At 43.3% G+C, this 272,922-nt stretch overlaps 2 protein-coding genes and 1 long non-coding RNA gene across 7 annotated transcripts in view; 2 read left to right on the forward strand and 1 right to left on the reverse strand.

Annotated features, from left to right (window-relative positions):
- The window catches only part of LOC308485483, a 107,513-nt gene extending 105,147 nt beyond the window's left edge, over positions 1–2,366 (forward strand). The window contains exon 2 of the long non-coding RNA XR_013990556.1: positions 2,002–2,366. This is a non-coding gene — a long non-coding RNA (uncharacterized lncRNA). The remainder of the gene's footprint in view (positions 1–2,001) is intronic.
- A 72,382-nt stretch (positions 2,367–74,748) lies between these two features.
- WDFY3 (WD repeat and FYVE domain containing 3) lies at positions 74,749–205,307 on the forward strand. Of its 5 annotated transcripts, none has more exons than XM_081020608.1 (66): positions 74,749–74,887; positions 99,200–99,410; positions 104,738–104,861; positions 105,223–105,332; positions 106,901–107,062; positions 107,513–107,705; positions 110,228–110,414; positions 110,801–110,967; positions 111,596–112,063; positions 112,674–112,775; positions 114,748–114,941; positions 115,714–116,171; positions 118,195–118,278; positions 121,744–121,921; positions 122,891–123,105; positions 124,456–124,568; positions 126,402–126,633; positions 133,876–133,976; positions 136,336–136,554; positions 137,191–137,372; positions 140,160–140,391; positions 141,168–141,328; positions 143,136–143,247; positions 145,206–145,396; positions 146,774–146,926; positions 150,230–150,303; positions 151,280–151,441; positions 152,315–152,409; positions 154,389–154,509; positions 155,578–155,795; positions 158,684–158,919; positions 160,940–161,074; positions 161,560–161,739; positions 162,776–163,009; positions 164,509–164,608; positions 166,089–166,249; positions 167,180–167,409; positions 169,097–169,206; positions 170,570–170,752; positions 171,870–172,027; positions 172,418–172,495; positions 173,692–173,919; positions 175,276–175,329; positions 179,342–179,510; positions 180,549–180,712; positions 183,769–183,917; positions 184,229–184,349; positions 185,352–185,437; positions 186,605–186,685; positions 187,737–187,791; positions 188,403–188,522; positions 188,939–189,056; positions 189,651–189,757; positions 189,856–190,009; positions 190,266–190,357; positions 190,774–190,986; positions 192,503–192,650; positions 194,044–194,198; positions 195,065–195,223; positions 195,915–196,094; positions 196,924–197,106; positions 197,756–197,852; positions 198,736–199,065; positions 199,267–199,378; positions 200,259–200,456; positions 201,414–205,307. In XM_081020608.1, exons 2-66 carry the CDS (start codon positions 99,231–99,233, stop codon positions 201,532–201,534), a joined length of 10,587 nt encoding a protein of 3,528 aa, XP_080876734.1. In that variant the 5' UTR covers positions 74,749–74,887; positions 99,200–99,230; the 3' UTR covers positions 201,535–205,307. The 5 variants fall into 5 exon arrangements, with proteins under 5 accessions (XP_080876734.1, XP_080876731.1, XP_080876732.1 ...); XM_081020605.1 differs by lacking the exon at positions 74,749–74,887 and adding an exon at positions 93,494–93,511; XM_081020606.1 differs by lacking the exon at positions 74,749–74,887 and adding an exon at positions 93,494–93,511 and having other exon boundaries at positions 158,684–158,874.
- Positions 205,308–216,504: 11,197 nt separating this feature from the next.
- On the reverse strand, positions 216,505–241,663 carry CDS1 (CDP-diacylglycerol synthase 1). The gene is made up of 13 exons (XM_081020973.1): positions 240,386–241,663; positions 231,127–231,254; positions 230,597–230,693; positions 229,955–230,052; positions 229,398–229,537; positions 227,052–227,110; positions 225,109–225,191; positions 223,730–223,817; positions 223,024–223,092; positions 222,068–222,220; positions 221,233–221,352; positions 220,847–220,950; positions 216,505–219,959 (listed from the first exon to the last, which is right to left on the reverse strand). The coding sequence occupies exons 1-13, from the start codon at positions 240,446–240,448 to the stop codon at positions 219,830–219,832; spliced, it is 1,332 nt and encodes a 443-aa protein (XP_080877099.1). The 5' UTR covers positions 240,449–241,663; the 3' UTR covers positions 216,505–219,829.
- Between the last annotated feature and the right edge of the window lie 31,259 nt (positions 241,664–272,922).

Below are 272,922 nucleotides of genomic sequence, written 5' to 3' on the forward strand. Positions count from 1 at the left end.
ACATTGACAAGATGCAAAATATATGTGCATGAATTCCTAAAACCTACTGACTGACTGAGCTTATTTCCAATTTCCTAAATAAACACACAGAGGAGTGAGGGTGGTGAATGTCACTTCTGGATTCTCAGTTTCTCATTTTTCCAATCTTAAATTCAGTTTTCCACATCAATTTGTGTTTATGATTTTTATGTCTTAGTGAAAATTCAACAGCATTTTAGTGTGAATTTCTGCTAATACACGTATGTTTGTATGAAAGTTTGCCCAATATATACAGTTTTGCAAAGCAATTTCACCTAAAATTTCATTTTGTATGGTTTTTTCACTTATACATGCATTTTTGTACACATTATTTGCCTGGAGAACTGCACTGCAAAATTTGGGGAAGTGCCAATTTTCAAGGCTGGGTGCGTATGTTACTTCGGGAAGTTTGAATTAGGTGGGTTCACCTTTAAATGGTAACCAAACTGAATTTCATCTCCATTCCTACATAGGAATGCACAGGCCCTTAATTGTATTTTTAATTCTCCCCAAACCCTGCCATTGCCATCAAACTCTGTAGCACGAAGGAAATAAATTAAACAGACTTACCCCAGCAATTCTCCCACCAGTATTTTTTTTCAGAAGTTTGGCTGGGATGCCAAATTCATATCCGTCAACAGCGGAAAGTCCCACACCTGGAAAAGACATATGGCTGTTTGAGTAGCTGGAAGGAAACTGGTCTCCTTGCCATATTAAATTCCATATCTTCAGGGCTGGAACCAGCCATGACATGTCAAGTTTATTTAAGTCCCCAAAGAAAATTAAGTAGCCATGTTGGAGAGTGAGATTAAAGGAAATCTCTGTTACGGAGCTTAAACTGGATTCAATTAAAAAAAAAAAAAACAAGGAAAGAGAGCAAATTTATCTTTTCATGTTCTTTGACAATAGAACTGCTTGGATTAATTAGACTTAAATGCGGTCTGGCATGGATTTGGTCAAGAGATAATGCTGAACAGGCTTCGAATCTCACAACTTTATTCAAAGGTCAATCCCACCTATTTTGCTGGGATTTACTTCCAGGGAAGTGAGAATACTGGTGCCAATTTTTCCGGTGGCTGTTTACAGAGGCTTGTAAGATGCAAGAACAAGCAGGCAAATGCTTTGGAGCATGGATGGAAAGAAAAAATACCACCTGCTAATCAGGCCAGATCGATCTGTCATTAAGAGCACAGCTGCAGGGGCTGGTGGAAAAGTTGGCAACCTTAGTTAACAGTGTTGTATTAAACCAGGCATGGGCAAACTCGGCCCTCCAGATGTTTTGGGACTACAATTCCCAGCATCCCTGACCACTGGTCCTGTTAGCTAGGGATCATGGGAGTTGTAGTCCCAAAACATCTGGAGGGCCAAGTTTGCCTATGCCTGTATTAAACTCTTATTTGCACCCCACCTCTGGGGTGTGGTCTGGCATCCTGTGAATTATCTAAGTCTATCCCTGGCTGTTAAGCACGTGGGGCTTCCATATTTAGGGGACACCATTCATTTGACTACTGGAAGCTCTTGACTGCCAACTGACCACTGGGAACTAGCTGTCGTAGCCTCATCCGAATCCCATTGCTAAGCAAGAAGGAGTTAGGAGTCTCTGAGGAACACTTGCCTAAGAGCAGAATCCACATGCAAAGTCAGATAGTCAGGGAATCCAGATGATCAGAGCCAAGATGGAAAGCAGCAAGGTAGAGGTAGGAACCACCATCATTGTTTCCTACATCTGACTGCTGCTGAGTGCTCTGTTTTAGAAGCCCAGAGCCAGCTGGTTCTCATCAACGCCAGCTGGTTCTCATCTTGCTCTTTGCTCTGTGGCCTTGAAAGCTGATCAGTTGCAGGTGGAGTCACTTCATCTTCTTCCCCCTTCAGGCTACTGCTCAGCAGGCAAAGCTAACTCCTGTTATAAGAATTTTAAGGTCAAAGTGGGAAACCTCCCCGTTGTCTCTTTCCTCACGAATCCTGTCTTAAGGGCACATTCAGAATATGAACAGGGTGTGAGCCTGTGATGTAGATTCAGGAATTAAGTAGTTATAACAACAAAAGAGTGGCCAAAACCCAGATAATGCAATCAGGTAACTTGCCAGACAGGAGAAAAACAACGCACTCAGATTTCTGTTGTAGACCGCCTTTTGTGTGATGTAGGTATGATGTATCTGGGGGGTGGTCTTGGGCTACACCCCTTCTGTGATGTATGTATGATGTTTCTGAGGGTGGTCTTGGACTCCAGGGCAGGCAATTTAAAATGTCTATATAAGGGTGGGCACGCCTTTGTTCTGGGTCCTCCTCCTCTCTCCTGCGTGTGGGGAGCACCCTGTTGCAACAGTTAATAAATATCAGGCTTACTAGCTGCTTTGCTTCTCAATATTCTCTGGTTGGTCTCTGTTATTTTCTCCGACCGATGGAGAACCTGCAAAGGACTCTATAGGGGCTTTTGGGTACCCCATAAGGGAAAAGGAACAGGTTTTTTTACTTATATCACTCCTGACCCAGGACACAACCCTAGCCTGCATCTTTTACAGCAGCTGGATCTGCATAAATCAGCAGGAGGAGCTTTTCAGAGCAAGGAAAGCCGTGTGGTGATGTGCTGAGATCTCGCGATCATACTGCTTCAAGAAGCAAGGACTGGAAACCAAAGTTGGAAACCTTACACAAAGGGGTAGCCAAGGTGGGGCCCTCCTGTTGGGCTCCATCTCCCATCAGCCTCAGCCAGCATGGCCAGTGGTCAGGCATGATGGGAGTTGTAGTCCGACAGCATCCGGAAGTTACTGTGTTGGTTAGCCCTGCCCACACATCCTGGCCACCCTTTGAGCTTGCAGAGGTGTTTGGCTGGCCCCTCTTAAGAGACAAAACGCTTGAGCAGATGCGCCGTTCTTACTGTCTCAGCCGCTGTTGAGCTGCTAGCAACTTTGCAGTATTGATCTAACAGAACAGCTAGATTTAAAAAGTAGGGGTGGGAGAGAGAATTTATTATCTCCAGACCCATGTAGGCTTTCTCTGAACTAAATGATCTGCATTATGATCAATAATCCTCTGAAGTGGAGTTTTTGCCAGTTACGGGGGGGGGGGCGGGGGGGATGAAAGTTCCCCTTGAAAAAGAAAAAGGCGAGGCTTAAAGGCAGAGCAGCAGCTGAGAAGGGCAGCCAAAGGTAAGGGGAGCAAGGCCCCTGAGCCAATATGCAGAGGTCTGCTGAAGCATCACACAAAGGCTTTGCACATCAATAGGAGCCCCTTTTGTTTTAATTGCTTTCCAGCTCTTTCAGTCTCTCACTTTATCTGAGCTCTAGGCTGCCTAAACAGCTCCTGGGGAATATTAAAACAGACACAGCTGCCCGAGTCGCAGCAATTATCTGGGTGGGGGAAGAAAAGTTCCCATTTTCAAAATTCACTGTGGCATGATGGCCCTGTCACTTAATTTTTAAATTTGGGGTGGTTTATATTTTTTACAAATTATTCCCCAGATAGCATTACCTTCTGGGGAGCAACATGCAAGACATTGTTATTGGTTTCGCTATGACTGTGAATAACCATAGTTACAGGTAGGTAGCCATGTTGGTCAAGGAGAAGGGGACGACAGAGGACAAGATGGTTGGACAGTGTTCTCGAAGCTACCAGCATGAGTTTGACCAAACTGCGGGAGGCAGTGGAAGACAGGAGTGCCTGGCATGCTCTGGTCCATGGCGTCACAAAGAGCCGGACACGACTAAACAACAACAACAACAAGCCATGTTGGTCTGCTGTAGTCGAAACAAAATAAAATAAAATAAAATAAAATAATAAAAAAATTCCTTCCAGTAGCACCTTAGAGACCAACTAAGTTAGTTATTTGGATGAGCTTTCGTGTGCATGTGCCTTTGAGAATGGTCTAATGCAGTCTTCCTCAACCTCTTGCCCTCCAAATATTTGGGGTAACAGCTCCCATCAGCCCCAGCTAGCAGAGCCACTGTAGTCCAAAACATTCAGAGGGCACCAAGTTGGTGAATGCAGGCACAGCAGCTAAATTTTTGAGCAAGAAAACTGCTACTTCATATTTCACTTCTCAGCTATGAGCTCACTTCAACTCCTTCCAAGGAGGCCTTCATATAGGTTCACTAAATACAGAGAGGAAGGGAGCAGAACTGTTCCTCTTGAAGGCTGTAAGGTGGGGGGTTATAAAAGGAGAATTCCTGAATGCCAAGTTCCAAGTTTGGGGCAAGGAGTCCTTGGTGAGAGAACCCCAGCAGAGATTTCAAATCACGAAACGCAGCAAAGTAAGTGTGGAAATGCCTCTGTGAGCAATGGTAATTTTCTAGAAAAAGAGGTGCCGGGACTGAGTTCCTGTGAGTTCCCCCTGGGGGGAAAGCCCTGTCTGTGAGGCGTATCATGTGGGCATGTTACATGATGTCTTCTTTCTCATCAGAAATTGTTGCTCGTATTAACTTTGCCTCAGAAAAACCCTTGATATCTGCGGGTGCTCACACATTTTTGTATCATAATTTTTTGGAAGGGAGTAACAGGTGGACAACGAAAGTGGATCTTGTCAGCTTTTATGGTGACAAAGAGACTTAGACTTCATGTCTGGAAGAATAAACATCTGTCATTCATTCCTCAACGGCCTGCAGACCTCATTGCTCTTTCTACATTTGCCTGTATTATCTTATACAGTGGTACCTCGGGTTACATACGCTTCAGGTTACATACGCTTCAGGTTACAGACTCCACTACTCAGAAATAGTACCTCGGGTTAAGGACTTTGCTTCAGGATGAGAAGAGAAATCGCATGGCGGCAGCGGGAGGCCCCATTAGCTAAAGTGGTGCTTCAGGTTAAGAACAGTTTCAGGTTAAGAACGGACCTCCAGAATGAATTAAGTATGTAACCAGAGGTACCAATGTAATCATCAGTCTTGTTGGAGATTTGTTTGGACATAGGCCCTGCTTATATTAATATATATGTTAGAATTGGTGGATTATTCTTGTTGTTGATGTGAGCTGACATTGTTGTTGTTTTTCAGTAAATCAATTACAAAATAAAAAAATCCACATAGAATTTTGGGAATTTTGGGAAATCTAGGAAGACTTTGAAGAGAATATGTGATCAACCCAATCCCAGTACAAAAATTAGGAATGCCCTATTTGTCTTGCTGTAAAGAACACTGGTGAGAAAAGGGAAATTCCACTCCACAGGCCACAGTTAGGCAGTCCGAAACATTTGGACATGTGCAAAGCACAGAGCACTGTTGAGCACTAATGCACACTAGCTCAGAGCACAGGAGGAATCCAATATTCATCTTCATCAGATGGAGATGATAAAAGCACCTCTAGGTCAAAGTTCCAGCTACTTTAAGAGCCTGGTCTGTACAGCAGATACAGCACACTGTTTCTTGTAGGTTGAGTCAGAAGACAGTGAGAGACTGCAATGCCAACCTAGTACCCACCCACAAGACGCTTTGGACCAGCTGATGGGAGTTGTTGTGCAAAGCATTTGGAGGGTGCCAGATAGGCAAAGGGTGCCCTAAGGCAGGCTTCCTCAACCTTGGCCCTCCAGATGTTTTTGGCCCACAACTCCCATGATCCCTAGCTAGCAGGACCAGTGGTCAGGGATGATGGGAATTGTAGTCTCAAAACATCTAGAGGGCCGAGGTTGAGGAAGCCTGCCCTAAGGTGTAAAGATCAAGGACTCAAGACTCAAGAATGGCCAGAGTTTCCATACAAACCTTTAAATATGAAGACTTCTTGTGTATGGTGTAATGCAGCTGGTAGATTCTGGATCATACAGTTAAATGGGAAACAAAGTTAATCTTATCCAAGACTTCACCGTTGCGGACGCTCTATGCTTATTCCTTCTGCTTATTTTCAAAACTAAAAAATTTTATCCATTTTTTTTCTATTTGTGAGCTCTGTATGGTTAATGTTATTAGCCACTTTGGAGGGGTGTGTGTTGTTATGGGTTATACACCGAAACAACAACAATATCCAAAGTGACTGAAATTATAAAATAATTTAATTTTTAAACAATTGACATCTGGCTACCCTGTAGGACTCTCCTTAGGGAGCCCAGATGCAAAGAAAGAGGCCGCTTTTGTGTCTCTTTGGCTGCCACAGCTTTCCCACCACAAATTATTGCCAACTTTTTTTATTGGTCCCGAACTTCTGCTGTTAACAGCTTCACAGGAGCAGCCCGGTTTTTAAAAGCTGGCAACCCTCGCTGCTGCGATTGTAAGAGATGGTTCTGGCTGGGGCTTTTGTGTTTGTTTGTTTGTTTGTTTATTTTCTGTGTAGATCCAGATTCGTCATCTGATCATGGCTTTAGGGTTGCTTGCCTGTCAGCGACTTGAACTGGGTGGTATAAAAATGTTTGATACATATCAGGTTCCCCCTTCCCGCCTTCTCTTTCTTTGAGTCACTTTGCCACATTCCACTAATTATGATGCGTTTATCAAAGCTGTGCAATGCCTGTCACACATTTGTGACAGATGACTGCACTAATCTCCTGTTCATATTTTTAGGATTAAGCCAGCATGAATGAGGCCTAGCGCACCGAGCACAGAATTTGCTGGGTTTTTGCTAGAAGGCACAGAGGCCTGAAAATTAACCATTTATCTCCCTGAAACCTTATGTGATGGCCTGGGATTCGGACTTGGAGGCTGAACCTGAGGAATCCCAGCCTGCACAGGAGTCCCCGCCTCCAGAACCAGCTGAGCCGGGGCTGGGGCTTGAGCCTGAAGGGTCCTCACTTGTGCCGGATCCTCAGGTGCAGGCACCAGCTGAGTCTGCTCTGGCTCCGGAGGTGATGGAGGACCCATTGCCTGCAGGTGCTCCACTCTCAGCCCCATCAGGGGAGGAGGAGGTTGCCTCTGGATCCAGTAATCCTCCAGCCTCTCCTGAGCTGCAGAGGCTCGGGGCAGAGAGGCGGAGGGAACTAAGTTCTTGCAGGAGGAGTGCTTGCCTCCAGGCCAGGAGAGGCGAGTCACCTGTGGACCAGAGCCACCCTATGCCTCGGGGCAGATAAAAGCCAGCCAACCCCAGTCCCAGGTTGCGGGAGCAACATTGTTGGTAGCCTGTTCCTGCCTGCACCCTGCGCTGCTCTTCTGCCAGAGTTCCTGACCTCACCCGACTCCCTGCCTTGAACCCTGCTTCACCTTTGACGGACAGCCTCCATACCGCATCCTTGACCTCGGACTGGACTCGGACCTCACCGCACAGTTAACCCTCGGGACCAGCACACCATATTTCCTTGCACGTTCAACAGGCATCATAATCATACCAAACCTCTTTTAAAGCCATGCACCAAAGCCTATTCTAAATATACGTTGAGATCAGACTTACCTGTCAAAATAAATAAAATAAAAAAATTGTCCACTAGCACCTTAGAGACCAACTAAGTTTGTTCTGGGTATAAGCTTTCATGTGCACGCACACTTCTTCAGATACACTGAAACAGAAGGCACCAGACCCTTATATATAGAGGGTGGGGTTTTTCTTTAGCTAAAGCTATTTTTGGTCATCTGCATACTATCCCTTGCTTTTTCCTGTAGGACTAATTGCAGTCGTTAACAGTCATCAACCATACCCATTGAGCCAATCACCCATCTCCTACCACCCTTCTGAGAAAAACCCCATCCCACCCTCCCTCTATATATAAGGGTCTGGTGACTTCTGTTTCACTGTATTTGAAGACGTGTGCATGGACACGAAAGCTTATACCTAACTAAGAACAAACTTAGTTAGTCTCTAAGGTGCTACTGGACAATTTTCTTATTTTTTATTTATTTATTTCGACTACGTTAGACCAACACTGAATACCTACCTGAATCTAGACTTACCTGTGTCACACTTGCAAGCTGTCCCATTTGCAAGCTGTGCTGTACAGATCAGGAACCAGTTCTGAAGTTTCATGCTGCGTTTCAGCAAACCACAGTGAGGTGGGTCCTCTTATGCACCTCTTTTAATCTATAGTAGATCCTGAAACCACTCCCTTATTTTTGCCCTGCTTCCCCATCGTATCAGAAACCATGGTTTGAAGTGGATTTGCAACCTTCCATTCCCAGGGGAGTCCCTGGTGTTAGTGACTGCATTGGCTGATCCATCACTTCTTCCTGAAGTATATATAGGACATTTGGGTGGTTGATTTCCCCACCCCCAAATTCGTAAAGAACAACCTAATGACTTAGCCTCCAAATATCTGGTGTGCCTCCTTCCCTAGAGGCCAGGAACTGACATCAGCAGCTGAAGACCTTATGGTTGTCCTAATGTTCTTGGAGGTTTGGGGGGGCGGCTTATAAGAGGGCCTTCTCAGTGATGGCCCCAATAATGTGACATTCTCTCTGTTACACACACACACAGGTATACCTGGTATTATCCCTTTACAGTTTCTGTTGGTTGCTGCCGATGTGCCTCCTTACGCTGGCCTTTGAAAATCAAGGAATTGATTGTGGTATCCTACCTGTAATGGAAGGATGTGTGGAAGTGAGAGCTGGACCAAGTGAGAGCTGGACCATAAAGAAGGCTGATCGCTGAAGAACTGATGCTTTTGAATTCTGGTGCTGGAGGAGACTCTTGAGAGTCCCATGGACTGCAAGAAGATCAAACCTATCCATTCTTAAGGAAATCAGCCCTGAGTGCTCACTAGAAGGACAGATCGTGAAGCTGAGGCTCGAATACTTTGGCCACCTCATGAGAAGAGAAGACTCCCTGGAAAAGACCCTGATGTTGGGAAAGATTGAGGGCACAAGGAAAAGGGGACGACAGAAGACGAGATGGTTGGACAGTGTTCACAAAGCTACCAGCATGAGTTTGACCAAACTGTGGGAGGCAGTGGAAGACAGGAGTGCCTGGTGTGCTCTGGTCCATGGGGTCACAAAAAGTCAGACACGACTAAACGACAACAACCTGTAATGTGTCGTATGGCTTATTGATTTGGGAGATATGGGTGCGATTATATTTTTACTGTTTGGCAGTTATGTTGTTTTTTTACTGCTTTGATTGCATTTTTATATGTTATAACACACTTTAGGACCTTCCAGTGAAGGGAGGGTAAGAAATGTAATAAATAATAATAAATAAGCAACTACAATATCTTGGTTTACCGCCTATCTCAGAGGAAACCCCTCAGAATATATCAGAATTGTTAGGGGAGGGGTAGTACCTCTGATGTTGTGCTCTTTCTGGGGTACCACTCTGATTTCATGCCCACCAGGCTTTATAATTCCTACAGCTGCTTCTGAATGTCGTTGTTGTTTTGCAATACACTTCATGCAACTGATTGGAAATCAAAGTTACCTTGAGTTGAGCATCAGGTGGGAAATTATGTCAACCGCATTTATTAAACACACCTTTCCAGGACATTCCCTCCCCTTTCATTCCCACCGCCCGCTTGGTTCCTGAGTTTTGGACACGCAGGAAAAAAATAGTGAAAAACCAGCATGCTAATATTTGATTCTGAACTTCTTTTTTCAAAATGAAGCAATCCCTCAATAATCTTCTGGTTATCCGCTCGCATACCAGATGAATTCTGATGAGATCATACGAATGTTTTAAGTGGAACAGATACATCATTAGGAAGCAAAATCAATGCACCTGTACATGCCTATGCAAACCACATTATTTTTATCTGCCAGGAATAACCTTGTGTCTGAGAATGCAGAAAACTGAAGGTTTTCATAAGAAGAAGACTCTAAAGAAGAAAACAGGGCCAACACTCCAAGAACTGAGCCTGAGAAGGTATGTAGTGAATGGGGGGGGGGGGAGTACAGAAGTGATCTATCTATGCATTGGGGGGGAGAGGTTGAGGAGAGGTTAACAGGTAAGTTGAATCTGCAACAAAATGTGGCAGCATTGAGTGTTCCTATTCAGAGTCCTCCTCCAGGCCATACCCTCTCCTACCCAGTTCTCCATCCCCTGTCCCTGAGCTATCAGTCAGCATTCTATAGAGATGGAGCAGGAAGAGGGGAAAGTTTTAATAGGTTAGGTTAGGGATGGGGGAACCTGTTGTCATAATAATAATAATAATAATAATAATAATAATAATTGGGCGGCTCCCAATCAAGTGTTAGAAACAATACAGCATTAAATATTAAAAACTTCCCTGAACAGGGCTGCCTTCAGATGTCTTTTGAAGATAGGATAGCTTCTTATTTCCTTCACATCTGAAGGGAGGGTGTTCCACAGGGTGGGTGCAACTACCGAGAAGGCCCTCTGTCTGGTTCCCTATAACCTCACTTCTCGCAATGAGGAAACTGCCAGGAGGCCCTTGGCGCTGGATCTCAGTGTCCAGGCTGAATGATGGGAATGGAGACGCTCCTTCAGGTATACAGGTCATGAACACATCTGCCCCAAGTAGAGAAACAAAGCATGAGTTAGGAAGCAGTCAGACAGCTGGGAGCAGGCCCCCTCCCCCTGACACGGAATGAAATGTAGATAAGGCGTTAGCAGAGAGTGGGAGGGAGAGAAGTCAGCTCGCTCAAGAAACACAGACAGCCTTGGAAAGCAGGAGGGGTAGTATTTCCTCATTGGAAGAGGAGGCAATTAATCCCCTGAGCCCAAAGAATAGACATATGGAAAAGGTATTAGACAGGAAACAAAACAAACCCAGAAATGTAAGGGTCATAGGTTCAGAATATTCTGCAGAACCAGGAAGCACTCCTCAGAAGGGTCAACTGACTCATAAGGCACAGGTGCTCAGTTAGACATCCAAGGCGAATTGTTTGTACTGCAATAAATCTTCAAGCCATGCAGATGTAGGACTCTGTAACTTCTATCAGCCCAAGCCATCATAACCAAGAGTCAGGGATGCTGGAAGTTGTGGTCCAACAACATCTAGAGGGCCACAACTTCCCCCATGCTTGGATGAAAAAACATTTCGGGCTTGATTCCCCACACGTCCACCTCACACTGAGACCAATGAAGGCTTTATGACTTTTAATGTCAGTCTAGGTGTTGTTGTTTTATTATTATTATTACTCCTTTGATTAGCATCCAGCAGGATGAAGAGTTCTGGAGAACTTTAAAGCTTTCTCACTATTTTGTGGCACTTTGCTTAGCTGAAGCTGCAAGCCTAACCCCACTTACCTATTTTTGAGCAGGGATAGTTAGGATGGTGCTGTTAAGGAAGGTATTGCCATTCTAATGATTAGGGGAGAGGGGGTTCACATAGGAATGTCAACGTTCACCACATTTCAGGCATGAACTGCAACATATACACACATGCCATATTGTCTATCTGCCTGCCTGCTGCACTTAGTAATGTTAGTCGTAGCCTACAGTTCCTCATCTCTCAATAAATCAGCCTCCACATTCTGGTTTATTGGGCAATAAACCATATTGCTCTACTTTTAGGGTGATTCTCATATATATATATATATATATATATATATATATCCAGACCTGAAGTTCCCAAAGAGAAAAATGTATATGCAAAAACTGTATCATTTCATTATCCCCACCCCTTGCCCATCCTGGTAACAGCCATTACTGAACTCTGTTGAGCAAGCTATTTCTTTTTTTATATATATATAAGATATTTATTGAGATTTTCCAAACGTTACAATATAAAAATGACAAAAAAGGGAAAAAAAGAAAAAATACAAAATAAAAATGATTAAAAACCACTCAATTTTTCCATTACTTATTTTTCCTTGGCTTGTTTCTCGGACCTCCTCATACCTCCCTTTTTTGTATTCCAGTTCAATTTGTTGGTTCAGCAAATCCTTACCCTCTTTGTTTATCCTAATCTTTAGTCTTAAAATAGTAACATTAGATTTTTACCTATTAACAACCCATTTTTCATATTCCCTTAAAGCATTACAGCTGGAAACCACTTAATTTCTATCCAACATCATTCTAACATTCATTAATTTTACAATATTTCTGTGGGTAGTCTTTGAATTTCTTCCAATCTTCTTCCACCAACTCTTCTCCCTGGTCTCGGATTCTGCCAGTCATTTCTGCCAGTTCCATATAGTCCATCAGCTTCATCTGCCATTCTTCCAGAGTGGGTAGATCTTGTGTCTTCCAATACTTTGCAATGAGTATTCTTGCTGCTGTTGTGGCGTACATAAAAAAAGTTCTGTCCTTCTTTAGCACCAATTGGCCGACTATGCCTAGGAGAAAGGCCTCTGGTTTCTTCAAGAAGGTATATTTAAATACCTTTTTCAGTTCATTATATATCATCTCCCAGAAAGCCTTAATCCTTGGGCACGTCCACCAAAGGTGAAAGAATGTACCTTCAGTTTCTTTACATTTCCAGCATTTATTATCGGGCAAATGATAAATTTTTACAAGCTTGACTGGGGTCATGTACCACCTGTATATCATTTTCATAATATTCTCTCTTAAGGCATTACTTGCCGTAAACTTCATACCTGTGGTCCATAACTGTTCCCAGTCAGCCATCATTATGTTATGTCCAACATCTTGTGCCCATTTAATCATAGCAGGTTTCACCGTTTCATCCTGAGTATTCCATTTCAACAGCAAGTTATACATTTTTGACAAAATCTTAGTTTTGGGTTCTAACAGTTCTGTTTCTAATTTTGATTTTTCCACCTGGAAGCCAATTTTCTTGTCCAAATTGTAGGTCTCCATTATCTGGTAATAATGAAGCCAGTCTCGCACTTTGTTTTTTAATTTCTCAAAACTCTGCAATTTCAGTCTACCTCCATCTTGTTCCAGAATTTCCCAATATTTCGGCCATTTGGCCTCCATATTGAGCTTTTTCAGAGCTTTTGCTTCCATCGGTGACAACCACCTTGGGGTTTTATTTTCCAATAAGTCCTTGTATCTTATCCAGACATTAAACAATGCTTTCCTGACAATATGGTTTTTAAATGCTTTATGTGCTTTGACCTTATCATACCACGGATATGCATGCCATCCAAATACATTGTTAAAACCTTCTAGATCCAAAATGTCAGTGTTTTCAAGAAGCAACTGTGATGGGACGATGAGCTGCTTGTGCGTAAAATCCAAGTCCCTCAGAGTTTGGTCATGTTTCCAAACCTCTGTCTGTAACGGAGCCCCTTAAACATGGCTCTGTCAGTCGCTTGCAGATTCCGACAGTGGTTGCTTTCGGAATCGCTTCCAACATAAAAGCTCCTTAACGGAAACACGTCTTCTGGACTCTCTGCGTGACAGTTTCCGGCGAGGAGTGGGTGTTCCTACAGGAGGTCCTGAAACCTCCCCACTGTTTTCGCTGGAAGTGTCTCGGAGCCATCCCTCCTGCTCACTTTCCCTCAGCTCGGCTCTTCTCCCCCTACTGGTTCCCTCTTCAGCTGCTGAGTCTCTCCCAACCTGTGTGAGCCCTTCCACCTCCCTTCCTTCCGATGCCAGTTCCCTGACATCCACCTCCCCTCCAGGGCCCCCTTCACCCCCTCCCGCCCCCTCCTCTATGGGCGGTGAGGAGGCAAAACCCCGGAAGGAACTTCCTTCACCTTCCGATGTCTCGAACACTTCTCTCCACCTGTTGCGGTTCCTGGTCTCGAAGTACTCCTCCTCCTCAGAGTCCATCTCCCCTTCCCCTTCCGAATCCGTGAATCCTTCCAACTCCTCCTCCTCATCGGTGGTCCCAAAGTATTCCCTCCGGAACCTCTCCACAGGCTGAGGTTTCCTTGGGAACCTTTGATGGAACGTTTCTATCAATACCTCGTCATTGATATCTTCTGCCATTACCCAAGTGTTTTCTGACTCCGGTTCTCCTTCCCACGCTACCAAATACTCCACCTGATCCCCCTTCCACCTGGCGTCGAGGATTTCTGCCACATGGCTGCTGCATTCCCTTTCTTCTATGATCGGTCCCCGAGTGGACATCCCTTCTCGTCCCCCCTCATACGGTGACAGTAACGACCTGTGAAATACTGGGTGCAGTTTCATGTGGTTGGGTAACCGGAGCCTGAAAGCCACTGGGTTGACTTGTTGAATGACCTCAAAGGGACCCAACCTCCTGGGTCTTAATTTCTTACAACCTCCTTTGAACGGCAACCCTTGGGTTGACAGCCACACCCGATCTCCCACCCTTATGGTTTCACCTTCCCTTCGGTTCTTGTCTGCCTGCCTCTTGTATTCTTCCTTCGCCCTTTCTAAGTTGAGTTGGAGCTGACGATGGATTGCTTCCATTTCTTCTACAAAATGCTCGGCTGCCGGGACGCTCCATCTCTCCCCTTCTCCCCCTGGGAATGCCCTGGGATGACACCCATAATTAGCCAAGAAGGGGCTCATCCCTGTGGACACATTCTCTGCATTGTTGTAGGCAAATTCCGCCAGCGCCAACCTCTCTACCCAGTCATTCTCTCTGTCATTGACATAACACCTCAGGTATTGCTGGAGGACACCGTTTGCTCTTTCCGCCTGCCCGTTGGTTTCAGGGTGCCGGGCAGTCGAAAAGTTGACCTCCACCTGCAGTAAGCTCATGAGCTTCCTCCAGAACCTGGAAGTAAATTGTTTTCCCCTGTCTGAGACCACCCTCAATGGCACGCCGTGCAACCTAAAAATGTGTTCTACAAATAACTTCGCTGTCTCTTCCGCCGTGACTGCATGCGAACAGGCTACAAAGGGGCACATCTTTGTTAGTAGGTCTACCACCACCATGATGGCTGTTTTCCCCTTGGACTTCGGCAGATCAGTCATAAAATCTATCGACACTGCCTCCCAAGGTCGTTCTGGGGTTGGTAAGGGTTCTAATAGCCCCGCCGGCGCCCGCCTCTCCCCTTTGGCTCGCTGGCATTGCTCACACCCTCTTACATACTCCCGTACATCTTCCCTCACCTTAGGCCACCAAAATTCCCTGGTGACCAACCACATGGTTTTGTGTTGCCCAAAATGCCCCGCCGTGGGGCTGTCGTGCAACTGCTTGAGTACCCTCCCCCTTAAGTCTCCTTCGGGGATATACAGTGCCCCTTTGTAATACAACACTCCATTTCTTTCCTCAAAACACCCTGGTTCCTCTCCCTCACCCCTAAGACCTCTGAGCTTATTCTGGGCATATTCATCATTCTCTGTTTCCTCTACCAGTTCTCTTTGCCCCACCAATGCCGCCCCACACACCCAGCGGTCCTCTGGGATGACATGTCTCTCTTCGGGTTCCCCCTCCCCTTCCAAATATTCAGGTTTGCGTGAGAGAGCGTCCGCCCTAACATTTTCTGGACCTGGCACATAACAAATTTCAAAGTGAAATTTGGAGAACTCCTGGGCCCATCGCACTTGCCGTTGGTTGAGCACTCGTGCCGTTCTCCAATACTCTAAGTTCTTGTGGTCCGTGCACACTTGCACCTTATGTTGTGCCCCAATTAATAAATGCCTCCATTTCCTGAACGCTTCATGAATGGCAAGTAGTTCTCGGTCATACACCGTGTAGTTCCTCTCAGATTTGTTCAGCTTTCGCGAAAAAAAGGCACACGGTCTCCACTCTGACTCCTCCTTCCCAGGCTGCAGAAGCACCCCCCCCCCACAGCCCAGTCTGATGCGTCCGTCTCCACTCGCATCGGTTTTTGTAAATCCACATGCAGGAGCTGTTCTTCCGAAGCGAACGCCCTTTTCAGCTCCTCAAAAGCTCGCTCCGCCTCCGCCGTCCAAACGAATTTCCTCTTACTGCTGAGACAGTCCGTAATGGGAGCCGTCAAGTGGGCAAAATTTCTGATGAACTTCCGATAGAAGTTTCCAAATCCAAGGAATCTTTGCACATCCTTCCTTGTTTTCGGTGTTTTCCATTCCATTACCGCTTGGACCTTGCCAGGATCCATGGCCAATCCCTTGTCCGACAAGCGGTACCCCAGGAATTCCACCTCCTTGGCATGAAACTGACACTTCTCTAGCTTCACCCACAGCTGATTGGCTTGCAGTCTGCCCAACACTTCCCTGACGTCTTTTACATGCTGCTCCTCAGTCTCTGAATATACTAACACGTCATCTAAGAAGGCCACACAATTCTTGTAAAGCAAAGGCCCCAGGACGTGGTTCATAAACGATTGAAAGCACGCGGAGCCTCCTTGTAGGCCGAAGGGCATAACTAAATATTCAAATGCCCCCAAAGGGGTGAACATGGTGGTTTTCCATTCATCCCCCTTCCTTATTCGTATCAGGTTGTACGCCCCCCTCAGGTCCAGTTTAGTAAAAATCTTTCCCTCCCTGACCCTTGTCAAAATGTCATCAATTCTGGGCATCGGGAAAGTCACTGGTTCTGACACTGCATTTAAGGCCCTGAAGTCCACTACAAGCCTGGGTTTGTCCGTGTTTTTTTTGTCCACAAAAAACACTGGGCTGCCCCCCACCGCCCTGGACTCTCTGATGAACCCTCTCTTCAGGTTCTTGTCAATGAACTCTCTTAGCTCCTGCATCTCTCTGTCTGACATGGCGTACAGCTTGCCTACAGGGAGCTGTGCCCCAGGGAGTAAATTGATTTGACAGTCAAAGGGCCTATGTGGGGGTAGTTTGTCTGCCTCCCTCTCGCTGAAGACGTTGCTCAGGTCGGCGTATTGTTGGGGAACCTTCCCCTTCTCCGTTACTTCCGTCCCTGCTAGAGTGGCTCTGGCCCCTCCTTGAGCCTCCCGCTCTTTGCAGTGTTCTAGACAATGTGCTGACCCAAAGGAGACCACTCTCTGATGCCAGCCCACTAGCGGATCATGTAACACTAGCCAGCTCATCCCCAAAATAATGGGAGCTCCTCCCAAGGTAGCCACATTAAACGCTATTAGCTCAGTGTGTCTTGCTACCCTCATTATCATTGGGACGGTCTGCTGGCTGACTTCTCCTCCCAGCAGCTCCCTTCCATCGATCGTGGTCACCTGCAAAGGGTTACTTAAAGGGATAGTCTGTATCTGGTGCTCAGCAGCAAACTCCTTACTCATGAAATTGCAGGAGCTGCCTGAGTCCAATAGCGCCTTTATCTTTAGTGGGTGTCCGTTAGGCAGCTCTAGTAACACCTCTATCACTAGGGCGGGTTTAGGAGGTTCCGGCGTGGGCACTTTCACTGCTCTTTGGCCTGGCTGCTGTGCCCCGACGGTGGCAGCCAGGCGTTGGCTTTTACTTGCTCCGGTACCTTTTCCTCCCTCTCCCCAACAGCTCCCGCCATTCCTTGCCATTCCTTTCTTTGGGGGCAGACTCTGGCAAAATGACCTGGCTGTTGGCAGAGATAACATTTCTTGGCGCCCTTTCCCTCCTTCTTCCACTCTTCACTGGGCTTTGAAACTGCGCGCGCGCGCGCTGTTCCAATTTCCATCGGCTCTCCCGGCGGGAACTGTGGCTCTGGAATCTCTGGAATGCGAAGCTCCCTCCAACGTTCCCCCTTCCCTTCCCGCCTCTCCAAGGCTCTCGCCTCTTGGCGCGCTCCTATGGTCAGCGCTGATTTGGTCAGCTGGTCCATAGACTCCGCCCTGGGCGCCCGGGAAAGTTCGTCTTTCACAGCCGAAGAAAGCCCTTCTTCAAAGAGCATTTGAATGGGTTCCGCCGATAGATCCCACCCCAATTTATGGATCAACATGGTAAACTCAGTCCAGTACTCACGCACAGATCGGCTCCCCTGTTTGCACGCCATTAACTGTCTGCGTACCACTCCCTGCTCAATATCGCTGGAAAACATCAAATCCATTGCACGAAAAAACTTCCTCGTATCCTTCAGGATGTCATTGTTTGTTGCCATCAGGGGCCTCACCCAGTCTTTCGCCCCCTTTTCGAGGTGCCCAATCACAAAAGCCACCCACGATTCCTCGTCGGGAAAGTCATCAAACTGCAGATTAAGGGCATATTGCATCTCTGTCCTAAAGGCATGATAGTCCTTGGCCTCCCCCCCAAACTTCTGCACCAATCCTGGCAACTTTCTGGCGAGCGGGGTGGTTTTCCCCTTCTCTGCATCTTGAGCCCTCCTCTCCTCGAGCCTCGCCGTCTGCAGCGCTAGCTGGACCTCCAACGCCCTGTACCTTTCCTCCAGGCTTGGACCCGCTCCAGCTCCTGCTTCTCCGGTTCCGGCTGGGTTGCTCATGATGCCTTCTGCACAAACAGCTCACAGAGACTGTCGGAATGCTGTGATGGGACGATGAGCTGCTTGTGCGTAAAATCCAAGTCCCTCAGAGTTTGGTCATGTTTCCAAACCTCTGTCTGTAACGGAGCCCCTTAAACATGGCTCTGTCAGTCGCTTGCAGATTCCGACAGTGGTTGCTTTCGGAATCGCTTCCAACATAAAAGCTCCTTAACGGAAACACGTCTTCTGGACTCTCTGCGTGACAGTTTCCGGCGAGGAGTGGGTGTCCCTACAGGAGGTCCTGAAACCTCCCCACTGTTTTCGCTGGAAGTGTCTCGGAGCCATCCCTCCTGCTCACTTTCCCTCAGCTCGGCTCTTCTCCCCCTACTGGTTCCCTCTTCAGCTGCTGAGTCTCTCCCAACCTGTGTGAGCCCTTCCACCTCCCTTCCTTCCGATGCCAGTTCCCTGACAGCAACCATTCTTTCAACCAGCAAAAAGCTGCTGATTCATAGTAAAGTTTAAAGTCTGGCAGGGCAAATCCACCTCTTTCCTTTGCATCTGTTAATATTTTAAATTTTATTCTAGGCTTCTTGCCCTGCCAGACAAATCTGGAAAGATCTCTCTGCCAACTCTTGAAACAGTCCATTTTGTCCACGATTTGCAATGTTTGAAACAAAAACAACATTCTAGGCAATACATTCATTTTTACCGCAGCAATACGGCCCAGCAGTGAAAGCTTCAAATTTGACCAAATTTCTAAATCTTTTTTCACTTCAGCCCAGCATTTTTCATAGTTGTCTTTAAATAAATTCCCATTTTTTGCTGTCATGTTAATCCCCAAGTATTTAACTTTCTTAACCACTGTTAAACCTGTCTCATTCATTATCCCCACCCCTTGCCCATCCTGGTAACAGCCATTACTGAACTCTGTTGAGCAAGCTATTTCTCTCACAGTCAGAAAGAAGCCACGGATGAATAGTTGTTGCAAGAAGCCATGCAGACCCTGAAAAGTAAGAATCTGAGACTATTTCGCTCCCGTAGTTTTGACTTATTCATTCTATATACACTTGGATTCAGGTTTTTTTAAAAATTTCAGTGTAAGGACTAAAGAAGAGCCCTGCTGGAGCCAGTGCCTGATTTATGAATAAGCTAAACAAGCTATAGCTTAGGGCCCCACTCTCTTGGGGGCCCCCAAAAAAATTAAAGTAAAAAACCCTGGATGTACATTTTCCAAAATGCAGTGGTACCTCAGGTTACATACGCTTCAGGTTAAAGACTCCGCTAACCCAGAAATAGTGCTTCAGGTTAGGAACTTTGCTTCAGGATGAGAACAGAAATCGGGCTCCGGCGGCGCGGCAGCAGGAGGAGGCCCCATTAGCTAAAGTGGTGCTTCAGGTTAAGAACAGTTTCAGGTTAAGTACAGACCTCCGGAATGAATTAAGTACTTAACCTGAGGTACCACTGTATAAGATAAAAAACAAATAAAATAAAACCTACATACAGCAACAGTGTTTTGTGTTGTGTAGGCTCCTATGATGTAAGTAATGGGCCCCGCCTGCTAGCCTGCTCCCTAAAATATCACTGGTTTGCTCATTTCTATATATAGGGTGCCTACATTCTGCATGGACTGGTTGCATGGCAACACGTGCAAATGGCTTTAGATACCTATTAGGTCCATAAATTACCATATGGCATATATTCAGCACAAAAAAACAGCGACAATTTGTTGCTGACAAAGGACAGCTGGACATATAAAGGGCCCTATTACCTTTAGGGACTCATCAAACCTAAATCTGGCCCTGGCTGGAGCAGACCAAAGGCTCATCTAGTCCAGCAATCTCTTCTCACAGTAGCCAGCCAGATATCGATGGGAAGCCTACAAACTGGACCTGAATGCAACAGCATTTTCTCCACTGGCAATTCCCCGCAACAGTTAATCAGAGGCATGCCATCTCCAACCATGGAAGTAGCACATAGCCACCAAGGCTAGTAGCCATCGATAGCTTTGTTCTCCATGAATTTGTCTAATCCCTTTCAAAGCCTCCCAAGATGGTGTCAGTTTGCATTTCTTAGTGCAGAAAGTATTGATCTGATGCACAGAGATCTTTCCTATTCTAATTAATTCAAGAGGGTTCTGGAAGCTTCTCTGTGTGAAAGAAACAAGCAGAAGGTTCATGATGTTTGGGTTATACTTTCAGAGAAGCTGAGTACAGCTGGCTTTAAAGTGGTTCTCTAATCTCTTTCTGTCAAGGTCATCTCTCTTCCTTCTGGTGTGGTGTTCTGTACATAGTATGATTAGTGTTAAGGTTTAGACTTACTATAAATTATTTTAAGTTTAAGTTAAGTCTGCTGCAACTGGATTTCTTATGGACAGTGCCAATCCTGAAAGTAATGGATTTGTGACCATTATGCTCATTTGCCTTCACTAGCAGTCAAGCTCTGCTGGATGAAATATTAATTGCCTCTGGTCTATTTTTGGGAATCCTGCAATGTATTTAAGTTTTCACTCTGCTAACTATACATTGGAATCTACTCTGGATCAATACAGAGTAGAATTACATGACAAACCCTACATCTGATGGGAGCAAATTCCATATGCACTGTGTACTGTGGGAAGAATGACTTTCTTTTGTCTGTTCTGAATCTTCCAACATTCAGCTTTCTTGGATGGCCTAAGATCCTAATATTATGGGAAGCATAATTGTATACTCCTCTATCATGTCCTCCCCTATACATATTTTGATTCTTCAACATCACCTTCATTGGACTGGTCATGTTGCGCGGATGCCTGATGGTCGTCTTCCAAAGCAACTACTCTATTCCGAACTTAAAAATGGAAAGCGTAATGGTGGTCAACAAAAGAGGTTTAAAGAGTGTCTCAAGGCAAATTTTAAAAAATGTAGTATAAACACTAACAATTGGGAAACACTTGCCTGCGAGCGCTCCAATTGGAGAACAGCCTTTACAAAAGGTGTCATGGACTTTGAAGACACTCGAACTCAGAACACAAGGGAGAAACGTGCTAAGAGGAAGGCACGCTTGGCAAATCCACACTGTGATCAACTCCACAGTCACTTACAGACTCATTGTTAAAACCATGTTTATTGAAGACAACCTTACTTGGCTATGAGTGATTGCCAAAGAAGAAGGAGATACTTTCCAAACTATAAAGCCTCAAATGTTGTAACCTTTCTGTTGGTGGCTGTGGAGGAAGGTTGTTCCTTGAACTTTCCCACAGTTGGCATAATGGTTTGCCCCAAACAGCCTGGCGGGAGTCAGTCTGTGAGGCCTGCTGGGCCTCATTATGCCTGTGAGTCCGGGGTTCCCCACCATGGAGGCAGAGTAGCTCAACAGTAGAGGAATTGCTTTGCATGAAGAAGGTCGCAGGTGCAGTCCCTGGCATCTCCAGGTTGGACAGCCTGAAACCCAAGAGAACCACTGGCAGCCAACCTAGGCAGTAGTGAACTAGATGGACCAATGGTCTAACTCGGTGTAAGGCAGCTATAAGGCAGCTTCCTAAGTTACTATTTAAACATCTCATCATTTAGAACCATGAAGACTGGAACCCAGTTCACTAATGGAAAACATGGGACAATGGGTCTGGGAATGTTCCTTGCCTGTGAAATAAAAATAAATAAGGTCTTATATATAATATATAATAAATGTTCATAAATGCACCAACCAAGCACGTACATCAATATATAAACCACATGCCTGAAACCCCACAGAAAGTCCTGAAACCATTTTGTCCCTCCCAAATTGACCTCAAACATTTCTCTGCAAGGTCAAAGGAAAATGGAAAAGCCTCCCCATTGTCTCCTCCTTCACAAATCCTGTCTTAAGGGTATGTCTGTGTATGAATAGGATGAGCCTGTGACCTGGCTCAGGAACTAAGTATTTGTCATTACAAAAGACTGACCAGGCTCCCCAGGGTATCCAATCAAGTAAACATTAACAGTTAACCTGCCAGACAGGAGATAAACAAGGCACTCAGATTTCTGTTGTAGACCGCAGTTTCTGTGATGTAGGTATGATGTATCTGGGGGGTGGTCTTGAACTACACCCCTTCTGTGATGTATGTATGATGTTTCTGGGGGTGGTCTTGGACTCCAGGGTGGGCAATTTAAAATGTCTATATAAGGGCGGGCACACCTTTGTTCGGGGTCCTCCCCCTTTCCTTCATGTGAGGAGAGCACATGAGCTGCTTTGCTTCTCAATATTCTCTGGTTGGCCTCTGTTATTTTCTCCAACCGATGGAGAACCTACAAAGGACTCTCTAAGGGCTCTTGTGTTCCCCATAAGGGAATAAGGGCAGATTTTTGTTTATTACACCTGAAACCCTAGAGAGCCACTGCCAATCAGTGTAGAGGACACTGATCTAGATGGACCCAAGGTCTGGGTCAATGTAAGGCCATGCCAAGGGCATTTCCCAGCCAATGGAATGCACAAGGCAGAGAGTTGATGCTTTATTGTCAAAAACAACACAGTCACTTCTACAGCTCTAAAGATCTATGCACACCAATCTAGTATCTGGGCAGCTAGTCCAAGGTCTGTCCTCTGTGGAGCAGTTGCAGCAACTGGGAACCTAGTAGGCTGCACACATGCAGCCAAAGACTACGCCTGCATGAAAGCTGCTTCTGCTCTTCCCATGTCAGCTCTCTCCTGGTTCTGGGAGACAGTGGTGCAGAGGAGGGTGCATTGCCGATATTGATATTGTGCAGTTTGAAGCATAATAATTGACTCCTTTTGGAAGAAACCATTGTCCAGGCCCATAAAAATATTATTCAAAGTTTTACTGGCAGAACTCTTCAACAACTGAGCATAAGCATCAATGAGACAAACCAAAATATCCATACAATGTCTTGTGCCGTCCAGCACAGGCTCAGCATCTTCTTAGAAATAAAAGATTCCCAAAAACCAAAATCCATGCTATGCAGCTGTTGGGCAGCCATTTACATGCATTGTTCTCCCTGTGGAGTTCAGAGAGACTAACAGCCACACGCACACCCCTTTCAAGATGGAGAATTTGCAACTCGGTACCTTTGTCACCTGATCTAAGGTGACAACAGTTTAGAGTAACATAAAACAATCAACAGGTAATAATTAACCCGTTTAGGAGCTTAGATTCCCTTGGAAAAACTACTGTGAAAACCTCCCAATGCACCTTTAGCCATTTTCCATTTTAAACCTTCATTAATTTGGAAACACATTTTCCATTTCTGTGTCAATTAAATCCATTATAATTTACAGGGTGAGGAAGCACCTGTCCTTACACTTGCCTGGCCTGCCTCTTCCTCCTCTTCCTCCAGCTCTGAAGCTTCCCCTGCCTCTGATTCTTGCCTCTTTGGTCCCCACAAATCATTGCTCCCTCTTCCAAGCTCCACTCCCACTTCCCCCATCCCCAGTGCACACTCGTCAGTGTCCTGCTAGTCCCTGCTGTTAGAATTCCTGCACCATGATTGCAGTCATGGGATTTTTGTCTATCACATGATGGTGTATGTTTTGACTCCACAGAGTGGGAAGTGACGGAGACAGGATGTTTGTGTTACTGTGTTCCGTGAAGTGGGACTATTGTCCTTTGTTCTTTTTCTCTTTGCTGTCTGATGCTAGAGAAAGAGGGAGCCATGTTGCAGTGCTCCGTGTGTGTTTATATGTAAATAAAATAGATTAGCCAAAATGCTGAGTTGCTGAGGTCTGTTATGCAAACTCTGCGGATCCCTAAGTGTGCTGTGTCGGTTGGCATCGGTCGCTGTAATGTTCGGGCAGGAGAAAGCTTTTGAAGCTCCCGAACGATCGACCAGGAGGGAGAGAACATGCCAGTCGGGCATGTGTCTCTGCCAGGGTCCTACTCGAGTGTAGGCTGAACTCCTGACACCTGCCAGGGGCCTACTTCCATTCCAGAAAATGCTTCGCGTGCTCAATTTCTGTGCGGCAAGCTGGGTGCAAAAGGGTATGTGAGTGAAAGGAAAAGGGGGGAATGGTCTCTGTTTGTTAAGGCGTGTGTGCAGAGCCTCCAAGTTATACGCCATAAAGCAGCACAGACGCATCTCCCTGCTGAAGCTTGCAAGACCCGTCATGAAGCAACTAATTGGTGTCTTGGGCAAAAGAGGGGACGGGAGGCTGGTTGGGGAGAAGCGCCGTCCTGCTGTGCTCCAAGAAAGGAAGAGCACTTGGGGATGACAAAATTAATATTGTCTGCATTGTAGGCTATGTAATTGAATTGTCAATTATGTTTTTTAAAATTGTCAATTACACCAGGCCCTCCCAAATGGATGAAGCGCTGCAAATTACAAAGCAATCTTTCTCTTCTCGGTGGCCTCTTAATAATAATCTACGGCTCCCAAAGGCTCCCGGTGCCTGTGTCAAGGAGCCAAAGACCGTGACTGGGTTTTTAAAATGGACTCTGCGGTTGTGTGGCCATTACTTACATTTGCATCTAAGGAAGCGAAAGGGAGGTGGGGAATACATAGCAATCAGTTCCTCATATGTAAAGCTGTAAACTGCAACTGATTGCTATTCATTCTGCTGCTGCTCTCAGAAATATAAATACAATAGTTCGTGCATGCATATGTATTATGCGGCAAGCGCCAAGATTGGGAGGAAAGGCTGGGTTACTATTAAAGGAGAGGTAATGAATCCTGATCCATGCAGAATATAAATTAGTCCAGCGTTGCATACCCTCCAACATTTCTCCAATGGAAACAGGGACATCCATTGCTATTTGTATAGAAAAAGAGGTGCCGGATCTCACCATGAACACCTCCCTCACTCTGTTAGAATGACAGTGGTGCCCAGCTGAGAGGTACTGGAATAAAGTCCTGGGGATATACTATTCCATACCCTCCAACATTTCTCCGATGAAAACATGGACGTCCTAAGGAAAAGCGAGACCAAATTCCCGGATCAAATCAGAAACTGGGATGGCTTCTGTAAATCCAGGACTGTCCCTGGGAAATAGGGACACTCAGAGGGTCTGGCATTGACTCTCAAACAACACAGAAATCGGCGTAAGTTAGGATAAACTCTCAGAGATCACAACATTGGCTCGGTTGACACATGAGCCAAACACACTGCTTAGGTTTTGACCTAGATCCTTTCCCCACTGTCAGTTGTGAGGTCTTTTGGTATGTACTGAGGTTCTCACCCTGGGCCAGCAGGGGGATACTGTAGATAGTTTTCACTCAGGTCCACATATGCAAATAAGGAATTGAAAGTGACATTCAGTGATTGGATAGTTACAGAAAGTTGTTACTGTTGCTTTGTAGTGGAGCTCTATATAAGCAGGCTGGCTGAACCCTTCAGTCCAGTTCTGTTCTGGGCCTGTGAACAAACAAGAGCTGTTTGAAGAATCGCTGTGTCATCTGATATGTTCACCCACAACTTAACACCTTTCTTGGAAAGAACCCTGTTCTTCGGCCCACTTGGTCCAATGTCGTGTTCTCACAGTGGACATGCAGATGCCCATGGCAAGGCTGCAAACAGGGTCTGCATGCTTCCTGTACTTTGTCCAAGTAGCAGCTATTATTGTTCTTTGCAGAGAGGGCAATTGAGAGAGGCTATTCAAGGGTCAAATGAGAGGGTAGCCACCACTAAGCTCTTAGTGTCAGCTAGGGTGGGCGGGAAAATTTGGTTTACATTTCCCAAGCAATACACAAACTGAAATATAGCTATCCTTCAAAATTCACACTTCTCTGAATTTTGTGGTGCAGCTCATTAACCCAAAAATGTGCATCAAATGTGGTGTAAAATGCCGGTGGATTTTTTTTTGAGGACTTTCTTTTAAACAAAAAAACAAAACAAAAACTGTTAACTGAATGTGGAATGTGGAAATATGGTGAATGATTGGAAGAATGAGAACCTAAGAAAAATTCACCCATCACACAAAGTTCCAGTCAATAGGAAGCAATGAAATGGGTTGAACCTGAAAACTGAAGGCTTTCAGTTAGCATTAAATATAACTTTTGCTGAATGGAATTCACATGTGAGCAGACACGATAGAAGGATCTTGGCCACGAGGAAGGGCATGATTGGATAATACAGTGGTATGGGTAGTGATGTATATGTTAAAAGCAGACAGAGTCCAGAGAGAAAAGAAACTGATAATGCTTTACTTAGTAAACTGAAAAAGAACAGCAATCAGAGCTCAAGTTACTTCAGCAAGGATCATGCCATTGTGAGTGGTTGCTAGGAAATGCATTCACCAAAGCCATCCCCTTGGTTGGCTAACTGACAGCAGAATTAACCCTTAGGTTACTAATTGAACGATCCTTGCTGCTGTACTTCCAACAGTGTGAAACCTCCATATTAACCCCAGATAATTGCAGAAAAGTAATGTCTCAGCTATGGTATGGAAGCAACCCTGATGATGCCAAAGCTTTTGATAGGAGCTGCATCTTGCAGCATCTAATTCTAACACAACATTGCAATCAGAAAAAAGTTGGGATAATGTACAAGTGTGGACCGCTTTCTTAAGGTCTGCAGTGATGGACCAGCCAAGTGAAACTTTTGTATGTGTGCCTGCATAACTCTTCCACAGTATTTTCAAAATTGCATCGGAGGAGATGGGAGATTGGCCTGATTTAGCTCCAAAATTAAAAACTGAAAAATCCAGGTGCACATTTTAATGTGATACATGTGTTGATTTTGATTGCTTGTTTATTTGGAGGACTGGAAATTGCAGATGCCACTCAACTTGTCAAACCAAAGCATTTCAAAAGTCCCAGAAACATGACCGGGGCTTAGTTCTCTGATAGGCTGCAGTGAAACAGCTTGCATGATTTCACCTTGAAATGGAGCATCACGATTGTATCAGTTACAAAATATTGTGCTGCAAATAGCTCAGTATACTTCCAAACCGACGTGCTGCCCTGCATACCTGTTGAAGTGTAGGGGCTACCCCGATGGGAAAGTAGGTCACTCAGTAGCAATTAATGTATATTGCTTGCAAAGGAACATTACAGAGAGTTGGTTCCTGCAAATGTATTGCAGTCTGTTCCCATGGAGAAAACGAAAACGAGTTTCTGTGTTCACGTAAAACTCATTAATCCAAAACTTTAATTATGCTTTTCGCAAGTCAGACGTGCAGTAATCAAGTCCAAGACCAGGAGTTGACATTTGCAGCTGGGCATTAAAAAGAAAAAGGCAATTGGAACACATTTTTCCTTTTTTGCCATCATCTTCCCCAGAGTAGTGCCAGTGTGCATATAGTTGCTCAACTCCGCATGAACAGGGGATGGGAAGCTCAAAGCCCTGGATCATATACAACTACAGTGGTACCTCGGGTTACAGACGCTTCAGGTTACAGATTCCACTAACCCAGAAATAGTACCTCGGGTTAAGAACTTTGCTTCAGGAAGAGAACAGAAATGGCATGGCGGTGGCGCAGTGGCAGCAGGAGGCCCCATTAGCTAAAGTGGTACTTGAGGTTAAGAACAGTTTCAGGTTAAGAACGGACCTCCAGAACGAATTAAGTTCTTAACCCGAGGTACCACTGTAGTGTGGATCAAAACTAGCTTGGCAAGGAGGACATATAAATCAAACATCAGTATTTCAGAAGGCACTGCAGGATAGACATGCATCGTGGGTAACGTTATGTGTAAACGGATTCAAAACCTCGAGCCAGAGTAAACAGTATTGTGTACCCAGCCTATAAGACAGGCTCTGCCGGATCAGACCATCTAGTCTCTATCCTGTTCCCCATCATGGCCCACCAAATGCCTTGGGGGCGGGGCATAAGAAGGTTAAGAAGGCAAAAGTTATATCCCATTGCTATTGCACAGCTACTGGGATCCAGAGGTACATAGTGCCTTAGGATCTGGTGGTTTGCTTGATCCTCTTTCAAAGCCACCTAAGATACTATCACCATGTCTTATGGCAGTGAACTTCATCAATTAGCTCTGCATTGATACTTCCCTGTTCCCTTTTATCTATTTTACTGAGCACATTAATTGAACCACTCAGGTCAAGGAAGAGGAACCTCTGGCCCTTGGGACTGTCAGAGCCAGCCGTTACAAATGGCGAAGTTTAGCATAAAATAAAGACACAGAGAGCCAGCAATATTTTCATGATGGTAGGAGCAGCTCCTTTCGAACTTTCCTCTCCTCCTGCAAACTTCTTTTTTTATCCTTTGTCTCTCTCCAGCCGCATGGCTGTTTTCCAATGTCTCACGTTACCTCATCCGGTCAAGGCTTTTATTGCCCCCAACACCATATAGGGTCCATCACTGCCCAGAGGAAACACAACTGCATTTAAGTCAATACATTCCAATACATTGTAAAGCTCAGAGTGCTGGTCAGCCGAGGTCAGGGGGCACCCTGCAATATTACAAGCCTTTACCGTGGCTTTATGACTCCCACATGGGACCATACTGCACAAGCCAGACACCCTCCCGAGCCACACTCCCTCACCAGCCTTAATTTTCACCCTCCTTGCGTGTTTATGCCAGGCTGGAATGTGCCCTTGAATTCTGTTAATGCTTCCTGATTGCTTGGATGGGTGGAAGACAGAGAGAGGTATATGTTGAAAATGTTAGAATTCCTGCTCCGTGATTGCAGTCATGGGATTTTTGTCTTTCACATGACGGTATATGTTTTGACTCCACAAAGTGGGAAGTGACAGAGACAGGATGTTTGTACAACACGCACTGCGCGCACAGCATCACATTGTTGGAAGGAGGGCCAGTGCGGAGCCCAGCACGGCATGGCTTCAGTGGCTTCAATGGCTAGCAGTTCCTCCTCCCTCACACTCAGGAGGGGTTTGCCACTGAAGCCAGGCCACGCTCCACTCTGCACTCAGCCTCCTCTGCCCCCTCCATATTGAGGGGGTCCGGTCCCCTCCCCCAACAGATGTTGACTGAGCAATTGGATTTGATCCCTTTTTTCTCTCGCCCTGCATAGCTTTGTTGTTTGTTCAGGGTGTTGGCTTTAAAATGTTTAAAATCTGATTTTAGACATGCTTTGCTGTTGTTTAGAGTATATTTATGCAGAGCTCTTGGAGAGCATTCTGGGTTCCGGTTGGACGGGGCATCTCATAACTACATAATGCAAGCTTTTGAAATAGCCTCCCCCCAAAACCTCAAGCTGATTGTATTTATATTGTTTTCAGAAAATAGAAATGGAATTAATTATTTCCAGGAGAAACTCAGAAGGATAAAAAAGAAACGGATCTGCCTTGTGAGAGAGACTCGTATAACAAGAAGATTTAATATTCCACTCAACGTCTCTCCCTCCCTCCCTCCCTCCCTCTGCAAAACATTTTAATTTTCAATAAGAGTTCTTCATTTTTATATCCTTCTGAATTAAGTCTTACAGAGAATTTTAATTAAATTAAAATCAATCTAAGTAACTAACTGTGACTTTACGAAGCCACCAGCATAAATAGAAAATGGGGTAATCTGTTCATCTGTTCCTGATCCCTTAGATATAAATATTGTAAGAGCATAGAACGTAAGTATAGCCACCACTGCAGGTTGATAGATGGAAGAGGGGCCTTCTTGTCCTTATCAGAAACTGACAGAAGTCTGTGATGGAGGCAGGGGATGCCTCAGTCAAGATCATGCAAGTGTGTGATTCCTGACTGGCTAGCCATCCCTGCAAGACAGTCAACAAACCCCACATCTGCATGCTACTTACTAATGGTTCCTCATCACCTTGGAAAAAGTGACAAGTGGGATGCCGCAGGGTACTGTTCTGGGCCCGTTGTTGTTCAACATCATTCATTCATTCATTATTTGTACCCCACCCATCTGACTGGGTTGCCCCAGCCATTCTGGGTGGCTTCCAACATATAAAAAAGCATGATAAAACATTAAACCTTATAAAGCTTAGGCTCAGGGCAGAGAGGCAGAGGGAACTAAGTTCTCGCAGGAGGAGTGCTCGCCTCCAGGCCAGGAGAGGTGAGTCACCTATGGACCGGGGCTGCCCTATGCCTCCAAGGAGATAAAAGCCAGTCAGCCCAGTCCCAGGTTGCAGGAGCAACATCGTTGGTTACCTGTTCCTGCCGGCACTCTATCCTGCTTTCTGCCAGAGTTCCTGACCACGCCCGACTCCCTGCCTTGGACCCCGCTTCAGCCCCGGACTGGACACGGACCACGCCGCACGGTAAGCCCCCCAGGACCAGCACAGATGTCTTCTAAAGGTTACATAGTTGCTCGTCTCCTTGACATCTGATGGGAGGGCATTCCACAGGGAGGGTGCCATTACCAAGAAGGCCCTCTATAACCAACCTGGATAAAGGTACTAAGGGGATGCTCATCAAATTTTCAGGTGACACCAAACTGGGAGGGGTTGCCAATGCCACAAAAGAAAGAGTCTGGATACAAGACAACCTTAACAGATTGGAGAACTGATCCAAAACTAACAAAGCGAATTTCAGTAGGGACAAATGTAAGGTTCTGCATTTAGGCAGGAAGAACCAGCTGCACAGATATAAGATGGAGAACACCTAGATTGCCCGTAGTACATGTGAAAAGGATCAATGGGTCTTGGTGGACCACAAGCTTAACATGGGTCAACACCGTGATGCTGCAGCATAAAAAAAGCTAATCCTATATACTAGGCTGCATTAAGAGAAGTATAGTGCCCCAGTCAAGGGAAGTCTACTGTTCTATTCTGCCTTGGTCAGACCACACCTGGAATACTGTGTCCACCTCTGGGTACCACAATTTAAGAAGGATGTTGACAAGCGGGAATGTGTGCAGAGGAAGGCCCTGTGATCCTTGAGGGCAGTATAGAAATTAAACAAATTAAATAATTACATAAAATAAAATACTGAAAAGACTACTTTGTTGCCTAAAATCCACTTCCCATCTCTTGTCATTGGCATTGGTAAAAGAAAAAGAGAGCAAACAATTCATTATGGTCCCCTACAGTTATTTTTCAAATCACTTTTGCACGCTGGGCAAACTTTGCTTTTCCTAGTAGAGGAGCACCCTCTGGTGTCTTTTTAGTAAAATACAGTTTCACGACAAAATGTTTTCATCAGGCTGGTGGGGAGTCGTAACCATAGCTGCTCGACACTCTAAATTACTGTCGCTAAGTAGTAAAATTGCTGGATCCTCTGGCTTTGCTGTCTTCATAAAAACGGTTCCCACCTTCCCTCTCAGGTAGGACTAGAAATAATCTTATAATTCAAACGACAACTTAAGTTAGCTGCCGGAGGCTTTAATACGTTGTGGATAAACATGACACATTTTAGTTGCTGGAATCAAGATGGTAATCGGCTTTTATGATCATCACCGTGGCGTTCCCAATTAGAGTGCACAATAGCTTGGGGAGACTTATCTTTTATTAAGGAGTTTTGGGGGAAGTAGTTTGCCAAGCCCCTAATCCAGCTAAAATTAGCAGAAAGCAGTTAGCGGGGCTTTGTCTTGTTGAGGATTCTGAACGAACTTCTGAAGGAGGAGAGGATATGGCAGAAACGCAGAAGGAAGAAGACACTGTTGGCTGCTTTGAAGATTCAGAGCAGACAAAAGAAAGCTCTTCTCCATGTGGTACATTGTTAAACTGTGGAACTCATGTCCACATGAGGCAGTGAAAGCTGCCATCTTGGAGGATTGGATAAATTCAGGGAGGAGAAGGCTGCTAGCCCCAGTGGCTATTCCCTGATTTGATGGTCAGATGCAGTAGTGCTTCTGAATACCAGTTGCTAGAAGCCATAGGAAGGTAGAGTACTCTTGGACTCGGGTCCTAATTGCAGATTTCCCACAGGCATCAGGTTGGTCACTGTGAGAAGAGGATGCTGGACTAGATGGGCCACAGAACTATTCTTATGTTCTTATGACCTGTGCAAGAGAACTTACTGAAGGGTCAGGAACTGTGATCATTCATGATCTCTCCTTGGACTGTTGGGATGCGTCCAAGGGAACGGGGGCAATTGGCAGGCCCCCAGCTGGCTCCAGCCCACCGACCAGCAGCCAGGCGAACTCCGGTCCTTGGATCAGCATCAAAACTGCAACCCCAGCTTCAGAAGCCGTTAGAAGATGGGCACGCAAGCCAGCAGAGATAAGAACTCTTTGCAACGGAAGGGCAGAGAGAGGCATATGTAAAGCGTATTTACAAGCATTTTATTCAGCATCAGGACAAAGGAAAAACATGTCTGCAAAACATGTCTGCAAAAAGCATAAGGCAAAAGCTATACACAACGGAAGTTCCCAGCAGGCTGTGCCGGAAGTAAACAAACATGTGACATACAACAACTTCACATGCCTGTTCTTCACCTGCTTTTCTCCATTGAAGCTGAATTTTGGAAGATTCGGGACAAACGAAAGAAAGCACTTCTTCACACAGGGCATAAACTATGGAATTTGCCCCCTGCTTGCAGGGGGTTTGACTAGATGACCTTGGGGTCCCTTCCAGCACTGCAATTTTAAGAGGGAGTGGCGGCCACCACCTTGTTCTAATACAGAAAGTCTCTTACGTTGTGTTATTAACATAAATGTTTTTCTTTCATAGCAACTTTAAAAAATCAGTATACTGGTTCGTTTCAATTTCCTCCAGCTTACACCGCAGTAAAATCTATTATTTGATGGTTTTAAGTTGCATCCATATTCAACTCATCAAAAGCTGCTAGCTCAATGTAGAGAGTTCTGTATTTGAATAAGGGAATTGTACTGGGGCATAAACTGTAGGAGATTGGATTCAAACAGTATACTGAGTTCTTAATTTGCATGTTAAGTAGTTTGCCCTGAGGAAGAACATTTACGTTCAAACATGTTGGGAAGTCGGGAAGCCGGTTTGCAAATAAAGTCATTTTCCACCCATTGGATTTGATTTCTTTTCAAACCCCACCTCGGCCATCAACATAGAGCCGTTTCACCTGATATGCAGGACACACATTGAAGCCAGACTGCACTACCATGAAATGCCTCGGTGATTCAGCTCTAATTTATTTCTGCCCACTTCTCTTTCTTTTATTGTTACCGTACAAAGGTCACATCTCCTCTTTGAGATTATATATCCCGGTATTTCTTAAAAGAAGGTACGTTATACTTGTGAAAATCTATAGAAAGCCGAATTCTGCCTTCCTGTCCAGAAGGAAGTGCAGCTTTTTTGGATCTCAGGCGTTTGACCTTTTCTGCCAGCACAGACTTCCATTTTTAGTGCTTGTTATACAGACATCAGAAGCTGCCATTTGGACTTCATCTTGCCATAAAGACTGTTGAACAGAGTTGGATGGGGGGGGGAGTGATCATTGCTGACTTGGGCAGCATTCAAACTGACATGTTAAAAAGCCTTTGGCTCTGCTATTCATTGTTAAAACGGAGCCATTCAAAGCTGAAATTGAAATTTCATCTGTCCAAAATGTGCTTCTCTCCAAATGTGCGCTAGCTCTGTTCTGAGAGATGAAATGAGAAAATCAACTTATGACTCTCTAAATCAGGGGTGCCTGGCCTGCAGCCCTCCAGAGATTGTTGAACTCCACCTCCCCTCAGCCAGCATGCCTAATGGTCAGAGAGCTGCAATCCAGCAACATCTGATCCAAACACTAAAGGAAAAGTGGACCACCACCAAAACACTGAGTTGGTGGAAGATATATCACCTTGCCAACAAAGGTCCATATGGTTAAAGCTATGGTTTTCCCAGTAGTGATGTATGGAAGTGAAAGCTGGACCATAAAGAAGGCTGATCACCGAAGAATTGATGCTTTTGAATTATGGTGCTGGAGGAGACTCTTGAGAGCCCCATGGACTGCAAGAAGATTAAAACTCTCCATTCTGAAGGAAATCAGCCCTGAATGCTCACTGGAAGGACAGATCCTGAAGCTGAGACTCCAATACTTTGGCCACCTCATGAGAAGAGAAGACTCCCTGGAAAAGACCCTGATGTTGGGAAAGATGGAGAAGGGGACGACAGAGGACGAGATGGTTGGACAGTGTTCTCGAAGCTACCAGCATGAGTTTGACTAAACTGCGGGAGGCAGTGGAAGACAGGAGTGCCTGGCGTGCTCTGGTCCATGGGGTCACAAAGAGTCGAACACGAATAAACGACTAAACAACAACAAATGCCAATGATATGTAGGCATTCAAGTTCACATGATTAACATCACATGGAAGCCCTTTCAATCACATCTCCATTGGCTCCACCATCACATGAGTGAAGGCCTGAAGAGGGGAGCTGTCCTGGTGGGTGCTTGGTGCTGAGGTGTCATAGATTGGTTGGACGCAGAGGAATGGTGAGAGGAACCAGCTGGGGAACCACCAAGGTAAGAAGGCTCAGAGCCCGGAGGTTGGTGGTGGGACGATGATGGGTGGTCAAAGGGAGAAGATGGAGGAGGAGGAGGTGTCAGAAACACGCCCGGGAAGGCCGCCAACTTTTCAAGTCATCTGGGCGTCTCTACAGTTGTCCTCCATGGCTGTAAATCTCCCTCAGTCCAGAGAGACTGGTGATAAGTGACCCGTCTCTCCTGAGAGGAGCACACTCATCTTCTGGCATATCATAGCAGAAGAAAGACACAATTAGTAGCTCTAAAACTACTTTATTTAAGGTCTATAATACAAAGACTCCATCAGCACATCTGTGCTCTTTCAGCATCAGTACAGAACTGCAACACTTTCAGAAGTGAAACTAACTTCCAACAATACTCAGACTTCCTGTCTCACGCTCACTCAGACACTCACATGATGTATACAAAACATAGTACAACAGTGCCACTCGCTGGAGCAGGTCGGATAGATAAAAGTACTAACGAGAAACAGGGTTTAGTGAGCAGGAAGAGGCTGTGTCAGAGAGCAGTCCAGAATGAGAGGCAGAAGCTAAACAAGGAGAGGAGGGAGGCCAAAAAGCAGAGATGAGTCAGGCTGGTGAAGAGTCACAGGTGTCTCTCCCTCCTGCTGTGACAACCTCCCCTCTCCCCTGGTCTGCCAGAATGCAGTCAGCAGGAAGCTCAATAAAGCTAATGATTTGAGGAATCATGGAGAGAGAGCGGTGACCATCTTTTCATAAGACTTTGAATCACTGCAGTGCAGATACTGCAGAGGGGAAGCAACAGGATTCAAAATATGGCTCTTCTAGGTAGAGCAGAGGTAGTTCCAGCCTGTCCTTCTCCAAACACTTGGAGTTCTGCCCCTTCTTCTACCTCTCGCTGCTAACCAACCCCAAGAACCTCCCCCCAGGCTACATCATTCAAAGTTCAGACCCTAAACCTGGCCTTTCCCTGCTACCATTGGCCTTTGCCTCTGCTAAGCACTCAAAGGGCCAGCAGTATTTGCATTGCCCATCATTCATAACAGTACTTGTGGCACCCTCTAAAAAGTGTTGGGATGGGAAAGCAAAGGCTACAAAACAAACATGACTTCTCCAATTTGCTGTAATTAATTAATGTCTCTCGCTATAAACACAAATGATTCATTTGGCTCGGTAATGGGGAAATGCTTTAAACCGGCACACAGGGTGTGTGCTGTGGAAGTGGATGGTCTGTGACTGCAGCTGCAAGGGAAAACAGCAGTCTTCCAAAATACAAAGGTCACTTCCAAAGGTCGCCGCCGTGTCTTGCATGCCTTCAACTGCCAGAGCAACGCATGTGGGAAATGGGAAACAATGTGTGGGTGACTTGTGATAATCCTATGGAAGATGACAAATCTTCCATATCTACCGTATTTTTCGGGCTATAAGACGCACTTTTTCCCCTCCAAAAATGAAGGGGAAATGTGTGTGCGTCCTACGGAGCGAATGCAGAATCCTTGGCTTCAGCGATAGCAACGCGAAGCCTCCGAAGCCTGCGCTCCGGAGGCTTTGCGTTGCTTCCGCTGAAGCCAGGAGAGTCTGCTCTTTGAGGCTGGCGGTGGGGGAAAGCAGCGCTTCCCCCGTCACCAGACCCAGAGGATGGGGGGCAGCGGGAAGGCGCGCGACGCCTTGCCGCTACTCTCCAACCCGGCTTCGAGGCTGGCGGTGGGGAAAGCAGCGCTTCCCCCATCGCCAGCCCCAGAGGATGGGGGGCAGCAGGAAGGCGCGCGATGCCTTCCCGCTACTCTCCAACCCGGCTTCGAGGCTGGTGGCGGGGAAAGCAGCGCTTCCCCCATCGCCAGCCCCAGAGGATGGGGGGCAGCAGGAAGGCGCGCGATGCCTTCCCGCTACTCTCCAACCCGGCTTCGAGGCTGGCGGTGGGGAAAGCAGCGCTTCCCCCATCGCCAGCCCCAGAGGATGGGGGGCAGCAGGAAGGCGCGCGATGCCTTCCCGCTACTCTCCAACCCGGCTTCGAGGCTGGCGGTGGGGAAAGCAGCGCTTCCCCCATCGCCAGCCCCAGAGGATGGGGGGCAGCAGGAAGGCGCGCGACGCCTTCCCGCTACTCTCCAACCCAGCTTCGAGGCTGGCGGTGGGGAAAGCAGCGCTTCCCCCATCGCCAGCCCCAGAGGATGGGGGGCAGCAGGAAGGCGCGCGACGCCTTCCCGCTACTCTCCAACCCGGCTTCGAGGCTGGCGGTGGGGAAAGCAGCACTTCACCCATCGCCAGCCCCAGAGGATGGGGGGCAGCAGGAAGGCGCGCGACGCCTTCCCGCTACTCTCCAACCCGGCTTCGAGGCTGGCGGTGGGGAAAGCAGCGCTTCCCCCATCGCCAGCCCCAGAGGATGGGGGGCAGCAGGAAGGCGCGCGACGCCTTCCCGCTACTCTCCAACCCAGCTTCGAGGCTGGCGGTGGGGAAAGCAGCGCTTCCCCCATCGCCAGCCCCAGAGGATGGGGGGCAGCAGGAAGGCGCGCGACGCCTTCCCGCTACTCTCCAACCCGGCTTCGAGGCTGGCGGTGGGGAAAGCAGCGCTTCCCCTATCGCCAGCCCCAGAGGATGGGGGGCAGCAGGAAGGCGCGCGACGCCTTGCTGCTACTCTCCAACCCGGCTTCGAGGCTGGCGGTGGGGAAAGCAGCGCTTCCCCCATCACCAGCCCCAGAGGATGGGGGGCAGCAGGAAGGCGTGCGACGCCTTCCCGCTACTCTCCAACCCGGGTTTGAGGCTGGCGGTGGGGAAAGCAGCGCTTCCCCCATTGCCAGCCCCAGAGGATGGGGGGCAGCGGGAAGGCGCGCGATGCCTTGCCGCTACCCTCCAACCCGGTTTCGAGGCTGGCGGTGGGGAAAGCAGCGCTTCCCCCATCGCCAGCCCCAGAGGATGGGGGGCAGCGGGAAGGCGCGCGACGCCTGGCCGCTACCCTCCAACCCGGCTTCGAGGCTGGCGGTGGGGAAAGCAGCGCTTCCCCCATCGCCAGCCCCAGAGGATGGGGGGCAGCGGGAAGGTGTGCGACGCCCTCCCGCTACTCTCCAACCCTCCTTTGGGCTTTTGTGGGAGATGGGGGAATTCCCCCACCTCCCGAAAAAGCAGGCAAAAGCCGCGCGCTCTTTAAAGGGGCTCTGCGGCTTCTGCGGGCTTTTCTACGAGGGGGGGAATTCCCCCATCTCCCACAAAAGCCCGCTGGAGCCGCACACCCTTTAAAGAGCGAGCGGCTCTTGGGGGCTTTTCCCCAAGGAGGGAGAAGGGACTGACTGGCCGAGTCAGTCTCTTCTCCCTCCTGCGGGCTTTTGGGGGAGATGGGGGAATTCCCCCACCTCCCGCAAAAGCCCGCAAAAGCCTCGTGCTCTTTAAAGGGGCTCCGCAGCTTCTGCTGGCTTTTCTACGAGGGGGGGAATTCCCCCACCTCCTAGAAAAGCCCACAGGAGCCGCGCACCCTTTAAAGAGCGCGCCGCTCTTGGGGGCTTTTCCCCGAGGAGGGACAAGGGACTGACTGGCCGTTTCAGTCCCTTCTCCCTCCTGGTCGAAAAGCCCGCAGGAGTCGCGCGGGGCTCCTGTGGGCTTTTGCGGGAGGTGGGGGAATTCCGCCACCTCCCGCAAAAGCAGGGAGAAGGTCTTGGAGTAGCGGACAGGCTGTGTGCAGCCTGTCCGCTGCTCCCAGAGCTGCGGGGGGGAAATCATATTTTTTTCCTTGATTTCCCCCCCTGAAAACTAGGTGTGTCCTATGGGCCGGTGCGTCCTATAGGGCGAAAAATACGGTAATTCATTTAAGGAGTGCTTTGGGGAGGGCCCACAGCATAGCTGTCAACTTACAGATTTGAAAATAAGGGACCAGCAGCCTTGAAAATAAGGGACCTGCAGCCTCACCTGTTCCAGGCACTCCAGTCTTCCTGTCCTCCTGCAGTCTGGTCAAACTCATGCTGGTAGCTTCAAGAACACTGTCCAACCAACTTTGTAACCAGAGGTTCAACTGACTAGAATCTGAATCACATGCACCACAAGGCCTATGCAGCCTCAACTTAAGATGGCTCCCCGGCCTGGCTTTGCACTGCAAAGTTTGCAGCAGCACGTGCAACAAAATGGCGTCCAGCATTCAAAAAACCCCTCAGCTTGCATTAACTAGCCACACACAAGGCATGCAAGCTCCACCCCCCAGTTGTTCTTAGACTTCTTATTGGGTGAGCAACACAGCCAAGCAACACAGTTGGAGCCTCCCTCCTCCCTGGCCGGCAGGGAGGGAGGGAGAGGAGCTGCTTCTTTTAAAATTTAAGGGACATCCTTTAAGGGACATTTAAGGGACATCCATCAATAAGGGACAGCAGTGGGACATGGAGCTGGAATAAGGGACCGTCCCTTCAAATAAGGGACACTTGACAGCTATGGGCCACAGCTCAGTGGCAGAACACCTGCTTTGCATGTAGAAGGCCTCTGGTGTCTTCTGTATGGCTCTGAATTTCCTTTTACCAACCTGTATTTATTGATCTTTCTTCTTCTTTTTGCAAGCCCAGTCGCAGTCCCCCTCCCCCAGAAGTCAGGCCCCATAAATAAGAAGACACAGAGAGTGTTATGGGATTAAATTAGGCCACAACTTTATTAAAATTTAGGTGTAGGGGAACCTTGGCTTAGGCATTGGGCATGCATCCCTCTCAGCCCCTGCCTGAGAACTGAGGAGGAGGAGGAGGAGGAGGAGGAGGAGGAGGAGGAGGAGAAGAAGAAGAAGAAGAAGAAGAAGAAGAAGAAGAAGAAGAAGAAGAAGAAGAGAGTTTGGATTTGATATCCTGCTTTATCACTACCCTAAGGAGTCTCAAAGCAGCTAACATTCTCCTTTCCCTTCCTCCCCCACAACAAACACTCTGTGAGGTGAGTGGGGCTGAGAGACTTCAGAGAAGTGTGACTGGCCCAAGGTCACCCAGCAGCTGCATGTGGAGGAGCAGGGAATCAAACCCGGTTCACCAGATTATGAGTCTATCACTCTTAACCACTACACCACACTGGCTCCCAGGAAGAGCAGGGATTGGAGGAGTTCAGGGGGACACCACAGGACATAAGTTTACGCGGCAGGCCCCTCCTCCCGTTCTGGGCTTCTGACCATGTACCGAGCACTTATGGTCAGTGGTACCTAGTATAAAAACCCCTCTGACGGGGCCCTGCTAACACTGCTGTGTGAGAAGTGTGCTACCGCACTACTCCTCAGTTGCATCAATGGATTAAAGGATTCCGCCCAAGGCCTAAAACCGCCAAAGTTGTGACAATTGCTATGGTGAAGGCAAAACCTGCAGAGCAGGGAAAATTCCTTCCCGGCTCTGAGAAACAACAACCATGGTACGACCGTAGCAACGCCTGCGCCCTGTAAGGAAATGGCATGGTTGGCCTGCAAATAACATTACGCTTTAAAGGGAGTGATGGGTGGGTGACGTTCTGGCCAGAATGGCTGACCAGCATTGCCAGCAGCCTCCTTTTCTAGTTCTCAGCTCCACCCCCAGGGCCGCAGCTGATTGGCTAATGGTGCAGGTCACCTGGGTGACCTACAGCCTACGGGGACGGCCCAGGGGTTGGTGCAATGGGCGGCCCCATGGGTCAGGGAAGCCCGCTCCGGGTCGCAAAAGCCACCCATGTCATAACTGGTGAGGGGTCATTACTGATGTTTTCATCACTGTTTACATTTCTTTTGTTGTAATTTTGCATGATGCACACTGCCTTGATGTATCTTTATGAATGTGCGGCTTAGAAATATTTAAGTAAATAAATAAATGGGCCTGACAAGCTTCAAAAAAAGGTCCATGAGGCATGTAGTGTCAATTCTGCCCTCCTACATCAAGAGGCAACTCAGAAGATACTTAACCAGATGAAATGAGTCAAGCAGTATTTTATTTTATTTTTTGTCAGCAGAAGCCACGTGAGATATGACATTCAGTCTTCAGCTGCTATCTTGTCACATACTTTGCCCTAGGAAGAATAACAGGCTCTACTCTCCATTTTTCAAAACATGAGTTAATCTTGCCCCTGACAGCAAGCTTCTATAGCACTAGGTTTAACAACGGCACCTGGTTTGGCACGTTAGTAATGGATCAAAACGAGGCAGCCCTCTCCTACATTCAGAGTATTTTGGTGCAAAGAAATATGAGCCTGTGGAACTGATGGTTGTCTGAATGCACTGGTTTTACAGCTACAGAGATGCAATAGATGTATCAGGCAGACATTCACTGAGATTAGCAGCTTTTGTATTTGCTTCAGGAAACAAGGATGAGCTACATCAGCCCTACAGAGCCCATCTGATGTTCTGGACTACAACATAAGCTGCTGAGGAAGATCACCTTGTGGAGGTGCCCCTAATAAAAGAGTTTCCCAAACCATGGTTTGAAAAACTTCAATGTCATTCAGAATCTACACAGCTAAAAACAGCAACATGATGTTGCCGGCATGTCATTGGATCTGGGTTTGTGTTTACATATCTGTCAAGCAGTGGCACTTCAACACAGAAATTTTCGGAGGCAGGGATGGGGAACCTGTGGCTCTCCAAATGCTGTTGAACCACAACTCCCATCATCCCTTATCACAGACTGATGGGAGTGGGCCTGCAACAATCCATGGAGAGCGGCAGGAACCACACATGGAGAGCTCTCCATCCGAGCTCTCCATCCATGTTCCGTGAGGATAATATTGCAAAGGGCTGATCTGGCTTCCAAGTCCAACCTCAGTGTTAAATGAATTCATCCTCCAGACCTGAACTGGCTCCTCCTTCTGCATTTTCTGGTTCAGAACAATATTTGTCCATTTTATATTCCTACTGGGTTGTATGAAATGTTTTATCTAACCCAGAAGACCTGTAGTAGAGCAGAGTTAATGTGCATGTCTGATTCTTATGATTCTTCTGAGACAAATAACTATTGTGACTTCATCTAAAATGAATTTCACAGGCTAACATAACAGCACTTGCTTTAGAAGTGGTCCAGGATAACTTCCCTATAAACTCTGGGTTAAAGCCAATGCTAATCCTGCTCAAAATATGTCCACTGACGTTAACGGACATGACTAACTTAGGGTAATTAATTTCAATGGGCCTACTCTGGATGTAGAACTTAGATAATATCCACACCATACAATTAAAGCACATGTGTAAAGCACATGGGAACAGATTAAGAAATCCTGGGAACTGTAGTTTATTGAGGGTGCTGAAAATTGTATCTCTGTGGTGAGTAAACCACAGTTCCTAAGATTATTTGAGGGAAGCCTCTTGCTTTAAATGTGAGTTGATTTTGCTTTAAATATGTGTGCGGGTGTGACATTAGTTGGATACAAACCTCCACAGTAGTAGCCGTAACACTGTGATCAGTTTTAATTTCCTCTAGGTCATAATGGCTAGTAACCATATAGTTTCAACAACCTCTTATGAAAAGGTAAGTAATGTCTTGTGCTTCTCTTCCTCCCCCCACTGCAATTGCAAGGAGGGGTCCAGACCACGAGAGCGAGCAAAGGTCCAGTAGTGTCTGTGGTATGGACAAGGGGGTCCAGAAAAGCATCTAGGTCAACACAAACACACATAAAGCCAGGAGCCAGCATTGGGTTTGCACGTGCATGTTCCCCCCTGGGTGGTGGAAGAATCATGTGCTGAGATGCATTTGTACATGAAGAAATCACTGCTTTTCCTTTCACTCATTCAAAGCCCCACCTGGAAACGTGGTCCTGCCTCCCCTAACACACTGAAACCTTCTCTCCAAAACAAATGCTACTTGAAGCACAGTATCTCAAAACTGCCAAGGAGCTCAGTTGCATTGCATTTCAAAGGAAGCCTTGGTAGTTCGCTGTTCCCACTTTGTTTTGCAGGTTGCCATGGAAATAAACTTCACTGGACCTTGTTCCAGCCATTACATCAATGAAGCTGGTCTTCTGCTAACAGAATCAGACAAAAGGTGCTTTAAAACCTGGGCTGTTTTTAGCAATGCGGTACAATCCAACTAGAATCAGGATGGTTGTGTGTGCTGGTGTGTGAATTAAATTATTATACTTGAGCTCTAAATCTTCACTAGTGGGTACACTAGTTTTAGGAACATGTTTAAACCCTGAAACATTTCTCTCCTTAGTAAAGTGGCTGACACGTGTGTGAATGAGCTCAGTGGAGAAACTGGATAAAAACAGACAAGGGACATTGTGTTGGAGCCTGGGGGACTGTGAATGTATGATGCTCTCATACTACCTCTGACCACCAACAACAGAGACAAACACTCACAATATTAGCCTGCCAGGGCTAAGACTACTGGGTGCCACAGTTGGAAGTGATAAACCATAGATCACTGTGGAGTTGCCCCATTGGTGAAGCACCAGAGATACAGATTGGAGTCCTTCCAGGACAGCAAAGTGTTCTTAGGCCCAGGAGTGACTCTGCCCATCCTGACTGGCCAATGGCTAAAGCAGAATTCCTCAACCTTGCTCCTCAGTTGTTTCACCACAACTCCCACCGTCCCCATCCAGCTTAGCCAACAGTCAAGGGTGATTGATGTGAGTTGCATTCTGGGTTGAAGTAGACTGGGCTATGCTTTCCCCTAACTTGGGAGGACTATGAAGTCTTCCCGGACAAGCTACATCTTTGCCCAGACAACACCAGCCTCCACTGGGTTGTGATTCCATGGCTGCCTATGGCCTCATACTTCTCTTCAGCATGGGGTTTAATGGAGAGAAGGGAATGGGCTGGGCACAAATCTCCCATGCCAGTTGTCTCATCAGGACAGACCTGCTGCAATCCCTGGGCTCCACTTGAGCTCTTCTCAGCTCAAGAGCTGCAGTCAGTGCTACCTTGTTCCAATGAAGAAGATATAGGGATGGAAGCAAGGTTGAAAGTATGATATGGTTCTTGATGGGGCAATGGAACCATCCAACTACATGCAGATTATGTGGGAGTCCCGGTCCCATCTCGGCCAACACCAATCAGAATGAAGCCTGCTGTTCCTTGAGGAGTTGCCAACCTACTTGCATCAGACAAGCTCTTGCTCCCTGTCAAACTGTATGATATGTCTTTAGCGTGGGCACCAAGCAATGAGGGATACCATACCTGCTTCTCTTTCTTCTGTTTGCAGGAGGCCTGTTGGAGTGACTTGCTGGCAAATCCAGACATTTATTTTTGCCTTTCATGATTCATCTCATCTGCATCTGTTGTTCCTCTGCTTGCCAGTGGTTGGGAGATAGCTAGATATCCCTTTCCCAAACCCGTCGGCAACCAAGTCTTAGGCAGGAAGTGGGGCAGAGCAGCAGCCAACATCACTTCTCCAGGTAGAGGGAAGGGACTGGCCCTGGTTAGGGGGGATGGGGTGTTATGTGTGTGTGGCCCCTTGCCTACCCAGTTCCTTCCTTGTCCATGCTCCTGGACCAGCTGGAGTTGGCCTGCATTGAGGGCAGGCATCTGTGTCAGCAAACAGCTGCCAACACCTGCAAGAGAACCATTCAGCTGTGCCAGGTAAGCAGGAAAATTGAGGGGCAGGTGGTGACTGTATCTTCTGTCCTGGAGGACACATGTCTCAACTGCTCTTGGAGTAATGTCAGTGTATAACAAACAGCATGGGCGTTGTATGGCATATCTCATGCTAAAGACCCCATTGAATTGACTGGGTTCAAAACATAGTACTGCTACATCATGAAACTAAGTTTATTGTTGGAACACCAGGAAAGGCATACAGATATGAGAAGAGGGTATATAAATAGCTGGAAGACAGGTGGCTACACTCAGCTGCTGAGCCAGCGCAGCTGGCCGAGTCCTTAACTGTGGTTGCAGCTTCAAGGATATTCTGTTCAGCACCTTGGCCAGCTCCCAGTCTCTCACTTGCAGAATCAAATATGACTCTGGAGCCACTGCAAAGTTGTGGCAGTCAAGTTTGCTGCACCTGCCAGTATTCTTCCACTGTTCCCACAGTGCGAATGGCAAAAATTGTGTCATAAAGTTCATATGTGTTCTGTTGGGGATCCCAGTCAATCAGGGTTCTCAATGCAACTGGTTGGTTGAGATTCCCTAGTGTGACTATACATAATTTATTGTTGTTGTTTATTGGGTTTCACCATAAGGCTAATAAATGGAATTTTAAAATGCAGCAGTTAAAAAAATACAGTATTAAAAATACTGTATGCTATATGTGTTTAGGAACACATGTCTGCTGTTCATACTTACGAGTTTGGTATTAAACCATGGGTTCTTTTATCACTGTAGCCACAGAAAATGTGATTGCTTAAAAAATGTGAAATGGACTTTCTGACAGGCTGTCTCCAGACCTAAGAAGGAAATAAAACAAGATTATACCATCTCACACTGTTAATGTTAAGACCACTTCACTTGACTAGGAACTACTTTCACACATAGTTTCCTATAAATTCAAATCCATTGGATATCCTATGGATTCAGAGCCAGTTAAATTCGCTTACTGCTGCCGAATCTAAAGCTTGATGTCCTACAGAGAATCTGAACTGAGAGTCTCAAAAAATGGAAAACGGGAGGGTTGGTTATGGGGTTGTTGTTTTTTAATGATCCTGAAGTTTGATCCTTGGTGTTCTGCACCAGCAGTTTCTAGTTCCTTGTTTGCAATTCCTAACTCCTTATTCAGTTCCACTGAGATTAAGTTGCCAGGATTCTCTGTTTAAAGTGGTTTGATGCTGCTTTAAATGGATAGTGCAAATGGGGCTTTGGTGTCTGTTTGATGAAGTGCCTCTTCCAATGTGACCTTGTTTATTTATGGATTTTCTATTTAAAGTGTTTCTGTGAATGCCTAGACAGTGACCATGTATTAAAATTATAACATTCCCAGGATGGATCCATGATCAGGATCATATCTCCTGGGAATACCCCGGGAACTGTCATTTGAAGGATGAAATAGAAATGTTTTGAATGAATATTGGGAGATCCAGACTGACCACTCTTCACACCACATTTCTATGCTTCTTTGATCCTTAAAAAAAAAGAATAAGAAGCCAATCAAAGAACCAAAATATTACACAATGGAAACTGTCCTAACTTTCCTGCTAAGAAAACTAGAAGCAAAGTGGTGCTAACCAGGAGAAGACTTCTGGCAGAGATATGGACTGCACTAGATATATTTGTTACGATCAGTTAGAAAATGACGTGAAAAATGCAAATATATTGCCACGGGAATTGTAGAGTATGCCTTACAATGACCACTAGGGGTACTAATGCATTAGGGATCTGGGATGCACCTCTTTCTGAAGGAAGAGGTTTCTTCAGACAGTAAAAGCTTTTTAGGAGTTTGCTGAGGAGGACTATAAAGGTCAAGGGTCAATTAAACAAGGAACCCATGCATTACGATTTCTGATTATTATGAGTACCGATGTAACTGGCATAACTGCATCTTTTTTAATTTTTAAAAAGCTAGATCTTCATTTCACTGTCAGTGGAATATTTTCTGCCTCTAGAAAAGACTGGAAGCCAACTGGTTTTGCCAGAATCGAATGTATTAGCCTAAGCTCACTACTGACCAGCTGCTTGGGGGCATCTCATAGGTATCAGCTAGATCTGCAATTGTGGACTGGCCAGCAAGGCGCTCTATGTTTGTATCATTCTCATTTAATAGCAAACCCAGCTAGCGAGTGCCAACAGGACTGGAGCAAAATGAGGCCACTAAGAAGCAATCGGAGGTGGAGGGAAGAATCAACATGCTCAGAGGACCCCTGAGGTTATTATTTATTATTATTATTAAACTTGTATACTGCCCTTCATCTGAAGATCTCAGGGCAATTAACAGCTTAAAAATACAAGATAAAAATAAAATACAAGATAAAAACACAAGAAGTAGAGGAATCTGACCCCCTCAAAAGCAGCTCATTGAGGGCTGAGCATTGTCAATAGCCACATCTGGAAAATAAAAGTGAAAAACTGTTGGAGGAGAGAGATGGAATGCCCTGTTTCGAGGGAATGTTGCTGGAACCCTGAAAGGGGGCTTTCCTCTTAGGAAGGAGGATACACTGCAACATGTATGTTATGTGTCCCAGTTTGGTTTTCCTTTTGTGACATGAGAGCACAACAGCTTACAAGTCACTTGAAAATACATGGCTGTTACTCAGCTACCTCCTCTTCCAGGCAACCTGACACCAGGGGAAACACAATTTGTTCAGAAAGATGGAAGTCAAATAGAAATGGAATGACTTGGTAGCTCCCATACTAATGTGTTTGCGTAGCTAAGGATGGGCTTAGCGAGCTTCAGATCAGTGATTTCAGTGTGAAACATTGATTCAGTAGCTTATGCAGAGCTTTGTTGCTTGGAAAACATAAAATATTCATCCCAGTGCTCATATTCTGTTCTGATTCGCTTTGTAGCATCAGTTCAGGACATCGGTACCCAGCCCTTGAGGGAGGGGTTGCACTTCCCTTTGAGGACCAGCTCTGTATCCTGGGGCTACTGCTTGGTCCAGCTTTGCTACTGGGGCTTGGGTGAACTGGCATCAGCATGTGGCACTGCTGGGGAGCTGCTGCAAGATCCACCACCAACATCTGCCCTGGGTCCCTGTCTCTTTCCCATATTCCTATCGGCACTGCATTGGCAGGGGCTGGCACTCAAGTTTTTAATTTTCCCATCATGCCTCCAAAGTATCTGTTCCAGGGCATTTCAGGAAGTTTATATGGTAGTAGTAGCCAGATACCCAATACTTTACCAGGCCTCAAATGATGCTGTTATTGCCACCGCCAAGTAACCCAGGGGTCAGCAAACTTTTTCAGCAGGGGGCCGGTCCACTTTCTCTCAGACCTTGTGGGGGGCTGGACTATATTTGGGGGGGGGGGAATGAACAAATTCCTATGCCCCACAAATAACCCAGAGATGCATTTTAAATAAAAGGACACATTCTACTCATGTAAAAACATTCCGATTCCCGGGCCCTCCATGGGCCGGATTTAGAAGGCGATTGGGCCGGATGCGGCCCCCGGGCCTTAATTCGCCTACCCATGAAATAACCCCACCCCCTTCCTGCACACAAAGGAGGAAGCTGACCAGAGGGCACTTGAACAAGCCTCCTCCCCCCCCCAAAAAAAAACCCCAGCTGGAGCAAAGAGGTGTCAGGTGGCAGATTTAGGGTGTCAGTAAATTGTTAGCTGTTTAATTTACTTCAGTTACCAAAATAACTTGGCTCGTCCTTGAACAATACACCTTGACTTGTGCTGGGGGTGGGGAATCATGTGTTTCTCAGCCAGCAAAATGTCTTGGGGTGTCCCCTCCCAGAAACAACCTCAAGGATACCACACCCATTCATTAGTATTGGCAATTTCATATGTTCTCATTTCAACCCTTAACAAGATTAGGAAAACAGTAACATTGGTGGCAACATCAGAATAGGCCTTGCCAGTTGTGGCTTCCTGCTTGCAGAATCCTTAATTTGGAGGGTATTAGGGATATTTGTGGTCTCTTTTACTGGGGGTGGGTTGAGTTAGATCTGCCTGTGTGTGTGTGTGTGTGTGTTTAATTTTATTTTGGCTTTTATACTTTGTTTCAATGTTGGGATCCCTTTGTAAGAAAATTTGGGATTCGTGCAAAAGGCAATGAAAGAAAGAAAGAAAAAGGGAGAGGAAATGATGCAGCTGTAAAAAGAAGCAGGCAACCAACTCAACCGAGAAATGAAGATAAAATAAAGAAATCTTCCATAGCGTATATCTGTCAAATTAACTTATTCCACTAAGCTCCTTTAAACCCAGGAGCAATATGAACCTAAAAAGTTCCTTTCCCCTCCTGACAGGGCACCTACACCTAACTTCTAAAAGTTGAAATTCAATCCAGTTTTGGCTTTGTAGTCCACCCCCATAGGCAGAGGCATTAGCTTAATGCCATGTAAGATGCAGCTCTATAAAATGTGTCACTGCATGGCTTGGTCAGGCGAGGAATGATGGGAGGGGAAGAAAATTAGATTTCAGAAATGAACAAGAGCTAGCGGTGGGGGGGAAGAAGCTGTCACTATAGTTCTCAATTTTAACATGGATAACATTTAGAGCACTGCAACCTTGAGCGGAAAGGCTGTTCCAAAGGAGCCAGCTGAACCAGGAGAATTGCTACGGGAAGGATGCAGAGAATGAGCCCCATCTCAACTACTTTCAGGCATAAAGATCCACAGCAGGTTCTGAACTGCATTGCAGAGGCTCTTCTGCATGTTCTAACAAGGGCTGTCTTAAGCATACGCGGCGCCGGGGTGTAAAGATCCGCCCGACGCCTCCCCCCCAGGTTGCCCAGTCCCAGGCATGCAGGAGGGCGGAGCCAGCCGGACACCTCAGCATCTCACTGGTTCGGTCGCCCCTGAACTCGTGGCACATAGCCGCCCGCAGCAGAAGAGCTCACCACGGCGCTTCAACTGACAGGTGGGCTCCTCCCCGGACTCAACTCTCAGGCCCCGGACTCTCGGCCTGACACCCCTGAGAGCCTGGCACCCAGGTGCTCTGCACCCCTAGTGCCTATGGGTAAGACGGCCCTGGTTCTAATGCTTTTCCATATCTCAATCAGTGGAAATAAGGGGAACTATCTCTGGGCCAAGCTAGATGTGATGCTAATTGTGGGAGTGCAGTTAACATAACAATTCTTGTAAGGTGAATAGCAGTTGGGGTGGGGGCAACAGGAGGGAGGCAAACTCCTTTGGGGGGTGGCTTTCATGAGGACAATTGCAGGGTTAAACTCTTCACCCTCTTCCCATGCAGTCCTGATGCTGCTCTCTCTCTCTCTCTCTCTCTCTCTCTCTCTCTCTCTCTCTCACCACACACACACACACACACAAAGAGACAGCCAAACTTTTTATTTATTGTAAAAATTACACCCCGCTTTGGGGACCCAAAGCCAGTTACAAAATAAAACCTACCAAAAATAATAATGCAGAACATAAACACTAGAAATTAAAACATAACACCTGTGGGTGCAAAGGCTCCTAGAATCACTGAGATCATATTGGAGAGCACTATTAATGGTCCGCTGCGGACCAGAAGGATGACTCATGTCAATGTGGAGTCATACCCTCTGTAGAAGGCCCAACAAAACTTTTTTTAAAATGAAGTTTTTGAGCTACTTTTAAGAAAATTCACCAAAATCTACACTTCCGATATGGGATTTCCCCGAACATTTCAGCACTTTCCTCCCAGACACTGATTCAGGAAATTCTGGACGTATGGCAGTACTACCAACCCTGTGGAACTCCTTCCCAGGAGAATTCAGACTGGCGCTGTCCCTAATTTCAGACATATGGTCAAAACTATTTTATTCTAGGATGCCTTTGCACCACAGGTGTTATGTTTTAATTTCTAGTGTTTATGTTCTGCATTATTATTTTTTGGTAGGTTTTTATTTTGTAACTGGCTTTGGGGCCCCAAAGCGGGGTGTACATTTTTACAATAAATAAAAAGTTTGTCTCCTCTCCTGGGCCAGCCCAGAATAGTCTTTGATTTGCTGCTGTCTCTTTGTGTGTGTGTGCGTTGCCTTTTACTGTACTGTCTTAAATTTCTTATTGACTGTTTTAAAAATTATTACACTGGCCATCTTGAGGTGGGATGGAAATCCTGCCGTAAGTAAATAAAAATGAATGAATAAATGAAAGATGCAGTGAAGGAAGGATCTGTATCAATGTCAGGAGTGGAGTCTACTCTTTATTACCCTTCCAGTTCTGCTCACCTCTCTTTTCACAAAGTCTTTCATACTAAGCGGGTGGATGAATATCTACAGATCAAAATGTAGCAGCAAAAGCAGTGATTTGACATCAAGATGCACCAAACAGGAAACTACTGTAGTTGCTAATTTGGGACAAATCATATTTTCTTAAGGACGGTTTGGTGTTTCTATGGCGATGTGGAGTGGGCCTTCTTGACTGGCCTCAGAAGGCTGAGGTCACCTGACATTGGCAATGCAGCTAATTCCCACACTGCTGTCTGTATCAATGTGTGCGGAACTAAGTTAGGACATGTGACAAGAAGAGGAACGTAGTGACCCAGAAAGAAGGAACAGGTTAAGGGAACAAGGACCAGGAAGTGACTCAGCACAAAGAGTACAGAAGACAGAGCAGGAGGGACAGAGAGTTAGGAGTTGAAAGCAAGCTTATTTAAACCAAAGCTTTCCATTTTGCATTCCTCCTGCTTGATTCTTAATGATAACCTACACCGCTTGAAACACCATCATCTCATTTGGGAGTTGGGTCAACTCTAGTTGGCTACGGGTTGTGCTGTCAATTCCTCTCATATGACCTCAGGCTTCTGACAAACTGAAGAGTGGTGCAAGGGGAACATATTGTTATGAGTTTGGGGCATAGCCTGAACGTCTAGGTCCCCTTCTAATTCCTGGAATAGCCAAGCTAGCTTCCTGGTGAGGTGATGGGCCATTAAGGGGAACGAAGGAATTGGCTCCAGGGTTTCCAGCAACTGGTATTTGGAAGTATTACTGCTTTCATTACAGCTATGGAGACAAGTCATTGCGAGTAGCGCTGTGGTCTAAACCACTGAGCCTCTTGGGCTTGCCAATCGAAAAGTTGGCGGTTTGAATCCCCGCAATGGCATGAGCTCCTGTTGCTCTGTCCCAGCTCCTGCCAACCTAGCAGTTCAAAAGCACACCTGTGCAAGTAGATAAATACGTACCACTGTGACGGGGAAGGTAAATGGCGTTTCTGTGTGCTCTGGTTTCTGTCACAGTGCTCTGTTGTGCCAGAAGCGGTTTAGTCCTGCTGGCCACATGACCCAGAAAGCTGTCTGTGGACAAATGCTGGCTCCCTTGACCTGAAAGTGAGATGAGCACTGCAAACCCCATAGTCGCTTTTGACTAGAATTAACCATCCAGGAGTCCTTTACCAGGTGCACAGCCTGGGAGTCATTTTGGACTCACAGCTGTCCATGGAGGCGCAGGTCAATTCTGTGTCCAGGGCAGCTGTTTACCAGCTCCATCTGGTACATAGGCTGAGACCCTATCTGCCCGCAGACTGCCCACAGAGTGGTGCATGCTCTAGTTATCTCCCGCTTGGACTACTGCAATGCGCTCTATGTGGGGCTACCTTTGAAGGTAACCCAGAAACTGCAATTAATCCAGAATGCGGCAGCTAGACTGGTGACTGGGAGCGGCTGCCAAGACCATATAACACCGGTCTTGAAAGACCCACATTGGCTCCCAGTATGTTTCCGAGCACAATTCAAAGTGTTGGTGCTGACCTTTAAAGCCCTAAATGGCCTCAGTCCAGTATATCTGAAGGAGTGTCTCCACCCCCATCATTCTGTCCGGACACTGAGGTCCAGCGCTGAGGGCCTTCTGGCGGCTCCCTCACTGCGAGAAGCCAAGTTACAGGGAACCAGGCAGAGGGCCTTCTCGGTAGTGGCACCCGCCCTGTGGAACGCCCTCCCACCAGATGTCAAAGAGAAAAACAACTATCAGACTTTTAGAAGACATCTGAAGGCAGCCCTGTTTAGGGAAGCTTTTAATGTTTAACAGACCACTGTATTTTAATACTCTGTTGGAAGCTGCCCAGGGTGGCTGGGGAAACCCAGCCAGATGGGTGGGGTATAAATAATAAATTCTATTCTATTCTATTCTGTTCTATTCTATTCTATTCTACCTTTTATCATGGCTACTAACCACTGATAGCCACTTTATTAAATACTCCTTTAAAGCTGTTTTGAGTTGGTGGTCATCACTGCCTCCTCGTGAATGAGTTCCATAGTTTAACTAGCGCTGCCCCCATGGACAGAGGGAAGCAGACCTCTGTGGGTGAAGGGAGCAGGTGACACAAGTGTGTCTTAGGCAGAGACCGCAATCCTAAACCCATTTACCTGCGAGCTTGAACTGCTGGATTCAATGGGACTTGCATCTGGACAGACATAGTTAGGATGGCAACCAAAGGAACTGAGATGCTGTGCCAATTGTCCCAGAACATGGTGCTTATCTCTTTCAGCTTCTGTCACACTATCAGTCTGTACAGCATCCCTGGAATGGAGGGTGAGCTATAAATAGCCTTGATAAATAAAATAAACAAACATATTTTGCTGGATCTGCTGAAACGGGATGGGGGAAGCAGAGGCCTTGCCCCACAGTTCAGGAAGCAGCGTAATAACTACATCAACCGCGATTGCTCCAGTGAAGCAGCTCTTGAGGCCACCCCTTTCTCGAACTGCCCGCTGTCCATTATGACAAATGGGTTACCTCGGAAAGTTGTTGTGAGGATTAATTAGATAGGGATTATGAAGCGCTTCACATGTTGGAAGTTCTTTAAAAATGATAAATAGCTGTGTTTAATCTCAGTAACGGCAAATCTCAGGGATTTGCTGCATGCGTACACACACACACACAGAGAGAGAGAGAGAGAGAGAGAGAGAGAGAGAACTAAGAATACTTGACATCTTATTTTCCTCCCAAAGAAGCCAAAGGAAGACTATAACAGAAAAAGGATTATGTTTAGCTTCTCAACTGCCTCTAGGCTCCCCTCCCATCCAATATCTCCATATGTTTTCATTTTTATGTTAATTTTCTTTTCATTCATTTTGGTGCCTCAAGCTGTGCACATTCTTCAAGGAAATTCTGGTACTCACAGACGCCAGAAGCTCAGCAGCCAAGAATGCTATTAAAATGCAAGCCTTCTTATTTGGGTTTCTGTCACCTCCTCCTCACTACCGCCCTGCTTTGCCGCTTTTGCCCCAGGTGCTTCGCTATGGGTTTTCAAAACTGAGCTGCAATAGCTCAGCCGTAAGATCAGAGGCTATAAGTCAGGAGTCTTTGATCCTCCATTACTTGTTAAATATTCCTAGGAAACTGTGCGTGTATTTATAACTGAAATAAGAGCACGCTAAGAGTAACAATTGTGTATAATTCAGAAGCCAGCCTGCTGCCAGCCGAGGGGGGAGGCGTTGAGTTGATATCTTCATAGACTTCATAGACTTGTTCTCCCCTCCCAAACTATAGAAATGTGGAAGGCGCAGTTTGCATTAGACCAGTGCTATGATGACACTGTGGGACGCGGGTGGTGCTGTGGTCTAAACCACAAAGCCTAGGACTTGCCAATCAGAAGGTCGGTGGTTCGAATCCACGCAACAGGGTGAGCTCCCGTTGCTCAGTCCCTGCTCCTGCCAACCTAGCAGTTCGAAAGCACGTCAAAGTGCAAGTAGATAAATAGGTACCATTCTGGCGGGGAGGTAAACGGTGTTTCCATGCGCTGCTCTGGTTCGCCAGAAGCAGCTTAGTCATGCTGGCCACATGACCCAGAAGCTGTACACCGGCTCCCTCAGCCAGTAAAGCGAGATGAGCGCCGCAACCCCAGAGTCGGCCACAACTGGACCTAATGGACCCTTTACCTTTTATGATGACACTGTAAGGCACACTAACCTAGAGATGGGCAAATTTCTTATTTTCTCCACAGTTCTGCATCCGTTTTCTAATTTTGTTTTTAAAGTCGGCATGAAAATTTGTCAGTATTTTAGTGCAAATTTCTCCTGAGATACGCATTTTTTTATGCAATTTTGCCTCATGTACACACTTTTGGAAGCAATTCCCCCCCCCCCAATCTAATGCATATTTGTATGTTGCTTTCACTAATATATGCTTTTTAAAGCACACTTTATTATTTATGTACCACATAAGCAATCAAAACCACTTAACATAAAATAGTATGAAGTATTTGTAAGAAAATACAGATAAATTCAAATTTTAAAAACAAGTAGATACACATTTTTATTAAAATAGATACAATCAGCAGTTCTAGAACAAATATACATAAATTAATTACATATCTTATCTAAACAAAAATGGCTTTTGCAGGCAAAAAAAAAAAAAAATACAGTGAAAGCACCTGCCTGCTATTATTCAGCAGGTGGTTTCAGAGATTAGGTGTTGCTGTCACGCTAAATGATGAATTCTTTGTTTTCATTTTGCCATCAGGTGAAAACATGTCTTTTTTGTCCAGGCTTTTAGGGAAGGCAGGTGTGTAGTGTGGATGCAAGCATCTCAATAATAATTATAATTATAATTTATTTATTTATTTATACCCCGCCCATCTGGCTGGGTTTCCCCAACCACTCTGGGCGGCTCCCAATAGAATATTAAAAGCACGATAAATACATCGAACATTAAAAACTTCCCTAAACAGGGCTGCCTTCAGATGTCTTCTAAAAGTCAGATAATTCTTTATTTCCTTGCCATCTGATGGGAGGGTGTTCCACAGGGCGGGCACCACTACTGAGAAGGCCCTCTGTCTGGTTCCCTGTAACCTCACTTCTCGCAGTGAGGGAACCGCCAGAAGGCCCTCGGCGCTGGACCTCAGTGTCCGGGCTGAACGATGGGGGTGGAGATGTTCCTTCAGGTATACTGGACGGTATACTGGACTGAGGCCATTTAGGGCTTTAAAGATCAGCACCAACACTTTGAATTGTGCTTGGAAACGTACTGGTTGCCTGCTGTTACTGAACTGTATTTTCGTGATGTTTTGTTGATGGATGGCTTTAAATGATGCTGTTAGCTTTGTTTCCCAATGTTTGTATTTTCCAGTCTGGGGCCTTCAGGCAAAGGGTGGGTGTCGCAGTATCCCCGTTTCCCTGGGTTGTGTTTTGTTATGTATTCAGTAGTCTGTGTTTGCCTGAGCTAGAGTCTGGACTGAGGAATCTGAGCTCCTGTGTTCTGATTTGATACATGATATCCAATCACAGAACATTTCAGGATCTGGGCCTCTGCCATTGGCCCTTAAACTCTGAGTCATGATTGGCAGCTTGGAGGTTTAGAAAGCCAATCACGGTGGGAGTGGGTGTGGCCCAGGTCTTCAGAAGTGTATATAAGCAGTTGCTTTGTGCCTGTTGTTCAGTCGTTCAATAAAGTTTCTTGTTGTCAACACTTCAGAGATCCAGCCAGAATGAAGTCTGCACCTCTCCTTGCCCACCCGCTCCCCATTTATGAACTTACTGCCACTGGGTGAAAGCAATTTATTTTTCTTCAAGCCTGCCCTCCACTAAAACCAAATTTTGCCCTTATGTCTCCCCAAGAACAACTCAAAGTAGTGTGTGCCTTGGCTTCGGACGTCGGTGGGGTATAAATGGAGACCACAGGGGTTTTTGACGAAGCAAAGATAAAAGTTTACTGAGAAGCACAAGGTTCTGAGAAAGAAGAGGGTTAACAAGGAGGGGTCACCAGCATATGAGTGACTTCCCCTATGGAGCAACAGATCTGTCAAAATGAACCTTGAGTGAAAGGCGATCCCCTTTCTGTATCTCTAAAGCCATTGTCTTACACAAACTCCAGCAGATGCTTCCTTTGTATACTGTACTGAGATCCTGTCTTAATTCTGATCGTCATTTGTATGAGATCGTCCTCTGATTAGCAAGCCAAAGCAAGTTGCTGACCAGAAATAGCCTCTGGTCCATGACTTGCAACCCCCAAATTAGAGGGTCTTAATTTTCAGCTACGAATAATATGCACAGTGCAGACACACACACACACACACACAGAGAGAGAGAGAGAGAGAGAGAGAGAGAGAGATCTTGACAGATCAGGTTTAACAATCCCCAAAGGAGTGTATAAACATTTTAGCTAATACAAAGCAGTATATTTTAGTACTGTTGTGACCAGGGGTGGGGGGTAGGCTGTATGCATGAGACCTTTTCTAATTCCTGAATCCATCAATGGTTAAAATCTAATGCAATTTTACCCAAATTATGCAATTCAGTTGCTGGAATGCTAGGTCAGCTTCCTGGTTTAAGTATAGCTCTTTAAGGTAACAAAGACTGTAGTTCTGTACCAGAAGCCCAAGGAGTTGGCTGAGAGACAGAGCCATGCCAGATTTCTGCTTGAATCCAAGGCTGTGACTATAGGAGAAGCAAGACATTACTGGGTGTGTTAATGCTGTGAGCCCCTCCATCGCAGGCTCAAGTTGTATATATGTGTAAATAAACCATATATCCTGAAGATGCCAGAGACTAAACCGTGGGTAAGTTCCTGGAATCTGGAATTTCGCACTGCTGAGAGATTGGGAGGGAGGGGTGTGAAACAATATCAAATAGACCATTTCCTTCACGGCAGGTAATGGATGCTATAAATATATAAATTTGTTGCTAAGGTTGATAGTTCAAGTTCAAGTTCAAGTTTATTGCGGCCAAAGCCAGTGACACTAAACACCACAAGATCAGACAACAAGAAATCAGCAACAACTTCAGAAAAGAAAAAAGGTTACACAAGGGAACTTCGCAGTGTGCCATTCAACAGAAGAGATTTACGCTTCTTAATTACTAATAAGGTTGATAGTCATGATGTATCCTTTTCAAATATCACCTCAAATGAAAGCACTGCTCTTTCAGTCTTACAGCACAAAACTAACCATCACTACTCAGAATTAAGTCCTACTGAATCCAGTGGGTCTTAAGGTAAAGGTAAAGGGACCGCTGACCATTAGGTCCAGTCGTGACCGGTTCTGGGGTTGTGGCGCTCATCTCGCTATATTGACCAAGGGAGCCGGCGTACAGCTTCCGAGTCATGGGGCCAGCATGACTAAGCCGCTTCTGGCGAACCAGAGCAGCGCACAGAAATGCCGTTTATCTTCCTGCTGGAACGGTACCTATTTATCTACTTGCACTTTGACGTGCTTTCAAACTGCTAGGTTGGCAGGAGCAGGGACCGAGCAACGGGAGCTCACCCTGTCGCGGGGATTTGAACCACCAACCTTCCGATCGGCAAGTCCTAGGCTCTGTGGTTTAACCCACAGCGCCACCCGCGTCCCCCAGTGGGTCTTATTCTAAAGTAAATGGAATTAGGGTTGTAGCCGTAATCTGCCAGTGGCCCCCTTTTTGCAAAATACAGATAATAAAGCAGGCCTAACTTGCAAATAAAGATTACTACTGCCTCCCATAGTCCAAATTACATTTTGGACAGGAATTCCAGTTTCCATGGCTATATTCGCTGGGGGTTCTGGGAGTTGTAACCCAAAACATATTGAGGGCACCAAGGTTGGGGATGGCTTGATTACTGAGATAATATATGTGGTGCTCCTTGAACACTTGAAATCTACTTGGTATAAATGCAAAGTATTGTCATAATTAGCTATTTAAAGCCTGGTGCTACTAATAAGCATCCATGCCTGCTCATTCAGACTTGTTCCCTCTTTCTTTAGAAAATGTTTCCTATATATATAAATATATTTGGATCATTAATAGATCTTCACAATATTAACACAACTGTGATTTCAGTCTGGTACATTGTGTTTCCCTGAGGGTGGGACAAAAAACAAAGCGTAACTAAATATAATGCCCTTGCAGCTCTTTCCTGCTCAGTGATGAATTCGTGCACTGCTTCAGATTGAGGTTTTTGAACACTCATTTGTAAAAGATGCCAGAGAATTGTTTCTGTGCCTTTAATGTGCAGAGCTGATGAAATCCAAGCTTGTTTAGCAGAGTGAAGCGATAAATATTAGCCCTGTGCTTTTGCTGCCATAATGATCTAAGAAGAATGGTTTTTGTACAATTCTCTGCCTGCGCATGATGGACGTGATCAACATTTAAACTGCAGGGTAGCTTGAATTCGTTTCAGAGAGATGTGTAGGACAATTAACACCACTTGGCTTTTAGAAACAGCTACTGAGAGATTGTTTATATTGCTGCATGCCACCCCAATCTCTGAGCCCATGGTTTCCAGGAGCTTACACAGGGTTTGCATTTCATTTTGGAATGATGCGTGGCAGAGATTGGTGTCTTTTTGATATACAGTTTATTTACACATATATACAACCTGAGCCTACGATGGAGGGGTACACAGCATTAACACCCCGAGGGCAGACCGAAGAAAGCAGTTCTTCACACTGTTTTTTTGTTTGTTTAGTCGTTTAGTCGTGTCCGACTCTTTGTGACCCCATGGACCAGAGCACGCCAGGCACTGCTGTCTTCCACTGCCTCCCACAGTTTGGTCAAACTCATGTTAGTAGCTTCAAGAACATTGTCCAACCATCTCGTCCTCTGTCGTCCCCTTCTCCTTGTGCCCTCCATCTTTCTCAACATCAGGGTCTTTTCCAGGGAGTCTTCTTTTCTCATGAGGTGGCCAAAGTATTGGAGCCTCAGCTTCAGGATCTGTCCTTCCAGTGAGCACTCAGGACTGATTTCCTTCAGAATGGAGAGGTTTGATCTTCTTGCAGTCCATGGGACTCTCAAGAGTCTCCTCCAGCACCATAATTCCAAAGCATCAGTTCTTTGGCAATCAGCCTTCTTTATGGTCCAGCTCTCACTGTTCTTCACACAGTAAACAGTTAAATTATGGAACTGGCTTCCACGAGAGGTAGAACGATTAGGGTTGCCTTACATCCAGAATTTCCACAGAATACGACATTCAGAAAGGGTGCCCCAGTGGAAATCACACAAGGATGTATGGCAGCCCGTATCGGAAGTGTAGATTTTGGTTAATTTTCTTTAAAATAGCTCAGAAACTTTGCCCAAAAAAGAGCTCAGTTCATAGAGGATAAGGAAATCAGTTGCTAGCAGTCATGATTGCTTTTCACTACCTCCACTGCCAAAAGCAGCATGCCTCTGAACACTGTGAGAAGTGAGGTTACAGGGAACCAGGCAGAGGGCCTTCTCGGTGGTGGCGCCCGCCCTGTGGAACACTCTCCCACCAGATGTCAAGGAAATAAAGAATTATCTGACTTTTAGAAGACATCTGAAGGCAGCCCTGTTTAGGGAAGTTTTTAATGTTTGATGTTTTATCGTGTTTTTAATATTCTGTTGGGAGCTGCCCAGAGTGGCTGGGGAAACCCAGCCAGATGGGTGGGGTATAAATACATTATTATTATTATTATTATTATTATTATTATTATTATTAGCTGCTGAGAGTCACAAGCGGAGGGAGTGCTGTTGCATTCAGGTCTTGCTTCCAATCCAGTCCTAATTTATACAGCTGAAACCTCAGGCCTCTCCTTCCTTGGAGGGTTTTAAACAGAGGTTGGATTGCCATCTGTCATGGATGCTTTAGCTGAGATACCTGTACTGCAAGGGGTTGGACTAGATGACCCCTGGGTCCCTTCCAACTCTATGATTCTATGAAATGAAGAAGGCTGGGGCTAGAAGTGGGCTTTGGTGTTTGGAAATGGGGGGGTTGGATAGACCCCCCTATGCAGGGATGTTTTGACTTTCCAAGTCTGGCAATGGGCCGTGAGATGTTTAGGGTTGTGGGGGCTCTTAATTCTGGAGGGACTTTGAAACATGTTTTTAAATACCACATGGAGTTTAGTGTGGACTATGGAAAAGGGGCTGATTTGTTGAGAAGCGTCAAAAACACTGTCAAGCTGGAGTTCCCACGAGTGAAAGGAGCAGGAGACAAAGTAAAGGACAGGTATAAATATGAAGAAGAGCCGCGGAAGGGACATGGAAGAGACTTAAGGGCCTCGGACATAAGATTACCAGGTTAATGCGCCAGATTGATGGGATAGAAAGGACTGACAAAACCCGGGACCAGGAGGAAGAGACGCTGGATGAAGATTGGAAGAAAATTCGAATTTTTTTTTTATTAGGATTGCTTTATAAATTTGATGAATGTTAGAAAAATGTTGGAATGAAATTATTTGGCTTTAGCAAAAATGTTAAAAGAGTTATGTAAGAATATGTTATGGTTATGAGAAATTGGTATAAATAAGATGTAAGTTTTAAGTTTTAGGGCTTTTTATAGTAAGATAAGGTTAAAATAGATTAAGGTAATGTAATGACAGAATATTATGAAAAATGGAAAGGATTTGCTGTGATAATTAACAACTAGGATACAAAAAAAGGGAGGAGTGAGGAGGTCAAGGAAAGAAGGCAATGACAGTTAAGGATTTGAGAATATTGGATTTGTTTTTAAATTTTTGTGGCTTACTTCTGCTTTTTGATTGTGCTCTGTTACGTGTTTTGTTGTTATTTTTTGATTTTGATTTTTATCAATTTGTATTGTTTGATTGTGGTTTGTTTTTCTTTTGTTTTTTCTCTTTCTTTTTCTTTTTTGTTTTTCCTGTAATTTTAAAATTCTTAATAAATATCATTTAAAAAAAAATAGAAGTGGACTTTGGTGTTGAAGGACTATATGAGTTCTGTTCAGTTCTGGTGCTGGAAACCAATTCCTAAGCTTAACATTATTTAATTCACGGTTTATGTGGTTTTTGCACAAGGCTCTGGTTGGTGGATCTTGGGCTTTTGGTACAAAAAAAAATGGAAGTCTGCCTAACTACCCTGATGTATATGGCCCTCCAAGCAGGTTTTTCTGAAAGCTGCACATTTGAGATATATGAATAATTTCTTCATTATTTAAAAATGCCAGGAAATATGTTCCTCTGCATTGCTACACCACAGGGTATAATTTAAAATGTAATTAACTCACACTGACTATTAAACATGCTGCCAAATAAACAGCAAGCCCACCTTGCTTCCTTGCCCCCCACCCCTGGACCATGTGTTATTAATACAAATTATTTTCTAATTTGGTGTTTATCAGGGATACAATAGCAGCGCCCGACAGAAGACACTTTTTAATTAAACTTGACCTAACTAGGAACATATTTTGGTTAATAAAGGCTGGGTTTACGAAGTCCCTGATTTGTTGCTAGAAGGAAAATCCCCTGTGAATATTTAACAACTAATTAGTTTTTGGACTTAAGAGCAAAAAATTTTTCGTTTTAATGGAGTGCTGTTTCTTAAAGTGCAGCAATGAAAATGCTTTGATCTTAGCAGCTTTCCAGAAATAACCGAAAAGCATACCCTAGAAGTTTAGAAGTTTACAATTTGATACAATTATGAATCTTCTCCTCTTTTGGAGAGATGTAAAAAAAACAGTTTTGCTTTTAAGGGGGAAAGTACATTGTATTTAGGTAACTCCGTATCTGTGCAAAAACATGCCTATCAAAGCAGCAATTCTTCCACTTTATCTCACACTTTTTCTAAATACATATTATTTTGGTTCAATTATGTTGTTTTGGCATGGGCTACTCAGGAACGCTCCGTAACATTATCACGTGTTTCAGCAGCTGAATGTTTTCACTCTGGGCATGAGAAATCGCCCCTCTCAAAACTCCATCATTCTATACAACTGTTAAAGTAATCATATTAATGTAAGCATTTACCTTGTACACTTTTGTTGCTTCACATACATCAGTAGTAAATTTTTGTTGCTTGACATACCTCAGCGGTGGGCCTTGGGGTTTCAAATTTCAGCGGCACCTTGTGCAATGCCCAAATTTGGCTGACACCCCCTTCTCACCTTCCATTCTACATTATAGTTACTCCATCCCCAATGTGACCAAACCAGTTGTGGTCCCCTAAATCCTCCTATGCCTACATTATCTCAGCAAACAGGAGCCCATCTCTTCTTTACTCACCTAGGCACTTATAAGCTGCATTATCTGTTGAACCTTGACTGGTTAATTCAGGCATCACACGGGTAACTCGACTGGTTTTTCCACAGGGTTCTACAGTATATAGATTGCTGGTAGGCCATCTAAATGCAGGCCTTCAGCAGGGATTCTCAGAGGCCAAGCAATAGAGACTGGGTTACACTTAAGGGAACTATGTGCAGATAATTCATTGCACCAAAACGCAACCCAGCACCAACAAAAGGCTTACGCTTAAATTAGATTAGCGCTTTTAAGAGTGTTAGCTTTAGAACATTAGCACTTTCGATAGAATGAGAAAGTGGGCTTACATGAAGGGTTGGAAACAAGCTGCCAGTTTTGTTTTTGTCTGTTGCAACCCTGGAAATCCCATTCCATGTGCTTCTAAAACAGGGGTCACCAATGCAGATACCAGACCGTGGTACTTCCTCCCCTCAGAGGTGTGTGTGGATTTTAAAACGTGTTTCTAAAAACCACCATTTAATTTATAATGCTTTTCTTAGAAGCAAGAATTGGCAGGCAACATGGCACCCACAGACCCCTGTGTACCCACCAGTACGTCCTATGTCACTTACAAAAAGAGTCAAAGAAGATATCCCCTCAAAATTCTACTACAGTGGTACCTGTACATACGCTTCAGGTTACATACGCTTCAGGTTACACACTCCGCTAACCTAGAAATAGTGCTTCAGGTTAAGAACTTTGCTTCAGGATAAGAACAGAAATCGGGCTCCGGCGGCACGGCAGCAGCAGGAGGCCCCATTAGCTAAAGTGGTGCTTCAGGTTAAGAACAGTTTCAGGTTTAGTACGGAGCTCCAGAACGAATTAAGTACTTAACCTGAGGTACCACTGTATTGTGATGGCCTGGGATTCGGACTCAGAGGCTGAACCTGAGGAATCCCAGCCTGCACAGGAGTCCCCGCCTCCAGAACCAGCTGAGCCGGGGATGGGGCTTGAGCCTGAAGGGTCCTCACCTGTGCTGGATCCTCAGGTGCAGGCACCAGCTGAGTCTGCTCTGGCTCCTGAGGTGATGGAGGACCCATTGCCTGCAGGTGCCCCACTCTCAGCCCCATCAGAGGAGGAGGAGGTTGCCTCTGGGTCTGGTAACCCTCCAGTCTCTCCTGAGCTGCAGAGGCTCAGGGCAGAGAGGCAGAGGGAACTAAGTTCCTGCAGGAGGAGTCCTCGCCTCCAGGCCAGGAGAGGCGATTCACTTGTGGACTGGGGCCGCCCTATGCCTCGGGGCAGATAAAAGCCAGCCAGCCCCAGTCCTAGGTTGCGGGAGCAACGTTGTTGGTAGCCTGTTCCTGCCTGCACCCTGTCCTGCTCTTCTGCCAGAGTTCCTGACCCCACCCGACTGCCCGCCTTGGACCCAGCTACAGCTTTGACGGACAGCCTCTATACCGCACCATCGACCTCGGACTGGACTCGGACCTTGCCTCTCGGTTAGCCCCCGGGACCAGCACAACTATGCTCAAGAGAATATTTGCTCTTCCTACTCAGTTCCTGTTTGTACTCAACATCTTTATGCTGAATATGCCCCTTTAAACATGCCCATATTTAACCAGATGCCAGGACTTGCCACCTAACATACCTTCATTTTTGTGCAGAATAAGGACAAACGCAAGAAGTCTTAATATTCAGCATGAAATGAAATGGCCTTTCAGGAGCATACCCCAAAGGAGACTTGACAATGTAATTTGAAGTTAAGAGGGCAGCCAAAGGCATCCACAAGCCTTTGCTTTTTTTTTTAAAGCAATTCCTATGACAAAGCTAATAATAGCAGTAAAAGCTTGCAGTTGGGCGATTTGCTTGTAGGCAAGGTACTGTCAGATATAATTGAATTTGCTTTCTCTGCTGTAAGTTATGTATCTATCAAAAAGAAACATACAGCTCTTGATGTCCATAAGGCAACACAGTTAGACTGAAGAATTGAAAAAGTGTTTTGTTTCCCCAACTCCCAACACAACATTATGTTACAGTACAGTGGATATGATCTACTTCCCTGTGGAGAATTTTAAAGAACTCTGCATAGAAGGCTGCTTTACTACTACTACTACTACTAGTAGTAGTAGTAGTAGTAGTATACCCTTGCCAATCTGATGCCATCCTAGGCTTGGTCGACCACTTCTCCCATCAGCTGAGAATATTAGCAAATTCTTGAAGACCATTGTGATTTTGAGGAGCTTCAGGAGGTATACCTCAATGCTCATTTTATGCCTAGAAATCCTGTGAGCCTGGGGATTTTAAACTCTGTTTTTCACAAACTGTTTTTCACATCTAGTTATGGGCTGAGACGGCACCGTGTGGGGATTTTGCTTCTGCCATTCCCACGGTGACACCTGGAATAAGGAGTATTGGATAGACTTGGAAGTTATCTATATTGGCTGCCTGCCAAGTATGAAGTAGACTTTCACTTTGGTGGGAATGGACTTGCCACCCAAACACCAGGTGCGGCCTAGGCAACCCTAGCACTACATAAGCCTCTCCACCAATTCTGCTGGAGAGTACCTTAGCATATGCACTAGACTGCAGAAAACGCATTATACCACCAGCCAAGCTCCAGCTCCAGCTTCTGGAGTCACATCTGTTGCTAATGGGGTTCCCAGAAACCACAGGGATGTAAACATAATCATGATGCTTTGCTGCTATTTAATAAGATCTTTATCCTTCATCCTATTGGTCTGTTCATTCTATTCTGGACCTCTCAGACCCTCCAAATGTCCCTGTTTTCCAGGGACAGTCCCGACTCCTGGATTTACAGAAGCCATCCTGAAATGTCCTGCTTTTCCTTAGGACGTCCCAATCTTCATTGGAGAAATGATGGCGGGTATGAACCTCTGTCCCTTGGCAGAAAACTGGGGCTGACAGAACTTATTGGTGAATGCCTGCCATTGATTGTAGTGAGCCTCATCTGCAGTTTCAAAAAGGAATCTTTCCCATCTCTACCTTAAGATGCCAGGAAACCTATACATGCCTACTTAAAAGTTGAATTAAACAGGGCTCATCTCAAATAATTTGGCAAAGTATCAGAGCCCCCAGCAACTAAAAAGTTATACAGTGGTACCTCGGGTTACATACGCTTCAGGTTACATACACTTTAGGTTACAGACTCTGCTAACCCAGAAATAGTACCTCGGGTTAAGAACTTTGCTTCAGGATGAGAACAGAAATCGAGAGCCAGTGTGGTGTAGTGGTTAAGAGCGGTAGATTCGTAATCTGGGGAACCGGGTTCGCTTCCCCGCTCCTCCACATGCAGCTACTGGGTGACCTTGGGCTAGTCACACTTCTCTGAAGTCTCTCAGCCTCACACACCTCACAGAGTGTTTGTTGTGGGGGAGGAAGGGAAAGGAGAATGTTAGCCGCTTTGAGACTCCTTTGGGTAGTGATAAAGCGGGATATCAAATCCAAACTCTTCTTCTTCTTTTTCTCCGGCGGTGCGGTGGCAGCGGGAGGCCCCATTAGCTAAAGTGGTGCTTCAGGTTAAGAACAGTTTCAGGTTAAGAAGGGACCTCCAGAACGAATTAAGTACTTAACCCGAGGTACCACTGTATTCTGAAACAGAATCAACCTGACATATTAGTGGATGGAAACCTTGGTCACATCCAGACCAAGCAAATGTCTTCCCCCAAATAATCCTGTAGCTTGTTAGTGGTGCTGGTAATTGGCAAATAAATAAATAAATAAATAAATAAATAAATAAAATCCTTTAAACGGGCTTCAAATGTGTGATGTGGATGTGACACAAGTTGGGGTCACTGGCTTTCCCTAGAGAAAGTCTTCTGTAATAACAGATTCCCCAGTTCCAAGTTGGTTGGCAATGCATATGTATCCCATACTTGCTTATGGAAAGGAATGTGTGCATGACTGTACAGGACTTTTGGACTGTGGGCATCGATTGCAGTTCTGTTCCTGCAAATGCTTTTTACTGACACATAATTATTAATGAATACTGCCAAATAAAAAATCTCTTATTAATGTTTAATAAACATATCTGCTTATAATAATCCCAAATATTATAGGGACTATTTATAGGTTACAGCAGATTGCTCAAGTACTAAAACCATCTCTGTTAAAAATTCATAGTGCAGGGCAATTTAGATGGCAATCATCCTACCACTGCTAAAACAAAGGCACTCAACACATTTTGGAAAAAGGATCCTCTTCCCCGTGCTGAGAAAACTTCTGTGTCATTGGGCTCAGTAAGTGATTCACACAGGTATGTCAACCTAAAGATCTGTGAAAATCACATGCAAGAATTGAAAACAGAAGTAAACACAACTGGCAGATAATCCAACTCCTTACACTTTTTAAAAAGAATGTAGTATTAAGAAAATAAATCCGTTTTTATATTTTAATGCATGGTTGTGTTTCATGTTTCCTTGTAAGGCACTCTGGGTATTTAGTGGTAGAAGAGGAAGATATAAATATTAAACAATGACAACATAAGGATTTGAATGCTTAAAAACCAACCAGTTGACTTCAAATGCTTCCAGAGGACTTTTAAACTGACCTCTTATTGGACTGCAGGCACATGCTTATAACTTTTTTGGACTTGTTTGAATTCATTTCCACCACAGCTGTTTTCGTCCAAATGTAATCCTCCAGTCTGGGGAACCGAGCCCATGTTCCACAAGCTGCTTGGGCCCTTGTGTCAGCACAACTGCGTCAGTGGAAGTGGGAGAGAAGAGCATGTGAATAATGGGATACGCACACTCCATATCTTACACACACACACACACACACACACACACCCTGAAGAATATTGGCAACTGTAGTTTGTTAAGGGTCTGGCAATTCTAGCTCTGTGAGGATTCCTGCAGAAGTGCATTAAATGCATAGCTTTAAATGCAATAAATGCAAGTGCATTAAATGCATGGTCCCAGCCTTTGACAGTGCAGATGTCTGCAGCAGTGTGTGGATGTTTAGGATATGAAGTTGGGATGTGTTTGACATCAAAGTCTGGGCCAGTCAGTGCTAGATTTACGTATAAGCTAAACAAGCTATAGCTTAGAGCCCCATTCTCTCCCCCCCAAAAAATATATTCTTCTTTACTATTAATATACTTCTTCTTAATTGTATTTCAATTCAACAATTACTTTGATAAAATACATATTTTGTTATGTGCAAATGGCTTTAGATACCTATAAGGTCCATAAATGACCATATAGCATATATTCAACACACAAAAAACAGCGACAATTTGTTGTTGACAAAGGACAGCTGGACATATAAAGGGCCCCATTGCCTTCCGTAATGTAGGGCCTCATCAAACATAAATCCGGCCCTGGGGCCAGTAGTTTAGCCCCGCCCCCTTTAGTCATCACATGAAGAGTGGGGAAACCCAATTAGATGGGCATATAAATTATATTATTATATTATTTATGAACAGTTCTTTTTTATTTGTAGTGGCTTATGGTAATATTATTGATTAAGCGCGCTACCTATTTGCTGAGCATTCACCCTGGATCTCTGCAGAAAGCAAAATAGGAACTCTGCCGGTCAGCTGATGGGCTAGGGATTCCATCCTGCTTGGTTTCTCTACAAACTCACTGACCACCTTTGACAGGTGAAGTCGGTCCACAGGGGTGAGGGGAGATAAAGATCTGGCCTGTAGAGTCAAAAAGGCTCCCCACCCCCACCCTGCAGGCATGCCCCAAAGAGAGCAAGAACCACAGGCAGTTTGATCCATTACATGAACACACATCGATGGACAACAACATGTGTCAGAACACCTGGTGTATTTGAATCAGCTGAGTCACAGAATAGTGAGCTGGCAAGGGTGGTGTAGGGTTTAGCGTGCTGGACTTTGTTCTGAGGAAGCCTGAGTCCACATCCCTAATCAGTACATAGATGTTAATTATAAATGCAAAGAAGCTTGCAGCGAAATGTTACCATTTAAAAAGCTCGCACAAAGGAGGAATCTCATCCAAGAAAAGTAACCAGCCACTAGTGATTATTTTCCACTTTCCCGCTTTTGCCTGTGCTAACCTTCCCTGTTTCATCCTCACAACAACCCTGCGAGGTAGGTTAGACTAAGAGACAGTGACTGACCCAAAGTCACCCAGTGAGCTTCATGGAAGAGTGGGAATTTGAACCCTGGCCTCCCAGGTCCTAATCCAGGGATCTAACCATTATACCAGGACACGGGTGGTGCTGTGGGTTAAACCACAGAGCCTAGGACTTGCTGATCAGAAGGTCTGTGGTTTGAATCCCTGCGACGGGGTGAACTCCCGTTGCTTGGTCCCTGCTCCTGCCAACCTAGCAGTTCAAAAGCACGTCAAAGTGCAAGGAGATAAATAGGTACCGCTCTGGCGGGAAGGTAAACGGCGTTTCTATGTGCTGCTCTGGTTTGCCAGAAGCGGCTTAGTCATGCTGGCACATGACCCGGAAGCTGTACGCCGGCTCCCTCGGCCAATAAAGCGAGATGAGCGCCACAACCCCAGAGTCAGCCACGACTGGACCTAATGGTCAGGGGTCCCTTTACCTTAACCATTATACCACATTGAAGCATTATTTCGGCCTCCCTAACTGCCATCTCTACAGGCAGCCTCATTGCTGTTTCCAATGGGGTTGAATCTGGCTCCTGGCCAAGTAAGTGGTTTGCCTGGTAGGTACCACCAAAGTGCTCTTCATTATTTTCCTTATGTTTCCAGAGTAGATAGCATAAGCCAGCTGCTGAATAAGTCACCTTCGGCTCAGCAGCAGGAGTGAAACAGGATGTTGCCAGCCCTAAAGGGCCAAAGGAAAAGCTCTCTGATGAGCCCTGCCTCCTCCTAGGTCTTCTAAAATAAAATTTATTAGTTTCTTTTTACTGCAACTAAGCGTGTCACCAGGCCTAAGCACGTGCCACTGAAACAGAAAGATAGTCTTTCCCTGTGTACCGCTGCCTCTGCGCCCCCTTTCCTTCACCTATTGTTTCTGCTATGTCAACTTTTAGTTTGCAATCTACTTGGGGCAGAGACCTGTCATTTTTGCACTCAATAAAATGTCATGCACACTGATGGCACTGTACGATGGCACTGACGGCACAATAATAATAAAGCATTGAAGTTCGCTTCTGCTATTATTTAATTTCTATTGTGGCAACAGACTTTGGAGTAGACGTCATTGAACTGAATGCTGCTTATTGCTGAGTATACACAGTTGGAATCAGGGTAGCTGCTCATTATTCTGCTGCATGCCGCCCCAATCTCTGAGTGGTGAGAGATTCCAGGGTTTCCAGTCGCTTATCCTGGGTCTGTGTTTCCTTTTGGAAATGAGGCACAGAGGAGACTGTGGTGTCTTTAGGATATATGGTTTATTTACACATATGTATACAACCTGAGCGTATGACGGAGGGGTTCATGGCATCAACACCCCAAAAGGTTATTGTTTCTCCCATAGCCACAACCTTGGGTGCAAATAGCGATGGAGGAAGCCGCTTGGGTGCCTGGGGCAGCACACTCGGAGCAGAGCGAGCCGCCCACAGGGACAGGGCGCACTGCGGGGCCTCCGGAGTCTGCCTGCCTCCCATTCAGCCACCCTACAGCTGAGGGGGAGGCAGCAGGTGGACCATTTGGGCAGCACAGAGCATGCAGGCCCCACGGTGAGTGCTGCCTAGCATTTTGTCACCCCCCTCAGTGGTGACACCCGGGGCGGCCCGCACCTACTGCACCCTCTTTCCTCTGCCCCTGGGTGCAAACAAACATCAAACATTGTGCTCTGCCTCTCTGGCCTTCCAGCCTGCTGCTCCATGCCTCCAGCTTCTAGCTCACATAATTCCTAATTCCCCTAACTTCTATACTCACCCACCCATTTGCAGGAGCGCTTTGATCCTTTGTTCTCTTAATAGCCCATCACCCAGGCACCAGTCTGGCTATTTCCTGGAGTGTGATGGCTTGATTAGCTTTTAACACTTGCTGGATGCAGTTTAACACCCCAAGCCTTGATTAAATTCTAGCACTTACTGGATCCAGGAATGATAGGTGCCTGGCACTCAATACAAATACAAATATGTGAATAGTTTGTCCATGGTTTGAAGAAACTTTTTTTTAAAAAAATAAGTAGGTGCTTTTCTAAAGAGGCCATTAGGGAATGTTGCTGTTTTGATAGTTAGAAACCTCTTGCTGCTTGCTGTCCAGCCTGAATTATGACAGCACAATTTATATAGATGTCTTTTTGTATATGTCATACAGCGCTGCTATCTGCAAATAAGAGAAACATACTGAGCAGCTTAATTGTTAAGAGGGTTTTTTTATGCCATTGCTCTTGGACAGAGGCAAGTATTGTAAGGCCTCACTGAGTGAGTTAGATTCTGCGTGACAGGCTAAGCTATTGGCTTGCCTATTTTGCTGAATTAGGGCCAATTTTTCTTCCTGCCAGCTCAGTAAAAGGGAGCGGGGATGCTGGCAGGCATATTCCTAGTTAGAAGATTCCTGCTTACAAGGGCAAGATTATGCAGTATTCTCCAAGGGTTGTGTGTACTGGGCTTATGTTTTCAGCCCTGTAGGCCCTTCTTGGTGAAAAGCTTGCTAGACCTTCAAAGGAAACTGTATTGAGCTATTTAAAAGAAGCATGTCTTTGGAAAATATATGCATTTTATTTTGGGCAGTACTTCAAGGCCGTGTCTCTAAAGTCTTGTCCATTCCCATTTCCTCTCCAGTCGAATTCCCAAGCAAGAGATCTTGGATGTAAGCGGGTTTAACTCCATCAGTTTCAAGTTGATCCCATTTTGCATAGTTTTGTATCCTAAGAAATTTAAACAGGAGAAAAATGATTAAACAGGGAATGGCAAAAACCACCCCAAAGAAATGTATATTGTTTTTAAAAGAGCAAGAAGAATTGTACAAAGTGGCTCGCCTATGATAGGTCACTGGGACACCAGAAGCTGCATATAGTGAATCAAAACCATTGGCGCATTAAGCTCAAAGTTGCCTACACTGACTAGCAGTGATTCTCCAGGGTTTCAGACAGGGAATTCTCAGCCCTATCCAGAAATGCCAGGAATGAACCTGAGAGCTTCAGGATGCAAGGCAAATGCTCTGCTGCTGAGCTATGGACTCTTCTCAACATCTGTCTTCACAGCAGAAGATAATGGGCAGATCCTTGTGCCTGAACTAAATTTTGCAGGAGGGGAATTTGAGGAACCGAGGCCAAATGTGGTAATGAGAAACAAAGTTCTGGGCCTAATAGACAAACCAGAAACTGACAAATGTCTAGGTCCAGGTGGCATCCACTTGAGAGATCTCAGACCTCAGAAATTGCCGATCTTCTAACAAAAATAGGGTTGTGAGTTGAGATGTGTGTTAGCTTCTATGGTTCCTGAGTTCCTTCTAATTCCTGGGGTCCTGGGTCCATTAACATCTTAAAGAGGATTCCACTGTCAAACCAACCAGGCAAGCGTCTTGGTGAGTTAATGGTCATTAGTATAACAAAGGAGGGCAAATGGATGGGCACCCTCAGCTGGCTGGTAATAAGAAAGGCAAAGGCCAGGGCAGTTGAGTTCTGCTTGATTTCTGCTAGAAGCCAAGGGTGTGACTATGGGAAAAGCAAGACCTTCTGGGCGTGTTAATGCTGTGAGCTGCTCTATCACCGGCTCAGATTGTATGTGTAAATAAACCATATATACTAGAGACACCACAGTGTCTGCTGTCCCTCATTCAGAGAAAGCAGAACCCTGGGTAAGTTCCTGGAGCCTGTGGAATCTTGCACCGCTGAATGATTGGGGTGCTGTGCAACAAATATGTAACTTGTCCATAGCCGTAGCTAGGTGATCTTGTGCCCCTGGCAAAACCGTCCAGATTCTGCCCCCAGCCATGGAGAAATTAGCTCTTCTTTCCACCTCTCCTTGAACCCCCCCTCCATTCAATTCACCCTCTATTAAAATATGAGGCAATAATCATTATTTTCATTTATAGACATATTTATGTACGTATTTTGAAGACAATTTAGCATGTCCCCCACCTTGCCACCCCCTAGCTAGGGTCCTGAACTTGTCCCTCAGATCAGCCTCCATACCTAAGGACTGGAAAGCACCCAGTGCAACACAACTTTTAAAACAGGAATCCAGGGGGATCCTAGAAATTACAGGCCAGTTAGCTTAACGTCTGTGCTAGGAAAACCTGTGGAAAATATTGTTAAAGATAAAATAACCAAGCATAGAGAAGAACAAACTTTGCTGAAGCTGAACCAGCATGGCTTCTGCAAAGGTAAGCCCTGTCTCCCTAACCTATTAAGAGTCCTTTGAGAGTATCAAGAAGCATATATTTGGAGCTCGGAAGACATAGCTGTCCTGAACATAGTCTTGGGCAAGTCACTTGTTTCCACATTGTCCAATTTCCAAAAGTGACCCTAGGGAATGCCCCTAGGGACCTTACAAGCAGGGTATAAGTGCAAGAGAGTTCCCATGTTGCTTGTTCTAAGCACTTTTATTCAGAACTAAACTGTCCCTGAACATAGAAATTCCATTTAGCTATAATGGCTGAGAAACATTGGCTTGCATGGGCAATGCAATTATAACCAGCTTGGAAATGGGAGCAGCTTGAAAGAGCTTGTAGCGCATCCCCATTCCTTGGATGCATCAATTTCTCTGCTTTTAATCAGGGGTAATGCAAAAAAATAAAAAAATAAAAATAATAAAAAATAATAAAAAATCAAATAAAACTCATAATACATAATCTATATTAGGGAACAAAAAGAAATCCACCCTGAAATTGCTTTCAACTCTGTGGAAGTTTTATCAGACAAACATTTCCAGGGGCGGGGGCAGGGGAGAACTCCCACTAAACCAAAACATAAAGGTGGGGTTTGTTGTAGGAATTGCCTTAGAGGCCTGGAATAAAATGTAAAATATTGAAAACACAGACATAAAAATATGTTATAACTAGATACACATGTATTTTGCTGGCGTCTAATAACTTGAGTCAAATTCCTAAAAGCTATTGTCTCCACACTGCTCATACCTATATATTTTGAATCAACACTAAAAGAAAATGGGTCACACCATGGTGACTCAAAAAGAGAACAATTTATCACAAACCAAGTAAGTGTCACAAGCAGAAGAGAAGCAGAAAACATGTGACCTTGTGATGTTCAAAAATCAGCTATATAAAAACTCAAGAAATAATATGCTAAAGCGCAAAATTACCGTACATGCTTGCTACAGTGACACACTATCTAACCATTTTATTTATTTATTTTAACATATAATATCTCAACATCATGATAAAAAAGTATTCCATCACGAGTCCTTGGTGATTTATGTCCAAGTTCTTTAGTCTAATCGTATTCAATAAAGTCAAACCAGATTTTCCTAAAGTTGTCCCTTTCCTTATGTTGTCATCTTTCTCATGTCCTATTTGTCAATCTTACCATTAATGCCAGATTCCTGCTTTGCCATTTGTTTCAGTTACAACAACAGGTGGGAAACACCTTGAAAACGAAGAGTTTACAAGTTGAAGTTGTAGCTAGTAGCACTAAACCAAGTCTGGTCTAGTAGCATAAGGCTTTGTTGCCTTTTCTCTCTCCCTCCAGAATTCCCACCCAAGATTTTATCAGGTTTCCAAAACCCAATAACATAGCAACATAAGGATGATCCTGCTGGATCAGGCCAAAGGTTTATTGAGTGCAGAATCCTGTTCTCCTAGTGGACTATCAGAGGCATATGGGAAACCCAAAAACAAGACATGAGTGCAGCAGCAGCAATTTCCCCAATTCTGATTTGCAGCAACTGATGCCCCCTAATTCAATACCTTGCATTTCCCCTGTTCAAAGAAGGCATCAGTTTGAGACATTCTTGTTTCACGTCTATTTACAGGAGGACTCAAGCCCGTGACACAAATGTGGCTATGTTAATTTATATGTACAGAAAAGTAAATTTAGGTCTCTGCGCAGATAAAGGTGGTGAGTGGCTGGGTTGTCACCCGGGGGCTGTTTGACATCATGCTCAGCAGCCCTATAAGCAAAGTTGCTTTTTCTAAATAAGAAAGTGGGAAACAACATCACCTTGCCATACACAACAGAGGTGGGCAGCAAGCAAAATAGCTCCCATCTGGAAGTACAAGGGATGGAGAACAGCAGTCAGGAATGTTGCGTCCAAGGGATGAGGAGAGAGAGAAAAGAAGATGTGGGGAACAAGGGGGAGAAGTGAGACAAAGCAAGCCAGAAAAGGAAGTTGGTAGCACTGGCTGACCTGTGTAGACCATCTTTATGCCCACTTACACATATCTATCTATATATTATTACATATCATATATACAAATGATCTGCTGGTGATCGATTTGATATTACTGAGGGCGTGCATGTGCATTTTTATTGGCTTTATGTCGTTTCATAGATGTTTTTGCCGTGCCTGTTAGCTGCCTTTGGGGTCTCATTAGGGATGGAAATCTGCTGAAGAAAAAGCGCGTGCATTGCTTCAGTCGGGAAGCACAGAATCGGAGAATTGAAAGGGATCCCAGGGGTCATCTAGTCCAACCCCCTGCAATGCAGGAATCCCAGCTAAAGCATCCATGACAGGGAGTCTCTGAGACAGATAGATAGATAGAGGCGTGGGGTATGAAACCCAGCAGCGGCGCAGAAACAGAGCTTTCCTTTGCAAGAAACACAATCCCGAGCGAGTGCGCGACTCGCAACATCCATTCAGACGTGAGAGAAGTTACTCGGAACCCACCGCCCCACAATAGCCTGTTTTCTGTCCCCTCTCAGGAGCTGGCCCCCTAAAAGTGTGAGGAGAAGAAATTCCCTAAAATTGTTGGCGCTGAGGTTTTCTTTTTTGTGGTGAGGAGGACCTTCCTAGAGGAGCCTCGTCCGCCCGCTCGCCCGCCCGCCCGCCCAGGGGCGTCTCTGTGAGGGAAGCTGAGGAGGAGGCGGGCCGAAGGGAGCCGGCGAAGGGCGGCAGGGAGGAGCGCCGGAGGAAGGAGCCAGCGAGCGCTTGGGAAAGAGGGAACCGCGTCGGGCGGCGGCGGCGGCACCCAGAGGAAAGGAGGCCGGAGCAGGCGAATTAAAATGGCCACCAGCCGCTGCGGGAGCAGCTGGGAGCAGAGCAGCAGCAGCAGCAGCGGAGAAAGCAGCGCCTCCTCCTCCTCCTCCTCGTTTCCCGGGATTGCCCGCTCGGCCCAGGCCGGGCCTTGATTGATGGGGGAAGCGGGAAGCGGCGCTGGGAGCTGCCGGCTGAGGGGACGGCGGGCGGCGCTGCCTTGAAGCCCACCTCCCCTCCTCTCCCCGCCTGGGCTGCAGCCTCGCCGTAGGAATAAAGGGAGAGAGAGAAGGAAAGGAGGAGGAGGAGGAGGCGGACGGCCGCCCCTCCCTCCTTCCTTCAGAGCCTCGTCGTTGCTGTTATTATTATTATCATCATCATTTCACCCTTTTTCAAAAAAACTGCAAGCCCTCTTTTCCAAAGCCCTCGCCGGTGGGGCGGATCCCGGACGCGTCTCCAACCTCTCTCAGCAACCGCGCAGCGACCACCCCGGTGAGCAAACGGAGCTCTGGGCATTAACCTCAGCTCCCCCCTTTCCCACCCCCATTTTCTGTCACCCTTCGGCTCCCGAGGACACTTAGGGGGTGTCTCTCTCCCCTCCCCCGGCTTCCCTCCCTCCCTCTTCCTTCCCTTCTCTCCCCCTCCCGCCTCGCTTCCTAGGCCGCAACGGCGGCTCCGAGCTCTCCTCCGCCTCCCCGGCCAGGGATGCTGCAGCAGGAGCCGTTTGCTTTCCCCCCTCCTTGCTGGCTTTTGGCTATAGGTCGCTTTCCCCGCACCCACCACCCTCTTTCCCTGCGCCTCGATTTGAAAGGGGGATGGGGGGGTGGCGGACAGTTACCCGCATTGCTTTAGCTCGTTTTTTTTTATCTGTGCATGTTTATCCTAGGCTGCAATATTCAGGAGCAGCAGAAATCTCTTTTTTTCTTCCTGGCGACGAGATCCCAGACTTCCTGATTATTTTTTTCTTTCCAATGGTTTGCTTCGTTCTGGGTTGGTGGTTTTCTCTTATCTTCCCCCTCCTTCACCCCAGATTTTTTGTGTCCCCCCCCCCCTTTTGCTCCAGGTTTTGGGATCTGCATGGGATTGTGGGCCTTGTTTTCTCCAGCAAACGGTGTTTTGTGTGTGAGAGGTAAATAAATGAACCGCAACAACTACCAGACTTTTAGAAGACATCTGAAGGCAGCCTTGTTTAGAGAAGCTTTTAATGTTTGATGTATTACAGTATTTTAATATATTTTTTTTGGAAGCCGCCCAGAGTGGCTGGGGAAGACCAGCCAGATGGGCAGAGTATAAATAATAAATTATTATTATTATTATTACTTGCCTTCACTTTAACCTATGCGGGCAGGTTGCAACACCCACTACCCCACCCCACCCCCTTGTCTCTGGAAGCTGCTTCTGCTTTCTGGGAGAGGGACAGAAGGGCCCACGGAAACGCTGGCAGCTTGTCCTCTTCCTGGCCCTGCAGTGATTGCCTTAAAAAAAATTAATAAATCCCTCTGTTTCTCTCTCCCCCCCCCAACACCCCAGTGTGCTGTCTTTACCTTTGTTAATGGGTTTTGTTCCTTTTAGCTGCTGGGAAGGGAGATGGGGGAAAAAGATGGGCAAGCAGAACGGAACAGAAACAGGAAATACAGGGCTCCCCCCACCTCACTTTTAAATCTCTCCCAACCTTCTGTGCCCTGCGGTAGGATGAAGGGAAAAGAACAAAAGGCATCCCATCCCTGTCCATTAGGGGTGGTTTGTTTTTGTTTTTAGAAAGTGCTTTATGTGACAGGTCTGTAGGAAATGATAAAAGATGTATTTGTCTGAAAGGCTCTTAATGTTGGTTCAGGAGGATGAAGGAATATTTGTGTGTAGCTGAGGGGGCAAGGAAAGACTGGCTAGTCATTAGGAACTGTAATGGACCCCCCTCCTCAAATGTTGAGTTACGTTAGGATAAATGACTCTGCTAGTTATAGTAGAGAATCTTTAATCTTTAAACCTGTCAATCTTGAAGCAGTTATTGCTGATAGAGATCTTTCCGAAGATTTCAGGAGTTCCTTCCCCTCTTTTAGCCTGGTTTACAGCTCTCTCTCTTTTTTTACTATTGACATAAATATAACAAAAGAGTCTTGGGCACCCTAAAGACTTAACAGATATATTATGGCACAAGCTTTCATGGACTGCAGTCTACTTCATCAGATGCACAAAGTGTTATTCTGAGTTGCATATATACATATATACATGACTGGAATAGCATATTGTAAAAAGTGAGGTCAGAGGGAATTTAGGAATTGTATTGTGTACTTGTTTGTGTGTGTTAAGTGTATCCATAGAAGATTCATGCAAGTTTGTTTTGCAGTATGTGTTTCATAAGCTAGCTGAAATGTTTCATGGTCCTATGTAGACTGCAGTGACCCGAGTGCAGGATTCTGTTTAAAAGCCTGCGTGGCTTAGTTCCATTTTAATTTTTTTTGTATATAGTATATAGACTGATGGACTCCCCTCCTCCATGCCTCTGCTAATAACTGGTATTAGAAAGAAAAGAGAGCAGTCGTACATTACTCCCATGCTCACCATGCCTCTGAGATAAATACAACAGAGTTCACTCTTACAAATAATTGTTTCAGAACTTCAGCTGCTCATGTAGCGATAAGAAATGCATCTGCTATCCTTGACTGTTAGAACTGGAGGCTGTGATAAGCAAGTCAGCAGTTTCCAAAATTCGGTGCATGAATAAAAAGGAGAAACTATTTTTGAATGGTCTTCCATAATACAGCTCATAATACAGTCTTTGGATATAGGTTTCTGGCATATGTGCTAATTTATTGAAAATTGACATTCTCCATGCTTATTTCTCAACTACTTTCAGACATAGGATTTTACTAATCATGTTGTTGTGCATGATAGTTTCCCTCACTCAAAAATATGTGCCTTAAATTAAAGTTGCTTATCTACTCTATAGATCTTCTTCTGCAGATATATTGACAATATTCCTAAGCTCGGTGCATGAAAAATTACTATTTCCCACCGAAACATTATTGACTATGCTTGATGGTGTTGAAAGAGGAAAGGCTTGGTTAAATATCAGGAAATGTGCATGAAGTTTATATTTAGGGTGGCAAATGATTACCAAGGGAAGTTTTGAAATTCTTATGTTCTGTAGCTATAGCAGCTTCCTACTTAAGGATTGGGTTGTTCCACATATGGTGGTTAACCAACAATGTTAAATGCTTCAGCGTAGGAAGAATCATTTATGTTCGGTGTTTACTGTCACAAAAATACAGATATCTATTTTTTCATGAATATGTGAGGAGAAGCTGTTGTGACATTCTACTGCAGGCATCCCCAACCTTTGGCTCTCCAGATGTTTTGGACTACAATTCCCATCATCCCTAACCACTGGTCCTGTTAGCTAGGGATCATGGGAGCTGTAGGCCAAAACATCTGGAGGGCCGCAGGTTGGGTTTGCTTGTTCTACTGAGAGTACATATGAGTAAAATAGGCATGGGTGCATGTAAATGAAATTGGTGGAACTATCCCAGCATTCAGGAACAAGAGAGTAAGCTATAAAAAAACAACAAGTGCCCTCCAAAGTGATGCTGGAAAAGCTGGTAACCGTTGCACATCATTTTAAGCAATAGACAAGCAGCATGCTAGAGCACACTACTTGATTGCTCCTGCTTTGTTCCTCCTACAGCATAAGGGAAGCAACAAACCACAGACTTTGGTTTGACATGTCATTTGAACCCAGAATTGTGCTTTGTTTCTTGGCTTGATGATTGTGGTTTTCTTAAGGAGAAACAAACCATGATCCGAGTTCACGTGGCATGGTAAGCCACGTTTAATGGGTGTTGCTCTCATGCTAGGGGAGGAGTAAAACAGAAGCAACTGGGCCATATGCACTACTTATTCACAGTTGTTCATGGTTTATGGCTTAATGTGAAAATAATCAAAAATAAAAAGAGGCTATAATTTAAACTCTACATTGAACTAGAAAGTAAACAGACAAATACTTCTGTGTATGAATATTTTGATTTTTTTTCTGATTCTTGTATTGTAGTATCCTACAATAATTTGGAATAAAAACATCAACTTACTTTTGAAATATCAGAGCTGAGGTTTACGTGCCCAGTTCATTACCCCAAGGCAGACCTTTGGCTTTCCTTGCCTTAGACAGGTCTTTCCCAACCCTGCTACTTTGGATTCTTTTAATCTTGCAGCCCTAGAGATCTTTAGAAGCTGAATTTGTAACCTTCTGCATGCAAAAAGTTATTGTATCATTGCGGTGTGGCTCCTCACCTCATTCTAATACTGTGGTGCTAGCAGTCTGCTTTTGTTTACCAAAGTCAAGCGAATCTTTTCAAGCAAGGTATGTTAGTGCCTGGGTAACATAGATGTAGCAGCTTGTAGTATACGAAAGCCCACTTTGGGGCATGTGGTAGCTATATTGGAATCAGCATTCACCTGTGGGTGTATGTAGTCCCACGTCTCAACTTGGTTGCACCATTACAACAAGAGAAAAATATTTATAATGTAAAGGTAGTTCTTAGTGCCTGTTCTATGAAAAGTTGGAAGTATTTGTCAGCACATATTGACATGGTAATGCAAGCGGCGTTCAAAACTCCTATTGTTCTAGGCACATTTTGCGACAGGGAATTTCATTGGCTTTTCTGCCTCCTCACTTCCAGCTACTCTGAAGACTGGAGAAGAGACCCTCCTAAGAGTATTAGGGGGGTGGGCGGGGGAAGGACTAGACCATGTGAAAATGAACATAATATTCTAGCTGCAGTTCATTCATTTTCAGCTTTGTATTCTTGTTATAAAAAAGTGCGCCTAGACATTCTGTTGTTGCTCCCATAACCTAGGTTTAAGGTGCCATTTAGCTCCTAGCTTTCATATCTCAGTTTCTAACACTGAATGCAAGTGATTACTCCCACCTCCACAAATTTTTTTCTCTTCATGCTTCATTCTAGATAGATTAGACTAGGAGTCCCTAAACTTCCTGTTCCTGTTGGCACATGTGGAATTGTGTGTGTTGTGGATCTTAGTTAGAAAATGGCTGTTCCAGGGCATGGAAAAAGAAGAATATAAAAGGTGGATCAGAATTGTTCCCCTTGCACTTGCACAATTTTTATATGAGATTTTCCCCAGATTTCCCCCATCAAATAACAGGCCACATTCGTCTTCATGGGCTGACCTGTAAAAAAAACCTGCAGATCCAGCATTTGTCAGCACTGTCATGGCACAGAACAAATCATCCTGGGTGGGATTCATCTAATGAGCTCTGTCACTGAAAGCCCGGCAAAGGGACTCTTGATTGCACAATGAAGCTTCTCCCCCTTTCCTCTCTCTGCATGGCCTTGTGCCCCCTGAAATTGGCTCGGGGTGGTGGGGGGAACTCTCAGAATAGTGCAGCGGGAAGGGAAGGAGAGAGAAATTGTTCTGTCTGGCAAGCCAAAAAGCTGATGGAAAGGTTATTTTTTTTTGGGGGGGGGTGATACTTAATACCTCCCCATGATTTTTACAAGGCATGTCCCCCAAGCCACCAACTGAATAAAGCTGGCATTGATTTCTGTGGATAGCGTTGGAACAGTGTTTACAGTGGTAAAGAAAACCTCACCTTAGACAGGGATCTTCATTGATTTTTATGGTTGTTACTTGGGATCCCCCCCCCACACCACAGAACGCATCTGTGGACACAGATATGAACTGTGATTTGACTGTGGTTTTAGAGGGATTCCTTGTGAAAGTCATGAGGATCCATGAGCATGAAGTTCTGTGACCTGAATCCATGTTTTTGTGCTATGGTGGCTCTGACAAGTGCTGGATTGGTGTTTTGTCTTTACAGTGCAAGCAATAGAAACTAATGTCAGTTTTAATTTGTGGTGAATGATTTGGTGGGCATGCCTTATATGGACCTGTGAGACTCCATACCTTGGATCAATGTTTTTCTGCCATGATGGTGCTAGCGCCGGTGTTACTTAATTCCATGCACACACACGTGATTGTAACTTCAGAGCACTAAATTTTTGCAGAACTGCAGTCTTTACCTGTACAGTTGTGAACTTCATTGCTTTAAACAGAATTTCCTCTGACACTTGAATATAATTGCGTCTGACTTTCTGACAGTTTGTTCTCAGATCTTCTGCTATAAATGTCACTTCTTTTGGGGCAGTGAGTGTTGGGCATGTGACTAATTTCTGTTTACATTTAAAGATTGAAATTGCACATATTGATAGAGGAAGATGAATAGTTTGGCATAAGACCCTTGCTTTTCTCCATTCTGTTAAATTAGCATCCACCTTCTCCCTCCTCCTCATTTCTGTCTCAGGAATAATTGTGAAATTGACACCACTGGGTTGTACAAGAAATCTGGAAAGAAATGATGCAAGCAAGAGGTGTCTGTGCACTGCTGTTGGATGAACCTGCAGGCATTTGGTTGCAGCTTTCTGCATTTGCTAATGATTAGTTCAGTGATAAAGGCTATTTTGTTTAAACTCTGCTCTTTAGGGTTCTTGGCACTGCTCACAGAGCCACATGATGTTTGTTGCTTTATTTCCATGACCAGATTGTGATTTCTAAGCAAATAATTTACAATGGAAAACCACACCACAGTTTATGAAATAATCTGTGTTTGGTTGCCCTAGCTATACTTTTACCAAAGTATGCTAACTTCAGTCTTTCTTCCCCCCCCCTTCCCCGCTCCCTATTAATGGAGACTGGCGACTTTAAGGAAGTGTTCTCTGAAGTGTCATAATCACTATTTTAGCTGCCTCTGAATCTGGTGCCATTACAGATATTTGAAAATGAAGAAATAACCTTTAATGAGAAGCAACATAGGCAAGAGCTACACAGATATGTGTTGCCTTTTTATGGCAGAGAGAGAGAGCTCAGATAGGACCACTTCTATGCTATGTCCAAATTCTCATTCATATTTATATTGACTGTGGGAGGGGGTATGCATGGCCCCAGAGTTGCACCTGTAGCTCTCTGCATTAAAATTAGAATGGAGTGAACAGATGCCAAATTTGAAGACAGTTCTTTGAATGCGTCCCAGAACAATTCTTCATATCCCTCTTAATTTTTTCAACTAGACCCTCCCATGTTTTGTTTTTTAGACTTTCTTATGTGGCACATATGCTAATCAGGATATCAAGGGTTGGGACAGGGATTGATGCAAGGTTTGTAGTATATTATTTTGAAGCTAGTGTTCAAATCCCACTGAAAGGGGATTTGAGTGTGGCATTAGTTGGAACATGTTGGCTGTTTTATGTACAGTGCGGTGATACAGTATACTTAAACTTAGATACTGCAGCTAAAGGAAATTCAGTTTTGTTACTGTTAAGTTTTCCTCTTTTTCCTGCTACTAGGAAAGGTGCCTTTTTGCTAAGTTCTTAATATGAACTATGGAATGAATTCCTTACTATGGGTATAATTGTAGCATTGATATTGGATATTAACTAATGTGTTGGTATGGTTCTTGCTCACTTAAACTTTTAATATGCGCCAAAAAATCTTACATGTCACTTGGGAAGACAGGCAAACTAATATCAGTGTAATGGATGAAACTAAGATCACCTGTGTTGAAGCAATGATTCTTCAACATCAACTTTGTTGGACTGATCATGCTGTGTGGATGCCTGATGGTTGTCTTCCAAAGCAACTACTCTATTCTGAACTTAAAAATGGAAAGCGTAATGCTAGTGGTCAACAAAAGAGGTTTAAAGATTGTCTCAAGGCAAATCTAAAAAAATGTAGTATAAACACTGACAACTGGGAAACACTGGCCTGTGAGCGCTCCAGTTGGAGAATAGCCTTTACCATAGGTGTCATGGACTTTGAAGACACTTGAACTCAGAATGCAAGGGAGAAACGTGCTAAGAGGAAGGCATGCTTGGCAAATCCACACCATGATCAACTCCCGCCCGGGAACCAATGTCTACACTGTGGAAGGGTGTGTGGATCCAGAATTGGCCGCCACAGTCGCTTACGAACTCATTGTTAAAACCGTGTTTATGGAAGAAAATCTTACTCGGCTACGAGTGATCACTAAAGAAGAAGACGTTGTAGCGTATTCTTATTTGTTGTGGTTTTGTCCGAGAATTGCTTTGAGCGCAATGTATTTGTGGAAAATTCAGTTTATAAATAAACGGAAATTGACTAGGAACACCATTATGCTCCTTTAAGCTCTTTTAGTTCTTGAAACAGGACAAGAAGCTGTTTACAGATTGGTTCATTCAATCAGATTTCTGGATAAATTTGTATTTGGGTTCTCTTTGCTATAACTGTCTTCAGAGTTGAGCACCTTTTTAGGATAAGATCATTGCTTTGGACTTAGAATACCAGCATGGTCCTTGATATGCATTCCCTCTATATATTAGTTATGAATATTTAAAGTATGCCCCATTGAACACCTCTATAAAAAGAGGGGCCAATTTAAAAAATAGTGGGGGAAGGGCCAGTGGTTAGCAAGAAAGCATCTTTACAATAATTCATTTTCACGCATGTAAAGAAAACAAGTGTATGAACCCTTTTGACTTCTATAATTTTTAGCTTACTTAGTACCTCCGGCTCACTTCCTCAGTATTTAAAAAAGTTACATTGTACCATCCTTAAGTTGTATAGAGAAGAGAGAATTGAATCTACATGTACAGTGTTTCAGTGTTAAGTAATCATTACTTCATTACGGAAATTCCAAAAATGTTCTGCAAGTTGGCTGTGAGTCCTGGAAGCCCTGTTGTGGAACTGTGGAAAGATGGAATACGCTTAGAATTATGTATGTATGTGACCTAATTCAGTTTTTAAGAGAGTCAGCAGAGCAGTTTTTGTGCTGCTTTTAAAGAATCTATAAATTATCAGAGCGAGTACAGTTCTGCATATCATTAAGACTCCCTTGGAGGACAAGGGGTCACATAGGTGTGCTATAGGATACTACAGAGAAGCTGAACGAATTCTTTGTATCTGCCTGCACTGCAGAATATGTAGGGCTGATCCTTGTCCAGAACTAGCTTTCTCAGAAAGTGTTTGAAGATCTGAGGCAAGCGGATAAAGTCTAAAGTTTAGGCCTTGTTGACAAATTTAAAAACCACAAACTTAATTGTGAAATTGCTGGTCTAACAAAAATATGTAAGCTGTCCTTCGATCAGCCTCCATACCTGAAGTCTGGAAAGTGTAACACCTTTTTATGATCCGGGGGGACCTGTGTATTAGCATGCTACTTAACATCTGTTTCTGGTGTAAACTATGGAAACTAAATATAACTCAGAGAAAAGAGTATCTAATTGATATGATCAAATAAAAACAACTTGTGCCCTGGTAGTGGGGGGTCATCACTCCAGAATATGCATATATGCTTATAGTCTATAAGAACCTAACATATAATTTCAGGGTTACATGATAGTAAGAAAAAAGTAATGGACTAGCTGAAATTTGCAATTCTGCTTGAAGAGTAATTTCTATCGCGACACTTTATGAGGTTTTTTTCCCTGGATGAATATGTGAGGTTTCCCCCCTGAAACAAACATTCCATGGGCACTTTTTAATCCTTATTCAAATTTATGTGTTTTGCTTCTTTATAGATGGCAGGTGCTGGAGGTGCAGACAGACTCGTTAATGGTATAGAAGGAATAATTTCTGTCTTTGTCTGTAACTGAAGGTGATGGTAAATGAAAACTGCTTCAAGGATTTGCAGTTGTGTCTGATTTATAGTTCTCCTTAGATGAAGGAAGCATATGCAGGAAAGAAAATGAGTGGGAAAGGTGACATTGGATGATTAAACAGAAATTCTATTTTAGGATACATTAAAAAGGAAGGTGCTAGAGATGTAAGATAGATGAATATTCTGTATTTGTGTATTTTTATATATAATCCTTTAGATGAATATTCTGTATTTGTGTATTTTTATGTATAATCCTTTTTAGTGGGTAGCTAGAAGATTAATGGCTTCTATAAATTGTTTGAATGCTTGGGGAGGGGAACAACAATATGCACATGTGGAAGACTGGGACTGCTGTTGCCAACTCTTCTTCTAGCTACCTTTGGTAAAAGTGGGGTGTCCATGGTTTTAATTTAGTTTAAGGTATTTTTGTTTCTTCTGAAGCTGACTTTTGAAATCGATTCTGTTTGGTAATTGGGAACTTCATAAGAATGCTTTGTCTTGATTAGCAGAAGGAAATCCCAATAAAGTGTGATATATTGAATTTCTTCAAACAAATATGAAAGAAACTGTCCTCTGGTTGATTAAGTAAGATTGAGCAGGCAATTAGATGATGCTGACTGTATTAGCAAGATTGAAATTGCTCTTCAGTGCTACCAAAAAAGAAAGCTGCTAGTGGTTTCTTCCTCTTTTCTCTCCTGGGAGAAAGTGAAAATACTATCCTGTGTTATCTGCAAAATATATTTACTTATTGCCTAAAATTGCTGTCATTCTCTGCTGAGGCCAGTTTACATAATCACTTGTAGTAGTGCAGTAAGTTATCAGTTGGCAGTAGTTCTGGATTACCCAATAGGCAGACTAAACACATGGTTAGGGCACCAGCATATCAGGGGCAGAAAAATGATTTAATTTTTGAAATAATTGACACGATATTTCAGAAAAAAACATGAAGTAGAGTGTAAGGACGTTTAACAAAGTTCTGGGAAATAACAGAACTTTATTTAGGTTCCTTACTGAGCCTCTTGGGCTTGCCGATCAGAAGGTTGGCGGTTCGAATCCCCGTGACGAGGTGAGCTCCCGCTGCTCGGTCCCAGCTCCTGCCAACCTAGCAGTTCGAAAGCAGGCCAGAAAGTGCAAGTAGATAAATAGGTACCATTCCGGCGGGAAGGTAAACGGTCTTTCCGTGCGCTGCTCTGGTTTCGGTGTTCTGTTGCGCCAGAAGCGGCTTAGTCCTGCTGGCCACATGACCCGGAAAAACTGACTGTGGACAAATGCTGGCTCCCTCGGCCTGTAAAGCGAGATGAGCGCCGCAACCCCAGAGTTGTCTGCAACTGGACTTAACTGTCAGGGGTCCTTTACCTTTTTTTACACTCTCCCCATTTTTATGTTCTCTTTTTGTTACTTATCCCCCCCCCCCAAACTAGGGAATGTCCTACTAAAGTAGATCAGTATAATGAGAGGAAATCAGATCCTCTTCAGATGTGATCCCTCCCCATAAATGTTCAGTGCATGTGACTTTAGGACTAGGCCCTTGGGCATAAAGGGTAATGTCTGGCAGGTATTTGAACTTAGCTTCCCTTTCCCCTTACATTGCACCCACATTTAAATAACTTTGTGTCTCATGCTGTGGACATTACCTTTCATGTGTAGGCAGGAGGAGGATGAGATGTCACCAACTTGAATATTGCTCCCAAAATCAACAACCAAGCCACAAAAACCCCCACTAACTCTCTGCCTCCCAGGGAGGCCTTTTCAGCCATGGTGTCTATTCCTGGAGCAAACATTGTTTACTTTTAGGCACCAGGTAGGAACAAAATAATAATAATAATAATAATAATAATAATAATATCCATGCTTTTCAAAAAAAAATTAATCAATATAAAATGTTACTGACTATTCACTCTTTTTTACTGTGTATTTACACGATTGTATCTGTATAATCTTGTAAACTACCCTGAAATCAAATTTGGTGAAGGATGGTGAATCAGCCAGTCAACAAATGTATAGAGAGGTATGTGTTTAGATGGGGTCGTTATACTTGTTTATTGGACCAAGCAGAGCGATTTGGAAAATTTTATAGTCTAGTGTTTACTGGACTATTGCATTTTAATCAGCAGATGTAGAATATGCAATTGCTTATCTCACTGGAAAGAAGTTTTCACAACTGTTTCTTACAATACCAAACTCTTAGGTTTATACTGACACAGGATGTGAATTAGGTGTAAATTGTGAGGTAGAGTTTGAAATAGATTAAGAAAACTGTTTAAACTTGAAAAATCGGTATATTTCACAAAAGCAGTTTCCAGCTTCAATTTTGCCTGATGTCTTTATGATGAGAAATAACTAACTGAACACATTCCATGTGCCATTTCTCAGTCTTTCTGAGTTTGTAACTGAGTTTGTGTGTGTGCATGCATGCTTGTGAGGCAGACACACAAAAACAGAGGGAGAGAGTGTGCACGTCCCTGCCTTTCCTTTATCATTGTACAGTGGGCCTGCCACTTATAATACGCAGTGCTTTTTTTCTAGAAAAACAGGTGCCAGTACTCACCATGAAGTTGTTACAGTAAGTGTCACACTTTCTCACCAAAAAGAGAGAGGTGCTGGTACTGTGTACTCTTGAGTACCCCCTGGAAAAAAAGCACTGCTTATATGTAATTTACTTTTGAAATTGCGACCTTAGGCACATGGCCGAAAAATATGTACATCGTAGGCCGCCTTTTCATAGTTCAAGCCATGCTCAAGTCGGCTTACAGCAAGTCAAGTTCTGCAACCAGCAAACACGAGGAAATATTCCGGTTGGAATGGTTTGGTCAGAGAGTGTAGTATAATGCTAGATTATCACTGCAGGGACGGGGAGCAGGGAGTCGCATTGTTTATTGTTATACTCTGAATCCAAGGGGCTAAAGCAGTGCATAAGCAGCAGATCGATATGCATAAAGGAAACCTTAAATATATAATTCAAGAGCACATACACTTTGGCCTCTGCAATCATTCTTTGCATTCCGAGAATCCCATCCCCCCAACAATCACACTGATAGAAAACTGAAATCAAATCTTGGGGCTAAAGCCCTGTGAACCCCCCTCAGATCTTATGATGAGGGGTAGGATATAAATCTAATATAGGGTTGCCATACGTCTGGAAATTCCTGGACATACCCAGAATACTGCTGTTGGAAGCAGTGTCCAGGCAGAAATCCAGGTGGGAAAAAAGCTCAACAGCTTTTTTTTGTCTGGATTTTCGCTTAATCTAAGAATTATTATTATTATTATTTATTAGTAAATCTAGCACACTGAGGGACATGACAGTATAAAGGGGGAGGGAATGTATTTGTACAATACACAGAAAAATTCCTTATCCCAAGGTAAGAGTCACTACGTAAGGTGCAGAGTATGAAATCCCACTTCCCCTGGGAGGCAGTCTGGGTCAAGCCAGTCTCCTGTGTAATGAGTTCCAAATATGGCTGCTATAACTACAAAAGTCCTGTTCCCTATTTTTACTGCCCATGCTTCTCAGAGCAGGAGGACATGCAGCAATGCCTCTGTTGTTATGTTAATGATAATAGCACAACAGTGGGAATGGTTAACAAATCTGGCTATGCAGTACAATTTCTGGAATTCAGTTATTGCAGAAAAACAATAGCATACTTTAAGTGTCTCTAAGAGACGGGAAGATTCTGCTTATTTCTACACAGTATGTTGGGATTTTATCTCATGTAGTTTAGTTTCTGATTTACATGTATCCCTCCCCCCACTGTCTAGAGAAATATGTATGTCATGATCTTAGATTGGGTGTTATTATTTAATATGGCAAATGGGGAGCCATCCATAGGGATGCATGCTCCCAGCCTGTTGCAAATTCCCTTTTCTGTAATGTTAGGTCTCCCAAACATGGTGGATGATCAGGCGTTCCTTTCTGCTCCCCTTCATTTTTGATCAGGCATTCCTCACTCTTTGACATGTGTAACTGATCTGGACCGATTATATAATACAACTATTAAGGAATGTGTGTGGGCCCATGGCTGTGTTCCCTAAAAGTGGCCAGTGTTCTGTCTTCATCAAACTCTTGGTAATTTTTTTAATCATTTTGACAATTACATCTGCAACTTGGGTGGAATCTACACACACACACACTGCGAAAATGTTTTTTTAAATTTTGTTTTGAAAAATACATTGAATTTCGCATAGCTCGCTGTCACCATCTAGTGTCACATTTGTATATTGCACTCTACAACACATTTGAAACGTTTTATTTGCAGCTGTGTAGCTAGCTGAGTCTTAGGACTGAAGGAGATTTGAATCAACTAAATGGAACCATTACTGTAGTCCATAATACATTGTAGTGCATGTGGGTAGTTTAGGCTCATGAACATGCAGTATTCCCTTCCTTGTTAACTTCAGTCTTTTGCATTATTAGTAATCAAAACCTTATTTACTACTATTTGATTCTTCACCATCACTTACCTACTTTGACAGGGCGTTTGTGTTGCAGCCCCTGCTCAGAAATAGCATTTGCCTTGCAGTGTTGTTCTAGAAAATGTCCCTTACTCCAGAGTGCCTTGCATTGCTGTTCAGACCCCGAAAGCTTTTAAAGAAGCTGTCAAATTAGAAATGGCAGTGCCAGATGGAAATGCTGCACCTACTGTGACTTGCTAAATTCAATAAAAGGTTAATGGTACTTTTTGTATTGTATTGGCAGGTTTCGTGATGACAGTGTTGTCAACCCCACAGCATGAGAACAGTAGAGCCATTAATAAATTACATAGTACTGCCAGTGTGTAATACTTTACAGATATATTCTCATTCTTCCACTTGCTCTTATGTGGAGGTGGAATGTGTCATGAAACCTAAATTTGCAGTTGGTCACTATGCTTCCTTTAATAACAATACTATACATCATTTAACCCTACACTTTTCTGGACTTTGAAATCACTTCATACTTTCAGTTAACCACATAACAGTCCCATAGGGCAGGGATTACCAACCTTTTGGGGCAGATTTGCAGACTGCATGGTGACCCTAATTTCAGTGGTGGGAACGGACCATTTGGGTGCCACGAAAGGCCTTTGCATGAGTCTGAAGATGAAGCTTCTGTTAAGGCCACCTAGTATCTTCATTGGGGTGATTTGAATTGGGAACTTCCTGAGTTGCATTAAAAATCAAATAGAGTCTTATATAGGCCGTCCATGCAAAAGCCCATTGTTCAGAATTCAATAATTATCACCATTTGGGTACAGATTCTCACATTATCTGAATCACATAAACAAGGATGCCCTGAGATTTTCTGCTCACTGATTGATTGATTGATTGATTGATTGATTGAATCAGGATTGTTAAATAAGATTGAAGGAAAACTGGTGTAGAAAGAACTTTTGACATAACGTGGAGTATAGTAAATTTTAATGCAAATTTGGAGCAAAGGGTGCCTGTGATTTTAAGTGGCAAGAGAGCCTGTTCTAGCTAATGCTTTCTCATCCTTCCATCCTGGAAGTACCCATATTTTTCGCTCTATAAGACGCACCAGACCACAAGACGCACCCAGTTTTTGGAGGAGGAAAACAAGAAAAAAAATATTCTGAATCTCAGAAGCCAAAACAGCAAGAGGGATCGCTGTGCAGTGAAAGCAGCAATCCCTCTTGCTGTTCTGGCTTCTGGGATAGCTGCGCAGCCTGCATTCGTTCCATAAGACGCACACACATTTCCCCTTACTTTTTAGGAGGGAAAAAGTGAGTCTTATAGAGCAAAAAATATGGTACTTTATTGAGTCTTATAGAGCAAAAAGTACGGTACTTTGCTTGGGATGCCTTCCTCAAAGAGCATTTGCTTGTTGTGGTTATTCAGTGTCATGGAGAGCAATTGCATATGATCATACCCATTGTTCTTGTTGCTGTTACTACTACATCATATCTTCCATAGCTGGCTGCTAGTATGGAAAGAGGTCCTAGAGTTGTGCTCTGGGAAACGGTTTTCCATTAGATCCTTCATCCTTGGCAGGCTTTTAAGGGAAAAGGAAAGTGATGAGCACAAAGAAGAAATGTGTATAAGAAAGGGGAGATGCACTTGGAACAGGAAAAATAAGAACTAAGGCAATAAGAGGAGGAGACTGGGTCCTACCCACACCATGTATAATTGGTGATGCACATGCTATTTCTGCCCTTTTCAGCAGTTTGTATTTCTGGATGCCTAGAATTTAGCAATCCCTGTCATAACTCTGAATAGTCACCATAGCAGTTGTAGATTTTGTTATTACAAAAATAGGAAATTGCTTCATTGTGTGCCTAAAATCCCTCATTAGTCATCGTCACATTGATTTTGAGAGATAACTTCTTCATTCTTTTGCCCAAGTAATGACAGAAATGTTTCTCTTAATTTCAGGCTAAATTAACTTTTTGACTGAAGGGGTAGCTTTACATTGGAGTGGTGATATTTCAGTAAATTGCTGGGATAATTTTTTTTTTAACTCCATGCTGAATTGTACCTTTTTAAAAATTCAATTTAGCTATTTTTCTTTCTAAATTATTTTGCTTTGTTTAAATGTCAGTGGAAGACATCTGTAACCCAGTTAATCTGTCAGGAACAAGTAATGTGTGAAACATCTCTGAAAGTCTCATTGTGAGATATCTGAGCAACTACATATTTTCCAGTTGGCCCAATAGAATGCACCTGGAATTCTTCTAAATGCTTTTTCTAACTTTGCACAAATGTTCTACATTAGCAGTAACTTTTATGTTGGTCTAAGTTTATTACTTTTTTTTTACTGAGGGGGGAGAGTGAGTGAGCCTATTGCAGCTTCAAATATTGTAACTTTAATAAGTGCTACTGTGGTATGGTATATCCTGTGAGCCGGTTGTTGTCTCTAAAGTTTTATTATACATCTTTTCAATAATTTGACTCTTAACTTTTGAGAAGAAAGCATTTTGCTGCACTTTATCCCTGCAAATTATACTAACCACGTTGGAATGTGAAAAAAATAAGTTGAGAGAAGGCAAACAACAACAACAAAATTTAGAAGAAAAGTTATGTGGACTTGACTAATCTTATTCAAAATTTCATGGCAGCAGAGCACCAGGAAATAGTGTCATCATAAATGCTGTTTCATAGACTTTCTCTACCACCAGAAAGTGAGCACTTGCCAATCTCTGTCATGCCCCCTAATGTAACCCCCCCTTTTTTTTAGTCTGGAAAAGAGTGTGCTTTGTAATGAATGTCTTACGTTTACTTGTTGATATGTTACTGATTATACATCATTTGTGCTAGCAAAGCTAAGTCTTCATATAGCCTTATTTTTCTGAAGATGACAACAGTTCTGGAAGCAACTTTCTTTGTTTACAATACTGTGGTTACTAATAATCTAGCCTTTTTTTTGTAGTACCTAACCCAGTGAAAGTACCCCCACCCCCAATAAAATCCTGGGAAGGAAATGATTTCATTCTCTTGAGGTTGGCAACTAGAATTCAAGAAATGATATAAAAGTCAGTGGCACAACTAGCACAGCACACTGTCAGAATCCAGAAGGACTCCCACTGTGCCACCCACACAAATCCCATCCACTCTGGAGAGTCAAGAGAACCCCTAGAACAGCATTCGGGGGGGGGCATTGTTCCATCTGGCAACCAGAAATGCTTGTGCTAATTGAGCCATCAGTGATAGCAGTTTTAGGAGAGATACCTCTATGCAAGTAGCTCCATTGTTTTTCATATTACCATGACCCTCACTCTTTCAGTATGTGGGTAAACATGAGTCTTCATTTTGCTGTTGATACAGAAAGTGAAATTTTGGATTGCAACACTTGCTGGCCCTTCACCACAGTTGAGCAATGGGAATTGGGCCACTAGATTGCTCATGCCCTTGCTGTCTTTAGTCATCATTTGGCATTTCATTTGTCTCGGTATGCATGTGGCTGCTTTTTATTTATTTTATTACATTTACACTCTTTGTTTCTTTAGTCATGGCACCTGAGGCAGTGTTTAGTGTGGCACACATGCATTTGTGGGGAGCTGAATTTTGGCACAGTTCAGTGCATGAATAATGCCCTGTCTTTATTCTGGAATTGTTTGGCTGCTCAAAAGAAATAATACCTAATACAAGTGTAATTTGTGCTCTTGATGTAAGTCCTTGCTGGGCAAGATCTATGAGCCCTTGTTTATCGCGTTATTTTGGAAGTTAGGAATCCTAGATGTATAGGTAACTTTTGGGTTCTGCAAACACAGCACCTCCGCAGTGTTTGAAATTAGCCAGGCACCAGGCACATTTTGCACCAGGCTTTTGACCACTTGCGACCAAGTCTAGTTGCCTAGGCACCAAGATGGCGCCTGACATCTGCACCATTTGGAGGTGCATGCCTAGGGATCATTGAATCTGGTTTGTTTTCACACAAATACCCTCTGCTGTAGAATTCTTTCAGTTACATTTTATCTACACAATTGGAATGAATTTATGGAACCAAAATCCTTTTTCTGTTCAGCTTGAGAAGGAGAAGTCGCCATTAAGAAAAAGAGGTCGGAATAGGCCAATATATATGTGGACTGTCCCTGGATCAGTGACTTTTCTTCTTTGAGTTCTCAAAGCTCTTAACCAAGCTCGAGTCATTTGAACTAACCAGATGTTCAATTGAGAATCAATCACAGTCAGCCTATCCTTTGAAAAACAAGACTTTAGAGCTGCCTTGCCAAAACATGGCAACTAGACATTCTGTTTTGGTGACTGTAACCTTGGTTTAAGCAGCCATTTGGCACCTAGCTTATACATCTGAAGTTTCCAGCATTGCCTCTGCCATAATGCCAGAGCTATCGTTTAGACTAGGGGTAGGAAACCTACAGCCCTCCAGATGTTATTAGACTCCAGAGCCCATTAGCTGCGGGCTGTGTCCAATGCTTTGGTACAATGGCTTTTGTAGCCCGACACTGTCTGCAGGGCCAGAGATTCCCTGCGCCTCTTTCTAGACTGTAAAATTCTAATAAAACACATTATTCCTTGTGTTGGTACAGTGCCATAGACACTCTTGACACAAGTGAAGTACAAACTGTAATGACACATGAAGAATGCATAAGTCGGGCATTTCTAAATGGCCCTATATGTGAATTTGAGTGGCTTTTCTCCTCCCACCCTTTGTTCCCCCCTGTTCTTTCTAAAGGCTACATTAATCAGCATATGTTAGTTGACACAAGCAGGGAGGGGGGACCTTGCCTGAAGCAGAACGGGTTCATCATCTTATGACAAACAAGTCCTGCAGTACTGCTGGATAGAACAGCAGCCCTTTGCCTCTGTCGTCAAGCCAGCTTGCACACTGGTACAGCGAGCTCCAGGAGACTCCAGTGCAAAGCTCTGAGTTTCGCCTGGATTGCCTGAAGTATTTTGCTGCATGTGGGGCTACCAGTAGTAGATAATAACAAGAAACAGGCAGCTGCTGTTATTTTCTTTCAAAACGAGAAGATTTAAAACTTAAAGATGCCTGCAAAGAACCTGAAAAGCACCAGGTGGGATAATTATTTTGTCTCCTTTTGGTTTGGAAAATTTAATGTCAGGTGATCATTGTGTGAAATTGTGACAAACATGTTGCCAGTGTAACATTTTGGAATTTGTTAGACAGTGCAAAACAAACACAGCACAGGTAAGATGTCAAACATTTATGTAGGAGGCAAAACGCGTAGCTGATTTCATGCTTCTTTTGATGACAGAGCAATCATTTTACGCCGTAAAATATCCCTGCAACAAATGCTTCCTTCTGTTTGATCTTGTGCTGAACATGAGTAATGTTTTGTTTTATTGCAATGAAAATGGTGTTAAATGTTGCCAAGGTTTTTCTGCTTTGCATTTTTGCCCGGGAAATGAAAATTGGGTCATGGGGGAAATGAACATGGTGGGGTGTTTCAACAAACTATTTAATACAGAGTATATGCTAATAATATTTAAAAATAAAACTTGATAGATAGATTTCTAGTTCTCATGTTTCATTCCTTTTAATTGAATGTTTTACACTTGGAGCAGTGATTCATTACATTGTTTACAAGTGGTACAGCAGTCTTGTCTTCAGAAATACACCGCTGCAAGTGGTCTGTGAATTACTTTGCATTTTGATTTAACAATCTTTTTAATATAGTTGTACACTGTTAAGAAAAAATAAATATTTTTAAAAGCTATATAAAGTGAATAGCTTATGATTGTTTAGCGTTCCTTTTAGATTCCTAGAATATGCCTGTTGTGAATGAATGCTTTGTGTGGAGCTGTTTATAAATCACACAGTTTCTCTGTGAAAGTAATCTTTTGTGAGAAACAGCTGGAGAAACATGGGTCAGATGTTTACTGCAGTAGATATCTTGGTGCAAGTGGTGGTGGTACTTCTGATTTGTATTGATCCTCTCTCTTCATTGTTGAAAACATAACAGGGAATGCATATTTTAAATACCAAATCAGAATTTAACGCTACACAGGCTTAGTGTTTGTTTATCACAAACTGGATAAAGTGTGCTAAATTTGTAGAAATGTTAAATGTGAAATATCCTGTCGGATCACTGCTGGATCTCTTCCAGATTTTTTGATCCACTGTGACCAGCTTGTTTATAGAATCTAGAAAGCTGCTTGGCGACAGTTCCGTTGTACATCCTAAAATCCTAATTGGTAGCTTAGAATTCTGTGAATCCTAGACACAGCACAGATGTTTCAGTTTGTTTTTTAATGAAGGTTACATAGTTGTAATGCATCAGTTGAAACGGATACACATCTTCCCTCCAGATTGCAGTAACACTATTGGGAGCCCATCCCTTGTATCTGGTAATTGTTGGTGAAATGTGATGCTTTCTTGCTGTCTAGTGCTGCCTTCCTCAAAGTGATTCTGCCCAGATGTTTTGGACTGCAACTCCTGTCATCCTTGAACATTGACCATGCTGACTGAAGCAGATTGGTTACCGTCCCAAACATATGGAGGGCAGTAGATTGGGGAATGCTGGTCTAGAGCCATCATTATTATTGAAGCTTTACTCCCTGTGAAGAGAATCCAGTGCGGATTATCTTGCATTTTAGAAAGTTACAACAGAACCTCGGTTTAAGTTACCCTCGGGTAATGTAAATTTCGGGTTGCAAAAGCGGCAAACCCGGAAGTATTTTTCTGGGTTTCGCCACTCGCGCATGCGAAGAAGTGCTCTACGTGCCACGTGCATGCGCAGAACAGGCGCCTCTGATTGTGGAAACCTTGGGATCCGACTGGAGCTCCAGAACGGATCCTGTCCGCAACTGGAGGTACCACTGTATTGCAGCCATTGAGTGCCTTCTATCAGAAGTTGCTTAATCAGGAAAATGAGAATTTTTGTATGTTTTTCTCCCAAATGTAAGGTGATATCCCACAAAGCCATATTTAGTGCAGACCCATTGAAATAAATGAACTTAAGTCCATATATTGCATTGGGTCTAGTTTGACGTAACATTGGAGATCATGCACACTGACCATGTCTGTAGTAAAATGGAGTGGGATTTTTTTTAAAAATGATAGCCTAACTTTGTAAGTTTTTCATATGAGCATTGCTCTGGGTCCTTTGCATCACAACTATAGATTTTGGCTTGGCCTTTGCAGTTCAATATAATTACTGAAATTATATGTTTAAGGAAGAAATACTTTGGGCATGCACATCTGTTTACTTGAAGCATTTGGCACTTTTATCGAAACAGTTTTGATGGTTTGTGTTTTCATGCTGTGTGCTACCTGTGAATTATGGATTCTTGGGTATAATATATATTTTTTTCATTCTTTAAGCCATCCCTACAACACCATTTTGGAACGATTAGTTTCTAGACATCTGTTTTTCAAATTCAACATCTGCTAAATGCAGTTAAACTGCTAAATCTTTTGAGATTCCAGTTTCCATATTTGGTCTAAAGAAGAGAACACTGGAAAGTTCAATAAGCTTATTTGAAGGCCATCTTTTATAGTTATGTGAGGCATAAAGGTGGACCCTGTTCTCATTCTACATAGTATGGGGGCACTTAAAGGTACACTTCTGAAGTACTTGGGACAGCAGTGAGAATAAATATTTGCCTCTACTATTACTATTCTAAAACCCAAGAAATATATGTCTGTTTCATGTTATCTTATTACTAATGTGTTTTGAAATGGCTGAGTTATTTCTGTATGCTGGCAAAAAAAGCTGGGGAAAGTCTCCTGATGAATGTTTGGATAATTATCTGCTTGCTTGCTTAAATAACACCCTTTGGAAGTAACAAACCAATTCTGTAGTCCTATAATAGCTATTGTTAAACTAAATACAGTGTGTGCTGTTTAGTCGTTTCCTAGCCGTTTTTGTTTTTAACAAATGTTTTGAAAGCAGCAGTATTATTTACCCCTAAATTATCATATATCGTAATGATTCATGATGAATGTATATTAATCTCCTACATTCCTGCCCATGTATCTGCATTATTTAATATAGCCTGGAGGTACTTTATCTGAACTAACTGCTTGCCATATGTGTTAAACCTTTCCAGTGACAACTTTTGTGTGTTTGGGTATATATTGTGAGAGATTTGCATACAGGGATTCTAGGGAAGCGTGTTTCTATCTGGGACAAGTTCAAATCTCGATATACAGTGAGCTCCATATTTTTGGACAGGGATGTCAAAAAGGACACTCATACACCATTACACAGATTCTGGTTGAACTAAGCAAAAAACGAAGTGCCTGAACTTCTGACTTCATTTCTCTGAACTCTGTGGATGCCCTTTGCTCTATTGGACAGTTTCTTATTGATGTCCAGTTGTAACATCCAGTCACGGTACAGTGAGGTGTTGAAAATTGCATATCCTCCATGTTTCCTTTTATGTAAGAGGAATTGAGCGACACTTTAGTAACAAACTGTAACTTGGGATCTGTGTGCCTATCACAAATGTGTGAAAGCTCAGAATATGTGTTCCTTTTGTAGAATTCAACATCGTAAGAATCTTGGCTTTCATTCTAAAGTAAACAACCGTTTATCTTCCACTTAGGCTTGAAAGCATGTGGCTAAATGCCTTGTAGTCCCAGAAGCCAGAGCAGGGCTTAATAGCTTTTCCAGTTCTTTTGAGAGTTTCAGTGTTCCACATAGCTTGGTGCCCTTTCACACAAATACTGGAGGCACAATAAATTGGCAACCAAAGTAAGCAGTGGTGCAAAATAGAACTCATTGGTGAAGAATTTTGTGACAGAACTTTTTGGGTTTACCCAGGATATATACAGCATATGCCCCACAATGTATCTTATCCCTTGTTAACTCCAAACTAGGAATTAGGTCCTAGCAAATATTTTGTCCCTTCCACCACCACCCCACTGGGATTCCCAAGGTAGAATGGATAGTTTTTTTCAGCTTGGCTTGTGATGATTAATCACTTGCAATAACCTAGTACTTGAAGACAGTTTCAAATGACTAGGTTGCTGTAAATAGAAACAGTATACATAAACTGGGCTACTCAGTCTTTAATTGGTGGCCTCTGTCTAGTAACTGTAATCTGTGTGTGTTCGTGCACATTAAGTAAGCCTTCTTTCAGCCAACCAAGATAAATGGGTTAGGTAGGGATATGTGCTTGATAGACCTACAGTTATGTGAGCTCAAACTCAGTAAAGCTTGGTGTCGTGAATCTGGAACACTCAGTTTAGTGTATACAGAGCGCTTAACTCGTTAAGGACTAAAGTTTTGTAGTCTCATCCCCCTTCCAGAAATAGGATAGGCATTTCTAGAGCTGTGTTTTTTGGACATACAGGCAATGATTGCTTTACATTCATCCAATTGATGTGTGACCGTGCACATGTGCCTTGCGGTGACCTGGAAGTGGCTGGAAAAGGGGGTGTAGTAGGCTTATGCACACTCCATCATTGCACACCATGACCCAGAAAGCAAACCCCCATCCCCCAAATTGGGGGTTGCATGTATACATGAAAAACAACTCTAGCCAATCTTGAAGGGATAAGAGATGTGTGGGCTACTGATTTAGGACCAAGCTGCTGTTCCTCTCAGGAGGGAGCAATGTATAGGCACTCATATATCTTTTATCTCTAGGCAAAAAGTAGCTTTGGGATGGGAGTTTTCCATTGGAGGAAATGGCACAAGGGAAAAAGATTAAACCCCATCCCCTGGATTGGGCCTAGTCACACAGGCTACTATTGTTGCTGGGTTGTTGTTGTTTTAAAAAAAGTTCAGAAAAACAGATGCAAACATGTGCAATATGAACATTGCATTTCACCATATTTCTTCTAGTCTGGCCCCAAATATGACTCTGGTTTGGGGCTGTGACTGGCTTACTTTCAGGTTCCTTTCCAGGTTTACAAGGATATGGTCTTGCTTTATTGCCACATATGCAGCTCCCACAATGGCTGTGAAAGGAATACTTATTCATAAGTGAGATAAGATTTGTCTCATTTTTTCTTGTTCTTTTTGGTCTTGGGATTTTGTTTTTCCTCTCTTTGAGGGATAGTGGCATATGGAGGAAGACCCGAGTTTCAGGTTTTGACTTAAAATCTCCTTTGGAGGACTTTGTGGTGTTTAAAAATCACTTGCTTTTAGAACGTTGAAAGAAACTTGGGTTGTAAATTTATTTTGGGAAGTTCATGCAAAGGCAGCATTGCTGCTGAGGGCATCCTCATACATATTTGCAGGCTCCACAATGGGATTAATATTGGTGGATCCACATTGCTCAAAGACATTTTGAGCTTAATGGTATAAAAAACCTTAAAAAGTGGAGGTGATACCTAATTATTGCATGTGCATTTTTTGTATTGCTGTTTATCTCAATTGGAAGCCACACTTCAGAATTATGCTTTGTAATTTTTGGCCAGTTATGCATAGCCAGTGCCATATGTAGGAGGAAGTCATAATGTATATCAGGGCTGTCCAACAGGTCGATCGTGGGGTGTCCCTGGTTGATCTTTGAACCCCCAGCAAAACGCGCCCCCACAAAAAAATACAACTCTGACAATGGGTAGGTCACTGACAGTTTTTTAATACTGTGAGTAGATCGCAGACTCTTGGAAGTTGGACGCCCCTGATGTATATATAGCTGACTTCAATATATAATAATGATCCAGATTCTTCCCCCCCCTCTTTATTTTTGATCACACATAAATTATAACTAAGTGTGTTACTGTTGTTTTCTTGTTTAGTTTGCATTTTTTTCAAATTCTGTTATTCTGTTTTCCCCCTGAACAGAATAAAAGGGGTCTTTCAGAAACCAGCAAAGATGAATATGGTGAAAAGGATAATGGGTCGACCCCGGCAGGAGGAATGTAGCCCTCAGGATAATGCTCTTGGGTTGATGCATCTGCGTCGACTCTTCACGGAATTGTGTCATCCACCTCGGCACATGACCCAGAAAGAACAGGAAGAGAAGCTTTACATGATGCTCCCAGTTTTTAATAGGGTAAGCCCATCTGAATTCAGATCTATATATTGGCTCTTATTATGTGGGTTCTAAACAAGGTGATTTTTTTTAATGGTACATGGAGAGCATGGGGTAGGGAGAGGGGCAGGAGGGAGTCGATTAAAAGTTAAGTAATGGAATGCCAGTTTTTGCCTTCTCTGCATCTATATCAGCATCTAAATATCACAATGTGTACATTGCCTGCCTCTGCAGCCATAACAACCTATCTTCCTTACGCTTGGATCAAAATTCCCCAGTGGCCACCTCCAAGCTTGTTACGTCCAGGACAAATTATATGTGGAAGTGATCTTACAGCAATGTCTGTCATGATTTTTTAGTAGATTTGAGTTTTCCCATGAATACAGAGAATTTGAAAGTGGGTGTATGGGACAGATACTGGGGTGAGAATGACTGAAATTTAAGTCATCACTGTTTTTGAATTGGGGTTGAACCTTTTGAACCTAAATCAAAGCCTCGAATAATAGAGGTGGAAGGTACCTCAAAGGTCATTTAGTACAACCCACTGCCAACCTGGAAATAAACTGCTTCAGCATCCATGATCATCCAGATTTTGCTTACAAATCCTAATCATAGATTGTCTGCACCACCTGGGCCATTCTGTTCCACTTTAAATATGAAAGTCAGCTTAAATACTATGACCCCCCCCAGAAGAGGATTTTGTATCGAATCTTGGTCACAAGTCTTAGCTCCTTTGTAATAGTCCTGAATACAGTTCTGAATTTCCCCCCAAGAGTTTTCTACAAAAATATGTATTGATTATGGGTGTGTGTATGTTGCTTATCAGGTTTATGTGGTTCAAGGTTTCCTGTAATAACCACTGAAGAGTCCCTCCTGCAGCAGCCCCACAGTTGCTGGCATTGAATTTCATGCACTTATCTGCATGCAGTTCCTTGTCCCTAGGGCTGCCAGGTTAGTGCTTAAATACAAGGCTTAGATGAAGCCGTTTATGTATTGTGATAAGATCAGGTCTTGTATTTAAGTAGTTGAGTGAGAGCTTTATGGCAGAGGAGAATCGCAGTGCTCCGTTTCCTTTCTGCATGTGCCATAGAAACTGAGTGGGCTGCCATAGTGCCATAGCAGGGTGGATCTCTCTGTCCCTCTTCTTACCAGCCGTTGGCAGAGTAGTAATTTTTGTTTTAGGCTAGTAACTTCTGTGGATTTATTTATAAGGTCATTGTAACAGGGTGGATTGAGTTTTCCTTTGCTTTTTAAATCAAGGGCATTTTAGCTCCACAAGGATAGAAGCTGATGTAAATCATAAATTTTAAATCAAGTTTCCAACTTCATAATTCACATATTTTATGAATGACCATGTATACTAATTGGCTGTTGTAATAATTAAAGTGTATCTGCTTGCAACTACTAGGGACATAACCCCAAATATTTGCTCATGCAGCCCATGAACTTTCTGCATACATCTTCTTAGGAGAGCAAATTTGAAATTAAGGATTACTGTTTGGTTTTCCTCTCTACATCTTTAAGGACACCAAATATGAGTTTGAAGATTAATCCACAGAACATTTTACAGGAAAGGACTGATTTACTGAGCAGCATGTTGTTGATATTAACTTTGGTTTCATTGTCAATTTATTCATAATCTTCATTAAAAAAAATCTGTTTGTGGCTTGCCACTTGTGGTTTTACTGTGGGGAGACAAATCCTGAACTTTGGCTAAGACGTAATGCTGAGCCAAACAATGGCGTAGCTCCGGGTCGTGGGGCAGTTGCAGGACTGGAGGAGGACTGAAGTGGTTCTGATTTTTATCTTGCTCATTCACACATGGGTATTGTTTACCTTCATGCTACATGTGAACTGGGTCCTTGTCAAACTGCGTAATGTGTGGAAAGGTCTCAGGAGGCTTGTCATCAAACAATCCATGTTGCATCTTTAGTAAAATTGTTGTGTTTCTGAACTCTTCTAAAACCATTCCATTTATGTTATTGTAGATTATTTTTCTCTGACAGAGCCTTTCATACACTTGGGTGCTGTATGGGGTGATTTTGGATTGAATAGCAATGAGCTAAAGCGGCAAGGATTTGTGTCTGTGTGTGTGTGTGTGTGTAAGTGTAAAATGTGGACATTGTACTGAAAAGGTCTCTGCCAGTAAACAATGCTTTGGTTCATAACGTGTTGTGTTTTCTTGTCACTGCTTTACTTGCACAATCCTGAATACTTAATGATGCATTTTAATGTTCCTGAAGAGTGGCATAATTGTGCGCATAGTATGAGGGTGCCGAAATGATAGGCTTGCGGGTTTTTTGTTTTTATTAAAAAATAAAAGCCTCAAAGTTTCTTAAGTGATTAGCTTCAAATATATGGCATGTGCTTACTCTCTTACTGTAAGAACTGCAGCAAAGTGCTTTTGATTTAAAGATAGAGAAGATCAATATGATGAAATATGGAAAATAAGCATGCCCTTCCTCCCCGGGAGCATCTTGTAGGCTGCAAATGAGTGAGGAGGAGGAAGACTATTTCAAAGCCCAGACTTCCATTTTTGTTGGATCATGTTTCAGACAGATCTAGGTGGTTGCTTCTGTTATAACGAAGTTATTTTCCAAATTACTGTGGTGTATTTATTACATTTTGCTGTTCAGTATATTGGTTTTCTCTGAGTGGTGCATGATCAAAAGCCATAGACAGCCTTAGTGTAAGTGTAGGAACACTTGTATTTGTTGGTCCCTGTAAAGTTTTTTTTTTGTTCATAGCTATATGGAATGTATTTTCCACAACCACCAAGTATAACCAAGTCCAGCTGCAGGTTTTACTGGATAGTACGTTTTATTAGGCATTATGATGGGACAGTGAATTATCCGTGAATGGAGCAAGGATGCAGGAACACAAGGGAGTGGGATAAGTGGCAGAAGTGAGTCCCATTGAAGTTGATGGGGTTTACTTAGAAGCAAGTGGGTATAGGATTGCAGCCTTAATCTTCAGTATACCCCCTAGGTCTTTGCACTCCCCACATATGCATAGGATCAAACTAAATGAGACACAATATATTTTATTTATAAGAGTATTTATAACCTGCGAACTCATTAAAAATTATTGTGGTGGTATACAATAAACTAATTATAAAGTTAGAAGATAATGATGATAAAATCATTAAGTATAGAACAAATGACCTACACTGAATCAACCTGATTCTCTAAAAATGCTTGGCAAGCTAAACTTTTCAGCAGGTCATGAAATATCAGAATTGTAGGTGTCTGTCTGATTTCAATAGGGGCAGTGTTCCAAAGCACTGGTGCCGCTAAGCTAAAAATGCTTTAGTTTGCACAGAAATTAAACAAACACGTGGTAGCAAAGAAATAGTCAGGAGGCCTTCCCCAAATGATCTCAGTATGCTGGCCAGTGTATAAGGAACAGGGTGGTCCTTCAGGTATGCCATTTTGGATTTCATACACTAACAGCAATAGTGTTTACCTTGAACTTAGCAGATTTATATGGCAAGGAACTGTACAGTGGTGGCATTGCATATGTGCTGTATGGCACCCGTGAATGCATGGTATCTAACCATGATACTAACACCAGCAAAATTACCTTTTCTCAGATGCTTAAAGATCTGGGAAAGTGGAGCAGTAGTATTGCTGAACTGTAGACCCGGGGTACAAGATACACTCATTAGGTGTTCATATTGTGTTTTCTAAACTTACCTTTACTTGTTTATTGTACTGTTTTCAAAACTACTTTTAGCTATAATAATAATAATAATAGTAATAATAATAATAATAATTTATATGCCGTCCATCTGACTGGGTTGCCCCAGCCACTCTGGGCGGCTTCCAACAAATTAAAACACAGTATGACATAAAACATTAAAAACTTCCCCATATAAAGATTCCTATGGTGTGTTTGTAAATCACTTTGGGATGTGTGTCAAAGGCAATTCATGAATTAATAAATAAGTAATAATAATTGTGTGAAAGGTAAGCATGTGTAGCTTAGTGTTGCCTTTGTCTAGAAATTTTGGAAGCCAAGGTGTAAGAAGAACTGTCCACTAAGCAGATAATACACACAGAGAGAGGGGCAGCTAATGGCTCCTACTTCTGTATATGTTCGCTTGTTGTTTCCTCCAGCTTTCTCTGCCTTTCTCCAGGGAAGCTTTTAGAATTCTCGCCAGGCAGAGCTTGACTAGACGTGGCTACTTTCTAAAGTTATGAGTAAATCATGACATCGTATCTTACACAGGAGTAAACTCATAAATCGCATCTTACCCAGGGGTTCAATTCCAAGGGTTCTGTGTATACTTGGACTGTCCCCACATGGGCATCCTTACCATTCTGGAATCGGTATCCTTAAACCAGGAGTCAGCAACCTTTTTCAGCCCTGGGCCGGTCCACCGTCCCTCAGACCATGTGGTGGGCTGGACTATATTTTTTTTGGGGGGGGGGGGATGAATGAATTCCTATGCCCCACAAATAACCCAGAGATGCATTTTAAATAAAAGAACACATTCTACTCATGTAAAAACACCAGGCAGGCCCCACAAATAAACCAGAGATGCATTTTAAATAAAAGGACTTATGTAAAAACAGGCTGATTCCCAGACCATCCGTGGGCCGGATTGAGAAGGCGATTGGGCCGCATCTGGCTCACGGGTTGCCTACCCCTGCCTTAAACACACATATACCCCCAGCAAGGCAGAGAGCTTAAAAGCTCTTTCTGCGCTGAGTATGCTTGGGCTAGACTGGGAAAAGACTCTTGCCAGCAACCCAAGAGACTGGTTGCCAGTACTGAGCTAGATTGACCAGGGGTCAGAGCCAGTGCAAAACAGCTCTCTTTCTTCCTGTGACCCACAGATACAGACCCCTCCCTCACCCCTCCAACAACAGTCATGCTGTGGGCTTTTGGTCACTTGAATGTTACATGGTTTTATTGTATTAAGCTGCATGTGACGTCTAACACCCCTAAAGGTCTGTGGCAAGAAGGTGTCGAATTGTATACAAGGGAGAAGCCCAACTGCATCTCTGAGGGGAGGGTATTCAACAATCAAAGTTCTGTTCAATGGCTTTGCACTCTAAACATCTAGTGCTCCAATTTAAAGAGGTGACTGGACTTGTATGTCTGCAAAAAATTATTTTCTGGGGAGAAATTCAACACTGTACTAAGATTATCGTTCTACCAGAATCCCTTGCTGTTCCAGGGATTCTCACAACACCCCTCAAGCCAGTTTTGGGAGGTGCAAGAGGTGGCAAGAAGCTCTGTTGCACTTGAAGAAGTCCTTCCGCAGGGCTTCCACCGACGGGTCCCTTTAGTTGAATCCTGCCATAAATTCTGTGGTGTTCATAGTATTTTCTTATCTGCAGGTATTTGGAAATGCACCCCCTAGTACAATGATAGAAAAATTCTCAGATCTCCTTCAGTTTACAACACAAGTGTCACGATTGATGGTGACTGAAATTCGGCGGAGAGCCTCTAACAAGTCTACAGGTAAATTCATACCATAGCACCTAGTTTATCTTTGTCCAATCAGAAGTTGAATATTCGCATAACAACATTCTTCGGGAGATGACTGACTCTTGGCTGTCACTGAAGATAGTAAATGATTCTCACCTGCCTTCATCAAACTATGAATGGGACAAGCGTGTAATTAGACATGAAAGGAAAGTGAGTCTTGATTGTCTTCATGCTGATTATGCACTTCATAGCAAAACTGGATTCAAGATGGGAGTTTTTAAGCAGCTGGAACATGAGAAGGAACAATTTGCTTATATATAGTATAAGTAGAAACTGGTTTTAACATTGTGTTTGCTTATCTTCTGTTGTTGTTGTTTTTTTTAATTAACTCCAGAGGCTGCAAGTCGTGCCATAGTCCAGTTTCTGGAGATCAATCAGAGTGAAGAAGCCAGTAGAGGTTGGATGTTGCTTACTACAATTAACTTGTTAGCTTCATCTGGACAGGTTAGTTATGCATGAACAGAATCTGGTACTGTGTAGCGTGTACCTATAAATACTCTTAGAGGTATTTGTATTTAGCAAATGAGGATTTTGAAACACATTTTTCTAAGCATTTGTGAGCGAAGTCATCCAGCGATAAAAAGAAGAAAGACCTTGTAAAGTCCTGTTAGGCGTCTCTGTAGGTTGGAGGTTAAAAGGTTATGGTCTTATCTAGAATCCTCTGTTGTTTCTTATGTGCACATAGCTTTAGGCTACACCATTCATTTTAGGAAATATGTATATATGTGAAAATATTGCACACATGAAACTGCATACTCTATATAGCATGTCAGAACTCCAAAGCTTGGGGCTAGAGTGTCATCATGCATGGAAGTTGAAAGCTGGCGTAGACCGCAAAGGTAGAAAGATATTCACTGAGCTTCAGTGAGTAGCATGTGACAGGAAAAGCTAGTGCTGGTGTTGGGAGTTCTTCAACAGACTAGGCAACAGAACACATTGTGGGAAATGGCCAGTGATTAATGAATATAATCTATACATGATCATAGTGATTATTATTATTCGGGGAGGATTATTTTGGCAAAGGCATTAATGATTTTAGCCTGAGATGGTAGGCTAAAAGACAGCAAAGAGGAGGCTTTAGTAGCGTAGATGAGATATGGTCAGATCATGCATTTTACAAAGAAGAAAGGGAAGCTTCTAGGTGTAGAATCTGGCTATGGTGGGAGAGGACAAGGACGACTCAAAATATTACCTCACTGTTACATACCCAGGAGGTGTGCAGATCTGAACGTTAAACTGAGAGAAGCTCGTTTATCATTGTGTGCAATTTCAAATGCAAATGGTGCAGGGGCTTATTGGGTTCTTTGCGGTTTTTAAGATAATAGGGCAGACTGTGTGCACTAGATTTTGACGGACTTTGTATACCATCTCTTGTATACCCTATCTCAATATGAGATGGGGTGAGCATTCAGGACAAGAGTGCTCTACTGTGTGATTGCTCCTACTCAAATTACAACCAGCAGAAGCAGGGTGAGCGTAGCATACCTCAAGTGGGCCCCTATTTCAGTCTAGATCATCCCATTCCCTTTGCCTTCTGTCGTACTCTTCTCTAAGGGAAGAAAAAACCTAAGATATGATGAATGAAACAGGTGCCAGAGTGCTCCATTGAGGGGGGAAATGATGCTCCGTGTGTATTCTCCAGCTAGTTAGAAGTGCACTAAGCTTCTCCTATTGGTACTCTTTCCTGGGTTGAAGCTCTTTTCCCACTTGGGAAATGGGATGGGGCTGCTCAGTTTGTTCCTCTGTGTGTGTGTGTGTGTGTGTGTGCGCGCACACACACAGTTTATCGATGTTGCTAAAAGCTTTCCTTTTTTGATAATGAGAATGGTTTTTTCTTCTGAAAAATTTCAGAGTAACTTGCTTCAAGAATAGTATTCTGTGACTTCCACATAAAGGTTCTAGAAGCTATATAGCTGGATAATTTCTAACAGAGTAGGTGGAATTCAGAACAAACTGCATTGTGCTAGGAATTCTACGCTAACATTTTGTCTCCACTCTTTTTCTGCCCTCAGAAAACAGTGGACTGCATGACGACTATGTCAGTGCCTTCCACGCTTGTGAAATGTCTCTATCTGTTTTTTGACCTTCCACATGTGCCTGAGGTGGCTGGAGGAGCCCAGAATGAGCTGCCTCTAGCAGAACGTAGAATGCTATTGCAGAAAGTCTTTGTGCAGGTAAATGAGTTGTAACCACAATACTACATTTCAAATTCTGTTTCATCTCCTAAAGGATTGGGAAAAAAGGTTCTTGCATTGAATTCTTTTACACTCACGCTTATACATTCTACAATTCCTAGGCCAAATCAAGGTGTTATATTATCCTGCTATTCTATATTACTTTTTCTCTGTTACCTACCTTTTTTTTTTTGGCGTCTACATGTTTTTCTTTGTTGCAACCCCCCCCCAAATTTTATTTTTATTTTTTAAAAATAAAGCTGGTTACTGATGAGAGAAACTTCCATAAGTGCATGGTGGCATTTGGAAAATTAATATTGTTACACTGAACTGATTCCAAGGAGCTGCTTAACTCTACCTACTTTCTCCACAGCTTAAATGAAAATCACAGTAAACAGAATGCTTATGGTAGCAATTATATGAGCTTCCTATAATGGCCTTTTGTTTCAGATCTTGGTGAAACTCTGCAGTTTTGTGTCTCCGGCGGAAGAACTTGCTCAAAAGGATGATCTTCAGCTTCTATTCAGTGCAATAACCTCATGGTGCCCTCCCTATAACCTGCCTTGGAGGAAGAGTGCCGCCGAAGTCCTAATGACCATATCACGTCATGGCCTTAGTGTCAATGTAGTGAAATACATTCACGGTTGGTATATCTTGGTGCTGTATTGTGATTTTGTTTTTCTCTCAATATAGTCATGTAATAATTTCTATCATCGCTAGATTCTCTCTCTCTCTGTCTGGGTGACCACGCTCTGGTCTTAATCCCTGATTTTGAATTCTCATTTGTGAAACAGGAATATTGATGTGTTAACTCATGTGGACATAACTGAGGTGGTGGTGCCTATCCTGAAAACAGTGGGGACGTGACTGGAAATATTACAGGATGGGCCTAACTCTGAATCAGGGTCATCGAATCTGCTGTCCCTTTTGTCCCTTTTGTCCCTTTTGTGACTTGCCTGGCATTTATTGCCATCCCACCAGATGTTTCATAGGCCCTCCTATTTCTGTTCCTTGAACAAGGTGACAGAAATAGATGATGTGCTTTCAGTAAACCAGCAGAGCACATTGAACAACTGCATATTGTGTACATGCTGGGGAAACTGAATTTGGTTTAAACTGGTAGTAACGATGACGTAAAAGGGATTATGGGAAGAAGAACCTATTTTTTGTACCTCAGTATTGGCTAGCAAAATGCACAGTTGTTTCTTACATGAATGATTGTGGGCTTGCCACTTCCACTGATGTTGAAAGCTCCCAAGAGTAGTTCCTATTCCTTATCTACGTGTAATAGAGCATTAGATTCTTGCAGAGACAGCTCTGGGTAGTTGCTTCTGTTTTACTGCTTCCTGTCTCTTCCGTGGAACATTTGTAACAGATTGAAGGGAATTATGCCACTGCCTTATGCCATTATAGTTTTGTAGTTAGTATACCATGCAGAGTTCTGCTCAAATACTCATGCTTAAAATAAAGTCCAGGAATTGTAATTTAGTTCTGCTGTAACATTGATATATGGCACCCAAATTATATTCATGCTTTAAATAAGGGCACACTTGTTGCAAATAAAAGCATTCAGATTATCCAAGGCTTTTTGTAGACTCTTCAAGCAATAAGGAGCTACACACACACAGCAGATTTCCTTCTGATAAGTAACACAGTCAGAAGCCATTATCTTTTAAAGTGCAAATTGCACTTATGCTAGGACATTCCCACTATTTCTGTATGTATTTGTTTGTGGAGTTCTTGTATTCAATATGCATATGGCATGGTTGCCTTTGATTTGGCCTCGTCTTTTGTTGCACTGGGAATAATAGTACCAGAGATGTCATGGGCAGGGTAAATTGCATGGTTACTTTCTAAGCCAGAACGGTTGGCCACTGTTGCTTATGCTTGGAACTCTGTTCAAATGTTGGGTAGAGTGTTCCGGGTGTTTTCTTTTTCAATATGTTTTTATAATTATTTCTTAGTTATAATTATAATTTCTGCAATTATATAGACAGCAGTTCTTAAATGCAGACTGCATTGAGATATGGTGACTTGCCCAAGAGCAGTGAGTGATCAGGTCTCCTGATCAAGCCATGAAACTTTGGCCTCCCAGATGTTTCTGAACAACAATTCCCATCCACCCAAGCAAACATAGCCAGTGGCCAGGGAGGATGGGAGTGTAGTGTAACAAAGGTTCCCCTTACCTGCTCTAATACTGTCCTGTGATCTTTGGATGAAGGGTAGTATACAGGGTAGTGTGTGTGTGTAGTAATAAGAATTATAATATAATATAATATGGGACGCGGGTGGCGCTGTGGTCTAAACCACAGAGCCTAGGGCTTTGCCGATCAGAAGGTTGGTGGTTCGAATCCTGTTGCTCAGTCCCTGCACCTGCCAACCTAGCAGTTCAGAAGCACGTCAAAGTGCAAGAAGATAAATAGGTACCGCTCCGGCGGGAAGGTAAATGGCGTTTCCATGTGCTGCTCTGGTTCACCAGAAGTGGCATTGTCATGCTGGCCACATGACCCGGAAGCTATACGCTGGCTCCCTCGGCCAATAAAGCGAGATGAGGACCGCAACCCCAGAGTTGTCCACGACTGGACCTAATGGTCAGGGGTCCCTTTACCTATTATAATATAATATAATATAATATAATATAATATAATATAATATCATTTTATCTTGCCTTGCCAGTTTTTACATTTTGCAAGATATAGTCAGACACGCAAAGATGCATAGTGAAGAAATGTGCTTTCTTAAGAGATACGATTGAGGTTCTTATTTGTGAGTTATTTTGCACATCCTGACAAATGGCAAGAAGTGAATGTGATTTGTAGTTCTGTGTAACATGGTGAAAGGGGAAATTGCACATCTGCTCTAGTATAGTGTGAGCTTTGCAAATGTATGTAGAATATGTGCAGATGTGAAAGTTCCCATTTTGTACATTTCCTAGACATGTATAATATAGGTGTCCCAACCATCTGTTTTTATTTTCTTGCAATGTGTGAAATAGCTCTTAGTTCATTTTCTTGCAATGTGTGAAATAGCTCTTAGTTCAGTACATAAGATCATTCTTGAAAATAATTGATACAAACTAGTCGATAATTATGTTGTATGAGAACACTTCTGCTTGGTAATTTTTGTATAATATGAAAAATGCTGGGGGGTTTATTGTCTTTACAGAAAAAGAATGCCTGTCAACATGTGTTCAAAACATGCAACAATCGGATGACCTTTCTCCCTTAGAAATAGTTGAGATGTTTGCTGGCCTTTCTTGCTTCCTCAAAGATTCCAGTGATGTCTCCCAAACACTCTTAGATGATTTTAGGATATGGCAAGGATACAACTTCCTCTTTGATCTCTTACTCAGGTATGCAAACCAGGTTTGCAAATTTATCTTATTGCTTCAAATGCAATTTTCATCCTAGCAAGATCTGTGTTCACATATCATTTTTGGAGCTGAAAAATTGAATGCCACCAATTCAGTAGCTTCTTATAAGTTACAATGCAAGGAGGAGTATGTCACAAATTGAAACTACATTTTATTTTCAGGTTTTGGTTTGAGTCTTGCTGGTCTAGTAATTAATCTTATGATGTGGTGTAGTGTTGGCTATTGTAGGTTATTATTTTAAGTAAGAACTAAGTTTTATGGTGAACACATGAAATTGGATGTGATTTTTTTAAAAATGTTCCAAATTTTGATTTGAATGAATGAGTGGCCTTGTTTTGAGATGAGTGTGCATTTCATCCCTGCAGGTTAGAACAAGCAAAAGAAGCAGAATCTAAGGATGCTCTGAAGGACTTGGTGAATTTGATAACCTCATTAACAACATATGGTGTCAATGAATTAAAGCCAACTGGTGTTACTACGGGGGCACCTTTTCTGTTGCCTGGATTTGCCGTCCCACAACCTGCAGGCAAAGGTGGGCTTTCTCTTCCTTTTAAAAAGTTCCTTACATTCAGAATTCAATCGGACATTTAAGAGTCCTGGATTTGCTTGCAGTGGCTTGATCTGGAATTGATGGTGATCTCAGATTCTTAACAGTGTAGAATTAGGAAGGATCAGAAACTTTCTCAGACCTCCAGTCCATAATGTAGTGTGAGCCACTTGACCCTCTACTTTACCACAAGCTCACCTTTGCTTCTTGAGGCAACCCATAAACCGATATTCAATTACTATTTTATATTGCTTAGCACTGTAAAATAAAAAAAAAAATGATGATGGTATTGATTGGATCGGTCTATGCCTAGCCTACATAGGATGCCATACTATGTAAGAGCAATATATTATGTTCTTTCCCACCATTCTTTGCCACTAGAGCCCTCCAACACATTCCTAATCATCCTGGGGGCTGCCTCCTGTCCACTCCCCCCTCTGGAAATGGAGTGGCTATTCTTAAAAAAGAGGACCCTCCACTACTACCCCATTTTCATCTGCAGGCTCTGTTCATATGCAGTTATTTGCATTAGAGAATAATGTGTGATGAACTGTATGCTTGAAGAATAATCTTTATGTAAAGATCTGTAAAGTTTCCCTTCTTCCTGTTGTAGGTCACAATGTGAGGAATATCCAAGCCTTCTCTGTCCTACAGAACGCTTTCCTGAAGGCAAAAACCAGCTACCTTGCACAAATTATCCTTGATGCCATCTTAAATATCTACATTGCCGACAATGCCAACTATTTCATCTTGGAATCCCAGCACACTCTGTCCCAGTTTGCAGAGAAAATTTCCAAGCTTCCAGAAGTACAGGCCAAATACTTTGAGATGCTTGAGTTTGTTGTGTTTAGCTTGAATTACATACCTTGCAAAGAACTGATCAGCGTCAGCATCCTCTTAAAATCCAGCACCTCTTACCCATGTAGCATCATTGCAATGAAGACACTACTTAAGTTCACACGGCATGACTACATCTTTAAGGACGTCTTCAGGGAGGTGGGACTCCTGGAGGTGATGGTGAACCTTTTACATAAGTATGCCGCTCTTCTGAAAGAGCCTACACAGGTTCTGAATGATCAAGGTAATTATTTCCTCCTCTTTCCCCACCCCTGACCAATGTTTCTTTCAAATCCTGCTTTTATTTTGTTCTTTTTTATCCCCTCTTTTTATACTATTGGAAATGCTTACCTATCTTGCATTACTTTGCAAAAAGATATGCTATTGCCCATAAAACCTATGTAAGTTCAGATTTCTCTTATTCCTCAAATCATCAGCCCTCCTCCAAAACCACCTTTCGAATCCTCCTCAAAAGAGGCATTTAGTTTTCAGCAGAATCTCACGAGACATTGGTATTGCTTACAAGAGTAAAACAACCTGCTAGAACCTTTTAAACTCTCACTTAGTTTTGAAACTAAAATGCACATGAGTGACATATCGATGCACTTATAGACTTGCCTCTGAGTTGTATCCCAATACTTCACACTGGATGCAAAGTATAGGCAGACTCAGTGTACCAAAGTAGAACGCCCCCTTCTTCTGCTGTCCTATGATTAAGCATTTTTAAAAAGTGATTGTTGTACACCAGCCAGCACATATAATATAGGAGCGATACTCTGAATTAATGAGAAGTTTGCATGGGCATATATACACTGCATTTTCTTTCATTGTAGCTTTTCGAAATTGTTTTCTAGGGGACTCAAGAAACAACAGTTCATTTGAAGACCAAAAACAGCTTGCTTTGCTGGTTATGGAGACCTTGACGGTACTGCTTCAAGGATCGAACACAAATGCAGGTATTTGGCAAATGGCTGTTACATCGAATGAACCTATGTCTCTTAATGCTGATAGCTGCCCTTGGAATGCTCTTAAATCATAAAGACCAATATAGAGTTATGTAATCTGTTTAGATGTGGAAATGCTGTGTCAAGCAGGTTTTTGACCTCCTTGGAAGGAGGATACATTAATAGAATACTGAATTTGTTTAATTTGCTTGAATTTCCCTTAGCAGAGGATAAGATTATTCTAGAATGGTGCCTTTCAGATATTTAAATTTGTAGTTTTAAGATGCATTTATTTGAATAAAATATATTTAGTGATGAATTATTACTTTCACTTGCTTCTCCTGATAACTGCAGTCTACCAAAAGTTAAATCAATAGCCTTTTCCTATAAATGGTTGCTTCTTAGTGTGGGGTAGGTTTGTATTAGTCTGGTCTTGACAGTAGGAGGAATATGTTTACTGGCATGTTAATGCAGTCTAGCAGTTTCTGTTCCCTGACAAAACATGACTTTGTCACGGATCATGATCTTCTTCCACGCCTGAAATACAGTGGTACCTCCATCTACAAACTTAATTCATTCCGGATGTCCATTCTTAAGCCGAAACATCCTTAACCCGAGGCGTGCTTTTCCTAATGGAGCCTCCTGCCGCCGGCACCCTTCCCCTGTTTGGCTTCCATTCATTTTCCGGGGCAAAGTTCGCTGGCCAGAACACCTACTTCCGGTTTTGCAGAGTTTGTTGGCCCAAGAGTTCATTAGGAGGACTGTTCATAGACGGGAGGTACCACTGTAATTGCTTCAACATTTCTCCTTTCCCCTTTCATGGATGTGTTTTGAGAATGTGCATGGGTGCCCCCTTCCCCAATGGAGCATTTTCTGGAAGATTTAGGAGTCTACTGTAGCTTCACCTGAGCTCATTCAGTTCTAGTTTTCAATACTGTCTTCTAAGGTGGGGCCAAGTGCTTGCTCAAGGGCAAGAAGAGATATGGCAAAACTGGACACATCACCGGAATAAAAGGGCCATCTTTGCTGGGGCTAATGGGAGTTGTAGTCAAAAACATAGGATGTCACCAGATTGTCAAAGGCTGGGGTAGAACTTTGGAATGAAGCTGAAATAGAGTCTGGTAGGACAGGGGCATGTAGCTGAAACTGGTCTGTAAGTATCTGTTGGCTTCTGGAGTTTTAACTGGTTCTGCTTACTCTGATCACATCTTCCCATTTTGGGGGTTTTTTTTAGAGACTTCCCAGATTGACTATTCAGTTAGAGTTCAAATTCAAAGCCCTAAATGGATTGGGACCAAGCACATAAGGGAATACCACCACCCATACCTACCTGCATAGTGAGATCATTGGCAGATTCCCTGCTTTCAGCTACCATCTGTTAGAAGAAAATTCCCTTTTAATAAGAGAAGTCTCTTTTTGGTGGCAGCACCCCATTTGTGGAATGTCCTCCTTGAGGAGATTTGCCTGGTACCAGCCCTTAACTTCAAGGCACCAGGCAAAATCCCTTTTCGTCAGCCAGGCATTCTGAGCACCTTGATTATTTTAAGCTGTGATTGTTGTTTCTGCTTTTATATGCTGTTAGGTTATTTTTAGGTTTCTGACGGTTTAATTTTTGCATGGTTTTAACTTTTGTAAGCTGCCAAGGCGCATATTGGATTTAAGAGGATATAGAATGTGCTGTATAAATGTATTAAACAAATAATAAATATTTGCACTGTAGAATATCTCAAGCCTGACTGAAGTTGCGGAATTACCAAGAACATGCAGATCATATTTTATGTTTGCTTGTATTACAGCTATTTAGTGCTTATCCGCTTGAGTGGCAAGCTAAGTAAGACCCTTTATATCCAATTTTAAATGTTTTCAGTCATCTCCGAGATCCCAGAAATTGCAAGCATTTGTGCCAGTGTGGTTCATTAGAAAGTGCTGCCTAGATCTACCTGGTGGCATCATACCTATTCCACTGTCTTTGTTTTCATTGTAGGCATTTTCAGGGAGTTTGGTGGAGCGAGGTGTGTACATAACATAGTAAAATATCCACAATGCAGGCAACATGCACTGATGATAATCCAGCAGTTGGTGTTATCACCAAGTGGCGATGATGACATGGGGACTCTCTTGGGATTAATGCACTCTGCTCCACCTACAGAATTACAGTTGAAGACTGACATATTAAGGGTAAGTACATTAATGAAAAAATGTATGGATGTTTTAACACTTCTTATTAAATTACTGTTTCAGATGCAATTATATCTCACTTCACATCACTGATCTCAAACTTTCTTTTTTGTGGGGGCAGATAAATTGAACTGATCGTATTCATGTACTCAGGCAACACAAATGAACATGAAAATAAATACTGAAAAGTTATATAATAATAATAATAATTCTCAAATAAATAAGAAGTCTGCTTCTCTGAAAAATATAATTCACATTTATGAACCTTCGAGAATTCACTTAGCCAACATCTTTTTTTGCTTAAGTGATTCCCCAATTAAGATTCTGACAGTCAGCAGAACTGACTTCCAGCCGTTTTCCACCGTTGTTGCAGTTCTGGAATTCTTTCATATTGCATTTTCTTTCAGTCCACAACTTGGGATGGTTCACAGAACTGCAACTATTTTACTTTTTCACAATTGTTATTAAAATCAAAAGCTTCCTTCAGCCTGGTTTTTGCATTCATTGTAGAGGTTTGTGTGTGTGTGTGTGTGTGTGAGTGAGAGAGGGAGGGAGAGAGAAATTCGTATTTCTGTTGAATCTTGAAGCTGGTCTACAAGTTCATCACTCGAAAAAGCTCTTTGTATCTGATTTTACTCACTGGGGAAATTTAAAAACTTCTCTGTGTGCATATGCTTCAAATTAATCTCGGAAGCCTTTGTCACTGCAGTGTTTAGAACAATTGACCTCTGTGACATCCTGTTTGTTCTGTCTTGTTTAAATATCCGTGTAGGCCCTGCTGTCCGTGCTGAAAGAGAGTCATCGCACGAGAACGGTTTTCAGAAAAGTTGGTGGATTTGTGTATGTCACATCTTTACTTGTTGCCATGGAAAGATCCTTGTGCTCTCCACCTAAGAATGGCTGGGAGAAAGTGAACCAGAACCAAGTGTTTGAGCTGCTCCACACTGTGCTCTGTACCTTGACTGCAGCAATGCGCTATGAGCCAGCCAACTCACACTTCTTCAGAACGGAGATCCAGTACGAAAAGTTGGCCGATGCTGTGAGGTTACTTGGCTGCTTCTCAGACTCCAGGAAAATAAGCCCTTTTAACATCTTCCCCTCAAACACTCAGCCCTTTCAAAGACTGTTGGAAGATGACCTCATATCCATGGATTCGGTGTCACCCACGTTAAGGCATTGCAGCAAACTCTTTATTTACCTCTACAAAGTAGCTACAGACTCTTTCGACAGGTATGATTGGCAAGGTTTGGGGTGGAGTCGGAAACACAGTTATGTCTGGGAATCGCATCACTCATTTCTATCTGACGTTCCCTAAGGGGGTTGTACGCTATTATTTTCTTCTGAGATTGAGAATTGGCAGCCATTTTTAAGTGCCTGTCTTGTAGACAATGATTTATTGCTGGTGCATCCCTACTTTGAGGTTGTGCATGTGGAAATTATGATTCATAGAAGGGGTTGGGGTAGGACAGAAGGTCTAACTTTTGGCAATAATGATTGTTAACTACCTGTCCTCTTTGCAAGCAAAAGTAGATAGGGCTGCTGTACTTCCATTAGTTTACAGAAGAGAGGATTTTGGCAAGTTGAGCAGAAGTTGCTTCTGCCAAAATTCTGTCTCCTCTGCAACTCTCAGAGGCAACAGGCGTTCTATCAACTTTGGTATTGTAAAGTAATCTGTATAGTTACCTAACCATTTTTTAAAAGATAGCACCATTCCCTGGCCTTAAACTTTGGATAGCTGTTTTGTTGGAACAGTTTCCCCTTCATTTGTTAGTAAGTTTTGAAACGCCTAAGAAAGGTTGTAGGTTTATTTTAAGGTATTTTGTTTAAGGGCAGTAGTTGGTTCTTCATTCTGTTGTATAAGACAAATCAAAACAGAGCTCATTTTAATACAGGCTCAAATAAAATATGGGACATTTAAAAAAATATGTACGATTTTAAATGATACTTTGAATTCAATGAATTTTAAAAGAGTTAATACCTTATTTGTATCTTAAAATATTCAGTAGCATTGGGTCTCTGGGAATGTTGCCTTTGATATATAGTGGCTAGCACTAGGATTATAAAATCAGTACATTTAAAGTTAACACTCCATAACATAGACCCATTTCCTTTTGCTGAGCTTGTTTACTACTTCTGTCTTGGAAAATAATAGGTTAGGCTGGTAACTTCCTGAGCTTTGATGCTTCTTGTGTAGTATGTAACATTAATAGCTCTGTTGCTTTTGATGAAGAGGGGCACAGGCATGGAACATTCTTCCCCCATTATTCCTTATTTTATTTACCATATTTTTTGCTCTATAAGACTCACTTTTTCCCTCCTAAAAAGTAAGGGGAAATGTGTGTGCATCTTATGGAGCGAATGCAGGCTGCGCAGCTATCCCAGAAGCCAGAACAGCAAGAGGGATTGCTGCTTTCGCTGCGCAGTGATCCCTCTTGTTGTTCTGGCTTCTGAGATTCAGATTTTTTTTTTATTGTTTTCCTCCTTTGAAAACTAGGTGCGTCTTATGGTCTGGTGCGTCTTATAGAGCGAAAAATACGGTAATTGCAAACACATTTTGTGACTTCAAAACTTCATGCAGTTTTGAAATTCAGCCTTCAAATTAGCTGTACTCTGGGTTTCTCTTTGTTAAATATTGCCAATTGATTTTAATGTTTTTATAAAGTATTACTGGCATGATCTTTAATTGCTCAGTAAAATAGTGATTTCAAATTTGTAGTGGATAGAATTGGGGGGTACTCTATCTGATACTGGTTAATACTGGAATTTAAGAAATCTGGGTTAGCTTTGTTGTTACATAAGTATTTCTAATCCATTTTGTCTTTCCCATTCCTCATTATCTGTCTTCTCTTCATCCCCTTTGTTCTTAAAACTCATTAATTTTTGCAGACTTGCTTGGGATATTATATTAGTCCTGATGAAATTTTAATCATATCTGGTTATCAGTATGTATTCAAACTTGGTTTTCTGTTATCAGTCCCTGATCTGCATCAGTTTGTTTCAAGATATTAGGCTGTTTAGAAGCAGATAACTCAAAATATAAACAAACAAATGAAAAGGAAAATCTATTCGTTTTAAAAAAACACCCTATCTGTTTTGTATGTCTTAGTTTTTACTTCATGTGCTCTTCGTCCTTTGCTCTGGCTAATTCTGCAGTATGTATTTCTACTGGTGAAACTGTAAAACTAACAAAGCTTCTAGCCTCTTGTTTTCTTTTCTAACCTCTCTATCCCCTCCACGTTTGTTTTGTCTGTAGTCGTGCTGAACAGATCCCTCCTTGCCTGACAAATGAGACTTCTCTCCCTTCTCCTTGGGGCACACCAGCTTTGTCGAGGAAAAGGTACTGATCCTTTTAAAGAGAAGTTGCGCTTTCTACCGCCTTCACACCTGTGTTCTCTGTGTTTCGTTAGCTTCCTCAGAGTGAGGTCTGTTACTGTGCTTCTCTGTTCTTCCAAGAATTGTCAACTGGCTGGCAAGTTAGTAAATTCACATGTAATGAAGCCCCATTTTGAAATATTTGGGAAAATACTTGGTGCAGAATAAAGGAAATCAAGGAAGTCAAGGTTCACAACATTTTGAGTGAATCGGTTGCCCTGAGACCGCACACAGGAGGGTTTTTAAGGCTTGGTCTTTGTGCTGTAGAATTACGTTAGAGTCCTGTGGTGGTAGAATGGACTATACCAGTTTGAACTTCAGCCTGGGGCATCAAAATGTTGAATTCTGTGCTAATAACGAAATTCGCTGTAAATAGAAAACTAAGCACGGCGGGGAGCAGCTAGAGCCAGAACTTTTTTCTTGATGTGCTAGGGTGTTTTCTTTTTGGGTACTTCTAAGGAGCATTTGATGTGGTGGAGCATTCAAAAACTTTCAGTATATTTTTGAGTCACTGATTTAAAAATTGTATACTGCCTCGAGTTTTCTTTTTAAATAGCAGCAAAAAGCAGTTAGGTATAATTTTTTTCTTAATGATTGATCTAAGCTACAGAGTCAACCAGTGCACAGGGAGTTCTATGCTGATTTTAAAGTCCTTTGTAAACCTGGCATTTCCCAGGATATAATTTCCCTTTTGCTCTCTCGATCTTTTACTACACTCTTGACACACTGTTCCTTCCTGCTTCCTTAGTCCTTGAATGAATTCCCCTCATTGTGTTCTTTTTTTGATTACCTTATTATATAATGCATTTGTAGTATAATCCTAACTTGGAAGTTCTGCTGACTGGAAGGGGCTTCTGGGAAATCCTGAACCCTCGCTTCCTGTGTTGACTGGCGTGGGCCTGCCAGGTTTTGGAAGTGGTACAATTCATTCTCCCTTCCGTAGGATTACTCTGACTTTCAGTCAATTGAAGCAAACATTTAGCTTCTAGATTCTTCTTATTTTCTTTGTGTTGAGAGTAGTTTAAAACATGCTTGAATGTCTTCAGAAAGTTTTAACAATTTCTGCTGTTGTGCTTTTTTTCTGCTACATTGTTTGTGTTTAGTGTGTGTTACTGTATAGGGGCTCAATCTGCTTTGTAATAATTCCCTTGGATGATATTACAATATATCCCATCAACAATATGTTTTTGTAGACTTGAACGTTTCAGCAATACAGTTCATCATCTGTCTTGCATGCTTTACTTGAGATTTCTGCATTGCAGGGGGTTGCACTAGATGGCCCTTCTATGATTCTGTGATGGTTGTGAAACTTTGTGGCATGGGTTTTTCCATTGGCTTGGAAACAAAGAACTATGAATGAAAGGAAGGCATGTAATGGCATACTTCCATACTTGTGGAAGCCTTGTTTTAATGCAGCACCATACTTTATTGGCAGTGATTCAGGCTGTAACATATCAATTATATTGGGAATATGGAAAGGTCTTTTCTGTGCAGTCTTTTCAGCAACAGCTTGAACAAACTAAACTTCTCCGAACTTTCCATAGAATCCTTTCCTATGGATTTGATAGCTCACCCCTTGCAGATAAACCATTTCCTGTCTCCTCACAGTGGTTAGCCGGTTGGGAGAGGGCTGTGTTGTTGGGCCTCATCCCTCTTCCTGTGTGCACACTTTTCTTTCCCTTCCTGATTTGAACATGGATAGGATTCAGCATGCTTAGTGCTGATGGGGGATGTGAGACTGCTTCATGGTTACACTAAGTGGTGGAAGGGAGAGGAAATTCACATGGGAGATGGTGGGAGTGGGCGAGTGCATGATTCCGCAGCATTCTTCCGTTCTGGTCACGCTTAGTAGATCAGGAATGTTACTTATGTGCTGAACGTATGAATGGTCTGTAGGATTTTCCATTCCTTGCTCACATGGCCCTCGCCCAAGTCAGTCTTGACTTGTTATTTGCCGGTAAGATCATCCTCGTCTAAAATATTACATAAAGATTTATAGACAGCTGGAGTAAATAGTAAAAAAAATTTTGCAAGCATGTCTCTAATAGATCATGGAGAAATATTTCAAATGTAATAAGAGGTTATTAAAAATCTCTTCCTGGGGAGCTGCATCGGTTTGTGTTTGGAAACAGATTATATATTGGAATATATATATTAATCTGTTTGGAAACAGATTATATATACTGTTCCTTGGGGGTGGGGTGGTTGTTGTTTTTCTTCATTCATGTTACTGTGGTATTTATTAATTGCAATAAATTATAGATGACTACTGCAAAACAAAACATTACCAGCAATATTTAAAAGCACAGTTGGAGAGGTAGAGAGCTGAGGCAACAAAATCATCCGTGAAGAATCTTTAGTTAAGATTTGTATGAAACGGTTGCAGAATCCTCTTGGGGTCTTTAAAAACTCTTCTTTCAGTGCACAAAGCTCTTATCCATTGGTAATTACAGTTGCCAAGTGTTCTGAGTCCCTTTTGGCTGGGCTGGCTTCTGCTGTTTAGTCAGAACTCCCCCCCCCCCTTAGGAAAGACATTTTCTTGTTCTTGTGATCCACAAAAGTAACAACTAAAAAATATGTAAGTGTGCTGCACACCCTGTGCTTATATTAAGCCCCTTTGGTTATTACCAGAGTATCATTATCTGCCGTGCTTAGCAATTCCATTCAACGTGCTGTGTGCTGATTTGTCATTCTCCCCAAGACTGAGCAAACGTCACAGTCTTGATGACAGAGAAAGGGTGTGCAAGTAACCCTGCCAAGAGCTGTTCATGCTCGAATGAGAAGTGGTGTGTGGAGGGGACAAGTATGCACTAAATCCTTTTACAAGTGGTCGATTTCAGAGCAACTTTTGAGGAGGCAGGGTTATGGGGCTTTTCTGAGAGAGTATTTTAAAGCAGTCTTGAGCTAACTAGTTATGAAGAAAGACACACATCTCCTGTAATTAGAAAGACATAAGGGGACTCTTTAACAGATGCAAGCTTATGTTTCAATCCAGATTGGCCACTTGACCCAATGTTTTCTTGGAAATTTCACCTCCTTAGGCCTAAACCTGTTTCGGTGCATGAGAAATTACCAGTTAAGTTTACAGTTCATCTGGGCTGCCAAGTATCTCAGAGTCATGAAGCTGAAAAACCTAATTTGTGGTTCTTCTTGTTTGCTATCTGGTTTTTGCCATAATGCCTGCAGGCTTTATCTCTATATCCACAAATGTTACTGGTGTAATTTTCCATTAAGCTGGTATTCTAGGAAGAGCCAGCAAGCAACATCTATGCATGTGCCACATCTGAAAAGAAGATACCACCTGGAGCACATATTATGGAAAGTGAATACCAGAAAAGCCTTGGCATATTTAATCCAAATGCTGTATTTTGAGAAAAGCTTAATGTTGCATGTGTGTTAAAGCCCTATTATTTTTCCTCCTTACCTTTAGGCACGCATATCATTCTACTGCAACACCTCCAGTATTTCCTCCCAAAAACCCTACTGATTTGAAACTGCACAAAGGAACTGTGTCTCTGCAGAGTTCAGATGCCGTCATCATCCATCCTGGAGCTATGCTTTCCATGTTGGACCTCTTAGTCTCTGTTGGGTCAAATACACAGCCAGAAGTGAGAACCTTTTCAAATATACTGCTTACCCCTATAGGGTTAAGTTAAGAAAGCTTATAAAGGAATACATTGGGGGAGTTTAAGATCTGTTTTAACCTAATTAATTGCTTTATCTTAAAGTTAACTCTTGAGCTTTACTAGGAAGCAGTGAATTTTAATCTTAGACACTGTACAGTTATTGGCTTGAATAAAAAAGAACAGCACAACCAACTAGTTCCATCTGATTAAAGAAGCTCTGGATTTTTCATCTTCTAGAACAGTAGCTCCCTGTGCTACATAGCAGACAAAGCACTTTTGAAATGGGAAGCTAGGGTGTTTCCAAAGTTTATGGCATGACATGAGGACCTGCTGGGCACTTTGAAATGTTTGAGAGTTCCTAAAGAAGCTAATTGGATTCCAGCCGTTACCTACAAAATACATGCCAACTTGAGAACTCTGCCTTATGAGATTTAAAGGTGCTCATCATTTGTTAGTCCCTGATAGCTGTATTTCAAAAAGCCAAAATCAGTAGTAGCAGAAACCTGACTTTTCTAACAAAATTGTTTGTTTGTTTGTTTTAAAAATATAACAAGCATCTACACTGAGCGTAGGTGAGTAAAGTATAGGACAGAATGCTTTTGTCAGCTGATAGTATGAAAATATGTGAGTTGGACATTATTTCCGTTTATAAAACACTACCATAGTTCTTGTTCTTGGCTAATTTGATCAGTAAAATGTCCAATAAAAATGATCTGACTTTAGCAACCAGAATCCCAAAGGCTATTTTAAGTGCTCTTAAGAGTTTGTGGTTGTCCTGACGTTGTTTTTTTTTTTTAACCCTTTCTTTCTTTGAGCAGCAGACCACTGTGCAATATCCTAAATTTTACACACACACACTTGCTGGAAATGGTGAGTGACACAGTTTTCGTGATTGTTTTCTTACAGATTTGTTTTGTCTTTGTCTCATTTATGCCTGTGCAAAATTTGCAGCATGCCCTAGATCTTCAGCTAGCAGTGGCCAACATCTTGCAGTCTCTAGTGCACACCGAAAGAAATCAGCAAGTCATGTGTGAAGCTGGACTCCATGCACGACTTCTGCAGAGATGCAGTGCAGCTCTTGCTGATGAGGACCACTCTTTGCACCCCCCACTCCAGAGGATGTTTGAAAGGTTGGCTTCTCAGGCGTTGGAACCGATGGTGCTGAGGTAAGTAGAAGAATGGGTTTAATTCAAATTCTCATAATTCACATTTGATTTGATTATTTGATTTCTAGACTGCTTAATATTAAAAATATATATCACTAAGCGGTATACAAAAAACTGAAGCAACAACAGGCAATGTAAACAAGAAATTACAAAAATACACAGCTACGTATAAAAATGTTACATTAATACAAAGTTGCTAATAAAGACGAATCAATATCCATTAATTTTACTTTGACACACACCCCACTCAGCCTCCAGGTTCTCGCCCAGAGTCCAAACAAGCTCTCAGCTCACCCACAAAAGTCTCACAACTATAGTAGTTCCTGGAAACAGAAGACAGCAGGTGTTTTGAGTTTCCCAGGGGGTCCAGAGGATGGGCACCCCTCACAGCTCTTTCTTCACCCTCTGTCCTCTCCTCCTCCTGCTGCTTGTTGATCATGGACATTAATGTATTTTATTGAATTGACATGGAGGTTGGGTTTAGGATTATTTAAAGAGAGAGAAGAATGAATCTGGTATTAAACTTCCTGTTTAAGTACATTCTCTGTTGCTGTTTATCATAGCTCCGAGACAGTGAGAGAGTTCTTTTGCACGGTGCAAAACATATTTAAATAGGTCAGCATTCGAAACTGCTTCACACATGACATGGGAACAATCTCCACATTTTAAAAAAAGTATTATACGCTGTCACTTTCACAAACACTTGTTTTGCTTTAAGCACCTTGATAATGAAGTTGGTGATTTGTGAACAGGAGAAGCTTCACGAACTGAAGCAGCTGTTGTGCTTTACTGTTCTATCCTTTAGGGTGAGGGAGAGTGGGGGAAGCTGAAAGAAGCACTATAAAGTTGAACTATGATGCACTGAAAACTATTTTAATATTTCAGTGGCCCTGTAAAATGCATATATGGGAATATGTTCATAAATGTTAGTTAAAATGAGCTGAAATATGTATGCAGTCTTAGATTGTCTAAATTGATAGCATTTGAAATCAAGCACTTGAGGGTGATGTGTCTGTATCTTTGTCTGTTTCTGCACCTGTACCTACTTCCTAATACGAAAAAACCCACATAATTATGCCAAGAGGATTTTGGCTCCTCTGAGACATAATGCCTAAGACCACACGGACGTTGGTGAAGTAGGTGTGGATTTCTACAGTTCTGTTTTATATTTAAATAAAATTTAGGGTTCTTTTGGTCTGTATTTTGCTTTATTTACTTTCTAAATAGTTTTTGATTAAACACATTTTAATGTATGTACATGTTCGAGTGGCAGCTGTTGCACTTAATCAAATAAAAGGGAATGCAAATGACTTTGAAGCCTTTCTTATTTTCCCTCTCCATTTTCTCTAGGGAATTTTTACGTTTGGGAAATCCTCTGAATTGTGGAGCCTGGGATAAGAAGCTGTTGAAACGATACAGAGTGCATAAACCAAGCTCACTCAGTTATGAGCCGGAGTTGAGAAGTAAGTGTTTTTATGTTTGAAATAGTTTTGAGGCACTCATTAGTAACCGCCAGACTGAAACCTGGCCATGCTTCAACAATGTTTCAGAGAGCTAACAAGTGAGATTTAATTAATGCTTGTAGGTAATGACAAGGAGTGAGGATTTCCCTTATAGAGCCTAACGATGGTTAGCAGTTGGCAGCAATTCTGACCCTAGATGTGGCCAGCTAGGACACTGGATCTGAAACAAGTGTACAGCCCTGCTTTTAAGGCAGCTTTTTCTTTCCTGATTAAAGATCTGCTGCTGCATTCACATGTGCATGGCGGTTTCGAAACTTGGCTTTTCTCGCAAGGAAAAAGCTTTTCACCCATGGATATAAAGTTGTAAATTTGAGCAAACGTCTCTTCCCTGCCAGTTAGATGAATCAATCACTACCGTATTTTTCGCTCTATAGGACGCACTTTTCCCCCTCCAAAAATTAAGGGGAAATGTGTATGCGTCCTATGGAGCGAGTGCAGGCTCCCTGGCTTCATCAATAGCAACGAGAAGCCTCCGAAGCTTGCGCTTTCGCTGAAGCCAGGAGAGTCTGGTCTTTGAGGCTGGCGGTGGGGGAAAGCAGCGCTCCCCCCCCCCAGCCCCACAGGCTCGGGGGGCAGCGGGAAGGCGCGCGACGCTGGAGGGGAGTCAGTACTGGCCGAGTCAGTCCCTTCTCCCTCCTGTGGGCTTTTGCAGGAGATGGGGGAATTCCCCCACCTCCCGCAATAGCAGGGAGAAAGTCTGGGAGAAGTGAACAGGCTGCGTGCAGCCTGTCCGCTGCTCTCAGAGCTGGGGGGGGGGGTCATAATTTTTTCCTTGATTTCCCCCTCTGAAAACTAGGTGCACCCTATGGTCAGGTGCGCCCTATAGAGCGAAAAAATTTTGTGGGTGTACGCAAAGCTCAGGCTGTGTGAGGCAACTGCCTTACTGTTACAGAATGATGGACTCATTGCTAGATAACACTGGTTCTTAAGGAGAAAGAGGGGTGATGCTTTCGGTTCTGTCACACACGACAGTGATGAAGAGGAGCAAATCATGCTAACGGGGGGGGGAGTTGGGGGTTGGGGCTGAGCTGTAAGGATCTGCTCCTCCAGCTGTTCCTGATCTCTTAACAAAGGTTAAAGGGCAGGCTGCACTACACCTGTGCCAGCCTGCTGTCTTGAACTGCTATTACAACCTGCCCTTTAATGCTTTTCTGTTTCCATTTACTGCAAAGCAGGATAGTTATTTTTTCGTATGGGTAAACCTCTGCCCTCAAATAGTGAATGGTATATACTACTGGGTGCTCCCAAATTTCCATTTGTTTTACTGATATTACAGCAATTAAGACCTACTTTTTTTAATTGCAAAGAAGAAAGGAAGGATTTTATTTTCTCTGGTCACAGCCCAGTTAATCTGGCATAGCAGAACTCAAGACTGCTTCACTATGTTGAGCTCATTAGGACTTGGTTGATTTAATTTTAAATACTTCCATTTATGTAGGCTATGTTGTAGTTAATTAACCCGTGTTTAGAAAACCTTGCATTTGTGTAGATAAAGCTTCTGTTACAGAAGTTTCACAGGCAGTTAATTTTGACGCACATTGTTTGCAACCACCTGGAGTCCATTGGTGGCTGCACCATGTAAACTGGTAGTTGTGTGAATCAACAGTGGGTTGAATGGCAAACATATTTTGGGACTTTGTAGGAAAAGACAAAATGTACTTTTGTCCCTTTTATTGTATTTGGGTTCCCTTACTGACAATACTAATCTCGTGTGGATCTTCTATTATTATCATTTATTTTAAAAAGTATTTCGTTTTTCAACTTCTGCTATAGATAGCATGATTACATCAATGGAAGGCCTGGGTACTGACTGTGTGTTCAGTTTACATGAAGATAACCACTACAGGATAAGCAAGAGCCTTTTAAAACCAGCAGAAGGAAGCACAGTACCCCTGACGAGGGTGAAATGTTTGGTTTCCATGACAACCCCACATGATATTAGACTTCATGGCTCAGCAGTTACTCCTGCATTTATTGAATTTGACACGTCTCTTGAAGGGTTTGGGTAAGGTCTCGTAAAGGCTCTTTTCTTACTCTTTTCTTGTTTCAAAATAATGTTTGCAGTTCCTAATTAACTTCTTTGATTTTCAAAACCATTAGTTGTGCCATGGAAGGCTGCCTCTGATATAATAATGCACCTAATTCAGATGATGAATTCTTTGAGTATAGATGCTCCCACAAAGCAAATGTGGGTTATGTAGGTTAGATGTTTTGTGTGTATTTTAAAAACCCTTTCTTAGCAAAGAAGTGGCACCGACATCCAGTTCTCAAAAAAAAAATCCCTTCGTTCCCTAGAAAATTTTTGTCAGAGGAAATGGAATGGAATCAGGCTTGGAGAAATATAATTAATAATTAAAGTAGCAGCTTTGGAAAGGCAGTTCAGTGATCATGGAATAATCTCAGCATATTTGATTATTGTAGATTAAATATACACCTTAGCTTTCTTGAGTCTGTTTTACTCAGTTTTTTATTCTTCTAATCTGTAAAGAGGCTTAATCTGCAAAGTTGATATCTTAAAAGTATGCATTAATATTAAATTCTGTAATTCACTTATTGAAGTATTTATACAAGGAATTATCTTCATAAAATGAATTCTCGTTCTTGCTCTTGAGAAAAGGAGCCATGCTCCTAATGCTTGCTTGATCATTAAGGGATCAAGAGCGTGTTGCGCAATCTATATTTTCCCTCTTTTACACACCCCTTTGCTTAAAAGAGAGTGACGCGGGTGGCGCTGTGGGTTAAACCACAGAGCCTAGGACTTGCCGATCAGAAGGTTGGCGGTTCGAATCCCCGCGATGGGGTGAGCTCCCATTGCTCGGTCCCTCTCCTGCCAACCTAGCGGTTCGAAAGTCAAAGTGCAAGTAGATAAATAGGTACCGCTCTGGCGGGAATGTATTTTTTTTTAAAGCAATTTATTAAATTTTACAATAAAAATAGACATATTAAACAATGTAACATCGATCTTGACATATTTTCACATTTTCTTTGGACTTCCTCACATCTCCCGCTCCCATTTTCATCGTTAAAACATTTTGTCAGCAATTTATCATCTTATTTAAATTCTTATATCCCTTCTATATTTCATAATCATATAATTCTCAAAAGGAGCTAAATTTTCACAGTCTTACTTATTTTCTTAAAAACTTCTAAATTTAGTGGTGCTCAGTTGTTTTAGTCTAGCATCTTATTTAGCATTCACTCAAATTACAATACTTTTGTAAATAGTTCTTAAATTTCTTCCAGTCCTCCTCAATCCTCTCTTCTCCCAGGTCACGGATTCTGCCAGTCATTTCAGCCAGTTCCATGTAGTCTATCAGTTGTATCTGCCATTCTTCCAGTGTGGGTAGATCTTGGGTTTTCCAATGTTTTGCGAGAAGTATCCTTGCTGCTGTTGTTGCATACATAAAAAATATCTGGTCCTTCTTTGCCACCCCTTGGCCGACAATACCCAAAAGGAAAGCCTCTGGTTTCTTAGTGAAGGTATATTTAAATACCTTTTTCAGTTCATTATAAATCATTTCCCAGAACGCCTTCACTTTAGGGCAAGTCCACCAGAGGTGGAAGAACGTTCCCTCGCACTCTTTGCATTTCCAACACTTATTATCAGACAGGTGGTAAATTTTAGCAAGTTTGACTGGGGTCATATACCATCTATAAATCATTTTCATTACATTTTCTTTCAGGGCGTTACATGCAGTAAATTTCAGTCCATTACTCCACAACCTCTCCCAGTCCTCAAACATGATATTATGCCCAATGTCCTGTGCCCACCTTATCATAGCCGATTTAACCGTTTCGTCTTGTGTATTCCATTTCAACAGCAAGTTATACATCCTTGAAAGTACCTTAATCTTTGGTTCTAACAATTCTGTTTCTAGTTTCGATTTCTCCACCTGGAACCCTAATTTCTTATCATTTTTAAAAACTTCTTTGATCTGAGCGTAATGTAACCAATCTCGCACTTTGTCTTTCATTTTCTCTAGACTCTGCAATTTCCATTTGTCTCCATCCTTTTCTAGTATTTCCCAATATTTTGGCCATTTAGCCTCCATATTGGGTCTTTTTCGGGCCTTGGCTTCCAAAGGTGAAAGCCACCTTGGTGTTTTATTTTCCAGCAAGTCTTTATATTTTGACCAGACATTAAACAATGATTTTCTGACAATATGGTTCTTAAAGGCCTTGTTTGCTTTAACCTTGTCATACCATAAATATGCATGCCATCCAAAGGTATTGTTAAACCCTTCCAAATCCAACACATCAGTGTCTTCAAGAAGTAGCCAGTCTTTTAGCCAGCAAAACGCTGCGGCTTCGTAATACAACTTTAAGTCTGGCAGGGCAAAGCCCCCTCTTTGTTTTGCATCGGTTAATATCTTAAACTTAATTCTGGGCTTTTTGCCCTGCCAGACAAACTTGGAAATGTCTCTCTGCCACTTCTGAAAGCACTCCGTTTTGTCCAGAACCTGAAGTGTTTGAAATAAGAACAACATCCTTGGCAATACATTCATCTTGATAGCAGCAATTCGGCCTAACAAAGAAAGTTTCAATTTTGTCCAACTATCTAGGTCTCTCTTAATTTCTGTCCAACATTTTTCATAATTGTCCTTAAATAGACCTAGATTTTTTGCTGTTATGTTTACCCCTAGGTATTTTACTTTTTTCACCACATTAAGTTCCATCTCATTCTGAAACCGTTCTGACTCTGTATTAGTCAAGTTTTTCCCCAAAACCTTAGTTTTCTGTTTATTTAATTTAAATCCAGCCACCCGACCAAAGTCATTAATCAGTTGTAATACTCTTTTCGTACTGGGCTCTGGCTTCTGCAAGGTCAAAACCAGGTCATCTGCAAAAGCTTTTAATTTATATTGTTTCTGACCGACCTGAATTCCTTCCACCAACTGATCCCTTCTAATCATGTTCAATAGCACTTCCAGAACCGAAATAAATAACAAAGGGGAAATAGGGCAACCTTGTCGTGTCCCTTTTTCAATTTTAAACTCTTCCGTAACCACATTATTAACTATCAGTTTAGCTTTCTGTTCTGAATATATCGCTCCAATCCCATTCTCAAAACCCCGTCCCACTCCCATCTCTTTTAAATTTCCCATCATAAATTTCCAGGAGATATTGTCAAAGGCCTTCTCCGCATCTATAAAAATTAAAACTGCTTTTGTATTTATATCTGTTTGCAAAAGTTCCAAAATGTCAATAATGTTCCTTGTATTAGCAAACAGATGTCTTCCTGGGAGAAAGCCAGCCTGGTCCTTATGAATTTACTTCATTTAAAACTTTTTTAAATCTATTTGCCAAAATGTCTGCAAATATTTTGTAATCCACATTTAAGAGAGAGATGGGACGGTAGTTCTTAAGTTGTGTCTTTTCAGCTTCCGACTTTGGTATTAATGTGATAAACGCTTCCTTCCACGACTCCGGTGCCCTCCTCCCCTCCATAATTTCATTGCTGACCTCCATCAAAGGTTGTATCAAATAGTCTTTCAATGTCTTATAGTACTTGGAGGTCAGCCCATCTGGTCCTGGAGATTTGCCAAGTTGCATGTTCTGGATAGCTTGTTCGATCTCCTGTCGTGTTATTTTAGAATTCAGGATTGTCCTATTTTCTTGTGACAATTTAGATAATCCGTTTTTTGCCAAAAATTGTTTAATCTCAACATCATCTTGCGGCCCTTGGGTGTATAATTTTTTGAAGTATCTCTGGAAACACTTTCTAATGTCCACTGGATTCTGGATGTTTTTTCCATCAACCTCTAAGTTTGTAACAGTATTTAATCTTTGTCTTCTCTTCAACTGCCAAGCTAGCAGTTTTCCACATTTATTCGCCGACTCAAACGTTTTTTGTTTCATTAATTTAACCTTCCATTCAATTTCCTGATTTATCAACTTAGAATATTGTGTTTGATAAAGTTTAATTTCTCTCAGAGTTGGCTGTGACTTCGGATTCAGTCTTAATTTCTTCTCTAATTCTTTTATTTTATCCAAGATCTTATCTTTTTTCTCATTTTGTGTTCTTTTCTTCACTGCATTCTGTTGTATCAAGAATCCCCTCATTACAGCTTTGCTTGCGTCCCAGATTATTCTTTTTTCCACCATATTATTCATGTTTATCTCAAAATAGTCCTTCAAAACTTTTTGGGCCTTCTTGGTAATTTCCTGATCTCTAAACAAATTGTCATTCATCTTCCATCTAAAGGATCCAGTTGGTAATAGTGTCATATCCATCTTTACTGCATTGTGGTCGGAGCAGGTCTTTGGGCAGATTTCCACTTTTCTAACCTTAGGTGCCAGGCCTCTAGAAATCCATATTTGGTCGATTCTTGTCCAGGTCAGTTGGGCTTCAGAAAAGAAAGTTCCCTCTCTTCCTAGTGGGTTCTTTGTCCTCCAAATGTCAATCAAGTCCATATTGTCAGTCATTTCAAAAAAGGTTTTAGGTAGTCTGCCGTCTTTTGTAACATTTTGACTTTGTGACTTGTCCATGTTAGTTGATACGACCCCATTCATATCTCCCATCATTATGATGTTGTTGTAGTCTAGATAATCCAGCATTGTCTCCTGCAACTTCTTGTAAAATTCCGATTTCCCTTCATTAGGTGCATAAATTCCTAATATCAGCAGTTTCTCTCCTTGATATTGTATCTCAATAGCCAAAATTCTTCCATGTTCATCTTTAAATAGGAATTTAGGTGACAGGCTCTCTTTTGCATATATCACTACGCCTCTCTTCTTAACTTTGTCCGAAGATACAAATTCCTGGCCCAATCTTTTATTTATTAACACTTTTCTGTGGAGCCTCGTCACATGTGTTTCTTGTAAACAAATAATGTCCAATTGTTCTTTTTTTAATATATGAAATATTTTCTTCCTTTTTTCCGGAATGTTACAACCATTAATATTCCAGCTCAACAGTTGCAGAGACATCCTGAACTATCTGGTTATTTTTCAAGGGGTGGTATCTTCTCAGGGTCTTCAGGTTCCACAGATGCTGATGTTGGTATTGGCGTTGCCTCAGGCCCAGAAGGTAGTTCAATTCTTTTTTGAAGGTCCTCTCCGTGTGTAGACAGGAATTTGTCTCTCTCTTCCAGTGTTCTCACTTTGACCTTTCTCCCTCTAAAGGTAAAAGATAATCCTTGAGGAAATTCCCACCTGAATGGAATTGCGTTGCTCCTTAGTAGTTTAACAAGTTCAGAATAGGCGGTTCTAAGGTCAAGCAGTAGTCTTGGGATATCTTTATAAATTTCAATTCTTCTATCCAACACCTCCAGTGATTTTACAAAGTGTAGTCCCAAAATCTTATCCCTTTCCTCCTTTGATCTCAATGTTATCAAACAGTCTCTGGGCCTCTCCTTCTTTATGAATCTTCCAAGTCTGAAAGCTGACACAATTTTAAAGTCCTTTTCTTCCAAGTTCCAGAACTTGGAGAATTCTTTGGTCAAAAACTCAGTTAGATTTCCTTCTTCTGCCTCTTGTAGTGATCTAATCCTTAAGTTGTTCTCACGGTTTCGCAGTTCTATCATCGAGAGATAAATCTGGTGTTCCCCAACTTGTTTAGTGAATGGTCTTACCTCTTGCTCTAAATTTTCAAATCTTTGCCTGGTGTCCTCAGTCAATTTCCGATTTTCTGCTGAGGCCTCCGTTAGCTGTCCAATTGCTTGTGCATTCTGTGCCACTTGTGTGGTTAATTTATTTAGACATTCTGTATTTTTATCAATCTTTGCTGATTGGGCATCTGCTTTCTTGTCCAAAGCTTCCAATTTTTCAAAGATTTTGTCTAGTACAGAAGCAGATGCTCCTGAGGCCATATCTTCCAGTTGTAACTGCTCTGCTTCGCCCTCACCCTCCACTTCTGAGGGCAAAGTAGGCACAGATGATCTGCGTGTCTGTGAGGCTGAGGTTAGAGTTGTTAGAGTTGTTTGTTTAGCTCTCCCTCTTTTTCTTGTGCCACTCATTCCAACGTTATCTGTCAGTCAAGGTCACACTGAGTTGTTCCCATGGGAATGGAAAGGTCCAGAGCAAGCAAACAGCAAGGGAATCGAAAGTAAAAAGTGTATGTAAAATCACTGTTATAATCCAATCCTCTAGAGGGAGCTTAATCTATCTTTCAGAGTCTAAATTAATGTCCAAGAACCTTCAAATACAAATGTTTAGCAGAGTTTATAAATGGTCACCTTGTTGCAGACAGTGCTTATTTATCTCCAAAAAGAATGTTTCAAATTTAAAAGGTCTCAATACCCTCAGATTGTTTCCAGTTCCAATATACAGTATCCAAATCTGCAGTACTGACAGCTCCCTTAGTACTCAGGCAGCTCCTGACTCTGGGTTTCACCTTTTAATTTGTAATCCAATAAGAGGAGGAAAGTCAAGTGCAAATAGAAATCCCAAATCTTTAACTTAAAGTCTTTACTTTAAAATGCAAGTTCAAATAGATGCTTAGATCTGTAAAACTTAGAGTCTCTTTCTTTCAGCCTCCACTCCTCCAGCTGATTGCTTTTTTTCAAGTTCAATGGCTGCGGAAGACGGACTTCCTGCTTCCACGTCTCTCCGCTCACAGCCAAGTTCAAGCCAATTTAAGTTTCCCTTTTAAAGTCTCAAATTTCAAGTGATTCAGTCTTTTACTCACAAATTAGTTGCTTTTTCGTCCGGATCCGTAATTTAGCAGGAAAAGGGATCAGCGCTCACCGACAGCAGCAGCGCGGCTTCGCTCCTCAGGCTGCGAAACAGCTCACAGCGCCGCAACCCCCCTCCGTGCTCCGGAGCCCCTTACGGGGTTCCTTCTGCACTTGGAGGGTCGCTCTAGGCGCCCACCGAGCCTCAAGACCCCAGGCTCTTGCCGCCTGGGGTTTTCCGAAGTGGGTCTCCGCTTCGCCGTAGCGGACGACCCGTTGCCTGCGGAGCCTCCTCTCCCGTTCAGAAGAGGACCGCCATTGCCGTTCGCGCCGCCCCCGGAAGTCCCGCTCTGGCGGGAATGTAAATGGTGTTTCCATGCACTGCTCTGGTTCGCCAGAAGCGGTTTAGTCATGCTGGCCACATGACCCGGAAGCTGTATGCCGGCTCCCTCGGCCAGTAAAGCGAGATGAGCGCCGCAACCCCAGAGTCGGTCACGACTGGACCTAATGGTCAGGGGTCCCTTTACCTTGCTTTAAAGACTCTCTCTGTTTCCTTCCATGGACTAAGTGATAACACCTGATGGATATTGACTGGAAAAACTGTTCCTAACTCATTGATCTTTATTTAACAGCTGCCTGTTCTTACCAAGTTTGGCCCCTCATAATGCACCTACCAACAATGTGGTCACAACTGGGCTTATTGATGGCACTGTGGTCAGTGGAATTGGAACTGGTAAGTCCTTTGCCATAGCCATATGGGATGGATTTGGTGCGCCTGTCATCTTCTGAAAGCAGCCCTATAACTACTCTTGACTCAGTTTACTTTTAATTTATGTAAATAAATCCTCTTGAATACACTAGGAATCCACAAGATTGCAACAGGGGGGGAAAGCTATGTTTATTGTAATGGAGCTCCATCAGACTACTGCAAAATGTTTCCTGCAGCCAAAATTGCGGAGGACTTTTTGATATGATGAAAGTAATGCTAAGCATAGGCACAGAAAAAAATAACCCAGTGGCAGAAGAGCCACTTAGTTCTTACGTTGAGCTGGTTGCCAGGGGCGATTAACCTTTTACATCCCAGGGCTGCTTTGGTGATCAGCAGTGGACATGGCTATTATATGCACACACTCCCTTGCCACACTGGTAGCACACATACTCACTTCACCTGTACATGGAGCTCTGTCTACCAAGGCAGGATGAGCGCTCTTGCAAAACCACTCCCATCCTAATTCATCCCCCCACCCCTTTGTGGGTGCCTTTTTACATTTTGCAGAAGGTTCTGTGAGAGTAAAATACAAGATTTCCAGCCCCTTCAACCCTGTCACTGAGCCAGCAGAGGAATTTTATTTCCTGATCATAGCACAGAGCATCACCAATGCCAAGATAGAGAAGTAAGGCTGTGAGGGCTGGTTTTATTACTTAATTATACCCCGCCCATCTGGCTGAGTTTCCCCAGCCACTCTGGGCAGCTCCCATGTGGCATGCTGGCTGCATCCAGCTCAACCTGTGGGTTAGCTGCCTTTGCATTAAGCCATAGTTAAAAATGAGCTAACGGAAATGAGCAGCATGCTCAACTGTACCTGTTATTCCCCTGCCTTCCCCCAACTAGGTAGAAAGAATCCAGAGTTGTGCATTTATCCGATTATTAGAGCTGAGCTGAGCTGAACTGGGGTCACGAGCTGCATGAACATTTTCTTGCTCCTCACAAAGCAGCCCCCCTTGTGGAAGATTGGTGGGGGGAGACTTGAAACAGCATGTAGAAGGAGGGAAAGCATCCGTGCTATAACTGGGATGATACTCCCTGTTTTGCCACACCATAACAAAGGAAGTGCAAAAGCAGATCACAGCAAGACGTGGTGTTAGCTAGATGCAGATCTGAATACCACGGCAAGGGAAGTGAAAGGGAGTACATTTCTCAGTTTCCAAGGCAACCGGGCAACTGTATTCTTTGAATTTCTGTAGGGAATGTGTCTTCATATTGCCAAAACCATAAAGCAACTTGTCCTGCCCCGACATATTGTGCTAGGGGAACAGGCAGTGTAGGAGACATGCACATGCCCCTCCCCAGCAGGGGAAAATGCCACTTCATTTGTCTTCATTGGCATTGCTTCATAACCAAATCTGATTGGCTACATAGCATGATATCATCTCACTCACAGTCTGATCCCTGGTTGGCTGTGGTCTGAGACGGTGAGAGAGAGCTGGAATATTGTCTTGTGGGGTTGGGGGGACTTTATGTTGTAAAATCCGAAAACATAAAGAAAAGGAAAAAGAAAACAGATTGGCCACCCCTGTTCTATAGCATTCTTGGTGTGAGCATGTAGAAAAGGTTTAATAGAATGTGACCTTTTGTTTTAATTGATATATACTACTGTAGAAACAGAAGGGATGCAGGTGGCGCTGTGGTCTAAACCACAGAGCCTAGAGCTTGCCGATCGGAAGGTCGGCGGTTCGAATCCCCGCGACTGGGTGAGCTCCCATTGTTCCATCCCAGCTGCTGCCCACCTAGCAGTTTGAAAGCACGTCAAAGTGCAAGTAGATAAATAGGTACCGCTCTGGCGGGAAGGTAAACGGTGTTTCCGTGCGCTGCTCTGGTTCACCAGAAGCGGCTTAGTCATGCTGGCCACATGACCTGGAAGCTGTTTGCGGACAAATGCCGGCTCCCTCGGCCTATAGAGCGAGATGAGCGCCACAACCCCAGAGTCGTCCGTGACTGGACCTAACGGTCAGGGGTACCTTTACCTTTTTTACTACTGTAGAAACAGATTTTTATATATATATATATATAGAGAGAGAGAGAGTTAGTTAGTTAGTAACAATAAACAGTATTAATGTCTACCACCTTTTCAGAATTCTCACTTCACTCCTACACAAACAGCTACAAATTTGGAGAAACTGTATTCAAAGTTTTTGAAGAACTGTAATGTTTAGGCTTTTTCTACTGTGATTTCATACTTGACCCAATTCGGTTTTGCTCCTCCTAGTGCTTGAAGGCAGGAATGTGGTCATCCCACAGGGTTAATTTTATTGTCTGTTCTTCTTGTGTTCATTTGCCTTCACATCTAGCTTTCCCTTCCTTCTTCTTACAGGAGAGAGACTTTTCCCACCCCCATCTGGATTGAGCTATTCAAGTTGGTTTTGCATAGAACATTTTAGTACAGCTCCAAATCATCACCCAGTCAGGTTACTTACAGTTGTAAGACGGGCAAACAGCTCCGAGCAGCACTATATATGCCTTGCCATTGTCCTTTCTGCAAAAGACCGGTCACTGATAGTTTCAACTAAAGAAGAACTGCTTCAGAACTATGGTAAGAAGCACACTGTGCAGCATATACTCCTCACCATTCTGTGTTATTGTTGACAGTAAGGCATAAAGCCCATGCTCCCCCCCTCAACCAGAATGGAGTGATGAGCTTGAGCAGTCCTTTCCCCGCTTATGTGCCCAGTTTCAGCATTAGATTTCCTGATTTATTAAACCACATTTCCCCCTGTGACATCTGAACTGGGAAACATTGATTTCAGGGTTTTCTTCAAACCAGGATTGCAGTTTTTCCTCCCTTCTAGCAACAGTTACTTTAAGAAAAGTTTTAACTGCCGCATTTCTGAATGCAAATAACTTGCCCAAATCATAACATTCTTAATATTAAAAAAAGGGCGGGGAGTGGATAGGTCTGAATGTACAGTACTAAATCTTAATTTAGTTGACACTGAATCGAATGCTTTATTGATGCACTAAAAATAAAAATTGTGCTACATAACATTTTTACTCTTGTTATTTGCCACTCCTCACCTTGAGGCTATAGCACTGTGCTGGATGTCTGGCTGCTTTTGATGAAAACTGCAAGTGATGCAGAATACAGCCTGCTTCCAACTTGGGACTGTTCAATTAATGTATGTATTTATATGACAATAGGAGCTGCCATTTAATTTTATTTTGTCCTCAGTTGATGACTTCAGTGAAGAATCTTCCTGCTATGAAATCCTCCCTTGTTGCACTCGTTTTCGTTGCGGCGACCATATAGTGGAAGGCCAGTGGCATCATATGGTTCTGGTTATGAGCAAAGGCATGCTGAAAAACAGCACCGCTGCACTCTACATTGATGGGCAGCTGATAAATACTGTGAAGGTAAGTTGAATACAATGACATTTTGATTCTTACTTGAGATAATGTGTGCGAAGGACTACGAGCATGTTTTGTGTTTAAGGTTTGGGTGCAACCTGGAATGGTTGCCTTGAGTTGCTGATGGTGTTGGTTTTGAACTCATGGTTCAGCTGTTAAAGTGAAGTGGGTGTTTTCTTCTGGACCAGATTGTGCATTGTGGGTGCATGTGAGATCAGTGTTAATCAGTTATCAGAGATCAAAGCACAGTTTTTGCTGCCATGATCAGAACCTTCTTTCCAGGGATTCTGTAACTGTGGGGTCCATACTACTGGTTTTTTGAAATCTTCTTTTAAAGGCCTAGAGTTATCTTGCTTCCCTTGGGAGATTTCTTCCAGATGACTAGCCTTGAATAGCATACAGAATAGCTGGTTAGCAGAGGGAGTAGGCTGTCCCTCTCAATCACAAAAGCAGTGAACCATCCAACACCACAAACCCAATTCTGTACCTGAGACAAAAAGCTATTAAGAAAACAGCACGGGAGAAGCATGTGGGAAAATAAATGATTACTTAGCAGTATATAGTCCCCTCTGCATTATTTAAATCAGTGATGTCAAAAGTCAGGTTCGATGGATGATACAGCATCTCTGATCTTTCAGCCGAAAGCTTTCAGCAGTTTGCAGAAGCCTATCATTGTAGCAGCCATCCCAGTCTGTGTGACATTAGCCACAGCCAGTTCTGTGTGGCGTTCTTTTGCAGAACTAATATGTCACTCAAGCCTGGAAATGTGCTGCTGAGCTATCTATCATGGTTCCTTAAAATTGACTAGTGGATCCCTCCTCTTTAAAGTGGGCTAGGTATTGTTGCGATTAATTCAGCTGACTGAAACTAATGAGAGGTTTCCCAGCCCTTCTTTCAGCTAGTTAATAGGACAGCATTCTCACACCTTTCCGGCTAAAAGCTTATCAGAACATTTCCATTTGCAGAGTGATTAAGCTTCAGTTCTGTATTCCTATCTTCTTCCTATAACAGTTGGTGTCATAAATAGATGGCTGGTATATAGATACTTCCAGTAACAATAGTTTACCTTTTTGCATATTTCATTATGTATCTCAAATTTACCTTCTGGTATGCAATGTAACACTGTATTATTGAAAGAAGCATGGAAGTTTCCTTTCTGGTGATATAACTCTTTAATGCCAATCAACAAGCAAAATAGGATGAATCAAGTGAAGTGGTGTTTTGGTTGCTGAAATGAAGCAGAGTGTGCATTTCTGGTAGAAGATTAACCTTTTGTAGTAGTAGTAGTAGTAGTAGTAGTAGTAGTAGTAATAATAATAATAATAATAATTTTATTATTTATAACCCGCCCATCTGGCTGGGTTTCCATTTTAGGTGCATTTTAGGTTTATCTCTTTTACGTGTGATTTATAGAACCTTTCCCTTGAGTTTCATGTTTTGCTGCTTCTCAGTTGCCTTCACCTCTCTTTTTCTTCCCTGTGGGAGGAGCTTGTGCAAAAATGACTTGAGAAAATCTCAAGACCAGCCCCAGATGTTGCTTATTTTTCTTCTTTAGTTAGACAGTGATGGAGGAGGTTGAAAGTTGTTGAGAACTTGATTATTCCTCCTTGTGCATTTTTGGGTTATGGATTCTTGGGCAGGGAGGTACCACGCAAGTACATAGAGCAGCAGCAAATCACCACCACAACCCTATCTAGAGACAAAGAGGAGATCCCCCCCCCCCTCTCTGTCCCTCCTTGAGTAAGCGACTGCTTCTGCACCTTTCCTGCCAAAGAACCCTAGTGTGTTCTGAAGTAGCAGTACTTCACTTTGGTGATGTGAGACTCGTTTCATTTGCTACTGCTTTTGTTCCTGCTAGCGCTAGCCAGCCATCACTACCAGAGAAGGATGGAGTCAGGTTGGAGAAGATATGAAAGGATTACTTTAATTGGAGGCAGGGAAAGCAGGGAGTGTGAAGGAATTATATGATTTTGGGTTTTGTGTTGGTTGTGTTTTGAAGGAGATCAATTCCAACGTTTTAAGTGTTTGGGAAGGACATTGTTTTATGCCTTGGATTAAGGGTTAGAGGGGTTATGTGTCTGGTCCTACCTTTGTGAGAGGGGAGATGATGGATTGATTTATTTGAACCATTTGTTTATATCAGTACATGTACGTGATTTGGAGAATATTGAGATTGGATGGATTTGGAAGAGAATTAATCTATTTATTTTATGTTTGCGCATCTGTGTGTATTTTTAAACACAAATATCGCATGTGTTCTTACTGCCAGAGGTGTTCTTAGCTCTCTTGTCAGAGAGGAATTTCCTTGTTTAAATATTTCATTGAATGGATGGTGCATTCACTAAAGATGCAGTTGTTCTGTGCACTCCTGCACATGCCTACTCAGATGTTAGCTGTTCAGTGAAGCTTATCTCTGGTAAGTGTGCATAGGATTGCAGCATTAAATGATTAACATGTGTTGCTAAATTTTCAAGGTTGTTTTTCTCATTTTTCGTACCTTTTTTCTGATACTGTAAAAACCTTTAAAAAGCATCCTTTCTCCCTTGAAAGTATGCCTGGAAAGACAGTTTCATGCTGAAATACTTTATATAAATATGCAAATATATGCAAATTTAACCAGATTAAATTCCCTCTGGGGGGAATGTTCAAAATGTTTGCCATCAGCACATGTGGTCCAATCATAGTCAGCTTGTGTAGCTTCTTATTACAGACTTCCATTAATGTTTAAATGAATTTATGTATGCTAAAAAAATTGGGTTTTTTTCCTGATCAGCATTGGTATTTATTTTACAGCTTCATTATATTCACAGCAGTCCTGGTGGTTCAAGTTGTGCTAATCCACCAGTAGTCAGCACAGTTTACACCTATATAGGCTCGCCACCTGCTCAGCGCCAGCTCTCATCCCTTGTTTGGCGTCTGGGGCCAACCCATTTCTTGGAAGAGGTCTTGCCTCCATCAAGTGTTAGCACGATTTATGAACTAGGACCAAACTATGTTGGAAGCTTTCAAGCTGTATATATGCCATGTAAGTAAAAGTTATCCTAGTGTGGTGTTTTTTGATTGTTTGCTTCTCTTTTGATTTAGGTTGGAGTAGGATTAATTTATTCACATACGCGGAAAGTGTTTGTGTGTGTGTGTGTGTGTGTGTGTGTGTGTGTGTGCATGAATGATATCACTTTGAGAAGCAAGCATGTTCATTATCCAAAGCTGTACTACCACAAAAAGCTCTTCCTCAAAACTATTGTAACTTGCCACCTGCAAAGAAACAAAAGGGGAGGAGACCTCAAAAGGTGCACAAAATACAATTTAGATACTTTGTGATAATCTTAGTGCAATCTTAAAATGAGATATAATACTTTAAATTGAGAATTTATTAATTTGGCTCGAGATGGTAAAAGCCTGGAGTTTAGCTAGTAAAAATTGCCCCCCCCCCCCACAATATAGTTTATTTGAACCACAGTTTCCACAGAATTAATTAACATTGTTCTTTAGCATTTACACATTGAGCTTTGCACACTAGCTTACATGCCTTTACAAGAGAGTTAGACAAATTCATGGTGAATAGGCCTCTATAGTAATGATGACGGTACTTGCCATCCAGTTTCAGGGGCCATTATTGCTTGAGTACCAGTTGTTGCGGAACTGCAAGAAGGAGATGGCTGTTGAATTCCTACCACTGTTTGTGCCCTTACCAGGTCTGGGTGGTCACTGTGAGAGACAAAACACTGGGCAAGGCGGGGCATTGTCTTATCCACTACGTTGCATTAGCTCATAGTGAAACGTGTTTCTCTCATTCTGAAGGCAAGGATTCAAAACCAGAAGGAGTCAGCCCGTCTCCAGTATCGTTGGTCCCAGAAGAGAAAGTTTCTTTTGGCCTCTATGCACTCTCTGTTTCGTCACTGACAGTGGCAAGGATCAGAAAAGTTTATAACAAACTGGACAGTAAGGCCATAGCCAAGCAGGTAAGCTGAAACACTCAGGTTGAAGAAGACTTTACCATCTGGCTTGTTTTATGATTTTAACTCGAGAAGTGCCATGTTATGTAATTGTGGATGTCACACACATTAACAGAGAGCATGCACCAGCACTGTTAATACTGGAAGCTATGCATGTGTGCTGGGGCTGCTGAATTGAGACTAAGGTGTTAACCTTTTTATTCGTGTATTTTATTTATCAAAATATTTATATATGGCTATTTCTTTTTTTGGGACACGGGTGGCGCTGTGGGTTAAACCACAGAGCCTAGGACTTGCCAATCAGAAGGTCGGCGGTTCAAATCCCCACGACGGGGTGAGCTCCCGTTGCTCAGTCCCTGCTCCTGCCAACCTAGCAGTTTGAAAGCACCCCTAAGTGCAAGTAGATAAATAGATACCGCTCCGGCGGGAAGGTAAACGGCGTTTCCGTGCGCTGCTCTGGTTTGCCAGAAGCGGCTTAGTCAAGCTGGCCACATGACCTGGAAGCTGTACGCCAGCTCCCTTGGCCAATAAAGTGAGATGAGCGCCGCAACCCCAGAGTCGGTCACGACTAGACCTAATGGTCAGGGTCCCTTTACCTTTACCTATTTCTTTTTTAAAATAAAAAAAATCAAAGAGGTTTGCAGCAATATTACATAAAACCATACAGTAAAAGCCATATAAAAAGTTTAAATCAAACATCAATTAGCTGTTGTGGAAATATGTGTTCTTAAGTGTCTGCAGATGTCTGGCGGAAGAGAAAAGTTTGCAGCAAGCATTTAAAGCTGAAACAGAGAAAACAGTTGGAACTAATTTCCTTTGTTGTTAATAGCTTGTGTGTAGATACCTTTATTTTAATTTATTAAACAAAATTCATATACTCCTTGATTGTAATAAAACCTCTTTACAAAAAATATATAAAATATTAGTAAAAACAGTTAATAACATTGATTTTCTTTTGAATGGTTTTGGATAGTAAAACACATCTAGGTGTCTGGATAGGCTTGCCTAAAGAAAATGTTTTAAGCCGGCACCAAAAAGAGCCCGATGTCAGTAGTAATAATAATTATCTTTACTGATAATTTTATTATAGTAATTAATGATAATATAGCACGATCATTTAGTAGCTAGTAAAGTGTGTTCTTATGACCTCTTTTATACAATATTGCTGAGAAGGAAAGCTATTAGTCTTTTTGTAGACATATTTGGGTATTTCTAGCACTAATTTCATCTCCCTCTCTTGGGTCTACCACTGCTAAAGTGTGATATGAAAAAATCATGTAAGTGCAAAGTGGGAGATGACCATGGGAGATTGGGCTTTGTAAGATCAGCTGTTTGTTTGTTTTTCATTTTGATTTCCATATAGGTTTATCATCTGTTTTTACTTCTAAATTTTAGGGAGTCATACTCTGACAAAACTGGAGAACATTGGGTTCAATGAAATTCAGGTCCCACTATGTGCTTAGCATTTTTACAGAAGCCACTTCTGGTCTCCTTTTATGATGTCTCTATCTATATGGACCCACAAAGAGTTGGCTCAAATCTGTAAATTAATAGCGGATTAAACCATATCTGCTAACCTGTTCTTTAAAACTTCCAAGAGAAATACTTCCACTGCCTCTTTAGGCCGCTAGTCCTGCTACCTCACAGCTCAGCCTGCATTAATCCTTGAATCAAAATTCAGGTGTTCAGAATTGACCTAACCTTACCTTTTGGGGGGGACTAAGCATTATTCTGCCACTTCATGAAAATGTATTAAACACTTTGTATTGCTGAAGAAACCCTCTAAATGATCAGTTTTCCTTGTTTTAATTAGTTGGCTGTTTCATCTCATGAGAATGCCACTCCAGTGAAGCTGCTTCACAATTCAGGAGGACATCTGAATGGACCTGCACGTACCATTGGTGCAGCTCTGATAGGATATCTGGGTGAGATGAATTGCAGTTATTTCACTTTTTTAGTTCCAGTGTTTAGTTGCAATATAGAGTTTAAGGTGCTTTTTACACATTGACCATGGTACTAGAGGCTCAGATCTGAGCTTGGGAGTCCTCTAAACGCAGGTGCTTCTTTTCCCCCTAAGTAGAGGAACACCCAGGACATAGGATGGGGAATCCTGATCTCTGCCCCAGTATCACAAACTCTAGGCATTGACCCATGCTCTTAGGTTTTGCCTTGTGGTGTTGGCACCCTCTGCACAATGAAAGAATAACTGAACATGATTGGCAGCATCCTGCTGTCCCTTGGAATACATATCTGGAATCTTGCCATTCTTATTTCTTCCTTGTTTACCAAGCAGTCTGCTCCTAGGAAATTCTCACAAGGTTTCTATCAATTCCTGGCCTCTAGGCATCTGGTTTGTAGTCCCTCCTCATATATCAAGATTTGTAATCTCTGAAAATTATTCTGTCCATGTTTTTTGTTTTTTGTTTTGGTGGCCCATGCTTCCAAATCTGTGATTCTTAAAATATCCAAAGTTTGTGGTCTTCGCTTTTGTGGAGTTTGGATAAAACTTATGGGCCTTCTTACTGCTCGCTTGGCTGACTAGTCATATGCAAGTTGGTCCCTATTAGTGCCTTGGGCACTTTTCAAAATGAAAAGGCAGGATAAAAATCTGCTTCAGCAAATGAGCATTAGTGGTGGAAATGGATGGTTTTTACTTTAGGCTCATGCATGCTTTGCCATGGGGGAATGTTATGAGCGCAGGAAGGATCACAGCTCAATGACAGAGCTTTGCATTTATAATGAAATAAATTTATGAAAACAAAATATGCATGCAGAAGGTTCTAGTTTCAGTCCCCAGCATCTTCAGGTGTGGGTTGGAAAAGAGATCTGCCTCAAATCCTGGAGAACTGCTGTTGGTCAGTATAAACAATAGTGAGTTTGATGGGCTGTTTAGGGGAGAGATTTTGATGCAAGGGATGGATGACACTGGCTTGACCAGAAATCAACGCTGAAAAAATATCAGTAGCTTTATGTTTCTTCAAGTAGTTTTAAGTTGCACACTTGAGCACCCCATTTCCCCCTCACATCTTATAGTCCCATCCACCTACCAAGAAAAACAAACAAACCTTGGATAGAGATGGCAAACTGGCAGCAGGGAGTGGAGTAAGTAGCCAACGGCAAGGGTATGGGTTGTAGCCAAAGTCCACAGAGCTCACTCGACTCTCTCGCTGCCCTCCAAGTTGCCAGTGGTGGAGGAGAGATACAAGCAGTAGTGGACAGGGTGATAGCGCTGAATCACTGCAGCATCCTGGGATGGAGAGAAGGAATGCAATGATGGTGAGGCTGGTGTGGTGCAGCCACCATGGCAGAAGCATGGGGTTGCAATTTACATTGCACCAACCTTGCCACCACTGCGCCCCTCCCCTGCTCCATCCTGGTATTCTGCAGCGATTTATCTGAGTGGGGCATCCCCACTATGCCATCCTCTGCTGGGCGCACCACCAGTTTGAGGACGAGCGAGCTTGAAGGATGGTTGTGCCTGCCTTGAGTTGTGGCTGTACTAATTAGGCCAGCATTGTTAGCGCATGTTTGAGCCCCCCATATAATTGAGTAATTGCCCCATCTCTAATTTCAGTTATACTCCGTTGTCTTATTTGCATGTAATTGTTCAGCAAATGGATTGTGAGTCTCCTTTGAAAGCAAAATGCGCTAGAAGTCATGTTAATTTTATATAGTTTACATTTACTACAAATGAGCTAATTTCCTGTCTGCTCATTAAGGGCTTTTGTTTGGTCTTGTTTGTTTCTGTTTCTGATGTTGTAGGTTCTTGGGAAATGGGAAATGCATACACTGTTTTTGAATCACAGTAGAAGTTTTTGGTTGTACAGCAATCCATGAAATGCACTAATGCCAATTGGTTTATTTTTTGCCACCTTATGCTCAGGTGTAAGAACATTTGTCCCAAAGCCTGTTGCCACTACGTTACAGTACATTGGTGGAGCAGCTGCTATTCTGGGTCTGGTAGCCATGGCTTCGGATGTCGAGGGGCTGTATGCTGCTGTGAAGGCCCTTGTGTGTGTGGTAAAGAGCAACCCTCTGGCTAGCAAAGAAATGGAAAGAATCAAAGGTTATCAGGTGCGTGCTGAATTTGAATTCTTACATGATTTTGCACTTCCAGCATTGATGCATCGACACATTTCATTACTACCTTGCCTTTGAAGTCAATTGCATTATTTAGCTCTGTTTCCTTGTGTACTGGAAAGGCTTTCAGTCAGTGACAGCTCTGCGGTTAAAGTGAAGCACCATCAGAATATGGTCATCGTGTCAGATCTGTGACATCTGCTAGCTCAGCAGAGACTCTTATCTGCTGCCAAATCAAAGGAAGAACACGCAGGAGCCTGAAGAGAAATACATGAGGAGGAGCTTCTATTGTTGTTACCGTAATCAAGGGCAGTGCACCATCTGTGTCAGTTGAAGGGCATTTGAAGCCAGTAGTGAGGTTGATTTATCTGTCTATTTGAAAACATAGTAATTTGTTTGGACAAATGGATGGAGCTTCTCCTATGAGTTGGGAATGACTTTCCATCAAAGGAGATGAGACCCTTGTTCTAATTTCATCACGTTCAAGATGACTTCCCTTACCTTCAACGTGCCGTACGATTTAGAAGGGGCCGTTTTGTGTATGAGGCCCATCTATCACTTAGCCCCTGAACTGAATTTGCCAATAGGAGTCCTGTTTAATCAGTACCGCATTGAATGAACTAGATAATCAGCACTGTGAGGCTTCTTTATTAGCCATTCTGCCTGCATTTGATTTGCTTTCAATAGGCACCAAATATTATTGTCTTCTGAAAACTAGTCACGGCCCAGACGAGTTATGTTCCATACCGAGGTAGGAACACTTACACTGGGCAGTAAAACGTGCTTTAGAAATTGCTTCCTTCTAAGCGCAATTTTTAAAAATCAAAGAAAACGTTTTGGAATTCAAAGGTAATGGATTCAGAAATGGCTGATAACTTGTATTTCAAAATGCAGCTGCCTGTCCTTTGCAGGACTCCTGTTATATCCACCTGGATAATCAAATATTAAATTACAAAAGGCTGCAACTGCTACCCCCAATCTTTTTGCCCACCATGATGACTTTCTTTTGTTTCCTTTTGACAAGTAGTTCTGTGTAGGACTAGTCACTAGCAACCCCATCCCTGAGAATAGCCTCTTCATTTCAGAATGCCTGCTGTTTTGTCGGTTAATGTCAACTTTACCTCTTTCTGCTTCTCCATTGTAATTCTTGGTATTATCCATAATTTACGACAAAGAAATGTACACTATACCTGATCTTTGAATTTACAAAAGCATGGCTCTGCGAATGGCTCTGCCCTGCTGTGATACTTTTTATTATGCTTGGAATAAGATGATATTTCCTTTGTCTGCAAAAGGCTGTAAGAATTATAAAAGGAGGGGGGAAACCCACTTTGCCACTCAGTGTCCATATGTTGCTTACTTGTATTTCAGTTATTGGCAATGCTGTTAAAGAAGAAACGCTCTCTCCTGAATAGCCACATTCTTCATTTGACCTTTTCCTTGGTGGGGACTGTTGACAGCGGTCACGAAACATCCATTATTCCAAATTCAACTGCCTTCCAGGACCTGCTTTGCGACTTTGAGGTACATAGGGCACCCCTGAAAGCTAGAAATTATTACAACCATTAGGAAACCTGGGGCAAGTGTTTTCTGAAACAGAAAGCACGCCAGTGAAAGAGATTGGTTTTGAGGATCTCATGAAACTACATATCTAATGCAGTACATTATGCAGTTGCAGTGCAGAGAGACTATAATCTACCAGCAATGTTGATTGATTGTAACGCATCCCTCTTAAAATATATGACATGATTCTGTTTCATGAAGGAGGTAAGTTTTGAAGCTAAACTCAAGAGTTGGTGTCAGAAATGCCTTTTGAAATAACACATGATCAATCATGAATGGCCTCTAACGTAATCGTTTTGCCACAGGATAGCACCTTGCAGTTACTCTGCTAGGGTGGCACACAGTGTGAAAAACTATGTTGCAGGTGAAAATTAATATGGAGTCTGACATGTATTCATTTGAATGAAATATTCAGTGTCAGGCTTGGCTCCCTTAAATTGAGAGCAAGATTAAATGAAGACTTGAAGGGAAGGGAAGGCGAATAGTTGCCAGTAAGGAGCAGCAGGATCAGTCTACTGTTTGCTCAGACCAGTGAAGCACCCTGACCTAGAAACCTTTTCAGGAGTTAGGCATTATGATATAACCTGCTAAGGTTGTTGGTGTAAAGCAGAGACAGGGGACCTTTTTCAGCCAGAGAGCCACATTCCCTTCGGGGGGGGGGGCACATGCCAATGGTGGGCAGGGACAGAGTCAGAAGTGGGCAGAGCATTGAATAGTAATTGTTTTCCTTTGTGCAGTAGGTTAGTTCCTACACACATCCACACACCGCTTTCTATCCTCCATCCAGGCCAGTAAGAAGCATTGTCAGAGTTCAATGATGCATTTTAGGAAGGCCAGAAACATAGAATCCTAGAATCGTAGAGTTGGAAGGGATCCTGAGTTTCATCTGGTCCAACCCCCTGCAATGCAGGAATCTCAACTGAAGCATCCCTGACAGATGCCCATCCAACTTCTGCTTAAATACCTCCAAGGAAGGAGAGTCCACCACCTCTTGTGGGAGTCTGTTCCACTGTCCAGCAGCTCTTACTATCAGAAAGTTCTTCTGGGTGTTTAGTTGGAATCTCCTTTCTTGTAACTTGAATCCATTGTTTCAGGTCCTACCCTCCAGAGCAGGAAAAAACAAGCTTGCTCCATCTTCCACGTGACAGCTGTTTAGATATTTGAAGATGGATATCATATCTCTTCTCAGTCTCCTCTTTTGCACACTAAAAGGGACCCCTGACCATTAGGTCCAGTCGTGGCCGACTCGGGGGTTGTGGCGCTCATCTCGCTTTATTGGCTGAGGGAGCCGGCGTACAGCTTCCGGGTCATGTGGCCAGCATGACCAGAGCAGCGCACGGAAACACCTTTTACCTTCCCGCTGGAGGGTACCTATTTATCTACTTGCACTTTGACGTGCTTTCGAACTGCTAGGTTTGCAGGAGCAGGGACCGAACAACGGGAGCTCACCATCACAGGGATTCGAATCACCAACCTTCTGATCAGCAAGTCCTAGGCTCTGTGGTTTAACCCACAGCACCACCTGTGTCCCCTTTTGCACACTAAGCATACCCAATTCCCTCAACCGTTCCTCCTAAGGCTTGGCTTCCAGACCCTTTATCATCACTCAGGTGCAGAGCAGGCCTAGTAAGAGGATGTGGCCTTGGGTGAGATGGTGTGGCTTTGGAGTGCCCCGTGGGTCAGAAAGAGAGGCCTGGATGGCTGCATTTTGAGCATCCCCATCCATGGTGTCAAGATACTGCTGTACCACTGTAGCTGGTCTCACTGCAGTTCCCTTCATTAGCCCAAACTCAGTGGCTGCCCCCAGACAGAATCCTCACCTGCTTGGCAGGGGGTTGGACTCGATGGCCCTTGTGGTCTATTCCAACTCTATGATTCTATGATCAGTTAAGTTGTCTGCTCAAGGTCCACTGTAGTGCTTTGGCAGGTCTCAGTGTTGGAGAGTGCACAAAATGGCAGTGGCAACACTGGCAATAGGTACTGGATGGCATGGGTGGGTGCCACAGGTCCTATGAATGGAATATGGGTCGAGCGACCATTTTCTGAATTTGTGTTGTGCATGACGAGCAAATGATTGACCCATGGCAGATTCTGGTTTCCCGCCTTTGTGTTTAAACTGATAATCCAAACGCACAGTATTTGTAGTTTTAAATAATGCCAGCAGAACTGAGGGACAAGATTTGATAAAGGGCAGGATTAGCTGATAGCAGACAGCAAAAGACAGGTTAGACTGATGACTAGAAAATGAGAATTTTTAAAAAATGAAAGGGAGTTTGTATATGTGGTCTTGAGAAGTAGGATTTTTGAGGCTGTTGCAGATAGGAGAGAACGATATCACAGAAGACATAAAATCGGAAATGAAGAAATCATTTTGAAGCAAAGTCAAGGGTATGAGAAAGGGAAATGATTGGACAGGCAAGTTAAGTTTGGAGATTTAAATGAAAATACTTTTGACTATGTAGTTTGATTTGCTGTAGCTTTTCACATTGCTGTTAACTGAAGGAGGTCTGCACACTGATCATAACAAGAGGAGAAAGGGATTATTTTTGCAGTGACAGAAGGCTAGCAGGAAGCGGCCTTTGAAGAAGAGATTTAAGTTATTGAGAATAGAGGTGTCTAGGCCACAAACAAAGGCTTTAGCAATAACAGAAGCAAATAACCAAGATGGAGAAAATGACTAGTATTTTTCTATGAACATTTTCTTATCACTATCTCGTTCTGATTCATTTTTTAACAGATTAATTAGACTTCCCCCTTTTTGTTCTCTTCCTTAATAACAATGTCAATTTTTATCATAGTTAAGTAAAACCCAAGTCACAGTCACACACTTGTATGTGGCAGGTGGAAGTCGATCATTCTACGGCATTGATGAATGCGCTGTATTAGCGCTGTTTGTTGTTTAGTTTTCAGATTGTAATCTTCCCCTGTTAGATTCTCAATCTTTTATAAATGGAAGATGAAGGGGCTAAATCTTGTCTTTTTATACCTGCAGATCAAGTAGAATATGAATTTACTTGTTCTTCACTTGTTTAATCCATGGGCTTTATTGTTTGATTGGTGGTCTGACAATTGCAATCTGGTATGGAAAGAAAAGAATAATTGTTTATGATAACTTCATTTAGACTCTATTTATTTCCAATGGGAAAAAGCAACACCTGGGACAAAAACAGCAATAGCTAACCCTAATATTGGTTGTCTAGAATAACTCTACTAAGCAGAATAGCACATGCCAGCTATAAATCAGCTGTATATTTTGTATTTCAGGTCTGGCTGCATGCACCCTATGAACTTCACCTTTCCTTATTCGAACATTTCATTGAGCTTCTTACTGAATCCAGGTAACGTCTGATATAATTTGTCTTGTAAACAAAACAGCATTATGTACAATCCAGATTTTGCTTCCCAGTCTCTCTCCCCTTTGCTTGCTTTAATGCTGTGTCATGATTTTGATTTGATATGATTTGAAAGGTTTTTTATTATGATGGGAGAATAAGAAAGGAAAGGTGGAACTTGCGGAAAAATACCGAAAAACAGACAAGTGAGTTAAGACAGCTGGACTGAATTGAACGCTAAGCACCTAGTCTTAACTATTGGAAGTTCCATCTAGATAGTTATGAAGACTACAGTATAAAATACAAACATGAAGTGGTTTTTTATGTCATTGGCCATGCTGGCTGGCTGTTTTCCAGAACATTTGGCAGTGGGATAGGGAAGATTGCATTAGACCCATGTCCTGTCACCAGATATTTTGTGGGCAAGCCCAAGAGACTAGGCTTTTTCTGTAGTCAGAAACTTAGACTTCCCCTGGGAAGGAGATTCAGTCTAGTCCCATAGCTGCTTTTTTCCACAGCAGTTGGCCTACTTGCTTCAACAGCATTTGGCTGTTTTAACCATCCCATATACATTTGTATGTTAATAGCAAAGATGGTCAGCAAACAATAAGAGTGGACAAAGGTATTTCCAAACCAATCTGTTTATATAAAGTAGTTTTTGTTTGCTCTTATTCTTGGCTGCTACCGATTTTACCTATGTTCTTATCTATCATGATGACTGAGGTTACGATTTATTTGTGTGTGGGTTTGTAAGCAACCTTGGAATGAATGTATCTGATGTAAAGCCAGGTTAAAGAAACTAATTGAAATAAATGGGGGAAAATATGTTCCCACGTTTGACATTATATTCTCGTTACATGGTATGAACATAAGTCAAGTGGATTGCTAGATCCATCTTTTTTTTAAAAAAAAGAGCCGTAGTGCGTGGGCTACTCAAATCAATGAGAATTGCTTATTATTTAAGCTGTTCTTTTCATTTCAGTGAAGCAGCAAAGAATGCAAAACTGATGAGGGAGTTCCAGCTTATCCCAAAACTTCTGCTGACACTTCGAGATATGTCTTTGTCTCAGCCAACTATTGCCGCTATTAGCAACGTACTGAGCTATTTGCTTCAAGGATTCCCTAGCAGCAATGACTTGCTCAGGTACCAAATAGAGTTATCCTTTGATTTCCTTCTTTCTTAAATAAATAAATAAATAAATATAGCTTGCATGTTTCTCTGTGAGGCTACATTTATCTTCCGTTGCTCTGAATCTACCAGCCTGGGAACATAAAACATTCCTTATGTACAGTTTTTTTCATGCTTGGTAAATTTAATAATCTTTTACAGTGGCTTTCCAGAATCGATTTCAAAATACCTTGAAGATGATGTTCTTTCCCCTCCCTATGCTTCAAAATGTCCTATTTACAGTGGTGCCTCGCAAGACGAAATTAATCCGTTCCGCGAGTATCTTCGTCTAGCGGTTTTTTCGTCTTGTGAAGCAACCCTATTAGCGGATTAGCGGATTAGCGCAATTAGCGGTTTAGCGGCTATTAAAGGCTTAGCGGCTCAGCGGATTAGCTGCTAAAAGGCTATTAAAGGCTTAGCGGCTTAGAAAAAGGGGGGGGAGCGGAAAAAAAATCTCAAGACTCGCAAGACATTTTCGTCTTGCGAAGCAAGCCCATAGGGAAATTCGTCCTGCGAAGCGCATTGAAAACGGAAAACCCTTTCGTCTAGCGGGTTTTCCGTCTTGCGAGGCATTCGTCTTACGGGGCACCACTGTATAGTAATTTTGCACACATGGAGAGAGAGAGTTAATCCAGGACAATTTGTTTCAGAGTGTCCGTGCGTGCGTGCGTGCGTGCGTGCATGTGTGACTGAGTCAACTTTATTCAATCCTAATAAATGTCAGGATCTGAATTTTAAAGAAAATAATTGCTGCTTAGTGTTGCTTTGCAGCCAATGTTAATTAATGACAAATTAAACTCCACCTGTCAAACGGAGTGCATGCTGTTTTTCCCCCTCTTATCCACCAAGGTTTGGGCAGTTCATCTCTTCTACTTTGCCTACATTTGCAGTCTGTGAGAAATTTGTAGTCATGGAGATGAACAATGAAGAAAAGCTTGACACTGGTAAGTAGTTCCAGTTCTAGTGGCACCGAAGAAATCACTCGAGACATGTTTTCTCATTACCACGGATGATGATCTCTTTGTTTTCAGTGCTACAGTCCCTTCACTTTTCCTCTCTAGAAAGATAACCTTTTAAATTAGGATGGCCCTTTTAAAGATAATTTTCCAAGGTTGCACTCTACAAACTTCAGCACCCAAGAAACTCTCATTTAAGTCAAAGAGGCTCGCATGGAAATAAATTCCACTGGCTTGTGTTGCAAAAAGCGCAGAAAGTTAAGAGAAAAGTCCTTTTCACGGAAATAAAAGTAAAAGAAAACTTACTGCGTGGCCCTAAAATGTTAAATCTCCTGCCATAGATCCTCTATGATATTTACATGTAAAAGCAGTTGGTTGTGACCAAGTGTGTGGGACTTGGCCACGCAGAGTTGAAAGTGATTAGTCTCATTGATTTTGGTTTTCTTTTCATGTAAAAGGAATTGGGTTTAATTGAACATTCAAGCCATCTAAATGGAAATGAAGTGGAAGAAATGTTTACATTGGCACTTTTTGAAGTGTAGTCTACAAGAAAAGTAATGAAATTCCAGGTGGCCTGCATGGACCACGGCTCTTCAATTGTTCTGAACCACAAATTGCATGAAAAAGCAGGAGTAAACAGTTTCTAGCATATACTTTAAAGGTAGCAGAGCTTGTATTTCTTGGCTACACTGTACCATTAAACATCAGCTGGAAGTTCTTCCCCCCTTCATTTCCCTTTGTGTGAAAAGGAAAAAGTAACGAAGTCTGAAATGAAAACAAAACAAAACAGAGCCTTTATGAGCTTTAAAATCCTCTTAACTTTAGGCCCTCTACCATTCTGCTCTTTAGTTCAGAAATTCCAAGTATTTTCCCTCCACCATTTATTGCCCTAAACATGATGGGAACTTCTATAGTGCTTCTGCACATAGAGTAGAAGAAAGAAACTGAAGAAAAGAAAATGGTTAATTTGTTTTTTTTTATATATAATATTTATTCAAATTTTAAGATTACAAAAAAAGAAAAAAGTAAAAAAAAGAAAAACAAATCACATACATCCTACAAATCACATACATCCTACAAGAAAAACACACAATACAAAGAAAAATACACAAGACAAAAAATCACAATAAAAAGTAACAAAAAAAAAAAAAAACCAACTTAAACCATTAGAACCGTTTTCCCATTTACTTATTTCCGTGACTTCCTCTCACTTCTCTGCTTTGTATTCTAATTCAAATCGTATCTCCAGCAAATCCTTCTAACCTTCTTTTCATTTGCTTATTTTAACATTCAAAGATATTTAATTCTCCTCTATCTAAGAAAATGGTTATAAGCAATCAATCAAATGTTCTCAAGATGACAAAAGTTTTAAGGATGCTTTATTAGCTTCATAGCTTCATTTGGATGGTGGGAAAATTGCCTAGGTAAGGAAAATATGACAAACACTTCAAATTAACCATCTAAGAAAATGGTTAATTTGAAGTGTTTGTCATATTTTCCTTACCTAGGCAATTTTCCCACCATCCAAGTTGGTTAAATGTTTCAGTCTTGATTAGTAGGTTCATCTTCGCTCACCTGCAGAGCTTGGAATCTATTTTATGGTGTACTAGTAACAATATTTTTAATTCATACTCTTGCTACATGAAATTCATTTGGGCGTAGTTTGTTCTTAACTGTGGGTGCAATCACAGTGAATTTACTGCCGATTTCCCCCTTTTCTGTTTGTGGTGACTGCCATTCTGTAACCTGCAACTGTTATTTTCAATCAGCAGTCTAGCGTATTTTCAGCTCAAGCAGGTTTTAGTCATACACTGTTTGTTACAATAGCAGAAAACTATTTACAAACCAGTTATATTTTGAGGGGGCAGGAGGCTTAATGGCAACTGATGTTATTTTAGAAGATACAATACTTGCAAGAAGCATTCCACCGATGTGTTTCAAAGCTAACTATGCATTTTGTGTTTTAGGAACGGAAGAAGACTTTGGAGGTCTTGTTTCTGCAAATCTTATCCTTCTGAGGAACCGACTGCTGGACATACTGCTTAAGCTTGTGTATACGTCTAAAGAAAAAAACAGTGTCAACTTGCAGTGAGTACAAATAGCCTAACTTTTGCTAGAAAATGTGACTGTGTCAGGAACCCACAACGCCTTAATGGACAAAAACAAGGCTTAGTCAAGCTCTACTTGAGAGTTCCACAGATGGTGTTAGCTGCTTTCAGCATATCCCTGTAATTGGCATTGTGTTGCACCCCTGTGCCATAGCAAAGACAGGGGGCAGTTGCAGTCATTATTATGGCAGCTACATCTATGCTTGTGGAATTACCGCCGCATGTTTCTGTGCACAGCTGTGTACACCTGGAATTGGGCAAGTAGATGGTCAATTAATAGTGAAATGCTAATAAGGCAACCATCTATTGACGGCATTTATTTAAAGAGATTGCAGGTTTTTATGTATTTATCAATTTCATTTATTTCAGAGCCACACTGTTCCAAAGTTTGGGGTCAGCCTATTTGTATAAAGACACCCTTCCAAAGACATCTGGAATGGAATTTGGGTGGCCCTGCAGGGGAATTGAGTTCCACAGTTGAGAAGCATCCCTCCAAAAATGATTCTCAGTTCCCCTGTGTGGCCGTTGGTTGGTTCATGGTGCAGTAATAATAGTGATGATGATGATGATGATGATTATTATTATTTAAAGTAACTGAAGTGATGAACCAGTTCTTCATATATTCTCATTCATTAAATAGCTTTATAGACTGAAGGAAATTTTCCATTTATGAAAAATTGTTTCACAGGAAAGTGAATAGGAACTTATCTAAGACTATTAGAGTTTGAAGGGTCTGCAAGGGTCATCTACTTCAACCCCATTCAAGGCAGGAATCTTTTGCCCAACATGGGGCTTGAACCCACAACCCTGAGATTAAGAGTCTCATGCTCTACCGACTGAGCTATCCAGCAGACATTATTCTGAATGCTCTTAAGGAGAGTTAGCGCATTCTCAATTGTGTATGCTCAACCTTGCAAAATGCAAACAGAGTTAAAGTTACACATCAAACAGAATGAAAAGCACCTAACATTTTTATCCTATAAGGCTTGCCCATTTTGTCTGGCTTTAGTCCATTAATTCTGTAGCATTCCCCCTACTTTTTATTCAGGGCTTGTGAAGAACTGGTCCGGACCCTGGGGTTTGACTGGATTATGCTGTTTATGGAAGAGCACTTGCACCCTACCACAGTGACAGCAGCCATGAGGATTCTGGTGGTCCTGTTGAGCAACCCAGCCATTCTCATCAAGTTCAAAGAAGGCCTCACTGGCGGAGGCTGGCTTGAGCAAACAGATTCTGTGTTGACTAATAAGATTGGAACGGTGCTTGGTATGAATATTCTAAAACGTCCTAGTTTTTGAACCCTTTTTCTCCCCACCCCCACTTTTATTTTATTTTTTATTTGAATGTTGTGGCTAATACAGAATTGATCTAGTACCAGGAAAGCCAGTTTCAATGTAGCATACTTAACAGTTGTGAGATGGTCTCTAGAGGCATGCACTCAGAAAGCATTGTGACTGAATGGGTCATCCTGTGGAATGAACTCCTCTTAGCCTAAGGTTGTAGGCGTGGGTGATTTGAGCTCACACCTTTATGGGTGAGCTCATTTCACAGATAGCTCATTAAGGCAAAACAGTTTTAGTCTGTCTGTGATTATGGCTGTAAAACACCCATGTAAATCAACTCCAGCCATGTACAAGATCATAGACTTGACTACTTTGTGACATTATCAGATACCGTATTGGCCCGCATATAAGCTGCACCTTTAAAATTGGAGAGGCTGGGGAGAAAAAATACCGTGCTGCGTTGCTGGTGGCCTTTCCCCTTCCTTGCTCTCTCCCTTCCTGGGGGAGATGACAGGGGACTACGCGTGGGGTGGGCACTGTTTGCCCCACACTCCTGGCGCTGTTTGCCCCATGCTCCTGGCTGCATACCGTAAATTCGCGGATATAAGCCGCACTTTAACTTTTCACTGTTGGAATTTGGGGGGAAAGTGAGGCTTATATTCAGGCCAGTACAGTACAAAGCATCCCAGTGAATCTGACAAACTCAGAGGTTTCTGCGAAACAGTACTGCATAGGAGCACGGTGACATCTGAGGAATATGGAGGATCATTCCCAGTGCAATGCTATGTATGTTTACTCAGAAATAAGTCCCACTCAGTGGTGTTTACTCCCTAGTAAGGGCACTTAGGAGTATAGCCTTAGTCACCTGTCAATGAACGTTGAAGCTAGAATCCAAATCCATTTTGTCCCAGCTTCCTCCCATGTGTGGGGAGGGTGACGTGTGGGTTGCTGTACACAAGCAATCTTCGTGTTCGTACTTCCCAAATTATCTCTTGACGTTACTGGAACAGCAATTGCAGCTGCTGCTGTAATATAAGAATAGGTCCGAAATAAAATATTTGGAAAGTACTGAGATGACTGAACCTTTAAAATTGGAGGAGAGAGTTGAGAAACCATCTATGAACCTGAGTTGTACCTGATGAACAATACATTGAGCGTCTCTAGATTAGGGCAGAGTCCATTACTTAGCAAGAGAGTATACTAACATTTGAATCTTTGTAACAGAAGCAAAATAATTAAATTCCAAACCTTGAATGGTAGATGACATTCTTTATGCCCGATGTCTTTTTATATGAGAAACTTATTTATCAGAGATGACAGGTAGAGGGCACAGAACAAAAGATAGTGAACGTTTTTTTTTTTATGATATTGAGATTATGGAATTTAGGTGAAATTGGATTCCAATTTGAGTTCTATGTGGAAATGAGAATATCATGTATGTTAAAATAAATTAGGTCCTATTTCACTGCCACTGTCTTGTATTCTCATAGGAGAATCCTTTTGATTATGAAGAATAACGACAAGCATTTTGTACCAGTGTTATTTATTATTACATTTTTCTGGCAACTTTTTTCTTCTTCATGTACTTAAAACAATGGTATTTCAGAGTTCCTCCTTAAATTGAATCACCTTATTCCCTGGATGTAGGCTGCGTTTGAAAACAGTAGTATTGTTCTGGGTTCCCGCCCCCACCCCATCTGTGTTCAGTTCTCCTATGTTCATAATTTTTGACAAATCCAAACCAATAAAATGCTGGTGCTTGGGAACCCTGCACAATGGATTTTGACAGGTGGGCAGGACAACCTACCTGTCCATCATGAGATGCCATATTGATTGTCAGATGGTTTATCCTGTCCACCTGTCAAAAGTTGGCCCACAGGATGGGGCCAGGTAAAGATCTGGCCCTTGGATCCAGTAGGGTTCCCCCCTCATTTAAAGAGATGTAAACCTTTTTATTGGTAGCAGCAGGAAAGGAGGATAGATGGATGATGCAAGATGGTCTATGGAAGGCATAAGCAAACTCGGCCCTCCAGATGTTTGAGACTACAGTTCCCATCATCCCTGACCACTGGTCCTGTTAGCTAGGGATGATGGGAGTTGTAGTCCCAAAACATCTGGAGGGCCGAGTTTGCCTATGCCTGGTTTATGGGTTGTTTCCAGTTTTAGCCATACTTGGAGTAGACCCATCAAAACTAATAGACATGGGTAACTTAGTTCCATTAATTCTAGTCGGTCTGTTGTGAATAAAATTCACTTGGATACAATCCTGTGCCTGGAATAATGCTCTTGCTGAGAAGGTGACCAAACAGTTTTGAGCATTGAGGTAACTGGAATATGAGGATAGTTTTGTTGCCCAGTGGCATGGCTTTGTTCCATGGGTAAAGAGGCCAAATGAGACTTCAACACTATGACCAAATCTTTTGGGGTGAAGAAGGAAAATAGCTTTATTAGGATATTATTTTTAACCATCCCTCAAATCTGAAAGTAATTTTGAAAGCTTCAAAAATCGTGCTTTTTTCTTTTTTTTTCTTGTTTCTTACACATTTTTTTTATTAAGCATGGGAGTAGATACCAGACAAAACTGTTGTAATTACACGAGTAATTTCATTCCTCTGCACAATCCCAAAACATTTTGACAGGGCAGGCAAATAAAATGCAACAGCAGAAAAGCGTCCATCTTGGTTTTTTTAAACCATTGAATTAATGTTGGCCTGGTTTTTTTTGCAACCTGTTGCTCTGACTACCCTATTTATTGTTGATACTAGTGACGCACAGGGGTTAACAACGCTGCTCTGATCCGTTACGTTGATGTTGCGAATAGGACCCACTGTTGTTGCTTTTTGGCTTTTAATTTTACTTTCCCCCTCTCAGGTTTCAACGTTGGCAGGAGTGCTGGCGGCAGATCGACTGTCAGGGAAATTAACCGGGAGGCTTGTCATTTCCCAGGCTTTCCGGTTCTTCAGTCATTTCTTCCTAAGCACACGAATGTGCCTGCGCTCTATTTCCTCCTAATGGCACTTTTCCTGCAGCAGCCAGTCACTGAACTGCCTGAAAACCTGCAGGTCAGTGCACCTGTCATCACCAGCCGATGTAATCAGGGAGGCCAGGTAGGGATTATCTAGCAAGATACCAATTTTGTTAAGTGTGACTCAAAAAAGCAGGGGGGGGGGGAGTGATGGTTTGAAGCCCCCTTCACAGTAGAGTACTTAAGCTCTGCAATGAAAGTTGTGATGAAGCATTCTGTATCTGAGAGGGACTTGACATTAGTTCCAGTGCCAGTTAGAATCAGGCTTAATAGAAATATAAAGGACATAAGAAGATACAGCCTTCATTCCCTTGCATTGTGTGGACAAATCTTCTCTTGCGCTCTTCTAGAATTCCACTGAATTCAGTGGAGGTCTCAATGGTTAACAGGCACAGGTCATTGTAATGTCAAGTTTAATTTTGTGTGAATGATGGGGAATGCTCTTCAGAAGGCTTTATAATTTGAAAATGAATGCATGACTAAAGAAGGGTCAGGACAGTGTGCTGTTTGAGAAACAATAATGAGGAGCTGCATATATAGGCATGATATTGTATTTCTCCCAAGTTTTTGTTTCTTTATGGAACTCAATTGAAAAAGCAAACAGTTTGTACGGTTGGACTGGAGTCCGAAAGGTGCCCTGATAGCCTCCTTTTTTGTAGTTAGCAACTTGAGCATATGCTAAAGCTGCCCCAAGGCCTGGAGCAGTGGGCAGATAGATATTATGCCTCAACACCATCTATGTTGGGTGTAGTGAAGGGTTAACCTTCTGTGTCTCGAGGCTGAGAGGAGGCGCTTACAAGGGAAGTAAGCCAGGACTTGACGAAAGCAGCTTGGAATGCTGTGAGCTGAGTGAAAAGTGAAAGCAGCTTTGTTACGCAGCTGCAAGCTGAGAGAGAAGGACGCAAAATGCAGCTTGAATCAGATGGTGTTTATGGATTGTAAATATGCTATTTTTGAGCAAATAAAGTGCTACTAGGAAAGAAGAAACGTGTGGGACTTGTTTTACTGCCCTTTCAACACGGACGCTGTGCAATTCTGCTAATTGCTTTACGACCTGCAGAGGCTCGCAGGGGGAAGTGTGCTGGACGCCAAGAATAAAGCAATAAATCTAACAATCTAGAGGTGTATAGTATTGTACTTTTGAAGTACACAAGCAGATAACGAGAGGCTGCATGCTGAGTTTACTGGAAATTGCTTGATGGGAGCTTTTAGAGCTTCGCTGCGTTTCCGTGCGCTGCTCTGGTTCGCCAGAAGCGGCTTAGTCATGCTGGCCACATGACCCGGAAGCTGCACACTGGCTCCCTTGGCCAATAAAGCGAGATGAGCGCCACAACCCCAGAGTCGCCCGCGACTGGACCTAATGGTCAGGGGTCCCTTTACCTTTACCTTTAAGGCTGCTGCTAAATTCCTGAAACCTGAAATACAGAGAGATTTGGGGTGGGGAGACTGCTGTGGTATTTAGCAGTGGATGGGACTTGCTAGATGTTCTGGTGGAAGTTCCATCTGAGTCTCCAGTAACAGAAGATGGAAGCACTTAGATTGCCCAGACGCTTCAGTGCACACCAACATTCTCAGCGTTCCTAGTGCCAAAAATCTTAGTTGCATCCTTTATAAATATGGGCTTTGCTAGATCCCCTGCGTTCAATGGAACAATCAGCTCCCCAGATTCCATGGGACATAATACACCTCAGAATCCTCTTGGGTAGTTTCCTCCATTTCTAGGGTTAAGCACTGAAAACCAACAGAGATTGATGGAAAACCAATAGAGACCTACAATTCCTGTTGTGTTCATTTGGCAGTACCTCTACATAGGAGCTTCTAATTGTCTTGACTTGTCACTTGAGCACTAAATTTGAACTTCATGAACAAGTGCCCCTACTCCCAGTAAAACAAATTGCAGTATGACAAGACATATCCCAAGTTAATGCTGCCCTTTTCTATGGAAGCCAATAATAATAATAATTTTATTTATAGCCCGCCCTCCCCAGCCAAAACCGGGCTCAGAGCGGCTAACATCAATTATAGTCATACTTTTAAATTGGGTTGTGTGTTGACTATTATTTCCCCATCCCCCTATTCTCAATTTTCTTTCTAATCAACAGTTTGACTTGGATTCAATTTGGACATTTATATTTGGTGTTCCTGCATCAAGTGGCACTGTGGTTGCTTCAGTTCACAATCTTTGCACAGAAGCTGCATTTTTGCTGCTGGGGATGCTTAGGAGCATGTTGAATTCAGTAAGTATGAACACTGTTCAGATGTCAATAAACATCCAGCTTCCTAATTATGTGTTACCATTGGCTTTTGAAAGCTCAGAGAGGCTTACCTGGGGCTATGAGGCAGAGTTCCCCCCATATCCTAATAGGGCTGATACATGCTTAGCTTTAATATGTTATTTATTATCTTTATGATGCCGTTGGTGGACACGGTTGTTTAGAGAGCAACATAAGCAAAAAACATATCTCCATGTCCCAGTGAGTTTATCTTCAACCGTTTTCATATTAAACACAAATTAACAAAATGATGAGATGATGATATCTTACTCTCCATACAATGTGTTTTTCTTTATTTCAGCAGTAGTTATTTCATCAATCATTATATATTGGATTTTGTTTTATGTTAAGATTCCAGTGCAGGTTATGGCGCGCACGCTCTCTCTCTCTCTCTCTCTATATATATATATATCACACACAATTAGCTTTGTTTTTGCCTTTCATTACAGCCTTGGCAGTCTGAAGAAGAGGGTTCTTGGCTTCGGGAATATCCAGTCACCTTGATGCAGTTTTTCCGCTACTTGTATCACAATGTTCCTGATCTGGCTTCAATGTGGATGAGCCCCGAGTTTCTTTGTGCACTGGCAGCCACTGTATTCCCTTTCAACATCCGGCCATACTCAGAAATGGTAAGAGAACAAAACACACACACACACAAAGTAGAAACCAGCTTTCTCTCTCCCTCTCCCCCCCCCCCTCTCTCTCTCTCTTTTACTTCTTGTCCATATGGCATTTTCTGTTGGGATCTGGGATTTTTATTTGCTGATGTTCTGCATTTATATACCACCTTTTCATACAATAGGACATGATAATTTATACACACACACACACACACACACACAATGGGCAGTGTGTTGGACAAGGACCTTGGAGATGAGGGTTCAAATCCCTGCTCAGCCATTAAACACACTGGCTGACCTTGAGCCAGTCGCAACGTCTCAGCCTAAGCTACTTTACAGGGTGGTTGTGAGGATAAAATGGGGAAGGCGGAAAAGCACGTGCTCCACTTGGGCTTCTTGCAGAAAAGGTGGAGTGCAAATGCAATTAATAAATACAACAAAAACAAATTTAGATGGTGTGTGTTGGTAAGGGTATAACTGACTCCAACATAGAAACAGGAACGTATTGCTAACAGTTGTGGTTGGAGTACGACAGAAGGCAATGGGAATGGGATGATCTAGACCAGGGGTAGGCAGCCTAAGGCCCGGGGGCCAGATGCGGCCCAATCACATTCTCAATCCGGCCCATGGACGGTCCAGGAATCAGCGTGTTTTTACATGAGTAGAATGTGTGCTTCTATTTAAAATGCATCTCTGGGTTTCTTGTGGGGCATAGGAAATCGTTTATATATTTTTTTCAAAATATAGTCTGGCCCACCACATGGTCTGAGGGATGGTGGACCGGCCCACAGCTGAAAAAGGTTGCTGACCCCTGGAAATACTCTATTATCCAGCTGGGAAAAACCTTTTGGAAGAAAATTGTATTCAGTTGTTTCCTGAACAGTCCAGGAAACAGTCCAGAAAGCAACAATCCCTAAAGTTTGTACTTGTAGAAAAGCAACACTAAAATAAGTGAATAACTGCAAACTGCTCCCTTTCCTTGGCAAAGATAGTTTTGGTTCTAGTAAATCACTTGACTTGCATTATTGGTTGTTCTTTTTTAAAGGTTACGGATTTGGATGATGAAGTTGGATCTCCAGCAGAGGAGTTCAAAGCATTTGCCTCTGACACAGGAATGAACCGAAGCCAGTCAGAATACTGCAATGTTGGATCCAAGACCTATTTGACCAACCACCCTGCTAAGAAGTTTGTGTTTGACTTCATGCGTGTGCTGATAATTGATAACCTCTGCCTTACACCTGCTAGCAAGCAAACTCCTTTAATAGACCTTCTCTTGGAGGTAGAGTTGGCCTTCTGCCGTTGTTCCTTTAAGCAGGACCAGAGGTTGTAGCGAGTAGTTTTCATGATCTGTTGTTTGTTAAGAGTACCAGTTATATCAAATTGTGAGCGATGGTAAGTTGCAGCCCTTGGATTGTATCCAACCCTGTGGAAGGGCTAGCTGGCCTGTGAGTTGCCACCGCTTTCTCTTTTCACTCCCTTTCCTCTGAAAGATCCCTGAAACTGTTCTGGAGGAAAGGGATGAAAGGAGAGCCAAACATATGGGTGGGCCAAAGAAGGAACGCTTCTTGTATGACCCTGGGTGGATCTAGACACAGGGGAGGGGGGGCGCAGCCACTATAAACAAGTCAGAAATTATATCGTTACAGTGGTGCCTCGCAAGACGAAATTAATTCGTTCCACGAGTTTTGTCGTCTTGCGATTTTTTTCGTCTTGCGAAGCACGGTATCGGGAAAGTTTTGGAAAAGCTTCAAAAATCACCAAAGTCTTTAAAAACCTCAAAAAAGGCTACCACACCGCGTTCTATGAGTTGCTCCTCGAAGTCAAGTCGCAACTGTATTAACGGTGTTAAGAAAAAGGAAACAAACTTGCAAGACGTTTCCGTCTTGCGAAGCAAGCCCATAGGGAAAATCGTCTTGCGAAGCAGCTCAAAAAACAAAAAACCCTTTCGTCTAGCGAGTTTTTTGTCTTGCGAGGCATTCGTCTTGCGAGGTACCACTGTATAACAAAAGAAATAAATCCCTATGGAAAACTGTGTTTTAATATTTCCTGCTCTGTGCCGCCATCTGGTGTTGCTTGTTTATAGCGCATTAAAATCGTCGTTTCTTTACTAATGTAGCTGAGTCTCCTCTGATTGTCTTGCCTTGTGTATTTTCTGGTCAGCCTGTAGCTCAGAAAGAAAGGAAGGTGATAAGGAATTCACTTCAATGTGCATCACTCTGTATGCCTCCATCCTTAGCTTTTTGAACCAGAAAACAGCTCAGAAAAATGTGAGAGAGCGGAGGTAGGGAGATTCCCGCCTCCCAGTGCTCTCATTTGCTTCTGTCTTGTCCAGAGCTAGGGAGCAGCTTGGGAAATGAAGTAGAGTAGCATGTGAGCAACAAAAGGAGGCTGCACCATACTCTTGTGATCCATGTCACCCTCATCCTCTTCTCACAAAGTGGTCTTTTTATGAGGACCCTCTCCCCACACCACCCCAATGAAGAGTACCAGTAGAACTAAAAAGGCATCTGTTGCCGCCATTAAACAAACAAAAAAAAAAGTATGTGAGTGTGGGTATGTTCTATCAATTTAGCAGGTAGCTTGTATTCAGGACATTTTTTTCTCATTTAAGAAGGAAAGTATATTTTAATTGACCGTATTGACCACAGTTGTTGTACATGGAGCACATTCAATTTGTGTTGAGTGCCAGACAATACAAAGCCTGGGGTGGTCCTAAATTTGCCCGTTTACAAGAAGCCCTTACGGTAAATGCTTCTATGCTTTTGTTTTATTTTCCAGGCCTCTCCTGAGAGATCGACGAGAGCACAGCAAAAAGAATTTCAGACCTATATTTTGGACAGTGTGATGGACCATTTGCTTGCCGCTGATGTTTTATTGGGTAATTAACTTATTTTGAATGACTCTCTTTCAGTATCACTTAAGAGCACACTAAAATGGGCTTTACGATGGCAAACTCAGTTCGAAAGGAAAAAAATACAGTATCTGGGAACGTTTCTAAAAAAATTGGGTAAAGACCCTGAAAGTATCTTAAGAGCCCTTTATACAAGTCCTTTGGTGTGGTTGCACTTGGAATTCTGCGTACAGTTCTGTGCACAAGTCCCGCTTGTGAGCTTCTAATAAGCATCTGGTTGACCACTGTAGGAAGTAGAATGCTGGACTAGATAGGACTGTTGTCTGATCCAGCTCTTACATTCTTAGAAGCTCAGGCTTAATGTGTGGAAGCTCGGGCTCTATGTGTCTATACTAAGAGACAGCCAAGACAAGTCTCTGGTCTCTTTCAGCAGCTTCAGCTTTTGTAAGGTAAAGGTAAAAGGACCCCTGACCATTAGGAGGAAGAGGAATTTGGATTTGATATCCCACTTTATCACTACCCTAAGGAGTCTCAAAGCGGCTAACATTCTCCTTTCCTTCCCTTCCCCACAACAAACACTCTGTAAGGGGAGTGGGGCTGAGAGACTTCAGAGAAGTATGACTAGCCTAAGGTCACCCAGCAGCTGCATGTGGAGGAGCAGGGAAGCGAACCCGGTTCACCAGATTACGAGTCCACCGCTCTTAACCACTACACCACACTGGTGCATTTGTGACCAACTCTGGGGTTGCGGCACTCGTCTCGCTTTATTGGCTGAGGGAGCTGGCGTACAGCTTCCAGGTCATGTGGCCAACATGACTAAGCCACTTCTGGCGAACCAGAGCAGCGCACGGAAATGCCGTTTACCTTCCCGCCGGAGCTGTACCTATTTATCTACTTGCACTTTGACGTGCTTTCGAACTGGCAGGAGCAGGGACCGAGCAACGGGAGCTCACCCCATCGTGGGGATTCGAACCGCCAACCTTCTGATCGGCAAGCCCTAGGCTCTCTGGTTTAACCCACAGCGCCACCCGCATCAGCTTCTGTAGCTGGTGTCAATCAGAGCTCCACTGTTCCAAACGAGGTGGAAAAAGGCAGGGAGCAAGTCTTCCAGGACTCTTAGCCAAGATGGTCTTTTAACCCATCTAATGTTTTGAGACGAGGGTATCTTGCCACCTGTTCCCACCTTCCTTCCTCTGAAGTTCTGCTGTGGTCCTGAAGGGTGGGCGTACGAGGCAGGGCCTTCATGGCCTAGGCACAGGAGATGCCCTCCATCTGCACTAAACCTTTTAGCAGGTGGCAAAGACATGGCCTTGTCACCAGTCCTGCTGGCTGGTGTGGTAGTGTTGGGAGTGATCAATTCCTCAGCAACTGGTAGTGTTTGCATGTTAATCTGTCTTCCGGTTCGTAATTTAGCTTGGTTTCATTCTTAATGCTGTGCCTGTTTGACTGAAGGATGGGATGGAATTATTTGGGTAAAACGCTTTTTAACGCTGTCATTGTCATTTAGGTGAGGACGCATCTCTGCCTATTACAAGTGGAGGAAGCTATCAGGTGCTTGTAAACAATGTGTTCTATTTCACCCAGCGTGTGGTGGATAAACTTTGGCAAGGCATGTTCAACAAGGAATCCAAGCTGCTTATAGAGTTCATAATCCAGTTAATTGCACAGGTATGCTTCTCTTCTTCTTCCTCATCCTCCTATTATTATTTTGGTCTGCTTAACTTTATACATTGCAATAGATACAAAGATAGGGAACCTCGGAGCCAGAGGCACTTTCCTTGCATGTTTTTGCCTGATTGGAATCTGTCCTTGTACTCTGATGATGCCTCCTTCTTCCCTGGATGCCACTGGAGAGCCAGTGTGGTGTAGTGGTTAAGAGCGGTAGTCTCGTAATCTGGGGAACCGGGTTCGAGTCTCCGCTCCTCCACATGCAGCTGCTGGGTGACCTTGGGCCAGTCACGCTTCTCTGAAGTCTCTCAGCCTCACTCACCTCACAGAGTGCTTGTTGTGGGGGAGGAAGGGAAAGGAGAATGTGAGCCGCTTTGAGACTCCTTAAGGGGAGTGAAAGGCGGGATATCAAATCCAAACTCTTCTTCTTCTTCTTCTTCTTCTTCTGGATGGAGGAGAACAGTGTGTGTGTGTGTGTGTGTGTGTGTGTGTGTAGCAACTAGTCTACTGTACAAAGGTAGAATTTCCCTGTGTTGTCTTGCTTTCTTTTGCCTCTGGCTCCGCCCACCACAGGCATGTGACTCTTGGAAAGATTACCCAGAAAGCAATATAGCCCCCTGGCTGTATGAATGTACAGATCATCAGATAGCTCTGTCTTTTAATGAACTCTCTATATATCTACCTCCTACTTCATTATAAGTTGCAAGTGTATCATGGTCCTTTCCTGCAACTGAGGCCAATTCCTACAGAAACAAAATTAGGAGCTATTTTTACAAATTAATACTTGGCTATTTCCTTACACCTCAGTACCGCAGTATGGTTTACTCTGATTTGAGTAGAAGAAGTATCTTTAAAAACATGCTAATAAACTTGGGGTAATACAGAGATTCCATGTTTAAACATGTTCATTTGCATTTTTTGCTGCTTCAGTCAAAAAGAAGATCTCAGGGATTATCACTGGATGCCGTTTATCACTGCCTGAACAGGACCATCTTATACCAATTCTCGAGACCACACAAAACAGTTCCTCAGCAAGTTGCTCTCCTTGATTCTCTAAGGACGCTTACTGTCAATCGAACTCTGATCTTGGGTCCTGGGAATCATGACCAAGAGTTCTTCAGCTGCCTGGCTCATTGCTTGATGAATCTACATGCTGGGAGGTGAGCTCCTCACCAAGTGCACATACACCAGTTTGTTTAGAAAACTGTTTACTCTGTAAAATTGTCAGGTGCATTGTAATTGCCCCCCTCCCTTTTCTAGGGGACATATTTCTGCAGCTGCAGCTTATAAGCTAGAAACAGTCACACGTATTTCCATTTATCTTGCTTGCCAGTGAAGGGGCAACGTACAGGAAATGTAGAAATAAAATTCCAGTCATGCAAGGACACACAATTTAGGTAAAGACAGATGTAAAATTTCAAGAGAAGTCACAGTAGGTTCTTGACGCTGCTTTAGGTCTTACATGACCACGTGAGCCATCAGTCTTGCCCTCTCCCTCACACATGCTTCAGGTGAGGAAGTCTTTATGTTATGGTGCTTATGCATTAATTTTGTCGAAATGTTGAAACTCCTGAACAGAAATACATGAAGCAGCCACGGTCATAATTTTCCTCATCTTCCTTCCTTGTCATGTGTAAACTAGGTTAACCTCAAGGGGTGGCGGGAATGTCATGTACTTAGCCCATAGAGATAGATACGCATTTTTTTACTCTTTGCCTTTTAGGAAGGCCCAGTGCTTTTTTTCTTAAAAAATATTTAGAGGCGTGGCAATCACACAGGGTCCCCGGACCTTTCACCGTCTATTGATCCCTGTGCCACCAACTTTATTTCTCGCTGCCACCACCCAGGCCCTACCAGGTACAATACTGAGTCCAGTCAGGTTTAAATTGGAACATAAACTTCTGTTTATTTATTGCAGTTTAACAAGCGTGTCGTTTCATATACTGTATCGGTCAATTACAATCGTAGGGTACCTATCCAGACCTATAACTTCCGTTACCTGCTCTCACTCACTGAACCACCTCTCAGATATTTACTTGTCTTCCTAGCCCCTAACTGTTCCTGACTCAACTTATTTCGCTACCGTAACTCAATCTACCCACAGACTCTATCCCAATTCACTCCTACTCCAGCCAACCACCCAACTCCCAACAAACTCCCCCTTCGCCCCTCCCAGAGCTGATTTTATAGTCCTTCTGACTCCACCCCCTGGGTTCTGATTGGGTAACTTGTTTCACTAATTCACTTCCAGCACTCTCATATGTTAACGTCACAAGAGGTACTCTTATTTTCCTACTCATATTGAAATACTGCCCCTCAATGAGGCCATAGTTAGATTCACAAAATGTTTAGGGGTATGCGTACCCTCAGAAAAAAAGCACTGGGAAGGCCAGTCTAGATAAACACACACACACACACACACACACACACACACACACAATAACTGCACTCCTAGCTAATGTAATGGAGACAGATACTGATCTAGCTTACTCCCTGAGGTGTAAGCTGTTTTCATATGTGTTTGGAGGGTGAGTGAGAGGGGGGAGCATTCAAATATGCAGCCCCCCACCTCCTTTAGAAAGTGGTATAATTAGGAAACTTCATTCATTCAGTTATTCGATTTCTTACCCGCCCTTCACTGTGAAGTCAAGAGGATGGGTTATAACAACTTTTTAAAGACCGTATTTAAAACAGTTTTTTATGTGATGGACCCTGTTTGTTTAAGTCAGGCTTCATCCAGGTAATGTTGAAAAATGGAGACCTCGGGCAGATCTCATGTACACTTTTTGTCCTGCATACAGTGTAACTCCTTCACTTCCATCTAACATTGTTGGATAATATTTGCAGCAGCGTAGATGGGTTTGGCCTGGAAGCAGAAGCCAGGATGACTACTTGGCATGTTATGATCCCTTCTGATGTCGAGCCAGATGGAGTCTACAATCAAGATGTTAGTGAAGGTAATTATGCAGCTGCAGTCCATCCGTTTTAAATGTCAGTTAGTATGTTAGCTAATGTATTCCTCATGTCTTCCCTTAATCTTTCGGCTGTTTCATTTAAGAGTGGGGGTATGAGTTGTTTCCCAAGGAGCTATGAAGAAAAGATTGCAGATGATAAACACTAGAATATAAAAGAAGCCGTTTCGAAGTATAGGCCAAGCCAGGACTAATCAGAGGTTAATTTTGAACAGAGGACCAGTAATACAGATTACAGACTGCATATCTACCTTAAGCAGATCCTGCCCAAACAGCAGTTAGGAATAATTAGGATTAGGTTTAATCCCTCTCAGCAGGACCTGCCTCTCATGGAAAATGGCTAACAATTCAGAACTCGGGAGAAAGCGAGATTTATTACAGATCTGTTTTGCAAATCATTGAAGTAGGTAGTTAAAATGGAGTTAGGATATTGAAAGAGAAAAATAAGGAAGCCTCCAAATGACTGTCAGCAATTCCAGCATTGTCACAGCACAGACTTTCTACTTTGCTGGAAACCCTTCCATTAAAAATTTCACCAGCATCATTGCTGTTTCGTCCTTGACACTGAAGAACTTGGGAATGCCATTGCATATTGGCTCAAAATGGAGAAAATCTAGTATTGGATACTATGAATTCCAGTCAGCACAAGATATTGTGCGACCTATAAACAGTGCTTTTTTCTTGGGGTACTAGAAGAAAAAAAGCACTGCTTATAAATCCAAATGAATAGACTCAGGTTAATATAAATCATAGGAAAAGCTAACACTAGTGTCCTAATCGTGTTAGGAGTGGGGTGAATATTTAAAAGAGAGAGTCCAAAAGTGAATCTCCATTGTGTGGACAAAGCTCAAAATAAACCTGCTGTCCTCCTGCCCCCTGCCAATTCTAAAAGGTTTTTTCCCCTCTACAATTCTATGATTCTGAACAAGGTAGTTTTATGATTCAAGAATATTCACAAACCCCAGGTGCTTTTCTGAGGCAAGCACAGGTGGTTTGCTCCAAACTTAATTTTAGTCACACATATTTTTTTTTGAGCTCTATCTCTCTCTCTCCCTCACTCCCTCATTCTTGTCTCTCATCCATTCTGCAGCTGACAGGTGCCTAGCTTTATCTTAGAGCAATTTGATTTTACCATCTGTTTAAACTGACGCTGTTTTCACTTGTTATTAATTTGCTGCACTAGCTTGCATGATGTTGTTGTTGTTTTACTATTTATTAAATTGTACTCTTCATTTCGCGCTACACTGTTAGCCACTCTAGAACCATAAATCTATGCTGTAGATACAGGATATTAATTATCAAAATAAGTACGCATTTGTTCACTTTTGTGTCCTCTTCATGTATTTAGGTCGCCAGCTTCTTTTAAAAGCTGTAAATCGTGTGTGGACAGAACTGTTCTACAGCAAGAAACAGGCTTTGGAGGAGGTATTCAAAGTATCTCTCCCCGTCAATGACAGGGGCCATGTGGATATTGCCCTTGTAAAGCCACTTGTGGAAGAAGCCAGTTTAAAATGTTGGCAAAATCACTTGGGTAAGAGCAGCTGTGCAGATTATTATTTTGTGGTGTATAATTCTTTGGCTGCTTAGGCATATTTAAAACCCCTTAAATGTAGGGAGGAAAATGGGAGCAAAATGACATTGTCCTTGATTCCATCTGACGTTGGATAGTTCGCCTTCCGTTCTACTCATCCCAAAGGGCACCACTTCATCTCCTACTTTTCATCCTAGGGAACAAGGGTTTCCTGTTCTTTACCCACAGACAGTGTTACAAATGTGGAATGTGCTCTTTGAGGGATTTCTAATGTAACAGTGTAATATCTACCTGTTTAAAAGTATGTGGGATGGGAGTGTGTTTGTGGGAGAATGCTACCATCTAGATTAGACTGCAGCTTTTCTGGGTATCGTTTTTGGTTTGTAGCAGGGTGGATTTGATTTAAATCAAATCGATTTAAATCACGATTTAAATCACTAGTCAGTAAGACTTGATTTAAATCATTTTTTTTTACAGAAAGGCTCAATCTTGCTGGTATAATCTTAATACTTACAACCATATGAAGGTTTCATTTTGGAATAATAAATTTTCAGAGTAGTTTTTAGTTATATCAAAAAATACTGATTTGGTTTTAAGAAATACATAGATAATTATGAAATTATGGTGAAGTTTAAGAAGTTAACTGTTCATATCTGGACAACTTTTCTGCTGTACTTCATTGGAAGGAGAAAAATAATCATTTCCTTAATAAACATTTAAACAATTTATTTAACTAAAAAAATAACATTATAGCATATGTAGCCATGTTTGTTAACTGATGTGGTTAATTTTATTTATTAATTTTTAAAAATTAGACTGAGTTTTAGCACACATAAAAACTTAAAACAAATCCTTATTTCCTGATGAATAGCCTTTGGACTATAACGTAACTTAAATAGAAGACTATATTTAGAAAGATTTTTCCTCCGAAAGCATTTTATTTTAAAAATCCAATTTAAAATTTAAAAAATCCAATTTAAATTAAAAATAATCCAATTTTATTATTTCGTTTTTTAAAAAAAAAAATCATTGATTTTTATTCACCCTGGTTTGTAGATGTGCTAGTAGGGTCCAGTAAATACGCTTTGAAAACCCCCAACTCTTCTTGGCATTCTAGCTCATGAAAAGAAAAGCATCAGTAGAGGAGAAGCCTTGGCTCCGACTACCCAGTCCAAGCTCTCCCGGGTCAGCAGTGGATTCGGTCTTTCCAAGCTAACAGGATCGAGAAGAAACCGAAAAGAAAGTGGTCTTAACAAACATAATCTATCCACGCAGGTATTGCATAGCATTTAAAGACAAACAGATAATACAAAGGAAAAAAATAGTCATCCCTTATATGTACAGTATAACAAATTGATTGATGATTTAGCCTGTCTTAATAAATCCCCCCTTCACTATATTCTGTTACTTAGATTTTAAACTGCCTGAATGTTAAGTACTGTGGCCTTAATCCACCATAGCAGTTTCAAGTAGATGAGACCGTTGAAATACTTTGCTAGATTAGGGGGGTTGTTTTATTGTAAAAATTGCAGCATAACTACTATCTACCATAATTCCATACGTAATCCACACTACTTGAAGTTTTCAGGGTTATTTTATATGTAAGTTGTTTTAAGGACAAGCTCTTTTCTGCACACATTAATATATTCATTATTTTTCTGTTAGGAGATCTCTCAATGGATGTTTACTCACATAGCAGTGGTTCGAGACTTGGTAGATATGCAGTATAAAGAATACCAAGAGGTAAATGAGAGCAGTAATCAAACCAAATGCTTTTATCAAATTTGCATGAGCATTGTATTTAAAAGTGGTTTCTTTATTTTGTTGCATTTTATTTATAAAAAAATCTTTTATTTTGCTTTTCTGTTTTAAATTTGTAAGTCCCAAAGTGGTTTGTGATATACATAAAGCAGCCAAAGTAAAAAATAACAACTGAAACATTTTTACAGAGTCATGCAATTTGAACTATACCATCCAGAACCAAAGAAGAACTCGGTATCAGTAGTCAGGAAATGCCAGAATAGAAAGATCTTTTCCTGTCTGCAAAAATGCCACATTGTCTATTTTCTCCAGGTCTCCCTGGGGAGCTCATTCCACAAATGGGGCATCACAATGAAAAAGGCCTTATTCAAACTTTTCAGTACAATCAGAAGATCCCCACCCATAGATAGTTCTCACTAAGAAACATGCACCATGCAGAGATAAGATAATGATCATATCCTTTGGATAGGCTAGTCCTTCTCAACCAGCCATCTCCTAAATTAAAGAGAGTTCTTTATGTTGCTGCCCTTCAACTAGAGAGAAAGCCCTGTCAGCAGTTAAGAGGCGAGCATCCATAACTCAGTGGTATATATGCTTTGCATGAAGATGTCTCAGATAAAATCCCTTGCATATCCAGTTAGGTAGCAAGTGATAGGAGAGAATTCTTTCAGACACTCTTCTTAAGAGTGGACTGTACTGGGATAAAGCAGCTTCATATGTTTATAGAAAGATTTGTGGTGCTGGCAGCCTGGGAGCAGTGCTAGAGCTGCTTAAGGAACAGGTACAGATTTAAGTACAAGTACACAAGTACACCCTTTTTGTAGACAACACACTTTATAAATATGTAATTATGAACTATGCAAATAACAAATCCCGTGCAAGGACAGTTCACAACTTGAGTTTTTAAGCTCCGAGATTGAGGAAAACAGCATGAATATCCAACTTTGCACCTTGAACCTTTTAAAAGACTTTGTTTTATTTTCATTTATTAAATTTATATACCATCCTTCCGAGGATCACAGGGCAGTTTAAAATGCCTTGGGCTTCTTTGCTGCCGTGCCTCATGAGAATCTCTGTCAGTTAGAATCACGGTACAAGGGAGCTTACTTGATTCTACATGCCATTTATGACACATAATTTTGCACACCATGGCAGTTAACCTGTAGTGTCCTTTCCAGCGTCAGCAGAATGCATTGAAGTATGTGACAGAAGAGTGGTCTCAGATTGAATACGAGTTGTTACGGGAGAGAGGACTGTGGGGCCCTCCTATTGGCTCTCACCTGGACAAGTGGATGCTGGAGATGACAGAAGGTCCCTGTCGAATGAGGAAGAAGATGGTTCGAAATGACATGTTTTATATTCAGTATCCTTACATGCCGGATACTGAACATGAGACAAATATGCTGGTAAGTGCAGTTACAGGACGGCAGTAGCTTTTAGCTGTAGCAATGCATTGGCTTACTTCTTGCATCATTGCCAAGAATGTCCATCGCCGATTGGATAATGTGTTTCTGGTGGTGCTCAGCTATGGGTTTATGGATGGACGTTGATTCAGCAAATATTTGCACTAGCTCCCTGAACCATGAAGCCATGGCCGTTGTTTTTTGCAGCCTCTAGATTCTTGTTGATTAATTTTCCAGTTGGAGGATAGCAGAAGTAAAGTGGGCTGTGGCTTCGCTCTGCCCTAACAGGAAGGCCAGACTATACCACCTACAATGTACCAAGCCAGGTACAGCCCACCTACCATGTATTGTGACCTACCAGGTGCTTCATAGCTCCCTTGTATTTGCAGTCCTAGACAGGTAGCAAAAACATGAGGTTAATTGAGTCCCTGGTGGGCTGTCCTACATGGATGATGGGCTGCATTGAGCTTGGGGGGGTTGTACAGGCCTGTGCAAGTCTGTTCAAAGATACCTGGGAAGTTAGAAAAATGTAAATGCATTGTCAGGTAGGTGTGACTTGTACAAACGTGATGCTGCTGTTGAGGTGCATCTCTTAACAGTGTTCAGAACTCCCATTGTTCTGGGTGCATTTTGCAGCAGGGAATTTCATTAGCGCAAACAGTTTCTGAGCTCTGGGTGCAGTACTGTGCCTAAGATTTCAGATTAAAACTGCAGAGTGGAAGGAAAAGAGGACCTTTTTCAGCCTCCCTACTTCCAGCTACTCTCTGAAGACTGGCGAAGAGACCCTCTTAAGAATATTAGGGAAGTGGGCAGGGGAAGGACTAGACCATGTGAAAAATGAACATAATATTTTAGCTGCGGTTCATTTTCAGCTTTGTATTCTTGTTATAAAAAAACGCACCTAGACATTCCATTGTTGCGCCCATAACCTAGGTTTAGGGTGCCATTTATCTCCTAGCTTTCATATCTCAGTTTCTCACACTGTCTCTTCATAGTCCATCATATTTGAAGATTGAGTTTGTAGGCAAGTGCAGAATCAAAGCAGCAGTGTGAGATGTTAATTTGATCCACTGATAATCAACAATATTTTAATTGAATTGCTAAAATATTGCGTATGCCTCCCGTGCAAGAACTTTGTGATTAAATTGAGCTTTACCTTATGCTAGTTTTAGCAAAGTTTAAGGTTCGAGCTTCTGTGTTGTTATTTTTCCTGCTTTGCATTTCCTGGTGTGGAGAAAATTAGAAGTTCAGTCAATGGCTTTTTGCCCACTAATGCTCTGACAGTTTTAGTCGCATCATGCATTCTTCCTCAACATGATATTTCCCCTGATGTTTCTATACTTAATACCCTATTTTCAGTCTGACTTCTCAAGTAAGCCTCCTGAGACATCTGACGATACCATTCCTCAAAAGGTAAAGAGAGAAAACTCTCCACGGGTGGCAAAACAGATAGAAACTTCTCTGTGCATGTTAGGCAACCTTAACAAGGCTTCTCTGGTTGGCTTTCAACGTGCTTCCTCAGTAACTCTGTCGTAGGGTTAATGATATACTAAGAGGATGTGGCTGTGTTCTCTTCAGTCTTCACCTAATACAATGTCTATGTAGCTCTTTCTGTCTGTGTTGCACACTAACAAGTTGTGATGGGCTGTGCTGTCACTATTCTCACTGTATAAACATGTACCAGCTCGAAATTAGAACTAATGGACTATGATGTGTTTAGTGATGGGCAGTTTGGACATTCATGCACTTAGCCTAATCAGTATTTTAGGGCTGGCCTAATGTTTTTGCACTGTTAAGACCATCTCACCTGTTCAGGGCACTGTAATGGCAGAGCAGTTGACTCACCTTGTCCCATACGTGTATTTGGGACCATTAATTGCTGCTTTCTGCCCCCTTGTTAACATAAACATTTTCTATGTGTTTCTAATGAGGAACATGGGATGTACGTCCTGGAATGCATCCCTTTCTGTTAACGAACAACTATACTGCATTCCACTGATATTCTCAAAATACGTTGCGAAGAAAGCTCCAACATTATATTGCCTTTGCAAATAGTCCTATCTAGGTCACACAAAAATACAGATCAAAACATTTTTTTAAATTTGCTCATCACTAAGTACAATATGCCTTCACTCATTTTGAATTACTTGTCAAACCAACATTTTGGAAGGTGGTGCATTAATATATTTTTTGGCTCTTGGTGGACTTGCTAAAAACGTGTCTGTTCTCTAGGCGGCTTATCTCTTATGTCCATAGGACTAGGTTAACAAATCATCATCATATAAATGAACTGTTCTTTTAAAGAACCTCAAGCATAATTGGAGATTTTAGGGAGCATGTAGAGAAGAACTTTGGCTGAATTCTTGATCTTTTCCAATAGGCTTCAGAACGAAGTGCGGTGCTTTTTACCTTCCTAACCATATATTGCCAACTTCATTTCTGAGAGATACAGGGGGATTGCGATCTACATGTTAATTGCATTATTAACTAATTAATTCCAGGAATAAGTATTTGGATTTGAATACAACCATCTGTATACATTATTAACATAGTTTCCTCTTTGTCCCCTGAATTTTCTTCAGAGAGTCGGGGGACAACTTTGGGAGTCATGCGAGGGGAGGAGAATTTCCATTGCACAAGCACAAATAAGACAACTTCATTGGATGTGACCTAGTATAATAGTGTGTACATCATACACCTGTGGGAGGGAGCCTCCATCTCAAGATCCTAATTTGGCCCACCAGACCTCTGAATTTGGCCCATGAGGCTTTTGGCACAAACCACACCCACCTGTCAGTCACTTGACATCACGTGACCTCAGGTGTGGAGCTCTCTTATCTCCAATCTGAGCTTATTTTTTATCTTAGTGCTGTCACACGCTTTGCCCTGTGCGCCTCTGCCTGCTCTTAGACAGGAAAGGGCATCAGGCAGAGGCTTACCTTCAGTCTTAGTGCTGTGCTCCCAAGCTCTGAGATTGGAGATAAGAGAAATGCGGCTTGTTCTTTGACAGTAAAAGGCAGCATTTCCACCCACCCAAAAGAGTCTTCCTTTGCATTCCCAATTTGAATTCAAGGAATGAGAATGAGAATTTATTAATTTCAGTCACAGACCACTTCCAGCTCACATACAATATCAAGGAAGTCATAAAACACGATAGGGATACATTTGAATTTGCAGTTGGGTATAACAGGGGCAATACAGATATAGCAGCAGTTAAAAATATATAAGATATATCTTAATCACTAAAATATAACCTAAAATTGTCATTTAAGGCCTTAGTCATTATGGTAGCACAGCTTGTTCCCTAAGTTTTGTGGCAGTCGCACAGAATTTGGCCACCCTTAGCATGATCTCTGGATCCTTGTCCTCTACCAGGGATTTTAGATGCTGAAGTTCGGACCCATTTGGAGATTTATGTATAGCAGGGATGATAAATGCCAAGCGTATATCCCCATAGAAACGACAGCGTAACAAGGCATGAGAGACAGTTTCTACCTCCATCAAGCCACAGGGGCAGACTTGTTCCATGTATGGTTTACCCTCAAATCTGCCCTGCAATAAGGCAGGTGGCAGCCCGTTGAATCTAGCGAGGGTAAACAACTGTCAGTATTTAGGTATTTGTAATTTTGGCAGATATTTTGCTGAGGTGAACCTTCTCCCATTATCTTTTATTGCTGGGTGTTTATTCATCTCATTCACGTGACATTGCAGTTCCACACCCCAAATTCGTTGGCGGATTGTTGCTCTAGCTTTCTCATCACCTACAGCTATCAAGGCCTGTAGGGAGAACCCCAAACCTCTTAGCCTTTCATGCAAGTGTAGCTTTCCATTTGGATTCGTAAGAATCCAGTAGGGTTACCAGAGCCAACCCGATGGGGAAAAACAAGTTTTAGCCAATAATGGATCTTCAGGGTCCGTATCCAAGCGCTGACAGGGATTTGCCTGACCTCCAAGGAACTCAAATGAAGAGCAAGCACAGCAAAGGAAAAACATAAAATTGACATGCTGGGGCTAACCCACCAACCTTATCAAAATGACCCACAGATGGTGAGCCAGGCCCTCTGCCTGATCCACTTCTCTGTATTACCCATTAATGCTACTGAAATAAATGGAGGTTAGAGTCGATTCTCTCGACCCAGTTGGCATGTTCGTAACACTTGTTGCTTGGATCTCTGTAGAATTTGGCTTGAGGTGAAGTGATTTTTATGAATGCTGCCTCACTTGCAGTTCTTCACCACGCTAGCGTAAAGATGATAAACGCTGGTTACTCAACAGTTGTGGGGTGATAAGTGCTCTGAGCCCATGGAGAAGCAGTTGCGTCACTGTTCTCTGCAGAAAGAAACTCCACAGATGTATTTCCCTAGTAATGAGAATGAAGAGAAGTGGGCTAAACTAGAAGTTTGGTAAAACATTATAGCGTTCCAGAAAACATTCCTTCTTCTTTGATGAACTGTGAGTTCCTGTAAAACATGATTGGAGCTTTGGCAAAAATGCAGAATCCCCCCTTCCCCCCCAAAAGATCCACTTTTACCATTGCACTCAACATTTACCGTATTTTTCGCTCTATAAGATGCACCAGACCACAAGACGCACCTAGTTTTTGGAGGAGGAAAACAAGGAAAAAAATATTCTGAATCCCAGAAGCCAGAACAGCAAGAGGGATCGCTGCGCAGTGAAAGCAGTAATCCCTCTTGCTGTTCTGGCTTCTGGGATAGCTGCGCAGCCTGCATTCGCTCCATAAGACGCGCACACATTTCCCCTTACTTTTTAGGAGAGAAAAAGTGAGTCTTATAGAGCAAAAAATACGGTAGTTTTGGTCGTGAGACCTTGTCCATTAGGGAGCATGCAGCTGTGTTTGATTGCAGCCCAACAAATAGAAAAAGAAACATACATATATATTGTGTGAGCTAACACCAAACAGCACTTTGGTTCTTGAGCTGTCCATATGAACGAATTATGATAGCTTTCCTGCCTCCCCATTCTCTGCGCATAATCATAAAATCGTAGAATTGTAATATCATAATTAAAGTAATAGCGTGGGAGATAATAATAGGTCTAAATTAATCCCAGTCAGTTTCTCTACAACCTTGCACTTTGGTTAACATTTCAGTGTTTAAAGAAAATACCTGAATTGGCTGGGTGCAATATTGGAAATGATGAGATGCCAGTTCTTTTGTGATGATGCACAAAGCACCGAACACATTTTGCTAACTTTTACGTTCATCGAGCAGCATTTAATTTTTGATCATCTTTCCAGCAACAATAGGTTCATTCAAAATCTAGCTGATTTGCCTATTGGGAACTTAATCAGTTTACAGTTGGCTGCCTCCAGCTACAACACTTAGCAGGTTCTGAACATAGATTTATATTTAGGGTATGTTTGAGTTGGTTTTGCCAAACGTTTTTATTCTGTTGTTGTTTAAAGAAACCTGCGCGCTACCGGAGAGCTATAAGCTATGACAGCAAAGAATACTACATGCGCCTGGCTTCTGGAAACCCTGCTGTCTTCCAAGACACTGTCGAAGAGAGCTCTGAAGGAGAAACTGCTCAGCAGGAGCCAGAACACGGGGAAGATACTATTGCAAGAGTTAAAGGTGGGTGTTTTCGCACATACCTCTGTAGGCATAGGCATGCTTGGCAAGTTGAAGTTATTTATGCTGTATTTCCCTATAGGGAAGTATGCACAAGCAGCAAGCTGTTCTTGAGTGTGATGGCAGACATTCACAATTTTTACATTCATAGGTTATTTAGGACAAGGCAGAAGTCTTCAGCAGACCCGACTTCTGCTGATATGCGAATTGTGGCCATTGTAATACTTTAGTGGCCTCCCTAAATGTGTGACTCACCCCAAAGATGCTAAAACTGTTGCTTAAGAAAGATTTGAATCTGTCTTGTCTAGTAGTCCTTCCCTATCAGTAGGGAATTGGTCAACTTCCAATCACTTTTGCATCTAGAATTTTTTGTTGTTGTAGGAAAAAAGATGCATAAAATTGCATTTAAATGTTTTAAATTATATATATTTTTAATGCATTCCTGCAAAACATGCATTTTAAAACATATTTTGATAGTTTAGTGTGCTGAGAATTGTATTGCAGCATTCAGAGGAATGCAAAACCTGAGGACACTTAAGTTCTGTTAGTGTATTTAGTCGAAGAGGTCACTTCATATTGACCAGGTCACTTCACATTGGAATTTGTAAAGATCAGATTCACTAATTATCCCTATGTATCAGCGCAGTGTGTTTGTAAAAGTGGGCATGCCTCCTTTGATTTCCCATTCCCCTTGACTACATAGCATGTGAACAGCCTGTATGACCTAAACTTGCATTAAGATTCTCAGTCCCCCCTCTGGGAGCTTGGGGGGTTATCCCGTTTTAGCCCCACACAAACAATGAGAGTGTGTGACTTATCTGAGATCACCCACTGACCTTCATGCCTGAGCAAGGACCGTTATCCATTGACTGCCCTTGGCCTGCAAGTTCTCAGACTCAGCTGGTCGTGCAGAAATTCTACCAGTTTTTAGCTGTAGGATTTGGGGTGGGCTTTAAGTAGAGTATGCAGCGCTGCTCACGTACCACACAAAGTTCAGTGACTTACAGACAAATGTGCTGCTGGTTTGATTGCTTCATGCAGGCCTTGTTAAACCACCACTGAAGAGATCTCGTTCTGCACCTGATGGTGGTGATGAGGAGAATCAGGAGCAGCTGCAGGATCAAATAGCTGAGAGCAGCTCTATAGATGAAGAGGAGAAAACCGATAACACAACTTTGCTTCGACTGCTCGAAGAAGGGGAGAAGGTATAAGCCAGCATTTAATGCTCTTTTTGCTCTCTCAATTACTGAACCTAGCAAGCTGTTGTGTGGAGGCTTCTCGAACATATTGTGCCTCTAGTCTCCAAAGCAGTTCATCCATCATTCAAAATGAACATGGCATACAGGGGTTGTGGAGTACGCGTGTGTGATATCTCACAAAATGGCATGCATTGTATCCAACTAAGTTGTCTTGTTCACACAAGGACTTCCAACTTATGCAGTGGAATTCCCTCTCCTCTTGTCTCCTATCCTTTCCCCATGTCCCCAAACCCCCCCCCCAAACAAAAATCAGTTCTGGAGAGGGGAACCCTCAAAACAGATGGGGGGGGGAAGGGGAGGAGAGTGGGGAAGTTCCATTACGGAAGTGGAAGTCCTTGCATGAACATGCTGACCTGTTGGATACAACCCGCAGTTTCCTAACCCAAACGGAGAATTGTTAATTAAATGGTGACAGAGCCCCTCTGTGGATTTAACCTTCAGTTAAGCTCTTCTCTTTTTTTTTTTATACCTTTGATATAAGAATGATTCTTTTTTTCACCGGGCAAACACTTTTAAATTGGAACTCAGCCTTAAAATTCAGTGAATTACTAGAGTACCTTTGTTCCTTAAGTTTGCATGAGCACATTTCATTGTGGTTGGGAAACAGTTTTATGAAACATTGACATAATAGGTTCTGAAGTGCTGTTGAGAATGCTCATAATGAATAGCTTTACCTTGGAAAATGTCTGTTGCTTTCAGTGATGAGTGTCCTCGTTTAAAACAAATGTCATATTGTTGTTGGCATAGTTTAGAAACAATACTCTTAAGAAAAATATACAAATTCAGCTTTGATATTGTAGGAACCTGTTTTGGTTTTTGCTGGAACAAAAATGCATCCACATAGAGTCCCATCTTTCCAAGGTGTGCAATCCTGTAGCGCAGGTGTGTGGAACCTCAGGCCCTTGAACTGGCCCTCAGAACTTTGTCCAGGCTGCACCCCTTCTGAGATACTGCTCTGCACCCTGTTCAAATGCTTTTTGATAAAGCTGTCATGATGCCTCTTGCTTGCCTATCACAACCAGCTGCATAAATCTCACTCTATGGAAGGCAGTAGACTATTTCCTTAATGCTATGTGTACGCAGTTTTATTACTCTGAAGCATTATAAATAAAGCATTATGTAATAGTTCTTTAGGGATGCGGGTGGCGCTGTAGGTTAAACCACAGAGCCTAGGGCTTGCCGATCAGAAGGTCAGTGGTTTGAATCCCCGCGACGGGGTGAGCTCCTGTTGCTCGGTCCCTGCTCCTGCCAACCTAGCAGTTCGGAAGCACGTCAAAGTGCAAGCAGATAAATAGGTACCGCTCTGGCGGGAAGGTAAATGGCGTTTCCATGCGCTGGTCTGGTTCGCCAGAAGCGGCTTAGTCATGCTGGCCACATGACCCGGAAGCTGTACGCCAGCTTCCTCGGCCAATAAAGCGAGATGAGCGCCGCAACCCCAGAGTCAGTCACGACTGGACCTAACGGTCAGGGGTCCCTTTACCTAATAGTTCTTTGTACAATTTCAAATCCTTATCTTCTGGCATGCAGAAAGGGAGGATCCAAATGCCTTTGACTGGCAGATGAAAACTTAGTATATGCCGTAGAATCAACATGACAATGGCTGGGAAAGTTTTCACATTGCCTCCTCTCGAATGTCAGATAATCGTGGAATAAATAGACCTCTCGAGGTGATTTGTTGTCTTTGCATTCATCCTCGCTCAGTGTCATTGTGGCTTCCTAGTTTATAAGGACATGAAGGGCAGATCCCCAGGCACCACTGACGCAAGAAAATAACAACTGGGAAGTGTTGCTTGTACTGCAATAATCACTTCCATTTTTTCATTCTGTCTTGGCTATAAACAGGACCCTCTGCTCCTATAATTTAATCAAAAAGAACATTATAGGGCAGAGGTTATTTATATGCTGATGCTTGCATTTCAAAATTAAATCAGTGGGTTGCTCTTTATATTTTTACCATTCCTTGTCCTTTGGTATGCCTTTTTCCTTTATCATATCTGAGGAGCAGAAAGGGGAGGGATAAGTCACAATCTAGCCAGAATTAAACACATTCAAGTCCTGTTGATACTGCCTTACTTCATCCTCTTCAAGCATCTTATTTTCAGGTAGTCCCCATAACATGTTGCAGTTATAGTAGCTTAGCACTGATTTTCCTATGTTGGATTTTTATGCCTATCCATCTGTCAAATTCATGGATCCAAGGGCAGGTTATTCAGGTCCATAGTATCATGCAAAGCTTTTGACACAACCATTGCTCAACTATTCTCTTTTACACGAAACTCTTTTCGTCAAGACAAGGATCTCCAATTTCAACTCTAGGACCAGATTAGTTTTCTTCAGGGTTGCCATACAAGCCAAACCTCCAAGAAGACACAACTGGCCTTGGTTTTATTTCATTCCGTATAAATAGTTATCCCTCTTAAAGACTTCAAGTTTCCCTTGGACTAAATGGTCCTTTGAGGGCTCTCCTTTCTTCTCATTGAATCTTCTGTTGCAGTCATTTTTTCTCAGATTGAGTTTTAAATGCTGTTTGTGAGTGTTGATATGGCCTACAGGGTGGTGCTGTGGTCTAAACCACTGAGCCTCTTGGGCTTGCTGATTGGAAGGTTGGCGGTTTGAATCCCTGCTCTGTCCCAGCTCCTGCCAGCCTAGCAGTTCGAAAGGACACCAGTGCAAGTAGATAAATAGGTATCGCGCGGCGGGAAGGTAAATGGCATTTCTGGATTCTGTCACGGTGTCCTGTTATGCCAGAAGCAATTTAGTCATGCTGGCCACATGACCCAGAAAGCTGTCTGTGGACAAATGCTGGCTCCCTCGGCCTGAAAGCTAGATGAGCATCTCAACCCTGTAGTCGCCTTTGACTGGACTTAACTGTCCAGGGGTCCTTTAGCTTTTACCTTACCAGGGTCATTACTCCCCCCCCCCCCAAAGGGCCTATAAGCATAGTCATGTACATATCCTTATTTATTCATCATGTTTTCATTAAATATGTGCTTATATTACAGATTCAACACATGTACCGCTGTGCTCGGGTTCAAGGCCTAGACACCAGTGAGGGGCTCCTCCTCTTTGGCAAAGAGCACTTTTATGTGATTGATGGCTATACCATGACCGCCACCAGAGAAATACGGGACATTGAAACCCTGCCTCTAAAGTGAGTTAGGCGTGACATTCTTTGAAATTGTAAGAGAAAAAAATGTCTCCCTGTTAGAAAGTATGACACATCAGGACTATAAGAAACTCTCCTGAATATAGCGCTTAAACGATCTCCAAAAACAACACTGCACCTAAAATAGAAATATGCAAAATCTGTACGTGACTCTATAGCTATTGTATCATAGTTTTTACAATTCTCGTAATGGTTTATGAAGCCAAACATGACTATAGAATATGAGTGGGTGAAATCAGTTTTGCTATGTATAGTCTTATATTTATAGTTTCTCTCCTACCTTTTACTCTCTACAGTATGCATGAGCCAATTATACCCAGAGGAGCCCGACAGGGTCCAAGTCAACTCAAAAGGACATGCAGTATTTTTGCATACGAGGATATTAAGGAAGTGCACAAAAGAAGATACCTGTTACAGGTATTGTTTCTAGTGGGGAATAGCAGGGTTTCATAAATATTTTATTTATTTATTTCATAATTTCATGAAACTTAAACACTACTTGATTTTTTTTAAAAAAAACCTCTCAAAGCAATTTACAAGAAGAAAAAACAAGAAAATCAAGAAAAAAATCACAAACATACTTTATAACAAACAAAGGCTGAAATACTAAAACCTTTAAAAATTACCATACCTTTCTAAGCATCTGGGTAGGCTTGTCTAAACCAGAATGTTTTTAGCAGGCCCCAAAAAGATTACAGTGGTACCTCTGGATGCGAACGGAATCCGTTCCGGAGCCCTGTTCGCATCCTGAAGCAAACGCAACCCGCATCTGTGCGGGTCGCGATTCGTCGCTTCCGCGCATGCGCGTGATGTCATTTTGAGTGTCTGCGTGAGTGGCGAAACCCGGAAGTAACGCGCTCTGTTACTTCCGGGTCGCTGCAGAGCGCAACCTGAAAATATTCATCCCGAAGCTACTTCAACCCGAGGTATGACTGTATAGTAACTGCACCTGCTTGATCTCAACAGGCCAGGAGTTCCAAAGTGTAGGTGTTGCCACACTAAACAATCAAGTTCTTACAGATGTGGAACAGTTATTATGTGGCACTTGTATTAGCGCCAGTTCCACCAATCATAGCAGTCAAGTCGGCACATGCGCAGTAAGGCGATCTCATAGGTAAACTGGTTCCAAGTTGTTAAGAGCTTTATATTTTATAGGCACTGGAGTCACTCTGCCACTTGCTTAAGGTGGGATAAAACCCTACACATAATATATATTGTAGTCTTTTTATTAAACGTTTTAGTCTGGACTCTTCAGTGCATTGTAAACCCTGACAAAGGGATTAGGGGTGATTTTTAAAGCACAGTTTGTGGGCGTAAGTTGACTTCATACCTAGGTAATAAAAGTCTGCCATTTGGCTTCATGAAAGTCCACAGCATTGTGCATTGACAACATTTTTAAAACCTGCCATTTCTTTGCAGCCAATTGCTGTTGAAGTATTCTCTGGAGATGGACGCAACTATCTTCTTGCTTTTCAGAAAGGAGTGAGGAATAAAGTGTACCAAAGGTATTTCCATTCGTATTATTTATAATAAGAGTACTTATAACAAGCGTATTGGCAAAGCAGCCGTGGCAAAGGCTTGCCTCTTCAAAAGGGCTTGGGAGAATGTGATGTTTATGACCAATACCAATAGGGTCTATTAGACTTGTGTGTTGAGCATGCTCTCCTATTGATATTAGGCAAGAATATTAATAGAGGGAAAAATTGTAGACCTTTGACCACAAATGAGAAACAATTCCATATTGAGTTTTTATTGACCACGAGGAAATGTTAACATTTAACACTGCATTATCCCCTGCCCTTCTGCTGCCCATTCATCCATTGTGGGAATTCCTCTTAACAGGGAATGAGATGAAAATTAGGCCGCCGCCGCAGCTAGCCTATATTATGCTAAACATAGCCTTATTACAAAGACAAGAGAATTATTTCATCTCAACTGGCTCCCAATAATTCAGCCTGCCTTAGAAAGAGGGCAGCCAACCAGTAGAGCTCAGGAACTCATATGTCAAATTCACCCAAGAAGTGAGCTCAGTAGGCAGAAAGGCATGTTGCATTTGCTGAAAATCTCAGGCACCCCAGTGACACATGTAAGGGGGACACTACACAGCACGAATATAGGTGGGGTCTCCTCTGTCCTCTTATGGATCTTCAGTCTGGGATTTTACTAACCAGAGTAATTCAGTGCCACCTCCAGAACTTGACCACCTCTTTAGTCACCCTTGACTCGAGATCACAGGATCAATGCAGATCTTTGAATGGACTCTGCTGTTCAATTCCCTTTGTGGACACCTGCAAAAAATGTTCATTCCTGCCTTATGCCTTCTAGTTTTATGAATAAAAGAGGATTTGCTTGCTATGTTTTCCAAGTAGCTCAGTGGACACTTATTGGGGGTAAAGTGATCCTTAAATAAACTGTTCCCAGTTATTAAGGGCTTTATGTGCTAACAGTAACACTTTTAATGCCTTCCTTCCTCTCTATCCCATGCCCACAAAAATCTCTTTTAGAACTGAGGTGTACTTTTCTTTTTACTGTTTTTTCATTGCGATGTATACTTTTAATAAAGATAGACACAGCAGCCTAATTAATTCATTAACAGTCTGGCAGTAGGTGCCACCTGAATCTTAATTGAAACACATTTTTGTTGATTACATTATCCTATTATTATTTTTAAGGTTTCTGGCTGTCGTTCCATCTTTAACTGACAGTTCAGAGTCTGTGTCTGGACAGCGACCCAACACCAGTGTGGAACAAGGGTGAGTTTCTGTGTTTTTTTATTCCACGCCATAGATTTGGAAGTGAAGGAATTTACAGTATTTGTTTTGACTACTTTCTACTCATCCTGCTATTTTAAAAGTTGAACCTCCTGGTGACTTTCACTGTCTTTAATGTGTTTCCCAGTGTAAGTAGAGGAGATTTGGAGAATAAGAAAAGGCAGAAATGCAAATAAAATATTGTGAACAGCAATGAAAATAAAATAGCAAGGGGCTTCTCTCTTGAAATTGACTGTGCTCACACATCGTGGCTGACTCTGGGGTTGCGGCGCTCATCTCAGTTTATTGGCCGAGGGAGCTGGCTTACAGCTTCCGGGTCATGTGGCCAGCATGACTAAGCCTCTTCTGGTGAACCAGAGCAGCGCATGGAAACGCCATTTACCTTCCCACTGGAGCGGTACCTATTTATCTACTTGCACTTTGACGTGCTTTCGAACTGCTAGGTTGACAGGAGCTGGGACCGAGCAACGGGAGCTCACCCCATCATGGGGATTCGAACCACCGACCTTCCGATCGACAAGTTCTAGGCTCTGTGGTTTAGCCCACAGCGCCACCCGTGTCCCTCACACATCATAGTAAAACATAGCTAAAGGTTCATAATTAATATTTAGATGTCTCCCATTTTGTTCCTCTCCTAGCCAGAGTAAGAGCTGCAAACCACAATCCCTGGCTTAGTATCATGTCAGAACCATAGGTCATGGTAGTTGGCTTGCTCCAAGCAAGACATGACTGGGAAACCAAAGCTTGTTCTTGACGCACTCAGACAGCTACACTACACAAGCTCTAACATCAAAGCATGTTAAACTGTTGGAGCTGACCTTTCCTTGTTGGCGTGCTCATGACATTGATAGTGATCCATAGATGCTAGGATGGTACAACTGTTGATTCTTTAATAGTTTAAAATCAGTTATAATTAATATGGTAGCATGGATTACAAGGAAAAAGTTGCTCCGTGTTACATGAAGTTGCTAACATTGCTCTCATATGCCACTGCTAAATGGCAAGAGTACTGACCCCTTCTGCTTCTCCTTAGGTCTGGCTTGCTGAGCACCCTAGTGGGGGAGAAATCTGTTACACAAAGGTGGGAGGTAAGTATAAAGAGTAGTTTAGTTGATAACAACAACAGCAGCAGCAGCAGCAGCAACAACAACAACAATTTATTATTTATACCCTGCCCATCTGGCTGGGTTTCCCCATCCACTCTGGGCAGCTCCCAATCAAATATTAAAAACACAATACAGCATTAAACATTAAAAACTTCCCTGAACAGGGCTGCCTTCAGATGTCTTCTAAAAGTCAGATAGTTGTTTATTTCCTTTGCATCTGATGGGAGGGCATTTCATATGGCGAGTGCCACTAGCGAGAAGGCCTTCTGCCTGGTTCCCTGTAACCTCACTTCTCACAGGGAGGGAACCACCAGAAGGCCCTCAAAGCTGGATCTCAGTGTCCAGGCTGAACGATGGGGGTGGAAACACTCCTTCAGTTATACTGGGCTGAGGCCATTTAGGGCTTTAAAGTTTCCTTTTCATAGTGGATTGAAATAGAATATTTGGACATGTAATATTGGAGCCAAAATGCATTGTCACATTTAAGTTCCTGTATTTTATAAAGCGTGGACAACTGAATTGTTTTTGGTTTTGTTACTGGGAAATTAACGCCAGTGCTGTTTTGTTCTGTTTTGTGTGCTATCTCTACAAAGAGAGGTGAAATCAGTAATTTCCAGTATCTGATGCACTTAAACACTTTGGCTGGCCGATCCTACAATGACCTCATGCAGTATCCTGTTTTCCCGTGGATCCTTGCAGACTATGATTCAGAGGTAAAAATAAAAATCTTACATTTCGTAAAATAAAAGCCTGTTCTTGGAAGCCTAAAACTCTGCACTTAAAAGTAACTCAGATTAGGGCTGGAAGCCTTGCTTCTTCAAATATTACTCTTTGTTAACTAATCTAACTAAGTAAGTTGTGGTGTTTCAAGGCAGTGGCTTGAGTAATGTTGCAGTGATTTGTAGAAAATTAATAAAAGACATATCTGCACTTCAGATGAGAGAAAGGGACAATTGTTTTAAATCAGGCCTGAGTAGCTAAATATTTAGAGTAGCTGCCAACATTTTTAGAAACCATTATCTCAATATATTGAATAGAGGAGCCAGAAATAGTTGCACATGAATATATTCAATTAATCAGAGAAACAATTTTTTTAAGAATGGACTTCACTACTTGTTTACTTTTAAAGGAATTGGATCTTACGAACCCAAAGACATTTAGAAACTTGGCCAAACCGATGGGAGCCCAGACTGACGAGAGGTTAGCTCAGTATAAGAAGCGCTACAAAGACTGGGAAGACCCTAATGGTAAGTGCAATAAAACATCTATCATCCACAATCTGAGATGGATGTAATGGAATAAACGGTACTGTGGCTTTTCCTTTAATCTGATTTTCTGAGGGCTGGAGATCCCACCAGACATCGTCAGTTTTACCAGCTAAGAAGCTGAGGACATGTTTATCATTAGGAAATTTGCTATGATTCAGTTGAGCCCCTGTGCTAAATTAAGATAATAATCGTATAAAATCCTGCTTGTCTCCATCAGTTCTTGGAAAGGTTTCCGCTGATAAAGACATTCAAGAATTGATCAGTTAAGATGTCTCTAGAGAAACTTGTTGGGGCTAATCTGAAGCATTTAATTCCAAAAAGAGTGTTATAAAATACTCTGTGTGACATTTTTTAAAAAAGAAATATGATTAGTTGAGCACTATAACAATGTAAGTGGCTATAGTGCCAAATCATAAGCATTGAAACAAATTTTAACTATACCAATTTTAGATGTACTGAGTGTCTTGGTATTAGCAAGCTAATACTGACTAAGCCTAGTAATTTAACACAGACTTTCTCATTTCCTTCCTATTTCCTTTTCCTGTTATTCCCCCCTCCCCCATTTTCTTACAGGTGAAACTCCAGCTTATCATTACGGCACCCATTATTCATCAGCAATGATAGTAGCCTCATATCTTGTGCGAATGGAACCCTTTACACAGATATTCTTAAGGCTACAGGTAAACTATTTACTTCTGCCATTTAATTCCAAGGTGTAACGAGCAGTGTAGGAAACGCCTTAATTGCCGTGCAAATACTTCTCTTTTTCCTTCCTCAGGGCGGCCACTTTGACTTGGCTGACAGAATGTTCCACAGTGTACGTGAAGCCTGGTACTCTGCATCTAAGCATAATATGGCAGATGTCAAGGAGCTTATCCCAGAATTCTTCTACCTCCCAGAGTTGCTACTCAATTCCAACAACTTTGATCTAGGTGAGAAAAGCCACTTTTGATAGCATGGCTGTATTTCTGTCTTACAGAGGCACCGTCGAAAGATGAACATAAAGCGGATTTAGAGGTGCATTAAATAAAGATAAGTGCAGTGTATGTTTTCGTCTTAATTTCGGAGACTGGTCATTTTAAACTGCTCATTTGCGCTATGGAGCTCATTCAGGTGTCCTGTTAAACTTTCTCAAGAAGCACACTTCATTGCAGAAAAACCCTCTTTATCCTTGTTTTTGCCTTGTAGGTTGCAAGCAGAATGGCACTAAACTTGGGGATGTAATACTCCCCCCATGGGCTAAAGGGGATCCCCGCGAATTCATCAGAGTGCATCGGGAGGTAACGTATGTTCTTGTTAGAAACTACAATACCTTTTTGGCCTCCCATCCGAATCTTGCTGTTCTGTTTGGAAGAAAGCATTTTTGGCTGATAGTTTTGCTCTTTATATCTTTTGTACATGTTGAGCACACTGGGATTATCAAACATGTCGGTTGACGTAGTGAGTCCAGTTGACAAGTTCTCACCTTCCTTCGTATTAGAACTCTGTAATGAAGTTTTGTTTTTGTTTTTTAAGAAAAAAATTGCAATGTTTTTAGAGCAGGCTATAAATTGAAGGAAAATAAGTAAAGCAGTTAAAAAGAAAGAAAGAAACTTAGTCATGTGTTGGCTAACAACGCCATCTGTTTCAGCAAGCAAGCCTTTGCCCACCTGTAAGCAGCTTGTGCTCCATTTAACATGCACATTTTGAATTGCAGGCTTTGGAATGCGATTTTGTGAGTTCTCACCTGCACGAGTGGATAGACTTGATATTTGGCTACAAACAGCAAGGGCCGCCTGCAGTAGAAGCTGTAAACGTTTTCCATCATCTCTTCTATGAGGGCCAAGTAGACATATACAACATAAACGACCCATTAAAAGAAACAGCTACTATAGGATTCATTAACAACTTTGGACAGATACCGAAACAGGTAATGAATGATATTTGAGTATGGTGCATCTATGGTTCAAGACAAAGTTGGTGTATTCTATTCTATTTGCTTTGTCCTTTCGGAGATTTAATTCCTTCTGTTCAAGACTTGGAGACCCATGGCCCTTTGGGGGAGGATGGAGCAATCAGGAGTTTGAATCTCATTTCCATGGGCTTTATTATTGTTTTAAAAGGCAAGTCGCTGTTGCTTTGATTTCATAGTAAAAGTAAAAGCTGGTCATACAAATGTAATGTATTTGAATGACAATCCTGGGTGTCAGTCTGGGACAGGGTGTGGGCCTTCAGTGCATGCCATCTTTGTAATATTCCATATTAATGTCACCACACGACAGCAAGACCCAAATGGGGATGAACTGGATGGTCTTAGATTGACTCCAAGAATAAACAAATATGTCCATCCTCAGTATGTTGGTGTGATCTTGTTTCACAGAGAAGCAAGCATACAGGTTTAGACACATAGCAGTGAATAGCATGTTTGAATGGGATCTGGGTAGACCTTAAGCAAAGGAGGAGGGGGGTATAGTTTATCAGGAAGATCTTCTGTGCAAGGCCCATTTAAACAAATGCAAAATATGCAAAATCTTGATTTTAGTCGTGCTTGCCCAGGAGAACTTCCCAGTGGATCGTGCCCTTAATGCTTTCCAGAAGTAAAATGTAATTTCCAGACGTAAAATATAAATATATGGAGTTCCAAGGCCTTGCACAGATTTTGACAAAGAACAAACAGCCACACAGCCAAAACATAAAGTGACTGACATTTTCTCCAAAATTAAAATTAAAATTACTTGCTTAGGGTTTTCTTTATGGGATCCCACATAGCTCTCAGCATTGAAGCTGGCGGTAAAAATGAAAATCCTAAAAACCTGAAACATAAAAGTACTAAGACAGAACTGGATTAAAATTAACTTTTTCTGACCCTTCAATACCTGCATATTAAAAATAAAGATAAAACTTATTACTACCTTCCCAGAAGCTAAAATAGAGCTGACCTGTCCCTTCATCACGGAGAATGTTCCACTGCAAAAACGTCCCTCTCTAACAATGAAATTATGTGAACAGTTAGATTTAAAAGGAGTGTTTTAAAATGTTATTAAATGTTTAGGATGAAGCCTGCCAAATCTTAATAATTCTCTGTTTATGATTGCCGCTTATCTGCTAAGGCTGACAGTATTTATACTAGCATCCTGTTTTGATAAACACCAGCATTCCATCTGCCCCTCTGACGGTCCCTTTAAAAGCACCCTGTGGTTTCTTAACATGGCTTTGAGTGCATATCAGGAGTGGTGAATGCTGGTATTTCACTGACTCATCGTCACATGGTGGGCCGAGGCAACTGAAAACAACTTGTGTGTTTCCTGTGACTGTGAAATCCATCTCTGTTAGGGAATTTATTTGCAACAAGTCTCATGGATGGTGCTGACATGTTTTGAGAGGTGTTGCTGCAAATTATTTGCAGGCCTGCTGCTAAGCCTGTAATGTTTTCTGTCTTGCTGCAGTTGTTTAAGAAACCTCACCCTCCAAAGCGAGTGAGAAGCCGAATTAATGGAGAAATAAGTGGGGTTTCTATCCCACCAGGTATTGCCAGTGGCAAGATTTTTTTCCATCATTTGGACAACCTGAGGCCTTCTCTTGCACCAGTAAAAGGTAAATGCTGCAATCAGTTTACTTTTGATTTTTTTTTTAGAACTACGCTCATAGTTCCAGGCATTTTTATTAAAACATATACTGTTGTTTGCCCCAGAAGAAAAAGACTTCCAAGGCCGTCTATATCAATTAAAACGTATTTTTTTTAATCTATTAAAAATATGAAGCATCCTTCATTGCATCTATGTTATGGCATGAGCAGAACAGAATATGCCAAAAATTCAGTGCACTAGAAACAACAGAACATGTCATGGCAGGTAAAGAAATGAGTGAAAACAAACCAAGCAATATATTTATGAAGCCAATCTTTAAACTAGAGAGCGTTTAAAGCAAGCTGATATTAAAATAAAGAAAACAAAACGAAGGCCAAGATTTCACTTGATGTGGGATTGTCAATGGCATCTGTGCATTAGACACCTTGTTTGAACAGGGCTTGTGCTCATAGAGTGAAATGTGTAAGCAAAACCCACAAATCCTGATCCTTCGGAGTTGTGAAGAGTGGATAGTCGGCACAGATCCGGATTACATGTTGGACTCTATTTGCATAGAGACCTATATGACTGTGGTGTCCAGTACCTGCAGCTTGGGTGGCAAAGGCCACGCTAATCCCCAACCCCCACCCCACAATAGCCTCTCTTTGCAAATAAGGCTGTGTTGGGATGGGGATGGCTCTAAGGGAACATTGCCTAGAAACTGGCTTTAATTGTGCTGCCCTCTCTGGAGATTGTAGGTGTGTGCACTAGCGACAACTCAGAGAGTTGTCCAGGCTGCAACCCCGAGTTAATTTCCATGCTTCCTGGCTTCGCTGGAAATTATGAGAGCACAAAAGAGCCATCTGGACTGGGAGCTGGCCTTACATTGTGCCTGCGCTACAGATCTTCCCTTAGGCTTTGTGCTGTTCGGATTTGCCTTGCTTCTAGCACACTGAACCATGAACAAGATTCATGTTGCTAGACTGCTAGAGGACTGAAAAGAAGTCTTCTTACAATGGAATGGTTGTGTTTGAATTTATACAAAGTTATTTTGATACTCGCCAGTCACTTTCCCCACTGCTCTGCTGAAACGTAAGACTGATTTGAGCATTAACGAATTCCTGAAGCATTCTCAGTAGCTCTGTGCCCTTGAAAGTCTCTTATCCAGTTTCTTACACTTCTGTGTCATGGGAGTTGATAAGAATTTAACATCACTGGTCACTGTTTAAATTCTTTCAGAGCTTTCAGTAGTGTAAGCAGGTTTCTCAGAAAGATAAAAAAGTTCTCGTGAAATATCCTCACTTTCTACTGTGATTGGGTATAGCTTTCACCTAATCTTGGAACAGCGAATGTTTTTATGAGCTCTTGTTTGTGAGTGCTGCTATCTTTTCTTTCTCGCTTTTCTTTCTCTCTTTGAGCAGAGCTCAAGGAGCGTGTAGGACAGATCGTGTACACGGACAAAGGAATTTTAGCAGTGGAGCAGAATAAAGTGCTAATTCCGCCAGCCTGGAATAAAACCTTTGCTTGGGGTTATGCAGATCTCAGCTGCAGGCTGGGAACCTATGAGTCAGACAAGGTTTGTCTCTCAGATTTTTGTGGCTCTTTAACTTGCATACTTGATGATAGAAAACAATGACTGAACAAGCTGCCTCAGGCAGGTGTCTTAACTGTACCCTTTTAGAAACCTGCTGAACACATTTTTGTTCAGACAAGCCTATCCAGGTACTTAGAAAGTTGATGCAGGTTTTAGTCTGTTAGTTAGTTAATTTTTTTTAAATCATTGCTGTTAATTTTTATTGATAATTTTATTGTTTTATCTTTTTTTTTAAACTGCTTTGAGGTTTGTTGGTTTTTAACACTCAAGCAGTGCATTTTGTGAAAGTTTGTAACATAAATAAATAAATCCGGTATCTAAGCAGGCCGTGGGGCAAGTTAACACTTCGCAGAAAGTTGTTTCTAGTGAACACTTCTTATGAAATTTGTCTGTTAAATGTACATATGTTTTAATTAACAAGTATAATTTGCATGAGCAGCATCCTTTGGTCCAGGATGGGCTATGGTAATGACTTTAAGATTTGCCAAATTACAGAATGAATTATGTTCCGGGGGTAGAGGATTCCAGGCTTTATTCTCCTATTACTTGTATCCTGATCCCAGTCTTTCCACACTTCCCTTGCTTTGCCCCTCCCCATGAAACCAAGGAACTGGCTCCTGAATGCAGCTTCCGAACCCAGCTCTTTGGTTGTGGATGGGAGTATTAGAAATCCATTGCCTCTCGCCTGGAACTGCCTTTGGAAGTGTGAGCCGGTTTTCTTCCAGGATGCAAGGTTGGGTGGAAGGAAATGTATCTTCCCCAACCAACCAACACAGTGATAGGATGCCGGAAACTGGCCACGGTTTGTAAATTGATGGGTCCACTGTTTTACTTTTCCACCTTTCTAGGCCGTGATCGTTTATGAATGCTTGTCGGAATGGGGACAGGTTCTCAGTGCCATCTGTCCAAATCCCAAGCTGGTCATCACCGGAGGAACCAGCACAGTTGTTTGTGTATGGGAGATGGGCACCTCCAAGGAAAAAGCCAGAACGCTCACTCTTAAGCAGGTAAATCTGGATTTCTGTGTCAGAAAACTGGACCCCCAAGCATAGTTCATCGGTACTGATGAAATCTGGCAAGTTGGGAGTGAACTAAGTCAGAAGGTTTTGCCCTCCTCAACTGTTGGCACATGGATAGATCACCAAAAGTTGTTGTTTTTTCTGGGGAAAAGAAGAAATTCACTGGATTCTATCAGAGCTCTGAACAAAATCTGCTTATTACCCTGCACAACCATAGCCTTATGTCCATGTGACTGCATGGACAATTTACTAAAACCATTGAAATTCACCCCTGCTCTGTGTCCTGCCACTGTCTTTTGTCCCCATAGGGGTCTGCCTATATCAACAAAGCTTGAGCAAAAGGCAAGGAAGGAGCTGAGAATTCATTCTTGTTGTCATTCTTTGCTTAGGCACAGTTCACCAGGGCTACCGCAGAGTCTCCATTTATTTCAACGAGGCTCGCCTGGGAAATTGCTACAAACCCCACTTAAGTGGTTTGAGGTTATTCAGCAAGAAACCACACTATTCAGTTTCCGTAGCGTTGTGTTTCTTAGATTTTAATTCGTCTTCTGCAACCTAGTAATAGTGCCATACTCCCACATTTTCCCTCTCTCCGAAGGAAAACTATTCCAGTATCTGTATTTGCAGCACTTTGCAGCAAACGCTTTATGTATTTCCTTCTGTTTTCCTCTGCTTTTAGGCGCTGCTCGGCCACACCGAGGCAGTCACGTGTTTGACAGCCTCTCTGGCCTATCACATCATTGTGAGTGGGTCTCGGGACCGCACCTGCATCATCTGGGATTTGAACAAGCTCTCCTTTTTAACGCAGCTTCGTGGCCACCGGGCCCCCGTGTCAGCCCTCTGCATCAATGAACTGACGGTACAGATCAGAACATCAACCGCTTCTCTTAGAAGAGGAGATACAAATGTAGAAAATCACTCTTGTGCTGGTTGTGCCCATTTCAGCTCCAGATTGCATATGTCCCCTAGTTAGTGACATTTTCCAAGTTATTAAATGAAAACATCATGGAGCCCCTTTTTGGGTTTCAACTGTTTGGTGCAATTTATTGCCGACAGAAAGCAGCTTGCTGGGTACTTAGAAAAACTTATTATGGGGGGGGGGGGTGTCAACCAGAGATTCCCTTCTCATCTTCCAAAACCATTGTTTATCATATTTTCACCTGACCATCATGTTGGCCCAGTAACTAGGCAAGTTGACTCTGGAGTAGGGGGAGACCTATCATAAATTTTTGGCACCGTCACTAGAAGAGCAGGCATGGCAGAGTACCAGAGATCCTACAATACTGCATTGGCCTTTAAGCTGCTTCCTTGTGGCTTCATCCTGCTGTAATAATGGAAAGCATGTCATCATGTAGGCTTGTTATGGTCTTTCACGAATGATGGCAGTTGGGTTGAAAGGAGCTGTGCTCTTGACCCCACCCACATGATACCAGTTGCTATTGCAGGGACATTGTTTGTGTGCCATAGCAGTAGCATATTACGGGGCCTTCAATTTGTCTTTAACTAGATTGCAGCCTCTTATCTGTGTAGATCAGTTCCTGATGGGGTCAGTTTCAAGTCATCGGTTCTTGGAGTTTCCACCCAGACCACGATTTCATATTAAATCGAGATGCGTTTGTCCTCCGGGATGGCAAAGAATGGCAGCGTTGAGATCTAAGTGTGCCTAAAACATTTATCCTTTTTTTCAGGGAGACATTGTGTCCTGCGCTGGCACTTACATCCACGTGTGGAGCATTAATGGGAACCCCATAGTGAGCGTGAACACTTTCACCGGGCGCAGCCAGCAAATCCTGTGCTGTTGCATGTCAGAAATGAACGAATGGGATACCCAGAACGTGATTGTGACGGGGCATTCGGATGGAGTGGTCCGAGTAAGTACCAGCAGTTGTGTAGAAATAAAACTGGGGGTCGGCAGCATGCCTCGTGGTGCAGAGGAAGTTGATAGAGAAGGGTTTTTGTTCATAATATGAGAACCTGGCTCATCCAGTGAAGCTGAATGCTGAGAGTTTCAGAGGAAAGGGAGTGGGGCAGCATTGAAACTCATGAATCTGAAGTCTAAAGGGGATTTAGACAGATTCACGGACAATAAGGTCATCAGTGGTTACTAGGTGAGATAGTCATATACTCTGCATCTAAATTTGCTAATTGGGAGAGGGCTATTGCACTCCTTTCCTCTGTGTGGGCTTCCCATGGGCATCTATTGTGGGAAACATGATGACAGGACTTATATAGGATTTCCAGGTTCATTCCTAATTGCAGCTCCTATCTGTTCAGAATTCTTCAATGGCATATTCATTTACTCATATATTAAAGCAGTTGAATAGCCCATCCGCTAGTTTTGGGCATACAGTTAGAAACATAGTTCGATTGTAATTTAAATGTGCCTTGATTTTTGTGTCTCCTTGAGTGCTTTCAATGTTACTTTGCTCCATGTCTTGTTATCGTATCAGGTTGAAAGACTGGTTACACGGCAAGGGATGTATGCATTCAGACTCACACTTTCATCTCTCCTTCTCCTAGTTCTGGCGAATGGAGTTTCTGCAGGTCCCGGAAACTCCAGCTCCTGAACCTGTGGAGGCGCTCGAGATGCAGGAAGAGTGTCCGGAAACCCAAATAGGTGCTGTTTCTTTTTGGCTTTGTGTTCAGCTTTGGATTGTTCAAGGTGTAGCTCAGGAGTCAGAAACCTTTGCTTCTCCAGTTATAGTTGGGGCTATAATTTTATTTATTTATTTCATACATTTGTATACCATTTCATTGCTTTAAAATAACTCTCAAAATGGCGACTGAAAACAGTAAAACAATAAAATTATTGGTTTTTAATAACTTATTTTTAACTCCCAACATCGCTGATCATTTTCTTTGCTGGCCTGGCATCTGACAATATCGGGGAGCACCACTTTGGCTGCCCTCTGGCATGGATGGCATACTGTATTTTTTGCTCCATAAGACGCACCTAGTTTTTAGAGGGGGAATGCAAGAAAAAAAATATTCTTTAAAGGGAGCGCTGAGCAGAGCCTGTATGCATCCCAGGCTCTGCTCAGCGCTCCCTTTCACGAGCTGCGAGGAGTGTGTGTGCAGCGCTTGCAGGCTTTTCCCCAAGGAGGGAGAAGGGCAGCCCGTCACTGATGGGCTTGCTTCTGGCTTAGCCCACGAAGCCTCCTCAGGGCAGCAGGATGAAGGCTCCCAGTGCCTTCGCGCGGCTAAGCCAGAAGCTAGAACAGCAAGAGGGAGCGCGGCGCAGTGCTCCCTCTAGCTGTTTTGGCTTCTGGGATAGCCCATGAAGCCTGCATTTGCTCCATAAGACGCACACACATTTCCCCTTACTTTTTAGGAAGGAAAAGGTGCGTCTTATAGAGTGAAAAATATGGTAATAATGTCCCTAATGGGCTTTGTATGTATCTGGGCCAAAGTTTTATGTCAGAGTTACGGAGGAGCGGGTCTAGTGAAGGAAAGCGAATCATGGCTGGGTTTGTTTGTTTTTAACGCATTGCATGTAACAGGAGAGGAAGCCCCGGATGAGGACAGCAGCGATTCGGAAGCAGAAGACCAGGGCCTTGGCCAGGAACCAAAGTTGCAGGAAAGCCGGAGCCAGCCAGGCAGCGCCAGCCACAGGCCTCGCTCGTCCTCAGCCCGAGCAGCAGCTGCGTGGTCGGCAGACAGCAGCTCTGACGACTCGAGGCGCTGGTCCGACCAGCTCAGCTTGGATGAGAAGGACGGCTTCATCTTCGTGAACTACTCTGAGGGGCAAGCGAAAGTCCACCCCCAGGTTCAAGCTAACCACCCACACCCTAATCCAGGGGAACTACGACATTACAGCAAGCTCAAGCCAGGTAGGGAAACACCTCTTGGCAACATGCCAAAGTAGAAGTCTGTTGCCTGGGCAGGTTTCCGGGTGCCCAGATAAATCCTGTACTCTCTGGGGCAAGTGGACCCAGATCCTGAGCTGCATTTTCCTTCCTGAGCAGGCACCATACAGATGTGCTTCCCACCCTCCACATCTGCTTACATTGTTACCCGTTTTCCTTTCTTAGGCTACAGATGGGAGCGGCAGCTAGTTTTCAGGAGCAAACTAACTATGCACACAGCCTTTGATCGCAAGGACAACGCACATCCTGCAGACATCACAGCACTGGGCATCTCCAAGTGAGTGACCTGCTCTCTGTGTGTCCTCAGTATATCAGCTGAAGGCACAGTAGTGGTTTCAGCTTTAGATCGGCTAGAACAAAACAAACAAGTTTGGAACTGAAAATTACTTTGAATGGTTAGACCAGGCACCTCCAAACTCGGCCCTCCAGCTGTTTGGGAACTACAGTTCCCATCATCTCTGACCACTGGTCCTGTTAGCTAGGGATGATGGGAGTTGTAGTCCCAAAACAACTGGAGGGCTGAGTTTGGGGATGCCTTGGTCAGACATACAGGAAATGCAACTATAAGCCATGATAGCTAGGTAAAACTACAGTGGTACCTCAGCTTAAGAATTCATTCTGGAGGTCCGTTCTTAACCTGAAACTGTTCTTAACCTGAAGCACCACTTTAGCTAATGGGGCCTCCCGCTGCCGCTGCACGATTTCTGTTCTCATCCTGAAGCAAAGTTCTTAACCCGAGGTAATATTTCTGGGTTAGCGGAGTCTGTAACCTGAAGCGTCTGTAACCCGAAGTACCACTGTACTGTGCTCAGAGTTAGCCTATGTCAGAGTATCAGGCGCCAGGAACACAATGAGGCCTTTAATGAAATGCTTTGGGCATTCTTCTTCTTTACAATTTTTGTATTTTTGGCTTACCCTTCTGACACTCTTTTTTCTCATTTGTGTTTGGTGTTCCCCTACCTTTTTTCAAAGTTGGGAGAAAGTAAGTCTGACCTTACTTTGATTCAGCAATTCAAGGGGGGCGGGTGGAGCAAAGCTGCTACCTTTGGCCTAGTATTCTCTGGCTTTAAAAATGTGTTTCTCTCTAGCCTTGAGGCTACTTCCTAATGCTTAAATCAAGTGCTAATTTGTCTTTGCGTATCTGTTTCTCTTTTCAGGGACCACAGCAGGATTCTGGTAGGCGACAGCAGAGGCAGAGTGTTCAGCTGGTCAGTGAGTGACCAGCCCGGCCGCTCTGCAGCTGACCACTGGGTGAAAGATGAGGGAGGAGACTGTTGTTCCAGCTGCTCCGTCCGTTTCTCTCTTACCGAAAGGCGTCACCATTGCAGAAACTGCGGGCAGCTCTTCTGTCAGAAGTAAGAAAGATGGTCTCTCCTGTAAATTCTTTACAGACTGGTTCTCGCAAAGAAGTGCTAGCATCTGAAGAGCTGCTTCTTTTTAATTTTGTATTCTTTATTGAGAAATAAAAAGTACAGAATTACAAGTGCACGGAATAAGATAAGACACAAAAAAAGAAGGAACAAGAAATAGTACCCATGTATAGAAAACAAAACAGAAAAAGATATTGTGTACATTACAAAAAAAAAGGAGAAAAACTTTTTATCGTAGTTAACCAAACCTTAATCTGTTTTTAAAAATGAATTCCAAATATCATTAAATTTGATTTAATGGCAAGTCTACATTTGTACATAATTTGTCTGAAGAGCTGAAGAGGCACCCTATTTATTTCATTAGCAAATCTGATACTCCCTCTCCCCACCAAAAATAAATAAATTCTCTTACTCTAGATAAGTTGGTGCTATATTATTTTGAGAAAGGTAGGATAGAGCTCATTAATTGGCCTAGAGCGGAAATTAAACCCACAATAGCATAAGTGGAATACCCTGTTTCCAGAAGCTCCTGTAAACATTAGTGCTGGTTCTCAGAACAGCTGATCCTTTATAAGCCCATTGCTGGCCACTTTAACACTAGTTACCCCAGAAATTCCATTTCCGTTTCAGTAGTATTGTCACTATACCATGGCCCCTTGGATTCCATTGATCGATTGCTGGTTCTTCCCTTGCTCAAGATGACCGGGTGCCCCAAGAACACCCCTGCCCCTAGAGGAAGGTTCTTCTAACAGCAGAACCATGTGATTCTGAGCAAAAATGCAGGAGGAAAACAGTTTACTTCCCACAGTTCTTTGCTCCTGCCCGAGTCTCATGCAAGAGAAATAGCCCAGTCCGAAGACTTCATCATCCACCGTAATAAACTGCAGGCGCAGAGAGAGGAATAACACCTCACATTCTTGTGTGCCTTTTCCCCCCCGCCAGGTGCAGCCGCTTCCAGTCGGAAATCAAGCGTTTGAAAATCTCCTCCCCGGTCCGGGTTTGCCAGAACTGTTACTACAACCTTCAGCACGAGCGAGGCCCGGAGGAGGGATCCTGGAATTAACAAGGCAGAGGCAAGCCACACGAAACGCCAGTCTGAGCACTGCAGGGCCCCCAGGAACTCGGTAAATTTAATTCATTGCAGGAAGGAACACGCAGCACATCTAGAAAGGATTGCAACGCTAGCCCTGGACACTTCGTCTTTGTACTGCGCAGCAAAGCACTTGCGAGCAAAAGGGATCATTCATTTTCCATGTACATTTTCAGAGAAGGGGCCGAAAGCGTTCATGCGGCCGGCAAGTGTCAGGTGGAGAGGCGAGCAGTTGCCGCAACGGCAGCGAGGACCCACAAGACCCAGCCTTCCCTGCTAACGTGGCTGGGAAGGAAAACCCATCATTAACCACCCCTTGTTCTGTCTTTGGTTTTGTAGAGCTAGTCACCTTATTTGTGTTGCGGGAAGAAGAAGGCTTTTTAGAAGATAGTTGTAAATCTGCCTTCTTCGCAAGCAAACTGTGGATATTGTAAATAGATATAATGGCCTTTTTATTGAAATATGAACTTAACTGCCTGTTACATGGGACATCAGACCAACCACTATACCTTGTGTCTCATTTCTAGCTCATCCATCTACTTAAATATGAATGTGTTTTTTTAAAAAAAAAAGCATTGAGGCATTATCTGTATTTTATTTTCAAAATCCAGGCTGCATGTTTGTTCTTTGGTTACTCGCAATATCTTAACTTTAAACCAGGTCATTCAGAGAGTTTTGAAAGGCGGGGCGAACCACCCTCAACTTGTCTGCGGCAATAGGACTCGGAATCTTTCATTCTCAACTGTAAGATAAGGACCCTCTTTTTGTTTCATTTTTTAAAAAATACAGAAGCTATTTAGCGCCTATCTTCATATTTAATATGGTCTCTTTTTATACAATGTGGACCTTGGCTTGTGCTCATTCTTTGCTGTTTCTGGATCAGCTGGCTCCTACAACAGTAAAGGCCAGATCTTACTTTGGACAGTAGTAAAAGCCTTGCATGAAACTCAGAATTACCCTACCCCAGAGAAGAAAATAACAGACTTGGGACCCTTGCTGTTACAACTGGATGCTAATACCAATATATTGAGGGGGATTCTCTTGCACAGAGCCTATTGAAGTGAATGGGAGTTGCACAAGAACAATTGCCCACCTTTTATTCCCCTTAACTGGGCTTTTCCACTGGGGTTGTCTTTAACTCATTATTATTATTATTATTATTATTTAGGCTGCCTTTATCATTCATTGGCGTACCATCAACTTGGGGGATGTTACTCAAACTTTCATTGAAGAAGGGCATTTCATACATTAGTGGTTTAAGATCTTATGTTTCTCACTTCTTTCTTGGGTCACTTTTTCTCCAGTCCATCTTGTCTGTAGAGATGGGGGAATACACTGATCAGGCGCAATCCATGGGCATCCTTTTTGGAACATGGCCTTGGAAAGTGGTGGTTTGTTTTTATTTTATTGTGCTGTTTGTTTTCGTTTCACTGTAATGTATACCATGTTGTAAATGGGTGGGGAGATGAATTGGCCTTGTTCAGTTTCCCAGATCACTGCTGCTGTTTCGCAGCAGATGAGTTGACGGTCACGTTAGCAACAGAACCAAAACCCTAGCACACTACCAAGTGAAAAGGAACAGGGCACAACACTAAGGCAAAAACACAGACATTCTCAGATCTGTACCACTTCAGTTGGGAAAGACGAAGCATTTACAATGGTCTAAGTACCTTGCAGCGTTATACAAGATTAAGTGGGACTCACACTCCACACTGCTTATATTGATTAAGTACTTTCTTTTGACAGTAAATCGAGCTCACTGACCATTTTTGTCCACTTAAACATCCCTGGTGATAGAGATGTATGCACTGATTGGAAGATTAACTGTCTGTTTTGATGATGATGTTTTTAATGGTTATGAACTGCAAGAATTAGATCAGTTTGTGGATTTGTGTTCAAGTCCCCAAGGAAATCATTCCACACACGCATGCATGCAAATTTATTAATATTACTTCACCCACTCTGTGGTTTTGGATACAAATGGCACTGATCCAGCAGCCTCGCCTACTTTGTCCTGCAAGGAAAGTCAGTTTCCGCACTTAGTTGCTTTTTACTTTGTTGTTACAGCCTAACGATATGATCTCCAAGTCACTTAAGTCCCAGCATACATTCTGACCTGTCAAACTAAATAGCCTTAAGTATGGGTAAACATAAGGGTTTATAGATCTTGACCTGATAAAACTAGTTTCCAAATTACAGATATTTAAATATTTTAAAAAAAACGTGTTTGAATTCTCTGAAAGCACCTTCACACCACCGAATTTTTGTTTTTCTTATTAAGGAAAGACTGAACATTAGAAGAACTTGAAGTCTCTAGCTTGAGAATTTGGGTTTCTTACTTTAAAAAAAACACCACCACCCTAAATTATTGAAAATAAAATTCTAAGCACTGGATAGCACAGTTACAACTATTGCTGGGTTGTTAGAAGACAGCAGGATGTGTAGAGATGTTTACTCCTTCTTTTTTAGCATGTTTGACTACATAGACATGTTGTACCAGTGTTATTCTACACTTTTTACATTTGCCACTCCTCAAGATGGAAGGTGATTTTTTTTCTTCTGTGTGGTTGATTGCGTCAAACTTGCGTAGTAATAGGTGTATTTAAGGTTCTGTGGGCTGAACTTCTCAGCTGCCTACTTTGGGATGAGTTTTTTTCCAGAACTCATTTGTGTAGCCAGATGATGGATAGAAGAGGTTTGTGTATTCTGTTTGTGTGAAAAGGGAAAATGGGGCTCAGCTTCACCACGAAACAGGCACTGCATAACCTCCATTCATTATGGTGGCCCCTGACATGGAAGTCCTACACAAGCTCCACTGGAGTGAATGGCTGGATTCTTGGCCCAGTTGAGCCCTGAGAGTCCCCCTGCAGCTGCTGCTCTAATGACCTAAACAATGTCTAGTATAGTTCCATAGACTTATCAGAGCATTCTGTACTGAATGGCTCTGTTTCCCCAAATTTGTGGTTTTGCATTTAATTTCATTGAGCAGAGCAGCACCTCTAGCTTATTGCACTGTCCCATATCTCCCATCTCTCCTCCTGCCTCGTTCTTTGATGTGATCCTCATTTTGATGCATTCATGTGCTCTACCTTTGTTTGTACTGTGCGGTTGTAGTGTTCACGCATAGGAAGTGGAGAGTGGCTAACTCCACCCCCTTCATCCATCAGTCCAATAGCAAAAACACCTTAGAGACATTATTTTGCACTTTCTTGTGTATAAAAATCAGTAGAAACCTTTTTTCTTTTTTTTTTTTGTATCATTTAAGACTCCTTTTTGTTTTGGTAAGTGAACTGTGTATAAAAAATATTTATGCAGTTAAAACTGTTTTTAGAAAATATTTTTAATTTCAGCAAGTTTGGTTACTTGTTGCATGACTTAACACAACTGACTTTTTGTGTCAGTACAATGTATATTTTTTGTCCTGTTATTAATTTGTAAACTCTAGGTAAATGGCCATTTATTTGTACAGCAACCGGAGTAAATTGAAGATAACTGGCTACGACTGGAGGGGTGGAATTTTGTACTATATTGCGGACTCCAATTTCTGGGTTTTTTTGGTGGATATGTAAAAGGCCAGAAGAATTACTATCTAGTGTGCAATCTGTGATATTTGAATGTTTATTGTATATTTGTCTCCAATGCAAAAAGGTAGAGTAACACAATTACAATACATGATTAAATGCAATAGTTCAGGTACTTTTTGTTTTGTTTTCATTTCAAATAAATACTTGCTATTTACCACCAAATTATTCTGTGTATATCTCTTTTGGGAGAAAAAAATATATGTGTGAATGTACAGCTTTCAACAACTACGGTAAGTCAAGTGTTTGTGCCAAAAAAAGTATCCCCGGGCATTTCTCCAAGTTCTGCATTAGGGGGGAAAAGCTGACTTTCATGTCAATTTAAATTAATCAGAATGGCACTCATGGTGTGAGGCAAGAAGATTAATTGAAATGCTGCTTCTATTCTGGCTAGGTACACTTTTTATTTTAAATAAAAATTGACATTTTAGGAAGCTTGTCTTTCATGTGGTAACGTGAATCATGGCAGGCCTTTGCCCTTGCATTTTACTACAAGATTGATTTTATACTTTGGTGTGGTTGCACTGCTACAAAAGGACACATCAACTAAAGAAACAAGTTCTAGTGCTCTTATTGGTGAAATCTGGTAACAGACATGACTTTCTTCCTCCTTTCTCTACCTCAAAAAAGTGTCTGATGTAGAGATTCTCTCCATAGTTGTGGTGCTTCTCAGAAGGGAAAATGAGGAAGAACCAGTGCTTTTTTTCTGGGGGGACACAGGGGGACGCATAGCCCTAAACATTTTGTGAATCTAAGTTTGGCCTCATTGAGGGGCAGTATTTCAATATGAGTAGGAAAAGGAGAGTACTCCTAAACATAATTTTTTATAATAATAATAATAATAATAATAATAATAATAATAATATTTTATTATTATTATTTTATTTATACCCCGCCCTCCCCAGCCAAGGCTGGGCTCAGAGCGGCTTACAAGCAATAATAAAAACAAGTTGAATGATTACTACTTAAAAACAAAATTAAAATACAACATTAAAATACTGAAACATTAAAATATTAAAATGTAGCCTCCTCGCAGGAGGAGAAGGAAAAGAAAAAAGAAAGAGAGGGAGGGAATCAAATTGGCTCCAAGCCAAAGGCCAGGCGGAACAACTCTGTCTTACAGGCCCTGCGGAAAGAAATCAGATCCTGCAGGGCCCTGGTCTCATGAGGCAGAGAGTTCCACCAGGCCGGAGCCAGAATTGAAAAGGCCCTAGCTCTGGTTGAAGCTAATCTAACTTCCTTAGGGCCCGGACCACTAGGGTGTTGCTATTTATGGACCTTGAGGCTCTCCATGGGGCATACTGGGAGAGGCGGTCCCGTAGGTACGAGGGTCCTAGGCCGTGAAGAGCTTTAAAGGTCAAAACCAGCACCTTAAATCTGACCCTGTACTCCACCAGGAGCCAGTGCAGCTTGAAAAGCACTGGGTGAATATGCTCCCATGGCAGAGACCCCGTGAGGAGTCTTGCTGCAGCATTCTGCACCCTCTGGAGTTTCTGGGTCAGCTTCAAGGGCAGCCCCACGTAGAGCGAATTACAGTAGTCAAGCCTGGAGATGACCGTTGCATGGATCACTGTGGCCAGGTCGGGGCAGGAAAGGTAAGGGACCAATATTTAGAACATAAATATCACAGCATGGTTACACATTCATACCTACATTAGTCTTCAGGTGGAGGCTGTGAGAATTTACAGTCAAAAGGATAAGATTCAGAGAGTTGCAGATTACTAGAGAGACAGCTCTCTGTGACATCATTTCCTTTAGTTCTCTGGCGGGAAAATAGATGGCCATCTTTCATGGATGCTTTAGTTGAGATTCCTACATTGTATAGGGTTGGACTAGATGACCCTTGGTCCGTTCCAACTCCATGAATCTATGAAAAGGACACAAGGGTTTAATCCTTTCTACTGCCTTCTGCCTCTGAACTCTGCTTTTCTCCTTCACCATGCTTCTGAGACAGCCACCTGATCTCTGCTCAAGCAGAGAATCCAGTTTTGAACTCAACTGTGTGTTTTGTAATCTAGAGGTAGAAATGTCTGTCTTGTTTTTCATTACTGCTATTGCTGAAACAAGTGCAAAACCTTATGTAAGTAAACACTACTTTTAATGCTAAGTCTGCAGTCTATCCCATGATTCTTTTAATGAAGAGGGGAAAGGGAATGATCCATTCTGCCACCACAGCCTGGATCAATATATAAAGAGGCTATACAACCTAGTCTCAAAAGTTTAACGTTGCATGGCATTGTTTTAAAACTCTGCTAATTGATTGTTTGTAAGTTTTTTAGTTCTGCTCACACATGTGACAGGCAGGGTAAATTGTAAAAATAATATAGGCAATCCTGACCTCAAATCCATCCAACAGAGGCAACATTTCTGTTGTCCTGGGTGAAGAAGAATCTTGGCTCTGATAGCAGAGCACGTATACAGAGTCTACACTGATGCAGACTGACTGAGTTGACAGACCCTGATGCCCAGGGAAATCGCAGCTCAGCAACACAGTCATCAGGAAAATTCTATGTCAGTTCAGGAAACTACACACAGACTTACTCGTGTCTGATGTCAACCACCAACTCAGGTGGTGTTATACCAGGTTTTCATAGCTTGTGGGTTGAACGGACTGGATTTGACATAGCCTCTGGGCTTGCTATAAGCTTTTCCCCCTGTCAGGGAACTGACATCGGAGCTAGAGGCGGAGGGAAGGCTCTCAAATGATGCTGGAGAAGGGCCCAGCAGGGAGAGAGGCAGCTCCGCAGATGGGGAAGCAAATCAGCGCAACACCAGGGATAAAGGGGGGCTGATGGGGGAATCGGCGAGAGGGCTCCAGGACTCTTCACTGGACACCAGCGGGGAGAGCACGGGTCCTCCTCTACCCACGCCCTCCCTGTGCAGAAGACTTCCGCGCAGAGAGAATAGGAGACTGGGTGTCAAACAACTTTTATGTTGGAAGAGATTTAAGAAACGCCCACTGACGGATTCTGCTAGCGACTGAGGCAGCCACGAAGTGAAGGGCTGCCCAGACTGAAAGGTTTAGCAAGGCAACAAAGCCAGGAGAGGCGGCAACTTACGCACGAGCAACCCATACTCATTACACCCCCCATTCTTTTGCTTCCTTGAGTGTTCAAGACAGTTGTCAGGGGTTCAGGAGCAGAGGCAAGGGCAAGGGAGGAAACAGAGAGCGAGGGGGAGGAGGCAGAAGAAAAGATGAGTGATGACGACGACCCGAGATCTCCGAGTCTTTCCAGTGAATCAGAAGATTCACAGAAAGGAGCACCAGTGGCCAGGGCAAGGGGGGAGCCTAGGGGGACACCCCAGGAAGATAGAGCCAGAGGGGACTCAGAGGGGAGCAGTTGGAAATCGGGACCAGCGTCACCGCCAGAGAGCAGGGAAGAGGAAGGGCGCCAGGGATCAAGCGCTGGCAGCTCACAACAGGGGGGAGGGCACGAGTCAGGAGTAGCCACACCTCCATCGGGGAGCGAAGAAACGGTCAGACGGAAGGTGGAAGGTTGGGCGCGCGTGCCAAGTTCAAATGCACAGGAAGGTGGCGCAGTAGGCAGCCCGGAAAGGGAGCCAGGTCCTAAAGCCCGCCGAAAGGAGGGAGAAGAGTCAGGGGGGTCAGCGTCAGCGTCAGAGGAATCCCGGAAGGAAGAGACCCCGGGGGGCAGAGGGACCCAGAGAAGAACAGTCAGGCGGAAAAGGTGGAGCAGGGCTAGGATATTAAGTTGGTGTACAAGGGGCGGAGACTCAGACGGAGCTTCGCCGATCTAACCATTAGACGTAGGGTTGCACGCAGCAGCTTGAGAATGGAAACTGTAACTCAATAAAGACTTTTATTTAATGATCGCTGGCTAGCGTGATCCTCTGTGAGCTAGGATCGGGAAGCAACTCTGACAGTAAGCTCCGTCTCCTAAATTGTGGGCATCTACAGCCTCGCGGAGAGGAGAGAAAGCGGGTGCCTACTAGCGAGCTCACGAACGGCAGACAAAATGACGGCCGAACAGCAGATAGCGGAACTCAGAGAAGCAGTGTCACGACTGAATGCTGAGGCTCTTGCATCCAGGAAGAGAGAGGAGGACGCAGCTGCCGCCTACAGGGATCTCCAGGTCAGGTTGGAAGTGCTTACGAAGCATGGGCAACTGACACCCAAACCGGAGGGGATTGGGTTGGGGAGACGAACAGGCGGTCTGGTCTCTCACTTCGATGGGAATTTGCAACAGTACCCCAACTTTAGAGCAGATGTAATGTGTGCACTGCAACTGCTGAACAAAGACTTTAGAGATGAGCAAGAGAAGGTGGGATTCATCATGTCCCATTTGCATGGAGATGCTAAAGCATGGCTGCGCAATTTGTGGAGAGATAAGGATCCGGCGCTCCAAAATGCGGATGCCTTTATTAAAGCGATGGATGGGTGCTTTTTATCAAGCCTTGACGTGGATCTTGCTCGGCAGCAGATACATGGACTGAAGCAAGGGAGGGCCAGCGTAAGGCAGTACCATGCCAGCATTTTCGCTTTGGTCAGTGCTCTGGAATGGGACAGAGATTCGGCTCCTGTAAGAGACCTGTTTTGGGAGGGATTGCACGGCTCGGTTAAAGATGAAATTGCGAGGGGGGAGAGACCCCGGACCACGCAGGAGATCGTTCAGAGGGCGCTGGCGGTGGGGGTGCGGCTGGAAGAACGTCCGTGGAGCAGGGACGAAGGGCGTGGAGGGCGCGAACCAGCCAGGGGCTCCTCCTTCCTTCCCAGAGAAGCAGCGCGTGCGCAATCCACGCCTCCGCCAGGAGGAGGAGCGGAACCTATGGAGGTTGGAGGTGCAAGGGCTCAGTCAGCAGCCAGAGCCCTAGCACCGGCAGCAGTGAAAGCGAAGCCTCCTAGAGGGAACAGGAAGTGTTACATCTGCGATGATCCACAGCATATGGCGAAAGAGTGTCCCCAGAGGCTCCACAAGCACACTGCAGCCTCAGCAATGGTAACTGCAGCAACGCAGCAAGGAGAACCACAGCAGGGAAACGGCGGAGTCTGGCTGGCGAAAGAGGCACTGGGGCCCAGCCAGACGTGTCAGTGAAGCAGTCCCCAGAGATTTTACAGCCCATGGACCCCCTCCCGCCCAAACCAGTAGTGAGGCTCACCGCGTCGCTCCAGCTGCCCAATGGAATCACCATGGACGTGCCAATCACCATTGACTCCGGAAGCAATGCGGACTTTATAGGGCAGGACTTTGTCGACCGGCATGCTATACAGTTGCTGCCTGCCACGCTGCCCCTGCAGGTTGTCACGGTGGATGGCAGGGAGCTGCTAGGGGGGCAAGTGGTGAAGCAGACGCCACCAATGGTGATGCGACTTGGGAATCACAGGGAAATCATCAGCTTCAATGTCACTCAACTATCGGACACGCCCATTGTATTGGGCATGAGTTGGCTGGACAAGCACAGCCCGACGCTGGCTTGGTACCAGAGGCAGCTGACCTTCGGCTCTTCCTTTTGCGCTGAACACTGCATCGTGCCCAGACAGGAAGGAGAGGAAGAGGAGTCACAGCTGCAGCTAGGCACGCTGCAAGCGGTTCCCCACAAGTACGCAGAATTTTTGGAGATTTTCTGCGAGAAGGAGGCAGACAGGCTACCCCCCCACAGACCATATGACTGCAAAATTGACCTGCTGCCGGGGGCGGCGCTGCCCAAAGGGAAGCTATATTCCATGTCTGAGGACGAACTGCAGGAACTCAAAGAGTTCATAGATCATAATTTGGAGCGCGGTTTCATCCGAGAGTCCAAGGCAGCGGGGGGCAGTCCGGTATTCTTTGTTAAGAAACGGGACACGCCCCAAAAAAGACTTGTAGTGGACTATCGCATCTTGAACAGTGTGACCAAGCCATCGGACTTCCCCATGCCCCGAATCGACGACCTCCTCACAAAGGTACGGAAGGGCAGCGTGTTCACCAAGTTGGACCTGCGAGGGGCGTACAACCTCATTCGCATGCGGGAAGGAGATGAGTGGAAGACAGCCATGTTCACGCCCCTGGGCACCTACGAATATAGAGTTATGCCTTTTGGATTGCAAAATGGTTCCCACGTTTTTCAAGCTTTCATGCATCACGTGTTGGCGGGGCTCCTCTACAAGACGTGCGTCTGTTTCTTGGATGACATCCTGATCTTTTCGGAATCGCAGCAGGAGCATGACAGACACGTCAAGGAAGTGCTGAGCAGGCTACAGCAACATAGGCTTTACGCCAAGCTGGAGAAGTGCCAATTCGACGTGACGGAGGTGGATTTCCTGGGCTACAAGTTGTCTGACAAGGGGCTCGCCATGGACAGCGCCAAGGTCCGAGCAGTGTTGGATTGGAAAAGCCCACGCAACCGGAAGGAGGTCCAACGGTTTGTCGGCTTCGCGAACTTCTATCGCAAGTTTATCAAAGGCTTTGCCATGCAGACAGCGGCCATCACGGACACGCTCAGCTCCAAGAAAAAGAAGTTCATCTGGACAGAGCAGGCGGAGCAGTCCTTTCAGGCACTCAAGCGTCTCTTCGCGTCGGAAGAGCAGCTGCTTCATGTCAACCCCAGCAGGCCGATGAGGGTGGAGACAGACGCTTCGGACAGAGCCGTGGGAGCAGTCCTGCTGCAGAAAGACCCGCAGGGGGTTTGGAGGCCGGGAGCGTTTTACTCAAGGAAGCTCAGCAAGTCCGAACAGAACTACACCATCTGGGACAGGGAGTTGCTGGCCATTCATGCAGCATTCAAAGCGTGGAGGCACTTCCTGATCGGCGCCAAGCACACGGTGCAGGTCTGCACGGACCACAAGAATCTAGAGCACTGGCGCACGGCACAGTTCCTGAACCAGAGGCAGATATGTTGGGCTGAGTTCTTTGCGAATTTCGACTTCCGAATAGAGTATGTCCCGGGGGACACCAACATCATGGCGGATGCTCTCTCCCGTAAGCCACAGTATCTGGAGGAGGCAACGCCAGCGGCCGCCATGCACATCTTCGCACCGACAGTGTGGGCGTGCGCGGCGGCAACAGTTGACCTGGATGCGGTGCGACGAGCGTTGCAGGATGACTCCTTCGCGCAAGCAAAGATGGCAGAGGTGCACAGGGGCACGGCAGCGACCGACGAGTTCCAGCTGCGAGATGGTTTGCTCATCCGTAAAGGGGCCATCTACGTGCCGGGAGACGAACTTCGCGCCAAGGTACTGCAGCAGCTGCACGACGCGCCCACTGCCGGGCACTTTGGCAAGGAGAAGACGGTGGAATTAGTAGCCAGAGACTTCTGGTGGCCCGGAATGAGAGGGGAAGTCGCGGACTACGTGGCGAGGTGTGACACCTGCCAGAGGGCCAAACCAGTGCACAGACCGCCGGCCGGACTGCTGGAACCGCTGCAAACTCCGTTCGAACCATGGGAGAGAGTGGCCCTGGACTTTGTCACGGATCTGCCCAGCTCGAGGGGCAAGACGGCTGTGCTGGTGGTGGTGGACTTGTTCTCCAAGATGGCACATTTCATTCCGTGTGCGAAGGTGGCCACGGCGGAACAAACCGCCAAACTGTTCATAGACCACGTGTTCAAGGTTCACGGTCTGCCGCGGTCTATTCTGTCCGACCGAGGGCGACAGTTCATCTCGAACTTCTGGCAGAGGCTGATGGGCTTCCTGAACGTCAAGATCAACCTGGCGTCGGCTAGACACCCGCAGACCAACGGGCAGGCGGAGCGGGTCAATGCCATCATGCAGCAGTACCTGAGATGTTATGCGAATCAACAGCCTGCGACGTGGGTGGATTACCTGCCTCTCGCCGAGTTCGCCTACAACAACACGAAGCACGTGTCCACGGGGGTCACGCCGTTCTTCGCCAACAACGGGAGGCACCCCAGAACCTTCCCGGGACTGGAAAGAATGGGGGAGGGGGAGCCGCAGACAGCAGATGCATTCGCGTCGGAGTTGCAGGAGGTCCACGATCAGCTGCGGCGGCACCTGGAGCTGGCTAAACACGCATACAAGGTACAAGCGGACAAACACAGAAGGGTTGGCGAAGAGATCCATGTGGGAGACTGGGTCTGGTTAGCAGCCCACGCAGTGCCGGCCAGGTCGTTGGCGAAGAAGAAACTAGGGCATAAACAACTGGGGCCCTACCAAGTCGAAGAACAGGTCAACCCGGTGGCTTTCAGGCTGGCTCTTCCGGAGGGTTCCAGAATGCATCCGGTGTTCCACAGATCGGTGCTCACTCCCTACAAGGCACCTCACAGGTTTCAGGAACCAGGAACGGCACCGGGTCCGCTCCGAGAGAGAACCGGGCAGGGGGGAGTGGCACGGGAGGAGCGCATCAACGAAGTCACGGAGATTTTGGACTCCAGATGGGGGGAAGAGGGGGTAGAATACCTTCTCGCCAAGGAGGGCACCCCGGCCAGTGCCAACAGCTGGGTGCCGGGCTACGCTTTAGACGAACCTCTGCTCAAAGAAGAGTTTCATGCCCTCTTCCCACATAGGCCAATGCCAGCAGACTTTTTCGACGACTGGCTTTTCACGCCCACGCTTTCAGCCAGCACGTTCCGGGGGTTCGACTCGGACGAGGAACCGACACGAGACGCCCGTTCCCCGGAGGGGTCACCCTCGGGATCTGCTTCAGAACCCTCGTATTGGTGGGATGATCGACCAGAGGAGCAGTTCCGCAGAAGGTGGCTGGAGGGTCCAGGACGAGCAACGTCTCCAGAAGGCAACGAGGGAGAGACGGACATGGACGTTTTCGGGGACGACCCGGGTTTCGAGCACGGCGGCACAGAGATGGAAGCGGAGGTGACCGTCGTCAACGAGAGCAGGGAGGAAGAACCGGAAGACTTCAGATGGCGGCCCGCCACGGGAAGCGAACTGTATCCGACATTCGTCCCCCTGACACGGCAGCACCCAGATCCCGCACCGGAAGGAGGGGAGGGGGGAAGAGGGGGCTTCGAGGGGGGGATGGATGTCAGGGGTTCAGGAGCAGAGGCAAGGGCAAGGGAGGAAACAGAGAGCGAGGGGGAGGAGGCAGAAGAAAAGATGAGTGATGACGACGACCCGAGATCTCCGAGTCTTTCCAGTGAATCAGAAGATTCACAGAAAGGAGCACCAGTGGCCAGGGCAAGGGGGGAGCCTAGGGGGACACCCCAGGAAGATAGAGCCAGAGGGGACTCAGAGGGGAGCAGTTGGAAATCGGGACCAGCGTCACCGCCAGAGAGCAGGGAAGAGGAAGGGCGCCAGGGATCAAGCGCTGGCAGCTCACAACAGGGGGGAGGGCACGAGTCAGGAGTAGCCACACCTCCATCGGGGAGCGAAGAAACGGTCAGACGGAAGGTGGAAGGTTGGGCGCGCGTGCCAAGTTCAAATGCACAGGAAGGTGGCGCAGTAGGCAGCCCGGAAAGGGAGCCAGGTCCTAAAGCCCGCCGAAAGGAGGGAGAAGAGTCAGGGGGGTCAGCGTCAGAGGAATCCCGGAAGGAAGAGACCCCGGGGGGCAGAGGGACCCAGAGAAGAACAGTCAGGCGGAAAAGGTGGAGCAGGGCTAGGATATTAAGTTGGTGTACAAGGGGCGGAGACTCAGACGGAGCTTCGCCGATCTAACCATTAGACATAGGGTTGCACGCAGCAGCTTGAGAATGGAAACTGTAACTCAATAAAGACTTTTATTTAATGATCGCTGGCTAGCGTGATCCTCTGTGAGCTAGGATCGGGAAGCAACTCTGACAACAGTGTATCAGGAGAGGGCAACCATCATGTTTATGGCTCTTTTCTGGCCAAGGAGGCATGGTTTTCCAAAATGTACTCTGCCTTGGTTTCAGGATCTTCACTCAGGGCCCTCTCTCTCATTCTGGTCCTGACTGGCCAACGCTAACTGCTGGGATGTTGCACAGAGATGCCTGCTAAGTCATACCAACGCTCCAGGCATCACAGTAACTTTCCATGCAACAGATCTAGCAATTGACTTGGGATGTTGCACTCTCAAGAATACATCTCTTCAAGACATGTGCCAGACATTACCTTGGACCAATCCAAGTTCTTTGATGAAGCATTAAAAGCTGGACTTAATGTATGCTTGGAGACTGCCTTTGGCAGGCGTGTCCTTCAGCAGGTGCTTCCAGATTATTAGTGTGCCAGTTCCCACCTTGGGAATAGCAGGAATAGCTTCAGAACATCCCACTTGGTGTTATCCTAGTGCCCACTCAAGATACCACTGGTACGCAGCACCAAACTGCCACAAAATAGTGTCGGTTAAGAATTAGGCATTTGGTCCACCCTCCTGGAGGTGTTGTCCTTTACCTAAGGACGACAGAACTAGAAGATGAAGTGTGGGCAAGCAGCAACAATGGCAACAATTTGCCAAGTGGTCATTTTAAGCCCACTTATTCTATCTTCATACTGTTACAAAAGCCCGGCACCCGGCCCTCTTTCTTGCCAAACCTTGGCAAAAGCGTATGGGATCTTAGGCTCCTACACAAGGTCTGTGTCCCTTTGGATAATAGAAGACACGGTGGAGGCTGCCGTGCTTTAAGAAATCAGGAATGTTTGCCTATTTACACCTTCCAGCTGCATGGAGGGGGTCCAGTTCTTAAGCCTGGTCCACAGCAGTGCAGGCAGTCTTTCCTTTACCCTTGCCAAGATGGATCTCAGCCTTCTTCCCAGAAGCCCCTTGCCCTACCCCAGCAGTTACCCCGGCAACCTTCCCAATCTCTAGTCTGGTCACACCTGGGACAAGGAGTTGTTGATGACCCTCAATGGCTCTCTATTTACAGGTAGGTAGCCATGTTGGTCTGCCGTAGTTGAAACAAAATAAAAAAATTCCTTCCAGTAGCATCTTAGACACCAACTAAGTTAGTTATTGGTATGAGCTTTCATGTGCATGCACACTTCTTCAGATACACTGGTTGAGCTCTGCTCCTGCCCCCAGCCAGACTGGTTTGCGTAAGGCAGCCCAGGGATCCCCTTGCAGCTTATATTTTCCTTTCACATCACAAACCCAAAATCCTAGCATTTATTAATTTCTAGGGTTTACCCCAAATATCTAACAATATTGACCACTTAAAAGCAAACCTTGGTATTTCCTTAACAGCACAGTAGCACAATGACTCCCAGCTACCTTTATTTTGCCATATTAAGGTCTGTTTAGCATTAGATGAGTACAGAAGCTTTTTTAAAATTGATGTATGGATGAATCTAGCTGCTTTTTCCTTTTTGAAACATCTATGTATTCCTGTCAAGAGCAATAAAAGCTAGTAATCTGTTTACTACTTAGAGCTTTTTTGGGAATTAAACTGATGTTCTTATAGAAAGAACATGAGGAACTGAGGAAACACATAGTGAAACTCATCTGCAAACTTCAAACATCTGCAAAAAGAAGAAGTCATGAGCAAAGACAGGATATCAAGGTTTTGATCAGGGCTTTATTTTCCCCATCCCAGCTCTACAAAATGGTCAACTAAAACATTTTGAATACACATTTACAGTATTGAATGTTCAACATTTACAGTATATACACACAATTTTCTAAAGTTTTGCTAAACAAGGCAGAGTGTCTCACCCAAGAGAAGTGCAAATGAAAAAGTATAGGGGAGGGGGGATGTTTCCTTTTGATCACACAGTTTGCTTGAACTAATAAAATCGTTGAAGAAGAATGTTCCGGCATGTAATTTAAAAAAACCCTTAAACGCTAAAGTAGCAAGACATCTTCACCTTCCCTGAAAAGATTATGCTCATTAAGAATTTACTGTCCCAGCTACAGTTCAGCAAGCTTTAACCTTCAGTTATTTTAAGTTTACATGACAACAACCAGACTTGGCACTGCTGCAGATATCCCGTGATGGCCATGGGTGTGGGTTTTTGCATCCTTGAGTATGTCTGGTCATTTCTGCTAATATACTTAGGCTGTTCCTGAAAAGCACACTGGGAGAACCTTTTCAACTGTGTCCTAAACAAAAACAATCAGATTCTAAAGTGATAAGAGCACATCCAAAGTGACCAGGAGGCATTTCACTTTTTAATGAGCAGCGAACATTCTACATGTTTCTTAACAGTGCAAACAGAGCTGGCAGATCCAGCTCTTCTCCTGCATTCAATGGCTTAAATACAGTCTTATTTCAATACAAATGCTATAAAAAGTACACCAAAGTAACCCAAAAGTTACACCTTTACATTAAAGTTAAGTTTTACATTTTTATATGAGTCACCTTCAGGATGAAATAAGTAATTAGGCAGAAAATTTCCTAAGAAAAAATATATTTAAGTCTCAAATTTCAAAGGCCTACAAGTGACTACTGACTTCAGTGCAAATTTTCCTAGTGATGCTTCTTAACTTGAAAGTCTAGGCCATTTCTTCAGCTTTAAGCTGCATTTTGCTCTCTTTTTAGAGCTTAACCATCACCCCCATGGGGTCATTGTTGTGATTAGTTTGAAAGATGAGATCTCTAACAGTAGTTATTGATCCACAAATAAATTCTGGATGGGGAAAAATTCTGGATGGTGGAAAGTAATTATATTTTCAAATAAACATTACCCACATGCGTTCAGTGAATGCTGTGCACCCCAGTGTCTGAAATGATACCTATAGACAGAGCTGTACACATGTAGGCACTCCATATGATCAGGAGTCCAGACATCATGCCAAATGTATGAGCAACAGCTTGTTAGGAGGAAGGTAGTTGCCAAACTTTCTTTGCAAGGTACTTCAGAGTACTCAGTTCCATTAGGATCTCAAGATATGGCAAATACAGAAGTCACTGCATTGTTTTGTTTCTTTTAAAGAAATATCTAATCCAGCTTCAAGGCACCTCTTCTGATGTTATCTCGGCATCATGGGTGCTAGTGCATAGTGTGTCTGCCCCAGAGTAAGAGGTAGGAACCTACAATACGGCTCCTTCTCACACTAGTTATTGCTCCAGTTCCCAGTGGGCCAACTTTTTCCACAGTTCCAGCATTTCCTATGCATTTCCTATGCTATTTTCAATTTACATTATCACAGGAGAAGCATCGAAAGGACAAACACCATAGCTACTCCTGCACCACCAAGGTAATTTTAGAAGAAGCCTGTAAATATTTAGGTATTCCTGGTGATGTTGTTTCATTGATTTTGATAGAATCAAAGGTTTCCAGCTTGTTCAGTCACTCTGTCATAATGATTTGATATATACCATCCTAAACCAAAACACACAATGAACTCAAGTAGTACAATGATGTAAACGGATTTCATTTTTCTAGAAGTCAGACGTTAATAACACGTGTTGAGTTTCACTACACAGTTTAGTCAAGCAGCACCAAGCAGGGCAAGAAATATGTAACCTTGAAAGCTCACCGCAGAAGAAAACTCACTCACACCAAGTTCATAGGGTAGAATCCTCCAGAAGGTTCTGTTGCACAAGCCTCACTGAAATGAATGGAAAGAGATGTGCTGTTGTGCAAATATCCTTTGTTTCAGTGAGACTTCTGTAGAAAGAAACTTCCATGAGGATTACACTCCTAATGCCTTAAATCCTATTTAATCACTCCTCACCATACCATGTTTTTGGCATTCGTGTGCTTTAGGTTTATTACTTTCATTTGCTTTAAAAATATTTTTTATTATCACATGATAAAAAGAAACCACACAGAAGCATTTAAAAAGCAACTCATGCCTTGAATATTAGAAATGTCACATTTCATGCAGACTTCGGTAAGGAATCTCAAAAGTGCAAATCATATGGAGCACATCTATCAACAGAAGTGCTGGTCCTCCCCACAGGGCAAGAAGTAGTAATCTCCAACTCTGTTACTGACTAAACGCCCTTGAGACACCATTAGCGGTGGAAGCACTAGATTCATCTCACAGCATACGACTCCAACTAACATTGTTACGAAAGTGATCTAAATATTGCTGAGTTAGCACTTGTATTGCACTTACCATAAAGGAAGGGGGAGTTTCTATTTAACACGTCCAAACATTGGAGGCACAAATGAGCACATTCCAGAGACTAATCAGTCATTTCAACCCCAAAGCCCTGGACAGAGTTTGCTGGTAGAGAAGAGGCCTGCAACTCAAGTAGGTGTTTTGTGCTTTAAACTGGTCTTTAGGATGCTATGAGGAAGAGCCCCAGCCTCCCAAAGAACATTTCCCTTTTACAAGAAGCCATTCCTTTATTTTTATTTTTCACCTGCTACTTAACTAAAAGCAAAACCAGCCTCAGGCATCCATTTACAGGCACGCTTTTCCTGTAAGGGTTTTTCCATTACAGGCCCCTTTCCTATTTTGGGGAAGTAATGCAACAGGATAAAACAGATGCCATTTGGTCAAAGTTTAGTGATACTGTCAGCTAAAATGTAGCACGGCAAAGTGTCATTAATTGAGCTGGAGTCATTAATATCATTGCACTAAAATGTATTTTGATGAACTGCATACTCCCAATCATTCGTTGAATTCTTGTTCCAGAAGGAGTGTGCCCACCGTTGTTTAAAAAGAGTTATTTTTTAAAAACTGTAGCTGGGAACCAAGGGAGAAGGCTCGTCTCATCAACCCAAGGAACTAAACTAGACAGCAAAAACATGCAGTTAGAAGGAACTTAAATCTTGCATGGCCTCCTAGATATTCACAGTAATCTTAGTAAACAAACATTCATATCTTCAGACACACAGTCTGACTTCGGTCCAACAAGTCATGCTCATATAAGCAAAACCTGCATTTCCAGCTGCACTTCTCTTTGTAGTCCACAGTTTGGTCTGCCTATCCTCTCAGCGATGGCTGAAGAATCCCCTTTTCAATGAGATGCGTCTTCAGAGTTTTGTAGACATTTAATTGCTGCTCTGGCTGAAGCACCAACAGCTGTTGCAGGAGCTTGCTGGGATTGGGGCCTCTGGCAATTAAATTGAAGGAGACAAGGTATCAATCTGCAATACCACTTGTGATCAAATGTTTGCTTATAAAGAGCTCATCCAAATGAAATTTTCGCTCTACTGGGGACAGTACAGCATCGAAAGCATGCAGACCAGAACATATGCAAACACCTTAATGAGGTCACAGAAATTCAGCATGAATAACCAGATCTACTGAGAGACACATTTCCTCATTATGAACATCCACCCAAGCACTAATTACTATAGGGAGGGAAATTTAAGAATGTCAGAACAAAATTAGGTGTATAACATACCAGTCACAAAAACTGGTTCTGCAGTACAGCAGGATAAGTATTTAATGGTTTTTTGTACTGGTTTTTGTTTAAAAACCAATAAAAATTATTGTTGTTTTAAAAAAATAGTTCTGCATGTGAGGAAATATGAAATGCTGCTCCCTGCACCACTACAGAATTGGGGCCCTATTATTTTCCCCTTGCATAAGCCCATTAATGGACCTATACCTTTGCATCTGAGTCTCCAGCAACTCAGAACAGTAATGTCAGATAACAAGGAAGATACCAATCGCCACTGGCACTTTCTGAGAAGTTTTACACATAGAACAATGTAGAGTACTGGGACAAGCAACCAGCAACTCTGTCCTGACATGCATCTAATGTAAGCTTCTATTAAGTTAAAGCAACCATTCACATTGTTACCTACATCCATTACTTCCATTTGGAGCCATTTCCTTAGCCCCGAGTTCTCTTCCGTTATGAGCCAGTGTAAATGACTGAGCACTTTTCAAAGGCAGCAACACATAGAGCAGGTTACAGTAGTATCTGAAATGAAGACTCATGTAACGACTTCATGTCAATTCTCTGCAATGAATTATTAATAGAGAACATACCTTATGAAACTGGTGATATAGACATGAACAAATGTAGACATCAGATACTGACAGTCACAACGATCCATTATTCCGCCATGGCCAGGAATGGTGTCAGCAAAATCCTTTAGAAAAAAGGAAACTCAATTTATTGTTTGAAGATAGCTGTCCTAATTAATACTAATTATATATTTAATGTAACATTTCTAAACTGCTTTTAAATCAATTTATCAATTATATTTAAGTTACAGATGCAATATTTAGTCAATTAATCCATAACATGTTTTCAATTTAAAAAGGTACCCCTAGGTAACTGGGGCAGCAGATTTCTATTTCTACATGTACTTACAAAAGCGACACAGAAGTCTCGGTACAGGGAAGATTCATACGTCCAGATTCATACACACCTTGATTTTGAAAGCCCTTTTGAATCCACTTGCAAAGAAGCCTCCGAATGGTCCAATTAAGGATGCAAATGTTGACAAAGCAATGCTGTGCATCTGGAACGGGCACAAATTCACTGTTTCCTACAAGAAATTATGGTCATTAATTTTCCTTATTTTCCTTATAAGAAACTTAAGTTTTCTCCATATCCACAGCCCCCCCTTAAGGACAACCTGGAGCATTAAATGCTTAAAAGGATGGGCACCTTACTCAAGAAACCAGACCAGCTTTACCTCTTCTTCATCTTGACCTCATCAGTGAAAGAAGAGTATCCAGCCTTCTCAGACCAGCGTGAGGTCAGGGTTCAAGCAAAGTTCCAGAGAGGTCTGTACACTTTAATTAAAGCCTCCCTCTCATTTTCTTCTTTTCTTAAAATTAATTTCTCCCTGTCCCACTTCCCTAGTTATGGACCGGCAAGGGACATCAGAAAAAGGTTGTTGGGGAAACAGCCTTAGGTCTAGATACATGGGGGAGCTTTCCTTGGCTGCCATCTTCTGCAGAGAGGCACAAAGTGGGTATAGAGCAAACCACATGGTGCCATTTCCTTCTGGAAGACAATGAATGATTAGAAGAAGGCAGGGGGATTGGCCTGGCCTGCCTATTTCTACACAGCAGCAGCACAAAGCAGGAGTCACTTCAGGCAACTCAAGGATATTTGTTCCCTCCTTCTCACGCAGTTGCTATTTAACTTACTCAAAAGGAAGAAGGGAGAGAGAATTGGGATTTTAAAAAGGCATTTCATTCAGAATGCCAACTTTGAAAGATTCAGCTTTGTCTTAAAGATTTTGCTTTACTTACCCTTCCCAGCACAACCTGAAGCAAAGGTGGTATGGAGTACTTTTGGAACTGGAATAGTTCTGACGGTTCACACTCTGTGACAAATCTGTTGGTTTCACTGTTGTATTCCACGGGGCATACAAAATACTGATATTGAGCCAGAAGGGTGGCAACCTGAAAAGCACAGTAGGCATCCATAAGATCTTTGTGACAAGTTGAGGGCATCTTGGACTTCTTTAATACAAGAAAAAGGAGCACTGGTCTTACCTGTGGTGGGCTCATTGTAGGACGATAGCCTCCCTCTGGGTTGCTTCTCCCATTCAATCCAAAAGGCAAGGTTTAGGTCCCAGCCTTTCTCCCCAAATGCTGTTGAACTACAACTCCCATCACCCCTAGCTAGCAAGACCAGAGCTCAGGGATGATGGGAGTTGTAGTCCAACAACATCTGGGGACCCACAGGTTGAGAACCGCTGGTTTAGGCAAATCAAGTTTTTGCTATGCTCTGAATGGGAAAGAGGCCCCCCTCCCACTTTGGACAGCTTCAAAACTGAGGGGAAGAACTAGTAAGACACAGAAAAGAAAACCAAAGGAAAGGAGTTCTGCCCAAGCTCTGTGATTTTAGAACTACTGTCCTCATATACCACCCAACAATTCTTATACTGAAGGGTGGTCTATACAGGGACCAAATGAGGATATGTCTACCCTGGTGGCTAGGGAAGGTGGTATAGTCACATGCCATGCTGTCACTCAACCAGCTCTCTTCTGCTGCAGCAAAGAAAGCTGTCTGTAATTTTGATTACAATCACAAGTCGGCCTGCCACCCACAACTTCTAGACACAAAGTAGTATTCCAAGCCTTAACTTGTCAAGAGCCTGACGCTTGAAAGCTTCAACAGACGGGCCACATTTCAGAGCATTTCACGCCAGCTTCAAATGCAATGAACAATACATTAGTATGAGAAGGGCACATCCACTTACAAGGAATCCAAACACAACTGTGCTAAAGAAACCGCCAATGAAGCCTTCCCAGGTCTTTTTGGGAGACAGCTAATCAGAGAGAGAAATGAAGAAGTTACAACATTTTTTGCATTTCTGTCCAAGCAAAACACACACACACATAACATAAGCAGAACTTAAATGCTGTTTAGATCTAGTATAATCAGTTAATGTTCCAGCCATCTTTCAAGTGCTGTACTACTTCTAGAGTAGTATGTGTAGATATGCGTATATTATAACAGGTAAGAATGCTCACCGTTTACAAAAGTACACCTCCGTTTTCAATTATTTTTCAAATAAGGTAGTGGGATTGTGTCTGAGGGCAGCAGTGACTTCAAAGACACATTCAAAGAGGAGCCTGTAAATTACTAATCCAGATTAAATGTGTCTATGACAAGACGACTGCTAATGCTACTGGGGACTAGGATCATGTTTTACCAGAAGTCAAAACCTGAGGTTAAGAGTGCCAGAAATACAACTAATGCACTCTGATCACCAACAAAAGCCAACACTGTAGACCCATCCATAGTCCTAATTTTTTTCCTCTGACAAGTTAACGAAACATTCAAGTATAGAAAATAGCAAGGAATAGAACAAAAGTGTTAAACTTCCACAGAGTAAATAGAAGCCAAACATGAGCCAAACCTATAAAAAGTTATTTGATTATTTACTGAACCAAATTTTGTACCTTAATTAACGGAGTTCTCCCAAAGAAGAATCCAAAGATATAAGCAGCAATATCATTGCAAACAACACTTGAGATAGGAACAAGAAACCTGAGCAGTAAAAAGAAAAAAGTTTTATAGTTTAGAGTCAACCCAGACGTATTATTATGAACAGTAACTTTGAAAAAAAATCCTGGTCAACTTGCAAGGGCAAATTCATAGGACTGCAACAGTATACTTTTATAATAATAATAATAATAATAATAATAATAATAATTATTATTATTATTATTATTATTATTTAAATGCAAATGTTTACAGAATGATCACTTTGAGATGGCTCTACAATATGAGGAAATTCTGTACACTGTAAATATATGCCAACACTTTGAAAGTTATGAAATGAATCAGAAAAAATATGTCTGGAAAAGAGATGGATACAGAGCACATGCTTAAAGAGACAAACACTTCCTGTAAATTAAAATAAATCCAGGCTATGCATCAGCAACACCCCTCACCACAAATAATTAGATTCATAATTTATGTTTGGGTCTCTTCTTGCAATAAGAGACCCGCTTTCCACTTCAGTCATTGGCAACTGATAGAAAACAGGAAAACAGAGTGGGAATCAACTAACTGCCTGAATTCATTCAAAGGCTTGTGCTAACCAGTAGAATCATTGAACATCATTCTTTAAACTGCTGACACTCATTCCATATCACAAATTCCCTCAGTTTCAAAAGCAGTTTGCCACAGAGCTTGGAGGGTTGCTGTTGAACAACCAGAAGTCCCCTTGAACAACCAGAAGTCCCCTTTCGTTCACAGAACTAGTGTCACAATCTTTTGGATCGTGGTCCTTGCCCATTTGTAAGGAAGAGGGAAGCTTTTCCTGAACACAGGGCAATCTCACTCCTCACCAGCAATGCAATTTACTCAGGATTTAACCATAAAGCTAATCAAATTTACTGAGACATTTGTATGACTTCTTGAGGTATACCCATCCATATTCCTTATAGTTAATTCTGGCCTTTCATCATAATCCTAAAGGTTCTGGAAGAAAGTTTTGCAGTTATCCACAAGACCTCCAAGACAATGTATTTAGAACTGGCACTTATTTTCTATGACCTACATTCAGCAGCCCTTAATGCTAGTTGAAAATTAGATTACAGTGGTGTTGACCAATATATTAAGACTACTCGGAGGGTGAAGGTTTCAATTTTGAATTGAATTTTAACCATGCTTATTTTATTGTTTATTCCAGATATTTTAAGGCCTAGACAAGGCCTCATGGAATATCTGCAGACAAACTTGTGAAAGAGAAAACAATTACCAGACTCTAGAAACATACTATTTAAACAATTGAGACATATGTATAGATTTGCAAGAATTACTGTCCCCTTACCAGATCATGCCTTCAAACAGATTTTGGATGACAAGATGGGATTGTGTTACAATGATCAGCAAAGTGACATGAGTCCATGCGAACTGTTAACAGTGCAATAACACAACAGTTAGTGACACTACAACAGATCAATACATCTAAATAAAAATGGTAGTTTAGCTGAAGGAATTGCACAGACATTCTAAGAAATTAGAGGTGTACACAAACAGTATCACAATCTAATTGTATTAATTTTGAAGACAAGACATAGAAAGAGATTTCTATTAAAACTCCTATAATTTTTCCATTTGGGAGTTAAAATACTTTTAACCATGTATCTTAATGGGAATGAGGAAAAACGAAGGTGGAAAGTAATAGGATAGTCTGCATATACATATAAGACAATTTAGAATTAGAACATTAAAGATGTTAGTGGCAAAGTTATGGTGATGGCATGCAATATAATGATGAAAAATTGTCCAGACAGAAGTTAGTTCCTACAAGTTATTGATGAACAAAGGATCAAAACTACACTACCTGCAGACGTACTAAAGAAGAAGAATCCCTTCTTACAAACAAATTGTGATTTGTCATGTGGCAACTCTGGAGAGGTTTCATACAATTAAATTACCATTTCAAATGTAGCTAATAATTGGTAGACTACTAGGGACTAGACGTTAATGTCTGGTTCAAATATGAATCCCACTGATTAATATTCTCCATATGACTATTCTGACACTTGCATATGTGTACTACGATGTGTGCTTTTTGTGTGTGCTAAGTAGATACTCTCAATTTACATTTACATTCAGCATGGATGCTATACATTTCCAAACTTCTAAAGTCTCTTGTTCTGATCTGTGATGAAGAGTTGTTTTAGCTGTATACACATTTGTACTGTACATATTTGAGAATGCACAAAGTACTAGTGCGCACTTTTGTAAATCTACATTTTTGTGTTTTTATCACTCAGGACAACTGCAAGCACATCTGCAACCATTCCAAAAAGCAGTACTAAAGGCATTCAAAAACACATGTTGGATTAAAGTGCAGCCACAGAAAAATGCAAAATACTGACAGCCTTGAGGTAAGTCAATAATTTTAAAATAATTCTTGGTTTCTTACTGTTAACTTAGGCAGAGGTGAGAACATAAATGTTAAAGCTTTAACGTGCATTTAAATTTCAAACAATTTTCTTTATGTTCATGCTGAAGATTTTGAATACCCCAACAGCTTTGCTGGCTGATTGGTATAGAAAATAACAAATTCACTTTTTCCAAAGTGGTGTCAGTCTAGATTGGCAGATTGAATTAAGCCTTATAGCAACAGTCTTCAACAAAGAACCCATAATTATTACATGTTGAGCTGGTTTCAACCCCACTAGGCCATGTGCACAATCTGAAATGAGCCTAAGCAAAACAAAAACTTGTGTATGCACCCTGTCCTATTCCCACACAACTGGGAAGAGGGAATTCACAAACTTCTACTGCTGCTTTTGGTTAACCACAGCTAGCTATGTCGTCTGGAGCCAGAACATGGTTAATATATAACTATGGTTACTTCAAACCATCATTTCAGAAGCTGGTTTGCTTTCAGTTAACCACAGGTTATGTCAACCAGCTTGTTGTTCTGGAAGTGAAATCTTTCAAACTCCTCCTCCCAGTCATGTGGGGTGAGAAATGGGAAGGGGAAAGGAGAAGAGTGAGAGCCCAAAGCTGCATTGGGCACATTCTGGTCTATGCATATCACATGAAACTGTGATTTAGCCTAAACATGTCAACACAGTCATTGACAAAGGTATCACTTCCATATCTCAAATCCAGATTTGTATTAACAGTGCAAGTTAATAACTTGTATTCATAAGGCTTTAAAATCTATTTTGGACATTAAACTTCAAAAGCAAGTCATTTAATATTGCTAATTATTTTGACAACAAATTTAGCAGCTAAAGGATTGATACGCACCATGTAAAATTGCAGGCGATAGTGCCTCTTCACCAAGCTCAATACAAACAAACAGAAACCTATGCAAAAAAACAGAAAGCATGTGCATGTTTTCCAGCCTTTTAGTAAACAGAAGCTAGCATTGTTGGGCTTGCCCCCTCCACTTTGGTTTTCAATTGTATCAGTCTTAACCTCGATACTATAACTGTAAATACTACTGTTTTCTTTAGAGATTAAAATTGTTTCCATTGTACCTCCTGATTATAGGGCCAATTTAAGCAGTACACTGAACAAGACTGTCCAGATTCTTATATACAGGTACAGTGGTACCTCTAGTTGCGGACATAATCCATTTCGGGGTGCCGTTCGCACCCTGAAAAGTCCGCAACTAGAGCGCCTCTTCCACGCATGTGTGAGGTGTGATCGAGCGCTTCTGTGCATGTGCGAAGCGTGCAGATCGCTTCTGCGCATGCATGCGTGGTGAACCCGGAAGTAAACACTTCCAGGTTTCCTGCGTTCGTAAGCTGAAAGTCCGTAACGAGAGCAGGACGCAACTAGACGTACCACTGTATTGTAAGGAAACTGATGGCGAGGACTCAGTTTCCAAAGCTCCCACTGTTCATTTCAACCGTAAGCATAGTTTTTGTACTCAGAGGCCAAATATTTAAAATTATAATTGCAGATGAGTCTTTAATGACTGATTTGGAAAAAAAACAACCCTAAGATTTAGATTGCCTTTCAACAGAAGCCCCAAGGCACTTAAAACTCAACATGAACCTCCCAACAAAGACAATATGAACAGCTAAAAGCCTGAAATATCACCCTAGGAGCTGAATGTTCCAACTGCCAAATGCCTAATGGATAGGAGTACCTTCAATGCTCTCTTAAAAAGCAGTGTATAGAGGAAGCCTAGCAGGGTTCTCATAGGAACATGCTCCAATAATTGTGAGTACTACCCCGAGAACGTGTATGTATTATGCATCATTACAAATCTGACTTCCTGCACACAAGCAGGGTGTGAGGTTTCTTACTAAGGACGGGCCAATTTCAGTTTCTTATTTTTCAAATCTTAAATTCAGTTTGCCATATCTCTGCATCAATTTGTATTTTTTAAAATAAATCTTTATTTCCCCTAATATAATGTGTTCTTGTTTGTTATTTCACTAATATATCCATTTTTATGCACATATTTCTCTAATAGCATATTTGGTGTACTTTTTTTTGTTTAGAGAACCGCAGGACAAAATTCAGAGAATTGTGAGTTTTGAACAATAGCTGTGTTTTGCTTTTTATACTGTTTTGGGACGTACCAATTAAGAAAGTTCACACTAAAATGTGAACCATAACTAAAATCTACCCTGCCCCGAGTTATTTTTGTATATAATAAGGTCTGCATCCAACAGAGCATTTTTCATACTCAATAGCTTTCAAGGAACACTGATGCAAGGTTATTTTACAAAAGCGAAAAAGATGGCTGGTAACTTCTAAGCACAAATTTCAAAATTTGGGCATGTCACATGTACTCAGTCTGGTGCCTGCCTTTATTAAAAATGCAATACCAATGAGATAATCATTATATGCCCTCCCTTGTGTTTTGCAACAAATTATTAGATTAAGGAGACCACTCCCTTGATAATCTCATCTACATCTAGGTTTTAAAAGAAAGAGGGCACAAAAGTGCAGCCTCAGCAATTGTTTCACAGTTGTGAAAATCCTTTCCCTGGATGGCAACATCTAGAGGATTTTCTGGAAGTGTTATTTGGTTTACACAAAGTATGGCCCAACCTCGGTATTGTATAATCTACCAATAAAAAACAGAAACAGCCCACAGCTTCCTATACAAGGGCCACATGACTGGGACTGATGGAGCTGTAGTCTGCAGCACCTGGAAAGCATGTTGGAAAGTCTTGACCTAGAATTTTCATGGCCCACCAACGCATATTTTATTTTCAAAGCAAGAATACACACTTTGGATTGCTTAAGAGTTGCAATACAATTAGCTGTTAAGTGATACTAATTATGCATTCTTGCTTAACAACGTTAAGTGCCTTGCAGGATCAGATCAAGATCAGGCCATTCCAGATTCTATGCAAGAATGCCCATTCCCAAACTTATCCAACACTGAAGCTATTCATTAAAAATAATTCTGGAGCTATGACATGGGAGATGACTGCCAAAATGCCTTTATCAAGTTATTCAGTGTTTACTGCAACCCATGAGTGTGGTTTTCAAAGGTTGCATACAGTTAATTCTGTAATTTCTGTGAACGCTCTCTTTTTGTCTATTAGAACAGAAAGGGAGAACACTGGAATCTGACATCAAGTAGTAAATAACTGCAATGGCAAGTAACAAGTTGGACCAAGTTACCTGCCAGATAAAGTGTAAAAGATATAAACCGGTGATAGCGAATTAGGAACTGAAGTTGCTCTCTTCTTTGAACAAATGTGGCAAAGTAATCTGCTACAGTCTCTCCATAAAAGAAGTAGTTCACACACAGCAAGAAATACCTGCAACATATAAAGCAACTTTAGATACTTTCTAAGAAGAGAGCCCCCTTTTTTCTCTCTTCATACCGTTCTATATCTTTAAAGATGAAAATATCAAAGTAAGAAAACTCTAACATTTTGCATACTTAGGAGTCTTCCAATGGAGGCTCGTCGAAGCAAGCAGATACATGATTTGGAAGGGTATTTTGCAGGGGATACCAAAAAAGTAATTGTTTTAAATTGTTACATTTCTTTTAACTGTGTCCATTATTGAAGCATTTGATGTCTCACTTATTTTAATTCAAGTACAGAAGTGAAGCACCACAAAGCCAGCAGTTAGAAGCAGTCAGTAAATCCTCAGCCTGTGCTTCCACTAAAAGTCATCCCTATGGATGTAATGGGGAAAGGCTGGAAACAGCCAGAACCGAAATTACTTACCAGCTCAGTGTTCGAAACCACGGCAACTCATAAGAACGATAGACTCTGTAACCTATAGTGATGATTTCATGGAAACACTTTACTTGTATGCTCATGACCTGAAATTAAGGTAAAAGGTGAATGTGATTCCAAATTTTAATACAGGATAGAAATGCATCATATTCATATGCTGGTGTTCCTAGATAATTGGAACTGGAAGCTAATCTTAGGTGAGTCATAGTATTTTGATATGACATAGCTCATTTCACAGATGCCTTTAGCAGGCTCATAGGCACTCCAGAAATTCAGTGCACAGGCTTCCTGGTTCATACAACATCAAGGGAAACTCTCAACGCACATTACGTTGTGTACAAAGGCCTGTGTTCAATATTGCTCCAAATGGGGACGAACAGAGAGAGACAGGAATTCACTTGGCATTTCAGATTTCAACTACAAGTTTCTAGCTTCTACATCTTAATTGAAACCTCAAGTAGTGCTGGATTATAAAAGCAAAGGAGACTTTCAGTCTATATGGCTATGCTACTCAATTAGACTGGTTTCACAACGGACAAATTGAGAAAAGGCAGGCTGAAGTGATTAACAAATTGGTTTTCATTTATGCTAAAACAAAGCAAATAAATTTTAACAGTTCAGGAAACTTACAAGCAGCATCAGCATAAATGATCCCATGTAAATAATTAGCGAAAAAGCTGCAATCATAGCTAAAGTTAAAATTCCACGAATCCACCAATTCTTCCATCTGCAAAAGGAAAAAAATCCATAATGTTACAACTACCTGCCACCTCATAACAAGAGAAACAAAATTAAGTATTAAGCTACATTAACACTCAGCAACTCAGCAAAAGAATACTGATGAATCTAATGTAACTTTTTCATGTTTGAAACCAAATTCAATGTCCAGGTCAGAACACCATTGACAATGTGATCTTTTTAATTAGAAATAAGTCCCACTAGGTTCAATGAGGTTCAAAAAGTCTGGCACCTATAAACTCATAACACTAGGAAGAGATAATGAGATAAAAACAATAGACCATTTTTTAGAATAATTGTTTCTATTCAAATGGCTCCCTGAATGCATCTCCAAGCAACTAATTCCAAGAACAAAGCTTTAGTTTGCATACAATCTGCTTAATTTATTTTACAGCAATATTTTCAGTTTTATTTTTCCATACCTGGAAGACAAGCCAGAAAGAGCTTTCTTAAAAATTTCTGGAGTGCGGTCTGTTGGTGGAACAACTTCAGGAATGTCTGAATCGGTCCTGAGGTCTAGCTCCGCAAATCTATCTTCTCCATCTACATCCTAAAACAAAGCACATGATGCAAATACGCTTAAGAAGCTAAGAACACACATAACACCAGCATATTGTTTCAACATTCAACGTACTGTAATATAGAAATTTATTATAATTTATTATTATTCCATTATTTGAAATCAGTGGCAAAGCATGATTTCATGAGAAGTCAAATGCTAGAAATTTTCAGCACTGTGAACAAAATTATCTTTACAGATACAGCTTTTCAAAAACAAATAAGAAAGCTGTTTTTTTAAAAAAAATTATTGAAAGTAAGATCCCGCCAAACTCAATGTGCTTGAACACTGGAAGAAGTCATCACCTTTAACACAACAATAGATTTAACAACTTGTACTCCCTATCCTTATTTGAGCTGATAAGGTACCAATGTGAGAACACAGAAAATAAATGAGAGAACATTTTGGTCTTTTTTTTTTTTTTTTTTTTTTTTTTTTTGAGGCATGCATCATACTCAGCAGTCCAGTATATTTGTATTAACAATTTATGGTCAAAATAATCCATGACCTTCTTTCCTAATTTGACTCTTTTTATTTTGTTAGTATGTTACTTTAATTGTATTGTTCAAAACAGCAATTAATTCAAAAACTGTAAAATAAAAATAAAATAAAAGACAGGATAGAAATTATACCTGTACTCATACTTCACAGGGGTGGGGAAAATGTCTTGACTGGACACCAATAAATTTGATGCTGGTGCCTAAGAATGTGAGATGTTTTCCATCCTTGGCTCTTTCTACATTTACTGCCATATCATTTATCAAAGATAAATAGGAATTAATTTCATTATGCATGAACACTGTATCTTACGACTGCTGATCAGAGCACAGTATGAATAGACATTCTGAAAGACTTACAGTAGTGTCAGCTAAAATAAAGCAAGAGAGGAAACCCAAATCTGCTGGGAGGAGTTTAATAGCAATCACAAGATTTTAAGCATAGTTATCAGCTGAAAGAAATTTGTTGTAAAATAAAACAGTTAAGGGAGAGGAGAGGTTTTTCTTCTTAACAAGAAAATGGGCAGTATTTTCTTCTCCTATTTTCAGTATAGACTTGAACTAAACTTTGGCAGGCTGGAGCCTGCAGGTTGGAGCCCGCTTAAGGGCAGCACTGAGGATAGGGACTGGTCCCTAGCCCACAAGGCTATCTAGTGACGGTGAGGCACCCAAGGGGCAAAATCATTAAGGGTTATACAGGCAACTCCCCACTTATGTGGGGGCTACCTTATGGCCCTGTGTGCATAAGTGAAATAGAGCTAAGTGGGGAACACCTACTAAATGCCCACTAAACGCCCTCTCTGCCTCTCTCACTTCAATCCATACCAAAAATACTGTATCCAAAAATATCCACAACTAAAATTGAAGCTCTGGGGTCGGCAGAAGGATGTGCAGGAAAGCAGCTGCTGCTGCTGCTGCACTACCCCACACAGCAGCTGTTTGGCAGGGAGGCTGAGCAGCCTAAACAAAGCTTCCTCTGCCCTTAAAGACATCCTCTTTGGGCTCTGGGGAGGGTCTCCTTGCAAGCCATGAGGATGCCTGTACTGCTCAAATGCAATTCTGTTAAACAAAGAGACACTTCTTTTTACAAGAGTAGGAAGAAGTTTAAAAGAGGGGGGGATTGTAACTCATTTCTTCCATTTCTGAATATTGCGGGTTGAAGAGACAGTTTCTGAACTGAAATAATTAAAACTTCATTTTATCTACTATAAGATTGATGACTACTGCTTTTACCTTTCCTCCTCCTTCCCTCCATTTTCTCAACTGTGGACAAAACAACAGAGTAGACCCACTGAAATTAATGAAACATGACTAAGTTAGGTCCATATATTTCAATGGGACTACTTTGAGTAAAACCCAAGGTATTCCTGATATCTTTAGAGTGCAGCAGCCTGCTGCTCCATCTCTAAGACTGGGCATATAAGAGATTTGTACCTTAAAATTTAAGAATTGTAGAAAACTCAATAATTTTATATGCAAAGTTACACATAATGCTTTCCACAAGCTTAATAATAAAGTATTGAAAATAAATATTGTATATAATTTCAGTTTTCCCATCCTTTCTGGTTTTTTCCATGCGAAAGGGGGCTGCAGAAAAAGATCATCCACCCCGGTTTCAACATTTCCAAAATGTTTAGGTTTCTAGCCTGGCTTTCCCCCCCAAAGAATACCGTTCTCACATTACTGCAATTCTTCTCTCCTTCCACAGGGTAGATACCTTTCCATGAAAAAGAATGGGACATTTTATGAATTGTCAATCTCTGCAGGAAAAGGCCAGATTCCCAGTCCTACTACATAGTAGTTACCCATTCAAGCTTTTCCAGAATAGAGGTTAAGTCTTTATAGTTCCCAAAATAAAAGAAGTGAAGAGCTCAAACCCTGGCAATTTTAAGTCAGAATGTTTCATCCCAAGAAGGCATCCACCCTGAAACAGACTCAGGTAGAGGGATTAACCTCATGAACTAGACCATCAAAGTAGCGTACAATGCAAAGTGCAGACATATGACCATCCTGAAAACTACAGCTTGGTACTCCATATAACTATGGATATGAGGAATTAGTAGTCTCTCTCTTAAAGAGACTGTACCTAAAATCCACAATGTTTTTTAAATGTCCTAATATGTGACAAAGACAGCAGACCTTCTCACAGAACACTTGCATGGCCTACAGAAAACCAAACCATTCTCTGCAATTTCAGCAGCTAAATCAAATCCAACCAATAATTTGTGAAATATTTTAGTAATATTATTGTTCAAATAATCCACCTGCCACTCTACAATTGTCTGAGCTACATCCCAAAAACGAATGAGAACTTTTAGTTTGAGTTTCTGCTTGATTATTTTAGACTGAATTTTTTGAGGTCACAATGCTGTTGCTATCTTAACTGTTCGCTTCTATTTTTTTTCCTTGTACCACAGCATACCTCTAGCTTCCAGATGCATCACAAAGCCAGAGATTGGAAGTTTGGATTCTGAAAGCAACTGCCCTAGTTTAAAGTTCCAAGTATTTACTTATTCCAGAGGGGTAGCCTGTAGAACAAAGAGTCTTGCTGTGGCTCCTTCAAGACTAACAAATATATTGTTACATAAGAACTAGAGCCCACTTCATGAAATGTTCATATATCTCAACTGAAATATAGTCCACTTAAGCTTACACCATAATATATCTGTTAGAATTTAAAGGGTGTCACATTGAAGTAACTTTCTAGTTTATTCCAGGGTTCTAGTTATGCCCTTCTCAAGTACAGTTAGCTGTCATACAGCCCAATGCTATGAATATTTACTCAAAATGAAGTCTCAGTGAGTTCAGCTAGGAAAGCATGACTTTGATAATTCTAGAAAGCTGGAAGGTTTAAGGCAGACATAGGCAAACTCAGCCCCCCAGATGTTTTGGGACTACAACTCCCATCATCCCTGACCACTGGTCCTGTTAGCTAGGGATGATGGGAGTTGTAGTCCCAAAACATCTGGAGGGCCGAGTTTGCCTATGCCTGGTTTAAGGACATAAGGTGCTCCTTCAACAGCCAGTGGAGTACTATTAAAAAGTATGCTAAGGCTATTAAAAAGAAAGAAAGAAAGAAACAGAAATAAGAGTGCAAAGTAATACTTCTAAAGCAATTTTAAGCATGAAAGGGTTCAAATGTCTGCCAAAATAATTGGCTGCATGAGTATTTTAACAATTTTGGTCCATTTTCCCATTCTTGGTTTAACATAAATCAGTACAAAAAGCTTGGACACATTATGGCCAATAATCTGTTCCCAGAACACATCATAATCATACACTATTACTTACTTTAGCTGCAAAATTTCCTGTACAAAACTAAACTATGAAACTTCAGTAAACAGACTAGTTTTATGCTTAAGATCAAATTCATATTCCACTTAGAAGTTTAGAAAACTATGAGGCACTTTTCATTTTTATGGAGAAATCTGGTAGTAGTACAGTTCCTAGTAGTACGAGCCAGGAAGTCCCTGGTTCAAAACTCACCTTAGGCACAAACTCACTAGATAGACTTGAGCAAACTACTATTCTTTATCACCTCAAGTCCTCATCTGCAACATGCAGCTAACACTAACCTACTTTAAAGGGCTGCTATATGGAAAGGTAGCATACAAATAAAATGACTGATGAATGCATATTGATATACATGTGGAATGCTTCGAACACTAAGGGTGACAGCCAACTGTGGCCATCTGTGAGTGGAACGGACTGCAGGGGGAAGGGGAGGAAGTGAAAATCACCTCACATAATGTTGCATGTCACTCCATGTGTGCTGTATAAATTGTTAGTATTATTAGTTTAAGCTTTCCATGCGGTATGGCTTACTTGCATGAGTCATCTGGATTTCTTACCCTGCAGAGAAGGCACTTGTAGCATGGTACATTTTGCTCACTTGTGCCTGATGCTGTGGCACCCTGCAGTATAGTATGTGGCAGAATGCAAAATAATATGTTAGGAGCCTTTTAAGTGTGCAGAGCCCTGTTTTTGTGCTGTGCCACCATTTTTCTTGCCTCTGCTGTTCTCAGCCCCTTCGCCTTTCCCTCACTTGTGTCACAACCTGATGGAAGGTGGTGTCCAAGACATGTGGAGGGCAATAGTTTGGGGAGGGCTGCCTTATTTTATGTCCCATTGCTTCTCCATAAGCTGCCACTGTTCGTGGAACACTCTCCCAAAGCAGGCTCACCTGGTACCATCAGTTTATATATTTAGGCACCAGGCAAAAACTTTATAACCAGGCCTTTAACAATTAATCTGAAGATGATTAAAAGAGTCGCTGATCAGGGGCAGAGGGCATGTTGTGTGACTAAAGCTCCAGATTTAACTCCCAGCCCTACTGCTTCCAAGAATTTGAAGAGCTGCACACTGCCAGGCTCATAGGTTTAAGATAACTTATTTATACAAAATAAAGCAAGAGACTCCAATGGATTATAATAAGTAGCAAGTAAATATTTCCTTTGTCTTTCCTTCACACAAACTGGAATGGTAAGCCCTTCTAAGAACAAATTGTACCTCCACATTTAACACTGTCACAATTTTAGAGTTGGGCAGCAACACTTAGCTTTTCTATTCTGTTGCGATGTCATTTGCTAGCTGCTTGCTCATTAAACAAGGGATTCCTAGCAGTCAAGGGCAAACCCAGTAGCCCAGCAAAACTTTGCTTGCCAAGCACCTGCTACAACTGCAAGCATCATCAAACAGTAGCAATGGTCACTGTCCAGGACAACATATGACTGCCCAGGACAACATTGTTCGCTACTGCCATGCTGTTATAACTGCTCAGCTACAAATTTCTCCTTCCAAGGCTCACAGGATTGCTCACTAATTTGTTTTTGTAATTAGATCAAACATTACAACATGCTGTTTAACAACATACATTACCCTCTAGGATCTCTAGAGCCACAACTACACCAGAGCATTTCATAGAATTGTAGAGTTGGAAGGGACCCTGCGGGTCATCTAGTACAACCCCCTGCAATGCAGGAATCTCATCATCCATGACAGACGGCCATCAAACCTCTGCTCAAAACCCTCCAATGAAAGCGAGTCCACCACCTTCTGAAGGACTCCATTCCACTGTAGAACAGCTCTTAGCTGTAGTCCAACAATTGGGGGGGGGGCAGCTAGCAACTCCAACTGAAAATGGATCAGGGTGAATGGTCCCAGCTGCTGCAACCTAAATGCTCACAGTATCTCTCTCCCCACTGCCACACCAAGTCAGCACAACAGAAGGGAACAGCCCTGACCCTGATCTTCATAGTCCCTTGCCCTACTCTGCTGGGGTGGGGGCTGGCTGCGAATGCATAGTAATTCTGGGGGAAGGCACTCTGCACATGCTCAGATACAGGGCATGCTTTTCAATTCTGAGAGAGTACTGGCCCACCTCCTGACACACCAAGGCTACATTCCTCCATATCCCCCACCCCTACCCCTACCCCTGGTGGCCAGAAGCCCCTGGCCTGGGCAAAGCTACCCTCACTCAACAGAGGTCTTAGCAGGTAGCTCACCCTTGTGAGCCCCTCAGAGGGACCTTTAAGTGGCAGCAATAAAGAGAAGCGGGGAGAAACCAGACCATTGTCAGAGGAGCCACTGATGACAACAAGGTTGGCAGCTTCCACTATAATAATTTAATAATAATAATTTATTATTTATACCCCGCCCATCTGGCTGGGTTTGCACCAGGAATTCCCTTCCAGGAAATCCCTTCCACTAGGAATCCCTTGTGAGCAAGCAGCTAACAAATGACATCTCAACAGAATGAAAAAGCTAAGTGTTGCTGCTCAACTCTAAAATTGTGACAGTGTCAGATGTGGAGGTAAAATTTGTACTTAGAAGGGCTTATCACTGGGTTTCCCCAGCCACTAGGGCACCCACAGTTCCTTTTCTTCTTCTGCCACACGTCAAAAGTGCCTGTGGTGCTCATAGACTTTAAAACATTAAGACTGATGATTGCATTGGTTACATGTCGGGATTTCCCCTGGATGCTTTTGATTGATTTTTAATGTCGTTATCCTTGCCTGCGGTGGTGAAAGCCCACAGGAAGAAACCCAGGGTTTTAAAGTGCACTAACAGCGTGTTTTTCACAACCCTACCCAAAGGCAGGAGCAAAGGGCAGAAGCTCATGCTCCTTCTAACTCATGCTACCGGTATATTTTGTTGTTGTTTTTAAAACTACTCCAAGAATCAATTCTTGAAGGTTGGGAGACTCTACAGAACAACTTTCAACAGGCGTTTGAACTAGGAGAAATTAGCATCCCCTTCATGAACACAAATAAGCATACAAGATTCTCACTTAGTTCATAGAAGATGGCAAAAATGCAGTAATAAAGAGGCTGGCCACTTTACTGCAGTTACTCAACATGTCTAGTTATCTCAAGCAGCAGATTTGATGGCAAGCCTATTAGCTTGTTAGCTTGGCTATACCACTTCAGATTGCAGGTCAAGATTCACATGACTGAATACTCCATTTAAAAAAAAAAGGCACTGCACACAAGGCAACAGGAGATGCACCAAAGGATCAGGGATTGCCAGCCCAGTGTTACAGAGATTATGGTGCCAATGAAGGACTTCTTTGCTGCCCCCAGGATGCAGTGTGCTCGTTCCAACATCAGGCATACATGCAAACAAGTTTACAATAAAGTTAACACACAATTGCCGTAAGGTTTTGTTTATGATAGATGAAGGTTCTTGTGTTGGAGAGTGGTGGGTAACGTCAAACAGGGGTTGCCAACCTTTTTTGACCAGCAGGCAAAAAGTGGTGCAGGCAGTGGTCAGAAAATGGCTGCCATGACAGGCATGGCATAATACAAAATTCGAGAGAGTATAGTCACTGCTACTTCTCTCCAGCACCATCCCTGCCCCATGGACCTGGGACTGTAGAGCTGAAAGGCAGGATACTCTGCCTTCTGTCATCAGGTATGAGACCAAGAGCCATGAGGAAGCTGCTCCCTACGCATCCCAAGAAGATCATTATGGCAAGGAGCAGACCATCTTGGCCCCATTCACTGGACAGAAACAGAACAGCTACAGGGAACCTGTATTCCCCCCACCCCCTGAAAGAACACACTGCTCCAACTGTCAGTTGCCCTGGAGATGTAGAAAAAAAGCAAGGGGAAAGGCAACTCCAGCCTCATCCTTCAGCCAAAGGAACAAGAGCAAGCAACTGCTATTCAAGCACGAACACCAGTAAGGGAAGATCAGCCCAATACGGGAATATCAGCTTGACTGATACCATTTTGTTTCATCTTTGAAGAAGTGATCTTATTCTAACCTTTCCCTCCAGTCCCCTTCTCTTGGATGCCTTCTGTTTTAAGTTTATGAGCTTGAAAACAGGATCCATTTCTCTCTCTCTCTCTCTCTCTCTTTATTCCATCACTTCCTGAAGTTAGAAAGTTTGAAAAACTGGCCTGCTTGCTCAGGTGTATTCAGCAGCCTAAAACAATTGAGTTTACTGACAATACCACTACCTTTCATTTCCAAGTTCTGCTAGAATTTAAAAAGCAAAAAAAAACCTGGGCTCACCCATTTCAATTTATTTCCTAGCACTAAAAGAATGGTGCATTTTTTGGCAAAGCATACATATACAGTCTAGACATATTTAAAATCTTGGCATTATTATTTCATTAAGATGCCTCTATTATGCATTATATAGTGTCAGCTTTAATATTCAGTCATAGGAATGACACATACTTCTTAAAGCCTACGTTTCAGTATTTAAAATCACATACAGTTTATGTAAGGCAGAAACACAACTGCTAATGAATTGTTTCATCCCCTCTGCCTAAGGGCTAATAGGCACAAAACCAACGCACACATATCCATGAAAGGGGGGGCAGGGGGTTAAGCGAACAACAACAGCTTCTCCTCTTGAAATATTATATCTGAGCCCAGAGTCAAATGTCTGTCAGTTAGAAAACCATAAATATATAACCTGACATGGGTGTCGAAACAAGTTAACAAGAACAAATTCAGCAGTTTATTTTTTACTTCCTTCCAATGCACAGGGTCAATGTATTAGTGAACCGGCTGTTTACATCCTATAGCTAGTGAAAACGTAGAACAAGGGGAGGAGTGATGCAAAGAACAACCTTCTGCACAGAGAGCAAACTGCAGGTAGAGAGAAGGGCCTCTTACCGCAGAACTGGAACGGTGCACAATATCCACATTTTTAAGCTTTACCAATTCACCTTGAATACTCTCAACCTTGTTAAGTAATGAACATGTTAAAAATGCAGAGGTGTGGGGAAGGGAGAATGACTTTCAATTTCCCACACCTTCACCGCAGGATAAAGGACGGTCAAGTGTCAGTGACACGGAAGAGTGACTTCCTAAGAGAGAGGTGAAGTAAGCAAACACCTGCCCCAAATTTCATTACTCAAGCATATCCCCAGAGGTGAAATGATAACCGAGTGAAAGAGGAGACAGCAAAGAAGCGTCTCTCTTTCAAATCTTAATCCTCCGTGGGGAACAAGAACTGCTTACATCATACCCCAAGCAGAAAGGGTGGTGGAATCTGCTGGGAGGAAATGGTATGCGAAGTATCCTCCTCGGAAACTGACAGGGCTCACACCTTCCATGTCCCCATACCTGGAAACAGGTAAAACGAAAAAGAGGCCCATTCAACCTTACCTTGTCAATTAGGTTTGCAGTTTCATGATCTCCACCAGCTCCTCTCTTCCTCAGCTCCGACATTTCCCTGGTGTGAGGTCAATAAAACAGCAGCAGGAGCAGGAAGTAGAATGTGTGTGTGCAGGGGACAAGCCTACCTTATAATAATGGGGAGAATCACAGGCTTTAACTGCAAAAGCCTAGGCCTCTGGAACCCTCCTACATCCCAGCTAGCTCCTTGCAAGAAACCAGAGAACTGGAAAAAAACAACCCCCAAATCAGCTCCCCCCTGCAAAAGAAATAAGACGCAGACCAGAAGTCTCTCTCTCTCTCTTTTCCAAAGACTCTGCAAGGATAACAGAAGGGACCTGCGAGGTCCCTCAGGAGTTTTCCATGATGCTACTTATAGCAGGGACCCCCCCCCCAAAAAAAACCAGATGCCCTTCAAAAAGATATCTGTCAAAAGGTCTTCTTTGGCTAAGTGTCCCGCCCCCTCTCTCCCCAAATAAATGGGCTCCGAGATAAGATTTGCTTTTTTCCTAGGCAAAGTATGGGGGGACCCTCCCTCAAATAAAATAAAACAAAACAAAACAAGCAGGCGGGGAGGGGGTCTCTTACTCCAGAGACTCATACACACACATAAGGCGTCTTGTCTAATCCCCTCTCCCCGAAATAAAGCTCAGCTCTGTTCCTCAGAAGACTTAAATGATGGGGGGGGGGCGTTATGCGCAACCCACAATTAAGACTCCCGCCCAAAAAAGGTGCTGCTCGGCCCCACATAAAAAAATATATATATATAAAAATCACAAAGGCCCCCCTGAAAACCCTTTCGAGTGTTTTCTTTTGGGGGGGGGAGATCTCCCCTTCCCCTCACGACCAACTACAGAGGGCACCCAAGGGATCTAACACCACCACCAGCCACCCGTCACCCGCTCGCTCGCTTCTCCCGCCTAACCTCTCTGCCCACACACCCCCTGGAAGAACGGGGAAGGTGAGGGGGGGGGACCACAGCGGAGCCCCTATGAGACCCCTTCAGCGCCTGCCTCCCTCCGACCCACAGCGCCACCCGCGAGAGGCGGCGCCGCAGCGTTGCTACTGCCGCCACACACACACACACACACACACACACAAAACAGCCGCGCGAGAGAGAGCGACTCCTCAACGGGAGAGAGAGAGAGAGAGAGGCAAGGACAGACGTTCGCTCGCTCCCGCGCTTTCTCGCTCGCTCCCTCCCTCAGCAGCCCCTTTCTCCTCGCGCCTGGCCGGCCGCTCTTGCCCGTCGCGCGGCGCCCGGGCCACGCCCCCTGGGGTGATGCGTTCGGCCCCGCCCCCTTTCTCCCTCTCTCTCTCCCTCCTCCTCCTCGTCGGAACTGAATCCTGCAGAGGCGGGCGCGCGGGAGAGAGAGAGGGAAGCGACGCCGCTTGCAGTTGCGTAGGCGAGCCGGGAGGGGGAGCGGGAGTTCCCCATAGAGGAATGTTGGCAGGGATGGGGAGGAGGGAGAATCCCCGGTTCGAGTCCCGAGCGTCTTTTTTTTTTCCGGGGGGGGGAGTTGGGGTGGATATTTGTGTGTAAGGTAAAGGTAAATATGTTCCAGCATTCCTACATTGTGGGGAGGGTTGGACTAGATGACCCTTGGGGATCTCTTCCAACTCTACAATTCTATGTTGGTCAGGGTTGTCATAGTAATAATAATAATAATAATAATAATAATAATAATTTATTTATACCCCGCCCATCTGGCTGGGCTTCCCCAGCCACTCTGGGCGGCTTCCAACAAAACATTAAAATACAATAATGCATCAAACATTAAAAGCTTCCCTAAACAGGGCTGCCTTCAGATGTCTTCTAAAAGTCTGGTAGTAGTTGTTCTCTTTGACATCTGGAGGGAGGGTGTTCCACAGGGCGGGTGCCACTACTGAGAAGGCCCTCTGCCTGGTTCCCTGTAACTTGGCTTCTCGCAGTGAAGGAACTGCCAGAAGGCCCTCGGCGCTGGACCTTAGCGTCCGGACAGAACGATGGGGGTAGAGATGCTCCTTCAGGTATACTGGACCAAGGCCGTTTAGGGATTTAAAGGTCAGCACCAACACTTTGAATTTGTGCTCGGAAATGTACTGGGAGCCAATGTAGGTCTTTCAAGACCGGTGTTATATGGCCTCAGCGGCCACTGCCAGTCACCAGTCTAGCTGCCGCATTCTGGATTAGTTGTAGTTTCCAGGTCACCTTCAAAAGCAGCCCCACATAGAGCCGGGGTGCACAGATCTGCCCGGCGCCCCCGCCCCATCCCCAGGTTGCCCAGTCCCAGGCGTGCAGGAGGGCGGAGCCGGCTGGCCGCCTCAGCGTCTTCCTGGCTCGGTCACCGCCGAACCCGTGGCACAGAGCCGCCCGCAGCAGAAGAGCCCACCACAGCGCTCCAACCGACAGGCAGGCTCTTCCCCAGACTCTACTCTCGGGCCTCGGACTCTCAGCCTGGCGCCCCTGAGAGCCTAGCACCCGGGTGCCCCACACCCCTAGCGCCTATGGGCAAGACGGCCCTGATGTTGGTGTGTGTACATGTGTGTGTGTGTGTGTGTGGTTTTTTGGAATGTTGTTTTGTCACACTGTGCATTTAAAGCACACAGCTCCCCCTGGAATCCTGGGAACTGTAGAATGAGCACTGAGAATTGTAGTTCTGTGAGGAGGAGGGGATAAACTACAGCACTCAGGATTCCTGGGAGCAAGGGAAGCCACATGCTGTTGTTATCTGGAAACGGTTGCAAAGTTCTGTTGCTGATTGCCTTCTAAGATGATGAACCTAATACCAAAGACGTTCCTCTTAGGCAGTTTTGTACCAAAATACCCTTTGCTAAAAGCACTGCCAAGAACACTGCGGGCTCTCCAAAAACTCTGTTTTCTGCTTCCTCCTATTCTCCATTCTCCAGAGAAGTGTTTGAAATGGGTTTCATGTGAAGGCAAATTGCTATTACTTTGGTATGTTGAAAGGGGGGGTGTCATTTCCATGCATTTAAGTCTCTACCCTGCAACTCTCTTTTTTACTTCTTGGGTGCATGCTTGAAACTTTTGAAAGCTGCTTTCCTTTGCCAAAATAAACCCTTTTGTTCTGAGTGTGTGTACGTGAGATTTGCTGCAATTTATTGTTGCTTAACCTCAAAAATACATGCTCCCATCTTGCAGTCATTGCTCAACAGAATTCCAGACAAACTAAGGTGTGGCTGTGCAAAGGTGACTATCATGAAGGGATCTTGCACTTCTGAATTTGCCACTAACACTAGGACTGCCATACATCCGGAATTCAAAGGTGGAAGACAGCGGTTTGTCCTGGTTCTTCGGCAATTAAAATCACAGTGGTTTTCTGGTATTTCTGTAAAAAAAAAAAAGCTCAACAACTTGTTGATCACTTGCCTTACTGATTATATAGGGGATAGGGGGAGATTACTTGTGGCATCCCACCCTGTGGAATGTCACAAGCTGGTGATCCAAAAAATTTTCTGCCATTGCCCCTGTTCTCTGAAACGCAGTTCTCTCTGTCAAAACATAGCTGTTTCAGATATCTACCAAAGACTTCTTGGGGGCAGGCTTTGCTTGACCCAAGACTGAGTTCTTCTATTCCTGAATTCCTGAATTCCTGTTTTCCGGCTTCCTGTTTTTATTATATTCTTCCCCCCCCCCCCCCATAAATTTTTATTATTTTCCTTTAAACAACATTTCCAACATTACAATAACAAACACAAAACAACCTTTTGCTCTGCCGAGCTTACGACTTCCTTCCTTCCCTTCAACAGGTATCCCATATCATATCCAATCGCACAATTTATATCTCTGTTTTTATTATATTCTTCTATGGTTTCTATGTTATTTTTTCTACATCTCTTAGCCATTTTGTCAATATTAAATGCTTTAAAATCAATCAAACAAACAAGCTGATCTTGGCTTGGCAGGGGCAGTGTAAACCTTGGTTTTCTGCCCTCCCATTGACTCCTACAGGGTGAATTTTAGTGACAGCTGCATTTCTGGTGGCATAAGATGCCACCGAGCTAGTTTGGCAGCATCAGTAATTGAAGGAAGTTAGGTTGCAGCATAACTTTCTTTTTCCCTTCTCCCGCACAATGACTCACCCCTGTTTCTGGATGGGCAATAAATCTGGAGGTGAAACTGAACTGGAGTCTCTGCGATTGCATTCGTGAAAAGGCATATGAATTTGCATTTGCAAATTTTATGCAAATTCCTGCCTACAGGCCTATGTCCCAAGTAGGCTAAATGCCTAACAACACCCCTGGACTCCTCCCCAACGGATATAAATGCATGCACAAGTAGTCGTTTTATATTGTGAACTGCTAAGTATGATAACATAAAGGTAAAGGGACCCCTGACCATTAGGTCCAGTCGTGGCCGACTCTGGGGTTGCGGCACTCATCTCGCTTTATTGGCCGAGGGAGCTGGCGTACAGCTTCCGGGTCATGTGGCCAGCATGACTAAGCCACTTCTGGCAAACCAGAGCAGCGCACGGAAACGCCATTTACCTTCCCGCCGGAGCGGTACCTATTTATCTACTTGTGCGGTAGTCTCCTAATCTGGTGAACCGGGTTCGCGTCTCCGCTCCTTCACATGCAGCTGCTGGGTGACCTTGGGCTAGTCACACTTCTCTGAAGTCTCTCAGCCCCACTCACCTCACAGAGTGTTTGTTGTGGGGGAGGAAGGGAAAGAAGAATGTTAGCTTTGAGACTCCTTTAGACAGTGTTAAAGTGGGATATCAAATCCAAACTCTTCTCTTCTTCTTCTTCTTCTTCTTCTTCTTCTTCTTCTTCTTCTTCTCTTTCGAACTGCTAGGTTGGCAGGAGCAGGGTCCGAGCAACGGGAGCTCACCCCGTCGTGGGGATTCAAACCGCCAACCTTCTGATCAGCAAGTCCTATGCTCTGTGGTTTAACCCACAGCGCCACCCGCGTCCCAGATAATGATAACATATTGCAGGACAATTACGGTTTTTGTTCCTCTGGCTATAACACTTTTTATTTTCCTTTCTAACCATATGACAAGATATAGGCAGTGGCCCAGATCATTCTTTCTTTCTTGTCAAAGCACAATGTGCCAACACACAGTTTCCCCCTGAACTGTCTCTCTCAAGATACTAAACACTGCTGAATTTGCTGAGTTGCAACAGTGCTACACAACCCTCAGCACAACCGTTATCTGTTGTGAGATCAATCAGTCTATTAAGCATCATTACACTGTTCTTTTTTTGAAGAAGCTGCTATGGTCGGTTTATATAAACCCACCTGCTTCAGATGCCAGCGTAGAAGAAACGTTCGGTGTATAAATGAATAAAGTGTACAGCTGACAAAACACTATGATAGCAGTTTAAGAGTCATGGCTTCTCCCCAAAGGGGGAAATGTAGTTTGTTAGGGGTGCTGAGAGGTGCAATTCACAGAGTGGCTTAACAGGCAATCACTCTTCCCAGAGAACTCTGGGAACTGTAGCTGTGTCCTAACAACTCCCAACAGAAACTTGGAATCATTCATTGTCCTAACCCTGACCCAAAAATAAAGCTTCTATTGATCTTTACATTCAGGAAGTTTAAGGCTTTCTGGCACCCACTTTTTAATTTGTTGTTGTTGTTGTTGTTTAGTCGTGTCCGACTCTTCGTGACCCCATGGACCAGAGCACACCAGGCACTCCTGTCTTCTACTGCCTCCCGCAGTTTGGTCAAAATCATGCTGGTAGCTTCGAGAACACTGTCCAACCATCTCGTCCTCTGTCGTCCCCTTCTCCTTGTGCCCTCCATCTTTCCCAGCATCAGGGTCTTTTCCAGGGAGTCTTCTCTTCTCATGAGGTGGCCAAAGTATTGGAGCCTCAGCTTCAGGATCTGTTCTTCCAGTGAGCACTCAGGGCTGATTTCCTTAAGAATGGATAGGTTTGGTCTTCTTGCAGTCCATGGGACTCTCAAGAGTCTCCTTCAGCACCATAATTCAAAAGCATCAATTCTTTGGCAATCAGCCTTCTTTATGGTCCAGCTCTCACTTCCATACATCACTACTGGGAAAACCATAGCTTTAACAATACGGACCTTTGTCGGCAAGGTGATGTCTCTGCTTTTTAAGATGCTGTCTAGGTTTGTCATTGCTTTTCTCCCAAGAAGCAGGTGTCTTTTAATTTCGTGGCTGCTATCAGCATCTGCAGTGATCATGGAGTCCAAGAAAGTAAAATCTCTAATTGCCTCCATTTCTTCCCCTTCTATTTGCCAGGAGGTGATGGGACCAGTGGCCATGAGCCCTAAAACTCTGTTGGGCTCCTGGACCAAAAGCTGGAGAGATCACTGAAAATTCGGACTGTGCTACATTTTCATGTGTAAACATTTTCACTGCAAAAAGAGGGGGTGAGTTTGGAGAGGTACTGCATATTTTGCAAAAGATCCTTCCCAAACTCGCTTGTTTCACACCATTTCTGCTCTACTTGGCTCCTGTTTAATGCTCTTCTCAGCAGCTGCTGGGGTGTATTATAACAGGGATTCCTCTTCATCCTGGTGATGTGCTTGAGCCAATCAGGGATCATCTCGTGAGCAAGACAATGCCATGGCAGCACCTAGCTAATCAGATCTGGCTTTGCAACAGCTTCCCAGAGCCAAATGAGAGGGAGAATAATGCTTCTTGCCCTCACTCTGAATGAGAAAACATTTGTAGCCTATTTTGCAACCCTTGTTTATTGCCATTTCCAAGGTGGATCGGATGAAGACTTTCAGTAGTTCCGGAAGGGGTCACAGGAAATCCTTTAAAAGCCACTTCCTGTTATGTTACATTCCAGCTACCCTTATGATAATTCAATGAAGTACAGTGGTACCTCTGGTTAAGTACTTAATTCATTCCGAAGGTCCGTTCTTAACCTGAAACTGTTCTTAACCTGAAGCACCACTTTAGCTAATGGGGCCTCCTTCTGCTGCTGCGCCGCCGCCACGTGATTTCTGTTCTCATCCTGAAGCAAAGTTCTTAACCCAAGGTATTATTTCTGGGTTAGCGGAGTCTGTAACCTGAAGCGTATGTAACCTGAGGTACCACTGTATACATTTTATGGCTCCTAAATAACAGAAGGGTCTCCTTTTGGGGATTCCAGTTTGACCAATCCTATAAGGGCCCAGTGATAAGATCTAAAGCTTCCCAGAACTTCTCATCAAAAGGAGAAACTTAGAACCTGCCGTGATTGTTCTAGCTTTCTGTTGTCTCCTATTTCTTCTCTCATCCCACCTAATCTCTTTCCATAGCTTCATTAACATGTGACCCCAAAATTCCGGATCCCACCCCCACCAGATGCCAAAATTTTGTACAGTGGTACCTCAGGTTACATACGCTTCAGGTTAAAGACGCTTCAGGTTATAGACTCTGCTAACCCAGAAATATTACCTGAGGTTAAGAACTTTGCTTCAAGATGAGAACAGAAATTGTGCTCCGGCGGTGCGGCAGCAGCAGGAGGCCCCATTAGCTAAAGTGGTGCTTCAGGTTAAGAACAGTTTCAGGTTAAGAACGGACCTCCAGAACGAATTAAGTTCTTAACCCGAGGTACCACTGTACTAGTTTTGTGCTGTGAGCCTCACATTTTGTGTGCCCTCTCCCCCCAAACTGAGTAATCAGAGTCATCATCATCATCAATTTATTTGTATGCCGCCTCTCCACAGTTAAAAACAATGCTCAAGGCGGCTTACAACATGACAAGATTTACATAATTACAAAAGTCATAAACAATAAATAAACCACATCAAAAAAATACACAAACACATGGAAAACAATTTCACATAAAGCAAGATCTAAAACTAAGAATACGGCATTAATATCACAGTTTAAAAGGACATAGGTAGAAAAATAACAGGGGGGGGGGGTGAAATCCCCAAAAAGGATGTTACTTTTTTTCTGTATGCCACAACAGCTGTGAGAATATTACTAGCAAAGAATTGGAAGAAACAAGATTTACCAACTATCGAAGAATGGCAGATGAAGCTGATGGATTATATGGAATTTGCAGAACTGACTGGGAGACTCCGGGACCAGAGAGAAGAGATGGTGGAAGAAGATTGGAAGAAGTTTAAAGAATATTTGAAAAAATATGTTAATATTTAAAGAAGTAGAAGATAGTGTATTTTAAAATAGTATTATATATAAGGGATAAAATGTGAAGATTTTTATGGTAAAAGTATGTGAGATAAAAAAATGGTTAAAAATTATGATATATGTAAACTGCTAAAGATGAGGTAAAATGAAAATCAGATGGGGGGACTTGGGGAAGCTCACCTAACAATGTTTAGAAAAAATAAGGATAAGACAATAATTTGTTTGTATTGTTTGTTTTTTCTGTTTGTGTTGTTTATTTGTGTTATAAAATGAATAATTTTTTTTGAAAAAATAAATAAAAATAAAAATAACAGCAATTAAAATAAAACAAAAACCCGGAGCCCTCTCTGCCCAGCAGCAGCCTGTCAGGCCCTGCCCTAGGCCTGGTGGTGAGTGGCAGGACCGGGGCCCTCAGGCGCTGAGCAGGGGAGTCCTCCCCACAACTTAATGCCAAAAAATCCAACCTTGTTTGATGGACTACAAACAGGTGCCAAAGTTTTGTGCCGGTTTTGTGCCATTTTGTGCCGCAAACGCCATATTTTGTGTGCAGCCCCACAAACTGAGCAACTGACCCTCAATTACTGAACTAGGGGCCACAGGGACACTCAACCTACCTAGATAGGAGGAAACGAGTAACTTAGCCTTGAAGAATGCTTCCTAAAGTTCCCATTGGTGCTGTTACACCCCTGGGGATTTTGTGTTGTGTGGAGGTGCCCCAGAAAGCCCAATCTCTGAATATTTTGTACAGTAGTACCTCAGGTTAAGAACTTAATTCATTCTGGAGGTCTGTTCTTAACCTGAAACTGTTCTTAACCTGAGATACCACTTTAGCTAATGGGGCCTGCTGCTGCGCCGCTGCCACACGATTTCTGTTCTCATCCTGAAGCAAAGTTCTTAACCCGAGGTACTATTTCTGGGTTAGCGGAGTCTGTAACCTGAAGCATCTGTAACCTGAGATGTCTGTAATCCGAGGTACACTGTATTGGGCCCAGATATCCTGCCCCATTTCTGCCCTCCTTTTCTAATTTTTTTAAGGAACAGGGCAGCTGGGCATGTGGTCATGCCACTCACCAATGCCTAGAATTGTGCCTATTGCAAGCACACACACACACACACACACACACACACACACACATGTTCCAAGAATCCTGGGAACTGTAGTTTGTCAAGCATGCTGGGAATTGTAACTCTGTGTGGGTAAAATACAGTTCTGTGTATTCTTGGGAGGGGTGTGTGCTTAAACATATGCTGTGTACACAGCGGAAGTCAATGAAAAGGTCCATTTTGTGTGCAAAGCAACTGGGAGAGCAAACTAGCTGGAAAGGTAAAAGGTAAAGGGACCCTTGACCTTTAAGTCCAGTCGCAGATGTCTCTGGGGTTGCGGTGCTCATCTCGCTCTATAGGCCAAGGAAGCCGGCGTTTGTCCACAGACAGCTTCTGGGTCATGTGGCTAGCATGACTAGCTGCTTCTGGCGAACCAGAACAGCTCACGGAAACACCGTTTACCTCCCCGCTGGAGCAGTACCTATTTATCTACTTGCACTAGTATGCTTTCGAACTGCTAGGTTGGCAGGAGCAGGGACCGAGCAACGGGAGCTCACCCCGTCGCGGGGATTTGAACCGCCAACCTCCTGATCGGCACACCCTAGGCTCTGTGGTTTAGACCACAGCACCACACGCGTCCTGGAAAGGTAAAAAGGTAAAGAGACCCCTGACCATTAGGTCCAGTCATGACCGACTCTGGGGTTGTGGCGCTCATCTCGCTTTACTGGCCGACGGAGCCGGCGTCCAGCTTTCGGGTCATGTGGCTATCATGACTAAGCCGCTTCTGGCGAACCAGAGCAGCGCACGGAAACACCGTTTACCTTCCTGCCGGAGCAGTACTTATTTATCTACTTGCACTTTGACGTGCTTTCGAACTGCTAGGTTGGCAGGAGCAGGGACTGAGCAACGGGAGCTCACCCCATCGCGGGGATTCGAACTGCCGACCTCCTGATCAGCACACCCTAGGCTCTGTGGTTTAGACCACAGCGCCACCCACGTCCTGGAAAGGAGATGGAAATAAAACAGTCTGTATAACAATGCTTTTAAGTAAATCCTGTGGTGTGGCCACATTTGGGAAACAGTGTGCAGTTCTGGTGCCCCATCTAACAAAACGGTCTATCACAGCACTGCGAAAGGGGTGACGAAAAGGATGATCAAGGAATTGGCGCCCCCTCCCTTTGAGGTTGTTAACTAAGTGGAACCTCCAGATGCAGCAGCAGTATACCTTTAAACACTCCGCACTGGGGACAACCAACAGGGGAGAGATGCCTTGTTTGCTAGCTTCCCCCAAGGTGTCTGAGTGACTAATGATGGTGAGGTAGGAAAACATGAAGCTTTGTGGGCCTTTGTTCTCAACCAGCAGGGCCTCCATATGTTCCTAACAAGGAAATGTCATCCAATATTGTGCAATTACCTGATTACCTCTATTTATTTCTCTCTGCTCTCTCTGAGTGTGCTATTAACCCGTTCAAGAAAATTACTTCATCGTATTTGTTAGTGTGTGGCTGGAGTTTCATAACCCGGCTGGTCTTTCAGCATAGTTGCTACAAAATTGTTTCTTGAGGTTGCTTAAGCAATACAATGAATTCATAGCACACCCACATGGCAGGTTTCTACATGCCTTGCTTATATTATTCCTACACAGTAAACTGCCTTCTACATAGTCAGAACTCTGATTCGCAATGCATCTGGTTATGTGCTATATTCACTGCAATCTACAGATCAGCCACTAAGAGACCATCAAATCAACACAATTTAGAGGCCAGCGAATGGCTATTAGGAATTAACAGCACAGCAGAGGACTACGTGTGCTGTTGCCGCACATTCACAGTCATACTTTGCACAAGAACCTAGGTGTGAACCAGGAGCGTGTCACCAATGCCTCGCGCATGCCCTATCTTTAACTCAAAGGAGCTGGGGAAGGGTTGCAACAGCGGTGGAGAAAGGGATTATATTGCTTAACAGAAAGTAGAACAGTTGCTGGTCATCCTAGAGCATGGGTAGGCAAATGAAGGCCCCGGGGGTCGGATCCGGCCCAATTGCTTTCTAAATCTGGCCCCACGGACGGTCCAGGAATCAGTGTGTTTTTACATGAGTAGAATGTGTGCTTTTATTTAAAATGCATCTCTGGGTTATTTGTGGGGCATAGGGATTCATATTTCCCCCCCAAAATATAGTCCGCCCCCCCCCCCAACGTCTGAGGGACAGTGGACAGGCCCTCTGCTGAAAACGTTTGCTGATCCCAGTCCTAGAGCAAATGTTTTGAATAATTTCTTTTATGTAACAGGAATTTTGAATAATTTCTTTTATGTAACAGGAATTTTGAATAATTTCTTTTATGTAACTGACAGATAGAAAATCAAGGTGCTTTCCCCCTTCCTTCCTTCCTTCCTTCCTTCCTTCCTTCCTTCCTTCCTTCTCTTTCCTCCTTTCTTCCATTCTTTTATTCTCTTTCTTCTTTCATCACCCCCCCACTTTGATGTTCTCTGCTCTGAGCCATTCTTGGGGTCCGAAGATTGTACTCACTTGAAGTTGGTGGGTGGTTGCCCCATCAACCCCACTCTGCCCTCAGCCAGACCCCCCCCCCAGTCTTTCTTACAGCCAGTTATGGGGTGACTCTGCCTCTCGTCTCCGACTACACCTACTGTTCATCTCCCCACCTCCTCCAGCTCTACAGGTCTCAACTGCTTCCAGCCTCTGCTGTGTTAGCTGCCAAACATCCGATTTATAAAGGGTGAACAGAAAAGAGAAGTGATTCACAGTGGAAAGGCAGCGTTCTGATGCCCAGTTGTTTAGCAACAGCAACAGGAGCAACGGGAGGCCTTCTTAATTATGCTGCTTGCTGAAATGAAGAAAGCTTGGGTGGAAAATTTGGAGAGGATTTCTGTGTGGTTGTAACCTCAGCTGACCCTTCATTCTAAGGCAATGCTATCCCTGCAGGAACCAATTTGCTTCAGCTGCTGGCTCCTGAGTTTTAAGGGGGGGACCGCACTTAATTGTGTGTGTGTGTGTGTGTGTGTGTGTGTGTATTGTTGTTGTTGCTGTACCCCACCCAGCCACTCTGGATGGCTTACAGCATATATAATAACATAGTAAAACACCAAACACCAAAAACTTCCTGGCACAAGGCTGCCTTCAGATGTCTTCTAAAAGTTATGTAGTTCTTTATCTTCTTGACATCTGAAGGGAGGGTGTTCCATGGGGAAGGTGCCACTACCAAGAAGTCCCTCTGCCTGGTTTCATGTAACTTCACTTCTCATAGTAAGAATAAGAATAAGAATAAGAATAAGAATAAGAATAAGAATAAGAATAAGAATAAGAATAATATATTATATATTATATATACCCTGCCCATCTGGCTGGGTTTCCCCAGCCACTCTGGGCAGCTTCCAGCAGAATATTAAAATACAATGATTCATCAAATGTTTAAAGCTTCCCTAAATAGGGCTGCCTTCAGACGTCTTCTAAAAGTCAGATAGTTGCTTATTGCCTTGACATCTGGTGGGAGGGCGTTCCACAGGGCGGGTGCCACTACTGAAAAGGCCCTCTGCCTGGTTCCCTGTAACCTCACATCTCACAGTGAGGGAACTGCCAGAAGGCCCTTGGTGCTGGACCTCAGTGTCCGGGCAGAACGATGAGGGTGGAGATGCTCCTTCAGGTATACTGGGCTGAGGCTGTTTAGGGCTTTCAAGGTCAGCACCAGCACTTTGAATTGTGCCTGGAAACTGGGAGTGAAGGAACCAGCACTTAATAATAATAATTAGTTATTATTTGATTATTATTATTTCATGATGATGGTGATGAGTTTATTATTATATATTTGTTTATTACATGTTTAGCCTGGAAAAAAGGAGACTGAGAGGAGATACGATAGCCATCTTCAAATACAGTGGAACCTTGGGTTAAGTACTTAATTTGTTCCGGAGGTCCGTACTTAACCTGAAACTGTTCTTAACCTGAAGCACCACTTTAGCTAATGGGGCCTCCTGCTGCTGCTGTGCTACCGGAGCATGATTTCTGTTCTCATCCTGAAGCAAAGTTCTTAACCTGAAGCACAATTTCTGGGTTAGCGGAGTCTGTAACCTGAAGCGTATGTAACCTGAAGCGTATGTAACCCGTGGTACTACTGTATCATAAGGGTTGTCACATGGAAGAGGGAACACGCTTGTTTTCTCCTGCTCTGGAGGGTAGGACTCGAACCAATGGCTCCATGATACAAGAAAGGAGATTCTGACCCAACATCAGGAAGTACCTTCTGACAGTAAGAACTGTTCAGCAGTGGAACATACTCCTACTGGACTCTCCATCCTTGGAGGTACCGTATTTAAGCAGAGGTTTGGTGGCCATCTCTCATGGATGCTTTAGCTGAAATTCCTGCATTGCAGAGGGTTGGACTAAATGATCCTTGGGTCCCTTCCAACTCTACAATTCTATGATTCTATATTGTCTTCCCCCCTAGCTGGATTCAAGGGAGCGATCCACAAAGCAGACCCCAAAAGAGTCTAAAATCGACTCACCCCTGTTGCAGAATATATTTCTTTAGACCTGCATGTTGCACATTGCTGACTAGAATGTCTATCCAGATTTCAGCGTTGTCAGGCATAAATCAGGGCTGACATTTCCCCTGTAGTAATGATTCTCACAAACAGCAAATGTGATGGTAAGGCTGTGGCTGGGCCACTCCGCTTCAGATTACAGATGACGGAATATCCCAACTGCATTCTGAAGTCATACAGATTGCAGATGAATATTATTATATTATTATATTATTATAAACGGCCTCGATCCAGTATATCTGAAGGAGTGTCTCTACCCCCATTGTTCTACCCGGACACTGAGGTCTGGCTCCGAGGGTCTTCTGGCGGTTCCCTCACTGCCAGAAGCCCAGTTACAGGGAACCAGGCAGAGGGCCTTCTTGGTAGTGGCACCCGCCCTGTGGAACGCCCTCCCACTAGATGTCAAAGAGAACAACAACTACCAGACTTTTAGATGACATCTGAAGGCAGCCTTGTTTAGGGAAGCTTTTAATGTTTGATGCATTACAGTGGTACCTCAGGTTAAGTACTTAATTTGTTGCGGAGGTCCGTTGTTAACCTGAAACTGTTCTTAACCTGAAGCACCACTTTAGCTAATGGGGCCTCCCGCTGCCGCCACGCCGCCGGAGCACGATTTCTGTTCTCATCCTGAAACAAAGTTCTTAACCTGAAGCACTATTTCTGGGTTAGCGGAGTCTGTAACCTGAAGCGTATGTAACCCGAGGTACCACTATACTGTATTTTAATATTGTATTGGAAGCCACACAGTGGCTGGGGAAACCCAGCTAGATGGGCGGGGTATAAATAAATTGTTGTTCTCAGCGGCGTAGCGTGAGTTGTCAGCACCCGGGGCAAGGCAAGTAATTTGCGCCCCCTAACCCGGGGCAAGGCAAGTAATTTGCGCCCCCCCCAACCCCTAACCTGCCGATCTGAGTCGAGTTGCTGCTGGCGCTGCCGCCCAAACCACGCCGCTTGCCCGGAGGAGGAGGGGGGCAGAGAGGCGAGGAAAATGCAACATGGCCCAGCAGCTGCAGCAGCAGCAGCGGAGGCGGGGCTGTGAGGAGGGGCTGCCTGGCACGTCCTCCGCGGCCCTGACGCGCGGGGCTGAGAGCCGCTGTCTGGCGGACGCCTTCAGCCCGGGCGCGCGCACAGCTCGTCGGTTCCACGAGACATGGGGTTCTGCTACAGCCTGCGCCCGAGGCTCTTCGGCGACTCCGGAGGCAGCGAGCGCGCCCCCCCAGATGTTGCGCCCGGTGCGGCCGGCCCCCCTGGCACCCCCCACGCTACGCCACTGGTTGTTCTTGTTCTTGTTGTTTCCTTAAAAGAAACAATTCCCCACACATAGAAAGCTAAGGTGTCAGGGAATACAGACAAGAAACTTACTTTCCTGTGATGTACTAACTTTCCAAGTGCAGAGATTTTGTTTCTTGGTTTTGATGTCTTCAGCGGCGGAGGAAGCTGCTTGGGCGCGTGGGGCAGCACATCCAGGGGCGGGGCGAGCCATCCATAGGGCGGGGTGCACTGTGGGGCTGCTGGAGTCTGCCTGCCTCCTCCCACTCAGACGCCCCACAGTTGGTGGAGGGAGGCAGCGGGTGAACCGTTTGGGGCAGTGTGGAGCCTGCGGGCACCCAAGCCACAGCGTCACACCCAGGAATCTCAGCAGGCACCTGGGGTGTCTCAGAAGACAAGTCCATGTGGAAATGGTTCTCTAAGCTAGAAAGCTTAGAGAACCAAGCTTACATAATGACCTTGTAAAAGCAGCATTAAAAAGAACAGCAAGGAAAATGGCCAGTAGATGGCCCCATTGCAACACATTACATAGCATCCTATTACACTCTTAAGTTCAAGAAAGTGCATCCAGTCATTTCCAAGGGATGCTTTTCATGGAAATGATAATTACATTTCATAGATTTTTTTTATTTTTGCAATTAAAAATTAGCACTCTTTTCCTTGAGGACAAAATCATATATTTTGAGAAAGGCATTTTAAGTGCAAGAAATAAACACATGTATTAAAAATAATCATATTTAATACCTATGCACCCAACATCTCAATTTTATTTGGATGAACCTTCCTGCCTTTTTGCAAGGCGTTCCATAAACTGCAAATATATTTGACTCATTGAGGGTGAAAGTCACTCCAGGGTGCTATTAAATGTTTATTCATTTATCAATAAAGATTTAACAAATACAGAAATAGAGTTGTGTCATATTCTTCTCTCAATATATAACAGATATTTTATAGAAATACTCAATAAACTTGAATTATCCCCTCCCCATACTTCTCTTCTACTTTATGTAAACTTTTATACTCAGAACGGCCTCCATCTGGAATTAAACACATGGTTGACCTAATCCAGTTTATATACCATATGTGAATAATAATAATAATAATAATAATAATAATAATAATAATATCCCACCCATCTGCCCATCTGGCTGGGTTTCCCCAGCCACTCTGGACGGCTCCCAACAGAATATTAAAAACATGATAAAACATTTAAAACTTCCATAAACAGGGCCGCCTTCAGGTGTCTTCTAAAAGTCAGATAGTTGTTTATTTCCTTGACATCTGAAGGGAAGGCGTTCCACAGGGCAGGTGCCACCACCAAGAAGGCCCTCTGCCTGCTTCCCTGTAACCTCACTTCTCATAGAGAGGGAACCGCCAGAAGGCCCTCAGAGGTGGACCTCAGTGTCCGGGCTGGGTGGAGACGCTCCTTCATTTGGAAACCTTGGAGATGCTGCACCAGTGCTAAGTACATACCAGTGGAGATAGCAAATACTACCTTTGTCAACAACAAATTGCTGCTGTTTTTTGTGTTGAATGTATGCTATATGAAGCCAGTGTGGTGTAGTGGTTAAGAGCGGTAGTCTCGTAATCTGGGGAACTGGGTTCGCGTCTCCGCTCCTCCACATGCAGCTGCTGGGTGACCTTGGGCCAGTCACACTTCTTTGAAGTCTCTCAGCCCCACTTACCTCACAGAGTGTTTGTTGTGGGGGAGGAAGGGAAAGGAGAATGTTAGCTGCTTTGAGACTCCTTAAAGGGTGTGAAAGGCGGGATATCAAATCCAAACTCTTCTTCTTCTTCTTCTTCTAATATGGTAATTTATGGACCTAATAGGTATCTAAAGCCATTTGCACATGTTGCCATGCAGCCGGTCCATGCAGAATGTAGGCACCCTATACAGTCATACCTCGGGTTGAAGTTGCTTCAGGTTGAGTGCTTTCAGGTTACGCTCCACGGCGACCCGGAAGTAACGGAATGCGTTACTTCCAGATTTTGCTGCTCGCACATGCGCAGACGGTCAAAATGACGTCACGTACATGCGCGGAAGCGGCGAATTGCAACCCACAGACGCGCAGACGCAGGTTGCGTTCGCTTCAGGATGCGAACGGGGCTCTGGAACGGATCCCGTTCGTATCCAGAGGTACCACTGTATATAGAAATGAGCAAACCAGTGATATTTTAGGGAGCAGGTTAGCAAGCCTTACATTACTTACATCATAGGAGCCTACATAACACAAAACACTGTTGCTGTATGTAGGGGGTTTTTTTATCTTATATTTTGGAAATGTACATCCAGTTTTTTTTCCCTTTAAATTTTTTGGGGGCCCCTAAGAGAGTGGGGCCCTAACCTATAGCTTGTTTAACTTATACATAAATCCAGCACTGGTGGAGAGTGCTGAGGGCCAAACAGAGAGTCTGAGTTCTGCTTTCGGACCCAAGGCCTGAGGTTCCCCATACCTCTGTTGGGTGATAGACAAGGGAATGCACCTCCCCTGGTTCTCCTTGACCTCATTAACCATTGTGCTCTTCTGGATAGACTCAGGGAGGTGGGACGTGGAGGTCCTGTGTTGCTATGGTTCTGCTCTTACCTGCAGGGTCACTACCAGAAAGTAGCACAACAACAACAATTTCTTATTTATACCCCGCCCATCTGGCTGGGTTTCCCCAGCCATTCTGGGCGGCTTCCAACAGAACTTTAAAATACAATAGTCTATTAAACATTAAAAGCTTCCCTAAACAGGGCTACCTTCAGATGTCTTCTAGACGTCTGGTAGTTGTTCTCTTTGACATCTGGTGGGAGGGCGTTCCACAGGGCAGGTGCCACTACCAAGAAAGCCCTCTGCCTGGTTCCCTGTAACTTGGTTTCTCGCAGCGAAGGAACTGCCAGAAGGCCCTCGGCACTGGACCTCAGTGTATTAAAATACAATGATTCATCAAATGTTTAAAGCTTCCCTAAACAGGGCTGCCTTCAGATGTCTTCTAAAAGTCTGGTAGTTGTTCTCTTTGACATCTGGTGGGAGGGCGTTCCACAGGGCAGGTGCCACTACCAAGAAAGCCCTCTGCCTGGTTCCCTGTAACTTGGTTTCTCGCAGCGAAGGAACTGCCAGAAGGCCCTCGGCACTGGACCTCAGTGTATTAAAATACAATGATTCATCAAATGTTTAAAGCTTCCCTAAACAGGGCTGCCTTCAGATGTCTTCTAAAAGTCTGGTAGTTGTTTTTCTCTTTGACATCTGAAGGGAAGGCGTTCCACAGGGCAGGTGCCAGTACTGAGAAGGCCCTCTGCCTGGTTCCCTGTAACCTCACTACTCGCAGCGAGGGAACTGGCAGAAGGCCCTTGAAGCTGGACCTCAGTGTCCGGGCAGAACGATGGGGATGGAGACACTCCTTCAGGTATACTGGACCGAGGCCGTTTAAGGCTTTAAAGGTCAGCACCAACACTTTGAATTGTGCTTGGAAACGTACTGGGAGCCAGTGTAGGTCTTTCAAGACCGGTGTTATATGGTCTCAGCGGCCGCTCCCAGTCACCTGTCTAGCTGCTGCATTCTGGATTAGTTGTAGTTTCCAGGTCACCTTCAAAGGTAGCCCCACATAGAGCGCATTGCAGTAGTCCAAGTGGGAGATAACTAGAGCATGCACCACTCTGGCGAGACAGTCCGCAGGCAGGTATGTCCTACCTCTGTAGAATTCCCCTTAAAATTTACTTTTTGATTTGTGCTGGTGACACTGCTATAATTTTTATAAGAATTACAATTCTGAATGAGGAACAAAAATCACTGCACCAAATGCTCTTAAATTATTCTGGTTTTTGCAGTTTCGTGTCTTCCTTTTTTGCAATTTAATCTTGAATGCATCATACAAAGGAACTTTGCAATGAAAAGTTGAAAGCCATGCTCGCTGCCCAAATGAAAATTCTGAAATGGTGGCCACTGGTGGGTTTACTTGGAAGTAAGTCCCCACTGAGCATAGTAGGACTTAGTAAGAATGCACAGTGATCTGGCTTTTACTTAAGATGGGCTATTCTGTCCCCTGCATGCCCCTGGACACATAAAATAAAATATGACCCGGTTGACATTCTTTAATATATTGCTCTTAATGTGAAACTAACGTCTCAAGCTCTTTGCTTTTTTTTTAAAAAAAAAATCATCTGTAACAAGCAAAATGTGCTACACTTTATGATTGAGTCTGAAAGTGCTAATCAATGCCTGTTCCTCCCCTCCCCCTGTCGGAGACCTTGATCGGAAGGAAAATGCTGAAATATGATTTTTTAAAAATCATAAAAATGTACACATAATATTCACATTTTTTTCCTGCATACCACTTAGAGCATCAATTTAATGATTCCCTGTTGCTTGACACTGGGCCTTGGCATGCCAGCTCGCTCTAAGTAGGAGGCCTCTGCATTGATTTCAATGTAGGGGTCTGCTGAAAGATTGATGATGTGAGATGGCTCACTATATTTTCATCAAATATTCAAAGAATGTATATAATTCTCCGGCTAAGTTAGTTAAATTCCAGTATATTTGGCTATGAAACTGAAACCAATCTTAAATCCACATGCTAAAATCCGCTCCCCCCCTTTTTTTACTAAAAGAATGGTATACACAGTGGACGCTCGGGTTGCAAACGTGATCTGTGCGGGAAGCACGTTCGCAACCCGCAGCGTCCACAACCTGCAGTGGCGCATCTGCACACACGCGGGTTGTGATTCGGCACTTCTGCACATGCGCAAAGCGCGATTTAACACTTCTGCACATGCACGACCACCAAAACCCGGAAGTAACCCGTTCCGGTACTTCCGGGTTTCACGGTCCGTAACCCGAAAAAACACAACCTGAAGCATCTGTAACCCGAGGAATGACTGTATATAAAAAAGGGTTTAGTTGCTGCCTTAACCTTGGTTGACATAGGTCACATCTATGCCATACATTCAAAACAGATGGCTTCCTCCCCCACAAAGAATCCTGGGCACTGTAGGTTATCCCTTGCAGAGTTATATTTCCCAGCACCTTTAACAATCCCATGATCCTTTGAGAGAAGCCGTGCACCTTAAATCAGGCTTCCTCAACCTCGGCCCTCCAGACGTTTTGAGACTACAATTCCCATCATCCCTGACCACTGGTCCTGGGATCATGGGAGTTATAGGCCAAAAAACATCTGGAGAGCCAAGGTTGAGGAAGCCTGCCTTAAATCATAGAACAGGCATAGGCAAACTTGGCCCTCCAGATGTGCTGGGACTACAACTCCCATGATCCCTAGCTAACAGGACCCGTGGTCAGGGATGATGGGAACTGTAGTCCCAAAACAGCTCGAGGGCCGAGTTTGCCTATGCCTGTCATTTTGTTGTTGTTGTTTAGTCGTGTCCGACTCTTCGTGACCCCCTGGACCAGAGCACACCAGGCACTCCTGTCTTCCACTTCCTCCTGCAGTTTGGTCAGACTCATGCTGGTAGCTTCGAGAACACTGTCCAAACATCTCATCCTCTGCCATCCCCTTCTCCTTGTGCCCTCAGTCTTTCATAGAATCACAGAATTATAGAGTTGGAAGGGACCCTGAGGATCATCTAGTTTTACCCCCTGCAATGCAGGAATATGCAGCTGTCCCATACAGGGACTGAACCTGCAACCTTGGCAATTATCAGCACCACGCTCTACCCAGCTGAGCTATCAAGGCTGCCCCGTGTGCTAAATGAGCTCTAAATGTACGGGATAGAAGAGTCAGACTAGACATCCCCCAGCACTGAAGTCTATCCCCAACCCAAGCAGTCACCCACACAGAGACAACTGCACACATTCAGAGCCTTCAGAGACCACATGCTAGAGACAGGCAGGGCCAGGAGCAAAAGCAAGCAGAGCAATGGATGCGACTCTTGCCTATTTGCGCAATAGGCTACATTTCCTCCATGCAAAGACCAGAGATTTCTGTACACACATATCTCTCATCCTATCCAGACGACCAGTAGGCATTTTTACCTTTCAATGACACACTTCAGCCAGGAAAAAGCACTCAAGGAGGGTGCGGAGTGTAGGAATAAATTTAGGAACTAGAAGAGGATATATTAAGGGACGCGGGTGGTGCTGTGGTCTAAACCACAGAGCCAGGGACTTGCCGATCAGAAGGTCGGCGGTTCGAATCCCCACTATGGGCTGAGCTCCCGTTGCTCGGTCCCTGCTCCTGCTAACCTAGCAGTTTGAAAGCACGTCAAAGTGCAAGTAGATAAATAGGTACTTCTCCAGCGGGAAGGTAAACGGTGTTTCCGTGCGCTGCTCTGGTTTGCCAGAAGCGGCTTAGTCATGCTGGCCATATGACCCGGAAATTGTACGCCGGCTCCCTCGGCGAATAAAGCAAGATGAGCGCCACAACCCCAGAGTCGTCTACAACTGGACCTAACAGTCAGGGGTCCCTTTACCTTTTAGAGGATATATTATTTAGTTATTGTCCTTCCTTGCTCACATTAGTGAGATCAGCAGAGTACCATTCTTTGCAGCTTTGAACTTGGAAGCTAAGGCAATGTTGTTTCTAAAAACAATGATTCAAGATGCTTTAAGGCAGACTGGATTTTCCCTGGTATTACCCCCTTTCTCCCTCTTAAAAACAACATTCACATAGACATTGTTTAGTGAAGAAGTAAAAGTAGTATTTACTTACATTATCTAGGTCTTGAAGCAGCAATTACAGTAGCAAAATGAAAGCGGGCTTATAACTACTATCTAGGTTACAAAAGCTCAGAACAGTTTCTGAGCTGCAGAGCTCAGACATGCATGTGTGGTCAGGCATGATGAAGAAAAAGAGAGGGGCCCAGGCAGGAAGGAAGTATGACGTGTTACAGCTTCCTGCCAGAGGAAGTGATCTCACAGAGTTCCTTCTAGCAAACTTTACAGGAAAGCTCTGTGAGCATCAGCCCCTTCATGGGCCTATCTGGCAAAACACGAATTGTCAGTTTGACTGCAATAATGTCTCACATGGAGCTGGTCCAGCGGGAGGTGTGGCTTTGGAAGGGAGCATGGCTTAGACAGAGTCACAAGTGCCAGAGTGGCCTGGTGGGCCACATTTGGCACCCGGGCCTGAGGTTCCTCACACACACTCACACAATGTACATAAAGAGGTCAGCTCAAGAGATTAAAGGAACAGGGGTAGTCTAGGAACCTTGAGGTCCCCAACTCTACTTATCTTAACCCATGCAAACGCCTCTTCTGCAAGTTGTGTTGCATGCAAGCTTCCAACAGTGGTTTCCTGTGACTCCCGTTTTCATCTTTTGCCATTCTTCAGCCATGCAAAATGTTTGCGGTTCCTCCTCCCTTCCTTTTCTTCTATTTTCTTTTTCTTATTTTTAGAAAGAGCAGCAGCTGAGAAGAACTTGGTGTCCCTGGATCTTTGAAAGCTTTCGAAAGCCAGCCTGTGGCCTTAGACAGATCGTTAGAACTGGCAGGCATCCTCCCATTGCGATAATTACAAAATAAAATAAAATCCGATTTTCCTACCACATGGCATGCCATAATGGGCCCCTCCGAAGCGTGAATTATGGATGAGAGTGAACATTTTAAAACCTTTCTCGGATTTTTATGTCCCATCTTCCTTCTTGGTAATCAGATCTTGATTAAGTGTTGGAATTAGTGCCCGGGAGAATATTTCGGGTTTCCGGTCTTGGCTCCTCTTGTAGGATTCTCTTCTCTGTGTAGGTCAGACAGTCAAAATGATTCACAGGCAATAGAGTTCTGCTGCTCCAAGAGTGGAGGGGAAGAAGATGTCTAAATGCCCATTGATCAAATGTAAGTGACTTCTTGCTGCCTTTGGTGGTACCAAAAAAAGAAAGAAAAAGCTACTGAGTATATTATTTGCTAGCAGCCCAGTTCTCTGTGATGGGATTAGGGTGATACAAAAGGGGGGGTGGACATCCCCATTCCTTGCACAGATATAGACCCTGGATCCGTTCATCAGCATACGATAGGATAATCTTTATTGTCATTGTCCCATACAGAACAACGAAACTGGGGGAAAATCTACATCGGACATTCAAAAACCAACAAGCCTGCTATCCCAACTATCCCAGCCTGGTTAGCCCCTAAAAACTCTGATACAGTGGTACCTTGGGTTAAGTACTTAATTCATTCCGGAGGTCCGTTCTTAACGTGAAACTGTTCTTAACCTGAAGCACCACTTTAGCTAATGGGGGCCTCCTGTTGCTGCTGCGCCGCTGGAACACAATTTCTGTTCTTATCCTGAAGCAAAGTTCTTAACCTGAAGCACTATTTCTGGGTTAGCGGAGTCTGTAACCTGAAGTGTATGTAACCTGAAGCGTATGTAACCCGAGGTACCACTGTACATAATTAAATACAATATACTCACATAGAGACTACCTTACACTGTATTTAAAACCAAAATCGCATTTGGATAGAAACTGTCTCTCAGGCAGCTAGTCCTAGTCTTTATAACCCTGTACCTTCTTCCAGAAGGCAGAAGCTGAAAGAGATCATTTCCGGGGTGCGCACTATCCTGCACTATCTCTGCAGCTTTCTTATGGCACCTGGAAGCATAGATTTGATCCCAGTTATTCTCTCCGCAGTCTTTAAAACCTTGGACAGCCTAGAGATTGCTATTATTTATTGCATTTATATCACATCTTCTTCCTCTAAGGAGCTCAAGGTGGAACTCACAGTTCTCCTATTAATTTAATCCCCACAACAACCCCAAGAGGTAGGTTAGGCTGAGAAGGAGTGACTCACCTAAGTCTTGGCTGACCGGGATTTGAACCCTGCTCTCCCAGGTCCCACTCTGACACTCTAACCACTACACCACACTGGCTAGTGAGTGGCAATGGAGGCAATGAATCATAGCCAGAAACAGCCTACTTCAAGGGGCATCATGGGTTGGGGTGGGATACATAAAACCCAAAACTGGTCCTGAACAGTGGGGCAAGGTTTTTTTAGAACAGGGAAATGGCCCTCTAGACTTCTTTATCTGGTCCTCAGGACTTCCTTCTAGTCAAGGCTCCTCCCCAGACGACAACAGGTTCTGCTCAGAGGTTCTACCTCAGGGGTCAGCAAACTTTTTCAGCGGGGGGCCAGTCCACCGTCCCTCAGACCTTGTGCGGGGCTGGACTATATTTAGAAAAAAATAATGAATGAATTCCTATGCCCCACAAATAACCCAGAGATGCATTTTAAATAAAAGGACACATTTGACTCATGTAAAAACACGCTGATTCCCAGACCGTCTGCGGGCCAGATTTAGAAGGTGATTGGGCTGGATCTGGCCCCTGGGCCTTAGTTTGTCTACCCATGTTCTAAGTAAAGGGACCCCTGACCACTAGGTCCAGTCGTGGCTGACTCTGGGGTTGCGGTGCTCATCTCGCTTTATTGGCTGAGGGAGCCGGCGGACAGCTTCCAGGTCATGTGGCCAACATGACTAAGCCGCTTCTGGCAGACCAGAGCAGCGCACGGAAATGCCGTTTACCTTCCCGCCACAGCGGTAACTATTTATCTACTTGCACTTTGACGTGCTTTCAAACTCCTAGATAGGCAGGAGCTGGGACCAAGCAATGGGAGCTCACCCCGTCGCGGGGATTCGAACCGCCGACCTTGTGATCGGCAAGTCCTAGGCTCTGTGTTTTAACCCACAGTGCCACCCGCATCCCAACCATGTTCTACCTCTTACCTTTTTGCATCACTAGAAAGTGCATTTAATATTGGGTGGGTGAGCGGTAAGTGTGTGCCTTGGATTCAGATTAATCCAGAGGTGACATGGGCCTCTGAGAGGGATTTGACGTTTATCAGAGGTGAACTGTGATTAACTGCTTATTTCTTTTATTTGTTAAATCAGCAGTTGGAAGGAGCGAAGAAGCAGCAGTGGGGTTGTAGAGCAGGAACAAGCAGGGATGAAGTGCCATCGCTTTTTTCAGAGCACGATGATGACGTCATCCCCTGCTATTTGCCAGTCCTCTGCAGGCCAAATAAACAAGATTTTCTCGGGGTGAAACTGGCTCAAAACAGTGAAGAAGACTTTGAGTCCAGCAGGATTCTTAAACAGGTTGAATGTTAAGCAACGGGGGAGAGGGGCCAGGGGAAAGAAATGGCTTAGAATGGAAGCCATATTGTCTGCACTGGTCAAAAAGTCATTTGTGTCCTACAGTTGTAGAAAGGGTGTGACAATAGGGAGTTGTCATGAAAACCACCTGCAGGTTATCACATTTCCCACTAGAAATCATAGTACAGTAGTACCTCGGGTTAAGAACTTAATTCGTTCTGGAGGTCCATTCTTAACCTGAAACTGTTCTTAACCTGAGGTACCACTTTAGCTAATGGGGCCTCCCACTGCTGCCGCTGCGTGATTTCTGTTCTCATCCTGAGGTAAAGTTCTTAACCCGAGGTACTATTTCTGGGTTAGTGGAGTCTGTAACCTGAAGCATCTGTAACCTGAAGCGTATGTAACCCGAGGTACCATTGTATGTGTTTATCCACCCTGGATAAATTCTGGACAAGGCAACTGTGAGTTTCAATGACATCTGTATGGCCAGATTCTCACTCAGTATGTCAGTTCATTGGTATGAGGCTGCCTAAATATATTTCTAACTCTCTATTACGTTGGCTTATTTATCAGTTTCTTTCCTTTAAAGCATTTCCCTCCACACGGTCACTGAAAAAGGCTCCCAGAGCAGCTTACAACGATCAACAGAAAGCCAGACTTTGGCCTCAAGCTCTCAATCTGACATACATATCATAAAAGGAAAATGAATCTGGAGGGAGGATGAAAATGACAAATTCTAGCTGAATTTAACTGTGTGCAAGATTACAACCAATGATCCAGCTATGTCTCATTGCTTTCTAAATTGATTGGATTGTGCCTATTGCTCACATATATGGTCTTAATTCCAGCCTTATTCTGAAATTAAGAAATTAAACACTCCTGGCAGCTTTAAATTCTTTTGGATAACTTTTTGGAATACAGTGTGAGGAGTTCCTCTGACACTCCACCAACTAACGTTTTCCAAGCCTCCGTGTTGACTAGCCGCCAGCCCAGCTAAACGGAGCTATTTAAGAGCTAAAGTGCTGCTTAAAATTTTAATCCAGGCGATTTTTTTATTTAAAGGCGGCGGTTTGCGGGCTCTAAATACAGTACATCTTTTTCTCCGTTTCACCACAAGGGGGCGTCCGCGGCTCAAATATCTCTTGGTTGCGCTACATCCTCTTCCTAACGCAGCGGCTACTGATGTTTCTGCAGGCAAAAAAACCCAACACCTCCTTTTCTGGCCAAACAGCTAAATGTTTTGCACACTCGCATATCATCCTTTTAAAAAAAGGTATCAACAAAACAACCACAAGAACCGAGTGCCAACGCCTGGATATACATTTGGATATACATTTTTCTCCTGGGCGGGGGCGGGGGTGGGGGTGGGGGTGGGGAACCAGCCATACTGGAAAGAAAAGAATGCTTAGACCAGCATTCCCCAACCAGGCGCCCTCCAGGAGTTTAGAATTACACTTCCCATCACGTTGATTGTGAATGAAACTTGGCTGCGCCCCCATTCACTTCCGTGGGACTGATGCAACCCAGCTTGTTCCATGGCTTTCAATGGGACACGCTGCCCGATCCTGTACAGGCAAGGTTTGCTCCTAAATGGCACTTTCAAATAAGGCTTACTTCCAAAGGAAGCATAGGATCGGGTTGTGGTTGTTTGTTTGTTTGTTCTGGGTCTCCCTCACCCGTGAGATCTGTTGCTCAGCCTCTATTTCCGTTGTCAGCAAAGGGGTTACATAACAGGACTCGGGATCACAGAACTGCAAAGTGGGCAGGGTCATCTAGTCGGACCCGCTGCATTGCAGGAATTTTTTTATCCATTGTGGGTCTTGAACCCACAAGCCTTAGACTGAGTTTTATGCTCTACCGACTGAGGAGCTCCTCGACTTTTTCATTCGAGTTGATCCTTTGGTGGGGGGCGGTGATTATATGGAGACAAGGGGGGGAAATGCCTTACAATACCATCTAGAGAAAGGCTGCGAAATTAAAATACAGTGGTACCTAGGGTTAAGAACTTAATTCGTTCTGGAGGTCTGTTCTTAACCTGAAACTGTTCTTAACCTGAAGCACCACTTTAGCTAATGGGGCCTCCTGCTGCCGCTGCGCCACCGCCACCGCTGCACGATTTCTGTTCTCATCCTGAAGCAAAGTTCTTAACCCGAGGTAATATTTCTGGGTTAGCAGAGTCTGTAACCTGAAGCGTCTGTAACCCGAGGTACCACTGTACCCATTCGGCCTGTGAGCTAGATACAGCAGCATGGCGATGGGACGAGCAGAGTTACGGCCACAGGTTGCAACTCTGCCCAGCCTCGGGGATTCTTCGTGAAAGTCATACTTTTCTCAACCTCAGAATGAAGAGAGATGCTCCTGTTTCTGCCACTGAGAACAGTCGAGGTTGTTCTCTGCGCTAGAGATTTCAGCTGTGACCTCTCTGAGAGCGATTTGGGTATCATTTGTGTTCAGATCAACTGCGGATGCAATTCTGTAGTCAGTTTCCTAGGAATAAGCCCCACTGAAATCAGTGGAAATTAGTTTTGAATAGAAACCTATTGGATTGCTCCGTAACACTCCCCACATATCGATTTCCAAATAAAATTACTTAGACTTTGGGCGCAAAGTTTATCCATCCTTCTAACTGCTCCTGAGCGAACCTCCCCGGACAAATTTCGAAAGAGGTTTGCAACATGTCGAAAAGCAATTGCAGAGACCATTTACAAAATAGGCAGAAGAAACCTAGGCTGCAGGAGTGGCTTTGTTGTTGCTGTTTAACTAAAAATAAAACTCACCGCCTCTGGCAAATTAGCTCATCAGGAAGAAAGGCTTAGTATTCCACCCTCGCCAGTGAGCTAGTTTGCTACATGCAGTGTGACGCGGAAAAGCCCAGAATCGGTCTCTTGCTCAGGGTTGAGACTCAGACATGAACCAGTAATGGCGTTTGATCGCGTTGTCTACTTAACCGGATTATGTAATCCCTTCCTTCGAAATGAAAGCGGAGTCCATGGGCCGCTTCACACGAGTTTTCCGGTTCACACGTTTGTCAGGGAGCTGCATCCAATCCCAGCTCTTGACGCGCGTGTCCTTATGACAGGCGTGCTTGCAAGATTGAAACTGACACTTTTATGTGTTTAGGCGTGCGTTTAAAAATGCAATGTGTGGTTTAGCCTTGCGGCATTGATGGAAAAAAATTCTCTCTCTCTCTCTGAGATCTATTATATATTTATCTCTCTATCTAATCAGTCTTTATTTACTCACTGGTTTCAGCAACTGTTCAGCCTCCACGTCTCCCCCCACCCCGCCCCCAAAAAAACCCTCATTTTCATTTTCTTCTCCAATTAAAATGCAAATCAGTTGCTTTAACATGCAAACTGCCGCCCTTCGGAAATCTGTCGGCCCAACCACCTGCTAGCAAATACTCAACTCGTCTGCTGGCGTCTTGTTAAACTTTTCCTCCGCGCTATCCCTCTCTGTCTTGTGAACAAGGCCTCTGAATATGAGCAAGCAGTAGCCGTGCAGATTCAGAAAGGAGAGGTGGGGGAAAAACTCGGATCTGTCCGATTATTATGATTATTACTATTATTTTACCCCGGGCAATTCTGGGACTCGGGAGGGATGGAAATTATTCCCTCCCCCTCATGCTTAACAAAAAGGAGAAGCAAGGAGTCATTGGACTTCGTGCTGTAGCCACGGAGCTCAACGGGATGTCGTGTGTATCTTTTCTTGGAGATCCGAGCCTGAGCTGAAGATCTTGCCCTGGGATGAGTCCGCTCTAATAATTGTGATAATAGTAATAACCTTTTTCCTCCTCAGTCTGGTGAGCTGGGGCCCCGCCATTCAGACGCCCACGTACAGACACACACCAGGAGCGCAGCGTTTTGCAATACATTTGTGCTCAAAATTGCGCCTCCGACATTTGCGTTTTCTCGCGCGTCCGGCTGCTGCTTCCTCTATATATCCGTGCTTTAGCCTCCAACTCCCTTCCAAAACCGGATTAGGATCGAAACATCCCCCACCTCCGTCTACACAGATAGAGGGAAGGAGAGAGGGAGTACCCCAAATTCCAAATTGCGACACTTTGCCTATCCATAGCGAATGGTGAGCCAAGGGGGAAAGTCGACGCTCTGCGACGTCTATGCTCAAATTGCGGTGGGGGGGGGGGCGGCGGAAGGAGAAGCAGCGACCCCCCCCCTTGGAGTTTACCACCCCCAGTCCCTGGCAGATGTGCGGAGAATAAAAGGTTTTGGACCTGAACCTTTTACCTCCTAAACACCCTTGTCACTGGAAGAAATAGGGTTTTGGGCGGACTTAGGCTACGGTTGAAGCGGGAGAGGCAATGTAAGGCTGGGTGGATAGTGGCAGATAAGACCACCTCGCTGCTCTAGGGAACAGAGGTTGCCCTGCGAGGGCGAGAGGTTTTTCTGGAAGCAAATGCACACACGCGCAATTTCCGCATCGGGACTGCGACCCTAATTAGGAAGTGAGTTCTTTCTGCACCCGGGAAGGAAGGAACGTTGCCTCCATATGTCTGAATTAAAGGGGAAGTTTGTTTGTTTGTTTGTTTGTTTGTTTCAATGCCCGCCTCCATGGGCGTAGCCATGATTTATGTTAAGGCAGGGGCAGGACACGCATCTGTCATCATCCTCTGTCAGGCTCTGTCTAGCAGATTCGGAATGAAATATCTCAGCAAGAGTTGTTTTAAATTATTCCTTTGACCCCCCAAGTGCTCAGAAAAATCAAAGCCTTTCTACAATTTCTACTTTTAGTGAGGTATTTTTATTTATTTACTTGATTTAAGGTAAAATCTAGCGCATGCCCGCCTCAATACCGAAAACTGGACGCTTGCACTGAAAAATAGATCCCGTTCAACTTCCTCCCACGAAGACCAGCGCCAGCCCCCAAACAACCCGTTTCTTATACGCGGCGCTTTCGGAGCGTTCGGCGCGTTTTCCATAAGTCGCCTTGTAGGCAGGTTAGTAGCTCCTCCATCTCAGAATTGACTTCCCCGAGGCCTCGGGCTTTCCCTGTATCCGGCTGCTGCTGCTACTTGCTCCTTTTGGAACAGTAGGCGCCGGGGATCGAACCGGGGACTTTACCGCATGCAAAGCACGTGCTCTGCCGCTGAGCTATTCTGATCCCACCCCCGGCTCCGACCCTATAGGTGGGTCGGCGTTACTGTTTCAGACAGCGACGGGGTGAGGTTGCGAGAAGTCACGGCCAACACTTCCGCCTCCGATCCTCTGCGCGTGGTAACGAAGAGGATAACATGCCTTTATTGTGACAGGACTTTATAGCTGGGCAGAAATTCCACAGGTGGGGGGATTTTTCCCAGGATGGAGGGATGGGAACTTGAAAGCCTCACCTGTTGAATTTTTGCTGCAGCCATTTAAAGAGAGAGGAACCCTGTCAATGAGTTGAGTGGGGAGGCGCCAATCCTAGAAATGGATTTTAGGATTGCCGTATTTTGAAGAGCAAAAAGTTGCCAACATCTGCTTTTAACGATGGGTCGCTGTGACGACTCTCCTTTTACATACCCGTGAAAAAGAGGACGTGTCCTGGAAAAAGAGGACATATGGCAAAACCCCGGTTGTAGCGTCAGGTTTAACTCCTCAGCAAACTCAGGTTCCCTTGGGTTAGTTGCCATCTCTCCGTTTAGCCCACCTCACGGGGTTGTTGTGAGATTGGGTGCGTTTTCTGTGGCCCCGAGCTCCTTTACGGAAAGGCGCCGGGATAAGAATGGAAGCAATAAACAGAAATATATCTGATCAGGAACAAACATCCGTTGCTCCACCGAAAGACAAGTTTGCGTAAAGAGCGCAAAGTTTTTGCCAAGCTTCGGAAACGGGCTTAAGTTCCTGCTTTAGCGAGTCTCCAAGACAATGTTAAGTTTAGGAGCTAGTCGCCATGTTACGCTAAACAGGAGGCGGGGATTGTTCGTTTAAACTGGCCACTACTACCAGGCCTAGTTGGCGACTAAACGCAGTCCCACAAAAAGAAAAGCAATCAAACGACCCCCAAGGCACAGCCCGGTCCACGTCCACCTCTATGTCCTTTTCACTACTGGTCCGCACTTTACCGAGCGTGTTTCAGCTCATCCTTTCCTGTACTGTTGGGGAGCTAAAGGGACATTTTAGCAAGAGACGTGTTTCTTTGACCAGAGAAATATATCAGGAGGGATGAAACGCGCTCACGAAACGACCCAAAAGCAAGCATAAAATCCAACACACACACATACATTCCGCTAAGATCACTGGTAAAACAGAGTGTCGCGTTCTCAAATCGAGTACTACGCCTATTCATGTGGGGCGAAGCTCCTAAACGCTTTTTGATCGGGATAGCGTCGCTTTCTCCGGCTGGCTTTTGAAAGTTTGAAAAGCTCGAACAGCAGCAGCAACAACGACAACAACAATAGCAACAAACAACCCGTGCAATTTATACAACCCTCGGAATAGATATTTGCTAAGAACCAAGGCCATACCATCCTCAGATGAACGTCGAGGCGCTCATGAACCGAAAAAGGCGCAATCCTTGCGAAGTTCTGCGCGTCGCTTCCATTGAGAATGCGGAATGCTGCTGCTGTTTATAAACTCTTCCCCTTTGAAACCAACGCGGCTTCCAAAAGAAGCGAACGTGGACAGGAGGCCCCAAGTTTTATAGCACGCAGCGTATTAGTTTCTATAGGCGTTTCTGGGATGGCGGCAGGGATTTGTTTTAGGGCATGGGATGAGGAATTGATTGACATGGTGGCTTGTTCACTGTTGGCTTAGAAAATAATTCTCCACCCCAAATGAAGTATTTAATTATTCGGATTCTTTGGTGAGATCTTTATATTCTGGGGTGACCTTAGCAAGCGTTCTCGTGTGTGTGAACGAGTGTGGGGGTTTTTTTTAGGGGGGGGGGGTCCGTCATGTTAAATATATACAAATTCTCCAGTGATGTCTCCATATTACGTTCTGATCCGCGCGTGTGTTGGGGGTGGATGGGTTCGTCATATTAAAAATATACGGTTCTCTCCCCCCCCCCCCATATCTTCATATTCTGGTCGGATCCAAGTAAATGTGTGTGTGAATAGGGGAGAGGGGAGTCGCCAAGTTAAAGAAATAATAATCAGTCACCAAAACAGCGTTTGAGTCTCTAACCCAGGTAACTAACACTTGCTTGCGTCTGCCTTCCTTGCTGTGTCTGTGGCACCGGAGCTTGTATGACTTTCAAAAACCTCCTCGCCCTTCTTATGCTGGGTTCCTGTTCGGGAAAACGTGGAGAAAGGAAATGGTGGGGTTGAGGAGCGGGGGGAAGGAAACTTGGAGAGCAACAAGGATCCAGGGGAACTACACACACCCCAAATTTTTAAAAAAACTCATTTACGCCTGCCTTTGCCTTACTGCAATATACGACCAGGCAAGTTGGCTTCCAGTTAGGATTGGACGAGCTGGTTTTAATATGATGGCACACACACACACCCGACAGACAGACGGACAGACAGACGCAACCCATTTAAACAGACGAGAAGTAAAACAAGAGAGCGGGGAAAGGGCTGGCAGAAGGAGGGGGTTGCTTTACTGCCCGGCTCAGCCGAGAAAGAGAGAGAGAGGCA

The sequence above is a fragment of the Podarcis pityusensis genome, assembly GCF_964106645.2.
Source record: "Podarcis pityusensis genome assembly, chromosome: 9".
NCBI classification, from domain to species: Eukaryota; Metazoa; Chordata; class Lepidosauria; order Squamata; family Lacertidae; genus Podarcis; species Podarcis pityusensis.

Bases quoted from the DNA above. Each gene is read 5' to 3' on its own strand.
- WDFY3 (XM_081020608.1), top strand. From the start codon at position 99,231: ATGAATATGGTGAAAAGGATAATGGGTCGACCCCGGCAGGAGGAATGT. The intron at 150,304-151,279 runs GTAACGTCTGAT...TTTTCATTTCAG, and splicing joins GAGCTTCTTACTGAATCCAG to TGAAGCAGCAAAGAATGCAA. The intron at 189,758-189,855 runs GTAAACTATTTA...TTCCTTCCTCAG, and splicing joins AGATATTCTTAAGGCTACAG to GGCGGCCACTTTGACTTGGC.
- CDS1 (XM_081020973.1), bottom strand. From the start codon at position 240,448: ATGTCGGAGCTGAGGAAGAGAGGAGCTGGTGGAGATCATGAAACTGCA. The intron at 231,255-240,385 runs GTAAGGTTGAAT...GCTTTGTTTTAG, and splicing joins CTGCAAACCTAATTGACAAG to GATGTAGATGGAGAAGATAG. The intron at 220,951-221,232 runs GTGTGTATGAAT...TTTTTTCTAAAG, and splicing joins AAAGGGCTTTCAAAATCAAG to GATTTTGCTGACACCATTCC.